Source organism: Seriola aureovittata, chromosome 19 (genome assembly GCF_021018895.1).
Source record: "Seriola aureovittata isolate HTS-2021-v1 ecotype China chromosome 19, ASM2101889v1, whole genome shotgun sequence".
In the NCBI taxonomy this organism is placed as follows: Eukaryota; Metazoa; Chordata; class Actinopteri; order Carangiformes; family Carangidae; genus Seriola; species Seriola aureovittata.
In genome coordinates, this window is record NC_079382.1 from 22160480 (window position 1) to 22448837 (window position 288358).

Sequence of the window (288358 nt, forward strand, 5' to 3'; positions counted from 1 at the left end):
CCGTCAGGACAATCAATTCAGGTTCAGTTTTCTGGGACAAGAGGAGCCGGGGATCAAACCACAATCCCTGACATGGACATGCATCCATTTTAAATTTTGCAAAAAAAGTTTATAATAATAAATTAACATTTAATCAGCACTGACTTCTCTTTAAATTGAGCATATATTTAAATAACATCACTATTTTTCCTGCAATTAGCACAGGAACTTCCTTGGAAATAATTTGAAAATAACAGATTTACTTGCAAAGACTTGTAAAGAACATAAACACAATAGAATCTCATTATTTTTATCTTCACAGACTCATGTTGGCTGCTGGCGTATGTGACACTGAGCAGTAATACCTTCAGGAAGGTTGAGGATTAACTGGGATAATGTCAAAGACGACAACAATGGTGCTAATCTCTGTCTGCTGCTGCGCTCACTGCCTCTCACCGTACACAAATGTGTCGGACTAATCATTAAAACATTAATGATTTATTAATTATCATGTCAAAGTGGGAAGATGGCATAAGTTAATTAGTCAGTCAGTTAGTTAGTAATTATCCCCCACCACCACCAACATCCCATTGAGGTTTAATGTAAACGAGCTATTTGTAATTACTACACAGCTAACATTAGCATTAGCAGCTGTTTACCCAGCAGTCTTGTCGAGAGCCTCAGTCAATGATGCATTTACAATACAAGCTGTTAGAATACGTCCTCTGAGCAGCGCTGCTTCTTCAGGGCAGCCTGGACGCTGCAGCGACTCGGTATCGGAAAGTGACGACACAGATCGATTGGGCCGGGGCTAGCTGGTTAGCATGCTGACTTCAGTAGCCTAGAAGAAAAGATGTGATGGATATAGAGGCAAAACAAGAGAGAGACAGCGCTTAGTGAGTAACTGAATTAAGTTTGATGTCGAACTCACAACGTTTCTTCAAGACTGGTAAGTAAACAGCTGTAAATGCTAACGTTAGCTATGTAGCAATAGCAAATCTTACAAATAGCTCGTTTATAAATTCCTCCTTTCATTAATAAATGTTTTACTAAAATATGCTTTGTATCATTTTAAAGTGGAAACAGAAAACTTTTCACTTTTAACGCCCCCAATGTTTCCAAGTGGTATTACTGTTGCTAAGACCAAATCGCAACATGGCGACCACTGTCGGCATGGTTACTGTCCAGAGCAGGGAACAACCGTAAAGTTATAAGATAAATTAAAGAAAAAAAAAAGGGTCTATTTCCACTTTAAAAGGTACATTCTCGGCCTTGTTCAAACCTACTGACACATTTTCAGTGGTATCAAAACGTCATCACAAGGTCCATTTAGTGGCTGCTCTTGAGCTTTCAATCATGTGATGCAAGCTTCCTCAAAATATGGGGGTTTGCCCAGTAGACAAAGCATTTCATAATAATCAATGTTCGACTGTTTAATGAGGTTTTTAAAGAGACAAAAAAAAACCTCAGAACTAAAGAAACTCCATCCACTGATGAAGACCATGGAATGTGCATGAAAGCCCTGACAAAAAGCTAGAAAGTTAACCTAAAGTTAATATTATTTATAAGTGAATCACTGTTGTGTGTGTTTGTGTGTGTGTGTCACAGGCAGCGACGGAGAGCAGCAAACGAGGGCATTCACTTCCATATACATCACCATCATTACCTCAGGCAGTTAATTTATATTTCATGCTTTAATATTGTGAGTATTCTCCGTAACGAGCTCGTAAGTGGGAAAACAAAACACATTTCAAGAGTCATGAATGTTTTAGTGTCTAGTAACGTAACACTGGCCGAGTCGTCTCTCGCCGAAAGAATGAGCCACTCGACGCCAGACTGAAAGCCGAGAGCAGCGTTTCATAAGCAAACACCCGAGACCGCAGGAGACACATCTGCATTAAGAACAGCACTCACCTGTCTGCACTCACCTGTCTGCACTCACCTGTCTGCATTCACCTGTCTGCATTCACCTGTCTGCACTCACCTGTCTGCATTAAGAACAGCACTCACCTGTCTGCATTCACCTGTCTGCACTCACCTGTCTGCACTCACCTGTCTGCACTCACCTGTCTGCATTCACCTGTCTGCACTCACCTGTCTGCATTCACCTGTCTGCACTCACCTGTCTGCATTCACCTTCGCCTCCTTCATCACCTTGTCGCTGCCTTATTACAGTCACGCTGAACATCGTCCTGATTCATACATTCAGATTTATGATTAAACTTATCAGAGAGAATCAGTGTGACATTTACTACATTTACAATCTTTAAATTTAGATTTCTTTTTATCCCCTTAACCTCAGTTTAATTCAGACCTGGTTAACCTAGCTTAGCATCAAGACTGTAAACAAGAAATTCACAAATACACTTACAACATCTCTAAATTTAAAAGTTTAAATAAATCTAAACTTGTTGACAACCACGGCTGACATTAGAGGTTAGACCTGACTTATCTAGTTCTTCACATGCAGAGTATCTTCTTATTCTCCTTTTAAAATATTGACACAACTCTTAATCCCTGACGGAGGGGTGGCGCCCTCAGCTGGTTTCACCTTCTGGTGTTGGCTTCACAATAAAGATACAACAGCTGCGTCCTGATTAAAGGGAACACTTTAAATCCACAGTAAAAAACAAACAAGTGCCAACCAGGTAAGTTTTCTGGTTTACTGTCGAGGAAAAATAGTGGTGACTGCCCAAAAATTTTTTTAAATTATATATATATGTATATATATAGTTTTTATATCAGATGTAGCTTTAAATTTACATTCATAATTACAGAAATGTGTTTTTCAACATTTATCCTGCTTCAATTTGTTACATTTTAATTATTTAATTTAACTTTTCGACGTCCCATGTTGAATTGTTGAATTTTCTTTTTTGTGTGAATAATTATACAAGTGTAATAAGTTTATTAGGTTTATAACAGGAGAAAAGTTTAATCAAATCATGTACAGTGTATACAGTAGATGTCATTTTCTTTTAAATGAGCGCTTTCTTTTATGTGAAGCACTTTAATGCTGCATCTTAAGTTATCTGTAATTTAAAAAACAAAAAAAGAAAAAGATTTCTCACGTAGATCTAAGTTTGAATTCCTTCTTGAGTAAAACTGTACGTAAAACACTTTAATGCTCTTTTATCTACGAGTCTCAGGATTTGGAAATAATCACAAATGTATTCAAGACTTTTCCAGACCCCACACACACACACACGCACACACACACACACACGGACACACACACACACACACACACACACACGGACACACACACACACACACACACACACACACACACACGGACACACACACACGGACACACACACACACACACACACGGACACACACACACTCTCAGCTGTATCCATGAGTTTCACAACATGAATAAAAAGCTAAGGCAACAGAAGTGCTCTTGCATCTAAGGTTGTTTTTAATGCTGAAAAATTTCATCCACTCCACATCGAAGAGACACAACAAGCACTGAACTACGTATGTGACTCATGAGCCGCAAATCAACTCTCTGAAAAACGCGTTTTTTCTTTTCCAGACCGTGGATCGTTAACTTAATAACAGCAACTGTCTCTATGTTCGGGGTTATTTCTGTCTTCCTCTACACAGCCTGAAAACATAAAAAATAACGATGCAAGAGCCAAACAGTATCTTCTGCACAGATTCTCCAGGAACGAAGAACATCTATGAAAACATAACTTAACGGGTCACTGTCATGAATGAGTCAGAAAACAGTAAATTACAAAGGCAGCGGAAAAACTCCAGCATATTTACAGATCATGTTTTATTCAATACAAATTTAAAGGTGTGTTTGATGTGTGTGGTTAATGGAGGGAGTTTAGGACCGTTTCAGACATGTCGAAGTGAAACCAGCAGCGTACATCAGGTTCAGCCCCCCCCTCCTTCTACCCGCTTGGGGGCGAGGAGGAGGAGGAGGAGGAGGAGGAGGAGGGGGGTGGGGTCGTTTCAGGGGCTGATGGGTAGGTTTGGCGGCAGGCCCGTCGACCCAGAAGTCTCTTCGATCTCCGGCTCCTCAGGTGAGCCGGGCGGAGCCTCGACCTGGTCGGGCTCCTCCTTGTCCAGTTCTTGTTGAGCCTGAATCTTCAGGATCAGATCCTTGATCTCCTCGCGCTTCGTCTTCATCCGTTGCTGAGGAAACCACTCGGACAGGTTCACCGGCAGATGAAAACTGGGAATCGGATTCTGCACGGAGAGATAAAAGAAAACGGGTCATTTCTTCATGAAACCAGGAAGGTATGGAACTCCAGAAGGGTCAATGTTAAAGGATCAGTCTGGAAATGGTCCAGATTTTTCTTACTGTCAGCGAATCCCATGGAAAGACTCAATGAATTGATCTACAAGCACCTGTTATCACTAGAGCACCAATATGGATTATTCCGCCACTGAAAATAGTCCCCGACGAATGCTCTAGTTCCTCCTGTTTGTCCAAACTACTATTTTAAACATAATTAACCAGATTTCTGTTTCGTCTTTAATGAGAAAAAATACACAAACACCTCGTCCTTAAAATAAGAAAAATAAAAAAATCAAGACATTGTGAATGTTATTTCAAAGGTGACACTGGAATTAAAACTGATTTTTTTTTAATTAAATAAATATTTGTATAATGACATAAAAGGTTGATTTTAGTTATTTATTAAATTATGTCACAATTTATTGGTTAATTTAGACATTTTTTTTTCTTAATTATTTAAGATCATTTTTTCATTACGGCGTGTTTATTTGATATTTAACAGTTTGTCCGTCGTCTTCTGCGTCATGCGTGAAGAGAAGTTTGTCTTTAGTCTTCCCGACAGTTTTAATGGTTCATCAAATTTAAAATGACTTTATGTGGGAGGGAATGATTATTTTAAGTTCCTGAGAAGAACGACAAGACTGAAAAAGTTCTGCACTGAGGGAATAAGTGTAAGAAAAGGAAGAAACCTGTGGTGCTGATAAAATCTCACCTCGAAGAAGCTCTCCACATACTGCAGGATGTAAACTCCACAGTCGCTGAAGTTGTCCTGCTGAGGCACACGTGGGCTGGAGCCCTTCATCACGTCCTTCCCAAAACTCCTCTGAGTCCCTTTACGCACCTCCCACTCCACCTCCAGGTACCTAAAACAAACGCACACCGTTTCAGGCAGAGTTGCTTTTCTCCTGATACTCCAAAAGATAAACTTCACTTCAATGATCTAAAAACCAAACTAACTAAACTATTATTATTATTATTATTATTATTATTATTATTATTATTATTATGAGGACATGAGGGCGCACGAGCCACACAGCTGATCTGAGACCAGCTGTTCTGTTGACAGGATGGATTTACATGATGTGGTTGAGAACAGGAACATGAAGTAACTGCAGGCTGCAGCTGAACTCTCAGGATATTTTTAAACTGTCTTTTCCTCGGTGCTGCACTGACACACCACCTCCCCTCCGCCTGCTGCACCAGCTCTCTCTGCTTGTGTTTACTTTGTGTCTTTGATGCATCTTATTATGTAACTCCATCTCCTATTCAGTCCCAGAGAAGCTCCTTTCATGTCTCCTATTACATCAGTATTATAACTCTTGTGTGCTGCCTCGTCCCGCCTCCAGTTTCACATGCGCTCTCATTGGACGCTGCAAGCCTGTTTTGAAAGTGTCGTAGTGCGCCCTGGCCCTCAGTCTCACACCGTCACACCCTCATGATGTGTCAGCTGGTCTGTGCAGGTGCGGCAGCAGGAACTCACTCTCTCAGGGTCTTCACCACAGTGGACCGGGCCGGGCCGCGCAGGGAGTCCATGATGAGAATACAAGGCCTGAGGAGACACAAGAGTTCACTCTCAGGAAATGTTCCAGTTATTAAAGTGTAAAACCAAAGACTGAGGAAGACTGACACAAGCTTTAAACTTGTCAATATGTTAAATTTGGGAAAAGTTTCTGCATCAACTAAAAAGAAAACTTCCACATTCAACTGCAATATTTCAGGTCAGGAAATATTAATCTGAGCTTCCTGAAAGAGTACAAAAGTAAATACAAACAGCTTTTCCCAGAGTCTGGTAAATCAACCTGCTGAGGTGAGTACACTCATGCTGCTAACTGCAACAACTCTACATAAAGGGAGCAGCAGCGCCTCCTGCAGGTGCAGAGCCAGAGGTGCATCCACTCACTGTCTGCAGAGGCTTGGTTTGGACGCCAGAACAGACGTGTCAGAGGTGAGAGTGTCTTCAGCCAGAGTCCCGTCCTCGCTGCACTCGTCCTGGACACACACACACACACACACACACACACACACACACACACACACACACACACACACACACACCAGTCAAATCGTGTTTAGCTTTTTAATCTTTTCATTTAAAAGCTTCGTGATGAAGGGCAGATAAAAAAAACAAACAGTTGAGGCACCTGACAGGAGCTTTGGTCGTCAGAGAAGGTGAAGGTGTCGTCGTCTCCTTTTCTTGAGCTGTAACAAACACTGATTCTGTGCAACTCGCCTGGAAATACAGAGAAAAAATGATCAGTGTTCTTCTTCTTTGTTATTTAAATTGTGCTGTTTTGCCTGCATCTGTTTATGAATTGTTTTTTATGTACATGCAGGTCCCTCTCGAAAATGAGATTCCTGTCTCAATGGGAATCACCTGAATAAATAAAAGGGTAAATAAATAAATAAATGTCAGTAAGACAATATGACCACTAGATGTCACCAGATCCCACACACTGCTCCTTCAAATTAAAATAGATTTAATTGAAGTCAGGAACCGTCAGACAAAGATCAGATCTGATCAGGCAGATAATATTGATCTGAAATGCTGTGGACACGTCCGTCAGGTGCAGCACTACAACCTGCGGCAGCGTCAGACGGCGACTCACTGGTGTATTGTTGCTCTGTGTCGGCCTGGCCGTTGCGGGACGTGGCGGGAGGACCGGAAGGCTCCTGTCCGCCGTCTGTGAAGGCGGAGTTCTCCTTGGCGAGGTCGCCGTCCGGCTGCCCGTCTCCAGACGCCTCGGGGACGCCGGGGGACGGCTGCTCCGAGGAGCTGTCCAGCCCGTCTTTGTCCGGGGACAGAGGGCGGCAGTGGTCCGGGATGTTCTCCTCCGATGTGGGGTCGGCGGCCGAGGGGGAGGCTGGAAACCGGCCTTGGTAGAGCGGGTTGTGCTCGTACACCGGACCCTCCAGGCCCGGGAAGCAGATGACGGCCAGGTACCAGTGAGCTCTGACAAAACAACAGTTAACGTTTAGTTATGAGCCTTTATTTAAAACTGGAGGACGGCAGTCGCGCTCTGGGGGAACTCACGACTCGTTGATGGGAACAAAGATGAAGTCCTTCTGGAACAGGTCCACATGCCGAGTCCACGTCTTTACCCTGTTGTGCTTCCTCTTCTGGATTCTGGGAAACCAAAAGACATTGAGCAGTGACACATCTGAACGTGACCCGACTGTACAAACATCCTGCGCCGCCGCGGCCGCACTCACGGCAGGTTCGTCGTGTCCGGAACGTTTCTCCGCTCTCGCTGGTTCAGCCTCTTGTAGAAGAAGGAGCTGAACACGTGGATTCTTTGTGCATCTTCTTTTTTCAATTTCTCTAAAACTAAATATCTGAGAAACGACAGAATGAAAACTTGATGTTTCCCCAAAGAATAACACACAGATATTTGTCTTTTACTGTGTGTGTGTGTGAGAGGAAAATACTTACTTTAAATAAAAGTCTATGATAACGTCGTTCAGGAATTCTCCATCATTAAGGCAGTGGAGGTCTTCATTAGTGACTGATATGCCACCTTTGGCTGGAGGAGGAGGATACACCATCAGTCTGGAAGACAAACAACAACAAGAGTTAGAAAGAGTCTCATCAACTAGTTTCTAACGAGTTTCATATTCTCCTTCACCTGTGAAAAATAATCTCCTACTTCCCAGGTTAATAAAAATCCATCAAACGACGACGAGTCACTCACTTGATGATTGGTCCGGAGAAGGTGGGCTGGAGGTCGGTCATGTCCTCGTCTTCTTCTTCAAAGAACGTGCTGGTCTGCTGGCGGGTGGCCATCCGTGTGCGTACGGGCATCGCGACGGGCGTCACCGGGGCGACCTGCGTGACCTGAGTGACCTTGCTGACCGGGGACACCTGGGAGATTTTGGGAGGAGTTTGTATTGGCTTCGTCTGCAAGAGAGCGAGCAGTGACGACGACTTGTGAAGTAAATCAAACAGGATCGATCTGTTTTTATTCTCCCCTCGAAAAATTTCCCACAAATTTGGTCAAAAATTAAAACGATGCAGGAAAAATCTGAACCTTCATTTTCACATGAAAACAATCCAATTCAGAACGACTCCAGCCTCTGTCTCCATAGTAAACCTCCCTGTAACTATGGCGTGTGGGTTCTATTTCCCTGAAGCTCGTCTCCTCAGGCCCCTCCCCTCCCCTCTAACCAAACACCTCCACCTGACACATTTCAAGGTCACAAAAAACAACAATTTCTAAATTAATACCTAAAAATATCACAGTCTGTACTCTGCAGCGCTGCACAGTGCAACAGGAAGCAGTGAGGTTACCTTACAGACTCAACTCAGGGGGAAAAAGTCACAACAGGGCTGGAGGCTGCTGCTGTGACCCAAAGACATTTTTACACCTTGTAGAATTTATATATTTTAAGATTATTAGTCTGAGTTGTGTTAATAGTTGTCTCTGTTTTAAAGCTTAAATATAACTGAAATTAACTGCGGATTCTCTCTTTCTGAGGACGTCACCTGGAGCTCAGACCAGCGTCTCCACCCGGCGCTCACCCACCTTCTCCTGCTTCTGCTTGGTGGCCTTGTTGTAGTTGACCAGGCGGATGTTGGCCTCTTCGAAGGGCAGCTTGGCCGGGAAGTTGCTGAGGTTGTTGGTCCTGCCGATCTCGCCCAGGATGTCCTCCAGGATCATCTGCTCCTTCATCGCCAGCCCGTTCTCGAAGATCAGAACGATGTACTTCTCGTCCGACTCTGACGGCGCAGAGGAAGAGACGCAGAGTTTAACTTAGACTCGTTCCGTTTGATCCGCTAAGGTCCTCGTCTGTGTGACGGCGTGCAGGTGTTGTGTACTCACGGTCCCCGGCGCAGTCGTACCACTGCCCGCCCTTCTCCTCCGTCATGTTGAGCTGCGTGCGCAGGCGGGTGCACTCCTCCGGAGTCGTCTGGAAGAACAACACGGGAAGCTTTCGGACGCTGCACCACTCGCAGCTGATCAGCTCCGACGCCTGCAGACACACCTTCTCTATGGTGTCGCGCTCCGGACCTGACGGCGAACACACAGCAGGTCTGAGTCAGCCATGCTTTTCAAAACACACAGAGGAGGGCGGCGGCTTTTAACGTAGGAAAAATACGAGATAAACTAATCTTTATATGTTTTGTTTTGGGCCATTTTTCAAAATAAATGACAAAAAAGATTTAAAAAAATACAGTATAAAGCAAAATAAAAGTCTAACAGACACTTCTATAACGTGATTCTACCATTTGAAGTGCCAGTATGTTGACATGAGGATGCATCATCACTGCCCAATTATTCTAATTCAACAGATGCCATGCATTTTTGTAAAAGGTTATGACACCAAATACGTGATTTTATTTTGTAGTAATAGTGACAAAAGTCGAAAGATGAATCAGTTTGGTTGAAAATGAGTCACGTGCTGCAGCGTCTCTTATTTTTCTTGCTGGTATTTCAGTGTTTGTGCAGCTTCTCTACACACAGAGTGTGTACACGACTAATCTCTGCTGACCAGCACGAACAGGAAACTGCACAGCTGCATCTTTCTCAAACAGCAGACGGCGGCGGCGGCGGCGGCAGCGACAGCGTTGCCATCACACTCCGCTGATGTCTGATCCAGCAGCTCGGCACACTGAGCTTTATTTACCGAGTTCATTACTGCCGGTTCGTACCTTCAGTTTCCAGCTGGATGTGGTCGATGGAAAACTGAGGAGAGAAAGAACAAAACAAGCATTTATTTTTTATTTATTATTTATTATTTCCTTTATTTTTTTTTCTGCCAAACTCTTGTTTTTTTTCTGGACTTAAATCTGTTTTCAGGATCTAAAGATTTTGGTTGGTCATTTTCTCTAATACCCCACACTCGATGGATGAGGCTTTTATTTGCCCCACGTTAAGATCAATTCAGGGCTTGGATTTCTAATTATTATTAGAAACAAACTTGTTTGTTCAATATATTTGTTTAGAAGTATTAGATTTGTTGATTGTATATTAAACAACGGTCTTGTTTGTCGGGTTAATGCGCTTTCGCTGCTGTTTACAGATGATAAAAACTCAGCACTTCATCAGTTTCACATTAAAAGCCCTCTGGCAGCTCAGATAACGTAATCCCTTCACTTCCCTGCAAGGCTTTAATTGTGAAAGTGTAGAAAAAAAGCAGCAGCTTTGGGTCATGAACTGGCTGTCACTTTGTCTTATTTCTTTTCTGTTGCATATTAGTGGTAAATATAAACAATATGTTGAATTTACCAAATCAACCATTAAGATGCAGGTATTATTTGAGACGTGGTGACAGTTTGCGAAGAGGATTTATGATGCATAAATCATATAAACGATCCAGTTCCAGATCCATAACCTTCAGGTCTTTGTGTTATTGAGTCTGGTGGCCGTATTTTCAAAATAAGAGTAATGAAATACTCACGACGACGGGCTTCGTCACCATCCTGCGTAGAGTTCCTACTCTTACGCTCCGACACTCCAGGATGATGCTGTCACACTTGCTGGACATGAATTTGGGTTTCTTTGTCCTCGGTGAAAACTGCTCGGGGGGCTGATTTCCAAACTACAAAATAAAATTAAAGAAAAAAAGGGAGAATATGTGACTTGAGGGACGGGTACGTGGATCCTTCTCACATCGTTTGTTTCGCTTCGCTCCACAATCAAATCTAGTTTATTCATGAGGAAACACAGAAAGTGGCTCAGTGGTGATGGATGAGTGAGTCAGAGTTTCTGTTCCCGGGGAGCGCATCAACACTGAGGACGCTCTGAATCAAATATATTCAGCTTCACATGATTAAATACGTCTTTGATTAGAGGGAAACGCCTCAGACTGAGTTTTTACTTCTGAAGCGAACTGGACTTTTGAGGTGGAGGAGGGTCAGCTGACTCCCACCTGATCCTTCATCCGAGCTCTCCGCGGTATCGTGATCTTCATGTTGACGTCCTCGAAGAACTCGGTGTTCATCTCCGGATCCTGATCTCCGGCGCTCTTCACCGCCGCCTCCACTCTGCCTCCGGAGGGCGCCGGCGAGGAGTGGGCGGAGTCCGCGGGTCGAGGGGAAACGCTGTCCAGCCTGTTGACGCTTCCTGTGCTGGCGTTGTCGGCCTCGTCCTCGTCGTCGCTGGACAGGACGACTGCGGAGGGAACAGAGGTCAACAGAGGTCAACAGAGGTTTGAACTGAGACGGGTTCTGATGAGGTTCTGCTGGTTCTCTCATGTGTTTACAAATTTCTAAGACATTATTCAACGGATTATTCACAGACTTGTTGTGAACAGAAACGCTGAGCGAAGGTACGGTGGCCCTGAAGCTCAACAGCACTGCAACTTGGAAACAGCTGGAAACACATCTGTTGTTGTCAAACTGAAGAAGATGTTTTTCTGAATGTGTTTAAGTTGCAGTGCGCTGAGCCCTCTGGGCCACCGTACAAAAAGCTTTATTAACCAGCTCAACAAACCAAGTCCCCGTCACCGTTTGTAGTTTGATGCAGATTCAAATTAAAATTTACAATTAATTACCTGAATAAACTAATACACAGCTTTAAGTTCACATATCAAAAAGCCTTTGAGCTTCAGATACAGATGAAAAAAATGTAATTAACAGAGTGGACAAAACGAACCTTCAGACGATTGTGAACAAAGTTGTAAAATCAATGATCAAAATCATATTTATTATTATTTGATAAAATACTTTGATGTTTTTTTAAAAAGGTGTTTACATTAGTTCACCAAAAAAACTAAATCAAAAAATAAAACCATCTAAAATTGATTTTCCCCTCAGTATAACTTCCTTATATCGCACATATTTGTTAGTCTTCTAGTAAATAACTATTGAGTCAATGCATCGAGGTTATAATGCAACTCGTCTTGAATGTTGTACATATTATTTTACTCTTCCTGCAGCAGTGATTCATTTTAAAACGTTTCCATTCATCAGGTTGAGCTGATAAAAGAACCGAGTCCTCGCTCATTATACGAACCTGCGTGTGGAGGATTCAGATTCCTGCCACAAACACAAACCTGACCTGCATGAGGAACGTTAAACAGCAGCTGCAGCTTTACGTTCAGAAATAATCTGATTTTTGTGTCTTTTGTTCTTTCACTTAAATTCAATTTCTTCTGCTTTAGACTGATGAAGCTTCTGGGAAAACAACATCGTATTCATCCACTGGAGGTAATTTACTTGTATTGGTGGAATAATTTCTGCTTCTGCCATTAGTCCTTGAAAACGGACTGAGAGTCGAGACCAAATGAAAAGCCTTGAGACGGGCGGCGGCGTGTCTGATGAGGAACTGACAGGCTGTCACAACATCCTCCCAGCTCAGCCTCTGCTCGCTGTAGCAGCTCACAGACTCTCGGGGTCGACGACACGCCTTCCACAGTGATGACTGTTTTCATTTAGCCGAACACAGGCGCTCAACACCGCGTCACCCTGCGCACTTTAGATACCGAGGAGAAATACGACTCAAATGTCACAGGAAAGAAAAGTGTGTCTTTACTCAAATACTGGATCAGATCTGCGCCGCGTCTTCCTGTCTCCGTTTCAATTTCTTTACTTTTTGAGCCATTAAATGACATTTTTAAATCATGAATAACCCTCATATTCTTCAGTCTGGCTCCTGAAGCCTGGCTGCAGCCCTCAGAGTCGGACGGCTGAAAACAGTCCAGAGCTGAACTGAACTGAACTGAACTGAACTCTGATTCATCTCCACCAGTCGTCAGAACCTGGAGCCAAACACCAGACAGACACCAGAGATCTGTCAGCATCGAGTGTTTTCACTCACTGCCTCATGTCTAATGTGTCATGGCAGGTGGTTGTTGTTGTTGTGATTTTGTAGATACTTAGAGCTTCATACAGATTTATACGCGGCTCTGCCTGACTGTAGATTCACATATTTAAAGACGTGCCCTGTGGAGTTTTCCTGTTGAACTAAATTTATGTTTAAATTCTCACCAAAATCTCAAAAAACATATGAAAATGATTTTCTAAATGTTTTTAAACTTGATGAAATGTTATCCTGCTGGGTTAAAGAACTATTTACTCGTGTTGCTGCAGATCCAGATTTAAAAACTGTATTTTTGGAGCATTAATAGATAGAACAGGTTGTTTATCACTGTATTTGATGCTGATGCAGATTGATGACAGTGTTGTTGTGTCATCGTTTACGGCCAATCAGCATCAATGTTTCAGTGAGGTCGACTTCACTTGTTACCAAGTTTAAGACGTTTTCAAACTTTCCTGAGAACAAGATAAAAAAGTAATAGAGGATTTCCTTCCTCAGTCTTTACTCACTGGGGTCGTTGAGCTCGTGCTGCTGGGCCGCCGCCCTCTTCCCTTTGGGGGGGTTCCTGGCTCCGCAGCAGCTCGACGTCCCGGCTAACAGAGGCGCCCTGCCGTTGTTGAGGGGCAGCAGGGTTCCTCTGCTGGTGGTGATGCGTATGGGCAGAGTCTCCCCGCGGGGCGCCCTCATGGTCGTGGAGAAGCTCCTCTGCAGGCTGTTTGGTCCGGGGGAGGGCTGGGATCTGATGGGGGGTCGGGGGGTCGGGGACGACAGCGTGGCCTGCTGACACGGCAGCAGCGCCGCGCCGTTCCCGCAGCTCTGACACTTGCTGCTGTCCTCGCTCGGCTTGTTGCACTTCACACACACTGACTGATACATGGTCGGCCGGAGGGGCTGCCGGAGAAAAACACTGGTTGTTTTCTTTTGTATTTGTGTCTGTGTCCACGTGATGCGGCCTGATATTCTCTCTTTCAGCTCTGTTTTTGGTCTCCACCACCTCCTGAGAAAAACATCTGGCTACATCTGGCTACATGCTAAGTGTTGCTAACTCTGAAAACACAGGAAGACGCTGGTGTTCGACTGATGAACGAAACAGAAACTGTGGCATAAAAACAACAGGATGAGCTAAAAGAGGTGATCAATCATTTTCTGCTTCTATCCTCATCATTTGTGCCAACACATGGTTATTTTTCATTTCTACTGAATTCTGTTAATAATCAATAACACAGTTTTAAAAAAGGAAGCATTAAATCTGCTGCCGCTTCACTTTCAGAGACAAAGGACGCTCTGTGATTTTCCCGCTCAGGACACACAGGGAGACTGTTTGATTATTTACATTTATTTAACGGCGGTAGAAGGACGATGGAGGACGATGGAGACAGAACGAGTCTGGAGCGATGTTTAGGGATGGAAATGTGGACGGATCATTTGGTCTCTATTCTAATTGTATATCATAATACCTGAGGGTTCCTTCTTTGAGCTGTAATTGTTTAAATACTTCATGTAGATTTATTGCCACCACAATAAGGATTTATGAATGGTTTATAACAAGTTTATTAATTAGCTTGTTAACACTTTATAAATCATTTATAAGCTGTTATAACACAATATGTAAAAATAGTGAGCCCACGTTTCTCTGTTTCCTCCATCATCCAGAGTTTGTAGCTGCTGCTTCATCACGTTTGTTCAGTTACTAACAATGAACCAGCGTCATCATCTTCGTTCAGTTTGTTTCATCATAATTGTCTTAATGTAAAGTGTAAAACGCATCATCAGTTATTAACGAGTTACTATAAAGCTCCTTGTACCAGTTATAAATGGTGGTAAGAGTAGTCAGCATCAACTTGATCTCGCCAAATAGTGAGCCTGGATCAATGTATGAAAAATGTGTTATAAACTTGTTTATTTATGATTTATAAAGTGTTAACACCTGAATGAATAACCTGATCATGAACCATTTATTAATCCTTTGTCACGGTCGACTTATTGTGCAGCGCTAACGATTTATGACTCTTAATTTGCTGCGTTTAAACAGCAGCAGGTTAATTAATTGGCTCGTACTCACTTTATTTGAAGCTGCACTTTTACAGCTTCATACCTCACTGTGTTTATCATGGTGCTGATCAGCTCTGTGTGATTCATCCTTCTCCACTGGAATACATCACATATTATTACTTCATAATCTACTGGATTGTTTGAAACTAACTTTTTTTCCTTCTTTGAAATCATGAATTGTGAATAAATGTCATGAATGTTTTGTTGTTGTTGTTTATTGTTTGTTTTCTGTGCACGCGACCACGCGGCCGGTGAAATGCACCGACTCTCAGCTTTCTTGAAAACGAGATGGTTCGTCCTGTAAAACAATAATATTTGTTCAAATTCGACTGAGTCAGATGTTGTAGATTTGCTTCTGGGAAAACAAAACGTGGCGTTGCCTGGCTGCAGTTACAAACTATCGTCGTGGCAACCAGAACGTGTCAAGTCGGAGCTAGTCAAGACAAAAAGGGAAAGTTTGATTCTCAGACGGAGGAGTCGACAGTCAGGACTAGTGTGAGAGTTCAGCCTGATGACATGGCGGGGTTTCTGGGTAATGAAGTCCTAACCTCTGTGCGGCCGCTGCTGCTGTGTGAGCGGGGATTCTCTCACCTCTGCTGCTTTGACCTGCGAGGGGAAACTACAGCAGCCCTCCAACGGCTTCCTCTTCTGCTGGACGCGGCGCTTGATGTTCAGGGTCCCGTCTTCTGAAAAACAAACAGTCAGGGCCGTGAGTTTAGAGAGACAGATGTGTAACGAACAAACGATCCCTCTGCACAGCTGGACAATCACAGAATGAAGCGGGTGCGAATGTTGGATCCACAGTTTTGGTTTTGGAGGTTTTTCCTGAAGCTATTGAACCGTCTGACGAGAAGCATTAACCTTAATGCACAGCCTCTCCTCAAACTATATGACTGCAGACATTATCTCACTAACAGCTCTTTCTCTCTCTCTCTCTCTCTCTCTCCCTCTCTCTCTCTGGCCTTTTGTTACTCACATGTTTTATCTCTGGAATAAAAACAGAAACACAGAAAGTGAACAGCCTGATTTTTTGCAGCCTGATCCTTCTATTCCTGATCCTGATATTCAGGGAGTTGTTTCAGTTACAGATCCTTTATTAGCCGGGCGAGTGTTTCATAAGCTCTGCTCCCTCAGCCAGGAGCTTTGAGGATTAATGTGGGAGGCCTGAGATCTCCTCCCCTCCTCCCCTCCTCCCCCCTCTGGCAGGAGCAGGGAGGAGGTTCAGCCCAGATCTGCAGCCCTGCAGACACTGCTGGCTGTCACACTCATCATCACATACACAACCTGCTCACACACACACACACACACACACACACACTTTCCACAAATACCGATCAGAGCTCATCACACAGACACACACTTCTCTCACAGATGCTGCACACATACACACACACACACACACACACACACACACACGATCCAGCAGGAGGAACATGGTGTACACACTGAAACACAACACCAGCCATCTTCCTGCGATCACTGCCATCCTCCTCTCTTCAGAACAGTTCAAACTGTTTGATAGGGACTGTGTGTGTGTGTGTGTGTGTGTGTGTGTGTGTGTGTGTGTGTGTGTGTGTGTGTGTGAGAGAGAGAGAGGTGACTGGTGGGCAGTACCTGGGATCTCCGGACAGGTGAGGACGATGCTGTCCACTTCTACAGCCTGCTGTGTGGTGGAGAAGTCGCTTCTGCAGGAGGAGAGACGAGCGGTGGTCAGTGGAGCTGCTGCTCATCCAGGAGGTTTCACAGTTTGTTGCTATAAAACGTTTTTTTCTTGTCAAGATTCAAAGTTACAATCAAGTCAAACTTTCAAAGAGGTTTCAGGACTGTGGGAACCCTGAAGGTCTGAACATGTAGCTGGAAAAATGGATGTTGATAATGTCCGACAGATGCAGCCTCCCCCCCGATCTAAAACACACCGGCTTCTTTCACTCTGCTCAGCTGGCTGCTGTGTGATGTTAACAATTTAATCAATTTATAGATTAGCCAATCAATAGAAAACTAATCTACAATTCTGATTAAAATATCGATTGTTTCCAGCTTCTCTCTCCTGAGCATGTTTGTGATTTTCTGCATTTGTTATGATTATGGTTAGTCGAGTCTCCTTTGCCTCTGGGAAATTACATTTCTTTTTGTCATGTTATGCCTTTATTAAGCAGCTGACAGTCAAGACGCAGCGAAGCTCCCTGCCTGGGCATCTCCTGGGAACGGTGAGTTCATGGTTTGGTGCATTGATCCTGTATTTTTTCACAGTTTTCTGATGTTTTACAGTCAGAACTATTCAACCAATAATCAAGAGATGAATGTGAATGACGTTTCTACGCATGGTGATCAAAGACGACGAGAAACAAGAACATTCTTTGTAAAGAACAACTTGTTCTCCGTCTATCTGACAATAAACCTTTGAAAGAATCTGTAATAATCAAGAGATGAATCAAAAACTGGTGGTTGTGGATCTAAACCTCGAAGGGAGAACAAGATATTCAAGCAATCAAAGTCAAACTGTCGTCATTTTTTGTCATGAGAAGCAGCAAAGTGGGTTTCTGATTTAAACAAACTCGACATGTATCTGAGCCAAAGACCACGAGACGGACACAAGGTGACACTGAGCTCCAGTTCCTGTGTTTCAGCACAGCATGAAAAAAAAGAGCAGAGCATCTGTTCACTTCGGAGCTGAGGCCAGGTGACGACCAGCCAGAGGAGAGCGAGGAGCTGAAGGTCCAAACTGCTGAATGACACACGGCGCCTCGCTGCCGCCTCTTCGTTTCACTCACGGTTAAATGTACATAACTTTGTAAAGAGCAACTTGTTCTTCGTCCATCCGACGATAAACCTTTAAAAAGAATCTTTAATAATCGAGAGTTATAATCATCTGCAGCCCGGCCGAGGCCGGAGCAGACGATGTGGACCTGCAGTCAGTGTGAACACGACCTGAGAGGAAAAGGTTCGAGACGTTCTTCTGGACTGGATCCTGAACTTTTACACAGAGGAGACGTCACACAACCAACCCTGCAGCAGTGTGAGGAGAAAAAACCAAAACCAAAAACACTGCGCTCGTCCATTAATCTTTTATCACTGACTTCAGCAAATAATGTAAATATTTAATTCAGAACAAGCAAACACAACTGGGCTGCAACTTTGAATTAAATAAAATCTATGAAGAAACAGACCTTTATTCACAAAGACTACAACATGAAAAAGTGACTGTGAAATTTTCAATCTTTTATTATCTTGTATTTTTTATAAAGGCCCATTTAATCAAACTGTCAAATTAAAAGCCTCGCCGCTCACACCAGCTGAAAGCTTTTAATGTGAAAGGGTACGGCGGCCCTGAGAGCTCAACACACGGCAACTTCAGAAATCACCTTCATCAATTTGACGACACAAACAAACACAACCCGGTCCGTCACTTTTTAGTATAAATAAAGTTTTAGCAGCTTCAGGTTTGACCTGAGGCGGAAATTTCAGGGACAAATCTGAGGGAGGTGATTCTACATCTACACGTCAGGTCGAGCCACCGCAGACACATTCAGATAAACAAGACGCAGGTTTGTTTCTGCAGTAGAAGAAAGCACCTGGTTCTACGAACACGCTGCTAATATAATGTGGGAGGTTGCTGTTTGTCACAGTCATGCATAAACTGAACCTCACACAACGAAGGAAATGGAAACCAAACTCCAACCACAAAGTATCACAGAGTCCGACAGAGATTTCTGCCGACGCACAAACAGAACCGAGTGAGATGAAAACACAGGAGGTTCTGGAGACACGAGGCGGGAGTGAAATGAGCTCTGGTCTTAACTGGTTCACTGTGAGGGCGGCAGCCGGATCAGAGTCTTACCTTTCCTTCAAGTCGAGGCTGCTTGAAGGTAGAAATCAGAGAGGAAGTGTCTCATTAATCAAATCAACTCGCGCCGTAATTCTTTTTTTTTTTCCCACACAAACCTCAACATCACCAGAATCTCATCTACCAGAGGATGAAAGTGACGAACCGAGGTTTAAATTCTTTCATCTGCATTTAAGAATCATCTGACACCATCTTTGTATCATCTGGTCCAAGTTAATTCACTGTCATGCAGTTTTCTTCTTCTACATGCTGTTAGACTCCATGTTTTACTGATTTCATGCAGTCTGTGTAATCCAATTTAACTTGTTTTAATTATTTATTATTTTAGTATTATTCCATCTTTAATGTTTTTAACAAGTTTTAAGTTTATGTCTCTGTTGCATCTAATTTCTTCATTGTAAAGTGCTGCATTTGCTGCATTTGCTGCATTTGCTGTAAGAAACGTTCTATAGAAATAAAGTTTATTATTATTAATTATTACCACACCTTCCACGGAAAGGCCAACAATACGACTGAAGATATATAAACTCAAAATTACATGAATTAATTTCCTTTTCCAGAGAAACGATTCACTGTGATTTACACAGGAACATTTTCCACAGAAAGATAAAATGATGGAAACCCCTGAACTCGTTTTTTAAGTTCCTTCAGAATAAAAGTAATCCAGTGATAACTGTCTGTACATCAAACTGTTCATTTTAAATTTTATTTCTAATGATTCCTGTTTGACAAAATGCAAATAAGTATCAGCTAAAAACCAACCAGGCTCCAGTCTTGCCTACAGCGAACCAACTGAATCCATGGCAACATTATATTTCCTGTTTACACCCCCTCATTATGTAGTTCCAGAAATTAGAGCATGATAATCCTCTAAATAGAATTAAGAAGCCGAAGAGCCGTGTGAAGTGGGAAAACAGAAAATCAAATCTTTCTTTCCCTCAAGATGAAAAACCAAGAAGCAGCGGGACGGAGCCGAGGCGCTGCGTCGACCCGCCGCGTCTTACCTTTGGACTGGTTTCCTTATTGCAGAGGGCATTTGTGCGTGCTGAAAGTGCCGCCCTTGTAAGACGATTCCCTGTGACGGCGTGGGGCTGATGATGAAATAGTTGGTTCTGTTGGGCATGGGGGAGGACGTTGCTACTGAGAGAGGGACCTCGCTGCAGAAGGAGGAGGAGGAGAGCGACAGTCAAACACACTTCAGCCTGATGGAAAATAAACCTGTCGACTTGAAAATGAGGCTCAACGATCGTTAAAAATTATGATTTGTCCATTTAAGTCTCAAGTTTTGTCTCTCAGGCCACGTAACTCCTGATTGGTGGAGACTAAAAGGAGGGGCGGAGTTACTCTGCACATTTTCAGGTATAAAAACATAATAAATAAACATATGTCTGTTTTTATTTAGATTCTGTGTTCTTTTAAAAAAGAAAGTTAAAGCAATAAATACATTTATCTTTAAACTTAACTTCTACTGTGGTGTTTTTTGTGCATTTATAACATTTCTAATAAAGTTAATGACATACTACCATTAATTTGAAAAGTTTCAGTTGCTTATTATAATTTTGTTATGTGGGAAAAACCCACAGACTTTATTTCCAAACCAGCTGGAAATGTCGGAGCTGTGAAACAACAGCGCAGTGAAAAGCAGCAGCAGCAGCAGAGTTTGTGTAAACAGCACATACTGTACCTGAGCTTTTTGGGTCCCAGCTTGTTCAGAGGCCTCATGTGATTATTTGGCCGGTTTTCATACGTTCTCAAGGGATCAGAGGAAGTGAAGTGCCTAAGGGTGGGAGACTGGAGAGACGACACACACATTAATAACACAAGAGAAGGAAACTAAACCTACACTGATGAGCCCAAACGTTATCACCACCCCTAGAATAATACTCCATCGGTCCTCAGAGTGGCGCCAAAACATCTCCGACCCGCCAAGACAGGGACTCCACAAGACCTCTGAAGGTGTCCAGTGGGATGTGGCAGCAGATGCTTTAAATTCAGTCAGTGTTTGAGGTTTTACTGTCATGAACTGATGTTTTACTTCAATTTTTAAAGCTCCTCCAGTGTAAAGGTCTGTGTCCATGTGTAGTGTGATTATAGATCAGCTCTAGCTTCTATATTAATACTGTGAAAGTATCAAAGCCTCAGTCCACAGAGAAATGCACACAGCCTGTATTCAGAAACTGAGCCTTAAAACCAGCCGTCAGGACTTCTGGAACTTTGTGATGTCACAACAAAGCAGTCACCAAGCCCCGCCCACCTGGACCCACCATCCAAACCTTGCAGGATTTGGTTTCTCTAAGTGTTTTTACCTGAAATCTGCTATATTTTTATTTGATCACTCAGAAAACAGTCAGCCAATCAGAAGAGAGAGGCTCAGGGCCTCCTCTCCTCTGATTGGCTCACACCTGTTGTTACTAGAGCTCCAGAGAGAAGCCTGAGAGAGGAGATGTGAAACTACACTGAGATGGTTTTTTGGTTCTTAAAACCACAAAAATATTTTCTTATGGAAACTAAACTTGAAAAGTGAAACGTGTAAAAAGTGGGACCTTTAAATAAAATGCTAACTGTGAAAAGAAATGTCACCGCAGTCAGGAGGAGTCTTCCTCTGGAGAACATGAATGTCTGTACCAAGTGCCACAGGAAAACTTCTCTCACTTTCACCGACATCGTTTTGTTTTTGTTTTTTTAATCAGAAGTAACAAAACCCTGACGTCCCTGTAGTTTCCTGTTTGGTTCCACAGTGGATCATCTTTACACTCGTTTGGATCTCAGAGGAACAGACCGACACCCTGGACTCACACACATTTACCACGACCACAGCAGCAACCTTTGAAAACGACTCCCATGGCGCGCCCCAGCAGTGTTAGCTCACGGACTGCTGGGGTCCTTTGGGTGCCATCGCTCTGCAGCACCAGGCGCCAGCCAGGCTCCGGCAACGCCGACACCGTCTGCTGGGCTGATCGGAGGGAGCCGCACGGCCCGCTGGGAGTCACCGATACCAGGGGTGAGAGTCGGGTAAATGAGGATGTTTCAGGATGGTGGGTCCAGGTGGGCGGGGCTTGGTGACTGCTTTGTTGTGACATCACAAAGTTCCAGAAGTCCTGACGGCTGGTTTTAAGGCTCAGTTTCTGAATACAGGCTGTGTGCATTTCTCTGTGGACTGAGGCTTTGATACTTTCACAGTATTAATATAGAAGCTAGAGCTGATAGGAGGGGGGGGTGGGGGAGTTCAGGGAGAGCGGTTTACCTTTTTCTCCTCGGGGGAGGAGGGCGGCTGCCTGTCCATGTCCTCCATGCTCACCACACTCGCACTGAGAGGAGACACGAGGAGGAGGATGAGAATCACGTGTGAACTCTGGTCGTACAGTTTAATGTGTGAGTGTTTAAATCAGCGAACACGTCTGCACATGAACCGACACTGAGGATTATCACTGTTGTTTTCTAATGAGTCATTTCAGTCCTGGATACTGATTGGTCAAGTAATCAAATCGATCAATAGAAACTATTTTAATATTTGTTCCATCCGTTACAGTCGTGCTTGTTCACATCAGTGCGAACTGGACATGGTTGGGCTGCGACCTGCTGTGTCACCTGAACTCTGGGAAACTGGAGTGAGCGTTTGTTTTTTACCAATTTCTGACATTTAATTGACAGCAACTAATCCATTAATCAGGAAAATAACCTGGAGACTAATCAATAATGAAAATAACAATTAGTTACAGTATCTACACATTGAAGAATACATTCATATTGGTTAAGTGTTCCTTCTACCTGGATGATCATGATCATTTTATCACCTGTTTCCCTTTTATACGTGTAAGAGGCCTTTGAGCTGCACCCTGTGTATGGAAAGTGCTGTACAAATAAAGTTTATTATTATTATTATTATTATTATTATTATTATTATTATTATTATTATATGTTAAGTTCAGTGTGGGTCAATGTATCACCCAATAAAAACAACACCGTCTTCATGTTTCTACTGTAAAATCTCTCTATGTCTAAACCTGAAACGATTATTCAACAGTATATTTATTTTAAAATGCTTAAAGTTTAAGTTCAGATGAAATCATTAAACTTGATTCCACCCCTAAGCTCTGATTGGTCGGTCGGAGAAACAGACACAAATCAAATAACTTAAATCTGAAATGTGTGTGATGATACAGAGGAACCACGTGTGGAAACTCTCTCAGACCTTTTCCTTCTAAACCGATTAATCAATTAGTCCATCAACAGATCATTAAAAATGATTCTGATGATAGATCAATTATCAAAGTTATTTATTGAACAAAACTGCTTCTCAAATGTGAGGATTTGTTAATTTTATATCCTTGTAAATTGACTGTCTGGGTTTTTTGGACGGTCGGTTGGACGAAACAAGACATTTAAAAGATCAGCTTCAGGGAAATGTTGGACATTTTTACTATTTTCTAACAATTTATAGTCCGATCAGATTGATTGATAAAGGAAATAATTATTAGTTGCAGGCCTGCTGCCTTTGAAAGAAGATTAAACGTACAAAAAAATGAATGAAGCCATATTTCACTGCTGATTTCACTGTTTTATCTGCTCATGTGAGGGAACCTCTTCAGGCCCAAACATCCATTCTCACCATCAGGCGACACGCCGGTCCGACCCAAGCAGATTCCAGTTTGTACAACTGGATGGAGGATTTACATGCAGGCAGTGTTTTATGTGGCTGCACGGATCTGTACTGCTGCACTAAAGGGCCAGTGAGTATATCATCAGAGACAGGAATAGCCTGCTCATCAGCAGAGGTGTCACTGGGGTCTTTTTCCTGTGTGTGGAGGGAGAGCTGTGTGGTGGGAAAGTGATGCAGTGCAGCGCTGCTGGTGCTGGTGCTGAAAACGAGGGCCAGAGAAGTGCTTACTCATGTCTCCTTTCCTCTTCACTGTCATCAGAAAGAGAAAAGCTCCAGTTGTGCTTGTACCCTCCATCTCGCCTGGCCTCTGATCTATCCAGGGCTTGAATTGAATGATAAAAACCAGACTGACATCAGTGACATCAGGGAGACAAGACCAAGACCAAAGACACAGGCATCAGCTGAAATGACCATTTACAGGACGCCACGTTTCAGGGCTGATCATTTCAGCTAGATGATGAAAAAAAAAACTGGTGATAATTAGCAAAGGGCAATCTTAGCTTCTTCACTAACTTTGCAAATATTCAACTGCAAAAGCATCTCTCTATAAATAACACAAATACACTCATGTCACTGCGGTAACGTCACATTTTACATTCAGTTTCTTTCTTTTTTTAGTCAAGGATTATAGTCAGAGCATATACGATGATATCGGTTGGATAATAACAATATCCATCTGTAAATGAAGGTTAAAATTAAAACACTGAATATCAGGATTTGTGACATGAGTGTAAGTAGAAAAGTACTGCACATGTGTAAAAATATTCAGCACTTCAGAACCTGGAACCTGATTTCAAACCAAGCGTCTTTATTCAGGCTTTTACCAAACTTTCCAGATCTGTGTAAAATTCCTGGAATTAAAAAACAGATCAAAAAAGGTGACGTCAGCATTTTTCTTCAAAACACAGGAAACATCATTTCCAATATTCTGAGGTGAAGGCAAAAAACGCAGTGGGAGGTAAACAGGTTTTTAAGTGTTTCTCACATCAGTGTGACTGAGACGTATATTTGCGACACAGAGAAATATCAGAAACAGACAGAAGAACAATCATCCAGTGCAAAACTCACAGACGACGCCTCCACGACGAGCCGAGGGTAACGTCGATAAATCGCTTCGTCGTCGCCATTTTTAAAGCAAAAATACCAAATATTTAGATTTTATTTTTTTATCTTTATATTTTATATCTTTATTGCGTTTTTTATTAAATTACACTTTATGTTGCTTCTCCATTCGACATTGTTTTTACACTCATGGATTATTTACATACAGTACATTTTGTTTCAGAGCTTCCTTGAGAGAGAGCTTGCTCTCACTGGCCTTCTCTTTATAAATAAAGGTTTGAATGAAGATTCAAAGTCTATTTTTGTCATACATGATAGTGAATAAAATATCTTTGGCTTGTGGACTGTTGGTCGGACCAATGAAGAGATGCAGAAACGTCCCTTTGGGTTCTGTGAAGCTGTAATTGGCCGTTTTGTAAATGCAGGACGAACTAGGTTTAAGGTCAATTAGAAACAGTGTCTCCATGACACAGTTTATCCACTAAAGATCACTGACCAGTTGGTTTCTACTCTGTAAAATGTCACTAATCAACCGATATATAATTATTCGATTTTATCACCTTGTCAGGTATCAATAATCAACATCGACTTCAAAACCCCAGCACTGGTCGGACTTCACTGTTGGACTCTACGTTATAAATGATGCGCCGCTCTCAACGATACACCTGTCCACTGCTGCGGTCGCAGTATCAGCAGGTGAAATCTGACCCTGACGTATAAAATCAGTGCCTGTCTCACCTCACCTGTCTATAGCAGGACTCCTGTAAGTCCCGCCTGGTGTCGCCGGGGCTGCTGGGTAACTGAGACAGAGGACTCTGATGCCAGAAAGATTTTTGCATCTTTCCTTTTATTTATTCGTCTCAAGAGTCTGCATGGAGATTTAGCTGAAGGTGTACGTTGATTAAAGCCTGGTGGTGCATTCATGTGCAGCTGTGTCAGAATAATAACTCCCCTTGTGTGTTGTGCAATAAAGAGTCAATTATCTCAAGTCTTCTTTCCTCAATGCTGGAAAGTATTCACCTCAATCGTTCGGCAGTGAAGTATCCAGCAGAAATCCGCTGTTTTCTGTGAGCGACGGCCAAGTGGCGCCTTAACGAGCCAATCAAACGGCACGAACGAAGCTTATCTCCTTCCAGCAGCCGATTGTGGGTCGGCACGGAGAGGAAGTCCAGCCCCTAACGGCGTAAACAAACCTTCACTACAGACCAGAGGAGCGCCGGAGAACTGGGAATCTACAGTGTGAGATGACGGCTGATTCAGATGTCGCTGTCAAACAATCCAATTTTCTTTTCTTCCAGAAACTGAGGACAATAAAGTTCTTTGCTCTGCCACTGAAAAGTGCTGTAATATTAAGGATCCAGTTATTGTTTCCTATTTGAAATAATACAAATAATCCTAAAAAGTCAATTTTATGGCTCACTAACCAGAAAACTCATCAGCTCGTGGGACGTTTACTCCGATAACTTCCACAGAGCAGGTTCCTCTGAAAACTATTTTAATTACCTTCATGTTGCAGTTTACATTATAAAATAGTTTCACAAGACCAAGAATGACTCGCTGCATTTCAATCTTTGTGCCATTTAATTAGTAATAATAAACAATACATATTTAAAAGATACAAAAACAAAATCTAATAGATACAGACATGACGGTGTTCTCCAAACAGAAGCAGCTCAATGTCTGAAAACAACAAATTAATTATAAACCTGGGAGAAATGTTTCTCTTCAGGGTTCACCCCAGGTCAGGGTTGAGTTTCAGAATGATCAATATCTTTTGTTCACAGGGAGGTTTTGTCTATATTTAGGTTAGGTTGTCATAATTTGTCAATTTTAAAGAAGAGATCTTTACGTGTTCGTAGGTGAGGAGCATCATTAGTATGTCCTTTAACGGAAACAACGAGACTAAACATAAAATAATCAGCGTCTATGTTGATAATCAATAAATCGTTTCAGTGATTTTTCCAGGCAAAAATATCTCACTTGCAAAGATTTGTTGCTTTTCTTCATCATATACGACCATAAAATGAAAATATTGGCTGGATAAAACAAGGAATCTGAGGACGCCATCTTGGATTTTGGTAAATTACAGAGTATTTTTGAACTATTTGACAAAATGATTAACAGAGAAAGAAATTAATTAAACCATACTACATAATAAGTGTTGATTATCATCTTTTACTGTTTGATTTCAGTCACTGAACAACAAATGTCTGATTTGTTTTTCTTGCATGTGCAACTACGCAGTCGTCTCACTGAGGAACTGAAGAAAAGTCAACAGAAAAGTCTGCTGGTTCAAGGACACCGAGACCAGCTCACCGACCAAAAAAGCTAAATTTATCCGGCATGTTGTTGCTGCGTACGTCTGTAACGTCTGCTGGATGTCAGAGTTACTGTTTTACCACAACGCCGTGGCTTCCTACTTCCTCCCAAAATCAACTGAGACTTGTGGACGTCAAAACAACAGTCAATAACAAAACACAGGATTCAGATGTGGAAGGATTTCCTTCATTACAGCAGATAGTTAATGCAGTAAATATTATTGTACTTTGGGTTCCACTCCGAAGCTCTGTCTCAACAAAACATCTCTATCACAGTGTTAATGCATGTTATCCATCTGGCTCCAAGCCCGACTGGATCCAGTCCCCGTTCATTAGTACATGAGGCTAAAAGCTGCTGCGTCCTTTTCTTTCCCCTAAAAACCAACTTGTGGCCTTCTGGGCCTGTTTTCTCCTCCAGGCCTTAATGCTGCTGCCTCCCTGTGCAGCTGCAGCTGCTGGATTAACAGACTCTGAGGAGACGGGACCAGGAGCTGAACATTTAGGGGGAAAAAGCTGCAGCCTGTTTTTTCTTTAATGAATTATCCATTCAGGGGCTTTTAAACGACAAGAACAATAATCTTCAAAAGTTTAAAATCATATACGAGATTATGATCTCCGAGCTCTTCTGCCTCAGCTGGTTCAGTCATCTGGTTCAATCCTGCACAAACCTAAATGGGCCTGTTCTTATCTCCTCCTGTTAATAGACCGAGTCAACCCCACACCCTGCTAGGTTCATGTTTTGCTCCATTTTCCAGCCTCATCAAATCACAACAACCCCCCCCCCCCCCCCCCATTAATGTTAGTGAGGCGACATTTAGATTCCTCCTGAGCTTGAGTTCACTCGTTTCTTTTGTCAGCGGAGGGCAGGCTGGAGGATTTCCTGCAGGACAAATCCATGATAGGAGATCTCTGACGACAGCTACAGCGACACAGACTCAGACTGAGGTGAGGCAGCTTTCACGTGATGTTCAGATCCATACGGCCTGTTGTCATCCAGAGCTGCACCCAGCACCTCAGAGGAAACGTTACCCATCTATTTATCAAACATCCAGTTAATCTACCGAAAACCACATGATTCCTAATGAAATCCTGCAACACGCCAGCTGCAACCTTTTCAATTTGGAGGTTTTTCAGGGTGTTGGCTCGTCTTAGACACTAACTACCGACTGACCGAACCGCCGCTGGTTCGAGTCCGGCTGGGAACCTTTTGTTGTATCTCTCCCTCATTTCCTGTCATCTCTCCACTGTTGCTGTCAAATAAAGACATTAAAAACCGTAACCCAAAAAAAAAAAAAACAACAACAATAACTATTAATTCAATATATTTCGCTAATTAAAACACAACAAACTAGCAACAGACGCGTGAACGTGCTAAAGCCCTGAACAACAAGCGTTTGTGAAACGTGATCATTAAGGTTGGTACACGTTAAAAGACTGGATGTTAAACAACAACGAGCTGAAATGTGTGGTAAAGAAAGTTGGCATCGAATGATCAGATTAATAATCTTGTTTAGTCAGTTTCAGACCATAACATTAGGTTACATTCCTGTCGGCTGCTTGTGTTTTGACAACAACTGAGAACATTTTGTTAAAGAACAATCATGGCTTTAGTCTATATTTCCCTTATTGTAAACAAATCCCATGAGAAGACCGAAACCGACAATGTGTTAGCCCTGACACAAAAACACCTCCTGACTTCACTACTCTGTCTGTCGCTCTCAGCAACACCCTCACTGGTTCTTACTAACAAATGTATTGTTTAATTATTAAATACAGCTCTCAACACTGTCGCTTTAGGAGGAAATAGTTTGAGAATCAAAGACGTTTGTTGAGAACATTTTTCAGCGGCAGATTAATCCACATTTGGTCCAATAATGAGTATTTACATTTTAATAAGTCTGTGTGAAGGAATATGTCAACAACATGGCTCAGTGAGGTGTTTTTAATAGTGTTTGGAAACAACGAAGCTCTACGGCTCAGAGGAATCAGATATATCAGACTGACAGTACTCGTTAGAAAGAGACATTCAATGTTGGATTTGGTCTTTTAATGGGATTTGTTGCCAACAAGATGAAATATACATTATCGCCAGACTTATTCTGCAATATTGTCCAGGTTGAAACGTCCATACCAACCTGGTCAGATTAAACAGATAAAAGCAAATTCATGGGATTATCTGACTATTAGCTGATTATTCTCATTGTTGATTAATCTGCCAATTATTAACCTTGATTAATCCCTTAATCTATGAAACATCAATAAAATGTTGCTGATACAATGACAGATGACAAAGAAAAGCAGCAAATCTTCACTTTTGAGAGGCTGAAATCTGCAAATATTTATATATATATATATATATATATATATATACAATATCATTATATTTTATTTTGGTTGAAACGCAACTTAAATGATTAATAGGTTATCAAAATCAATCAATTAATGGACCAGTCTTTTCAGCTCTGAAGTCAGGTATAGACCAAAGTATTGTTTTGATGCTTAAGTAGTTTAAACCAATCCCCAGCCTTGTTTCTACAGACGCATCATGTCTAACACATTATTTAAGTCTGATTTATGAGGAGATGTTAGTTTGGCCTGTTTGGGTTTTTTTTTTTTTTTTTACTTCAAAATTGTACTTTTGTGTGAAGCATATAGTCAGAGCTCTGCCTGACACTGCCATGTTGTTAATGCTGTTTTCATTTCAGTTTATTTTACATTTCCAGGACTATATGCTGGACACTGTGAGTGTGAACATCAGAAGTAATGACAGTGACAGCATGAAACACTGGGAACATTTCTGTTCACTAGTTTTTACTGTTAATATCAGATATTAGCCAGCTAATATTTGAAGCTAGTAAGTTAGCAGGCTAGTTGGAGGACTGTGGAGCAGCCTGGGTTTCGGGGACAAACGCTAGAGGTTTTTATATGTATTTTTAAACAGTTTATGTATTTGTCTGTGTTGTGTAAACGTTATATTGGGGCCAACAGCCTCGCAAGACAGGAAGGCCTGTCACAGCTATCGCTACATCCAGCTCCCACATTGCAGAGCCAGCTAGCCTCGGAGCTAACGGTGCTAGCTCAGGCTTGCAAGCCCAGATTCAGTTTAAAATCCACCGAAACGTTTCGGACAGACCCCCCCCCCCCCTCCCTCCCTCCCTCCACCGCCGCCGCCGCCAACGCTACCTCCGCCGCCGCCACTAGTCCGTCTTCCCCCTCCTGGAACCGAAGATGTGGCACTGTCACCGGCCTGGTGGTTCGTTTTAACCCCGGCTGCCCGAGGATGAAGAGAGAATTAACAGCAAGCGCTGCGAGGCTAACGTTAGCCACCTAGCCGACCGTGCAACCCGCTCCGGATACACACATATTTTGGACCGATTATGTGCAGACATCAGCGGAGCAGCGATCTGCCTCTGCGAGCAGGGATCCCGAGCTGCTGTGTGCGGGTAAAATGGCTGCTGTCCGGCCGGAGTGTCGCTCTTACCTTCAAAGAAAAAGCTTCTGTTGTGGGCCATGTTTATTCCATGATCCTGCTCAGATGACAGTGTCGCTCATCGGAGACCAGAGCAGCGGGTCGGCGGTGTGTAGATGCAGACTGCTGCTCCGACTCCCGGAGGAAAGTTGGCGACAGAAATCCACCTAATTACCGGAAGTCTTAGAAGTGTGGCTTCAAAATAAAAGCACTGTGACATTTTTCTGATTTCCGAAGAGAAACAGTAAATCCAGCCTCTGCAGCAAAAGTAAGATATTGTGTAACTACTGTGGGTTTTATTGAACATTTTAAATCCCAATCAGACTATTTTATTGGCCAACTGTGTTAAGCATACAAAGAATTTGACTAATTTCTCTACAGTATACACAGCCTGCTCAGTTTAAAAGTTGAATATAATTTTTAGGTATGGAGGATGTTTTTAGTGTTACAGGGTTATTGTATAGGGATATAACATGTAATATTTATAGATACTTACTAATCAATAACAATTATGTTTGTCTTTTGAGGTGTTGACTGCAGAGGATTTTACAGTTGTATGCAGAAGTGTGGTTACACAGGCCTGGGCTCATCCTAACCTTACATGCATAAACATGAATATATTCTGGGAATGCAGAAGCAGAGGTGCAAATAAATCTCACATTAAAGACCAAAACAGTGGCAAATGATACGATTAATATTTTTGTCACCATATTGCTGTTGTTATTGATTTTATTTGCAATCTATAACTGTAAGTATGAAAACAACTGGAATTATCTAGGTCATATCAAGAGAAATAAAATTTAAAAAAAAACAACAACTCGGAAAATAAATTAAATGGTGGTTGGATAATTACAGAAAAAAAGTGGCAGACCACACCTAATCTAACCATACTCAGTTTTATTTTGAAGGTTATTTCCGGAAGTGTAGTGTCTTAATTATGGCCAACTTGGTAGCCTACTGATCTACATAGGCACAAGCCTGGAGTTTCAACAATACTGTATATATGTCAACTTTTTATCGTGTCGAAGACCCGCGGAATGAGCAGTTTGAAAGGGATTTTCTCACAGTAATGTTAATCCCTAAAGGAATATTAGAAACAATCAAAATGACACTGTGGGAGATTGAAGAAATAGAGCCACAGAAAATAAAACAAGATGATAATAATGTCACAGTTGAGGAATCATGAGACCCTGACAGGAACAGAAATATTACATGGGATTAAAGAAAACACCACACACTGAAACTAAATCACCTCCTGTTAATATCCATTTTTTCAATCCCAATTGTGATTTTTTTTTTTCATCCATTTGACGTGTATCCGATATCAAGATCATGTGATAATCAGAGATGAATTCACTGAACAATAATTTGTTATAAGAGAGAGATAAATAAATGAATACATGGAAAAGAAAAATGTGCAGGTTATCATCATTACACATCTCAGGTTGCATGAAGAGATGGTGACAGGAGCTAGATGGCGATGTTCCTCACTGAAATCAGATGAATAATTACCTTCAGCACCATGATGTCACTGCACACATCTCAATGGTCCTCTGAGTTTATTCTGGCTATATTAAAAGGGTTGTTCTGGACTCCTCATAAGGCTTTCTCCTTTTCCTTCGACCTCAAATCAATTGGTAAAAAAGATTTTCTTCTTTTATCTCAAAGAAGTTGATAAAATTTATAAAAATTTTAAGTTTTACTCGCCACACTTCATTTCCAAATTTCTTCATGCTTAAATAATTAGGAGTTGGTTTCAGGGTGCATATTAAATTAAGCTGTAATTTTGCGATCAATCGGTTGATCATTTGTCCGACAAAATATTAGAAAATAGGAAAAATGTTCCCAGAGCCCAACACAGCACCTTCGAATGTCTTTAACCCCAACATGTTATTTTTTTATATTATATGATATAAAACAGAGGTACGTTATTTTCTGCATGTAAGACCTCTTATAAATTATATCCGAGTTATTTTGTTATTAATAGTTATAACTGGAGAACTATGGTATATAATATATACTACACTGTTAAAAAAGAATCGTGAAAAAACATTCAAATGACTGGCAGCAGCGGCTGCCAAACAAAAACCGTAAAATTAAAATAAAATATCCTAATTCAAATAAAGTGTAAAAACAATACGTTTACGGAAAGTTTCATAAATATCTCTACAGTGAAAAACTGTTATTTTACAGATTTTTCCTAAATGATTCTGATCAAACACCATCAATAAAGTGACGCCACTAAAGTTTCTGCAGAGAAACTTTTTCCTAATAGTAAAATTAAGTGTCAATCAATTAAATATTAACACATGCTTAATATTGTAAAGTAACCCTTTTGTTTTGGAAGACAAAGTAAAAAATACTGTATAAAAACAGATTAAAATCATCTCAAACTTCAACTTGTAGTATTTGTGTCAACATTAAACCTGTATAAGCTCAACCTAAATACAATATTTAATGATTCAGATTCAGATCAATTTTCTTACATTTCTCATAAAATATAATGAATGAATCTGAAGAAATGCAAATTACCAGTTAAGTCTCTGTATGTAGTCTTTCAACTAAAGTGGGGTTGGAAACTTAATTACAAATAACATACACACCACTATTGACTTTATAACACTTTTATTTAATATATTCAGATGTAAATTTACAATATCAAACAATTATTCACAAATAGTTCTTCAGAGCCCCGGGATGATCTGAAAAACTAAAACTGGCATTTCTCCATTGGTCTATCTGCCTGTTAATGTTCCTATAATGAGGAGGTGATGACGTCACCTCTGAAAGAGGGGGGCTGTGGAGCTGAGGGGGGGGGGGGGGTCTGTTGATTTTTAGCTTGTATCTTCCAATTCAGTTTGATCTTGTTTTCCACAGTATTCTCCTTATAGTTCTGACAACATATGTGGACAAACATTATACTAACTTTTATGTCAGAATCCCAACTATACAGTGTATTAATAAGTCAAATCACAAAGATCAATGAATCTTTACCAGAAGTGACGGAGCAACGGAGCAGATGAAGAAGAATCCACCTTCAAACTGCCAGTAATCAGCTGGATCCTTGGAGCATCTGGGGAGAAAGAAATAACAGGAGACACTAAGATTCACTATAAAGTCCTTAATAAGTATGATTTAATTATCTTTTGTTTACCATTACTTTAATAAAGCTAAAATAAATGTTATTTAAATTATCTGCACTGACAAAGAATGCTCTGACCTTCTGCTGCTGCTTTCTAATGTTCCACCGGACTAAACATCAAACACCTGAAGCTCATCTTCACAACTCTGCTTGTGCTGAACAGACTCGCTGTGCAGCCACCGAAATATTGTGCCATTTACTGAAGACCAGGTTTCAAAGTGTAGTGAGATGCTTTTAGCATCTGTGCACCTGAAACAGTTTACCTGCTGATCTTTGACTCGCCCCATCAATGTGTTCTTTTAAAACCAAACTAAAGACCTTCCATTTCTTAAATGCTGGAGGACGGTGCTTTGAAACCAGAAGCACTTCATTCTGTTCCCCACCACCTGGTGATCTACTGTCACTCCTGCTTCTTCAGCATCATCATGATCTCACAGGTGATGTGCTGCTGTGGGTCCTTGGCCGTCTTAAATACAGTTGGACACACTAAAATATATTCAGTTATATCTCAGAGCTGTTACCTTTGAATATTTGACATGTTTCTTACTAATAACTTCCATGCTGTTGAGATCAGTAACTGCACACCTTACTTCTTGGGGAGGATTCTAGTACAGTGACTGAATCTACCCTACACACATCAATGTTCACATTAACTTCAGATCAAACCAAAGATATTTAACACCAGTGAGGAAATCAGTTTATATCAGGTGTAAATATGTGTGATTGAAAGAGTGCTACCTGCAAGGCTGAAGGAAGGCCTGAAGTTGTTGATACTAAAAGCAAGCGAGTTTCACTGATTCAGCATTTGTTTACATGCTGTTTAGAACTGATTGTTACTTTAGCTTAGCAGTTAGCTCTGGCTTCTCTCTCTCTCTTGCTCAGTGTCTCGGACCAACTAATTAACTTGTACATAAGAGTGTTGTGTTTTTGTATCTTCAGAATATTGTATTGTGATGTTTATTACAGCTTCAGTGATGTCTGCTGTCATGCTGCTAACCGGAGCTACAAACAAAACAGCATGTTAGTTATTCCTCACAGATCCCTGAGTCTCTGGAACATGGGGAACGATGAGGAACTGGCTGATGCCCGGCGATGGGAACCATGAGCGGGAGGCTGGAGACAACAGTCCAGACCAAGCGGCAGCTGCGCGGGAGACTTCTGCTCCTCAGTGTGTTTCCTGGTCCTCTCTGTCTGAGTGAACAAGTGTGTACAAGACAGTTTTCACTTCACTCATTCACTTCACTCATTCACCTCTCATCAACTGGTTTAAGCTTTAAACCAGCTGACAACATTAACACATACTAGCAACACACAGTAAAATTAGCTTCTTCTACATTGAATTAAATGCTATTATGGCTAGCGCGCTAATCGCGGTTAGCTTTTCACTTTAACACGTTAATGACGTTTCCAGTTCATCAAAGTTAGCTCCAACATGTTGTTTGCCTGAAAGTGTCTTGTTCGGTGTTCAGTTGTTCTCAAAGTCACTCAGTGGAGTCGGCGGTTCATTATATTCCGGTAAGTACATTTTGTTTTAAGCCTATTTTTCTGCTAGCCAAAATTAGCATCCCGGTTAATATCACAGTTCAGATGCACCTAGCTAACCAAGCTAACCAAGCTAGTGCTAGCGTTAGCTGATAACCTAGCCATTGCTATGCTAACGGCACCTGGCCCCGCTGGGCTGATAACCTGTGTCAACCTGGGTTAGCCCGTGGAGGTGTTCAGTCAAAGCCCAATAAAAAGGTGAATTTAATCGACGCAACTTTTGGTTTGTGTTTCTCGCACGTGACCCAGTTTAATTGATCTGCGTTAGTGTAATGCGGACATTCACATTGCACCTATCCTGACAGCTGATCGATATTTGTGATTAACTGTGATCCACCGCATCTTAACTAAAGTGTTTGTCTTTTGTTGTCATTTGAAAGGTTGTAGGTGTCCCCAAAGATCCAGACCTTGGCAGGATTGAAAAAAAACATTATAATAGAGAGAAATCATATCAATGTCATATTGTAGAGTATAGAGTTTTACATTAAATAACAATAGAATAGAAACTAATACTCAGTTTGGAGTCATGGTGCAGGTGCACATGTCATGATGTTTCTTTATTCTGACAGAGACAGAATCACTCCAGCAGATGTTTTGACTCCTGTCATCAATAATGAAATGAACTAGAGCTGAAAACTATCCGACTAACATTTTAAAACACGTTATAACATGTTTTCCCTCGGTCTGTGGTTTTAATACAAGCGGTTACACCTCACAGTTATCTTACACACAGGAACTTCAGCTAATGTTACAAGCTTTCTCCTCATATATGTGATATTTACCAAATGTGGACATGTATGCAATTAGCTACTAAGATTATTTTAACAATAAGATATAAAGTTTACCTTGAGTCATGAATGCTAACTGTGTTAGCAGCGACTTCGTACCGTGTCTCCAGGAGCCTGCTGCGGTCAGGTAGCAGGTGTAGGCGGCCATAGCAAAGATCCTCTCTACAGCTGTTCTTGTTATTACAGCCTGTTGCAGCACAATGTTAGCTCTTTGGCTAAAAGTATAATCAGTGCAACGACTGACAAACATTTCAGGTGGTGATACTGACGTTGTGGACAGATGTTTTAGCGGTTAGTAGGATTGTGTCTGTTGCTCTCGGCTGTTGTGCAGCTAGTGACGTCAGTAACTTTAGGCTCATCTTGTACCTGATGACTGTAACTTGAGATTGTATGGAGCCAGTAGACCGAGTGAATACACGTCGATCAGTTCACCATGTTGTAACCACTTTACATTACTGTTAGGAGATCAGCCCTGATTGAAAGTGAACTAGGTCTTTACATTTCTCAGGAGATTTCAGCATCCCTCTGTCTTTATCAGGACCTGAGCCAGTACAGGTGCAATACCGCCTCCACCTGTCTCACCTACGGCAGAGAGTCCAGACAGTGAGGAGGGTCTAGGTGAGTAACATGCTGTCATTCACTTTTAACAGTAAGACTTGTCTTTACCACTGTGATTAAATCAGACCCACAGTGTAAACATGTTCATACTGCTGATTGTTAATAATGAATATACCTCTGCCTATACTGGTTATGTATTTTACAGTATATCCATATTTGTATTACTCAATTTGTTGGTTATATAGTGTGTGTGTGTGTATGTGTGTGTGTGTGTGTGTGTGTGTGTGTGTGTGTATATTGAATTTTTATCATACCTCTCGTTGTTTACCCTTCATTTCCTTGCATTTACATTTCATAATATTCATACTGTGTTTATTTTTACATATTCATATCTATCCTCACATATATATATATATATATATATGAATCTCTTCTAAAATTTCTTTACATGTATCATTTGTCAGATTTATGCATAGTCTTGTTTTTATTACAGTATATGCTAAATGAGGTTGAAATGGATGATTGATACATCTTTTATGTTCTGAAGTCTTAGACTTCCTCAAACATTTCATAGTCAGAAGAGGAGCTGCTTGACATGTCCTTATTTTTCCTTTTGTTTTTATAGGGACGGCAGAATCCACCTCGGATCAGAACTACACCATCCGAAAACCAGCAAGAAACGGTAAGTCATGCACATGACTCCTCCCATTATACGTGTATATAGACTCACATTAGAGGCGCCACCTCAGCTGCATTCAGGACCCTGCAGGTGCAGCTGTACACAGAGACAGGTAGACTGACAGAGGGCGGGGTCAGCCTTCTGGTTTCCACCTGAACCAGTTCATCCCAGGTACATGTGTGTGTCTCATAGCCTGTGATTATATATATATATATATATATATATATATATTCCCTGAAACGTCTAAGCGTCTCTTTAAAGGTCCCATACAGACAATAAGATGTCCATGTGTAGTGTGATTATAGATCAGATCTAGCTTCTATATTAATACTGTGAAAGTATCAAAGCCTCAGTCCACAGAGAAATGCACAGAGCCTGTATTCAGAAACTGAGCCTTAAAACCAGCCGTCAGGACTTCCTGTAACTTTATGATGTCACAACAAAACATTCCCCCACCTTCAGCTACGCCCCCAGCATGTTCTCAGGCTCAGAGCCTCCTCTCTTCTGATTGGCTAACTGACCTGTTGTTACTAGAGCTCCAGAGAGAAGCCTGAGAGAGGAGATACCACTGAGATGGTTTTTGGTTCTTAAAACCACAAATATATCTTCTTACAGGTATCAAAATTTCAGATGAAATGCAGGTAAAATGTGGGACCTTTAACAATAGGGGCTTGTGTCTCCAGCTCTGGCCTCAGATGAGAGCACTGAAGAAATGAGAAGGTTATATCCTCGGTGTAGTCTCTCCCAGGCCTGATATTTCACAGTGAAATGTGCAGAGTTGCAGGAGCAGCTCATTAGAGTGAACTGAGTCATGGCTTTCCCCTGTGTTAATGCGCTAGGATGACTATCACACAGCAGTTCTCTCATTCATCTGCGGCGCCTCCAGAGGTTCAAATTAATGGAACATTACAGATAAACAGGGAAACGGAGGCAGCTGTATGTTAGCTTTGTGACTGCAGGAGGAGGTCCGGGTGTGGTCTCCAAATACGTCATTTATTATTTCAGTGGTGCAATTTTTCCTCACTAGTAAACATTTAAGTTACAATTTAACTCTCACAGACTGTGAGCATGATGAAAGGAGCATGTACGCTCATATCACTAGATTAGACTTTTGTATTTTCACCTCAGATCTGTCCAAAGGTCGAAATGCAACAAACACAAACAGCCTGCGAGATGGATTCAGGAGCTTCATCAGTGTGACTCAGGGTTGTGTTAATAGAAAACATATGGTTGTGTTTTCAGAGTTAAAAAAAAAAAGGATATTAAAACGTACAGATATTATAACTTTCAAAAACGTTCCAAAATTCGTTGTTGGGACCAAACCGCTGTTGGACACTTGAACAAAAACATCTGATTATAACTTTTATTTTAATGGCATTTATCATCATTAAAGAAGAAGTGTCTTCTTTGGTTTCACCACTAGGGGTCACCATGTTGAAACTCTTTATTTCTACACATGGAGACTTTAACGCACAACAACAACAACCATTTTTTTTTACAATGATAACACTCATTGTTTGGTTAGTTTTAGGATAAGATCGTGATTTGGGTTAAAATAACGAACTTTCTCAATATTAGACGATCTTTGTTGTCACAGTTACAATGTGAAATGCTAGTTTCACATGGGAATCGAACACCTCGCTGCCGTGTTGTATTCTTGTGCTTGTTGAACCATCCATCCACCACAACCTCCTCCTGACGTGGACTTTGTCTCTGTTTATATTAAGTCACCGACACTTTTCCCTTTTGCTCCTGTCAAAATTCCTACGACCATTAGACGTCGCCTAGCAACAAAACGTAACTATGGGTCGTAACAACCTGCTGCACAGACGACCTGTGGGCTCGTTTCTTCACAGGAGGACAGTCAGAAGATAAATGAAAGATTGACATGATAAAGTGAATAAAGACAGAAGTGTCGGACGGCGCCTCATGATGCCTGAGACTAATGGATGACTCGAGTCAAGTATATCTTGTGTAACACTGACCTCCCGTCAGTGTGTGGGAGTGTGAACGTGTCGCCGTCCAACAACTGTTTTATTTCTTGGATTGCTGTGTCACACAACAACATCACGTCTGTGTGAATCTGGCACTTTCAGAAGATTGAACATTTCCAGGAAGAGAAGTGAAAACTCTGTGGAACATGATGACTGTGTGTGTATGTGCGTGCATGCTTAAAAATTATATAAGCCATTTTGGCTACACTACTTTGCTTTATGAAATGATGTGATTATTTTTTGAGAGCTGACATGTTTTGAAGTGTTGAAGGACAAAACAAAAATTCTTTTAACTGTTTATTCATAGAAAATATCTTTGTCCAATCTGTGTGCGATGAGTAAAGCGTCACAGGCGTGAGGTTCAGCACCACACAGTCCGTCCTGTGAGGCCGACCAGGCTTTAATGTCAGCTGTGTTGTGTCTGCTGAAGCTGGAAGTCACACTTTGAGCTCAATTTCTCAACGTTCCTCCATTTATAACACTCGGCTCAGACTCGCTTTTATTAGGAACAAATGTTCTCGTATTTACAGCGGTGAATAAATCATTTTGTGTTTTGAAAAGCCTCCTCTGGCCCTCGCTCGCTCCAGCTTCGGAAGAACTGCTGAGACGGTCAGGAGAGCGAGTCCAAGTGGGTTTTTTTTTTTTATTTTTGAACTGAAAACAATGAATAAAGAGGAATTAGAGAGCGCCCACACCCTTTCATTTACATAACGGAGCTGCACTAAAACTCTGCTGAAGAAGTCCATATAATGTGAATAAAATAAACTTGTTAACTGCTGTTAGCTGATTCCTGACATTAATAAAAGTCAAAACGCTCTTTTTCCTGTACATCTTTTTATTCTAATGCTTTATGCTCTAATATTTGCCATGATCAGGTCCTGAAAAAGTTTTAAAGTTCATTAAATTAATTTGAACAAATACCAGACCTGTTGCTATGTCAACATAAACCAAACCTTTGACCCAACCTGTTTCAACCAGACTAAAAGCTATATCTGTTAATCCTGTTTGGCTTCTAAAATTAAAGCACATTTGCATGACGTGAGCAACTTCACAAGTTAATTAGTTAATTGAAAAGTAAAAAAAACCTTGAGTTGCACCTGTGTGACCTTTAATCAGTCATTCTTACAGTCTATTGTTTTAATTCATCTTATTGATCATTCTCCTCTTAATATCTTTATTCTTGACATTGCCTCTGTTGCACGTCTGGTTTTAAACTTCATTGTTTGAACTCTGTTTTTTTATATGTTCTTGTGTTATTTTCATATGGAAAACATATAGTCTATTGTTGTATTTTACCTTGTATGCAGCTGTTGTGCTGTTTCTTATCTTATCTTATGTATTCTGTATCCGCTCGCTCCGGCTCTTATATTAACACAGAGTCAAATATCCAGATCCAGAGCTTGTGTTTCCTTCCTCAGTAAATGTCAGAGCCATGACTGCAGCTCTGTGAGCCTGTGGCACAGCGGTGCTTTGAGCTAAGTGCCGACATGCTCACAATGGCGATGTTAGCATGCTTGTTAATCAGGGATCATGTTCACTATGTTCACCATCTTGGTTTCGTGTGTTAGCATGGTCACACGTGCCAATTAGCAGGAAACGAAGCCCAGCTGAGGCTAACGAGAGTGCCATTACTGTTAGTTATTATAATTCATTCGGAGGACGACATGACGATTCATCCAATAGCTGTTGATACATATCAGTCAGAAAGCAGAACCGTCAACCTCATGGTGGCGCTAGAGGAGAAGACGGGGTCACAGAGATAGACCGGTCAGTCTTCATTGTGCTCATAGTCTAATGCAAGTATTATTCTTTCACTAAAATAAACACTGACTCATTTTAAGCCAGAAACACTCCACACCAAACCCCCAGGCTAACCCAGTCCTAAAACCAGTGTTACCGTGGTAACAATCAATGACCCGATTCTTCTTTTTATTGTTTCACTCTTCAAGTAAAACGTCTTTGTAACCGTTGAATTCTTGCAAAAGACAAACATTTTCTGCTGCGGTGAGCAGAGCTCAGCTGGTTGGATACGATTCCTCTGTCGGCCATTTTCTTTTTGTTTATATTGAAAAAACAGTTCATTGTACCACAGTCCGACCTTAGATGGTCAAGAACTGAACTGCTTTATGCAACAGATGAATGTAGACTATCTGAAGTCTGTTCCATCTAAGACACAGTCACAGTCTGTGTTTGTGAAGCCGGCCATCCTCTGGGGAGCATGAATGTCTGAACTATGTCTGACTGAAGTGACGGACTGACTGAGAAAACAACTGATAAACTGAAAAGACTGATTTCAGATCATGCAGCTCGACATGTTCGGCCACTTTGGGACCTCGACCAGAATTCAAAGCGAAGGTTTTGTGGCTTTGAGAAATAGAAACCAAAACAAGCTGTTCAACCAAACCTGCAGCACAACTAACGCAAACCTCATCAAACCGAGCTGAGCCGAGCCGAGCCAAGCCAAGCCCCTGGCTGTGAGCGGCAGGAGGAGGAGGAGGAGGAGGAGGAGGAGGAGTGGTCAGGCTGCTGGACGGGGATGATAGTTCAGCTGTTGGGGGGGTTTGGAAAAGCCTCAGTCAGTCGTTCAGCTGCTAACACAGACTGAGAGCACAGGTTAAATATAGAGCAGACTCTCACTCCTGACCAGACTCACAGACAGAGGGAGGCTGAACATCTTGTGGCGAAAAGAAGAACTGATTTTATTCAAGGTGGAAGGAAGAGTCTGTCTATTCTCATCTCTCAGCTCTGAAACTACTGCTCTCTCTCTCCTCAGTTTTAACTGTTCCCTCTCTCGCCCCGTGAGTTTGCAGAGCGGACACCGAAGAGGACGAAGCTTCACGCTCCGACTCCAACTTTGGCAGAGAAGAAGAAAAAGTGCAGGTTGGATTTAAGAAGAAAAGGAGACAAAGACATTTCAGACTCATATAAACACAGTAATGTTGTGAGTGCTGACCGGTGAACCGGAGTCACTGTGGGACTGAGCTGATCTGAAACACCTTGGAAGAGAGAGAGCAGGTAAGACAGAGTGAGTTCAGTCATCACACTGCTGTTTGTTAAAGGTTGTTTACGCTTGGAAAAGTTCAGTAGATAAACTTCCACTGTTTGTCTGTTGATGTATCTGTAATAATCAAACATAGATATTAAATATAATAACATATAATATATTAAAAGAACATGCTTGTCACTACTTTTGAATATTAAACAACATAAATGTAATATCCTTTCACCGGGACAATGTTATGATTTGTCAGTTTTGTGGATGAGCTGATTGACAGATGTTTGATAATTGTGAGACTGTTAATTCAATACTGATCAGAAAAATAATGTTTAGACATTGTTTCTGGCTTTGGTGACGTTAATTATTATTGTTATTATCAGCAAAAGTGTCAAAAGTATAAGTTCTGATATGTCCCTGTCAGTGTTATATATTATATATGTTAATATTGACAGTTGACTCGGCTGCAGTTTGGCTGTGGAGTTGATTTTATACATTGTTGAGTATTTATAGGTTTTAAGTGTTTTTAAGTGTCAGGCAACTTTTACTGTAAACACACTGTAGTTTCCATTTAGGGAAATATGGCAAGGTGAAGTAGTCAAGTAAAGTACATGTACCTGAGTACACTGCTTGAGTACTTAGTGACCACCACTGGAAAATAGTGTAAATATATACAGCGGCCAAAACTGTCAACAAATTATTTCTGTTTTGTTGTTATTGTTTTGTTGCTTAGCGATTCACCCTGAGGTATATTTTTATTAACAGTACTTCATGAATAAACTTGGCTCACTGTGAAGCAGCCAAGTGTGCTGGAGCCCCCGACCCTCATGGGGCTGGAAGATTTCAGGCTCAACACGTAGCAATTCATTTGTAGTAATCCCATTACTCACACATTTTGGTTTAGCACCAATAAACCACAATTAATTAAGTAATATTAACTTTTTTTCCCAAATTCTTTTATTGATTTTCAACCATGAAGCATTGTAATGTGGAGACGTTCTCACATGTTCTTCTTCGCATTAATGAACTTATTACAATATCACCTGCACCGTCACATCATCTCCAGATTATTCTGCAATTACATGGCACATATTCCTAAATACACTTGCTTTTTGTCAGATGACAAACTAGTTACTATGTTCTAATCGAGGGGGTCAACAGTTCATTGTTGCCCCGGGGCGCCCCGGAGACTCAGTCCTGCCCTGGCTGTTACTGTGACCCCTGTGATGAATAGGTGTCCTGTTAAAGAATTTAAAAAACATATTTGTTCTTTTTTTATCCCATGTAAAGTTCATTTATATGGTCTGAAATCACAAAAATGTATCTCTGAGGGCTTTACAGTCTGTACAACATTTGACTTGACACAAAAACTCCAACCAGATGCTGCAGATGTTGTAAATGCAGAGTTGACAGAAGCAGCAGCAGCAGCAGCAGAATTACAACATGGAGACACAGAATGACATTAGTAGGTAAATAAACTCCCTAAAACACAATATCAAGTAAATATTTGGTATAAATAAGTTGGAGCGTTTTCAAGTGAAGACTGATATGTGTTACTGGAACTGAAGGTACACCCACTAACCCACGCTGAGTGTCCGAGTGCGTTCATACTGACTCATGAATGGAGTCTCTGTGAGACACTCGCTCAGTGAATCAGTGACTTTTTCTTTCATTTACAGCCCAGTAAAGGCTCGTTTCAGGAAGCGGTGCATTAGAAAGCATTCATTTAATAGATCTTTTACCAGAGTACTTAAGCTCTGCTCTCTGGGGGGGGGGGGGGGGGGGGCTGCTCTTTACTGATACGGAGCTGCGGCAGAAGGAGACTGAGCTGAGATGATGCAGCAGAAAAGCACTGGTGGCGATGGAGACGAGATCACAACGTTGTTAATATGGGGCGCTGACAGACTGCAGTGACAACGATCATATTAAGTCCTTCACGTCGCATCCTGAGAGACGGGTCTCATAGATCTGTGTCGGACTGAACAGCATCGGTTTTGAGGCAGTGAAGTTGTACAGTCTGGTGAATGGTAGTGCCATGATGGACTGTAATCATCATCCATCTGCACCGCTCATGTTTCATCTGTAAAAGCGGCGAGAAGAGCACGAAGCTGAAAACAAAATGAAGTGCTGATTTTTAAAAGACAGTTTGATGAAACTATTTGATTTATTTAAGAAGCAGAAACAACAAGCAGATGATTCAGATATTCTGGGAATCTTTCCAGCAACAGGGCAAATATGGAGCATGTTATGGTAAAGTTTGTCCAGAGGACAGACAGTGGTAGAGCGAAGGTCACGGGGTCACTGAAATCCAAAAGGGTCTTTGCTTTGGTCTCAGGAATCCACTCAACATGATTCATGGCAATTTGTCTTTTTTATAACTAAACATACTGTGTGGAAAGTTGATATTTTGACCTCAGGGAGCCACTGGAGGAAAGGTCATGGTGTCAGAACAAAGCGGCTCATCTATGTGCAGTCCCAGCACCAGATAGAAATAACTGGAATAACTGGGCTGCCACTGGATTTTTCCAGAGGAGGGTTTGGGTGCCAATTAGTGCTAATTAGTCATTTATAAAAAAGTGATATTTTCCACTTTGTTTCAGTGACATTGTTGGATGAAATGAAGCCATAAATTGATGAATTAATTTAAATTTGGGAATTGCTGCTGCGCCCTTTTTGATTAGTATTTGGTTTGAAAGTCGACGTTTTTGCCAGATGGTGGCGCTAGAGGAAAGGTCAGTGGATCCTGAGGGGAACATGAATGTTTGGGCCAAATAATCCAATAGCTGTTGAGACATTTCACTGAAAACCACAGGCTGACTTAATCCTAATGAACATGTCATCAGTTAATACTTCTGTCCTCTTACACCATTTAGTGAAAGCTCGGTGTTTTGCTCAAGGGCACTAAACCTGTTGCATCTGGATGTCAGGGCAGCGTGTCCCTCCAGGCGACGGCCTGTGACGACCCTCCTGGTTAAATTAGGAAAATGTGGCCCAGTTGATCTTTGCAAAAGCCAAACAACAAACAGAGGGACTCGACCTCCTCTGTGTTATCGTACCCAGCATGCTCGGCCCTGCCCACGTCTCCTGGGACCTTTCTCTCCATTATTGGCTTTTCTTTTTTCCCACTGTTTTCATTGCACAAGTTATTTTGAATCCCCTCTCTATGAGCAGCAGAAACCAGGACCTGGGGCATGTGGATTATTTCTACTGAAGACTTTCATTTTGTTTCATTTATTTATTTTCATTTGAATGTTAAACATGCAAATCCCCCTCTGTCAGCCTGTTTGTTTTGTTTATCTGATCCCAAAGCAGCGCTTAATCTGCACATGTGCACAGGCTATGCTTGTTTTACATTACCAACCACCCTCTGGACTGGAATAGAGCTGACCCTGTTTTACACGTTGCTTGTGAAAACCAAGATGGATGCAGTCAGATTTCTGGTTTTATCTGGATATGAGACACAATATTAGACAACAATATTACTTTATGACGCCTGTGTTCAGACCTACACTGGCCCTTTGGGTTGATGCTAAATAATGGGAGTAAAAATGACGGAACCAGAATGAAGAGGAAGGATATTTACAGATGGGTGACACAGTGACCTTTATTGGTGTCTTAGGCGACTACGATCCTCCAGGACGTCTTCAGTGTTTCTTGTCATAGACTTTCCAAGTCTCTGAACTCTTCTTTCATTCTTCCATTTGCCTTCAAACTCAGTCACAGTGTCGCTGTGTTCTCCAGCGGCAGCCCGAGTCCAACTGATAAGACAGGAACCATGAGATCATTCTGCTAATTCAGCTCAGTAATCTGTGTGGGAGGCTAACGGGGGGACGTTCAGCAGCGTCTGCCCTCTTGTTTGGTTTCATAACAGCAACTGCCGTTCCCATGACAGCACAACAGGGACCAGAGAGGAGCATGGCGATTGTTTGCGCACAGTTTTCCTACTGCGAGGAGAACATATATAACAACGGATAACATCATGATAGATTACGCTGAGAAGGACGTGACGTTGGTGTCAGAACTCTGTTGGGTTGTTGCAGGTTGTCTCGGCTCTGGACACGTCAGTGAGATTAAGAGAACTTCGTCTTAAGACATAAACATGATCAATAGATTTTCTTTCAAATTAAAGCCCGAGCATCCTGCTGCACTTTCATCCAAGTTGCCATCAGTGTTGCAGATTTAGTTTGACTGTTTTCTGAGTGATCCAATTAAAAATATATCAGATTTCAGGTAAAAACACTCAGAGAAACCAAATCCTGCAAGGTTTGGATGGTGGGTCCAGGTGGGCGGGGCTTTGTGACTGCTTTGTTGTGACATCACAAAGTCCCAGAAGTCCTGACGGCTGGTTTTAAGGCTCAGTTTCTGAATACAGGCTGTGTGCATTTCTCTGTGGACTGAGGCTTTGATAATTTCACAGTATTAATATAGAAGCTAGAGCTGATCTATAATCACACTACACATGGACACAGACCTTTGATTGGGGACAAAGTCCACAGTCGTCATTTCTGTGCAATCATGAAATTTAAAGGTTTAAGATTAAGTAATAAAAGCATTAAGTTATAAAATTTAAGTGGGTATCTTCCAGTTTTAGAACAAAACTCCCACTGTCGTGCCAAAAAAAGATTTTAATATGTGAGTCATCACACGTCCCAGTGTGAGCCTGACATTATCAGATTCTTGTCAAACTCAAGCTCAGCTTTAATTTGAACTCAGAGCCTCCTCTGTGATACGAGAGATTTCGTGCATCACTTACCAATGTCTCTGTCTTTATTGGTTTCTCAAGGTCTGCAGAAATAATGGGAGCCCTCTCTGAGGCCACTTATGGGATGGTCAGAGCTTATTCCTCTCTCATGACTCATTTCTCAAGCCGGTGACAGGCTAAATTGCTGGTGGGCTGACCACCAAACAGTTGAGATCCATCATTGTTCAGGAGCTAAATGGCTTGTAAAAAAACATATAAAAATGACGTAAAGTGAGAAGTGTCTCATGATAAACTGCTCACCATCTCCCTCCTCACCCCACCCCACCCTCCTCTACTCTCACAGTTTATGAGGGAAGTGACTTCATGCTCATTCCATCTGAAAGGCATGTGAGACTTGGCTGCTGGTCGGCTGCATGTTGGGAGTGATGTCAGCTCTCTGGACTGGTCACCGCTGATTAGAGCTCTTGCACAAACCGCTGGGAGTTTAAAAACCTGCCTCGTCTCAGACCAGGAATTTCCCCCCGGTGACTGACGTGGTCCGGGAATATGTTCTAATTTGGAAGGTTAAAGCCGCCCGGGGCGAGATTTCAATGTCAGGGTGAAAGGAGAAAGAGAGAGGGACGCATCCCATCCTGAAATATATGTTAAGATAAGGTTTCATGATGTCTCTCAGTTAATGAAACAAAACGTCACCATGAAATCACAGTTTCCTAAAGAGAAACAATCTGATTATCTCTGCTTTAACAAAACGATGTACACTTAAAGACATCTTAATCTCCAATACTAGCCTGCAGTGTAAGTGATAAAAGTGCCAGAAACTATCAATGCAGATATTAATGTCATATCCTAAAGTATAGAGGAGCAAAGATTAAAATCCCTGCACTGGCTGAGAGGATCTGAAGATGAACAGTATCATCTCTGTCAGCTGCTGAGATCATAACCTTCCTTTCACACTAACACTCTTGAGGTCCTTTTTTAAAACACTTTCGCCCCATCCTGTCTCTTAAGAATAACAATTACATAATACTATATAGTTTTGAAGGGAGGAGACATAATCGTTACCTGGATTATGTTGATTCTCAGAGTCTTTTGGTTGCTGCAAGCAGATATTGTAGGAAAAGAAATGAGAAACATTTTGCGACTTTGGAGACACGTTCATCAAAACGTTTTCTCCTTTTTTCTTTCAAGGTTCTGTAAACGAGATTAAACGAGATTAAATGTGTGTGTGTGTGTGTGTGTGTGTGTGTGTGTGTGTGTGTGTGTGTAGTAATCTGAGTTTCTTTGTACTCTGTAGTTTTGGCAGCTGGTTTGGAAATGCGGGATGTTCGTTCATTTGAGTCCCTCCTTTTAAACCGTTGGCCTTCCCCTTGTTTAGACACACATGCACCACCACAGGTGAGATGGCACAGTGCCGTGTGCAGCGTTCAGGTGAAAGCGACCTGAAGAAACCCACTTTTTTGTCGACAGTGTTTTTACCGTCGGTTTCATTTGCGCGACCGCGGATGAAGACTGTATGTCTCTCCCAGTCCGACCATGGAGGCGGTACTGGCCCGGTTTACAGACAGGAGGCTCCAGTTGGACTCAGAACTGGTTTTTTCTTCTCCTATATGTGTAAGTAACTTTATGCTACATATTGTTACGTGTCTGTTTTCATTAGTGGCGGCTACAGTAGTTGGATAATGTTAGCTAACTTGTTTTTACCCATGTAATAATGAATGTGTTCTGCAAATGTTGCTATCGCTAGCTGGCTAACTGTTAGCATGCTAGCGCGGGCTAACGGTTGTAGCTGGGTCGTTTTTGTTGGCTCTCGTGTCCACAGAGTAACTTTGTTCAGTTGTGCCTCTTGTGTGTTTAATGGCCGCCTTCACTCGGCTCCGTAACACCTTGCTGACCGAGAACCGGGGGCCGGAGGCCGGAAGTGTGGAGATGCTGGAGGTCTACAGTGACATCTAGTGGCCGTGACGGTCATTTACAGAATCTTTAATAATGTAATCCAGATTACAGGGAGTTTAACAATAGTACCATATAAATGTCAAGTATAGCGCTGACTTTTGAGGTTATGTTGCATCCTCAAGGACAATTAAATAAACCTGCACATATGAAAACAAGTTTCAGCAGGTTAAACCTCCATGTCCTCTGTACTAATATATGGGGTGTTTGTTTTTATTGAGATGCTTCTTGGCTCTGTCTTCAGGTGCATATGAAATAGTGGCTCATCAATCAAATCAGTGTTTTATACATGCAGGACTGTCAGATGACTTAACAACAGCTGTATTGTGACCGGCCATATTAGTAAAGACAAAGGCATGTAGTGTGCAGCTGGCCTTAGAGCTAAGCACTAAGGCCACTCATGTCTGAGTGGTTACTCAGTTACCTACAGCAGATGTAAGTGGCTGTACTGGGCTGCTCCAGCTACCAAACTTATTAAACCTCCCTTTATTTTTCTAAGTGAGGAGCTTTCCTGCAGGGCTTTACACATGTAGACAGTCCTCTGAAATAACCTGTCTGCATCAGGTCCAAACCTCTGACCCAGTTTTCACGCTCGGTTTTGCGTTAAACTGGGCTGCATTTATGATTTCTATTTTTGTAGCGGCCTCTTCAGAGCCCTGCTGCTCACTCATCTGTGGAGCCTTAAGACCTCCATGTAAGGTGGCAGGTAATGATGGCGGGGTTCGCAGAGGTTTACCGAAAACCTGATACTGTGAATAATCCTGTCTCATATAATGTAAACTGTGTAGTCAGTGGAGAAGTCTTTTTCTAAGAAGAAATAGAGTAAAAAAAAAAGAGAGATTGATAAGGTGATAGTGGTTTAGAGACACGATGGGTATAAAAATGTGAAATAATGTAATTTGTTATCATAATTATATCAGATTTCTTAGGGAAAAATTTACATTATTTTGACATTAATGAGTTTGAATGTTTTTCCCACGATGCCTTTTGACTGAATATTGTGAGTGTACTAACTACAACATTGCATTTTACGTTGGTGATTATTCATATTTATTAATATGATCGCTCTGAGACAGAAAAAGACATGTTTGCAAAGGTAGCATTAGCATTTTTTAAGGACTTTGGCAAAATTTCAGGAAATGTGAAATATGGACATGAGGCATAGCAGGAAATTCCACACAATGCAAGAAAAACTGTGGATATAAGTTTTTTTGTTTTATGTGCAACTAAAAATTCAGGTGTGATGAATAAAAAAATGCGATTGTGATTAATGTGATTAAAGTGATTAATGCCTAAATTATAGCACCCCCTTGTGGTGGATGTGGTTATGACAGCACGACAGATTAATTGGCCGTTAATAGCTTAACACCAATTTACTGATTTCAGTACAGCTAGGTGAAAGATAATAAGGTTTTGAGGTAGTAACAAATTTACATAGTCTGTGTCTACCAGAGAATATTTTTTATTTTTCAAATTACATGTCGATCACAATTCTTTAATTACCAAATTATGTTGACTGAATGTATTTAGCTAACATATCATTAATATCTCAGATTTTTTATTTGTATATTGACCTCGAACATAATAGTAAATGTAATAGGTTTTTTTTTAAACATTAAACAATGACATTGTAAATTCACTTTTTAAATGAGGTCTCCTGCAGCACAAGGTGGAAAATTAACATTGAAACAACAAATACATGACAAATATTAACAAACGCAGTGTGGATCCAGCACTTTTGCAGCACGTAGCACGGCCACAGGTTTATACAGCACCTGTGGGTTTTAAGGCATGATCTCAAAGGTGATACTGATTAAACCTGCAGGTTTAAACAAATGAGATGCTTTGAAAAAAATAATGTGATTATGAATATAAGGTCCAGTATAAAATGACTTTAATGTGTCTGTGCAGGACTCCCTTCAAACTGCTTTGCAAGTAATGGCAGCTGTCCAAATTCACCAAGTAAACTTTGTAGTTCTTCAATTTTTCATGTGCAACATGATTTAGGCATGTAGATTCAAATATGACTATATAAGGGAAGGATCAGTGTTGTGAGGAGGTTTGAAGAGGTCTGGCCTGTCGTTGTAACTCACCATAAGGGGGAGAGAAATGCGGTCAGTCATCTGTGCTGCAGGAGGGTTTAAGATACTCAAGAGTCCTGAGAGGCAGCAGAGCCAAACAAATATACTCCTGTCATCCACTGTTTATTTCACTCAAATTTGTGTTTGACTGTATTTGTTAGATCTAGAAACAGATACTGATTCAATCATAGATCTCATTATTCCCTAAATGCCTCTGACGTTACGCCTCACTGCTTTGAAGAGCTTGATACTAATCAAACCAGCCAGACCTCTGCATTTATTTATTTTCAGACACTTCCTCAAGTAAAACCATACCATTGTACGATTGTGATGCATTTATGAAGCAGCATTAACGATCCTTTTATAACCTCACAAAAGCAGATATTTTCAGTAAAACTCTGTGCTAGATTGCCCCATATTGATTTGTCTGATTTTATGCAGTGTGACACAATATTTAAAGTATTTTCAGTGCACTTAAAACGTTTGACACAACTCAAACGCAGTACGAAAAGGTAGTTTTGATGGGGAACCTCCACCAGCCAAAGATTTGTCTGGTGTATGAGCTCAGCTGGCAGGGAGTCACTGACTGTTTGGAGGTTTATTTCTATCCAACTGAGCTTGTTAAACAGAGCGAGTGTTGAGAGAAGTCTTGGAGGTAATAGCTACTGCAGCCTGTGGATGAAAGTCTGACTTGTTCAGCCGTCCTGAGGAAGAGAACCGGTTGACTGACCGAGAAGTAGCAGGCAGTTCAACCTGTGTGTGAACCCCGTCCCAGTTCGAGTGTGTTCACAACAGAGAGATTACATTTAAATGATTTTTCAGGTTTCAGATAGGAGAGGTATTATTGTAGCCCTGAATTCTTCCCCAGTCACTCCGACTGTGGGAAATGAAAACACACAATTCTCCTCTAATATATCTTTTTTTTAAAAATAGATATAGAATATATCACATACATAGGCCTATATCAAAATTAAATGAAATATCTTTAACTACAAAAGCCACAACTCGTTTTTGTTTGTTTTTTTTGTCCTTGTGACAGAAGCTTGACTTTAAATCTGCAATTACTTTTTTTTTTAGCCACTGCCTCTTTGGCAGTAGAAACAACAACAGCATTCATTTGGAGTGGTGTTTGTGTCCGCTTGATGAATGTAAGTCCAGTATTCCCTCTCTTTTAGCTCCATGTTTGGTCTCCACCAGCTCCTGAGAAAAACATCTGGCACTTTAAGCTGCTGAATGCTCCACTACGTTCACCAACAGCTAGTGAGTTTATGGGCATTACTATGTGACTTCCACATTGTCACATTGTTTTAAAATTGTTATAAAATGTAAATTAGAGCCACTTTCAGAAATTTAAAACAAAAAACACGAGCTAACCGCCTCAGATCTCCAGCTGCAGACTCTCCAGCCGGAGTCATATCGATACCAGATAACCTTTCCACCCAGGTCAGGGTGAGATCTCACGGTCACATGCAGCTTAAAGGCCTGGTGAGCTCAGACAACACAAAGAGGTGCCAACTTTACACTTGTCAACGAGAACTTTGATGCCTATGTGAAGGCCTCATGACAGTAAATCCCAGTGAATTATTATAGCAGCATAAATACCCCAAAACATGTTTTGGACTACATGTCAAAGTGTAAATCTGCAGTACAAGAAACCGGTGGAGTTTTGTTGCATCAGCGTGTTGCTGAGCTTTAATAAATCCATGGAAAACCACTCGACATTGCAGGCTGAAATATATTGTTCAGTGCTTGACTAATATCAGGCTCATCAAGCACCCGTGCTTGAAATAGTGACACTTACAGTTCCGGCTTGAATGTCACTACGGGCTCACATTACCATCTTTAGCACGTCATAGCGATATCAGAAATAGAAGGAACATAAGCTGCGCTCATTGGCTGGCACGTGTTTTTAAAAGCACTGTTTCTATATTGAGATTTAAGAGTGAATATCTTGAATGTACCTGCTGAGCAAGTTTAAAATAGTCTATTTGTTCCACCATTACATTCCTCAGCTGAAGTGCGCCATTGAGAGTTGAAGGGGACTTTGTCCTCAGCTGCCCTTAATGTGATTATTTCCTGTTGAAATGCGAAGCTGGGTCGAGTATAATGCCATGAAGGACCATTTTAAGTATAAACCAGTGGAATATTATTGAAAAAAAAACTATTTTAACACAATAATGATATATGATCACCCTATAAAGATGTTGTGAGTTAGCAACAGCTGCTTGATTTACACATCCAGCTGTTACAGAGCAACACTGTCACATCACAATGGTGTTTGTGACCATGTGAGGAATCCAGTATTCCCTCTCTTTCAGCTCTGAGTTAGGTTTCTACCAACTGAGAAAATATCTGTCCCAACCAAAACAATGAGCTGAAAGACACTAAAGTGGTTGCATAACCCAGGTGTTTAATCTCTGTTCATCACTACATTTGATCTATTTAAATGGAAAAATACAGATTGTGCAACTTTAATTGCACCTCATGCTAAATGGTATTTTATCCTTTGGTTCAGCAATTTAATATCAATGAAGGTTAATTTACTGAATTTCATTTAGTTATTTAAGTATTTTCAGTCTCTTGAATTGAGTTGTAAATAATTTTTCATATGAAAAATGAGGGATAGATTAAAATAATTTATGTTTGAATGGACAGGCAATCAATGTAAAGAAACAACCTCACTGTAGCCAGCTAATTGTCAGCGTATTACTGGGGCCACCAATGCTAACATTGCTCTAGTGCTGCCATAAAGGTGAGCTCATTATGATACGAGTGATGAGATAATGAAGAGGGAAAGACATTGTGTTTGTTGTCAGCTTGTGTTGTCATTAGGTAATCAGAGAGAAAACAATTACTGACCACCGAAGCCGGAAATGCTAGCATGATCTATATTTACCCCTGCATGCATCATTACAATATGAGCTGACACTAATACAAAGAAACACGACCTCAGTGGATGTTTAGTTTCGCTGCTCTGACACGGGGGTCAGCCATATGTGACCTCTTTTTAGCAACTGTTGATGGGTTTTAAGCTAACTCGATAAACAGTCAGCGAATGTTTATTTACAACAAGGGTTGTTGTGGAGGAGAGTGTGAGAGCTGCAGCTGTGAAGTAAAATGGAGGTTCAGGCATCCGTGGGATTGCTGATGGCTTATAAAGTGATAGCCCTGGAGTTTCCCCTTGTTGGACCCTGGACACAAGTGGGGAGACCCTAAAAATACCCCCTTTTAAATTTCACCAAACAAACAGCTGCGACTGGTGCACAGGGTCCAGCTCACAAATGGAGGCGAAGGTCTGTAGCGTTTACACTGTAGGAGTCTGTACAGCAGATACGTGAGAGTACCTTTTTCAAACTTTCCTATCAAACTTTCCTACACCTCTTGTCTTCTTGTTGAACTTGTGCCACGAACGTACCACCGCTGGCAGCAAAGTTGAACCCAATATTAACATGAATACAACCAGCAAAGCTAATTTAATAGGAGCTGTTTGGTTTCACTTGGTTATGACACAAAGCTAATTAAGGCAGTTGGTCTGTTGTGACTACAGTGAGAGTGGGCGATCGTCCTGTTCCAATCTGCCAACATTGCATGGATGTAGTATATTATATGATACTGTTAGCATAACGTGTGCTAGTATTAGCATTACTGTACTATAAGCATATTAAGCAGTGTGACCTGTTGACACTTTCCTCTAGAGATATCAGGAGTTTCTAACAGTTATGAAATCTCCCACTTCCACACAACAATGTAACATAATAAAAGTGGCTAATTTTATGCTATATATTTAGGTAGCTAGCGATGGGCTAAACCATAATGGAGTAATGGATTAGTGTTGCATATCAATGAGAATGTTAACATTGTAATATTAGCGTGTTAGCATGTAAAAACAAAGAATGCTAGCACTGTTAAAATGGTAAGTCATCACGGGAATGTTTATAATACTAAGCTAACGTGCTTACAGCTAGCATACTGTTCAAATTAGGTAGGCTAACATGGAAGTGTTTGACCTGAAGAGTTAGACCAGAGTCATTAGGATTCGTCTTCTGGGAACGATGAATGTTTGGACGTATGTCAGTTCATCCATAAAGTGTTGGACTGACAAACTGCTGAACAACAGACTGACTAGCTATCTCTGCTAGCACAGTTAAATTGCCTCAATTAAGCTTTTTTGTTGCTCAAATATATTAGAAAGCACCGTGTCTAAAGAAAAATCCGAATTATGATGCATTTAGCTTCAGTGTGAATTTTTAAGTCACTTTAAGACCACAAAGACATTTAATCAGGACGCATAACTCGCTTTGGAGTCACCTCGATCCCGGGTTCAAACCTGTGACCTTCTCTTTACTGGATGAGCTTTTTAACCACCAGGACACCCTGTTGCCAACATGCCTCCTCCACCACTTAACCGCTGTTGGTCTCGTGTGTCGACCACAGGCCACAGCTGTCTGAGGTTTTATCCAGGCTGAGGCGTAAATCAGGGAGACCGGCTTAGCCTCATCGCGTCTCCATAAATATCTCTTCCCCCAGGGAGGACGAAAGATGCAATCTGCAGTTTACTTGGCAGGTTATATTTTGGGTTTATTTACATTTGTTCCATATGATTTGATGTGTAGCATGAAGAGCTGTCACTGCAGTGGTTACCGACATTACAATGTCAACAAATCAAAACCTCAAAATACATGTAGGGCTTGTAGTTAGTCACTGTGTATTTACTGTTGGTACATCCAGTGGCAGAAGAAATGTTCAATTATTTTACTTAAGAAAATGTATACACACCACAATTTAAAAATATAGTGTACAATTAGATATCCTGCATTTAAAACTTAAGTATTATCAGCAAAATGTACTTAAGTAAGAATGTACTCTCTACATATTCTGTCAGTATAACATTTTTATATGTTATAATCTTTACTATTATTATTGTTATTATTATTATTATTATTATTATTGATGCCTTAACACATAAGCCCCATTTAATACTGTAGATGACTGCTGTAAAGAAAATTTGACTCTTTTTACATACGTACGAGTGGCTTAACAAAGCCTTGTATTATACTTCACTGTAATTAAAGTAGAATAAAATTTAAATACTCAATTGAAGTAAGTTCCCCTGAATTAAACATAAGTACAGAACTGCATTAAATCGACTTAGTTAATTTCCACCAGTGACTGTATCAAAACACACTAAAGACACTAGAACATCTTTGTAGGAAATAAAACATTTATTGAGTTTAAAGGTTCATCGTTGATATTGGACATGGTAGTTTGAATATTTTTTACTACATTAATTATTAACAAAAAGTACTGGTCTGTATTTGAGCAATTAGGTGATTATTGAATTAGTGCATTTGTACATTGATATGTTTTCATTATAACCAGTGTTTTCATAATTCATTGTTTCACTGTAGCGTCAGAAAGCCCTGGACCAAAAGTACAAGATGTCCACATACTTTTGGCCGTAGAGTTCCCAGTAAACCGAAGAAGGAAATAACAAAAAGTTCATATTCATTTTGTGGGTGGTTTTCTCGAATATTTACGTTCCCATGACATCACGTGGTCTTGGTGTTTTAGCGATGGTCAAACCCTCAGAGCAGAATCCTTCGTCAGAGCTTGACTGTTGACCTCATTGAGGTGTCGCACGGATGAGGTCACCGTGTAAAATGACTCTATTAGTCAGAGTTCCTCTCTTGTGAAGGTAAACTGTTTACACAGATCAGTTTGCTTATTTGGGACTGGACAAGACGTCGTGCTGACACGCAGAGACTGAAACACGTAACTCTTTGGCAGCGGGAATGAAAGTTCTTCACAAGCTGTAAACAAACCGTCTCCATTTAACAAACATTGTACTCACTGTTTACTCACTCACTGTTTAGGATCAATTAAATGTTAATGATGTTAATTCAGAAACTTTCAGAAGCTTTGGCTCATTTTAAGCTTGTTGTCAGTGCATTTTTTAAAACCCTGAAATCACTTTATATCGTACTAAACTTTTTTTCCCAATTCCATTGTGGTAACAAGCGTAATCGCTGCCTGGATCTTTCCCTGAACTTAATCAAATACTGTGAGTGCCATAAACATAATCAAAAAAAAGTGTAATAAAGCTGGAGTCACTGCAGGTTCAGATATTCTGCTGGAAAACAAATGAAACGTGTTTGTCAGTGAACATGTTACTGATGTTTTCAGTATCAAGATCTCCTCATTATGTTAATAGAAAACATAATCCTGCCTTCAAAAGCCTTCAAAGCATATTTTCTGTTCCAAATTACTTGTATGTGAACATAATTTCTCGGAAACAAAAAACCGTCGCAGATGTTCAACACATCCCGTCCAATTAAACTGCCTCTCTTAATCAATATCTCAGTGGTCGATATCAATGCCATGCTTTGTCCTTATGTTTCAGCTCAACACCTTGCTTTGACAGGAAATGCTTCAAAATATGACTAATGCCACACATCTAAGAGTCTGAAGTCGGCACCGGCCGCCAGATAGAGCTCGATAAACACATGTCGTAAAGGAAAAGAAAGCATAAGGTCGTGACAAGAGACAGACGTAACAAACTCAACAAAGCTGGGCAACAAAGAGGAGGTTGAAGGAGGCATACGATCCTTCGAGATGTCATGACAGCGTTAATAAAAACTCGTAGCAAACATCAAAGGTCCATCCAGACAGAAAGACCTCAAATTATTAAGAACCCTTCCTTAATTTGTCTTTAAAAAAACCACAAAGTATGTTTGCATGTTTGTGCCATTTTGCGTGATGCATCTGAGCGTATCTACTGTAAATTAGCTCGAGGCGTGGACGGTCTCCAGACTCCTGTCAAAATGTTCTGCCTCTGACGGCCAAACCTCCTGCAGCTGCCTCAGGATTGTCTTGGCTTCGTGTTTTGCCCACCCCGGCTCTACCTTTCCTCTTCAGGTTCACCGAGCTGACTGAAAAAAAGAAAAAGAAAAGGACAGCTCTGTGGTTTTGACGCGTGGGAGATCTTGGCATCTCCCCTGAAACAACTATTAATAACAGGCAGTGGTAATGTGGTTGCTACCACTTCACTGCCAGGATTTTCTCTGGCTGAGTCACGGCCCGCTTTCATCCAGACCTGCAGCCTCGGGGAACTTTGGCCTCGTTCGGATCCAATAGCCCGTAAACCTGTTCTTTCACCAGGACCCCCACCCAGCGTCAGGCCGCACGGCTGTTGGTTTCATCGCTGTTTGTTTGTGATCAGAAGACGTCTGATGAGTGCACTGGTCACTGTATTGATCCCAGTTCTCACGTTTATATCGACTGGCAGTTTATGATCAAACAGTTTGAATTGAAACAGACAGTCTGGACTTTTGACCCGTGTTTTTATCCTCTAGGATTTGGCCTTGGAGTAAATCAATGCATATACAAACATGACATTATAACTATCCTCATTACTTATGACCTGACTCACTGTTTTACTTAAGTATGAGACACAGTTCTCAGAGGGAGGAGGTCGGGATGTGGATGGACGGATCAGCAAACTCAGACTTTCTTTTCCTACCAACCGTCATCGTTATTATTTATTTATACCATGACTATGATCGTTCTCTGACCTTAACCAAGTTGTTTTTGTGGCTAAACCAAACCAAACGTAAACCATGAGATCAGCTCAATACATTACATTGTCTTTTCTTTCTATCGCCCAGGCGGCTAAATTTGTCTTTGAATTATTTTAGTTTCTATGACATTCATTCTTAGAACATTATTATTTTTATTATTATTATTATATTGCTGCTTTTTTGAGCCTGTGAAGTCCTCTACCACACGGCCATCCACTTCTACACCCTTTCTTTTGGCCTTGCTACATGCATTACATATAAAAGGTGTTATATAATTATATAATAATATGATATAAATAATTCCTGCAGATAAAGTTAGAAAACATATTATTTAATAGGAGTTTAACCCCCAGAAATCTTCTTCATCACGATTGTGTGAGCGCGGTTTGATCAGATTAGATGGGCAACATGAGGAAACATCTCATCATTACCTGTTATCGTATGTTTCACGTATTTGACCATAAGTTGCTAAACAAATGGGAACATAACCCCCATTTCAGACGAGTGAAACCAGCACAGACAAACAAATACAGATACTCAATAATACAAATCCAGAACTGTCGTGTGACAAAACCAAAGCTGCTCTAACAAAGTCAGAAGCTGATTGAAATATTCTCTGTATCCACTCGCTGCCACACACTGAGTTGTTTGCCGTTAAATGTTTTAGTGTCTCACAGTTTCCAAAACATACCGCAGGTTTTTCAGTTTGAACTCCCAGGCAGCTCCTTTTAGGTGCCAGTTAATTTCCTTACACGAAGAACATAATGTTGCAGCAGTTGAACTTTTTATGGGTACGATTGGTAATCCATCATAGTGAACATTTCATCGCCTTCATTTTCTTGTCAGAGTCAAGATATCATCACTTGCTAATGTGGTTTTCTGGTGCATTCAGTGGTGGAAATGTAAGACTGTGTTTCCAAAACGCTTTGTATTAACGAGCGAAGCAGGAAAATCAAGCGAAGAAGGGAAATGATAATCCGATATGGATGTGGTGGAAAGGATAATGAAGAATTTGTTTGTTTCCTGCCTTGAAAATGTGGCTCAGAAATCACAAAGCGTCCGTAAACACACCAGCAGTGAAGACTTCTAAAGCGAGACTCGTCTTTAAGCTGTAATACTACAAAACAAAATGTTCGCTGTGATGGATTACCTGTGTCAAGTAAGATTTAAGTTGATTTGAAAAGTATACTGAGACCAAACTAAAACTAATGGCTGCCTGGAACAGAAGAAAAATCCTTTTTCACAGTTTGGATAACAAACATCTGCTTTTCTTGGATCTTTGTTTCATCTGTTTTGTTCCTTCTCACAGGTTAAAAAAAAATAAAAAATGCGATCCAGGACCTGCACCATGGAGGGTCCAGACGAAGGACACATCCAGCCCACTAAAGGTTTCATCAAGCAGGAGGAAAACACACCAGAGCTGACGAAGAGGAAGATGAAAGTCCAGCGAGAGGAGAATGACGGCAGGACGGGGGGGACAACGAGAAAACCTCAGAAACCCGCAGAGAGCAGGAAGTCGGCGACGGCGGATCTGACAAAGGAGGACCTCCTTCGCCTGCTGGGAATCATGGAGGGAGAAGTTCAGGTGTGAATTAGAACCACATCCAATGTGTCACCAGCTGCTGCAGTGATGTGGAGATCCTAAAAGCCTTTGCACAGATACAATCAGGAGACTTAGAGCTTTCACACAACACAGAATCTGTCAGGTTTGTGTGAAGACTGAGCCCGGACCATACAGACCATAACAGACGTAAAGTTCCTCTGCGCTATCAAAGAGCAGAGTGATGGTTCAGGACTGATGCTGTTATTAACCACATCAACCCTGTGACTAAGACTTAGTAAGAAAGAAGGAGCAGCACGATAATCCTAAAGTTTTAAATCATAAACAAACGCACTATTGTTCAAAACCCTTCACATCCTACTACAGCTTAAAGGTCTAGTATGGCCACTGGAAGCTAATGTAAGCTAATGTTAGCAAACTTCAGATAGGTATCGCTGTGTGTACTAAATCACTATATTGTTCTATACCCTTCACCATCGTCCTGTGATGCCACTTGTTTTTAAAAAACGTTAAACAAGGTCACTTTAAAGCTGCAATAATTAAATTTTTAGACACTTAAGTTGAGCTGAGGAACTCCACAACGAGCTTGTTAGCAAACAGCTGCTATTTACACATCCATCAGACAGACAGCAACATGATCACTGATCGATCAACAGTGCTCTTAGGTCTGTGTTTGGTCTCCATCAGCTCCTGAGGGAAATATCTGTCTCTTTAGCTGCTAAATGCTGCACTGTGTTCATCAGCTGTGGAGGTTCTAACAGAGAGAGTCTGATGAAAACATCTGCTGCCGCTGGAGACGAGAGTCCTGAGACTGAACCGTAAAGTTAATGTGCCAAAAACCAAAACTACCAGCTAAGAGAGGCTGAAAACCTGTGAGAAAGGAAGCGTTTAATTTACAGCAGTGAACACGTTGAGACTAATCTTTGAAAAGCCAGAAATTTCAGAAGCTGGTGAAGTAATTGTTGAGTCACTGGGCTTGATCAATAACCCTTCTGCTTTTTAATGACCAGCATGTTCAGTTACAGGTTTATTGCTGGGAGAGCTGGGGAGCCGACTGAGAGGTATTCACTCATTCAACAGCTTGGTGTTTCAGAGCAGCTAAAGATGATGGACGACTGAAAATTGCAGATTTTTCAGAAACATCCAGTTAATCATATGATTCTTTTCCCCCACAGTAGCATGGCGGGCGTGTTATAAACTCATAAAAACAGCAGCGTTTGTGATCAGCGCTGAGACATATTGACATTTCACAGCGTGTGATGGGTTAGATTTTGAAAATAACCTTTGCTGCCTCGGCTGCTGCTGCTGGGTTCCAGTCTGATAATGATTTTCTAATGGAGGCACATTTATAAACTCCTCTCCGGAGAGGCAGGATGCTGCTGCCTCACCCCTCTGTTTCCATCCTGCTCATCTGTTTGGGCGTGTTGAATGTTTTCCATTAGCGGTGGGACAGAGAAATACCCAACACGGAGCGACGTTTCACACAGGAAGAGCTGTTTTTGTTCTGCTTTGTTTCACACAAGGGCTTTCAAATGCACTGAAATGTAAAAAGACACAGACTCTGTGGTCGTGGAATATCATAAAAAGATAATTATAACTGTCATCCCCATGATATTAAAATAGTAAAAAGGGTGTTTGAAGGAAAATACATGAACACGGCAGTGAAATTTAATAAGAAAGAAAGATCTGCTGCAGCATGACGCACCCGTGAGGCGTTCATTTAAAGGATAACTCTGTTGATATTCAATATTTTATTGCCAACTAATCCCATGAAAATATGAAAACCAGCTCCATTATTTACAGAAACTATTGCTGTTGCACTGGGCAGAGGTGCACCGTCAGGAGAGGCAAACCAGGCAGATGCTCTGGGGCCCCCAAGCTTACATATGAGGCATTCAGGGGACATCTGTAAATTGTAGCATCTGCTAATAGTCTGCATGTGTGGGGTTCTTCAATGGGCTTCTTTGCCTGCCCCCCCCCGAGCGTAGGATCGCCAGTGGCACTGGGAGACGTGTTCCTTCATCACCATGAACACACACACACACACACACACACACACACACACACACACACACACTGAAGTTTATTTTGCCTCGGTACCACACACACCGTCCTGCTGCCCCAAATACTCACTAGAGCATAAAATGTGGATTAATCCGCCGCTGAAAATAGTCCCAAACAAATGCATCATTTCCTCCTTTGATAAAAAACAGTGAGTAGCTGTGTTGGGAAATTAATAGAATTAGAAATAAACATCACACAATATTTAAAATATGGATCATATAAATAAAGTATCTATCGATCGATCTAAAAGATCACCCATTAAAAATATCAGAAGATTAATTGATAAGGGAATCACATCCTGGTTTGTCTCCTCAGCCTAAATGGTTAAAGCAGATAATCGCACCTCCACCTGTGTCAAACAAATCCAGGTGTCATCATGTCCGCCGCGTCCTGTGCAGGAATGTGAGTGACGGCCTGGAGTGACATGAGATTAGAGCGAAGGGAACAGCTCCCTCTGCTGGTGCGAGGCTGGAGGAGCAGGAGACATGTTTCACTGGTGATATCTGTGGATGTGATGTCAGCCTGAAGGGAGTCGGTGAGGTAATACTTGGATCCACGTCAGGGCGGTTTGCAGTTTCACATTCAGGCGACGTTATAAGCTGAAGTCACATCACTGTCACTAAACCTGTAGCTGATGTTTTCATGCGTTTTGTCGGTTTATGAGAATTAAACTAAAGTATGTTAGACATAGATTTGATTATTATTTTCATTTTTATTAGTATTATAATCATTTGGTATGTTGGCATAGTTACACAGCCTCATTACCAGTTATCAAGTGGTCAACTATGACCTCTAGTAACCCCATCAACAGGCAAACAAAATAAAGATGAAGGAAATTACAGTTTCCAGTGCATCAATAATAATGATAATGATAAATAATTATAAATGTATAAAGCAACAACCACATGCAAACAAATTAAAAACGGACACACAAATAAACAATTAAAAAAAAAAGTGAAATATTTAAAGAAGATTATTCTAAAGCTTTGTGTGTTTTTAGAAGTGATCAACATCCCCAATCAACCAACACTGATCACAGGAAATAGATTCCTACAAAATAAAACCATAGACAAAAACAACACACAACTACACCCCACTGTAAGCTGTTAAAACGTCCCGTTAAAGAAGCAGTTAGTGTGTATACAGCACGTTAAAGAGTCTGCTGTGTCTCCCCAGGCCAGAGAGGACGTCATCGGCCTGCTAAAGACGGAGAAGACCAGACCGGAGACTCTGGAGGCCCACTACGGTTCAGCTGTCCCCGCCAAACCCCTGCAGGCCCTGCAGAGAGACGGACTCCTCGTCCACAGCAACAAGAGCGCAGACGACGTGTACGAGAAACCCATGGCCGAGGTGAGGAAGAGAATAAACTGAGAAATGTCAGTCAGGCTTAGACCGACTTAAAGACTCAGAGGGGAGTCGTGAGACAAAAGTTTGGCAGAAAATCCCAAATTACACAAAAAAATCTTTTGTTTTTATGCTTCAAAATGGAGGAGTTTGAGCAAAAAAGCTTTTTGTTTGTTTCCTAGCGAGAGCAGCTGGTCATACACACTACATTCTCTATTATTTAACTGTATTTTCTTACATTTATGCAACTGAAATGAAGTGGTTCTTTCAAAGAAAATCAATAACCGACTCAGAAATTTGTCTCTGTTCTTTCTATAACTAATACCAGATTACAGAATTCTTTCCAGTAAACTTTCAAGGAAATTACAAGAACTTTATGGACCGATTAAAAAATAAATAAATAAATAAAAAAAGCAATACCATTTTATTCCTCAACATGAAAGTGAAAATTCTGTTTTAAATCTTTCTCCAGGCTGCCAGGAATAAATTTCAGGTGGAAAATTACTGAATCTTGGTGGAAAAACACTGAAATCTGTCGGTTAAATTCCCAGAAAAAAAACATACTGAAGACATGACTGCAGCGTCCTCCATTATAAACATTCACTAACATGAGTACAGTCACATTTCAGTGGCTGAATATGAAGCACAAACTGTTTTTAGAGAGGATATATGGAGTCCCAATGTTGTCTAAACTTTTATTTTGGTGGGCGCACCAGAGCCTAAAATCTTTTACGTGTTGAATGGCAGTTGAAAATATAATTAGCCATGCTCAGTGAAGTCTGCAGGGTGTGATACAGTAAAAAAGGCCGAACAAATGTGCAGAGAGCGTGAAAATATGTGAATAAAGCTCTTAATTGTGCGGAGCGAGTCTCTCCGCTCTTTGTCAGCGTGCACCGTGGCCAATGGTTCGGGATCCTGTGTCGGCAGATGCGGCGCCAGGAGCGCTGAGAGTTGTTGGTCATAATGAGTGTTGACGTGTCTCCCCCCCGTCAGTTGGACCGTCTGGAGGACAAACAGAAGGAGACGTACAGACGGATGTTGGAGCAGCTGCTGCTGGCCGAGAAATGTCACCGCCGCACCGTCGTGGAGCTGGACAACGAGAAACGCAAACACGCCGACTTCATGAACAAGAGCGACGACTTCACCAACCTGCTGGAGCAGGAGAGGGAGAGGTGAGGACCTGTGTGTGTGTGTGTGTGTGTGTGTGTGTGTGTTGGTGAAGTTTATATGATCCGAGTCTTATCTTAGTTTTCATCATTTACATTTTTTTTGATTCCCGCCTCTGAGGTTTGGTTCTGATATCAAAAAGAAACGTAGATACTTTTTACTTTTCAAAGTAAGAAATTAATTGAATTATTTTCTGAACTTCTCTAATGTTAAAGAATAAGGCTGGTGTTATTCTATACTTTCCTTTACCCAGCGATACAATGAAAACCCACAGTGTGTCAGTCTCTCAGCACTTTCTGACCTCCGTACTCTGTCTGTGCCGCCAGCTACTGAACATTTCAGTTGATTTTAACCTAGAAAAATCTCCTTGACAACAGTGACCTGGTCAAAAAGACGATAAAAAAGTACAATACAATCAATGAGGAGATCTGAGGCCTAACCCTGTACATCCCAGCCTTTATTTTGATCAGGAAACAGAGGGACAACTTGGGAAACGGGTTAAAAATCTTTTTTTTATTGTGCAGCAGGTGGAATATTTTTAGTGTTTGAGGAACTACTGTCAGTATTTTTAAATGGCCGACGATGATGCTGTGGCTTCCAAAAAACAATCACACTCTTCATAAAAGTTGATAAAGAATATTTATGCACATACGTGAATTTGAATTCGCAAACACTCTTCCGTTATGGGCTGAGCAGGTTTCATAACCTCTGGATTCTTGGTATCCGTCAATAAACGCACACGTTTTGATACGAACGTGCCTGCACACGATCGAATTCATCATTTCTGAAAAACACGAATGTTTATTTGCATGGCAGACGGCATCAGATAAGACCCGGAGCAGGGTTCTGGATGATGGATCTGATAGGAAGGGTGATGAATCGCGTCTTATCGAGCCATCGCAAACACACAGCATAGTCACGGCTACAACTGAAAGCCTTTAGGTTCTGAGCTGCAGGAGACTTTCAGACTCTCCCCTCCATGTTTTCATTTGATTACTCTGTGTATTGAATTATTAAATGAATGCGTTGGGTTTTCTCAGAGAACCGACCGAAGCCCGTTCGATCCAGATGTGATTCTGTGTCACTTGGTTATGCAGCAATACATTTTATACTTAACAGTGGGAGTGTGTTCAGAGTGACATGTGCCAATCTCACAGTAAGTAATGATGACATCACCTTGACAATGAGTTGTCACGGATACAATACAGTGTGTGTTCAACAGACCAGTCACATACTGTCTTGTTGAATACCTGTAGCTTTATTTTGCTAGCTTTACTTTGACGTTGGAGAGATGGACGTAGCTTCTGTGGCGTCACCCACAGGTTTCTGAAGAGCGGTTTTGAAGCTCAGAGTGAGCTGTTCCTCCGTCGCCATCTTGGCAGTGGCTGACTCCGCCCCCTAACTCCCAGCTAATCCAAAAATGGAGAAAGAGAAGGGGCAAGTGTGGAGCTGAGATTTACATACGCTCACCCACCTGTCACTCAAAGAGGCCACGCCCTCAATGCTCCATAACTGTAGTCCTTAATAAAATGTAAACAGGTGAGTTATATAAACAGGTGTCATGAAGGAGGAAATTAGTTCTAGAGACCAAAACAGTTTTTGTACCAGGCTGTGAACATGTTGATGATTTCTGCTGTAAAGTTGGACATTTTAACATGGGAGTCTATGGGGACTGACTCACTGTTGAAGCCAGACTCTAGTGGTCGTTAGAGGAACTGCAAGTTTCGGTTCTTCAGTGTTGGCGTCATGTTTCAGCCTCGGAGGTCGCTGCTCGCTTAAAACCAATAAAATACCAACGTTAGCTGTTGTCATTATTCTACATCAAGTAAACGTCGTCATTCGACGTCGTCCTGTCACTGAATTTTGGTCACCTGACGTTACAACCTACATTCAACCGAATATTAACACCTAACGATGTTGGTGTTTTCAGGGATTAAGGTTTTATTACGTTATGTAAAACTTATTGGCTTTTCTTTTCTTTTCATCATGGCTGACATCGTTTCCGTCCTTTGACCGTCTGTAAAATTTAAATGTGGACCTTTAAAGAAACAAGAGTGCCTTTCGTTTAGAGTGTTGTGAAGAGCCACACCATGCTATGAAAATGTTCAGGAAATCAGGGACTAAGAAAAGAAAATCGACCCAAGTGTTTTCTTGTATTGTTAGACATGCTCTCAGATGTCTCTGGTCATCTAGCGAGGCACCCTGCTGCACTGTGGGTCACTTAAACATCCAGAGAATCTGCCTTCGGTTTTTATGCTCCTGGTTGCAGGACTGTTCTCCTTGTAGATTTTAGACGTGTTCAGAGTTTCCCTTCTTACAAAAGCAGCATTCAAACTTTTCTACTTTCTGTTTCTTCAATAACAGGTATTGCATCCGTTGCTCTCGTGTGCCTTCGAGCTCGTTGTGAACGGTTGTCATTCCATCTTTTGTCATTCTTCTCTCTTTCCCTATTTCCGTGTAAACATCCTGCCGATATCTCGTCTGCAGACCCCGCTCATACTGTGATCTGAGGTTAACACAAACCAGCCCGATGAGGGACATGACCAGAGAGAAAATCTGCACAATAAAACATCACGTCATAGGAAGAGTCACTCACATCTGCTCACCACGCTCCATAAAACTTCAAATACTGGAGCAATGCTTCAGTGCACCTCATTCACCTCCACTCGATGTCGTATCTCTGTTCACGGCTCATAACAACATCCTTCAAACATCTCTGATTACCTTTATTTACTCAGTGAAGGTTTGATGAGCGTGAGCGCGGCGTTTGTCTGCCGTCTACCCGCTCGCTGCGCAGGCCCGTCTCTGCTCCCAGTGAGCACTGGGTTGGTGATTTTCACAGGTCAGAGTTAAAACACATCTGCAAGTCAGATTCTCTCTGATGAGATGAGCTCCGGCTCTCAGCTCCGGCTGATAACACATTCCTGTCGGCTGCCGTCGGCGTGCAGATTCACTGCAGGTGATATCATGACTGTGTCGACCCTGAGCACAGAGAGGGTGATGTCATTCCCCGCAGAGATCCTGCTGGACGATTACCGCCTCTGTTTGCATAACAACTGTCATGGCCTCGTCCAGCGACACAAGAAAGGCTTTCTTTTTTTTTTTATTTGTCAGAAACCTGCTGTGAAAAATACCATCAGCATTTTAGTGTAATAATACTGAGTTTTACTGTAATCATGTGTGTGAAAGTCTTTACTCTTTTAAAATCTACCCAGCAAAGACTTTATTAGTGATACAATACATATGGCCGACAGAAGAGCCAGTTGTTTCAGCTTTAACAACACAAACTAAAATGATGATGGCCCAAAGAAATGTATTCAAATCATGCAATACATCATACTTGAGTCAAAACATGCCTCAAACAGCAGTAAAGCCATTCCAGACTTCCATTGGTTTCCATTCATTTTTACAACATGAAAATCTTAATTTCTCGTTATTTTTTCTCGTAACTCATCTGTCAACTCATCAACGTCTGTTTGGTTTTCATATAGAAATGAGTGGAAGTCGATATCAGTGTGGAAAGGTCAGGAAATACATGAATAGATCAGATGTGACGCTACTCAAAACATACCTGTATAAAGCAGCTTTTAATTCTTGACTTAAACGCTTTTATCGTTTCTACTTTTGGTTTTTACTTTTGGTTTTATTTTCTTTTGTCTGCTTTGTTGATCTCCTTGTTTTAACAAACGGATTTGTGAATCTCCTTGTGATACTTGCCTTGCTAATTTTCACGTTTCTAAGTGCTGAAAGTTATTATTATTATTATTATTATTAGTGTTGTTTTTATCATAAAATGAATCAGAAACTATAGAATTCATTCAAGAATGGTCAGTAAATATATAAAGTATACGTGATTTGTAGTTAAATCTGCAGCAGCTGATGTTTCGACCACTTGTAGGCAGCGGAAACAAGAGCAGGACATTAACATATTTAACAGATTAACACAACTTTATTATTCTGGTTATTTTCAGAGGAAAAGTTTTTTTAAAAAAGGGCTGGAGGAGACCAAACACAGAGGTAAAAGAGCGGGAACACTGGACTGACATTCATCAGGTCGACACAAACACAGCTCCACGTGAATGATCATGTTTCTGCAGGATGTGGAAATGAGCAACTGTTTGTTAACAAGTTCATCACAGCAACTCAAAAGGTGATGAAGTTTCAATGTTGATCACAACTTGTTTCCAAAAGAAAAGAAAATCGTTGCAGGTTTAAACTCAGGCTTGTGGTGTCATGAGATACGATGGCAACGATGATGACGTAAACTTTTTGCTGTTTTTGATAAATTCATAATTATCATTGTTGTTGCTAAACGTAATCTAAGAGGCATTAATGTAAGACAGGGTTACAGCAGGACAAAAAAACTGAGCTGTATCATATGGAACAATGATTTCTAACTGCTAGGTCGCCCTGAGGCCCTGATCCCAGTCTGGTCGGGGTTTCTGCGGGCGGAGAGGTTAGGATTTAAACCAGTAAACCATGTCTGCCTTCAGAAAAATGTAGGTTTGATTCTCTGTAATTTCACAGCGGCGAATGATTCTGCTTCATGTTAAAACGCAGCCTAAAAAAAAAAAATCCTGTCTTTACCCCCTAAATAGTCGACAACAACTGCTGAGCCTCCTCGGTGTCAAAGCGTCCTCGTTGCCTCGTCTCTTCTGAATGTTAATAAGGACGGTAATTATTCTGACTATAATTAGCTGCAGATCAGCATATTCCGGTCTGAAGTGTTTGCTGCGGGCTCAGCGCGGCTCGGTTTTATGAGAGTTTGGGGCTTTCTTCACTCCCTCTGACGGGCTTCTGTCAGCGCTCAGGCTATGAATAGATCCGAACAGGGAGAGCCATTCTGCAGAATCCCTGCTCTGCCAACGAGGTTATAACGACAGATACTCTCAGTCCTGGGAGCCGGGAGGAGAAATCTGAGCTACACGTCAGAGGAATTATTAGACTTTTACAATTTTTAAAGCTGCAATTGGCAAGAGATTTGTATCAGAATCCACTCGTTCATGTTAATCTGTTAATGGACTCTGAATCACAGAGGATTGCAAAACTCCTTCTAACTGAGACATTAGTGTGATTCACTTTGAGTATATCAAATTCTGCTGTGAGGTAGCAAGACTTCATCCTCGGGGTGTGGTTTCAAGTGTTTTTAAAGTCGACAGTCTGGATTCCCAAAAGGTCTTTCTGACCTGATAAATGAGATTCTCTCAGGTGAAACAGCCCCGACAACTATTAGAGAGATTCCAAGGCAGCGAGGAAAAGGTCCCAGATACAGTCGGACAGGAACAGTTCGGTGCGTCGACAGATTAATAGGAACGGGGCAGGTGCAGGTTCTGGTGCAGGAAGAACTGGCTGGACCGCGAATGTCCTCCTGTAAAAATAACAAGCCCTCAGGTCGTCTGTGCAGCAGGTTGCTATGACATCGTAGTCAGGTTTTGTTGCTAGGCGACATCTAGTGGTCGTAGTAATGATGATAAAGAGAGACAAAGGTTTGTGGTGGATGGATGAATGTGACACAGGAGAGCGGTGTTCGATTCCCACGTGGAACCAGCTGTTTATATTGTAACCATGGCAACAGAGATCGTCTAACATTGAGGGGTTCGTATCAGAGGGTTGGAAAAAACAACCTGTGGTTGTTCATGTGGGAGGAGTGGTTGGTCTGACAGCTGAATAATGGGAAGGGACCAGTATGATACTGGTGTGATGACTGAGTGTGGTGGCAGAGTGAAGATCAGGTGACAGAGAGAGGCGGGAAAGGCTTCGGGGCCACGCGGTGGACAGGTTGTGAATGTCAGATCTGAGACTGAGAGTCACTTCAGTTCATTTAATAGTTGTTGAGAAGAAGAAGAAGAAGAAGTTGTGGATAAGGAGATGTTGTTGATGATGCTGTTGTTTCTTTCGCTCTGCGTTTACTATTGAATTTCTGTGGGAAAGAAAATTCATAGTAAAATTCTCCTTCGGATTCATGCTCTTGCACTTCCACAACAAATGGCATCATCATGTTTTGCTTCAGTCACTGGGAATGACTAGAAGATATCTCTTGTCATGTGTGCAACAGAAGATGCGGTACACAGGCACAAAGTGCTCTCCTGTCCCGGTGATTGTTATGTACGACTTTGTATTTGGAATAATGAAGAGCAGTGATGGAGAGCCTCTGCATCTGTAAGCTCTTTGCACTGCTCATATTTGGCTCATTTAGGAGCCTCTGCGATGCAAACCACAGGCCTCCTCTGCCGTCTGAAGCTATGATCTCACACACATACAATCCAGCCACTATGGGGAATTTATATCCATGTCCGCTGCCTTTGCACGATACAGGGGGATTATAATGAGAGAGGCTGTGCGAAAGTCTGGCATTGTCCTCCTCGCCTTGCATTGTTGCCCTGTTTCTATGGAAACGCCGCTGGGCTGCAAGACAGACAGGAGACAATTATTTAAACATTTTAGGAAAAGGAGAAAAAAATGTTTGAACTTCAAAGTTGTTTCATGAGTTATGTCATACCTGCTGTGCCGTGCCCCCCCCCCCCCCAGGGAAAACAAAGCAGTTGGAAAGTGCTCCCTGAAAGCTGCCCCCCCCTCACCTCCCCAAAGGGCTTGAAACCCCCCCAGTGTCCACATTAGGGCAGCGGCTCTGTGCACCATATATGGAGGGGTGGGTGACATCAGCAGCCAGCAGAGCGGTGCTGTTTAGCACAACATCCACCTTTCTCATTGTCCACTCATGACATGTTAGGAATGTGATGGCTAATTCCCCGCGGAGCCCGGGGCCCCTCCCTCCCTCCCTCCCTCCCTCGCTCCCTCCCTCGCTCCCTCCCTCACTCCCTCCCTCGCTCCCTCCCTCGCTCCCTGACCCTGTGAGACTCCCAGCAGCAGCAGCAGCAGCAGCAGTCTGCCTCCTGCTCAGCTTTAAAAACACCCTCAGATATGGATCAACCTGTCCTGCATCCCAACTGGTTGGTAAGTTGAGCAGAGTTTCTGGAGAGACGTTAGTGACACAGGAGGAGCTCTTTGTGTAGAATCGGTGTTTGATACGGACTTTTTGAAGAGCTCCTGTCGTGCAGCGCTGAGACCTGTTTGTGCTCAGGAGTCTGATGTGACGGTGCGTGTCCCATGGGAGAGACTTTCTCTCAGGCACTCACAGACTCCTGCAGAGATTAGTTAAACATCCACAGACATTAACTCAGGCAGGTTGAAGTCTCAGAACTTTGTTGGCAGCTCTGCAGAGCCTCGTATTATCACTTCATCCTGCCGGTTTCATGCGCTGAGGCAAGTTTAAATCTGTCAGAGTGTAAGAATCAAAACATCCACAAAGACTCTCAGTGACTCAGGAAGTAAGATATCTACAAGTGCCAAGTGGAGTTGCATTATTCATTCTTGTCTGTCTTTTAAAGGTGCGTTGGTTTGTTTGTTTGTTTGTTTGTTTGTTTGTTTGTTTGTTTCTTGCATTCAGAAGAAGAAGAAGTTAAAACACAAGGTAAAACTCATACTAGAGATGTGCAGACTCGACTTTGTGAACCAGATACTACAGTGTTGTTGAACTGAGATGCAGTAAAGGTGAACGATGATGAATTTCTTCATGTTTTTTAAAAAAACATCTGGAGATGAGAACACGAAACGACTGTCAGACAGAACGCAGGTGAGAGGCGAGAGGATGCAGCTGGATGCATGTCATGAATCTACTTTATAAACTGACAGAGACAAGAGGAAAGAGGCTGGAGGTAGATCAGTTATAGGCTGAGCTGCCACACACACACACACACACACACACACACACACACACACACACACACACACACACACACACACACACACACACTCTCTCTCTCTCTCTCTCTCTCTCTCTCTCTCAGTATCGGTTCAGTCTACAGAAACAATCCAGCGGTCGTGTTTTCACAAATAACTTCAAACGTTTGATTGCACCTTAAAGAGACTTTAACATTAACTGGAAATCGCTGACCTCCGGTGGTTTAATGTTTCACCTGGCTGCAGTGATGTTCAGGTGTACTCCACGACCCTGTGACATCACCGCTGGGCGTTCAACCAGAGAGGGCAGCAAAACGCCGCTGGTGCAGTCTGCTGTGAAGTTACTCTTTCAGAATAAAATATCAAATCCAGTTACTGAAGGTGTCAGTGTGAAACTAATGTTGTGCAGGACAGAGAAACAAGCTGTAAAAACCTCAGAATTATCATTTTGACAATCATGGAGTTAAAATAAAACAAATTATTATCAGCCTGTCGACCGGCTGTGATCAACTCGTGATCAACCCCACACTGACCTGCAGCTGTGATTCCTCCCTGTGGTGAAGTCTGGACAGGACGGGCTGATCTCTGTCAGAGAGAATCACCAGAGTTCACAATCTAATGTGCTTCTTTTTTTTTATTTCCTTTGTTCCCTCCGTTTTCCTGCTGCTGCCATTTGTTCTGCTTTCCTGCTTCATGCCTGCTTTGGTTTTTTTTTTTTTTTTTAGTAATGCATCAAATCTTTCTGCCTCTGATACAGGAATAAAGGCAATTATAGTTAATGGTTTTAATTTGGTGAGCAGATGTCCTGGGAGGAGTTGTCGAACATGAGGATAAAGGAGTGCTTGATAATAACTGTTATTTTTCTGCAGCCAATGATTGTAAACATGTTTGTCAACATTTTGATGTGAAATTGTTTCAGGATTCTTCTGTTAAAATATGTTCAGTCACATCCTGTGTTTTACTCTGTCTGTGTCTCAGACTCAAGCGGCTGCTGGAGCAGGAGAAGGCCTACCAGGCTCGTAAGGACAAGGACCACAACAGGAGGCTGGAGAAGGTCAGAGCGGAGCTGGTGAAGCTCAAGTCCTTTGCCCTGATGTTGGTAGACGAGCGGCAGCTGCACATCGAGCAGATCGACCAGCAGAGCCAGAAGATCCAGGACCTCACTCAGAAGCTGCAGGAGAAAGAGCAGCGATTGGCGGCGGCCACCGACACCGCCAAGGAGGACGGCCAGAAGGTCCTGAAGCTGGAGGCCGAGCTGGAGCACAGAGCGGCCAAGTTCACGCAGGAGCACGAGGAGATGAACTCAAAGCTGGCCAACCACGACACACAAAGCCGACAGCTGAGGCTGAAGCTGGCGGGACTCGCGCACAAGATCGAGGAGCTGGAGGAGAGCAAAAAGGCGCTGCAGAAATCAGAGGAGGACCTGCAGGAGCTGAGGGAGAAGATCAGCAAAGGGGAGTGCGGCAATTCGTCCGTCATGGCCGAGCTGGAGAATCTGCGGAAGAGAGTGCTGGAGATGGAGGGCAAGGACGAGGAGATCACCAAGACAGAGACTCAGTGCAGGGAGCTGAGGAAGAGGCTGCAGGAGGAGGAGAACCACAGCAAGGAGCTGAGGCTGGAGGTGGATAAACTGCAGAAGAGGATGGTTGAACTGGAGAAACTGGAGGGAGCTTTCAACAGGAGCAAAACAGAGTGTTCTCAGCTTCACGCAAACCTGGAAAAAGAGAAACGTGTTGTGAAGGATCTGGCCGGTGACCTGGACACGGTGAAAAACCGGCTGAAAGAACTGGAGTCGTCGGAGTCGAAGTTTGAAAAGGCAGAAATGGTCTTCAAAGACGACCTCATGAAGCTGAAGTCCTTCACCGTCATACTGGTGGACGAAAGGAAAAACATGGCGGAGAGACTCAAACAGGAAGAACAGAAAAGTGATGATTTAAGTAAGATGTTCAAGGCGGAGCAAGGCAAGGTGACAGAGGTCACGGAGAAGCTGATTGAGGAGAGCAAGAAGCTTCTCAAATTCAAATCAGAGATGGAGGTTAAAGTGACGATGCTCGCTAGAGAGAAAGACGAGCTAAAAACAAGACTAGCAAGTGAAGAGGAAAAGTGTCGGGAGCTTAATAAGAAGATAAGTGGTATGAAAATAAGAGTGGACGGACTGGAGGAGACGGAGAGGGAAATGCAGAGGAAGTGGGCCAACAGGGACAGTAACAAGAATCCAGATGAAGACAACAAAGTGAAAGAGCTCACGCTAGAAATAGAAAGACTAAAGAGCAGGCTCAAACAACTGGAGGTGGTGGAGGGAGATTTAATGAAAACAGAGGACGAGTACGATCTGCTGGAGAAGAAATTCAGAACAGAGCAGGACAAAGCAAACGCCCTCTCTAAGCTGCTGGAAGAAATGAAAAGTCAGATCGCCAGAAACAAAGCGATAGAGAAAGGCGAGGTCATGAGTCCCGAGGCCGAGCTGAGGATTCGCTGCAAGATGGAGGAGGCTAAAACCAGAGAGCTGCAGGCGGACGTCCAGGCCCTGAAGGAGAAAATCCACGAGCTGATGAACAAGGAGGACCAGCTCTCCCAGCTGCAGGTGGATTACTCCGTCCTGCAGCAGAGGTTCATGGAGGAGGAGCAGAAGAGGAAGAGCATGAGTCAGGAAGTGTACGGCCTCATCAAGGAGCTGGAGGCCACCAAGCGCTACAGTCGCGCCTTGAGGCCGAGTATGAACGGCAGGAGGATGGTCGACGTCCCGGTGACCTCCACAGCGGTGCAGACGGATGTGATCGGCGGTGAGCCGGCTGAGGATGAGACGACGGCGGGCTTTATCCGAAAATCAGTCCTCGAGGAAAACCACTTAATGAGCAACCTCAGACAGCGGGGTCTTAAGAAGCCCACAGTCCTTGAACGTTACCCTCCGGCGTCTGCAGAACTCGGGGCAAGAAAGTCCTGGGTCCCCTGGATGAAAAAGAGAGAGGCCATCACTCTCACCTCGTCTGAGAAGACCAACAGGACGTCCTTGCTCCCGCCGGAAATGACCATGTCCCAAAAGCCGGGTCAGCCGCTGCACATCCGAGTGACTCCGGATCACGAGAACAGCACGGCCACGCTGGAGATCACCAGCCCTCGAGCTGAGGATTTCTTCTCCAGCACCACCATCATCCCGACGCTCGGCCTTCAGAAACCGCGCATCACGATCGTCCCCAAGCCCACGACCGTGAGCTCCAAGAGCAAAGCCTGCGACGCGGCGGGAGGTCTCGATCGAGCCAAGTCTCCGGTCACGATAACCACCATCTCCAGGGCCAAGAGTCCGGAGAAGACCAGCGGCAGCAGCTCCAGGGGCCTTCAGTCTCCGGTGTCCATCATCACTGTCAGCACTACACCTGTGGCTGAAGCATGTGCCTCACCTGAGCCTCACGAAATCACCGCGACCCGCACGGTGATCAAGATGACCCCGGAGAAGCAACCGGGGCTTCCACCTGTCAGGAAATACAGCGCCAACAGCAACATCATCACCACAGAGGACAATAAGATCCACATCCACCTGGGCCCACAGTTCAAAAGGCCGTCTGAGGGATGTGGTGGTCCCATGCTGAAGCTCAAAACTCTCGCTATGAGCTCAGAGAGCAAAGAAGCGTCGACAGGAACGGTGCTCCGGTCCCCACGGCAACCCGCAACGGGGAAGACGACCCCGAGCAAGATGACGAGCAGCATAACGATCACACCCGTCACCTCGGCGGCCTCCAGGCCCACACAGTCAGTGGTGAGAGCGTCCTCCATCTTCTCCCTTTCTGAATGTTTTGACTCCAGTCACAAACAAACATGTCTGAGTGATGTCTCATATTTTTACGTTTCAGTTGCTTCTGAAATGTTTCAAAATGAAATCAGGTGGTGTGTGCTGCATAGATAGCGCTCTCTCCAGGTATAAAACAGCACCTTTATGATATGTGACCTCACTGGTATGAACTAACACCGGAGTGATCTGACATGCATCGAATGCAGCTCTGCAGAGGCACAAAACTCCCAACTGACAGATTTCCTCCTTTTAACCAAACACAGGCACAAAGTGAGCAGTTTGACCTCCGCACTTAAACCTTACACGTAAGATTACAGATGTTCAAACCTCCAGTATGTGACCGAACCCGACGTACATTAATATCCCAGAGAGAGCCGGGCCTGGTTAACACTCACAGGGGTGTGAATGGAGCCAGTAAGCTGTGATTTTGAGTCTCTGTAGAACGTTAAATGTATTGTACAGTATGTAAAACACGCAGACCATGAACCACAACAGACCACGGGCCAGATGTATAAAAAAAGAAACCGAGAGATCCAAGTTACAGTGAAGTGAAAGTACAAAAGAAGACGAGACGTGTCATTTAACATCAAATAAAACCAACTTCACGGAGCTTCACTTGTCATCATTATAAGTTTTACCGTTTACAACTTTTTTACAATTCATGAACAGAGATAATTCTGCTCCGTGTTTCCTTCAGCATCATTTAATACCCTGATTATTTACTGTGAATCATCCTGTAACTGTTTGAAACTATTTTAATATTAATAATGAGAGTCTTAATAAATGAAGCTCAGAGTGAAACATTAGAGTGATTGTACTAAAGTAAACTGATGCAGTGTCTGATCACTGGAGACAAACTGATTGATTAAGGGAGAGTCTTCATCCACTTATGGCTAATTGAAGTGGGAGTGGAAATGAGGCCGGTGCACATGCGCCTAATTTCTCAACGAGAGAGATTCATAAAGTAGAACAGCACAGCTTTATAACTCTGATGAAGAGAATGCGTACGAATCTTTCTGGTTTAATCTACAGAGTTTTATGCCTCTGGCCCCTGGAGTGAACCTGGACTTGTAACCTTGGCAACTCTTTGACTTCCGAATCTCAGAAATCACGCTTACTGTGGCGTCCACCTTCTACCTACAGCACAGTTATATAAAACTCTCTTCCTGTGTTTCAACTCCTCGCCTCTGTGTCTTCATGTTGTTTCCTTGTTTACCCTCCAGCCCGGTTCGGATGTGCAGTCAGCTCGGAGCGCCGCCACACGGATCCCTGTGTCAAAAGGTATGAAACCCAGCAGCAAGGCGGTTCTGGGGGTGTCGGCGGTGGCGAGGTTAGAGTCGCGGGCCGAGAGCCAGTCGATGAAAATCGAGCTGAGGAAGTCGATGGTGTGCGGCTCGGCCTCTGCAGCAGCAGCAGGCAAGAGCTGAGGGCTAAACACGCTGCCATGGCAACGCCTCAATGTGATCATCTCATGATTGAGTTTGTTGCTGAATCTGCTGCCAAATGTGAGACACAGGCCACATCAGCACACACACACACACACACACACACACACACACACACACACACACACACACACTGTGACGCTGCAGCTTCCAAACACGAGTTTCTATCTTCACACCTTCAGTTTGAACTTTACATGTTGTCAGATATTTCATGTAATTAAAAGAGCAGGTTTTTAAGGGTTAATGTTTATGCACCTGTCTTTGCATGTGACAGCTCCATCTTGATTAACGTCATGTCGGCCATCCTCGGCAGTAGGGTCTAGACTTTTAATCTCATCAGTCATATTCTTCATAGCATGTGTTTATTTCACCACAGCTTATGGAGGTTTCCAGTGGCCGGAGCACTGTGAACTGTTTGTGGAGAATGATTTACTCATCAACTGTGACAGGCACCAAAATAAAAACTATTTATCTCTGAACCAAGGACCACCATGGCTTTGTAGCTTTCATTTTATGTGTGTGTGTGTGTGTGTGTGAGCTTACAAAGGGGTGAGTATCAACCAGGAAACCTCCATAACATTAACCCATGCAGCTGAACAGCCATGAAAACTAATTTTCAGAGCTTACACGTTCCCGTACGCTTCATGTGACGGTTCCATGTGTGAAAACAACACGTCGTGGAAAAAGGAAAATGTACCATATGAAAACCATCACAACTAAGTGTTTAGCGTTGAATTCACACAAACTATAAATGTTGTCGATTGAAATACTTTGGATAACGACAGAAAATGACAGGAAAAGAACAAAAGATGATATTTCTGATTAGGTGTCGGTGGGTTTCTGTGGATTCTCCAGAGCAGACTGACATTCAGATTTGGAGTCACACACATTCTTATCTCTCATCCACCACGAACACACGTCCACAGATCTGTGTAGAAATCATCGAAAAAAGACGCTGTTTGTTGCTTCAGAAGTTTAAGGTTTTCTTCAGTATCAGTGATCCAGTGACGGCTCTCTGCAAACAGGAAGTGCTAATGGCTAATTCACACTGTCAATGATGACGATTTGTCAAAATACGAGAGAAGTTATATTTAAAACCTTTTAAAAAAACAAATTCAAATGTTAAAGGTTATTATGTATGTTTGTATTTAGGGTGAACTGACCCTTTATGTTTTGAAAAACACGGATTGAATGAGTCGGTTCCACATTTGTACCTGAAATAAGTTAATAAATGATTTAACTTGACTTCGTAGGTACAGTTCAGGTTGACCACAAACATTTTCCATGAGTGACATCACTGTTTTAAAGTGAGAGGAGTTGGTCTTGTTCCAGTTTTACATAAAGATCTGTGAGTTCTGTGAAACTGAGCAGAGACAGTGATGCATCAGGGAGATGTCTGTTTTCACAGCTGCATCATAATATTACTGTAGATCATATTTAATGTTTTCAGCATCACTTCGGAGACAGTGAGCGTCTGGCTCCCTCTCGTGGACAAGTACAAACACAGCACGGCCGGTTCAAGAGGAAACTGACGCCATTTATAAATGTGATGTTTCTAAACTTATAAATGATGAGACTGTAGCAGCCTCACACTTCGTCTGAATGGCTGCCTCGCTGCAATATCTCATTAAACACAAATCAATAAACTACATTATCTGCAGGCTGTGATGTTTTCTAATAGGAGAACAGAGACCGGAATAAATGATTAGCTGTCAACAAACTCTGCTGCCTTAATTAGCCACTAATAAGCAAAGAGCCAAGAGGGAGGGACAGAGAGAGAGAGAGAGAGAGAAGGAGAGAGAGAGAGACAGATAGAGAGAGAGACAGATAGAGAGAGAGACAGATAGTGGGAGATGCTGCTGATGGATCGGGGGGGTGTAGCATATTAAACAAAGCAGAGGACAGACTGAGAGATGGTTGGTAATAAGAGTCTGGAGGAAGCATCTGGAAAACAGGAGGGTAAACACGAGGACAGTGTCAAACGCTGATTCATAACAAGCTGAGTGTTTTTGTTTCTGCTGCAGCGTGTTGGCCGTGACTCCCTCGAGGCCGCCGCTGCCGCTGCCGCCGCCGCACGGAGACTTTGGTGGATCAAATGTTTCTTCCTGGGAACAACATCAGAGGCAGGATTGTTAAAATCACATCAGAGCCTGGTCATGCCATGTCCCTCTTCCTCTGGGAAAACTGTAGAGGAACCTGGACAAGGACTTTCCTGCTGCAGTGAAGCTGCGTCTCAAATTCTTCTTGTTTCCTGAATAAAAATGTAGAGATCAATATCAATATCATATCAATATTGTGATAACAATTAATGGCCAACGGACTCCAGCTACAACTACAGGCTTTTACCTGTCTGGGCCCATTAGTGTCACACTCTTTGTTAACTGCTTCAAATATGTAACACAATAAAATACAGATCATTTACCTTCAATTTCCATTTAAGTGGTGTGACTACATGGATTACTTCAAATATATTAAATTACATGTTTTATCAAATAATTAAATTCATTCTTCAGAGAATCGTCATAAATAAATTTGATCGTTGAGCCAAAATGAGGAAACCAGATCTGTTGTGATTCTCTACCACAGGTTCAGTGATGGATTCAGCCACCAGCCGGCGCTGAGCTGAGATCTGAGGGTGTCCGATGGGAGATAATGTTCTTTTATCTGAAGAACCTCATCAAGACACTGAGACAGAAACGTCTCTTACATTATACAAGACATGATACAAACAAGGCTGCAGTTTGAAATGAATAAAGAGCAGAAAGGATGTCATCGGCAGGTTATATACTGTATGTGCGATATGCAGTTTGGAATATGAAATTATGATACGTGAAAGATATCAGATCTATTTTCACGTGAATTTGGCACAAAACTGATCAATTTCCATGAGAATTTTTAGTTAATACATATAATCAATAGATGCCACATGACAGAAAAAGAATCAGAATAGGTTCCTTTTACCTGTTGGCTTTCATTTTCTTTTTTTGTTTGAAAATTGAGGATTATGAAATTGTTCAATATATATATTTTTGGCATGAAGTATTCCTGAGCTCCTGTTATGTGTGATATGGTTCTGGACAACTGAATGTGGTTTAAAGTTGGATTTTGAAAGTTGTTGAATTACATAGGTTGTACTGAAAGTAGGAATGATAATGACAGCAATGACGTGAGATTTAAGTGTATTTGATGGTATAGTAAATACAGTATAAAGAATGAACCATTTGCATATTATCTCTGTTTATCAAAGCTGTTACACACACAAGTACAAATTCAGAATTTGAAGTTCTTCCGTGTTTGTTTTCTTCCCAAAAAGCCACTTATAACAAAGAACATGTGTTTTTCTGTTTAAATTCAATTTTAAACACACGTCATACATTTTCCTTTTAAGTCCATGTGATTATTTTCTGATTGTTGTGATAAATCACACAGAAATAATGATGCATAATGACTGACCACTTCTTCACGATGGAAGCAGGTACTGAATAAATACTGAACGTATACACTCTGAACTGTTTGATCGACTGTTTGTCTGTCAGTCTATAATAAATAAACTTCCATCAGCGCTGAAATTAAAGATTATTTTATTAGTATTAGTCATTCATTGTTTCTGCCTGTTCAGCTCATTCTTTAAATTGGTGTAGGTGTCCTTAAAATATCCCATTGTTTGATAATTGACTGTAACAATAATTTCCGATATTCACGACGGCACCTGAAGGCAGCAACCGAAGCGGTGAGGTCACCGCGCGCTGCGTACACTTGTTTGTAAACTTCCCGGAGGACCAGCAGTGGTTAGCGTTTTAGCTAGCCGTTTGGTGATTGACGCAATGGACTAAATCTATCGAATATTGAACAAACACAAATGACATTACGTTAGCAACGTAATTTGTAACTTACGTCGCTAGTCGTCATATGTCAGAGCGTCAGTGGGACGTTAAATCTGGTGTGTTTACAAATTAGTGACGGTGAGAAGCTAACGGTGTTAGCTGGCTAACGTTAGCAACAACTTCGTAACAACGACCAGCAGTCATGATGGCGTCTAGCTATAACGCCAAAGACGAGGATGGACACATCACCGTGTCCGGGCCCGGTGGCGGCAATCTGCGGAGCAAGAAGCCAGAAAACACTGCGTTTAAACAGCAGAGACTTCCGGCATGGCAGCCCATCCTCACTGCGGGCACCGTCCTACCTGCTTTCTTCATCATCGGACTCATCTTCATCCCCATCGGCATCGGCCTGTATGTAACGTCCAATAACATCAAGGAGTTCGAGGTAACGTTACATGACATGTCAGGAGTAAACAGTGTCAACCATGGAATAAATATGTAGTTATAAATATGTAGTTATTATTTCTACCCAATACCGCAACATGATGCACGACTCACGCCAAACTCCATTTAAAAAATTGTGCGTTTTACTCTGGCCGCATATATTGGCAGTTCTCCGGGTTTTGTTTTATGTGACAAGACATTTTCTGAAAAGCCATGTTCATCTAGAAACGTGAATAACTGTCTCCAGTATCTCTTTTACAGAAGAGAACATTTCATGAAGACTGAAGAATGTATAGAGCTGCAACAAATAGTCGATTAATCAATTAGTCGACAGAAATACAATTATCAACTATTTTTAATAATAGTATAATGATGCACAGTTTAATATTTTTTTTAAAAGCAAAAACACCAGCAAAGATTTGCGTCCTTCTGGTGTAACTACTACTTTGAAAAGTGTTAGATAAAATTTTCTTTACATGTATATGCTGTGTATTTATAGAGAGAGAGTTCATGAGTTTCCTTGCTGCTCACAGATCGATTACACAGGAGTCGACATGTCCAGTCCCTGCTTCAACTGCTCCCAGAACTTCAGCTGGAACAGCACGAGGCCGTGTACCTGCACAATACCTTTCTACCTGGACCAGCCATATGAAGTGAGAAATATAGTTTTGAGATACGCAGATCTCCAGAACTGTCACGCAGCAAGTCTGATTGATTACACCCTTTATACTCTTTCTCTTAATCAACAGAATAACGTCTTCATGTATTACGGTCTCTCCAACTTTTACCAAAACCACCGTCGCTACGTCAAGTCGAGAGATGACAGCCAGCTGAATGGAGACACTGAATCCCTCAAGGTATGAGTCACTTAAATAAAATGTCTCTGTAACACATGACTGAGAGTGACAGAGCTGCACCAGGAAACTCACACCAGATATCAACTTCAGAAGCCATGAAACTGCACAAACTCCCGCCCAATGTGTCCGTCTGATACTGTTCATTCAGAGGACATTAAAGGGACAAATTTCCAAAAGATCTGCTCTTATGGCACAGTTACAGTTTGATGCATCATATTAAATTAACACGTGCATCCATTACTTTCACTTGTGCTGCACTGACAGCCTTTAGTAGAAACCTCCTGTTATAATAACAAACATAAAGAATCAAGCCGACATGACAGTGTCATTGTGGGGTAAGTTGAGTGTGTGTTTGTACATCTTTGTACAGCAACTGGCCTGTTGCAGCTTTAAATGTGTCCAGCATGTGGTGCCATTTATCTTCAGTCTCCTCCTCCTTCACAGAAACCCAGCAAGGAGTGTGAGCCATATGCTGTTCACGAAAACAAGCCAATCGCACCATGTGGGGCCATCGCTAACAGCATGTTCAATGGTGAGTTTCCTCTTCTGTTGACTGAACAAACGTGCTTTTATTTGGCTGAAGAATTATTTCTGATCACCGTCTTCACGTCTCTCTCAGACACGTTGGAGCTGTTTTACAACGACCCCAACGGCACAAAGGTTCCCATTCCTCTGACAGCCACAGGAATCGCCTGGTGGACCGACAAACACGTGAAGTTCAGGAACCCGGGGGAAAACACAAACCTCACAGCAGTTTTCCAAGGTTTCATCAGCAGCTTTTTCTTTACCTCTCCTTGGGTTTAGGACCTTTCCAAATAGGTTGAATATTAGTCGATCAAGAAGTCTGGTGATATTGTTTCTTATTGTCAACAAATCATATGAAAATCTAGAAATACATCCTACTAACTAGTATTGTGTGATTATTAAAGCCTGATGCATTTTATTCCTCTGTGCCTCAGAGCACACACACTCCTTCCTGCTGCCCCAAATACTTATTAAATAGTTCCCAACAAATGTTTTATTTCCTCCTGTTTGTTTGATTAAAACTGCAGCAGATGTTGCCGGAAATTACTGAAAAAGGAAACTATATGTTTGTGAGGGGTTTTTAAAGATTTCCATCTTCAGTAGGAATCAATAGACTGAGAGCCACAGACAGTGAAGGGAAGTATCAAGACACAAACAAACACCTTGGTTTTGGTCTTTTTGTGGGATTTGTTGACAATAACAAAAGCAGAGGAACCGGCAGGCTTATCCTGTTAGAGCCACGAACGCCCCCACAAAAATGTAATTTGTCTGGATTTAATGTAAAGTCTTTGGCCATGTCATCACACCAGGAAGAAAGTCTGTAAACAATGACAACCATATGTCAGTTTGCATGGAGACCAAAACTGAGAAAATATGTTGTTTCTGCAGAATCTGTTGGAGCGTTTACACCCAGGCAGAAAGAAAACAAGCATGAAAACCTGAAACACATTGAACGTTTAGTTAAAGCTATTGGTTTTCAAAATGGGAGGTATTCCAGCATACAATCAGAAATAACTGATCAATAATCATTCATTTGTTTCCTTCGAACTCAGGCACAACGAAACCGGTGAACTGGCGCAGGCCCGTCTACGAGCTGGACTCGGACCAACAGAACAACGGCTTCATCAACGAGGACTTCATCGTTTGGATGAGGACCGCCGCTCTGCCGACCTTCCGCAAACTGTACCGCATCATCCACAAGAAGAACAACATGGTCCCAACTCTGGTCCGAGGAAACTACACTCTGGAGGTCGTCTACAGTATCCTTCACGAGAAACGAAGCGTGCCGCTGCACACGCACGCCATCAGGTCGTTAACACATCACGCTAGAGGACAATAAAAAGCTGGTCGGGTAAACCTTGAACTCCTGGATTCATGTTAGGCTCAAACATCTGGAACAAAACTGTTGCTGATCAGTTCCAAAACAACAGATAAACAAACACGTTCTGTGCTAAAACACAGAAATTTATTTGCATTAAACACATTCTTCGCCCTTTTTTATAAAAATATTAAATTCACAGTCAGACTCGTTCCTGAGTTAAGTTTGGGAATAAGAAAAAAGACAGATAAATAGAAAGCTGATGTAGAAGTCTGACAGTTGACAAAGTGAAGTGTTGACAAACGGTTTCCAGCTCAGACGTGTGAGTTTCCCTGAGGTCAGTTTGTTCTGTAAACACCGTCAGCTGTTTTCTTTCTTGAACTCGTTGAACTCAGATTATCCCGTTCGCAGCTTCGAGGGCCGGAAGCGAATGATCCTGAGCACCATCTCCTGGATGGGAGGCAAGAACCCGTTCCTGGGTATCGCCTACATCACCGTGGGCTCCGTCTGCTTCTTCCTGGGCGTCGTGCTGCTGATCATCCACCACAAATACGGCAACCGCAACAACAGCGCTGACATCTCCAACTGAGACGGCAGCTGCTCTCCAGCTCGCCTCTGCTGCTGGTGAACCTTCATGTAGTGACCAGAGGGGTGGTTCAATTTAAAAATGTGTTATCTACAGTAACTTCTCCAGCTGTCGGCCGAGCGTTTAAAGGTTTAAAATCCCTTGACGGTGGCTGATGAGTGAGAAGTAGCCAAATATTAGACGCCACAGTCAACGTCTAAAAACATTGTTTTTCTTTCGGGTAATCATTCCTCCATGAAGTGACGCCTTCATAGCACAACTACACCTACAGAGGAGTTCAGCTGAAGCTCATGTGAACATGAACACATGAGCATCTGAATACTGCATTAATATTAGGGCTGAACAATAAGCAAAAACATCACATTGCATTTACTTTGTTTGTGAGTCACAATTTGAATAGGAATGGCAGTTTTTTTTCATTTCATTTTCTCTGGAAGAAAATATAAAAATGATTTTTGTTGAGACTTGTATTAAACAAACAAACAATTGGATATTGCACTTGGCCGTTTTGTGATTTCGCTTATATTTCAATTAATTGTTCAGCCCTAATTAATGTAGAAAAAAAATCCAAACTAATTTTGATTGTTATTAAGAGTTCCTCTCAAATTTGTCCGCTTCTTGGCCACAAGAAAAACTAAATAAATAAATTTATTTCATATTTTTCCACTAGACTCATGTCCTAGCATCACAGTGGGAGGTCACATTACCCGGTTGCTGTCAGCTAAATCTGATTAAAGCCCAAAAAGAATTCTCAAATCTTAGTAAAAAGCCCAGGAAATAAAAGTTTGTGAAACTTTCCAGGCCCCTATAAGATCCTTGAGGTGCTGTCGGTGCGGTCCAGGTGAGCTGGAGAGTTGTTCCTGTAAGTCCTGAGTTGCATGCTTGATAACGGAGATGTAGATGTGATCACCGAGCTGCTCGAGCGGCTCGTCTCTGTGCCTCGTTTCGTCTGTGACGTCGTCCTGCTTTTAAACTCAAATCAAGCTTTCACTGAGTCGTAGCACTTTAAAAACGTGCTGAGCAGCTTCCACGTCAGAGGGAGCACAAAACGTTTGGAAAATGTACAAATAACATGTTTGTTTTTTTTGTATTTAGTTTAGAGTTTTGAGAAATGTTTGCATCGCAAAGCCAGTATTTGCACGCCAGACCTCAGGGGTTTTGAGCCTAAAGTGGGTTTTAAGTTTGCTGCATTGATTGGAGGAGCTTTAAGGTGCAGGTGTGTAAATCTACTGCAGAAAAATGTACATTAACACAGTGTCTTGGCTTCATTCATCGTCGTTTACATGCAATAATAAAAGATAATCAATGCAGCATGATAGAACAGTAACTCAGTATAATGTGATTAAATGTTTGTCCGTTTGCATTTGCACTACAGAGTCGATCTAACGCGCACAAGTAGGTCCACACCCACATTCTGCCATTTTGAGCTGATAATGAACTGAGATTCTACATTAATACACGTGTACAACAGATGCTGCATGTTAAACTGTGCTGAGTGAAAATGTGTTGTTTATCTTCTTTTAATATGTTTTGTCAAGATAAACTGTCACCTGCAATTATTTGAAGCACTTAATATTTGATATTTTCTTTTGATACTCCATCCGTGTTGTATTGTTGCTTTTAAATTAATAAATTTGTCATTTAAATGAAAATACACTTTGTTGCTCACTCTGCTTTATCAGCCTGGTTTCTATATTCCTTTTCTTAATTGGTAAATATTTGAATAGTTTAGATTTATGTGTTAACTATGCATAAACAATATATACATAAATATATGAACATATTTTATTAGATGATAAAAACTGAAGATACGAGGTAAAAATATTGAAATGCATAGATCTTTGAATTACATGTTAAATATTAACAGTCGTCGATAAAACTTAATGGTTTTTGCGATTTGTTTGTTTTTTGGGTTTTTTTTAAGATTGTAAATGATTTGTAAGAATTTGTCTTTATTTTTCTAACCATTTAGAGAAATGAACAAAATATTTTCCACTGAAAAACGTATGTGGCATTAATACAAAATAAATGAATGGCTGTATTATTAGAGCCTTGACAATAAAACAATTCATTCAACAATTCAAATTTAATTTGTTGGGGAAGTGAAGAGTTGCCCTATTAAATTAACACCAGAACTGAGCTTTAAAAGAAACCCTGAGTCAGAGATGTGTTCGTGTTTAACACCGCAGGGGGCAGCAGAGCGCAGTCTGCCGTTAATACCCGCGACGAAGAAGAAGAAACTGAAACGGAAGTTGAGCTTTCCGGTGTCCTTGTGTGACAGAATTGTGGAGATGTACAGACACGTATTTGTAAGTTCTTTCAACTTTTAACTTCCATCCTGCCTTGTAGCTTTGTCACTTAACTCAAGAGTTGGCTGTGTGTTTTCTGAACTATTGGCGGGTGCCAAAAGCGCGGTAACATTTAGCCTGAAAGTGTTTTGTAGAGGTCAAAGTCATACTGTCAGGACGTCAGAGGAGCTAGCATTAGCTTAGCCTCCATGCCAGTGTCACTCGTGTTTTGTCGGTTTCAGTCGGTTATTTCTTATATTTTAAAAGCGGTGTACATGTAAATTTACTCAAACTGGGTTCAGTGTGTTTTCTATGTCCTCCTGTGTGTGGTAACTGTGCTGCTTATCGGCTGTTTCCAGGGTTTGCAGCAGGTTGCCCGGCGGAGTATCTCCAGCTCTGCCCGCCGGGGGTGGAGAACAGAGTCCCAGAGAAACAGAAGCTGTTTCAGGTAAAACCTCAATAAACTGATAAAATACAGTAAGAACTCATTTCTACTATGACCTGAGAGTTGAGGCGCATATGTGTTCTTTAAAAACTGTCTGACGACTCTTCTTGCTGAGCTACTACATTAGTCCTCAGAGAGCTTAAAACCAGTGCTAAGCCCCATTTGTTCCCTCAGCACGTAGCACACTTCTCTGTGACTGTGCAGTAAACCAGTGCTATCATTTATACAGCTGCAAAATTAGTCATTTAGTGGGCAGCTGTTTGAAAAGTAGTTGTTTCGACCATTTTTCAAGAAATACTAAAGGTGGTTGCAGTAGCTCCTGTTACGTTGTTGTAACATTGTTTTCCTGGTGATTTTTTATTTTTATATACATGCTTTTTACCGGGCCACCATATCAAAGGGAGGTCCCTATGTTGCTCAAATAAGCCAGTGATCAGCTGATCTTTTGCTCCAAACCCAATTTGCTTAGAGCAAAAACCATATTCTCCTCAGTTGAGGAGGAGACGTGGGGTGCAGGGTCAGAGCCAGAGGAGAAAGTGTAAACCCTTATCTCTATAGCCTGAATGTTGAACTGTTGGCCGTGAGTCTGTGTCCTTATTATTTGCTGAGGGAGTTCAGATGTCTCATTGACTTTGCTGTTCACATCCCACCGTCAGCTGTTGAATTACAAACCTTACCTTACACTAATTCACCCACCAGAGAGAGTTGGATTTACTCTATGCTAACATAAAACATGCATCGCACCTCCTCACATCGTCCAGCAGGAGTCTGTGAACACTAGAACTGAGGAGGTGGTCACAGGCAGCTAATGAGGCTCTGCAGGGATATTTTGAGGTCTCAGACTGAAATGTACTCTGTGAGCGCCATGGAGACGACATCAGCTGACATCAACTGCATAACAGAGTACATAAACTTCTGTGTGGACAGCACTGTCCACCACCAGGACGGCGCCATGTTTCCCCAACAACAAGCCCTGGTTCACTGAACAGGAAGAAGATTCTCCTTCTCCAGCCCCACAGACCCCACAGCTACTGACCTTTCACCTCTTCCAGTGATTACCACTCTGCTTTATTTAGATGTAGTTAGTAATTATTCGGTTAAATTGCATTGTTTCAGTGGCCCTTTACGACTGATACAGAACTCTGTTTATCTGTCAGATATTTGCAAGGAACATCTGATGCAGGACTAAACTTGTCCACATGTTTGTGATACAGTCTGTGGTTTGGCTTTTTAAGGTCGCGTACCAAATGGGGAATGATGAGCGTCAAAACACAGACTGTTGTTTTTCTGTTTCTCGATTTGGGTTGATTCTCCAGAAAAGCAGCTGTGGATGATTTGAGCCACGTTATCCAGATCTACGTCACTGATTCAGTCGCATGTTGTTCCCCACACAGACCATAAGTCATTATTATTGTGTCCCGGCCTCTGCTGGTGTTTTCTTGGTTTCAGTGATGTCTCTCTCTGCTCACTGATCAAATCTTACTTCTGGGTCGAAATCATTTCCAAACTACATTTTTCCAACAGTTACTGACTAGTGCAACAGACTTAATGTATGTCCATTAAGAAAAAAAGAGTTCAATGGTACAGTTGAATGTAAATGTTGGTTTCAGTCACATTAGATCTGTGAGATCATAAAACGGTTTTACAGATGTGACCTGCTGCTGGATAACATGTAAAGTTAATGTGTTTGTATGGAACGCTTTGTCATGGAGCCGTACACAAGTGCTGAGGTCAGAAATGAAGCTTTGAAGCAGCATTTATTTCCTGTCCGTTAAAAGTACACCTCCCACTATGATCAAAATAAGATCCACAGATAAATCAGTTTGCTTTATGTGTATGAAAGTGCACTGTAACATTCCCTCTGCCTCTCCGCACTGTGTGGGATTGACCAAATCAATTACATCCCACATTTTTGAGGCTCAAACTTGTGAAACCGAACAATGCAGCCGCTGCTTGACCTTGGCAAGACTCGTGAGAAACGTTGCTGCTTATAACCCCCTAAAAATCAGAGTTTTCTTGAACAATCCTCAAAAAAATAATGAATAATAACAACACAAACCGAGAATCTCGAACGGCCAGAAGCCGACGCGCTTCATGACTTTTTCCCTCGGACGAGGCCAAGTAAAAGATTGAGAAAGAGAATCTGGTCAAAGTGAAAACATTTTTTAAATGAGAGATTGGAGTCGATCACCAACAGTTTTTCCAGTTGCATCAAAGTGACTGACTGTGCCAAGCTGCCGTCTGCTGCTGTTCTCAGTTTCCTCATGTTTGTCTCTGCAGGAGGACAACGGGCTGCCGGTTCATTTAAAAGGAGGCCCAGCAGACGCTCTGCTCTACAGAGCAACGATGGCGCTGACTGTCTTCGGTGAGAGAGTCTTTCTTCTTTCTATCCGATTTAAACTTCTCATCTCTTCTTTCAGGATTGTTAATTAAAATTTTTTTTAAGATTTTAAAACAAAAGTAAAAAAACGTAGGTGAGCTCTTCATCTGAAAACTGGACTCAGGTCAGAACGAGTATTTGTATTGAAACAGGAACAGTTTTCATGCTGTTTACTCTCCTGATAAAAACACTGAATGCCATTTTATTTTCACTGGATCACTGCTGTGAGCTGTCGGAGGACGCAGAAAAAGTCTAGCTTCTATCTGCTCTTTAACTGACACCAGGATCAACATCATCTCTTGACAAAGATGACAGGCAAGCACCTGATGTGTCTAATGCAGAACTAATGTGCTAAGTGCCAGCACTGACTTTAATCAGCTAATCAGGTATTGGCTATAATGCGATAGATGCCACGTTAGATACAGCTTCTGTGTACAGCAGCGTTTCTGTGACCGGTCACGGTCGCCCACTGAAGTAGTTTGTAGTGCCGCAGCGTCGCCGGCCCACGGAGACGGGAGGTGTCATGGAGACAGAAAATAACAACTCTGTGCATGTGATTTATTGATTCATGAGCTGGACTTTGCAAAACTAATCACCTTCATGCCGACAGTTTGTCTTGTGTGTCCCTTCACGCTCTCTCCGTGCATTGCTTTGGTTTAGTAGAGTTTTATTTAGATCTTGGACTTTGACACTTCAGGTTTCTGCTGTTTAAACACAACGTTTGGCCTGAAATGTCATGAAATGTCATCTACAGGATCACTGACGCTGTAAAACTTCAGTGATACTGTGGATGTCGTCCACTTCATCAAAACTTCATAAATATCTTCTTCAAACTCCTGGCAGACTGATGGCACCGCGCTGAATGCTGAGGCAGTTTACTATAACGTACTACAATTCAAGAGCACAAATTATAAAGTTCTTGACGCCATTATCTTACATTAAAATGATCTGTACAAGTTCTGCAGTGTAGCGTGAAGATTTTAGATTTGGACTTCTAATCAATTCGTTATTTAATTCCTTTTTTCCGAGCAGAACTTGCAAAGGTTTTCACTCGCTGCTTTTCTGTTATTGTAAAGTAAATATCTTTTTGTTGTTGTTGTGCAGTAGTTTGAAGACACGACCTCGGGCTCCGGATAGTTGTGATGGGTCCAAATCATTTTCTCAAATTGGCAAATTAATTGATATTAAAAAATGAAAATGATGGAATAGAAAAATGGGAAAACTGATAATTATAATTGAGTTAGTGTTTGTCATTTGCTGTAAAACAGAAGCTGTAAATGTGACTGTGTGCCATCATGTGTCAGTGACCAGCCTGCTGTTCTTTCAGGAACCGGATACGTCCTGTACGAGCTGTGGAACGCAGCGTACCCTAAGAAGAATTAACTCCACTGCTTCAGCTGTTTACCTGCGTTTTAAAAACCGGCCAGCTGTCCATCTGTGTCGGGCCGTGTGTGTTTCCGTCGAGGTGGGATTTTGTTTCATGTTCATGGGATCAATATTTATTTCTTGTACTCTCCCTGATGACTTGAGGATCAAATAAAAAATCTCATGACTCAAACCTGCGTGTGTCTGTCTGAGCCGTTAATACGTTTAATAATTGTCTCAAATGCTGATGAAATCTGGTCAAATACAACGTTCAGTGTCTCTGTGGTCTGAGAACGAGGGAAGTTTTTAAAACAAGCCTCAAATCCTGCAGGACACAAACCGACTGTGCTGGAATGTTTTAGAAACGAGTCCTGCTTCTGCTCAATAACCCAAACTCCACTTTTCAATGGGACCGTTTCTTCAGCAGAAGCTGGTGCCACTGAAAAGTTGACTGCAAATAGAAATAATAGAAAAACCTCAATATTAACAAACGCTGAACAGCAACATCAACTAAACTCCCTTAAATTTCTTTATCATACAAGAAACTTAATAAAAACAACTGCACTAAACAGATTTTGAATCAACAACCTGAAAGTGACTGATAATAATAATAAACTTTATATTGCACCTGTCAAACAAGAAATGCACCAAAGTGCTTCACAACAAAGAAATCACAAGCATCACATGAGAAGACTTAAAATAACATTAAAACTTGAATGAATGTTGGACATAAATCTCCATACAGCGTCAGCAGGTCTGAAAGTTTTGATCTCAGATCCTTCAAAAGAAAAAAACAATCTGGTACTTTTCTTTATTCCTGAGTTTGTTGATCCATCCATTGCTGCTGCTCATTATGATCTATATTGTGTACAGTGATTCATTTATAATATTGTAAATAATTATAGTTACACGGTTGGGACACAGTGACAAAATGTGGTTATAGATGCGCACGTGGTGACTGACGGCAGGTCATACCATCTCTTGCTTGTCGTCCATGAAACGGGTTTTAAATTACATTTAATCGTTTTAGGAAGTTGAACTTGGTGAAACTGCAGAAAGCCCGTTGACAGAGTTTTTCACTGTTTAACATTAACAAACATTTCATGTAGAAAAGTATAAAACTGCTGGTTAATTATTAAAACTGAACGTTTCCCTGTGTGAGTGTTCAGGTGTCACTAGAGGGCGACATTTACAAAGAAATCACTGAGACTTGAACCGTCTCAGTGATTTCAACAAAATCAGTGTTGGAGCATTAATCCTTTAAAACAACACAGTGTGTCTGAAACTAAATAATTACATCCTGTCGTTAACTCTGCTGCTGCTGCTGCTGCAGAGACTCAGAAATCACAACAAAAAAACCTTAAAGAATCTGAATTTATCATTTGGCAGATTCCTCATGTTCATCTCCGCTGTGAGTGTTGGGTGGGTTCTTCTCTGCTGTCTGTTTTAATTTAAGCAGAGAGCAAGAGGAGACGGCCTCGGGCCTGCTCTGCTATCAGCCCCCACCCACCACACATCATTTAACACTTAAAGTCACCAGCTGAGCTGCAGCTTCTCCCTCACTGATCTACTCTGAGGAATCTGCTGTGTAAGATAACACACTGCTGCTGCTGCTGCTGCTGCTGCTGCTGCTGATGATGATGATGATGATGATGATGATGGTGTGAGGATCTGAAACACTGTGTGTTGGTTCATTTGACAAATTTGGAGACACTAACTCACAAACTGTGATTCTAGTAAATATTGGAGGCAACACACAAACTCTGACAGAGCCAGTGCAAATTAGTGATGATGATTTATTTTGAGGGCGTTTTTAATGAGCTTTGACAAACTTTAGCTCATGACATCACCATAAAGACAACTAAACAATTTTGGGGGTTGCTTTGACACAGCTGAGGGCGTTGACACAAATTGTGGGTTTGTGAAATGATGGTGTAACCTCACAGTGTACCAACTCTGGGGTTATGAGATTTTAGGGGCATCACACTGAACTCTGAGATTTGCTGTTGTAATACTTGGCAGATTGAAGACTGAAAAAGACTTTTAGAATATGGGAAATAAATGCTCTTTGAGTTCGGAGACACGGTGACCAAATACACTTGTAGGATTTATGAATGTTTGATAAAATGTAATGTCATGTGTCCTTACTATAGTCATGTTCAGTTTCTGTAGTAATGAACTCTATAACCAACAGTTCAGTTACTTTGATGAAATCCTGCTGAGGACCCTGGGCTCCGTCCCTGACACTGGAGCGATGCGTTAAAAAGGAAAAGACTGAGTTGGGGTTTACTTTACAGGACTGCGTAATATTTTCCCATTGATTCACGAAATGAAAAAGGGGGTAAAAACCTCTGACAGTTTCCCTCCTCTGATCCCCCTCTTCCCGAAAAAGCAGATCTGCACAGCTCTCTCTCTCTTTGCGGCCGAGACGCACAGAAGCCCTCCATCACCGGAAAGGAATGCAGAAAACTATGTAAAAGTTTCCGAGTGTGTGTGTTCGTGCGTGTGTGTGTGTCTTCTCTCTCTCTCTCTCTCTCTCTCCTCTCTCTCTCTCTCTCTCTCTCAGTGTGTGTGTGTGTGTGTCCCAGCACTTTCAGAGAGGTTACACATCATTTTTTGGCCCGACTGGATGTCGTAAGAGCTCGCGGCGGGGCAGGCAGAGCTGGGAGCAGCCCCCCTGTTAAGTAGCAGATTGTGTGGAGAGTCTTCCCACTTGGAAAGAGGCTCGCGACGCGTCTGGGAACCAAAAACCCGCTGAGCGCTCTGACTTCAACACCGGACCACCTCACTCTCCCGCTCCTCAGGCTGGGGTCTACAACAGAGATTTAACCTTTTTTATTTTATTTTTTTTTAAAAACCAAAGCAAAAAATTCCTACAGTCTCCTCTCTAGGTCAGTGATGCATGGTTTTTGAGTTTTGCAGTTTCAGGTGAATTATTTGATCTCCAGGCGATATCATGATAGCTGATTTAATTCATTAGAAGACTAGGTTTTCTAGACTTAAGTATCTCTAATATCAAGCACATTACAAGCACATTTTATTCGGAATATTTCCAGAACCGCGTGGACTATTTCTACTATTTCTTGCTTTGCGGTGCGTAATTACGCGCGGCGCCAGGAGTCGATGCTCGGTTATTCTGATCTGTGGAAAGACGTTGTCTCTGCTAGTCTGGGTGACTCTCATCAGCCGAAGCAGTAGTTAGTGGATTGGACCCTTTGCAGAGTAAATGCACTTGATAAGCTCTCATTAGAGTTCTGAAGTTTACTCTGGTTTATTGGTTGTTAAAAGCTGTTCAGTTTTTGAGCTTTGGACTTTATCCATTCATACATAAAGAGCTTTTCATGTATTATTTTTCCCGGCTGCCTTCACAAAAGTTTACATGTGGCCTTTAAGCAGATAATTGACAATAGATTTGCATGTAGCGGGTGAAGGAGCCGTGAGTTTCACAGTCTCTGGCTTGTGGCGGGCTGATGGTGAAGGTCTAACCGCCTCCTTCGTTCCTGTCGCAGCTTCATTCATGTGCTGCTGAGCTGAGGAGCTGAAGATGAAGTGCAGGCTGTCTCTGGCGGCGGCTGCCCTCCTGGCACTGCTGCTGTCCTCCTCTCAGGCCCAGAAACCAGGTAAAGCCTCCTCCTCCTCCTCTCACTATGATCCAACTCATCTCACTTCAACTCCTCTCACCTCTGCCTTTTCTCTGCCTGCAATGTGTAGCTGCATATTTAGTCTGAATAAAAAAAAATCACATAGTGAAAGAAAATGTGTGTGTTGGTGAATTGATTTGTTTGACCTGATTTGTCTTTTTCAGCCTCGGTTTAATCTTTGATTGATTAACTGTGTTTTCACTCCAATAATTCCAGTTTCCATCAGGAATTCGCCAGATTTCCTCTTGAGGAGAAAAACTGTCTCGGCTGCAGATATCTGGTTTGAATTTATGAATAGGAGCTTTTTGTCCAGACCAGTAGCATTCTTTTAAGTGGTTTAAGACATGAATGCAACTTGCTCACAGCAGTGATGTAGCTGAGACATAAAAGTACAATGAAACATGGCGTCCAGTTAGCGAGGAAGTCGCCTGTATGAAGCAAAACCAGCAATATTGGTAGAAAAGGTGAATTTTTTCCATCTTTTTTCCGACTTCAGGCCGCCTGGATTTACTCCATTAGAATTTACAGACAGTGAATGTTCTTAAAAATGATCATTTACAGTAAAAATGTAATAAAAGCATGTGTTTTAGCCCCCGTGTCATCCCACGTCAGCCTGTAGAAGTAGTAATAAATGTTCCTCTGTAGGTCAAGTAGGGCATCTTTTCATCCCAGACATGTAGTTTGATCTCTTTTACACCAGGAGGGGCCCTTGCTCAAATTCTCCTATCTGTTACTGTAGCATACATTTCTCCAGTTTCAAAAAAAAAGAAGAAAAAAAACCCAGACGGCACGTGGCCAAGTTTCCTCCCTACGTCTTTTCTCCTGATGGAACGGAAAGACAAAATATGAGTTTCACATTATTTTCCAGAGGTTTGAGAGGTTAGGGCAGGAGAGAGTCTGCGCCTCTGGATTTTCTCTCAGCTTAAAGTAAAAGAAAAAAAAAAGAAAAGTGCAGTAAAAACTCATTGGATCACAGGAGGAGAAGCCTCCTCTCCTCTACTTCCAGGAGAGTTTCTGACCTCCTGTGACCCCCCCCCATTTAATGTCCCGCCAGGGGCCCCCGCTGCCTTTCCAGGGGTCACAGCATCGTAACGGCGTCGTATATATTCTACCGTGTGGAATGGTTTGACGTGTTGGGGCCCGAGTTAAAGGCTGAAGCACGCTGAAGATAAAAACGCTGGGATGAGGAAGCCCTCTGCTCTAAACTGTCACATCTCAGCTGAAAAATTACAAATTAAAATCGCTTTAGAGGAGAGAGGAAAACCTCAACGAAAAGCTCCAAAGCCTGGATGTGAGTGAGTGTGAATGAGTGAGTGTGAGTGAGTGTGTGTGTGTGTGTGTGTGTGTGTGTGTGTGTGTGTTCCTCTGGATGAGAGTTTCTGGGTAGTTTTGGTTATAATAGACCCGTTTGGAAACAGAAGCAGGAGCCCGCGGCCCTTGAATTGATTCACCAGGTTGGTGGTTCCTCAGTTTTTGACGTCCTGTCACACCTCCCAGTCAAGCCTTGACCCCGAGTCTTGGCTTCACGACAATATTTTACTGTGATATTCTTCACTGGCTCACTAACAGATGAACTGGTTGGTGGTCTAGAAAAAAAAAAAAGTCATCTTTAAACTCTAGCTAGATTATCTGAGGTATGATGTGTTTGTTTTTTTGTTTCTCTTAGTAATTTGACCCTAATTTGTGTGTTTCTGTAGAACTTCACGAGAATCTGTGCAGCTGCAAAATTTAATAAAATGAGCTCAAACTCCGGAGCTCAGATTACCCGCTGCAGACGTGATGATAACGCTCCTCCAGCATGAAAAGATTAAGAATTAGACGCACAGTTTCCACCTGTTTGTGACAGGAAGAGCTTAGATTTCAGTTTAGGAAACAAGCAGTATTTGGTTTAAGATCTGCCATTATAAACCTGTAAAGGAGTCTATTAATGAAGCCCATTCACCCCATAAATCAATCATCATAATGTGCGGGTGACAGGTTAATAATACACTAACGTCTTTTAATAGAAAGTGTCAGAATCAATGATTCAGCCCGTGTTATTGCTTGGTATTACTCACCCCTACTCTCGAGTAAAAACATTGTCATCATGAGTTGTGAACTGAACCTGCATTAGTTGTTTTAACTTGTTTAATTACAGGACTTTGACTTATTATTATTATTATATCATATTTAAAGCTCTTAACAAGATTAGCATGTCTAATTTTAGTGAGTCTAGCCAGTAAAGCAGATTTAAATAATGGTGCATCATAGCAAGCTAGATTTTCAGGTAGGCTGCGTTATATTTGGAGTTTTCCACCCCAACCTGAAGAATATCATTTTAAAATATTTTTTTTAGGAACAATCTCTGGTCCCTTGTGTACATGGAAACTTTTTGTCCGTTGCTCCAAGTTGTTAAAAACAACTTTTCATGTACACGTGCATGATCCTCCATGTCAGTGATGAAGATTCGACACTTAAATCTGTGCGCACTTTTACCCTGTTTGTTGGTTAACCAGCACCAGAGCCAGCGGTTCTTAAATTATAGTCCTGAAAGGATTCCCAGAGTTTTCACTGGATGTTGGACAAAAGTAAAGGAAGATTTAAGTGATTAAATCTAAAAGTCCTATCAGGAGCTGAGATAATTTAAAAACCCCTGGTGCAAATGTTTGGGTAGTGTAAGCAGGAAAAAGACGTACACATGTCTTAACCGACATCGTGTATTCTTTTATGAGGTTTGCAATGGAGACGATGACAGCGATCAATCAGCTCTTTATCCATTGTATAATCAATACCGGAGAGTTTTATCACATCTGTGTGTTTTTTTTTGTTGTTTGTCAATTCAACATCATGAGTTGGATTGAGGTCATGGACAGTCTACTGGATGTCAGCCGGTCCATGTTGTAGTTTGTTGACAGGTTGGGAAACTTCTTTTTTTTTTTTTTAAGTGGCTGGTGATTTTCCAAAATTTCATTCTCCCCCGATTGTCCAGATGTTCAATTTTGAAATTTCCATGTTGAAATTCGGTCTTAAATTCACTTATCCAATTTCAGCAATTTGATTTTTTGACTTGACTTGAAAAAATGAATTTCATTTTTATAAAATACTTTTTTTTATAAAAGACACCTGAGCTCCCTGTCTGACTTGGAGTGTAGACAGAAGGTATTCACTAGTGATTACAACTAAATACCAATTACAATTAGGTATTAGGTGCTCATTGATTTCAAATCGGCCTGTTTTAACCTTCCACAGACCTGGTCACAGCCAAAATTAATTTTTGATCTTCCCGCCTTGTTTGTTTTATTTCTTAAATGTTCTAAACTTAGGGAGTGTGTTGTTGTTTTGTTGTTTTGTTGTGTTTGTTGTCTCACTGTGTTGTTGCTTGAGTTGTTGACTGTGGCCACTGGCCAAACAAGCTCAAACAAAAGTCATTTTTCCAAAATGGCTTCCCTCACATCTGTAGTTTGGGATTGTCTCGTGTTGTTTGCTCCAACAGTGAACTTGTCTTACTTCACCCTGGAAGTGTTGACTGTTGGGAAAATCCTGTCATATTCAACATTACAATACATTCACGTGCTAAAGCTGCGGGATTAACTGTGTTGATGCTTTCTCTTCACAGTCAACCCTCCATCAGATTTGAGGTTTAAGATTTTAAATGAGAACACAGTGCAAATGATCTGGAGCAGACCACAGTCAAGGATACAGGGCTACAGAATACAAGTGACCTCAGACACAGGTGGGTGCTCATTAAACCTGCGAGTTCTGTCCTGCAGAGCCCATAACATTACAGGTGTTGTAAACTCTCTAACACATCGCTGTGCCTGGCAAGACAAGACACTCCCCGCAATTATCTGAAGATTTGTGCAGACACACGTTTGGCCCTGGCAGCTCTAATGATAAAAACTGACGGGGGAGAAAGAAAAAAACATTATGTTTGGATAACAGTAATTGTCAGCTGGGTGTGCTGCCAGTCAACAGCCAATGGAACATTAATTTAACAGCTGAGATGGTTTTTGAAAAAGATGTCACATCAGCTGCCTCCACATTTCACTCAAAATAACTTTAACATCCAGGGTTTGCACTTAATTCCACTGAAGAGAAATCTAAATGCTACAGCATAATATTTTAGACAATAGTGTGCTGCCAACTTAACCAAGTCTTCATCTATGTAACTGCTTTATGTAACTGCTACATAACGGAACTAATTACTAACTAGCTACCTGACGGAACTAATATTAGCTTACAGTTACATTTAATAATATAAATAATAATGACGGGTAAGCACTCTTAACAAAATGAACTGGCTCATTGACAGAATTTAAGTTAGCTTTCAGAACTAACGTTAGCTTGCATAGTTGCATTCATTAACTGCCAGGTGTAACGGTTGTGTACAGTTAGTTATCTGAACTAGTTAAGTGGCAGAACTTACGTTAGATTGCATAATAATGATAATTCATATTAGCTTCTATACGTTCAGTAACTGTGAGGTGTAACTGTTACGTACAGGTAATTCACCAAACTAGCTAACTTGCTGAACTAACGTTAGCTTGCATGTTCACATTCAGTAACTGTGAGGTGTAACTGTTACGTACAGTTAGTTGACCGAACTGGCTAACTAAATTAACTAACAGTAGTTTGCACTCATTAACTGCCCGATGTAACGCCCCGTACAGTTAGTTATCCGAGCTAGTTAAGCGACAGAACTAACGTTTACTTGTATACTTTCAGTCAGTAACCACTAGGTGTAACTATTACGTAGCTGTGCTAATTGCTAGCTAGCTCACCGACAGAACTTAAGTTAGCTTGCATGTTTATGTTCATTAACTACCAGGTGTAACGGTTGCGTACAGTTAGTTATCTGAACTAGTTAAGCAACAAAACAAACGTTTGCTTGTATATTGTCAGTCAGTAACTGCTAGGTAAAGTTAGCATGCATATTTACATTCATTAACTGTGAGGTGTAACTGTTCAGTATAGTTAGCTCACGGTACTAGCTAGCTAAAAGAACTAACATTAGCATGCATATTTTCATTCATTAACTGCCAGGTGTAACAGGTGCGTACTAAACTAGTTAAGTGACAGAACTAACGTTTGCTTGCATATTTTCATTCAGTAACTGCTAGGTGTAACTGTTATGTATTATTAGTTAACTGAATTTACATTGATTAATATTAGCTTACAAATGTAAATGTAGTAGCTGCTAGTTGTCACAGTGAAGTACCGTTAGCTAAACAAACTAGCTAACTGAGATAACTAATGTGCCTTGCATATTTACATTTAGTAACTGCTACTTACAGTGAGTCAACTGGACTAGCCAAACAACAGAATTAACATTAGCTTACACATTTTAATTCAACAACTGCAATCAGTTGTTACATACTGTTAGATAACAACTAGTTAATTGACCTAACTAACATTAGCTTGCATATTTACATTCATTAATGGCAAAGTGTAACAGTTAGGTACTCTTAGCTAAACCAACTAACTAACTGACAGAAAAAATTTGATATCCAAATTTAAATTTTTAAACTGCCAGGTGTAATCTCTATGCAGTTTAGGCTAACTGAACTAGCCAGCTGACAAAACTAACATTAGCTTGCTAGTAATTGACCTTTTTAGACTGAAGAGTAAAATAAGTCATATGGAACAACAACAAATCTGACCTGACACTTAATTAAAATGCTTTTTAATAATGTCATAAAATGGGTGGACTTTAAATTTACATTTCACAAAAACCACAATATACCTCAAATTACAAAATGTATTGTCAATAACATTCCACTAAATGACCAAATAACATTGGTTAGATGTTAGATGTAAGATTAACTGGGTATTTCCCTGGCACTCTTGACCACATGAATATCACTAACTGAAACATACAAATTTCTCTATGTGGGGATATATACATGTCAAGAAATAGATCCAACATGTAACGCTCCCTACAACCACAAATCGTTGCTTTGATATTTTTGTTTGTTTGCTAATTAAACAAACATGGAACAGTGTGTTAGTAAGTGTATTTTTGAACTTTGGACTTTAGCTGCTTCCCTCTACTTCCAGCCTTTATGCTAAGCTAACCACCTCCTGATTCCATCTTAATACTTAAAGCACAAACAGATTTATATTGATTTTCCCGTCTAATTCCTGAAAAGAAAAGTATTCCTTTAACGTTTAAGCAATTATTTAAAACCACAATGAAAACTTTTGGTAGACAAGAACCTGCCAACAAAACTACCTCAATCCCTTTATTTAACCGTTTATTTGTCACTTTAGGGTTTTTTTTAAAAGACAAGTCTTTGCCTATAAACCACAACGTAATTCCCTGTCTGTCAATTAAATTAATTAAAGTTACTTTAAAACGAGAAAGAAAGTATTTTTAACTGTCACATTGAGTACAAGTGAAGGCACAAGGTGTTATTTAATGGGCTTTGTAAACATTAAATGGGTCTTTTCACATAAATAATCCTGTAAACTCACACAACAGGCATCGGAAATCTAATAAAGATTTCATGACTATTTGAAGCTGAAGCATTTTAATTATAGTCTTAATGGAAGATTTAAGAGTATTTAAGAGTTGGAATAATGTGTTTTGATTCATACTAATGCGGAAAGTTTTCATTAAATTGAATCACATTGTTGTGTGTTTACACGGCTCTTCCAGTCCTCAGGTCAATAGTAAGAATCAGGTTCGTTTTGAAGCCCTGTTTTGACTCTTGGAGAAATGAAGTAATGTAATAGTTTCCTAATGGCTTCCCTCTGACTTTGTGCATTCTTGTAGATGAACCAACAAAAGAATTTACTCTTCCTGCATCTGCAACTAAGACCTCCATCTCAGACCTGACTCCGAATGTGGATTATTCCGTAACGATATCTGCATACGCCGGATCAGAGGAGAGTCTACCCATCACCGGCCAGATCACACGTGAGTCACTATCTCTCTGTGTGTGTGTGTGTGTGTGTGTGTGTGTGTGTGTGTAGATTAGCACCAGACGTCTAACCAAATCTGGTAAAGTTTGTCTGCAGCTGGTGCGTTTTGGCAGGAAGTCACCATGATGATGATCTACTTTAATCTAAAAACCAAACTCATTGCTAAGGGCCCTTTGCACTGAGTGGACAAAATAAGAGAAACATCTGTCAACATAGTATAGTCTAAATAAAACAACATCTCCAAGAACAGTCTTAACGAAGAAATCTGTTTTCTGTATTTTGCTCACCCTCTGCACTTTTTCATTTTTATGATTTTGTTTTTACAAGTTCAGCTCAGGATGAGAATCTTTCAAATAAATGTAGTTTATTGAGAAAGCGATCACCGCAGAGTTCATAGTTAATATTCACCAGGAGATAAAAATTATGTGACATTTTGTGAGACTAAAGATTATGATCTAAAATTTGGGATTTTGTCATTTCTTTGGAGACAACAGTCAACAAAACAGTTTTACCACAAACTCCACTGAAAATCGGTGAAGCCAGTTTTTTAGCAGTGCAAAAATTTGAAAGCTGTAGACTGAAGAGGACAGTAACTCTGCATCAGGGAACCTACTAATTCCTGCTGTGAAGTGTTTCCTGCAGTCTGAAACTGTGTGGGGAAAAACCCCCATTGTTTTAGATTTGACCGGTAAAATTAAATCAAATTTTAAGAAAATAATAATCAGACTTCTTTTATATTTACCAAAAGGGACTATTGGGATTTTAAGACAACATGGATGAGAAGTCTTTAAAATGCTGGGAAAAAAAATTGAATCCATGGTAACTGGGTAAAGTCCATCTGCTGATGAAGATTATGTAAAAGCTCCAGAGAAATTTCTAAATGGTCCTAGTGGTGAGACTGTTTTCTCAGCTGCTGTTTCCAAGGTGTACCTCAGTATCTGAAGCAGCTGTGGACTTTTTGAATGACTTTTTTTTATCGAGACAAAATGAGATAGACACTTAGACAGTAAGTTGGGAAATTTATATTCCACGATGCGGAAAATAACTCTTTGGCTTCATCACTGACGGCATAAATCAAAAGCAAAAATGAGACAAATGAAAACACATGAGCAACAAGACATCAACAATAGAATTTTAAAAGGCGTTTTTTTTCAAAATATAAATCTTTTATAAAACATAGAAGTGGTTGGGATCTCTGCTCCCAAACCAGCAGGTCAGGACCTGCCGGGAGGTTTCAAGATAAAAAATGATGAGTCACAAGATAATTAAAGGTATGAGACGGTAAAACTGTTGCACACAGTTATGTTTACTTTTCTTGCTTTTTTTTTTAAATTTTGATCTTTTTTTCTGAGAAATATTGGATGTAGAAGCAATGCATACAGTCCTCCAACTGCAGATACAATAAGGGAAGATAAGACAAGTGCAGTTTTAGCAGCTTAAAAGACACACAAGTTCTGTAAAAAGTTAAATTCTCATTTGACATTACATATGCATCACTGGATGAGTAGTGACCCAGATTTCCAGCAGCGGCTGAGGTCTTCACTAATGTCATGGCGGTAGTGACGGGGACGCCTTCTTGGCACCGCCACATACTCTGATGACACTCTGATGACACTGTTTCTGACAGATTCCCTGGAAATCTGTCAGAAACAATGACATCAACCTGTTAGTTTCGCCATTTGGGTTTTGTGTTGTTGGTTGTATCTATGAAGAGGAAATGCTGCTCAAGGAACATTCAGATGATGCATGGAAACAGAAAGAGTTTTATTCCAATCTGAAAAGTCTGAATAATTACGTTAAATGAGTCTTTAGGGTTTTTAGGGTTAGGACACTTTCAAACAGAACACATTATCTGAATTGTCTCTAACTTTTTTAATTATATGATTGTTTTCTTGTTTTTCAGTTGAGTCAGGTGGCAGACCATCCAAGAAGCCAGACCCTACAGATTCAGTCAGTAAGTCCTTTTGTTTGTTTATTTTAAATCTTAATTTGACGGGGTGTCTTACTTCCTTCCCGTTTAAATCGCTGCTGTACCTCCTCGACTTTCCCACTTTTTGTTCTCGAGTTTTCTCCTTGGCTGCTGGGCGGCGTCCATCGGCCTGAGCTCAGCAGCGAAGGGAGGCTCCAACCACACAACACCCCATTGTATAGGAATAATCAAAATTAGGCCCCCATAAATCTCAGAAGTATTTGGTCATCGGTTTGGTCCCCTGCCGGCCAATTATGCCAATGTGAAGGAAGCTGCACATGCTCGGTGGGAGGGGGGTCGTGGGCGTGGCAGGAGGCTGCTGTTGTAGCTCGGGGGGGAGCGAGCTGCGAGGAGCCCAGCCCTGAAGTGCTGAGAGAAGTGGAAACCATTACAGATGCTGATTTACAAGAGCGCTGCTGCTGCCGCCCTGGCCCCGTTCTGCAGATGATGACGAGCTTGTGCTGATTTTTCCTTCTTTTCATGAGAGGAAAAGTCACGAGGAAACTCCCAGAAAGCAGAGCAGAGATTCTTCTGCTTCTACCTATAACTGAACAGTTTCAATCAATATCCAGTGCGACCGAACAGTTGTCTCAGGCTTCTTAAACAACCAAACAGGATAATGATCTTTAAACACACTGAGTTGATTTGAGTGATACCGAGGTTTGATCAAATAAAACATAAACACTGAGCATGTGCAGTACATTTCTAAGAATGTTGTAGCCTCGATTCTGCAAACCCATGACTAAATATATATATATATATATTTTTTTTTTCATTGTTAATTTCCTGCAATATCTGTTTTGTTTCTTCTTCTGTCTCTCCTTATTGTCTTCTCCATCACTTGCTTTCCCTCCTAAACTTTTTCCCAGAATGCTCTGTGAGCGCTGTCGCCGATGTGGTGTTTTTGGTGGATGGCTCCTGGAGCGTGGGCAGGCCGAACTTCAAATATATCCGCAACTTCATCTCGGCGGTGGCCGGAGCCTTCCAGATCGGAGCGGACAAAACCCGCGTGGGGGTGTTTCAGTACAGCGACACCCCCAGACAAGAGTTTAACCTGAAGGAACACATGACACGACCGGCGCTGCTGCGGGCCATCAGCACACTGCCGTACAAAGGAGGAAACACCATGACAGGTACGCTGTTTTTGTTTTTTTCTCATTATTCTGTATCTAAGATCTAAGAATACTTCCTTTACTCTCCCTTTTCCTTCACATTTTCATATTCACATTACACTGATACATTTCACAAACCTCTTTAGAAGTGAAGAAACCATCAACAGCTCGGTCAGGTCGTGTTACTGCGTAGTGAATGTAATTAAGAGGTGATAAACCTACTCTGTGTGTGCAGACACCTTCTGGCTGTGCATTGTTAGAAACTTAATCCCAGTTGAGTAAAATCTGTCTGTCTCGTCGCTACAGGCGATGCCCTGAACTACATCCTGAAAAACGCTTTCACCGAGGCGGCCGGCGCCAGGATGGGTTTTCCCAAAGTGCTGGTGATCGTCACAGATGGCACATCTGAGGATCCAGTGGAGAGTTACGCCAAGCAGCTCAGGAGCACAGGGGTGGAGATCTTTGTCCTCGGTATGCAGCCAGAACAAGTTTATTACATTCCACATCTTACATTTTCCATCCGTATTTAATGCTTTTAACTGTTGTTCACAACCAAAGCAACCTGTGATGACATAATAATGGAACAAGGTTAAATTCCTACATCATTAACATTACAAGCGAGTGATAGCAAGTTTTATGTATGTTTATGCTCTGGCTTCACTGTCAGACTTTCCACGGACTGAGGATGGAGAAAGTGGGCTGTTGCTATGGTGTTAAAGTGGGCTGGTGGTTAAAGAATAATAACAGCTCATCTTTTACAGTCAGTGAAAACGGGTCGCTGATAGAAAAGTACTTTGCTAGACATAAAATATCCCCCCAGGTTCTGCAGGAGGAGCTGGTATCATGCACGAGTAGCACTGTAAATGTCTACTGCTCCTCAAAAAATAAACATAGCTTTGATCATTTTTCTGGAGCTTATCCAGGCTTTAAGAGGATTTTAATAGGATGAGGGTGGAAGGGTTTTCTCAAACCACACAACAGCTTGACTTCCTCTCAGCTAAAATTAATTTTTACACAAGTTGTGAAAAGTATCAACGTTCAGTGGAAGAAGTTTTCAGATCCTTTGTTTAAGAAAAAGTAGCAATATCACAAAGCAAATACACTTAATTATATCCAAACTATTACTTAGGTACAAGAGTATCATCTGACAAAACTTACTTTAAATGTAACGAACTATAACAAATGCAGAAGAACTCATTATGGTTATATGATATATAAAAAAAGTTTTAGCACTAAATCCGAAGAAATAAAGCTGAAGGAAGGAAACAAGGAAAGAAGGAAGTAAAGAGGGTAAGAAAAAAGAGAAAGAGAGCAATATAAGCAATACTTTTTTGATCTTATGTCATCCACAAATCTCATGGAAAAATTTGAATATGCAAAATGACCAGTGTCTCTATCTGTCAGATAAATGTAGTCGTGTAAAAAGTGCAATATTTCCATCTGAAATGTTGTAGCAGAAAATTAAAAAAGTCTCAAAAAATGAGTAAAGTACCAACTGAGCGACCACCTCTGTGGATCAGGGAGTTCAGAGTAATACTTGCTTTGAAAAAAAAGGGGTTACAGTCTTTTTCTGTCAAGATGTTACAGAAGGAATACAGGATCGTAAAACCCGCCAGTCTGGAAATGGAACCCAGCCAGTTTCATATTTACTGCCCGTGTTGTCGCACTTTCCAGCCAGAGTAGAATAAAGAAAGTGTTTGTTTTTTTGTTTTTGTTTTTACTCGTTGATTGATGATGAATCCAGTTGGAGAACTTTTAATGCGCTAATGTGGAAAACCAATGTTTCACTTTGCGTCTTTATTGACCTGGAGCAGCTACACCTGTTACCTCTGAAACGGTAATCCTCACAGGTGTCGCCTCCGAGCTCACGATGAGAAAACATCCACACATTTGGCAGGCACTGACAGCGTTTTCCACCTTTTCAAAAAGTGTAATTTCCTCTGAATTTACCACAACTTTGATGTTTTTTATTTTTCTTGGTCCGTTTTTTTAAGGTGTCAAAGAGGCCGACGAACCTGAGATGAAGCTGATGGCCACCGCTCCTTACAGAAATCACATCTTTAATGTCGCCAACTTCGACTTGATCAAGAATGTGCAGAAAGAGTTCATTACTCAGGTGTGTGCTGGTGTTGACGATCAACTCAGCTCACTCGTCAGCGGAGAGGAAGGTGAGACGTTCCTGCCATCCTCCTGTCACTTTGCACATGATGTTAAAGCAAAGTATATATAATAAGACTTAGATGAGAATATCGATGACAACAGGGGGAAACAGTTAGCCTGACTCTGTCCAGAGATAACAGGCCTCCTCCTACCAACGCCCCCAAAGCTCACTAACCAAAGCTCACTGATTCACAAGTTATACCTCGTTTGTTTAATCTGTAAACATTTGGTCAGAGCCCGGCGCCGCTTCCCCCCCGAGTCTCATTGTTAGGCTAAGCTAACAGTCTTCTGCTTCCAGTTTCATATTGTGTGGTGTCAATCTTCACATCTTAAACTGATGTTTGTGTCCTCATGCACCCAAATGTTGTTTGTTTGTGCTGTTGCAAGATGACGCCGCTCACCTTAATTACAATACAGTACAGCTCAGAAAATCTTGTACAGTATGTTATATTGCAAAAAGTAAGTTCTCAGAAATGTTTTTTCTTTTCATTTATGTCTGATTCTGAATCTGATTTTTTGCAGTCATTGAGCCAGCCTCTAACCTCCAAGTCCTGGAGGTGTCCTCAAAGTCCTTACGGGTCGTGTGGGACCCCTCCATCGGGGACATCTCCGGGTATAAGGTGCAGATGAATCCCATGATGGCTGGCAGCAAGCGGCAGGAGCTGTACGTGGGCCCGTCTCAGACCTCTGTGGTGGTCAGAGACCTTTCTCCGGACACCCAGTACCAGATCAGTCTGTTCGCTCTGAAGGGCCTGGCACCCAGCGAGCCCGTCATGGTCATGGAGAAGACGCAGCCGGTTAAAGTGTCACTGGGTGAGTATAAAGTAGCAGGTCAAGTCTCGACATAGAGAGTGTGAAATTCATAGAGCTCACTTCAAAAATCTCAAAGAACCACAGGGAAACACACAGTTTCTACACAGAGACAAGAATGACCACATAGAGATGGAAAAGGAACACAAGGAGAGACTAAAAATTAACATAAAGAGACACAAACTTGAAGTCTGAGGGTGCTGTATAGAAGAGGTTGGGCGACCTTAACCTGTTACCTTCTCATAATCCATCCATGAGATCATGCGCAGGATATTATAACCCTTACAGGACAAACTCTGTAATCATACATAACATCAACGCTTGTAAGATGTAAACATGGGAATCTTTCCCAGTCTTTATTTTGTCAGTAAACAAGTCTGAGAAGATACATGATCAGAGTTTGAGATATTTAATGTGCTTTCTTTGAAGCGTAAAGAACTTGACAGTCAATCATAACTTTTCCTTTCTTCATCTAGAATGTTCTCTTGGCGTGGATGTTCAAGCCGACGTCGTCCTCCTGGTTGACGGCTCCTACAGCATCGGTCTGGCCAACTTTGCTAAAGTGAGAGCTTTCCTGGAGGTGCTGGTGAACACCTTCGACATCGGGCGAGATAAGGTTCAGATCAGCTTGGTCCAGTACAGCAGGGACCCCCACACCGAGTTCTACCTGAACTCTCACCATGACCTGGCCGCTGTGGTCAAGGCTGTGAGGACTTTCCCCTACAGAGGTGGCTCCACCAACACCGGCAGGGCCATGACCTACGTGAGGGAGAAGATCTTCCAGGGCAGCAGGGGAGCACGAGCCAACGTTCCTCGCGTTACCATCCTCATCACTGACGGGAAGTCGTCCGACGCCTTCCAGGATCCGGCCACCAAGCTGAGGAACGCTGATGTGGAGATCTTCGCGGTGGGTGTTAAGGATGCCGTACGATCTGAGCTGGAGGCCATTGCCAATACGCCTGCAGAGACCCACGTGTACACTGTGGAGGACTTCGACGCTTTCCAGAGAATTTCCAAAGAACTCACTCAGTCTATCTGCCTGAGAATCGAGCAAGAACTGCGCAACATCTTACAGAGACGTAAGTAAGACTGTTTTAATCCTCTATGCTGATGACACTGTGCTTTGTTTTGTGATTTAGGGTGGTGTGTTGTTTACATTTGATCCATTCTGATATTAATTCACATTCCTGCTGTTTGATTCTGGTTCTTATCAAACACTTGCTCTGGTTTATTTTCACCAGATTCAATTAACTTTGTCATAAATGAGAAGGTACTCTCTGGTTCTTTTTGGTGAAAATATAAGTGGATTATTTCCTGCTTTTTCATAATTCTTTCGTAAATTGGAAATCATGCAACACATTGTTCAGTTTAAAGATTTATACTCACCGTGGAGTTTGTTAATATTTTAAAATGGCCTAAAGGTTAAAGAGATGGGTTTGTGAAAATGAGCTTGCTGATTCAAACCTTTGATAGATCTGGGTTATGGTGTTGCTTCTGACTTTCATCAATTGGATTTTTAAGAAAGTTCATACTTTGGCCCATATCAGCACCGTTTGTTTGGTTTACACCACAGTAACCACCTGCCTGCAATTGATTTAAAACATCACGATTGTTTTTGTGGATTTTGGTCAACTTTATGTCAAGAAGTAGAATCCTGAGTATCGTGGCTGAGCCGACAGTGAGCTCAGCTCCAGTGGAAAGCGGTGCTTTCGGTGACTCCCATGATTCAGTACACTTTGTTCAGTTTGAGGATTTGGTGTTAAACATTTCCCGATGTACCTCTACTTATCTGAATCTGGGGCATTATGACAGCTGGAGGCATCAAAAATGCTGCTTTTGTATACCATGCAGCTGGAAATACTTGTTTCATTGCATGGAAGTGATCACATTTGACTGTTTTCTCTAATGCCATACTAATTAAATGAGGCAGTTATGAGCTAGCAGTCATCCATATATTGGTAATTGTTTGTAAAAAAGATTTGGAGCCGTTTCACTGTTGTTTTGTTCTGGGGTTGGATTTTCTTGCTAAAACTAGCTTTGGTTAATCTGTGGCACATGCTATCTTAGTATGATTACAGATGTACCAACATTCAGTCAGCATTTTCCTTTTAAGGATGTTGCTAGTTTTATAACATTTTGCTAAAGGATTTAAAAGGCTACAAAAACTTTCTTAAATAAGTAAAATTCTTAATCTCAAACTAACAAATGTTTCCCCAGAAGGATGAAAGTTGAGAATATGTTGATAGTTTTAAAGTTGCCACCGGTCTAAATGACAGTTTCCTCAGCATAATGTCATCAAACATGGAGGACTGAAACATATTTATTTGTGCTATGATGACTGTTTTTAATCACTCAGTGGACTCAGCAAACCAATTTGAAAAAGTCTAGAATTTTGATTTAATCACATGTTGTAACAATACCTGTCAACTATTGTGATTTGCGGTGATCAAAACAACATTTTAACAATTAATTACTGCAGCACTCAGATGTAACTCTACCGCCCTTCACTGTGGAGGAGAATGCAGAATAATACAGACAGTCATCCATACGCACACAATTACTTTAATGTCCCTGTGCCAAGCTCGTCTTTCTCTGCCAAACCCTCCTCTTTTACCTCAATGTGTTAAACACATGTCCAGCTTTTGATCATTCAAGGGCAGGGAGAGTTCCTGCATGTGGAAATATTAGAACTGGGTCAAATAGTGGTTTGCAGAGATTTCTTTGCGTTTGCTAAAACGTGGTTGGAGCACCAGATGACTTAGTTATTACCACACCAGGACGGTCCAGACTGACTGGAGTGTTGTCCGTCACGTATCCATAAACAAATCCTGACTGTGAGATGCTTTCTTTGTGCTGAAATCATTAGCCACCCCCGAACATCTGGTAGTCAAGTTTAAACAAGTGAAAAAGAGTCACTCGCAAAAAAGCTGCTTCACCCACTTAAAGCCAGAAATGAATGACTCTGAATTACTTTGCCAAAAGGAGCTTCCAGGTCTGCCAGCGTAGAAATGTGACTCATACCAGCTTTGATTGCTGATTATATAATTCTTATATAATAATGACTTTATGTCAACAAAGAGAAGTGTGCAGGAGCCTGAATGAGACGCTGAGTCGCAGCTTCCATCCAGCGTAATGGCTCAAAGAGCTGCCACAGCGGGGAGTTTCACAGCGGCCGCCTTCCTGATGTTGTTTAAATGATGGTGTCAGACGGGGATGTAGATTGTACGTCTTTATTAAATGGTGCGTAGGTCAGCCCCTGCAACCCCTGGATTCCTTCATCCTCTGTTGTTTTCTTTTGATCTTTTTTTTATATGAAAGTCTTGTCAAAACCACATTTAAACATGATAAAGGCTCAGCACAGATCATCCTTGGTGATCTGTGTTTTTCTGCCATCTATCTTGTGTTTTATGGATAACAGCCTGCGAGCACAGAGAGACCGAGCTGATTGATCACGCAAGTCTCAGAGTGTTAGCCAGCTTTTTAAAGCAGTTTGTTCATTGTATGACTGTATGAAATAAAAAACAACAAAATCAAACAGAAAGATAAGCTGCAGACTGCAATGAGTAAATGAATCAGGCTAGTGCCGGACCTAATGTCAAATGGCCGTGTGGGAAAATAACATCTTTAGCAGCTCGCTGTGCGTGGGCCATAACATCTGGAACAGTATTACCAGAGTTTAAATGAGCACGGCAAATAAGAAATTACTAGGTTTGAGTTAGAGGTGTGAATTTACTTTTGCTTTTTTTCGACAATTGAGGAAGAGACCGTTGTGTTAAACTTTGGTCTCATGTCGTCGACGTGGTACTTAGATGCTGATTGTTAAATATTTGTCCTTAACTAATGTTGGTTTCATCCCGTCGATTCCGACTCAACCATATGTAAAATCACTGGTGCTAGAAATCAAACAGGGATCTTTGATGTTTCCACATCAAGGGAAAAGAAAGAAGTTCCAGATTTTACTGTAGTATCTTCATAAATTAAGCTTCAGAGGTTCATCAGAGTTTTCTTGCCAAATAAACTCTAAATAAAAAGTAAAAACATGGTGCTTTATATACAAAAGCCAGTGGTAGTCTACAACTTCCATCTGTTTTCAGTGTATCTGCTCGTGTTTGATTAAAATTGCATTTTAATCTTGTTACTTTCCCCTTTCTGCAGAACTGGTGCAACCGAAGGGCCTGTCCTTCTCAGACGTCGGCGCCAAGAGCTTCAGGGCCTCGTGGGAGATCGACGCCAACAACGTCGAGTCCTATTTGGTCAAGTTCAAGCCGGAGGATGATGCCGACAGCCATTATGTTTCCATATCTGTGCCCGGGGACACACTCACCACCCTAATCCCCTACCTCAACCCGCTCACCCGCTATGAAGTCAACATTTTCGCTCATTATGAGAAAGGGCAGAGCTTGCCTGTGCAAGGCTTTGAGACCACTTCAGAAGGTATACATGTCGACTCAAGACCTTAATCCATGTCTTTCTAAGTTGGTAAATGGGAGCAGTGAAACTCATTACTCATTCACATGTTGCAGAACAAGGCCCGGTGCGTAACCTGAGAGTATCTGAAGAGACAACAGACAGCTTCAGAGTAACGTGGCAGCCAGCTCCAGGAAGCGTCATTCGTTACCGCCTGACCTATGAGCCCGTTGGGGACGAGAGCTCGAGGCTGGAGACGACCACCGATGGCCCGGAGACAACGATTGTGCTCCGGCAGCTTCGGCCCCAAACCACCTACCGCGTCACCGTCACTCCTGAGTACCAGTCCGGCCCCGGAGCGCCACAGCAGACCGACGGCACCACCAAAGAAGGTGATTCTAGCTTTTAGGCAAACATTTTATACACTGCAAACAGGAAGAGAGCTCTGCACACACACACACACACACACACACACACACACACACACACACACACAGATCTCACTCAGATCTCCTTCCTGATCTCATATCCTGACACTGCAATAAATGGTATGACTAAGACATGCGGTGACATAAGGCTTATGTAGTGCTGTAAGCCTGTAAATAAAGGGTGTGAAAACCAAACCAAGATGAAACAGACAAGAGTTCAAAAGGGTTAACAGATAATGATCAACAGATGCTCTAATAAATACGATCTACGTGAGTGTTTGATAGGTGGCAGATTTTTGTTCCACATCAGAGTTTAGGTCAGAAGCTGAACTCTGAAGTCCCAGAAAACTGAGCAGCCGGTTAAGTAATTGTTGAGTCACTGGTTCTGATCCACAACAGGTGCCTGCAGATGTCTTCTGATCATTTTGTTTGTGCTATGGGATTATAAAAGCTATAAAAATCTAATTACACATTTAATCACGAAGACGCGAGATGACTAAAACATTCTGGGGTCCAAGCTCTCTTTCCGTCGTTTTGCGTCATTGAAACACCACAGTGGAAATAAGTTCAGGCTTTATTTTGACATCCTCAGTGACTCTATTTGTCCATTTTTTTTTTTTTTTTTTTTAAAGTTCTTCATCTGCCGTTTGGCGTTTGCTTGTATTCCAAAAGTGCTTGGGAGTGCCAGGAGTCCACACATTTTTGACCCCAGTGGAAAGTGAACTCCTAACCCTGCAGTGTTAGTACAACCTGCCACCCATCGCGCTCCTCGTCAGATCTGTCCTGCCTTACAGGGAGAGGAATGAAAAACAGACGGAAGCGCAGAACGCAGGGAAGTAGAAGTGGGTCAAGATGTACTCGTAGGTGATAAACAATGAAGAAGGAAAGTGGGGGAGATGTTTTTTTAACAACCCTCTCGACTTTGGACGGTGACGTTATGAAAAACTTCGGTTGATCTTTCATAGATTCTTGAAGGAGGATTATCTCATGGAGAAACTTCCAGCTAAGGGCAGTTAGCTTTAGCACTTTAAGGGAGTGATTACGTATATCTTCTGAAGACACTTATTATTTTTCCACCTTGAGCCAAAACGCTGAGGATGCAGCTGGAAATAAACAAATTATATTCCTCTGTACCATGGCAACAGCGTTTCTCACCATGCTGGAGTGTGTGTGCAGCTCCTTCAGATGGTGCAGCTGCTCGTCATCTGAGGTGATTTCACTCGACGGTTTATGAAAAGAGGCAGGATTAATCCCAGCTTGCACCTCTCTGACATGAAACACCCCCACCCCCCTTGTATGGCTTACAATATTGTTCCCATTACAATGTTTACTGTGCCATGACTTTACCTCTAAACTATGAATTGATGCAATGCCTTGAGGTTTTGCATGAATTGCCCTTTTTGCTCGCTGTCTTTTCCACAAAGTCCAGTTGTCGGGATGGAAGCTCATAATACACGGTTACACGAGAACCACTTTACTCTTTATTCTATTTTTCCTGACGAGTATTAGGAAAAAAAAAAGAAAAGAAAAGAAAAGAAAAGCATTTAAATCCTTGACATTTTCATCGCTCGGTGCAGGATCCAGGCAGCTGTCGCCGGAGCATACCTACTGTAGGAAAAACACACATGCAGGCAGATGTAACAATATAATATTTCTCAGTAATAATCAGCTGTAGGCGTCAACACCAGGGAGTTAAAGCAGGGCACATGAGTCACTGCTTTGGTTTAACAATTATTTTTCAAAAGGGGAATTGTGTGAACATGCCCTACTTCACTTTCATAATCTCTTTTCGCCATTATTCACATCCTGGTAGCTGCCCAGCACAAACACACTTTTCTACTGTGTAGCTCTCTGGGAGCAAACCGGGAGTTTACTGTCTCTGTAAGGACGTCTCAGAAAGAGTTTCTCATCCAGATTGTATCCGGCCGAGGACGTAATGGCTGATGATGAGGAACCACAGGGCCTTTTGTCTGGAATACTTTGTTATGTAACACACACTCATGGAAGACCATTACATTCAAGTCACAGAGCTGAAAAAAACAGATGCTTTTTATGAATAAAAAATGAATAAACACTGTACCTGGTCTACGCTGAACAGTGAAGAATATTTTTAGTACATTTTCCAAGCTGGGACTCTGTTTTCTATCCAGGTAGCCAGAGATGTTGACATCACTTAAAACACAGAAGAAAGAGATGATTAAACCTTTACATGTTGGTCAATGTTGTACAGACTGGAGATATGTTGTTTTTGGCGACCAGTTTAGTTTGGATCAGGAAGTAATTATGAAAAATACAACAAAAAGCAGCGATGTGATCAATTTTTCAAAATCTTTTCAAAATCGTAGCTTCCCAGAACGTGTCCTCCCGTGTCTCCTCGAATAGGAGCAGAAAGGGGTTTTTATTTACCTCAACTGAAGCAGATAACCGGCTTATAAATAAGGTTGTTACTTTGAGATCATAAACACGAGAAAAACCAACATTTAAAAATATCTTTTTATTCCGTGGCTTTGTCTTCTGACCTCAGTTCCCTCCTGCTCAGCAGATCCAGCAGACACAGAGCGGCATGACCACTCATGGGGATTGTCTAGTTCCTATTTAGCTCCTTGTAAAACATTTCTTCAGCTGCTAAATGTCCCACTTTGTCCTCAGCAGCCAGTTGTGTGTGTGTGCTGTTTGTCGTTGAGTAGGTGGTTTAACAGACGGCGCTGAGGCCGCACCGTAAAACCAAGACAGTTAACTAAGAAAAGGCTCGAAAGCTTCTCACATGTGCCACTATTATTAAACATGTTGCTTCATGAAATTCCTTTAGATTTCATCAAAATGTTCCTTTGACGGAGGCTGAGGATCGCGGATAAATAAACACACATCAGGGAAGGCGGACATCCGTCCTCACAGCTAATGCAGAGGTGTAAAATAAACAGCAATTTTAAAGCTAGAACGTCATTTCTGTGTCAGTCCTGGTGCACGGCCACGAGCGGCTGATCCTCCCAGATTAAGTGATTATGCTTTTTTTCATTATGACTTTATGGCTGAAAAACCACAGCTAATGTTTGAGGTTTTCCTTTAATTGCTGTGACTAAATCCTGGAAGACGACCAGATCATCAGAAGGGCTCTCAAAAACAAACTCTGCAAAACACTTCATACGAGTCTGTGTTTGAACTTGACAAAATGTTAGAAGTGATCCTGCTTTCGGGCCCCAGGGAGGCTCCCAGGGGCCAGGCTTATTGTTACAGGGGAGTGATAATAAACAGTCAGAACGGGAGTGGAGAGAGAAGGGAAGAGGAGAAGGAGGGAGAGGCCGCCCCAGTTTTTTCGTATATAGATTTACTCTTGGTGTTGTAGTGATTTGTTGTTTTGTCCGTCATCTTTTATCAGCTGTGATCACAGTTTACTCACCAATCAGTTACGTTACGGCACATTCACACAGGACGCAGGTTTACCTTTAAAGATATAGTCACACAGTGCAGCTGGTTTTTCCACTGAGCTGGACCTGAACTTGTTTAGCGGTGTTGGCTCAGCGCTGCGTCTTGGACTGTGGATGGACTTGTTGCTCTTTGAGCCGCGTGCTGCAACGGTAACGGTGGACAGAGCAGCGAAGCCACACACACACACACACACACACACACACACACACACACACACACACACAGGCTGAGAGGTAAAGATGAGAAACAGCAAGACCGGACAGGAATGTAACCCAGCTGAGAGCGATGGGCTGGAAGGTTAGGAGGAGCAGGGAGGACTGACTCATTCCCGTCTTTGTGTCTGTCTCTGTCTTCCTCTCTGTTTGTGTCTCTGTCTCCATGTGTCTTTGTTTCATCCTGCCTCTCCTTCTCACCTTCTGTCTTTGTGCCCCCCCCCTTCCCGTTTCACCTCCCATTTCTCCTCCGCTCTGTTTTTCTTTTGTCTTTTCACATTAGCGTCTGTCTTTCTCCATCTGTTTCTCGCTGCGTCTCTCTTTCCATCCTCCCTTTACGTCGCTCTTGTTCTGTCTCTCTTTGTTACTTCATGTTATTTTCTTTCCTTTTTCTTTCCACCTTGTGAGGGCTTGCCTGGAATTTCATCGCGTTGTCCACAGTCTCTGTGTATCGGCCTGCACAAGTCGTCGTGTCCGCACTGGCACAGCGCGGCGTATTTGTTTCGCCGTGTTGCATTCACGGTCTGGTTCAGCGTGAGGACGCTTGAAGTGCATGTGCAAGGCCTCCGGATATCCCTGGTGTTGGCTCGCATCAGAGGCAGCTGGCAAGAGGTTCCTCATTACCTTTGTTTCCCTCGCATGCAGGGCTAAACCTGCTGCGATCTGCAGCGGAAAACTCAGCTGCACTGATACTGTACCCACATTAAAACCACTGAGCTCACTCTTTCTTGTTGTAAAAACTCTTATTGTACAGTAAGAGCTCACATTAAGCTTCATTGGGGTCTCATTTGTGCGCAATACATTTCCGTTTTACGACCAAATGGGAGCTAAAATGGAAAACTTTGCTCGGTGCCAAAACCAGCAGGTTGCAGTTGTTTTCTGTGATATATCAAATCTAATTCAGGTCATTTCCCAAACTACTGTATAAATGCTACAGAGAAACTTTGTTTTCATTCTGTCTTAATTTGTTCAAACAAAGTCACAGTAGATCCCTGGGTAGAGTCCGATGACATTTGTATAGATTTGGTCCATTTCATTCGTTTGTTTGGGTGTAAACGTGTCTACAGCTGATTTATAAAGGGGCTGCAGCTGCTTTTGGCTTTCTTCGTTTAGTCCTTCATTTTTCACACTCGTTTGGAAGAACCCCAACAAATTGACATGAACCAGGTCTTCCTAATTGTGAGTCCAGTATAGCGTGACGCTGCTGTGGGATGGAAAACCTTACAGGACGGTAGAGGGAAAGGAACATTTCAAGAATCACAAAGAGCCAAACTGATTGTCAGACAGATTACACTGCGACTGTGAAGTTATATAATTCATTCTGAACATTTCCATGGAGCGCTGAAACCAGAAAACTGTCCTAACCAGTCAGACAAATGTGAATTAAACCAAATTAAAATTAAAGGTGCATTTGAGGAGTTTTTCCAGACAATTGTGGTTTCCTGTTTTGAGCGTTGAACTTTCATGAATCAATTGTCCATTAAAGCCAAATTTCAAACCTCATGACGATCTAAAGATACTGTACATGGTGGTCAGTCTTTAAACCACCAGGAGCGTTCTTCTAGATTCTTTAAAAGTTGACTTTTTGGACATCCAAAGCTTCTTTCCCCTCGATTAAAGTTGTGATGATGTTGTGATACAAATTTTATAAACCGGTGCAGATTCTGAACGCAGGACAGAAAACTAACCGTCGTAGAACCATCGATCTCTCTCCGAGAACTCGTTCACGACGCAAAGTTCAGCCGCACTGTGGCTTTCGCCCTCCCTCCTTGCTCGTCGGGCTGGACAGCGTTTCTCTTCTGATGTGGAGTAACACCAGTAACACTGCCAAAGTGATTTTACTTTCCTCCCATCTGGGCCACCCGTAAGAAAACTAGACTCCCTCTCTGAAATTCAAGGTGCTTTAAATGTCTTGACGGTAGATGGAATATGTCGAGGAGCCAAGTTTAGACAAGAGAGCCAAGAGACTTTCCACTGCGACTGTAAGGTTTCAGCAGCGGGGAGTCCCAGACTGAGGCTCCTCCTCCAGTAAATCCTCCCGTGGCGAGAGAGACTCGGCCTTCTTACAGACAGATTATACAGACTGTTATATACAGTGTCGTTAAAGACTTCTACTGCGCTTATGTGGTTCTTTAGATCCACTGAGGTTCAACTGAACTAATCAGATCATTTCTGTTTGTGTAACTACAACTAACCTGTTGGGTTTAGCACTAACTTGGTTTTAAACCAGGTAATTTATCAAAAACTCAACCCAAAACTATCAGAAATTTCTTCTCAGCACAAGGTCCATTGAGTAGCTGTCCTGGAGCTTTCAATTGTATCACACAATCTTCATCAGTAGATGAAATTTTTTGCCCAGTTATTGAACTGTAGATGAGTTCATGTTCATTTCTCTGAGTACTGCAAGAAATCTTCTGAAAATAGGTCAGACAGCAAGTAAACAAAAAAAAGTAAAATAAAAATCTGAAATAATAATAATTGATCAAATTTTCCAGATTGGATAATAAGGTTCTTTGTCTTTGCTTCACTTGTTCCCCAAGAATTTACCTGTTACAAACATTTGTAGCCAAATTGTGATGCCAGCAAAGATTTCCAGCAAGAAAAAGTGAAAAGTAAAGTTTAATTAATAGACGAATAATAAAAAGACGTGAAAAAAGATTATGCTTTCAAACTAAAGCTAATGTTCTTCCCCAGAATACATAGATAGATAGATAGATAGATAGATAGATAGATAGCAGTGGAAACTTCTTCTTCAGTGCATTAAATTCCCTGCGGTTATGTTCGGATTAGCTTCATGATGGACTGTGGAAAAACAGGCCTGTGTGCGTTTCAGGCGGCGTCCGCAGAGTGCCAGATATTCCATACTCCGTCTGATGGCTGTCTGTGGCTGTTATTTATTCGAAAAGCCTCCAGACTCGGCCTCCAGCTTTGAGAGACAGCGCTCCTTGAAGCAGATAAAAAATGGCAGCAGCTGCAGAGAGCTCCCAGCCTCCTGCTAATAGTGGTTGCCGCAGTGGCGTCTGTGCGGTGAAGACTGGCGTGACGGCGAATGAACAGCACATGTGAAATAACCAACAAAAATAAACCAACAGTTATATATCAATGAAGCAAAGTTTAATATATCCTGGGTTTTAATTTTAGACGCATTGATGTTCTTTCTGTCATAAAAACTTCAAACCAGATGCAGTTTTTCAAATTAAAAGCCTTATTAGAGTCATCTGCAACTTTATTTATTTATTTTTTGTATTTTTTCACATATTACTACTGAAAGCTTTGCACTGTATATTTTCAAAGTCAGAATCTTTGTAGTGATTCTGAACCTTTAATAATTCATTAATAGAGTTTTCCGTAGCTCATCCTTCGTTCTGACCCACGTGTTTTACACATTTAAAGAGATGATCAGACGGACATTTCCGGTATCAGCTGGCAGGATGAAAAATGGCCGACTCGCAACGACAGCCAGGCTTATTTCATTTGAGTTATTTTTTCACTGTGCACACACATTTTTTTTTTTAAATGAAGTATTCTGATTTTCGTTGTTTTGAATCCGGACCAGAAACAATTTTTCCGACTATAAATATTTAGTGAGCTCGGTGTTTTCCTTTTCATCTCCTTTTCTCCAAAGATCTGTATCAACTGGCAAAAGCCAGAATGTGATTTATTTCATGCGCCCTCTCTTGATTATATAGTTGGATCTGATATTTAGTGATAATTATCACGTTGTGGAAACTTGGCTCCCTCAGTCTTTCCAGCACCCCCTCTGTACAGGCTGTCACCCTCTCTAAACTGAAGGATTATAATTTGATATGGACCCTGCCTTCTCCTCCTCCTCCTCCTCCTCTTCCATCAGTCTCAGATATTTCCAGCGGTCTGATGCGTCTGTGTAGGAAAGTGACCATATGTCTGCTTGCAGCAACATGAGCCACTGTGGTGGTGGGAGCTAGATTTTGTCTCGGTGGGTTAAACAAACCTATCAGGGTTTTGGCTCCTGTGTGCTTCAGCCTGCAGAAAGTAGAAATCACTTTGTGCTGTTGTGTTTGCATGTGTGTTCTTCATTTACCGTTTCTATTGAGAACTAGTTTCAGAATAAGCTTATTTTTTAAAGTGAAGTGGCATCATTTGGTCCCTTCATGGTTTCTGTTCATGTGTTAGAATAAGACTTTTGGTTCAGGCTACAGTTTGAGTTTGAGTAAGGGTTAACTCTCAAACTGTGAAACACCATAAAAGCTCTTACTGCATGCTCAGAACTCCTCCTGTTTTTTTGGCAGTAACAGCAGCTGCTCAGTGCAAAATAAATGATCTCTATGAGAAATACACAAAGAAAAGCAATAGACCGGTGTCTTATAACAGGATGTCGTAGTGGAACTGTCATTTCATTTGTTTTACCTGCTTTTTTACCATTGCACACAGAGGCGGTGTTTTCTTTTAAAAAGTGGTTAGCATGTCTGCAGGCGGCCAAAACAAGGGTGTGAACCCTGCTAGCAGCTTCTGCAGTGTTCAATGCAAATACAGAAATGTTGGACTGAAGAAGAAGTGTACTGAGGAGTTCTGTTTGAGATTTGGATCTAATAATGCAGCGTTCCTCCAGAGCTGAGAATAAAAAGGTCCTATAATCAAAAGGGTTCATCCTCTGGAGAGCATGCAGTTGATTTCACTGACCTGTCTTATTAAATTCAGGTATTTTCAGTACAAACAGAAAGTTTGGTGGTAGAGGAAATGTCAGAAGGTGACCAGAAATCTCTTGGAAAAAAACCATCCTCTGGAGACCATGATTACATTTACCCAACTTTATTCATTTATTATGTTCGTTTTAATTTGACAGGGACATTGCTCACTGATCGAATCACAAAGGAACCGTAAATGAGCCGAACTGCCAAAAAAAGGCAGATTTTATCTGATGTCCTGGACGGAGAAAAAAATAGAAAGAAATGACACATCTTATAAAATTTGTAAAATCAGCATAAGAGAAATGTTAATAGCTGAGATCTTGGAACACAAAGATATTGCAGATAGTGAAGAAATAGGGCAACTTAAGTCATCTGGAAGAGACAACGTGAGATCATTCATCACAAACCGACTCCTGCTTCATTCTTTCTGAAACACAGCTACAGAAATAAGACCCAGGATTTAAAACACAGATTCACCTTTAATATTCAGGCGTCGTAAAACCTGCAAAAATGCAAAATGCTGAATATCAAAGGCTGCAGCTTACAATCCACCTTAAGGGGGAAGGTCTGCAGTAATGATATGATGAAGTAAAGATGTTCAATAGACTTCAATAACGAGGTTTCCTCTCCATGTTATCCTGTTGGCTCCGTAGACACTTTGAATTCATCCCCCTTCCTGGCATGTTTTATGTCTTCTGTCTCCCGACGCTCTGTACTCAGTCATGAAGCAGAAATGCCTTAAAATATCCTCAGAAATGTTAATATATATATATATATATATATATATATATATATATATATGTGTGTTCAGCCTGGACATCTCCTCACATGTGTTCCTCCTGTCTCCTCTGCCGTCCACTCCATGGCCTTTTAATAGTTTCCATTTTAAAAAATAATCTGATCTGCCAGCACGTCCAAATGGCTCCTTTTGTTTTAAAGGGAAGATGATTAAAAGGAAAACTGACAAATACTGGAAGGAACATAGGAGCGCCCCAGCCAGGATGACTTTATACAATATAAAAATTACTCAAAGTCCAGTTTCAAAACATCTGTTGTGATCTGGAAATCTGGGGATTTGGAAGGGGGGGGGGAATCAGCCCCAATATTTAATCTGTATTTAAAGAGAAATGCTTCACTCATTAATAAATGACCACTTTTTTAATCTTGGTGTAAATGTTTACCTATTGTGCTCAATCAAAAATACAAGTCCTTACCTGTGCTCCTTGTTTTCAGACGTGGGCCCTCCTAAAAACCTGGTCACCAGCGACGTGACTGACACCAGCTTTAGCGCATCGTGGACGGCGGCGCCCGGAAACCCAAGGACGTACCTCGTTCGGTGGAAGTCGTTGTTTTCTGAGGAAGCGGGACAGAAAAGCGTACCAGGAGACACCACCAGCACCGTGTTGGATGGCCTGACTCCGGAGACGCTCTACCAGGTGTCTGTGGTCGCCGACTACGGTTACAAAGCCAGCGAGCCGCTCACTGGACAGGAAACCACCGATGGTAAGAGCACCTCTGTCGGCGTCGTCGTCTCTATTTACCCAATACTCTGTCTGTTCTGTGTGTAGGAAGGATCGGCTCTACTGAACCACGAGTGTGCAGCCGTGACTTTTACTATTTTTTACTTTGAGACCAGCTCTGCGGTCGGGCGAGGGTCAGTCCGAGTGTTTTAAAAGTCAGTGGTCAGGCCGTGAGCCCCTCTCTCTCTTTACCACCAGAGGAAGTTATTGGAAGCTGTTACTGTGTGTTCTGACCGTTAGACATTTGGCAGACAATACTCTTGTTTTGATTACGAGGCGAGGTGCCACATGAACACGAGCCAAAGTAGATTCAATACTTCCTTTTGTCAGGAAAAGCGCAGCATATTTCAGAGTTGGCATCTTCCAAGTTTTCTGCTTTCTAGTTTATGGAAACAGCCCAAATTTAAATGATGATTTTCATTTTAGATTATTTTCAAACTGATTGGAGCTGCGGTCGTCGGGTGAAGCACCAACACGTGCGCACAGAAGTAACACAACTCCTGGTTTAGGGGAATATTGGTAGCGTCCTGTGAATGATGCAATGCATACTCACATGCTCTGTTCATGTACACACAGGAAATCACATGATCCTAATCCACACCAACAGGCCACACAGAGCAAAGCAACACGTAGATAAACCAACACACATCAGTACGTATTGTTCCTCGATTCGTCCTTCCAGCAGAAACTTTCATCTGCTGCTTCGCGGGTTTGTTCGAACCTATCAACACGTGGAAAAGTTGGACGCCATGTTTCTTTTCCGCCAATAAAAGTCCTCGAGAGTGAAATCAAGTAGTTTAAAAAACTTTCCTTGGGATCATTAAATGTACATATTATTCCCTTGCAAAGTTCTTTTTAATCACTTGCAGAAATCATCGGAATAAGCTAATTTCATTTTATAGGCTTTGGTTGTTTTGGGGGGGGTGGGGGGTGGTTAGCATTTCCCCCCAAATTGATCACTTCTGGATAAAAGCCTAATTCAGAACCAGTTGGTTCTGGCACAGAACCGATGGTGTTACTCACCATTTATGCCTGCAGTTATAAATACATAACGGTTACTGAAGGAATATAAAGGGAAACCACAGTTGGCCTGAAACAAGAGAGGGATGGATGATTGTTTTCAGGGGTTTAAATGAAAAATAACTAAGTGATTCTGGTTTAAGCGGCAGGAGAAGAAGACTGGCGAGTGTGTACAGCACAGTACCGTACGTACAGAACACAGAACCAGACAGAACATCTTCTACATGATCAAAACAAACAAAACCAAAAAGAAACAAGCGACGGGTAGTTAATGTCACGACTCTACATCTGTCGGCTCGATTATCTTTAATACCAGAAGCAACTGTGCATCTCAACAGCTGTTTGTTTCAGACATTTGTTTCCCAACTAAATAAATAATTCTTAACAATGTTGAAATGCTCTTTTTGGCTTTGGCCAGTGTTTAGTCTTTCCAGTGCACCGTGTGTTACAAACTAATATTTAGCTGCAATCATCCAGGCGTTGTCATCCAGCTCTAATATAATGGATGATAATGGATTTTTTTCCTGATTACTGGAGCTGATGAATATTGATGATAAACACTACATGGAATCCGCTTAACTTCAACTGAGACGTTTTGATTGTGTTGCACTTAGGTCTGAATATGTTCTTAAAAGCACCAAAATGTTTTCCACTAACTTTCTGCCAGTTTATCTGTGGTTCAGTCCTTATTTCTGAAAGTCAATCCATCTGTTTGTTATGATCGTACGAAGGAGAAAATTAATCATCAACTCTTTGATAATCCATTGATTTTTTTTAAGCAAACAATGACATTTAATGGAGTTTAGATTCTTAAATATGAGAATTTGCTGATTTTTTTTTTTTCCTTACGTTTTAATAAACAGAAGATCTTTTTGTTTTGGACTGAGAAAAAAAACAAACAAACATCCAAATGTAATGTAATGTTGATGTTTGGACGCTAAATGATCTGCATCCTCGTATTCTTTGTTTTCAGCCTCTGCCGCCGGTAAAAGACTAACCGTGTCAGACGAGACAGAGCGAACCATGAAGGTCGCATGGATGCCGGCGCCGGGCAAGGTGCTCAACTACAGGCTGAAGTATGTCCCAAGTAATGGCGAAGGCAAGGAAGTGGCCCTGAAAATCCCCGGGACGGCCACTTCCACCGTCATGAAGCGCCTGCAGCCCATGACCACTTACGACATCGCCGTTCACCCCATCTACAAGCGCGGGGAAGGAAAAGCAAGGCAAGGAGTAGGAACGACACGTACGTTGGTCCATAATTCAACCCTCTGAGAGACAGTACACCGCAGAAACATGTCCATCTTAACCAAGAGATTTAAACCTGAGCTCAGTCTTCAAATCGTTATCATTGGTGGAATGAAATGAAAAGTCTGCAGCTGAGGTGATTTCGCAGGGTGTCCTGCGAACAGTCTGCAAAACTGCTTTAAGAGATTTAGGTATAAAGTTATAAATTAGCTTTTGGGCAATTCAACTACAGGTCCTACTTACTCTACTTTAAGAGGCCAAGGCAGAAATGCAGCATTGGAAGTGTATTTGTCTTCTTTCACTTCCAGGACATCTGTGTCTTGATGTGATTCTGGTTTGAGGAGGAAGAATTGTTAAACTAAACTTTCCCAGGATAAGGAAGTGTTGATTTCTGTCCCCCTTATGTTTTATTAAATGTAAGTATTGCGAAACAAAGGGAGAAAAGTTGCTTATTTGACATTTGATCACTTCTTTTTCATGAGTCTTGCTGCATTGGAAACAAATGGGACTCTGTCATCCAAGTTTTTTTTTTCTTTTTTTCATTCTTCCACCAAAAATAAGATTTTGAGAAGTGACTTTGACTTTAAACGACTTGTTAAGATGAATATTTCTCACAGCACAGGTGCTGCTGCGCTGCAGAGAAGCAGTGTCTTTTCACCAGAACACTAAAATCACAGTTAAACACACGCTCAGTCACACGCTAAGCATTACTAACACACGGCATGACACTGGGCTTTTTAACAAATGACACCGGGATCAAGGAATTGTATTATGGACTAATGAAACTGGCTTTGAGTGTGGTGTGGCTGATCTTTAAAAAGAAAAAAACCTTTTGCCAAGAGTTTGAATCGCGTTGAATTTTCTCACGCGCAAGTTTGTCCTGAAGTTCTGGCCGGGTTCTTCTATTTCAGTGTCGCCCTACAAGCCTCCCAGGAACCTCCAGACCTCAGAGGCCACCAAGAACAGTTTCAGAGTCACTTGGAAAGCAGCGCCCGGACCGGTTAAAGCCTACAAAGTGACCTTTCACCCCACCGGGAATGATATCGAACTCGGGGAGCTGCTTGTGGGTCCCTATGATAACACAGTGGTTCTAGAGGAACTCAAGTAAGCTTTTCCTCATGTGTAGATATTTAACGATACTGCAGTAATTAACTTCGATTAATTTTCAATTTGTTGATTGAAGATTCGACTATTCGTTGGAGCTCGTCTTTAATTAACTGTGAACCTTTTTGTGAGAACGTTTTCTGCTTATTTCAAGTTTGAAAGTTAAAAAAAACTTCACCACCTGTTGATCCAGTAAAAGTTCTTTTTGGCTTTTGTACTTTAAGGTATTTGAAAGACCAGGACATACTTTTCTTTTAAACTGTCCACATCTCATTTTGGCTTGAAAGTTTTCTAATGGAGATTGTGAAAGACTGAAATCAGGTTTATGTAATTTCCTCTTTTCCCCCTCAGGGCAGGAACAAAGTACTCGGTGGCCGTGTTTGGGATGTTTGATGGAGGGGAGAGTTTGCCCCTGGCAGGAGAGGAGAAGACGACCCTCTCCGACGCTCCTGAGCCTCCTACTGTCACCCCCCCTGGTAAAAAAAAAAAAACCCGCCGATAACTCGACCGCACTGCACCTCACACTGCACCGGCAGCCCTGAAGAGCAGGCCTGCAGACCAGATGCTCTCTGATCCAAGTCCCTCTCAGAACAGGAGTGATCCGCCTTCGAAGCTCTGCCCAGATTAGCGCCAGAATGTTGAATTATTCTTTGTCGGAGGGAATTAATATCACTGTCGCTTTGGAAATCGCTGACCAAAAAATTTGACGCAGATGATCGTGATTAGTACAAATTATTCTGAGCTGCTTGGCTCGCATTCCCTCCTCTCCTCTCCCCCCGTATCTCATTTGGAGTGTGATGTGGAGCGAAATGACACGCTATTTAACAAGGCGTTCGCTGGAGTGTTGACACTAATGTTTATGAATTGCCCAATTGGACGTCTTTCCCTGGCCAACCTCACACGTTCCATATTTGCCAGCGTGTGAGCGGCCACCGCAAGATGTGCCGGTCTTTGACGGTGTCGCCGCAAACGCAGATGGTCATTATCTCCGAGACGAGCTACTGCCGAGCTCAGAATCTATTGCTTAAAACTTTATTTATCACGCGAAGGTGGACGCTTCCCATTTTTACATTATCTGATGAGTGAAAAATGGCTCTGCTTTCAATTAAGAGTTGCTTTTTTTAATGATCTAGAACGTTACCGGCCGCCGCCGGGATGTATGCAGCTAGGAAAAATGTTATGCTTCTCCAAAGACCGGAGGAGGCGCTGACCATGGGCACAAATTCCTGCTGTAATGGGGAGCAGATACGGTGACCGACTGCCCCACAGAGCAGGGAACAGGTTCCACTCAGAGATCCTCCTATATTAAAGTGCAGGCTGCTCAGAGGAGGCTTTAATCGACCTCCCTGTTCGTACAGAGGTTCCAGTAAAAATGACATAGATCTTGGCTGACACGTTACTCCAAAATAAAACAATGATTGATTGACAAACATGACTGTAAACCCCAAAATTTGGATTATTTTCTCTACATATTCTCAGTCTTCCAGGTCATGTTTATCCACGAAGAGTTGATTCAACTCTTCTTTGGTTTATCTCTAGATTCTTATTATGATTACAGACGACTTTTATGATCTGAGCTTTCCAGCGTTTAACAAACCACCTGCTGCTTTTTCCTAGAGCTTTCGACTGGATGAAACAGTCCAGATAGAGTTTGACGCGTGAGCTCAGTAGCTGTGATGATTTCATCCGCAGCACTCTGACGACATCTTGTCCAAGGTGGCGGAAACAGAGGAACAGATGAAACACCTGGAGAAACATATTAATTGATCCAAACTGCAATTTCCACTGTCAAGGAAAAAAGAAAAACTTAGTTAAACTTAACTTTCCAAGGTTTTTTAAGGTCTCTAAAGTCGACTTGGTGATATACATCTACAGCCACGAAAGATCCACAGATATAAACCCAATTTCACAACACAAAAGCTTCATTCCGACACAGTTTTTGCTTCACTCTTTGTCAGTAAACACACTATTTTCTCATATAATGCCGTTTTGATTTTAGAGAAAATGCCAATAAGAGTTTGGGGGCATCGTTAGCCTCTGGCCTGAAAGCGAAAACAACAACAATTCACAATTGTTGCTGGCATTTCTTATCCCACAGTGAGACTGAGCTGGATATTTATTTGCTCAGACTCTCACTCGGAGACACCAGCTCCAGCGGTCCGTCTGCAGAGTATTAGATGCCTCTTAAAGTTGCCTCTGTTTATGACATCTGTTTTTATTAATGAATGTCGGAGGGACACATGAGCATGTTGTTTACCGGCGGTGGTATAACTCAAACAGACTGCGGCCAAGCATCTGACTCAGTTCCTCTTCGCATCAAGCATCTGTTTCTGCGGCCTGCTGAAAAAGAACTGAATAATTAAATCGATTGTCTCCTAACCTGTTTTCAATTGCACTCACAGGGGCCCCCGGTCTTTAATCGCTCAGCGTCCGTGGAGCGTGTCGTCCTAGAAAAGTGGACGTTTTTCCCTCCCGCAGGTGCCTGCAGCAGGAATGTGCAGTAACTGTGGGGAGCGGGAGGCCTCGTATATCACGGTGTCAGTGAGGCTGACTCCTGCTGTTTGGAGGGGACAGCCTCAATGTCAGCCAGAAAAGACCACAGGGCTGATTCGCCGCTGGATATTAAAACCCAAAAACGACTCGCTCTGCTGGAAGAGAGAGAGAGAGAGAGAGAGAGAGAAAAGGCCGTGAAGAGAGAGCAGTTAATCCAGAAGTGACAGCTGTTGCACAATGTGTTACCAGTGTGAATTATTTGTGTTGCATAATGCTGTGTAAAATATTCTGCTGTATAAACGTCTCTGTCTTGGTTGACTGTGAGAGCGTTGTTATGTTCTCCTGCTCCTCACTTTCCCTCTCACCGCTTCACACTTTCCCCACACACACAGTCGCACAGTGACACGGTTCATATATAAGACTGAGCAGACACTCGCTGTGGGTGTCTGTGCTGTACGAGGTGTCTCTCTCTCACTGCCTCCCCCCTTCGCTCCCCGCTGTCTCTCTGCAGACACTCAGTGTAAGACCACAGCAAGGGCCGACATGGTGCTGCTGGTCGACGGCTCCTGGAGCATCGGCCGCATCAACTTCAAAACCATTCGCAACTTCATCGCCCGAATGGTCAGCGTCTTCGACATCAGCCCTGACAGGGTCCAGATCGGTAAGACTTCTGCAACTACTGTTACTACACCTGCTCTGACACGCCCCGCAGCACTGCTGTGATTTACTGGATAAGTGAAGGTCATTGAAAGGTTTTAACGCCACTTGTTTGCACGTTTTCTGTTAGCCACTGCTATAGGTTGTTAGCAAACCTATTCAGTTTGCATGGCCATGTGTTTCCTGCAGGTCTGGCTCAGTACAGCGGAGACCCAAAGACCGAGTGGCATCTGAACGCCCACCCCACCAGGGCGTCCCTGCTGGACGCCGTCAACAACCTCCCGTACAAAGGAGGAAACACCATGACAGGTGATTTAACGTTTCTGTGTCCAGTGCACGCTGGGTTTCAGATGATCTGGGCCTCATTAGGAGTTTGGGACCATTAGCCAAAGAAGACTGAAGCTAGTAGAATTTACACTTTTACAGGAGCCCCAGAAAAGTTAGACAACAGAAAATACGAGTTCCCAGAGTTGTTTGTAAAACCTCTTGGTTCCTGTCGTACAGGAATGGCTCTGAACTACATCCTGCAGAACAACTTCAAACCCAATGTTGGTCTGCGAGATGACGCCCGCAAAATTGGCGTCCTGATCACTGACGGAAAGTCCCAGGACGAAATCATCATCAACTCCCAGAACCTGAAGGACAGCGGCATCGAGCTCTACGCTATCGGTGAGTGCGGCGTCTGGCAGAGATGTAACTTCATCATCTCATCAACCAGATAAAAACAAATGAGTGTTGCTTTGGGTCTCATTGTGGAGGTGTTGTTCTGAAGATATGTTTTCCTCCCAGGTGTGAAGAATGCCGATGAGAACGAGCTGAGGACCATCGCCTCCGAGCCGGACGAGATTCACATGTACAACGTCAACGACTTCCAGTTCCTGCTGGACATCGTCGACGACCTCACCATCAACCTGTGTAACAGCGTCAAGGGTCCAGGTAGGAAAAACGGTTTCAAAGAATCAGCTTCAAGGAGCACGGCGCCACGTTTTTTAAATTTGTCTCGTGAAACTAAGATGACCTGAGGGAAACTTCAACCACTGAGCTCGAAGAGTTTTATTTTATAATAGAATTTTATAGGCAAATAGTTTTCTTTACCTCCAGATTAATACATTTTAAAACAAATTGAATAAATAAACAAATTAAATCTACAGTCTGAAATATATGAGGGAAAAACAATCCCTCTTCTTTCCATGGAGAAAACTCAACAGAGTGGTCCATCTTCATTTAAAGGGATGGCAGGCTAATTTTCCTAATGCTGGTGCTATTAATAACACGAGAACTCCTTAATGTGAGGATGAATTGTTTCAGATTTTTCCCTCTTAAAAATGAACTTTGAAGAGACTTTTTATGGTTAAAACGGTCGACTGGAGTTTGGCCGCTGCTGCTCGCAGCTTATTCTTTAAATACCGCTGAGTCAGATTTACACCTTTTAGTAATTACTGGTGTTTGAGGTCAGATGGAAACTTTGTAGCTTCAGAAAGTTCTACTTTTCCGGAATTTACAAAACCACAGTTTTTAAGACTGACAACCATAAATTTTAAAAACTTTTACAACGGGCTTTCAGGCAGTTTTACAGATGCTCGAGGGCGTGAAAGGTTTCTCCTCTTATGAAGGGTGACATAAAACTTTAGTCCAACTAAAGACACACCAGCAAAATGACACTTCCTTGGTGCAGCTGCTTTTAACCTGTTTGAACTGCTGACAAGAAGAGAGTAGAAATGCTGCGGCCATTGTGATCCCCAGATGAGAATAAAGGCCTCTTTTATTCCCAAATCAAGTCTTTCTCTGAGAAGTTGCAAAAGGAAAGATCAGCGTGACGTGGCTGTCGCTGAGAAGCAAAAAATTAAGGGATAAATTTGTAGATAAATTTGACAAACTCGATTATTTCTGACCACCAAAGGATGTTGGAACAGAGATCCAAGCATCTGATGGAAACTTTTTTTGGAAGTACTTTTTTTTTAATCTGTAAATCAATTTTAAGAGGAAATACAAAAAAGATTTACGGCGCAGGCGGAGCTGAAATATACAGTCGGCCAGCAGCTTCTCTGTCAGAGGAGCGAACACGACGAGGGCAGATTTGTGGCGGCAGGGTTCACAGTGTGAAATACTTGACGTGTCGAATCACATCTCAGCTCATGTTTTTGTTCCCTCTCAGCAGTTGAAATGAGTCCGCCCAACAACCTGGTGACCTCGGAGGTGACCCACCGCTCCTTCCGTGCCACCTGGACGGCGCCCGGCAGCCCCGTGGACAAGTATCGCGTCACTTACGTGCCGGTGGCCGGAGGAACCACCGAGGAGGTGAGATGAACCTCCGTCATTCTGTCATCAAAACACAAGCTTTTAACTCCTGTTCCCTTCACGTCACCAACCGATGGTGTTTGTTCACATGGTAACGCACTCATTAGGCAAAAACTAAAAAGATGCTTTTTATCCAGAGAAACACAAATATGTGCAACATCAGATTTGGTTGTTTGAAAACCCAAATTAAAAATAAGAGTGAGAACATTAAAAGTAAAAAGCAGAACACAAACCAAAGCTGCAGCTTCTCCAACATTTAGAGAAAACACCAGTCGACATCAATGAATGAACTTTTCCTGATGCTCGTGAAGGCAGCGTAGTAGCTGTTGTTAAAGGATGAAGCTGGAAATCATCTATACTTTTTTCTTATTGTCAACAAATCCCAAAACTAACAATCAGTGTTTTCTTACTGATTAGGACAGAGTGTGTGTCAGAGCCTGATGTGTCTGATCCCTCTGAGCCGTACAGATCCACTGTCTCCAGAAACTATTAAAAACACATCAGTGAGTCTCCCTGCTGCACTGAGTGACATGCTCCTTCATCACCATCTTTATTCTGACTCAGTCCCACACACCATACTCACTACAGCCCCAAATGTGGATTAATCCGCCGCTGAAAATAGTCCCCAATGAATGCACCTTCAGCAGGAACCAGTGGACTTGGAGCTGAGAGCCACAGACTGAGCAGAGAGTTGAGACACAAGATTTACATACGGAAAAACACCAGACTTATCCTTTAAAACACTTTGACTACTACTACTAATAATAATAACCATAATCATTCTATTTATGATAACAGCTACCTAACTGCTCATGTTAAACACGTTCACAAGGACAGACAAGTAGATTCATGAAGGTTTAGAATACAATGAAAAGGAATTAAAAACTGAAGAACTAAAGACACATTAATTAGACAAATTCCATAATAACTATTGTAAAGACGCTCAAGTTTTGCCTGATTTGAACTCATTGTTCAGCTTTTTTCCCCCTTCAACATCTTCAACCTGGTTTAGATATAAAGAGCCGGTTCTGTTGTGGTTGTTTGGGATCAATTTTACTCTGTTGTTCCAGGTATAAATGGTCAAAAGTCTCTCAGATAATTGGTTCATTAGAAAAATCTGCTCAGTTTGATTCCTGGTTCAGAAAACTTCCTGTCCGCCATGTGTTGGTGCTGGAGCAGATCCTGAATATCAAATAGCATCTTGTTTGTTTATTTATCTCCTTTGTCTCTCATTAGACTCGGCTTAAAGTGTAGCAGATAACTCCTTTGTTTGTTCATAACCAATCAGGGGAGCTTTACTACTTCCTGTGAATTTAGATAACGGCAGCTTGTCACTCACACCAAAACAGACTAATAGACACTTAAACACCCCCCCCCCCCCTGCTGTTTAATATTCTGCTGTTTGTCGTCCCATTTGGCGAAGCTCACAAGGGCAGGTTAGAAACCGACTGTTGAAAGTGTTTCCACATACCCAGGTCTGGCTTCTATTCAAAGCCGTGTTTACTTGGCCCTCAGGAACTGAAATCTGGATCCCAGTTGCTTTGGTGAACCTGCATTTAGTTTACACTTAACCTCCTGTCAGTTCGGTCTTTCAAAACAGAGCACTGGGCCTTTTCCATCCTTTGTGCTTTTATTGGCCCTCGTCAGACGGAGCCTGTGTGATTAGAATCGGGCTCGTCTGAAATCAAACAGAGTTTCCACTGGATCCACTTAGTTTAACGTTATAGACCTCACACCGGGCCGAGACGCCTCACCGTGCAGCCCCTCTCTCTCCTTCTCATCTGTTTATGTGAGACTGCGGAGCCGGTATGAACAAAAGCATGTGTAATATATGATATTTACATGCTGGGTGTTTAGAGCAGATCTTATCTCCAGTGATTTACATCCAGAGCGTGAATCCTCTACAAAGCCGGTAAGAAGAAGGGGTCAGGCCGAGGCACGCTGCCAAGAGATGAAACAAATACTCCTGTGTACCTGGAAACTTCATGTGTAAGGGAGAGATAGAAAGGCAGGAAATAGACCCAAAAAAGGTTTGTGGCAATGAGTTTTTGTGTCATTGTGGAGCTGTCTGGTTAACTTTGAGTAAAAGCTAGAACCCGCTGAAAGGATAACGTGCACGTGTCAACGCAGTCCAAGTGGTGTGCACAAAAATGACGTGGCAGGTCTAAAGTCTTAGCTCTAAAATTTGCATTCATCATTTTCAGACACACGTCAAGATCCAAAGGCAAAAAGTTCAGGATGTGATAATCTGAGGTTATCTGAGGTCAGGCTGCTGCTGGGATATCGAGTCTCTCCAAGTCAAAAGACTGAAGTCCAAGTGAAGTCAGGAGGCACCGGTTTTTAAAGTCACAGTCAGATTCATGACTCAAAGAGAAAGTCATGTGACCCGAGTCCAAACCTCTGCCCTACTTTATTGACAACCGTTTCTCAGACGTCGTTTATACTTCATTTCAGTGCGGGATGAAAATCAGAGACTTGAATGCACCGCAGTGAAACCGTGCGCTCTGTCGTGTCGGTGCGGTTTAAAGCGCAGAGTGATCTGGGATCTGGGAGTCAAGCGCTGAGGTGCACAGCTGACAACATTTACGCATGGACATCTGCCTCGCTAACCAATCTAACACGAGACTGCTCCGAAGGAATGTATGTCTCTTCCTCAAGAGCCCCACAACACAACATTGTTTTATGAGAGAAATGACAACCACTGTGACCAATAAATCCAATTTAGACATCATGAGGGTCTTTATTGAATATCGTGCTCCTCTCGCTCGCCATGCCTTTCCTGTTTGTCCTCGTGCTGTCGGTCAAGTAAATCCCTCAAAAGTCTAAAAGACTAAAGAAGCTGAAGCACAGGGAAGATTAGGTGATTAGTTTTGCTGTAAATACATTGAGCTGAAACATGCATCAACATACGTATCCAGATAACTGTGTTCAAAAAACACACAAAGTTAAAATTCTTTTTGAAAGCAAGTGAAAAATGAGATTATTTCAACTTGTTTCCAACAGAAACCAGTTTGTTGTAACAGAGTAACTCCAAGTAAGTGTATAAGTTTATTGCAGATCCCTTTAAAAGAAACAACAAAAACTCAACTGGATTTTTGGAAAGTATTAAAACTACTTGATTTGCATTTGAAAGTTGAAGTGGAGCTAAATGAAGGGCAGATACAGATAGCTTGATAAGAGGGAGAGAGATGTATCTGCAGGTTTCACCGGCTCGTGAAGCTGCTGCTTCTCTCTGTTTGTTTGTTGTTTCTCCTCTGGGTCTGATTTTCCAGCAGGATAGTGCAGGAATGTGACACCGTGTAGCAGCCAAGATGAACGTCCCACATCAGGATTTTCCCACCAGCACACAAATGCAGCACGATAGCTTCGGTTTAACAGACTATAATCATCTAATAGTGAAAAATAGGAGACCTGGACCTCCACCAACCGCTGCCTGACAGCCCCCGACGATCCGATCGCCAACAGAGATCAGTCCATCGACTCTCAGCCAAATCTTTTTCTGATATCAGATTATATTATATATAATCATTATCTGACAAACTGTCTCTTCCTGTGTGTTCATCTTCTGATGTGACCTTAATGATCTATTGGAGAGTCTGGATTACTGGTCCGGCTCTCCGCTTCAGCAGCTTCACATTCAGAAACATCCGTTTGAATCAGAAGGTTTTGGTGATTTTTATTTCACGCGTGGAAAAAAAAAATCCATCATTTTTACTTTGTCAAGTCATGTCAATCTTTATTTGTACAGCACCGATGCACAACATCAGTTTTCTCAAGGCACTTTCCAAATAGAGCAGGTCTAGACCTTCTCTTTATAATAACATAACTTGGTTATGTGTGATGTGTCTGTTCAGATGGACGCAGCTTAGCTTGAAAAGTCTGACAGCTCAGTGCGAGTCACATTTCATTATCAGTTTTCCAAATCAAAGATCCTCTACGGCTCAGTTCAGTATGTGTTTGGACTTGCCTGATTAGTTATTGGAACATTTTATTCTCAACCTGCTGCACCTTGATCCTCGTTCCTTCTCCTTCTTTGATGTTGGGAGCGTTTGGTGACATAATCAGCACAGAAATCTGACCAGACTACAGATTTTCTGCTTTTGGAAAAGAACAAAAACTTGGCACCTTTTTGCTTCTTCAGTTGCTAAACTCCAGCGAGAGCGAGAGTGGCTTCCTGCTTGACTGAGCTTCACAATAAGCGGAGTGTGTACAGTAGATTATATTGTAGGGTTTGTATATTGTGAACTTTCTGAACTCTTTTTTAAAATATTGAATGTAAAGAAGCTTAAAAGTTCCTAAAGTTCTCAAATGTCCAAACACAAGCAGCTGAACAACGTTTTCCTTCATAAAATGCAGTTTTAAATCAAGAGCTCTCCGATCAAAGGAATAAACAAGATGTTCAGTGCGTGTCACATGTGCAATACTAAAGTCTCTTATCGTTCCAGCTGCTGGTCGACGGGACGGTGACCACTGTGGTGCTGGAGAACCTGAACCCTCTGACCGAGTACCTGGTCAACGTTTACTCCTTGGTCGGCGAGGCGAGCAGCGAGCCTCTGAAGGGCACCGAGACCACCTGTAAGTGTGTTTCCTCTCCCCCTCTGTTTCCCATCGCCACTAAACCTTTTTAAGGGCCACTTCCTGTTTGCCTGATGGGAGACGCTCTCAGCCTCCATGCTCAGCGGCTTTTTCACAAGACACTGTTTGCCCTTTGGGTGGACAGACGTGATTGAAGAGGCAGATAGCATCATCGCTCTGCAGCAGTTTTACTGTTGTGGGAAAGCGTTTTTTTTTGTTTCCTCTATATTGTTCGTGAGATAAACAACTTGATTTCTCTGCTCATCATCCTGTTTCAAACACATCGATGGAAGTTGTTTACTCGCCCCTCCACCCAACGCTCTGCTCCAGCGTCTGTTTATACTACATATATTTAGCATCTGATCTGAGGCGGAAAACTGTTTAACACAGACATTATCCAGTGATGCAATGCTGTGAGCTGATGTTAGTCTGTGGCGGGTGAAGTGGGAATCACATTGAGCCGTAAAGACAACAGTTAAAAAGTTATTTATCTGGCCTGTGGTCTTTGCGTCTATCTTAAATAAACTGATAAAGTTTAACGACGTGTTAAGTGCGCGGCTCTAAGCGCTTTTTATTTGCACATTTGTCCTTTAATGTTCGCTTTATTTGTTCTTAAATGTGCGACTGATTTTTACAACGCGCCGTTTTCCACTGTCATAAAGCAATAAATTATTGCTCTGTTGTCATTCACTTGGATGGCACCAGCGGCTGTCACATCACTGTGGTTTACTTTACAGTCATTTCTTAAACTAACACTCAGTTAGGTCATAATGTCTCTGAGAACACAGGCTGCGTGGCTCCATCTTAAAGCCTGGTGTCCTCGACTGATCCGGCGTGGTGCTGAAACAATCAGGAGGAAGCTGAGCACAGCTTCGCTTTTATAAAACCCGAGAGGAAGCGTTTTCTGTGATTAAACAAATCTTTATAGTTTGAAGACTTGAATCGAGTCTGGAAGTTTGGATGTTAAAAATAACCAGTTCATCAGTGGAAACCAGTTAATTTAGGCTCATTTATTTTAGTTTCAGTCAGACTTTTAGATTGAACTATTTTGGTTACAGGCACCTGAAACTACAGCTACTACAGTTTCCTCTCAGCAATAACTTCCCCGTCTGTTTTTGTCATACACCTTCTCAAATGTAAACTTTATTTTTTGGCTTCTACTTGTCCTAGAAATCAGATTTCTTCAGCGGCGATCTCACTGCGTTAACTTGGTTTGCATTAAACCCCGAAGGAATAAAAGACGTCAAATAAGTCAAAACAAACAAACAAACGAAAAAAAGCCCAGAGAAAATATCCTTTAAAAGACAAAAGTCCTGACATCTGATACCAAATATTCTGCACATCAGAAGCACTGAAGTTTATGATCTCTCTGGGACGGCCGGGGATTTTCTAAAGTATGACCTTGATGTCGCCTGCCTGTTTGTATCATTATCCTTTTATGGAGCCAAAACCTCCCTCCAAATACGAGATATCAAAAAAGATCATGTCAGTCCCACTCAGTCGGTCATTTGTTGCTCTTAGTCTGATACTTCAAATTACATCAAAGCATTACATTTCTGTTTTTAAAGCAGGAAATCTAGAGGAGTGTCCAGCCTCGGCGCTCTCTGAGGACTCGGCATCGCGCTAATCCACTGAGAGATATCGAAGCGATTCCCTGCTCTGACCGTGTGTGTTTGTGTCCTCGCAGTGCCGCTGTCTGCCGTGAGGAACATGAACGTTTATGACGAGACCTTAAGCACCATGAGGGTGAGATGGGAGGAGGCGGACGGCGCCACGGGTTACATGCTGCTGTACAAAGCCATCAACGCCACCGAGCCCCAGCTGGAGAAAGAGGTGAAGCGGCGCTACCTTCAGATGCAGCATGAGAAGTAGTTTTGATGTTTATTCATTCAGAGATGAACAGACACGAAATGCAATGTTTCCTGATGAGGAGGTGGAAGCTCTGTGAACTGTGGCCTTTTAAAAAGATTCGTAGCCTTCTTTGTAGATTAGCTCAGCTACGGTTGAGTTTCCTTGGTACGTAGTTATCTGGGGCAGCCAACGATTTAACGAATGAAGTAAAGTGTTAAAATGAAAATGTGATAGAATAAATTTCCCCCGTGAGCAGCAGCTGTCGGGATCAAGTGTATCACAAACTGTCTCAAACAGAAGAAGCACACACTTGGTCTCACAGACTCACACATCTTAATTTGTGTGCTCAGCATTTCCACATCGACTTTAGACGAGCGAGCTTCTGCTCACGCCGCTTTACTGTTTCCAGATGGCGATATGATGAGCGCTTCGCAGAGCAGGAAGTGCACTTTAGCGGCGCGGCTCGGGCCGGGCCGGGCCGGGCCTACAAAAAAGCAGAGCCCTCATAGACGCGCTGGGTAATGGGAAGGATTAGCTCATGGCCTGAAGTCATGGGGATGATATAAGCAGAACAGATGCTATACGGATGGAACTGAACGCCTCTGTGGTGTTAACCTACATGTGCAATTATACAGCAGAGGAAAATTGAAGGGATGATTTAATGCACGGCGCGGTGGTCTGTGCTGGAAAATATGCACAGCCAAGTGTGAATGGGGATCTGGAGATGAAGCTGAGCATCAGCATTAATCAATTGACATGAAATCGTTTTATTAAAGGGATTTTATTGTGTATTTCTGACACATGGCAAGATTTAAAGGACCATACTGGTGTTTTTCTTTCTTTTTTTAATGTGTTTCCATTTTCTCCCGTTCACAAGAGCATTAGTGAAGTCCAGCATTAGTGTTGGATGATGAGGCCGACACCTACAGGTGATGCACCCGGTTCGAGGTCAGGGCTCTCTGCCGGCCAGACTCGTTCCTCCACGCCAACCCTGAGAAAACCATTTCTGTCGTGTTGAAACAAAAGCTGTTGACATGAAGTTGGAAGATCACTGCATGAAAAGCTCAAACCAGGAAGAACATTTTTCAAACAAGTTACATAAACGCACGTGTCCCAGTACTTTTGGCCATGTACTGTAAAACATGCAGAAACGCTGGTGTGCAGCTGGAAATGTCACTGTATTTTCACCATGATCAGTTTATCACGTCAGCAGTTTTCATGCCTCAGGTGTGCAGGGAGGAGAGTCAGGCCTGTTCTCCAGGTGTTGAGTCTCTTCTGCTGTCTGACCTCCATCTGCATTCCTCTTTCCTCTCTCCACCCCCCCACCCTCTCTCTCTCTTCTCGTTTTTCCCCCCTCTCTCCTCCTGTAGATGCGAGTTGGCGGAGACGTAACGAGCGTCCAGCTGGTGCAGCTGATACCCAACACGGCGTACTCCATCACACTGTACGCCCTGCACGGAGAAGCGGCCAGCGACCCCCTGGAGGGGACGGGAGTCACCTGTACGTATTCGCAGTTTTTAGCTCCACACACACGTTTCCTTGGAGGCAGAGATCCTCTGAGGACAGAGATAATCTGGTGTTGAATGAGCGACAAAATTAAAGCACCGATGAAAACTGCTCTGCCAACGTCAAAATAAAATCTGTCGGTCAGACGAAACAAGACACTTACAAAAGTCTCCTTTTATAAAAATAAACATGTAACCGTCACATACTGAGATGTTCCACCCTGAGACTCGAGAGCAGCTAAATGACCATTCAGTCTCATGATCAGGCTAACACAAGTCAAGATTTAAAAAGCTCAAATCTAAGATTCAGATAAGCTTTTTCTAAACCAGTTTTAAAAATGTCTTGTTGCTGTAAGGTCTGTGTTTTCTTAAGCACAGCCTCGGCTCTCTTAGATATCAAGATTAACCTCCACTCGAAGAAGGTTTCCAAGTACTTAAACTCGTCATCTATGTCTCATATAATGATGACATTCGTGTTTATCTCAGTGGGATTAATTCTGTCTTCAGAACAGCTCTTCCTCAGGGAGATGTTTGTCCAGATACAACACAACTGGTGTGAACACTCTGCCATAAGAGTAATCATCAAGAAATATTAGAAAGTATTTGGAAATATTTCTTTTTTCCTAAATGTATTTTTGGAAAAAATGATTGTCATGTTATGATCACTGCATAAAAGTTACAAGCCACAGGATCTTACATCCTTTAAAATGTCACTTTTTCTCAGCCTTTTGGAAAGGTGAAACTGTGTTTTATTTTCATGTCAACAGTTATTTTATAAGAGCTGCATAGAGATAGATCGAAAACAGATGCAGTGAAAAACAGTATCGCTGTAAGTGCTGCTGTCTGGTTTCAGCTCTTGCGTAAGTTTCGGCTGCAGCGCGTCAGTCAGCGTCTTTCAAAGTCTTCGTAGGAGCAGTGACGCCGGCGCCAGAGATGTTTTTGTACTTGAGTCTGGATGTTTGGGTTTTAACGGATGTCCTGACCCTGTCCTCCCTCAGTGCCCATGCCTCCTTCTGGAGCCCTGAGAATCACCGACGTCACTCACAGCACCATGAAGCTCAACTGGGACGCATCTCCCGGACCCGTCCGCAAGTACATGATCACCTACAAACCGGAGGGCGGAGACTTCAAAGATGTAAGACTGAGGTTTTTACGTTTCCGTTTCACCTCTAAATATTCTCTGGCTCCCAACTTTTGTTGTGAGGTTTTGCTGCTTTTTCTCTGTTTTGTTGTGTGATTGTAAACTGAATATCTGCTGGTTGGACAAAGTGAGTCGTTTGAAACGTTACATGACGATGTGACTTGATCACACAAGCTTTCGCTGAAGAGAGGAAAACATGGAAGCCGTGTGGAGCGATGAGGAGACGGGAACCTTCCTCACATTAAGACAAACAGAAATCTCATCTTGTTGTGTTCTCCTCTTCATCTTCTCCGTGGACCGACTCCTAATGTTCACATCACCGTAGTGAAGGGAAACGTCACTAACATCAGTTTGCATTTTCTTTTGCCGATTGTCCCGAGACTTTTGGAACGAATCCATTTTTTTCACTAAAACATTATCGGCTTATTGATTGATCGATGATGGAATCATAAACTTGTTTCCTGACTTATAACCATTAAGAATGAACGTGGGGGGGGGGGGGCTCCTCCTGTGTCCATGTTGTGCAGTTCGGACAATCTCCAAACTTATAAACTACTGTCTAAATCGTGCAGCTGTGACCTTTTCCACTGGCAGCGATCTGTTCTTGTTTGTAAGGTCAGTCAGAGGTGGCCTTCCAACAATAAAACCTCACATAGAGCTCCATGAGGGTAAAGCTTTAGTCAGCAGTGATATCTTCGTTCTGGGAAAGCGACCAAGTCGGGACCAAGTCAAGAGTTGCAGCCGGCCTCTCGGCAGAGCAGCAGCTCCACATTGTTGGCTGATCTTTATGAGAAAAGCAGTCTGCTGGCAGAGGAGCGCTGGCTCAGGCCGTCGGCCCAGCCTGACTGGATCATCCCAGCACCGCTCCGTCCTCATAATTTCTCACTTGGATGTCAGCAGAGGACAAACAGCCCGGGGATGAATCAGCAACCGAAGGTGCCGTCGGTGGACACCTGCGAGACGTTTCCAGGACGCTGTGATGAATGACGAGCACCAGCTCAACTCCTCTTAAGGATTACCGCTGAAGGCTTCTTGTCTCCGCAGAAGAGTCCCACACACACTGGATTTATGCCTTCTGAGTGTGAAGGCTTTTCTCCCCCTCTGCTGCTGACTTTCCTCAGCTCGCCCCTGAAATGGAAAAATCAACTTCAGCCTTTTATGGGTTCAAATTTCCATTTTTTTGTGAGCACTTTAAAGACTCAGCGAGGAGTAGTACACTGCTGAGAAAAATTGAAATCAGTATATGTGTGTGTATGTATGTATATATATATATATATATATATATATATACAGTTTTATTGGTTACTTAAATAACCCTAGTTCCAAGCTTTTCTGTCCAGTTATACTGCGCTGTTACTAGAACTTAACACCCGCCATCCAATCAGAGCTGAGAATCTTCTCTGGCCACGTTTTACAACATGATAGTAGAAATACGTTTTCCTCTAAGTATTTGCCAAAGTCTTGTTAGTATGACCATGTCAGAGGAAGCGCCACACATTCGTGCCCTGGCAACACAAACACATTTTAACTCCTGTGAAATCTGATGTTTAGTTGCTCTGGAACATGGGTGTATGTCTGTGGGTGATTTTGCAGTTATTGATAATTATGTTTTCCACTGGCAGGTTGAAGTGAGCGGTGACATCACCACCCTGGACCTGACCAACCTCATCTCCCAGACCGAGTACGATGTGGCCGTCACCCCGATCTATGACGAGGGACCTGGAACCCCGATGCTGGGAACCGCTATCACAGGTCTGAAGCTGCTCTTCCTGTTCGTCCCTTTGTGCTCGTGTTTTAGAGACGAGCACGATGTCTGTGATCGTGACGAGGTCGGTATTAACTTCGACATCACGTTCCTCTTTACTTTCCCTCCTCGACTGGAAACAGTTTAGAGAAGGGCGGGTCTCTCTCTGTGCACCAATAAATCTGTGAGTGTGTGATCATTTACTGCATTGGCCCTGATTATCATTAATCCCAGGTGAACTGAGGAGCAACTTGTTTTCAGCATTTACACACACACACACACACACACACACACACACATTTGTAGTTCTGTACTTTTGAAGGCTCTCAGTGATACACACTTCCTAGCCGCTAACCCAGAGCTAGCTTGGTTGCAAAGCTCTGAGTCACCGTCCACGTCTCTGATTTGTTCTGCAACTCAAACAGGTCTGGCGTTGTCTAAACTGCGGTCCTCACAAAGATGGAGTACACCAGCACTCTCATATACAGAGACACATGCACACACGCACTCATTAACACATGCAAACAAACTTTCACATAAGCACACACACACACACACACACACACACACACACACACACACACACAGCTACAGTAAATAGGCTTCACATGATGTTGCCTCATCCCTCAGACCTCCTCGTAAACACATCCGCACTCTTTCTTGTTCCCTGACTGTGTGAACAGATGTTGTTCCGGCCCCCAAGAACCTGCGGTTCTCCGAGGTCACCCAGACCTCGTTCAGGGCCACCTGGGATCACGGGGCCCCGGACGTGGCCCTCTACCGCATCGGCTGGACCAAGAAGGGGGAGACCAACTTCCAGTTTGTAAGTTCGGCACTTTAGAACCAGACAGTTTCCAAACCAGATAATAAACAATATTAATGTTTCATTTTTATCATTAGCTTTAGTCCATTTACTGAAAGTCATAAACGGTTCACATTTAACAAGCATTAACATGTCAACTAATCAGCAGATGGAAGTTTAATGAACGAATTTCTTCAAATATAGTAAAACGATCCTCTAAGGTGGATGGTGACACAAGTTTCAGAGTTTCAGAGATGCTTCTTTGGCCGCTGGATAAATAATTTGGTGAAGTACTTTCTCTTCAAATATGCAAATGAGCTTTGTTTGGACAGCGCCGTCTGTCTGCAGTGACAGTAAACATCTGCTTTCGGTTACCTCACCGTTACAGTATCCAACCAGCAGTGGAGGTTTTGCCTGTATAGCCTGCTGGTGTTTCCTTCCTGTGATTAAAACTGGAGGCTGAACTGGAATACAGCGAGTAGAGCTGTGAGTCCAGGGTCAGAGCGTCCGAGCACACCTGCAGACACTGATCAAACAGCCCAGATTTAAAGCATCAACCTTCCAGTAAAAGTCTCTGCCTTTTTTAAAACGTGGACTGTTTCCCGAGGAGGGTCGGCTGAGTTACAGCCATGAAACTGAAGGCAGCTTTGTTTAAAAGCAAACTGAAACAGTTTTACTGCAGGTTTGTCATTTAAGATATTTCTTATTACTGAAGTAAAAAAACAAAAAAGAAGATTTCAGTAATGATCCATTGTGGTTTCACAGATCCTTTCAAACTGCCATGCCTCACAAAACGCAGTGATTGTGTATGCCAAGACTTAAGTAAAAACATCCATCGTAGCTGAAGCAACAATAATGCTCTCTTTGTTTCCTTCTCACAAAGCTTTGGCCCTCCACGCTTGTTTTTCGGGCCCACTTCTGTCTCCCCACCCAACACACCAGCTCGAAACTCTGAATGAAATGAAATCCATACCAGGTTGTTCATTACAGTCTCAAGCTTATCTCAGGATTCCACTTTTATAGACTTTCTTTATTGACTAATTAAAACAGAAAGCTGCGAAAACGCCTCCCTCTGTAAAGCTGTCGTCAAACATTCGTCGGTGCACGTCACTTTTTAAAGAACAAATATTTCTTTTCTTTTTTCTTTTTTGTCGTTTCTTGAAAGGAAACATTTTGCTCGTGTGTCGCCTTTTCCAGAAAGACAACATGGCCGAACAAACCAACACAACAGACCCAACCAAAAACTTACTATGAAGAAGAAATCTCCAAATTGAAAATCAATCTTTTTTTTTTTCTTAAATGAATTTCTTATCAAACCGAAGTTAATGGCAGCGTCCCAGTGCCAGATGTGAATATCAACATCTGCATCCAGCACACAGAGGGTCAGGGTGTGTTTAGCTTCGCTTTGTGCAGAGACCTGCAGCAGAGGGGAAACAGCTAGCTAGCTAGCTTAGCTACATCAGAAATATCAAGAGTATGAAAATATATTTCTCATCTTCAGAGTTGTCTGTGTCCAACATGTCCACGAGTCCAGGTGAGGAAATAATGGACTTTGATGAAAGACTAATTCATCGCTGAGTGTTTGTCGTCTGTTGTTAAAACATGTAATGGCGGATTATAGTCACAGACTGTTCAACATGTTACTTCCTGTCTCTCCCTCTGTCTCCAGGCCATCCTGAATAGCGACGAGACCTCGCACGTTCTGGAGAACTTGGACCCTGACACCGAGTACGCTGTCACCGTCACGGCCATCTACCCGGACGAGTCGGAGAGCGAGGACCTGATGGGAAGCGAGCGCACATGTAAGCCGGCCGCTGCGCCCCCCACCCCCACCCCCACCCCCCACCCCCCCACCCGTCGCCTTCTCGGCTCCCAAGAAAAGCAAACCAGCATATTTTACACTCACTGATGTACCTGGGCATTGAAATAACATTGTTGTTTTCTCAACGTCTCTTTTCTAGTGTTAAAGGCTCCGGATGGTATGTCATGTGAGAAGGACAGGTTCCTTTTCACTGTAATGTTCATGAGTTTGTGTGGAATGGTAATGTGGACGGTACGGGACAGTGTTGATGGGGAGCACACTTTTTCCTTTCTTAACTGCATGTACGTGCATTGTAGTGCCTCACTGTGCGTTCCCACCACAAGCAACTGGAAGAGCCGCCGACGATCGCTGATTTTCAGCGACTGCGATTTTTCCAGTCACAGTCCAACATCAACATTGGTGCTACAGCCGCCAATCAGCTTCCTGATATTGGCAAATTCACTGTCGGCTTGGCGATAATTCACCAATAGACAGTGACAATTATGAATTTCTGGTCCTTGTTTTGTTTTCTTTGGGACACACTATAAAGATAATGTACTGTGAAGGATCCTGATACAGCAAATAAAGGAGCATGTGGAGGACTGGACTTGTCTTCCACCTGGTCCATTATGTTTGTGTATCAAGACACCTTGTTGTGCATTAACTGAAAACGTAATAAATTCCCACAGTCTGTCGAAGAGAATGATATAAGCAGCTGCTGCAGCCGGATAATTGCTGCAATTTATTTCTCTTGATTTAACGCCGTGGAAGCGTCGTCCGCTCCAAAATCTAACCATGACTCATAATGGACGTTTAAAAACCACAGCAGTCATCAGGACCGCTAAATATAATAGTATATAGTTCTGTCTCATCTCAACACTGGACGTCAGGAGTCTGTGTTTCCAGCCTGTGGCGTAAATAAGATTTTAAAACTAATGTTTGTAGACGTGCAGCAGATTGTGGTGTGAACGTAGATCCAGAGCTTCAAATGCAGAAAGTGTGAAAAATAGACCGATAACATGTCATCCTCCACAGACCTCCGTGACTGTGATTGATTGTTTTAATGCCTCCGTGAATCATTTTGTTTTTTTTGTTTTTGTTTTGTTTTGTTTTCCCTCATCTTCCACCATGTTGTCATTATAACATTCCTGTTGCCGCAGCGCAATTCATCTCCCATTTTGTAACGTCATGTTACCATGTCACCGTGTCGTCGTGTCATCATGTCATCATGTCATCATGTCATCCTTCATCAGTGTCCACCTCTTCATCAAATGAATGTTGTTGCATGTTTGAACAGTGGTTCTGCTGCAGGGCTGCAGGTCAGTGGACTTCTACTTCAGAAGTATCCAGTGTTCAGTAACAGAAGAAAACTTTTCAAACCCCCGATTTATCTTTTAGACTTTGTTGCCTCCAATAATAATCTTAATCTGAAACTTTTGTTATAGTGTCCCTTCCAAATTTAGTTGTTTTAATCTCAAAATTTGTTTCCCTAATATTCATTTTTATAATCTTAAAATGTCAGTTAATTCAGTTGCTATGGTTATTATCATTTTTTATAGTGACACCCCCCAAACGTATTTGTTACGATCCCCCAATTTGTAATAATGGTCCCTAATTTTATTTCTTATAATCTCAAAATATATTATAATTTTCCAAAAATGTATCAACCATAAAAATCTGTCATAGAGCCCCCCCCTAATTTTATTACAAAATATTATTTTATTCTCTTAATTTGTAATGATTCCATGAAAATGTTTGTTATAAACCATAAAAATTAGTTGCCCACCCTAATTTTATTTCTACTCCCTGGTGTAAAAGAGTCCAGCACTGTCTGATGTTAACTGACTGAAGGAGCGGTCACTGACCTCCAGCCCTGCTCTGAACAGCTTCACTGACCGTAACCTCATCACCAGCTCCATGACCCGTGAGATCGTGGGAGCATCACCATCACTGCCATCATCATCCTCATCCTCACATCATCAGCGCTCATCAACCCCAGGATGCCACTGCTTTTACTGTGTAATCTCACTCAATGTGTCTGTGTGCTGCCAGTGCCTCCGCCACCTCCAAAAAACCTGAGGGTTTTCAACGCCACCATCTACACGCTGACGGCGAAGTGGGACGCCGCCCCCGGCCCCGTGCAGAACTACAAGATCACCTACAGTCCCACAGCTGGAGGCGAGCCCATCTCGGTGAGTTCTGCAGATGTTTAGACACCAACACTCGGGTGTCATCAGCATACGTGCATCAAGAAATTAGTCTTCAGTTCTTCCTCAGTGAAGCGGAAAATATGAAGTAAATATTTAACTCTAATACTACAACTGTATATAATACTACTATAGTGCTACATCCTAATACTGCAGGGCTGGCAGTATCAATGTATGTGGTGTTAAATCACAGTGTGTCTACATCACAACGAATGGTAAATCTGTTTCTGCAGCAACTTGAAGCATGAACGAACCTCAACATTCTCCGCAGGAGGCAGAAAAATACATTTAAAAAGAATATTTAAAAGAATAAGGGAGTAATAATAATCACAGCTGGATTTATTTAATCATTCGAGTCTCCTTGAAAATAAAACTGCAGGATATTTATTCGACCTTAAAGTGACATTTTACATTATAAAGTATTTTCCTGCTGTTAGAATAAATACAGTAAATGTGCACCAAGTGGCAGAATCAACATTAAAAAAACTTCTTCTAAAAACACACACAGATAATCACTTGGCTTCTCTTTGTGTCAAGAGACCGAAGCTGGAGCGGCTCCACTGACACTGAACAATGGACTGACCTCGGAGATCTCTAAAATGTTTGTTTTAAGCTTTTACACCCAAATTGGCTTCGATTCCTGGATTGTTTTGTAAATTTGAAGTTTACCAGAAAACGAATCCCTCTCTGGCCGTGAAGCCACTCCGGGTATCATCTGTTTGTCCGGGATGAGAGGAACAATAATGACTGAATTCCTCTTCAGGGTGTTTTTCTCTTATACGTTCTTCGTAACTGCTGTTGTTGGGGTGCGGCGTTTCCCAGCTGAGCTGCTTCTCGACCACCGGGAACATTTCCAGTCTGCCTGACGACAACTCGTTGAATATCTCAATATGATGGAGAGTTTTAAATGTTGTCAGCTGAGTTTTCTGTACGACTCCCAGAGCATCAGCTGACGGGAAGCTTTCTGTCCCTCTTGAGAAGAACTGTCAGGAAGTCCAGAGCGAAAAAAGAAATGAATCAGGACCTGACACCGTTTGTTGTGCGTGTTCATCACACCAGAGTTCCTCTGGTAGAAGAAGAAGAAGAACTAGACAAAATCCATTATACTTCAGAAACAAATTGATCGTCTGCATTTAAAGCCATCATCATCATCATCATCGTCGTCGTCGTCATGAGTCACAGAAGATGTTTTACAACAAAAGATTCAGTAAACCAGGGACTAAAAACTGCCAGACACCTGCTGCGTTTACAGTAAGAGTTGGATCTGGTTTCAAACACTCGCCTCCCTGTTGAGACGCACAGAGAGCGTCCTGCAGGAGCGCGGGAAGATGCCGCTGGAGCTCTTCCATCATATTTTGGCGTTTGGTTTATGGCGGTGTCCCGCGTCGCGATGGTGCAGTTAGAAGAGTCCGAGCTCGCATTCCTGCGCCATGACTGAAGACGTGATTAGAGCTGGAAATAAGTTGAAAGGGAAACTGCGGGAGTTAGCAGTTTTATTGTGTCTCTGACATGTTATGACAGTGTTCCCCCAAACAACATGTCAAGGTCGAGTCATGATGTCACTTCAGATCCGTCTAATGGAGCTCGGATCCCCTTCGCTACGTCACATGTGTATCCTACAAGGCCGAGAGCATCTGGTGACACCATGTCATCTGCAAGGATTGTTGTTTCTAACGTCAGTCATGTGATTGCACACGGGTTCTTGAGCTCGGTGTTTCCTCACCGCTCTCAAAAATATAGAAAAGTAGAGTCATGTCCAGCTGATGCTTAATGATATGTAAGTAAATATAGTGAGATATTATGGTCAGGTAGACGGAGGTGGTCTGACTGTGACTCACAGCAGAATAAATGAAACCGATCACCCACGGAGAGAAAAACCCTGAAGGATTCCTTCTGAGAGTCTGCAGCTGAACTCCAGGGTCAGTTCTGGAGATATTCTGCATTTTTTCAAATCCCACGAAACAGACTCAAACTCAAACAATGAGCTGATCGACAAGCAGGTTTCGTCTGTGTATCCAGAGTCTAATAATATCTGAGTCCTCTGAGCCATGGAGCTGTTAAAAACACATCAGTGAGACGCACCGCTGCTGTGGGCGACGAGCTCCTTCATCACCGTGAACTCACACCGACGTTTATCTTGACTCAGGCCCCGTCCACTCCTGTTATTAACATGCGTCTCAGGTGATCCCATCCCAGGAGGACAACGACCACCTGTGATTGGATCTCTGTGTGCAGATACGCACCAATGTTATTTCCCTTTGCAAAGACCGAAGAGCGCCGCTGGAAACTGGAAGTTGTCTGAGGCGCCTGTAAACTTGTGCGACATGGATAAAGCCAGTTTACATGATAAAGAAACTATATATTTATGAGGTGTTTTTTAAAAGATTTACAACCTCAGCAGGAAGCGATGGGGTCGGAGCTGAGAGACACACACAGAGTGGGGAGGTCAGAAAGTGCCGAGAGGCCGTTGTTGGTTTTGTTGACGGTGAAAAGCTCAGTTACCTCATGATTAAAACGTCATCTCATAAACAAAAGTTTGCAAGTTCAATCCCCAGAGAAGCCACTGATTGTCCATTAGGAAACTAAACAGCTGCTTATTGAAAAAAAGAAAAACTCATCCACATTCCTAAAATACTGATGTAAATGTGATGCGATACCCTCTGTCCTGTATCTCTTAGCTACCAGTCAAAACTGTTTACGCCCTCTGCGATTGTGTTTACAGTGTCGTCTTCGCTTCATGATATACTGCAGAGTTGTTTGCTCGGGATTTCCCCACGGGCCACTCGGATTCCCTTGCAGAGAAACACTTTACTTAGTGGTGTCTAAATATTGTAAATAGTTTGCTGACATTGTCCTCAGAAACGGCGAATCTGTCTCCAAAATATGTGAGTTATTACGCATTTTGGAATTTGAGTTTGTTTTTTTGTTTTTTTAAGGAGATGGGGAGATGAGAGCAGGGATAAGTGATGACCATTAAAATCCCTTTGGATGCAGTTTATTAGCACAGCCGACACGTCCGGAGCAGCTCCTTTGTCCGGTGTTGTGTGTGTTTACAGTGGAAGCCAAACAAACCTATGTTGTTTTAATAAAGACGTCAGTTATTAATCCGCCATCAGCTGGAAAAATAAAAAAATAAAAAAGGTTGGTTATCCTGCGGAGGAACTTGAGGTGTGCAGCCTGCAGCCTCCCCATGGCTGCTCCTTCTTCCATTACTCCCTCACATGTTCTGTTTTGTAAATGGATCTTTTAGAGGTGTTATGTTTTCAGGTTCTCGTGAACGTGACATCTCGACGCCTGACGCCTCGAGGGACTGAATTTAAATTTGGCGCAAACAAACTGATTAGATTTTAACCGCTGACATGTTTCCTGTGAACAGATGCAGGTTGGCGGGAAGAAGACCAGCCTCATCCTGCAGAAGCTCCAGCCCGACACGCCGTACACCGTCTCCGTGGCGGCCGTGTATCCCACCGGCATCAGCTCAGACATCTCCGCAGATGGACGAACCAGTAAGAGCCTGATGTGACGAGGACTTCCAAACTGTTTTACTTCATGCTCTCACTGTTTCTCCGCTGATGGCTGTGAAATCCTTTCTCTTGTGTTTTCCCTAGAACCTCTGGGTGGAGTGAGGAATCTGCAGGTGCTGAACCCGACCATGACCACCCTGAACGTGCGCTGGGAGCCCGCCGAGGGCAGAGTGAAGGAATACAAGATCACTTACGTCCCTGCCGCCGGAGGAGCCGAGAGCATGGTAGGACTGGTAGGGCAACCACTTGTGTCAGCTGGCACTGTGCAGAGCTACACCTGCAGCCAAATGACTCACCTGTGTGTTAGTGAACCGTGATTAAACAGACGATGAGCTTTGCTGAGGCAACGTCCATCTTTTGTGGAGCAATAAACGCTGAGATGCAGATTACATAGTGTTTTTTTCAGACTGCCATAAGCACAAACTGGACTCCCTGCATCTCTGCGCTTCCTACTGTCTTCTAAGAAAACTTTACAACATTTTTTATTTGACTAAAGTGCCGATCCTGCTTTGTTAAATAACGTGCATGCTATCCCGCTACATCCAGCCTGTTACTGTCGAGGCAGGACTGGACTGCACGCCCGTGTCTCTGTCTCTGCTCATGGGGTTTGGAAGCAGCTGATTTGTGCTGATTTGTTGTTGAACTCAGGAAACAGTGACACCAGGTACCACCACCACCATCCTGCGGGGCCTGCAGCCCGACACCCTCTACACCGTCTCCCTGGTCCCGGTCTACGCTGAGGGAGAGGGAAAGACGATGTCTGAAAATGGAAAGACAAGTAAGGCCGTTACCTTCGCCCTGTTCACGCCAGAAATCTGCCTTTATCATCCAGTCAGATGTAGGACAGAAACAAACTGAGTGTCTATCCAACCTCTCGTTCAGGGCCACTGGGAGGCGTGAAGAACCTGAGGGTGACCAACCCCACCATGACCTCTCTGACTGTGGACTGGGACCCGGCCGATGGCGCCGTTCGCCTCTACAAGGTCTTCTTTGTGCCTGTCGCCGGGGGCCGAGAGGAGATGGTGAGACTCTCTTACACCTGTCTCACCTTTCGAGGGGCAAATACAGACACACTGCAGTTTAGGAAGTTGTGTAGTTATGAGAAATAACCATTTAAATTTCCTTTTTTCTTGTTAAACAGGAGCAAGTTCCCGCAGGCACCACCAACACCATCCTCAGGAACCTGATGCCCGACACGCTGTACACGGTGTCGGTGTTACCGGTTTACCCGGCCAGGGAGGGAAAACGCCAGTCTGAGAACGGAAAGACATGTACGTTTTTCTCGCCGCTTCGACTGAACGCCAGCGTCATGTCAAAATGTCTGTTTGCATTTTAACCAGTTTGTAACGACAATCATTTCCACGCTCGCAGTGCCTTTGGGCGGAGTGGGCAACATGAAGGTGACCAACCCGACCATCACCACTCTCACGGTCACCTGGAATCCCGCCGATGGAAACGTTCAGGGCTACAAAGTGATCTACACCCCTGCCGACGGAGGAATGGAGATTGTGGTAAGATCCTGTCACTGTGTCTGAAAGGACAGAAACAGGACGTACAGTGGAACAAGTGAGAGTAAATAGAGTGAATAATTAAGTTGTCAAATTAGCTTGAGCTGCTAACGTTAATTTGAGTTGCGTTCACTTGAATCAAGTTAGTTGATACAGTAGTTAAGATAACCTGAGTGAAGTAAAGTTTAGTAAATTGGGTTTAGTTTAGTTAAACTGATAACAGCCAGGAAACGAAGTCAACACACACACAACACAAAACGTGGCATCGTGTGAGAAACGCCTCCCCCCCCTCTGTGACATGATGATTGTTTGCACACTGAAGACCTTTAAGCTCTTTCAGTTCAAACAAAAGAAAATCTGTCAGATTCCAACCAGGCAGCACTAAGACAAAAAACAATTTAAAAAACGATCCTCGTCTGACAAATCCCCAGCAGTGAAATGTGACGTTTTTTTTTGCAGCAGAAGTTCATAAAAACACCGTCAGGTCAGAAGAAACAGAACGATCAAAACCCTTCAACAGGGATTTGGTGATGTCATTTCTTTTTGTCAGGATAATCCCGTCGAGCAGTCGCCCCACAATAGCATCTAAATCCTTTCTGGCTGAGGTGATCCCTCACTGTTGCATGGCGTGTTTACAGTGTTTATATTTCTGGAGCTCAGAGTAAGTGAGTGTAAATCCTGCTCATCGGACGCCGGACGCCAGAACGAAGAAGAGCCGTGCAACAACACATCTGAATGCGCCTGAATGACGATTTGGCTCCAATTAGTTTGTCAAAGTAAATTTCACAGATTTTTCACAGGATTTTTTTTTTTTAAACTCCAGCGCCAGAGGAATTTAAAAAGCTTCAAACAGCAAACAATACTCAACCTGCAATAACTGGAAAAATGCCAGTCCGTCTGACTCTTTAACTACTTTTGTTGTTTTTATAGAGAAATGGTGAAAATGAACTGATGGAGAACAAGTAAAATAAACCATGAAAACCATAAAAAAACACCTTTTAATGACAGAAACATCTCAGCCACATCCATATTAAAACACTTGAATATAAATGTCATTAATCAGTTTTGTTTTCCGTGTTCAGTTAAATATATTGTTATGTATATTATATTATGATGTTATAACTGTTGGTTTAACTTAATTTAACTTAATTTTAGAGCATAGAAATAGTCAAAGTTTGAATGTTATATATCTTCAGGACATTATAGTTTCATAATAGTTGACCAGTGGTTTCGGGATACAGCAGCTCCAGTAAAACTGATAGGACGTTTTTGTGAAACCCAGCTGTTCCCTTAAGGGGAAAGTTTGAGCTTTCACCTGCTGGAGGTCAAAGGTCGGGGCTCTTTGGGCTGGTAGGAATGTAGCCTCTTGGCGAAGGGCAGCTCCTCATCAACTCCACCGCGTGTGTCTTTGCAGGAGCAAGTGTCGGAGAGCACCACCACCACCGTCCTGGACAAGCTTCTGCCGGACACCCGCTACAGCGTCACCGTGGTGCCCGTCTATGCAGAGGGAGACGGACCCAGCCTGTCCGACAGCGGCAAGACGAGTGAGTGACTGTGGCCTCAAAGAGGCGGAGGTAGAAAAAGTAGTTAGCCCTGAAGGCAGCCATCCTCAGACCTCACATACAGTCGTAAAAGTTTTGTTTCCTTCAGCATCTTCCCTGAATGAGTTATTTGTCTGTTTTGTATTTGTTTTTGTCTTTGAGTAGCTACTGCTCCTCTGTGTGTTTCTGACGTTTCCAGTTGCATTGATAGTTTTATTTTTACTCTCCGAATAAAGAACAAGTCAAAGGATTGAAGTGTGAAAATATGTTGCACTGATGAAGTTGTGAGGGTGTGTAGTTTTAATCTCCACTGCTCCAGCACGGAGCAATTTAAGTGACAGACCAGAAAATAGCTTTCCAATTGTAACACAAATATACAAAAGCATCAGTGTCAGTGTGCGTCAATAGACTGGGAGTAAAGCTTGCCAGAAAAACCACCATTTCCTCGGGATCCAGCATCTGAACAAATGGCCCCCTGGACACCGGTAACCTCTGACCAGACAGCAGCTGTGCATCGCTCTGATCCAAGCGCTGAATTTGTCTTCCTGTTTCGTGTCTCTGCTCAGAGCCGCTGGGTTTTGTGAGAAACCTGCAGGTTACCGATCCCACCACCAGCACCCTGAACGTCCGCTGGGAGCCCGCCGAGGGGAACGTACGCGAATACATCGTGATCTGGGTGCCAGCGGCCGGAGGAGACCAGGATGTGGTAAGAACTCGTTCACGCACCGCTGATATGATGTCACCTCGTTAAACACTTTTCTTAAGACAAGCTGAGCTTCACTGAGACGAGATGGCAGAGTAGGAGCGAGAAATCTGCCAGATGTTGGACTTTCACCAGAAGTTTCATCCGTCTGTAAAGTATGAAAATCAATACACAGACTCCTCAAGCTTTGTTGAATGTTCAATCCACCACCGTGTCCCACCGCTTCCAACCTGAAATCATTTACTGTTACAGTGTCATTGCAGGGCAAGTTGATTTAAAGATCCTTCCCTGCATCACTTCAAATATCCAAACTATGACCAAGTTATTCCAGACTTGATGTTGACTGTGGAAATGAATGGAAACCAATAGATGATTCACAGTAGAAACAATATTTTAAAGGTCCCATATTTTACACTTTCCTGTGTTTTATTTGAAGTGTTGATACATCAGAAGATATATTTGTGGTTTTAAGAACCAAAAACCATCTCAGTGTAGTTTTACATCTCCTCTCTCAGGCTTCTCTCTGCAGCTCTAGTAACAACAGGTCTGACTGTTTTCTGAGTGATCCAATAAAAATATAGCAGATTTCAGGTAAAACACTCAGAGAAACCAAATCCTGCAAGGTTTGGATGGTGGGTCCAGGTGGGCGGGGCTTGGTGACTGCTTTGTTGTGACATCACAAAGTTCCAGAAGTCCTGACGGCTGGTTTTAAGGCTCAGTTTCTGAATACAGGCTGTGTGCATTTCTCTGTGGACTGAGGCTTTGATACTTTCACAGTATTAATATAGAAGCTAGAGCTGATCTATAATCACACTACACATGGACACAGACCTTTACACTGGAGGAGCTTTAAAGTTTCCGAAATACAACAGCATTGTATGAACAGTAGTTAGCTGTGATGTGAAGTTTACATAATTTGTAGTAACAAGGCAAAACTACTGTAGTAGTCCTTTAAGTAGTTCTTGATAATGCTGTATGTTGTGTCACATGTTGTTTATTATATTTACTATAAAAACAAGAGGCAGCGACTGTGGTGTTGCTAATGTGAATATGTGAATATGAGGTGAAACTCCTCTTTGTGCTGACTACATCACAAAGAACGTACTAACATTACTTTTTAAGTAATAGCAGGTTCTGTGCTGTGAGAGCAAATAGCTCAATTTTAGTTTTGGCCTGAAATTCAAGTTTTCCCAACACTTGTGGGGAGCTGGCAGTGGCGTGAGATGATTCCACTCGTTTCCAAGGCAGTTTCACGCAAGAAAGTTCTTTTCTCGTCCTGGAAAAAGTGCAACATCGAGTTATCAAAAGATGAAAACCATCGGATAATGTTGTTGCCTTTAAAATCTACATTTTTCTTACAGCTAATGGAAAACACTTGACAGTGTTGTGGGATAGTTTAACTCATTTCCAAGGCAGTTTGAGCTGTTTTCTATAAAGCAATGACAATATCTCGAGGGGTTCCATATTGTGTCACTTGGTTGAAGACATGTCGTGAAATGAGATGATTTGATTTGGAAACAACTGAAATCATCCTCAGCTTACTGGCAGGTTTTGGAGCTTAATATTAGATTAAATGGACAAAGAAGAAATTTATATTTGTAGCTGAGGAAGGCGCACGCTGCTCCCTGCCAGCTCAGTACTTTACATGATCTGTCTCTCTCTATCTCAGGTTTTGAAGCGCGAGCTTTCTGCTTAAATCCATCTTTATCTCAGAGCCTCTTCTGTTTCTGTTACTGAGCTACTCAGACATTTACTGAGTGAAGCCGCATCCAAGAAGATTGGGCTCACAGCGCATTGAACTGTGACTTCGTTCAATCTGCATCTGCCAAACCCCACACGTCTCCCCAAATCCTACAGTTCACCAGGTTCAGTAGTGGTTTTCTCTTCTCTTCCTCCTCCTCCTCCACCAGGATCAGGTGTCAGGAACCACCACCACCACCGTCCTGAAGAACCTGGATCCGGACACCGAGTACACCGTCACAGTGGTGCCCGTCTACCACGAGATGGAGGGCAAATCGCAGTCTGAAAACGGGAAAACGAGTGAGTTCTGACGAGTCTGTTGACTGATGTGTAGCTGGATGATGTGGCCTGGAAAACGATGCTGAGCCAGGAGTCATTTCACTGAATGTGTCCAGAAGTTAAAGAGGCAAAAGACGATAGATTAACATGGCAGCCATCACCATTTAAAAAGGAGGGAAGGAAAAAATACTTTAGTAGCTGCACGTCTGTGTTTAGAATATCTAATATTTCACAAATGTTATGGCAGCTCAAGCAGATATAAAACAAATAAATGTTGTTTATTGAGCTGAAAGGTTTGCTGTCGGACAGAGAGAGAAGACTTTTCTTTACTCGGTGAATCATCAGCACTAACTGAGACCTGCTCCTCCTCCTCAGATCCTTTGGGTGGAGTGAAGAACCTGAGGGTGACCGACCCGACCATCAACACCCTGACGGTGCGCTGGGATCCCGCGGTCGGCAACGTGCGCAGCTACAAAGTCTCCTACACCGCCGAGCCGGGAGGAGAGGAACGAACGGTAGAAAAACCTCGCCGTGACGCACCCAGACCGCTCTGCCTCTAAAACGTTTCTCTGCTCACTTTAATTGGCAGAGTCGACTCACTCATTCTCACCATAATCACATTAAGTCGTTATCTCGCTGACGGATGTTTGAACGTTTTGTCGAACAGGAGGAGGTGTCGGGCGGCACCACCAACACCGTCCTCAGGAACCTGGACCCCGACACCGTCTACAACGTGGCTGTTGTTCCCGTCTACCCGGACGTGGAGGGCATACGACAGGCTGAGAAGGGAAAGACAAGTGAGTGAATCACCAGACATTCCTGAGAGCTTGTGTGTATTGTTGTAGAGAGAGTCAAATAATCGAATCTGAAAATTCCCCCTGATGCTTAGTGTAGGATTGTTTGGATGTTTATCAGATAGAAGCGAGACGAGGAACGTAACTGGTAGCATAGTTTATAGTTTTATAACAGTTTTCTCCACTTCCTCTCGTCTGAAACGTCCGAGCTTTCCTAATGAACAAACACTGAACATTATTTTTGACTCGACACAGGCTTCAACTTTAAAAGGATTGTAAAGGTTTTGCCAGTTCTGGGTCATTGAAGACGCCATGAAATGTTGATGAAATGTAAACAACGAATGAACGTAAACCAATGGGCCGTCAGTCTGTCAGAGAAAGGGCGGAGGCCAGGACTTTTCCAGGACTTGCGGCAGCAGCTAGTTGTAAATCCGTCACTTTGTTTGTCAGTAAAGTTCTTTATAACTACTGGTTAGTTTAGTCGTGATTTACTGAATTTGGCTGCACCATGCAAAGGAATGTCCTAGCTGGTAAAGACTCTATGAATGTGTAAATCACTTCCTAGGAAACATCTGTATGGCCATTAATCAATTATCTAAACAGGAAGTCTTGGCTGTGTCACAAGATATTAGATATTTTCCAAATCTTTGCAGTGTATTAAACCCACCTAACAAGGCTTTATAATGTAGTTATAGCTAGGATTTAGACGTGTTCGTGAAAACTTAATAAGTAGTTTAGGTTTGAATGTGTGACCAGCTGGTGCTGTAGGAAGATTACTGTCAAACGTTTCCTGAAGAATACTGTACGTATTCAGATTTACTGACTGTTTACTGACTGACTGGTTTGGACTGGTCCAGTCGTCTCTCTCTGTTGGTCTGCTGCTGAACTCTCTGACATGCAAACAACAAATGTTTGAGTGCGAGACAATGCAACTATAAAACTCCAATTATTCTTTTCATGCCATTGATGTTTGCATAATTTATTTTTTTTGTTGGATCTTTGTTTTTATTTGAAGTTTGTTTCTTATTACAACTGGATATACGACAGGACAACTCGCAGGCACAGAGGAGACTGTTTTTACAGAGCGCATGGAAGCAGCAGAAATTGTATTAACAGAGGTGCTGTTAAACTGAGGTACATAGTCCTGGCAGAGCCACATCTCTCCATTCATGTAACTGCTCTCCATCACAGCTTTTAAGTGTTTTAGGCAAATGTTTTAGCGTTAAAAGAGACTTCAGGAGAAAACTGACAGGAGAGAGATGGAGACAGACGAGGATCCTGGTCAGATCCGGAGCAGAGAACAATGTGATTGCAGCTTTATCTGAGGCGGTAAGATGGTTGACATGGTCCTAAACCATCTGAGCTCTTTTGCTCAGTCTCTTGATATTGAACCAGGAGATCATGTCAGATCATTTTCTTACTTTTAGAAACAAAATCCTGACTCTTGAGGGCAGTTTTGAAAATGCTCTGTGTGTATTACCACATTATGATAACATTCCTTACCTTTGGCAATAAGGAGATTTTCACAGAGCGCTGACATGAACTGGAACCACTGGTCGCCCGGAGGCCACGAAGTCTCCATGTGAAAATCTGCCAGTAATGTAAAAGTAAATGCAGTTTATAGTTAATGGGCTAAAACATGCCCAAAAAAAAAAAAAACGACCGGTATGGTCCTTTAAGATTGAGAACGAGAATACAGACCTTGTTTATACGAACTTTTGTGGCTCACAAAAGAACATAATGAATGCCAGAAAGTTTAGGCAACTTCCTTGATACATCTGGACACTCCTGATGTGGTAAACCCACCCATCTGGTGCACCCTGCAGGAGAAAACAAATGCTAAAGATTATTTGCAGCAGTTATTCAGACCTTTCTCTCTTTTTTTTTCTTGGAGGAATTCTTTTAAGTCTAAAAACACTTCTTAATAAGGATGTTTTTGGCTCATAGAGCACCGGAGAGTTTAGTCGCAGGAAAGGAAAAAAGAGACGCTGATTGACAACCCCCTCGACTGTGAGACATCTGGACTGTCCTGATGAGGGTGCACTCCACCCATCCGGTGCACCCCTGCTGGAGAAAGTAAACAGCGAGTTGTTCCAGACTGTGATGTGTCCCGTCTCTTTTCAGAGCCTCTGGGCGGAGTGAAGAATCTTCAGGTGACCGACCCCACCACCAACTCCCTGAGGGTCCGCTGGGAGCCGGCCGACGGCGACGTCCGGCAGTACCACATCGTCTACGTCCCCGCCACCGGAGGAACCGAGAGCATGGTGACTGTTATATTAATGGAACTTCTTCTTCTATCGAACAAGAAACGTATGAGTTTCCATTCCCGTTAAGAGCTACTAGCTGGATCACTGGTGTGTTGTAATAGTTGTTGGAAACGGTGGAGCTCTACGTCTCAGAGGAATCAGCCGTATCAGGCTGTAGAGACACAGTTCATGAGTTGTTGGTTTTAGTGTTTTATATGTTGTTCTACATTAAATGCAACAATATGAAGGTGCAGACTTTTTGTTTGTTGAGATTTACAAATGCTCGTCTTCGTCCGTCACAGACTCAGGTGTCCGGGATGTCGACGAACACGGTTCTGAGAGACCTGCAGCCGGACACAGAGTACAAAGTGACGCTGGTGCCTATCTACTCCGACGTGGAGGGGAAGCGCGTGTCGGAGAACGGAAAGACGAGTGAGTTGGAGCAGCAGCTGTGACCACCTGGCTATGTCACATTTGTACTTGTTTTTTTAGGAGAATGAATATATATATATATATATATATATATTGTGAATGTTGGTATTTTATACATCGTCTTTGCCGTGAGGAATCCAGAAGCACCGACTGGATGACATGGCGTCCTGGCATCAGCTACATGTTTAGATGAACTAAGAAAAGTCAGCAGATGTAATTCTCCTGTGATTGACACCTGACTGACTCGCTGAACCTCCCTGAAGCGGGAACCCTCACCTGCTCACCTGCTGCTCTGACAAGGTCAAAACAAAGCGTTCAGGAGCTGCTGGTCTGACCCGACTCCGGCTGTAACTCAAACAGGGAAGCTGACAGTCATGTGACGGGCGCTGTGTTGTGTTCACAGAGGCTCTAGGCGGAGTGAAGAATCTGCAGGTCACCGATCCCACCACCAGCTCCCTCAAGGTGCGCTGGGACCCGGCCGAGGGCAACGTCCGTCAGTACCGCATCTTCTACACCCCCGCTTCCGGCGGCGCTGAGGACATGGTGAGGTTTCTCTCGCCTCGCCATCACTCCGTTTAGGTGTGTGTGTGTGTGTGTGTGTGTGTGTGTGTGTGTGTAATGAACAGCTGTGTTTCTGTGTGTGAGCAGGAGCAGGTGTCAGGCGGCACCACCAACACCGTACTGAGGAACCTGCTGTCGGACACTCCCTACACCGTGACCGTGGTTCCGGTTTACCCGGAGGGAGAAGGTCTGCGCCAGTCCGACGACGGAAAGACACGTGAGTTCTCGACTCTCTTCAAACTGTCTGATCAGACGTCGGTGACACGTCACGCCGCTTTATGAAACCTGTGTTCGTGCAGCTTGGACAGAAGCTTTGTGCTCTGTGGCCCCCTCTTTTTTTTTTGAATTAAACAGCGTCAGATGTAAAGACGTCAGGAGAGGCTTTCACTCATTAAGAATTTATTTCCTTTGCGTCTGCAGAACATGTTGCACAAGCAGACGGAGAACTCGTGTGGGTAAAAGTCTGGGCACATTTAAGGCTGACTCACTCGAGCAGACTGACTTTAGGCACACTTCAGAAGTGGAGAGAAGAGAAACAGACTTCTCGCTGATCATTAGTCCAAGGAGAAGATGTTCCTCATCCTGGCAGCCTTCTCTCTTGTCTAGCTTATACATAAAAATAGAATCTAAAACCGTTAAACGTTAAAACCGAAACTCCTGAAGGTTTAATAGAAACTTCTTAAACGCTTTTAATTTACTCCACAAGACGCCGTATAAACAGACTTAAAGAAAATTACAATAAGGCAGGAGACAATCCGGAGTAAAAAACATGTGACATAAAGTTCACGACACATGAGCTCTGTTGAGCCTCTAACCGTCTCCTACAGCAGTGAGCGAAGGTCAAAGGTCACGGTTTTACTGAGCAACTGCCTGAGGAGAAACAGAGCAGTCAGGCCTTCGCTGAGATAAACAAAGGTTAATACCAACGTGTTTGTGCGTTTCTGCGCTGATGCAACCAAGACAAATGTTCAGAGCGTGCACTGTCCTGAAGTGAACCTGGTTCCCCCCGGCCTGAAGTCACTCATCATTTGCAGCCTGTTTTCGGGCTCTTTGCAGACTTCGACATCAGAAAACGTCTTTTATAGACGTTGTGTCTCTCAGGTGAAGCCTCAGACATCAGTGGAAACACTATAATCTGCAGGTTTAGCCAAAAGCCTTAAATCACAAAAAGCTTTTTAAACCCTCCTCAGGAAAGAGTTGATGGAACCAAAGTGAAGCTGCAGAGCTCTTTGGAAAGTTGATTGATAGCATAAAATCAAAGACAGATACTGTGCAACTTTAAAACTACCGTTGGTAACTGAAGGGTTCGGATGAAGAGGCATTCTCAGAAACTGGATCCCGCGCCTGTTGCTCTGCTTCTGTGTGGTTTGACATCCCGTTGTGTGTGTTGGTTTTGTTTCTGCCCAGACTGCATGCCACGCTCCGTCAGCAGAAATGCATCCTGGTGTTTTTTAATTGGAAAGCTGTGAGTCAGGCACAAAAAAAAAAAAACCCAAAACCATTCCATAGACATCCCCAGTGGGCGAACTGAGACTGAACGTTTTATTTCTTCTCAGGATAGTTTCATGTGTTGTCATCCAGATGTGATATTCAGTCATCATTCCTGAGTGTGTGCTGGGGTGATGAAATTATCAGCATAGTTTTTTTGTTTGTTTTTTTACAGCTGTGTAATTGATGCATTGTGTTACCAACACGAAGTCACGAACTCCAGCCAATACCATCAACGTCTTCAAGACCCACCTGAACTGACCTGGCACTTCCATTTTTAAGACCCAAACCCAAAGCTTTATTTTCGCTTTATTACATCCATTAGCAACCTTTAGCTTGCCAGGCTAGTGCAACACATTCGCCTCCCTCTCTCTCTCTCTCTCTCCCTCTCCCTCTCGCCACTTGGCATCGTGCGTTTACTCAAAACACATGACACACGTGGACGTAGATGACTGGCTGGAGTCAAAGAGAGAGAAAATTCTCAGATAAACTCCATTTGAAAAAGCAACCAAACATGAACCGAGCTGGAAGCTTCAACAGAACGGCTCATGTCGGGCGGCGCATGTTTAGGCTGACATTAGTTCTAATTCATTTAAACGAGACCACTACGTTGGCACAACGGGACTGCAAAAAAAAAACAATGTGACCTCATCCTGCAGTTCTACCAGCCAATCAGATAACAGCATCAACCTGCTGTTGTGTAATTCTTCCTCATGGTTTTACATATTTCTGTGCAGCGATGTTAGTGTCTGATAAAGCTCCAAACCCATGAATTTATTACTTTAAACGGTCTCTTGTTTCCAGTGCGGTCGTCCCCTGCGGTCAGGGGTCACAGCTGTGGAGATACTGGTTGGGAGTTAAGGGGACAAGTGGGGATAAGTTTTGTTTCCTGAGACATCATCACCGACCTATTAACGTAGCCCCTTGTCTGCATGAACCGAAGAGCAGATCAGACATCAGATTGTAAAGGTGCTAATGCTTTAATTATTTACATTTTTACGCAGACGGACAGTGAGGACGCTGGGTGGGTGGGTGCGTGGGTGGGTGGGTGGGTGGGGGGGCTGCTAAGTGTCACATGCACTGGCTTTGCCGTGAGAAAGCGAACCAGGAAGTGTGTGTTGGCAGGTGCAGGTGCAGCCGCCTCTCCATCGCAGCAGACACATGCCGGTCCTCCGCGTGTGTCTCAGTCCATCAATGAATATGAGACCGTGTATGACGTTGATGCTCTTTTATTACCAGCAACTCGGTCCAGTTTTTCACTGTTTTCATCCCAGGAGGAATTTGTCACATTTTGTCTGGACAAAAACAGTGTGTCAGTCCAACATGAGGAATAATTGCGTCTGCTGCTATAAAACGATTAATAACACAAAATTAGAGCAGGATTACATAATCCCTCTGAAGGATAGGAGGTCATTCTGTTCCTGGATGACAAAAGTAAAACATCCTGACAGACTGTGTCCTCCTTATTTTAAAGGTAATGAATGATGATTTTTTTTGTAAAGTGGTTATACAACATGAGGGATAAGGCTCTGCTCACTGTGGATGGGGTCGCATTCATATCTACCTACTGCATCTCGTGTTTTTTTTTTTTATTAGGTAAAGCTCCAAATACCAGGGGGACATGCACATCTGGTTTGGTTTAGAAGGGAAGTTAAGGGCTTTTGCATTAACCCAAAACTGTGCTACTTCTCTCTACACGTTCTCCACATAGACGCTATAAAAACGACTTCCCCGCAGGAGTCTTCTGCTGCACTCAGCGTTTGAGTTCAACCTTGACTTTGATGCATTTTGTCCCATTGAAAAGACAATTTAGTCGTTTATTAAAAGTTTTTTTTTTCTCCTATTGATCAAAACCAGAGATTTTGTCGTATTGAAACAGTTATTCGCTCATAAATCAGCTTGTTTTAATTTTAGACTTAAACTAAATCAGAACAAAACAGATCGTTTAGAAGTTCTCTGGGTTTCTCAACGATGTGAAGAATTTGGTTTTAAAAATCGTTTCTTTTTAAAAATGCAAAACCTAAAGCGTCAGTCTGACCCTAAAGCTTGACATTTGCTCCCGTTCTACTCGGCGCTTCACTTCCTGACGTTGACATTTTAAGGAGCATTCATTCAGGTGCTGAAGTGGGACATACTCGGACGAGCTCTTCGTGAAGAAAGTCAGCACTCCCTCTTTTCTTACTTCACTTTCTCTCAACCTCTGTGACCTTTGCAGTCCCACGCACGCCACCGAGGAACATCCAGGTGTACAACCCCACCCCCAACAGTCTGAATGTGCGCTGGGAGCCCGCCACAGGCCAGGTTCAGCAGTACCGGGTGACTTATTCCCCCCTGACCGGAACCAGACCCGCGGAGTCGGTGAGTAACTCTCCCCCAGACTGTTAAAACACCAAACTGTCATTAGCATCAGAATCTGCCTCCAGGCCAAGAGGAGGTGCTTTCCCCTGAGATCACTTTCTGCTCTCAAGGGAAAAGGAATCAGCGCAAAAGGAATTTCAGACAAACAATAACAAACTCTGGCATGTTATTTCACAGATCACATAGTAATTTTTTTCTCATTGTGAATCAACTCGCTGCAAAAGGCTGCACGTCAACTCTTGTCGGATGTTTCCAGAAGATTCTTGAGATAAGTGAAATTACATTGGACAAAGTCGGGATTATCTCATCCCTCCAGCAGTTTTTGTGTTGCTTGTTTTAAGATAAAGGAGATATCGTGACAGATAGCGTTGCAGCTATTGATTATTTTCATTATTGACCGATCTGTCGATTATTTTTACTGTTAATCAACAGTTCATTTTGTCTATAAAATGTCAGAAAATATCATAATTTCCCAGAGCCTCGGATGACATGCTCAGACTCCAACAGATATTCAATTTATAGAGACATAAACTTCAACACCAGTGACTCTTCGCTTGGACCTCGGCCTTTTGACGTGGAATGACTTGATATCTTCCCCACGTAGTAAAAGGGTGCACACCGCAAATTTCCCAGGCAACAACTACTTTGAATCAACGCGACAGCAGCCAATCACGTGGTGTGAGAAGGAGGTAAAGGCGTGTTTGTCTCTGTAGAACAGCAGACAAGGAAACAGGACGTGAGACAGAAAGTTTAGGACTTGGGACTTCACCTGAGACCTGTAGGTACAGCTGTACATTGAATGTGGACTTTACTCTGATAATAAACTACTAGTACCAGTAGCTGTTACTACAGTTTATCCTTTCTTTTATTTGTTTATCCATCTCTTCTCCACATCTGACTGAACTGGTGAAATCATGTCGTGTCATCGCGTTGGCTGGGTCCGTCTATTTCATGGAAACAACAGGTGGTCCCCTTTTCGTTGGCCGCGTTTGTTTCTCTAAGTGTTCATGTTGATGTTGCACAGATGTTCTGTGCAGCAGTAATTAGGGTAATGCTCTTAAATATGGAAATCATGACTTGTCAGCGTTTTGTATCTCTCCATCAGCACTGATTTCATGCCCTGGTGCAAACGTCTGGATGGCGGGGGGGGGGGGGGGGGGGGGGGGGGGGGTTTGTTTCCCCACAAAGAGTTTGAACTCTGTGACGCCGGACACATCTGTGACTGACATCAGTGAAAGCTCCTATGGTCGAGGTTCTTGGGAGCATAAAGCTGTAATCTAATGGAGCTGCTGTGATGATGAGCGTCTGCTTTGATGATGCTATAAAGTTAAAGGTGTTATAGTTTATCATCCCTGTAGTCGTACTTTTATCTATTTATTTTCTGTTTTGCTTTTTAATTTTTTTTTAATTACTTTTGGTTCGGTTTTGGAAGTTGGTTTAGCCGAGACACAGAGAAGATCAGAACTGTTGATGACTAATGCCGTTTAATTAAACTCACACCGGCCACATCTTATATCAAAGATGCATGAATTGAGGCTCTGGAGCATTTTAACCACAGACTTTCTAAGAGGCAGTGGATCCACTGGTTGATGGAGCTGAAAACAGCTGTTTAGATGATCCACTTACTTTTGGCCATAAGTAAAGCTGTAGACATCCAACCTCAGCTGGGTCCAGGTCCAGGTACAAGTACAGGTACAAGTACAGGTACAGTTCCAGGTACAGGTCCAGGTACAGGTCCAGGTCCAGGTAGAGGAGGTCGTCATCAGGCTCTCTCTCTGCTTTGAAACAGCATGTGAACAAGAAGCTTTTAAACTCCTTCAATGTTCTGAATAATAACTGCAGTCGAAAGCTCGTTAATTACCCAGAAGAACTGGGATTATTTGGCTCCGCTCACCGAGATTTAACTCGACCACTGAGTTATAATTCGACCCCTGAGAGCAGCGCTGCCTTCAGGAAATGACTGTATAACTAAACCTCCAGTCAAACGTAATTCATCCTGTTTTCAAAGGACAACGGCCAGTCCTGTGGCCAGACCACAGTTTACTGGAGGGATTTCACCCCGGGCCAGTAAGCGTGTATGTGTGCTTCCAGTTGCAGGATCTCAACCTCTACATCATCACTGAGGAACCTGTTTCATGGTCCGGTGGGCCAGAAGCTCTGGGTCCAGAACTCTTTGATATATTAGCTTTAACCAAAACATGAGCTGTAGATGAGGGTAGGTTCGAGTTCGACCGGCACACATATATTTCCCATGATGTAACGCCGCTCGTTTTCCTGGTGCGCTCACTGAAGAGCAGAGGATAGAGACGGAGGTAATCCCAGTGACAAGAGACGCTCTGCAGTCATGTTGTTAGACAACACCGTCCGAGCCGATGACAGACCCCACACTCACCAGCCGCTTCTTAGCAGAAACTGTTTATCCATCAGTCCACTTACTGGGTGAGTGATTTGTTTGGCATCCTACCTCCCATGCCTTTGTTAGTGTTTGAGGGAAACTTTGGCAGCAGCAGATAACTGGATATGGGATGAGCGGTGAGGTCATTATGTACATTATCGCTGCCAGAGCTTCATGTAATGCAGGAAGAGGCACATTTGAATAGGCAGAGCCTCCACACTGTGGCTGCATGACGACGACGTCTCTGTAGTTTTTGACCCCTGGGGTTTCTTCTTCTCCCAAAAGGTCCTGGTGTCAGGAAACATCAACAACGCCTTCCTGGACAACCTGATCCCGGATACGCCCTACACCATCAGTGTCGCAGCGCTGTACGCCGACGGAGAGGGACGGCCGGTGACCGGCAGCGACAAAACACGTAAGTTCAACAACAATCTCGCCCGCCGACAGCGTACACAGTCCCGAGGCTGACTCAGCCGGACTCCAGTTTACGTTGAGTTATAATCATGGACGTCTGAGAGCTCGCTGTATACAAGAATCAGCTGTTTCAACAAGCGACTTGTTACCGTCTGGTTACAAACACTTTCTCTAAACACACGATGAGCTCTCAGCGCGAGTGGTACGTGATGATTCACGTGTTAATCTGATGGGTTTATTCCCGTCGCAGTGCCCCGTGCCGGTCCCCGGAACATGCGAGTGTTCGATGCCACCACCAGCACCCTCACCATCAACTGGGACCACGCAGAGGGACCTGTGAGGCAGTACAGGATCGGCTACGCCCCCATGACCGGAGACCCCATCACTGAGTTTGTAAGTGTCGTTTGTGTGAGTCGCCCGGTGAGCGAGTTCTAGTTGAAACAAATTCTCCTTTTTGAGGTATTTATCATCGTGTTTGTGCCGTGTGACTCTGGGGGAGAGATTCTCCTTTGTTTTCCTAAAAACCGTCTAGACCAGATGTTAGTCATGTCTCGTCCACTCCTGACTGGACAGAGCATGTGACCTCTTCCCTTTAACACAATCAGAAGTCACACGAAAAGAAATTTTAAAAACTTTAAAAACTGAGGCTCATTTCACACGCCCAACCTTTCACCTTTCAGCAATAATGAGCGGTTGTTTTCAGGTAATAACAGTGTTTAAATGTTTTAGATAAACTCTTGATACACTCTCACCATTATCCCCTCGCCGTGATGTCTCCCTCAAACTATGTGGTGAAGTCACATCTCAGGATTCCCTTGGCGCGTTCCGGTTATAAATCACAGATTAGTGAGACTAATTACAGGGTCAGTTAAACAAACAGTATAATTTGGGCCATAATAACGTAATTAATAGTCCTAAATAATGAGTCGGACCTGCGGTGGAGGGCAGAGGCGGCCCAGCTGCGCTCTCACTTTGCGCTTGTTAGCGAAGCACCTGTTGTGTGTGAGTCAGCTGTCCGCAGCGGAGGGGGCGGCGATGAAAGGATTTCTCCAGACCGGGCCGGCCCGGAGAACCTGTGACCATTCATAAACACACAATTATTATAATTGAGCATCTGCGGCTGATGGAGAAGGTTTTTGTTGGTGCACAGCTCCTATAATCCCCCCCTCCTAGAAACAAGCTCCCTGTTGCTCTGGGTAACCTGTGAATATAAGCAGGTTCATGTTTGTGTGCGGTGTCCCTCTGACTCTGGTGTTGTCTTGCTCAGACCGTGGTTCCTGGAAACAGAAACAACGCCATGCTGCAGAACCTGGTCCCCGACACCCCATACAACATCACAGTGGAGGCCATCTACGCCGAGGGGCCTGGAGGGTTACTCAATGGAAACGGACGCACAGGTGAGGTGGCGCTGGGTTGGCACAGATCAGACTCAGATTTCCAGCTACGACGGATGATGGTCTGTTAATGAGACGTATTCGTTAGCGTGTTCGGAGCGCACCTCACAGGATGATGATGTGTTCGAATCAGAGCCAGATCTCTGGAAGCGTCGGAGCATGTCTCAGCAGTTTTACAGGTCCCGTGTGTTCGGGCAGCAGCAGTAGTGTATCCAGCTCTGAGAAGAAAACAGAAAAAGAAACGTTTCTAAATGTGGGAAGTTCTGGTTGAGTGCGCTCTGGATTCCCAATGTCTTTGAGTTTGAAAGGAGTAAGGAGTGAGACCTCTCAGTGAACCCTCACTCAGCCTGATGCAGCAGTTGAGTCAAACCTGCAGCTCTGCAGGACAGAGAGAGAGAGAGAGAGAGAGAGAGAGAGAGAGAGAGAGAGAGGGAAAATAAATACAGGAGACATACATTAGTCAACAGTGCCAACACGTGTGAGTGAGTGACGAGGTCGGAGCGCCGGGATCTCACAGACTGCACTCGACTGGTGAGCAGCAGCGTTAGTTACACAAACAATACACACTCAGGGAAAGTGTGTGTGTGTGTGTGCGTAACACACACACACACACACACACACACACACACACAGGCTGAGAAAAGACCAGAATCTAAACGTGTGTATTACATGTAATGAATCCAGTGAACAGGTGTGAAGACGAGACTCGTCTTCTTCCTGGAGGTGGTTTGGCTCCGTGTGATGGTCTGACAGATGATTGACCCGTTTTAACAAAGTGATGAGCTTGACAGGTTTTTCTTTTTTTTCTCCTATTTGCTCCGTCAAAAACTTGATCACTTGATTTAAAAAAAAAAAAAAAGATTGATAACACAACTTTAAACTGAAGCTTCTTTTAAAATCAGAACTAAGCTGCCACAGACTGAATCTTTGTTCAGATGAATGTCGTGAGAATCCTTGGAAAACACTTGATGCCTCAACGGGGAACAGACGAACTGTGGAAATGAAAATGCAGCTGTTGTTTGCTGAGACACGTTCGGTCGATGATGTGTCCTCTCTCTCTCTCTGTCTCTTTCTCTCTGTCTGTCTCTCTGTCTCTTTCTCTCTGTCTCTCTCTCTCTCTCTCTCTCTCTCTCTGTCTCTCTCTCTCTCTCTCTCTGTCACAGTCGGCCTGCTGAGTCCCAGAAACCTTCGCGTCTCGGACGAGTGGTACACCCGGTTCAGGGTGGCCTGGGACCCGGTGGGGGCTCCTGTCCAGGGTTACAGACTGATCTACTCTCCTGAAGGTGAGCGGACAGGTTGGTTTGTCAGTTTGTACCTTCTCACACTGTCTCATTTGAATAAGTTTTAGAAACCAGTAAAGGTCAAACTGATTAAAAACAAACTGCAGTTTTCAGGTTAAAGAAAAGAAGGATTAGAGAAAAGGGAGAAAAGGATTTTTTTGTACCAGTAACTTTTCTATTTGTTTCTATCCTGCTAATCAGCTTGTGGCTGCTCAGGTTTTCTTGTGACCCCATTGGGAGGTTAGTTGAACAATTTGATCAATATTTAGTCTGTTAATAGATGAGTATTTTTTTTTAATTATTGGAGTAACATAAAAACATAATTTAAAAGCTGTTGCAGTGTCAGACTTTAAAATATCGCCTTCACTTTGACTGTTTAGTAAAATCAGGAGCTGAAGTCTTTGTGACACCTGGTCAAAGCTGCTTCAGTTTGTCACACGTGTTGAAGGATTTGAGCTCCAGTGAGTCGATGTTGAACTTGGCTTCTGCTGCAAGTCGCCATCTGCAAAATGCTCAGCAGATAGTTGTGATTGCTGTGCAGACGCTCTTTGATGTTTGTCTGCCGCCGGTATGATGTTTTCTTTCTTTGATTACAACAAGGACGAGAGCCGCAGTCAGTTTACGTGATCCGCTCCAGCGCACTGTGTTGTCTGATCTGAGTGCCGTTGTGTTTCGCAGGCACAGACCAGCCCATCGATATCTTCGTGGGCGACGTGACCTCCTACACTCTGCACAACCTGCAGCCTGGAACCACCTACGATGTCAAAGTGATTGCTCAGTACACCGGCGGCATGAGCACGCCGCTCGACGGACAGGGAACAACACGTACGTACGGCGTCCGTTTGAAGAGCCTCGAGCCTCGCAGATACTTTGATTTGATTGGTTTTTGCTCAGATTTTGAGATCTGCATCGCTGATGTGTCTGTTGTTGGTTAAAAGGATTTTGTTTAAGTTGAGACTTGAAAACTGGACTTAAGCCACAATAATGAAAACTTTCACTTGACTTCAGACCTGAAGTCAAATAGATTTGAAAGCAAAAACCTTCAAGTTCCAGTTTCAACTTTGTAAAATGTTTAAAATAATGATAATATAATGTAAATATCATTTAAAGACACTATCAGCAGATGGTCTGTGGTCTGCATTCAGAGATGTAAAAGTTTTGATTTAAACTTATGAAGACGTGCGACTCAGACTTGATTTGATGACATTTTTGGAGCAAATCCAGATCAATTATTCTGGATTAGAATTTTTTCCTCTGAATTCTGGTGCATGTTATTTGACCGTGGCCTCGGTGGAGGTTTACCCAACAGGTTGCATGTGCACTGAAGCTTCTCCTCTTTGATATGTTGGATGTGTTGACACGTGAATTCCTGTCCTCTGCAGTCTACCTGAACGTGACCAACATCGAGACCTACAACGTTGGTCACGACAAGTTCTGCATCAAATGGACTCCTCACAGGGCGGCGACGTCATACCGCATCAAACTCAACCCTCAGGACCGTAAGTCTCACGGCGCCTTCACGCTCACAAGTCTTCATTACTACAACAGTATTTATATTTTACATTACTTTGCTGAACATCTTTGAGTTTTGGAAACCTTTTTTTTTTTTTTACTATTTTCTGTCAGTGAATCTATTTATCCAAATAACCAATCAACAGATGGGTTGTTGATAGTGGCAGATCGACCAAGTGGAAAGAAACGAAGGCCAGTAGATGATGAAACGGCAAAGAAAACACATCTTCAGTTGTAAATCACAACAGCATGGTTTTGCGAGGCGGTCGAACCGTTCAAACGGCCTCTGATGCGTCAGATTGATGAGTGCACCTGAGGACGGCGGTGTGGTCCACTTTCACAGTCAGATCCTGATGGAAGGTGACGGTAACGTGCGACGAGACTCCCGGCAGATGTCTGAAGGCGTACCTCCAGATGAGGTCATTTCTGTGGCCGTGGATGCTACAGATCTTCTGCTTGATTTCAGGCGGACCCTTCACAGCGTTTAGCAGACTATGTCTAGACTTTTTTTTTATTTTATTTTCCTCTCAGAGAGTGTTTATCTCCGAGCCTCCGTCTTGTGATTATTACTCGAAGCAGGATGCAAGTTTTGGCCAGGATTGAAAGCACCCGACCACCGAGTTTTAATTGTGTCTCTGTCTGCAAAGATTACATCCTTTTCAATTACTGCGGGGTCTTTGATTCCCATCTGGTTCGTATTCACACATGGACACGGGGTTCGCAGTTTAAGAGCAGGAAAACCCGGGAAGGGAGCATCAATATTTAAATATCTATATGGTAGTCATTAGCCTTCTCTGGCCGCGCCGACGGGTTGCCAGAACAAATATGGGTCTGCTAGCGTGAGACAGATGGCGGGTTAACCACTAGCAGAGGATCAGAAATCCTCCGCTTGAGAAAACCCGTCCCAGTGAGCGGCAGCAGACGATGCTCTCAAGTCAACAAATCAGTCAACTGTTTGTTCTCAAGTGGAAACGCAAACAGCAGTGGGAGACGGTGGTGAGATGAATGAGTGGAAAAACCGCGAGCTCGGGTCTCCACCGCTGATATTTCCTCCATATTTTTAAAAGCCATGGAAACACTGGTTAGACAAGAACTTGAGCTGCCAGTTTCTTTCTTTTTTTTTAAAGACAGAGTCCTCTCAAATCCAGCTGAGGTATTTCAGGGATTATATTTTGTCAACATCAATCCTGTACAAATCTGTGTGTATCTTCTCTCTTGATAAATGAGGGCCACTGTTCTGGAATAGATCGGACCAGGGGACGTGTATTTTCCCCGAACTATTCATATTAAGTGACTTCAGTCATAATTTGTTGATATTACAGAGCTCGGTCTGAAACTAATGCATCACCGGAGCTGCTGGATTCTGTCATCTGACAGAAGATATGATGGAATCCTTATTTAAAGTCTTTCACACTGAAAAGTAGCATCATCACCATCATCCTCACCCAAGGCAGCTGTCTTTGCAATAAACATGCTTTGTTTGTGCTCTCTAGAGCGCACAGTGTAAATAGGAAATCGTATTATGAATATATCACCGCTCAGCCACGCAGAGATGTAAACATTTCACTGTTGGGTCACTTGTTGGGTTCGCTCATCACGGAGATGTCGAAGTTGTTGGACTTTTAAGTGACGTAACCAAGTGTTTATTTTCCTCCATTAGCAACAAAACAGAAAATCCAGCAGCACGAAGACGATACGAGACGTTCAGTTGTCCCGTCGGGAGTTCTTCTCGGTTTAACTGCTGATTTCAAATAGAAGTTTATTCTGACAGAGGAGTTTTAATTCTGATAAAGATCTATATTTCTGCTCCTGTAGCCTCCAGTAAAGGACAACATGAGATCACCATCCCCGCCGGCCTGCCTCAGTACTGCTTTGACGGACTTTCTCCCGACGCTCTGTACACCGCCACCGTCTTCGTTCAGACCCCCAACCTGGAGGGACCAGGGGTCAGCGCCAAGGAGAGAACATGTGAGTGTCCAGTCTGTAACTTTTCTGACATTAGAGCTTCAGGTAGCGTGCAAACCTGACCGCAACAAAAACAACAATCCCAATCACAACTACAATTAAAACTTAACTAAGCCCACATTCTGTGAGTGATATTGTCTATTGATGTAAGACAAAGCCTCATATGTGCTACTTGAATATAATTGTGAAATAAATGAAAACGAAACCAGAAGAACAAAGAGATAGAACAAAGTCCTGGACTTATTTCAATCCTTGTCCCTTTTTGTTTTCATTTCATTATTACATTACATCACACACTTTTGTTTTGACTAATTGGATCATTAATGCAATCAACAGATCTGACATTCAATAAATGATGTCTTTGTGCAACACTGAAATACACTGCAAGATGTTTTCTTTCTGAAAACTTGTGTTGTTGAACATAAACCAGCAGCGAAGAGAGACGTTCACACTCCTCCACATCCTGTCAGCTCAGATTTACAAAAGAGGACATGACTGCAGTAACAAGCTGCATCTCTCCCAACACACCCAGACAAGATGTGGACCGCGGTGTCTCACATTCACAGCTCGCATCATCTCACAGGACCGGCTCCAAAACAATGACTTCATCCTCCAACATGTTTACTGTCGTTCTGAATTTATTACAAATATGTTAATGACGGTTTGTGTCTGTCTCGTGTTTCTCGCAGTGGTGAAGCCGACTCCGGTTCCAACGCTCCCGCCGACCCCGACACCTCCACCCACCATCCCCCCCGCGTGGGCAGGTAAGCATGTAGCGACACCATCCGTTTACGGTCAAATCAAAGTGCAGGTAGTGGGGTGATAGTGGCCACTCCGGGTACTGCAATCACGTGACCGTTTACCGAACACGTACATACAGACAGCCAATCAAATCATTTAATGTGGTTGTTCTGTCACATGTCAAATGACTTTGAGCGATGACCTGTGTTAACCTTGTGTCTGCCGATGCTTCCAGGTCAAGGTGAAAAACTCACCTGTAAATGTTAGTCAGTCAGTTTAGAGGCAGAAGGTAATGATCCACCCCCCCACCACTTGGAGGTGAAGGGGGTGGGAAGATGTTTTTTTCTTCTTCTCTGTAATCAAAAACATGAACACAAACAGAACAAGGATCTCTGACCTCATAAAGGGAGGAAAGAAATGTGATGAACTTAGATGAATTCTCCCATCTGTCCATATTTCACAGGGGCAATTCAACGCAGATGCAAATTTGCTCGTTTAACTTGAATGGAAGTTAATGAAAGTTAATGGAGGCATGCACGTGAACTTCGCATGTTTAAACTTCATAATGCCGCGCGGGCCAATGTTTGGAAAACACGGATCATCCCAGGACTGGATGGGTCGAGTGTTTTCATTCAAGCCGAGCGCGCGGGGGTTTGGAAGTTCCTCGGTGCGGCACTTTTGGCCCCGGTGACGGTTTGAACGCAGACTCCCTTTCTGGATCCGGCTCGTGCCAGCGATGAATTAATATCCGCCACATGTGCGCGCCGGGGCCCCGTGGGGCGCGTGACAGGGAAACGCGCCCGTTACGAACCGCCAAATTTAGGTGTTGAAAAATGAAGAGAGGCCGGTCCAAAGGGTCTGTTTGTGTTGATGGGCACCGTGTAAAAGTTGTTTATAAAAAAAAAAAGGAAGAAAGGCAGAAGGAAGATTTCAAAGTGTGCCGCGTCACATAAGGCAAAGATTATTTTACCCAGTTCGTCTTCGTCTGAGAGGAACCCATTAACAAGAGCTGACTCGCAACCCTTCTGGTAACCAAATGTTCCTCCTTTTGTTTTGCCAGTTTTCTTTTTTTTATCGGTGAAACCCATAATTACTATACAGTACATGGCCCCATCACGTCATTTTTCTCAATCGTTTTGTTTTGTTTGACTTTCTTTTCTTTTTTTTTTTAATGCGCTGCGCCTCGCAAACAATCATTATCCCGTGTGATGATGCCATTTTCTCTGCTGGTGTTTGCGACGCTCCCCCGAGGTCTGGCCGCTGGACTTTAAAGCTCCTTATTGACTTGTTTTCTTGCCTCAGTTTGCAAAGGTGCCAAAGCAGATGTGGTGTTCCTCATCGACGGCTCCTGGAGTATCGGAGAGGAGAGCTTCAACAAAGTCGTTAACTTCGTCTTCGGCATGATCGGCGCCTTCGATGTCATCGGACCGTCCGGGATGCAGGTTTGGATCAAACATGACACGGAGATACGGATATGTGCAGGGGAGGACGGAAGCTTTGTCCTTCCCAATATATATATATATATAAAAAATACTAAGATTCAGTCAAATGTGATCAATAACATCGGACAAGACAAAACAAGAACAACAACACGTAAAAGAAGGAGAATAATGGAGCTTAGAATAAAAACAGAAGAAAGAAAGAGGAATGTCAGTGAGAAGTTTTTTTCACTTGAAGTCTTAAAGTAGAGGACTTGTAAAGCAGTGGTGCTCAAAGTGGGGTCTGGGGACCCTCAGGAGCCCACGAGGGGAATAAATCCAGTCCATCTGTAAGTAAAACAACCACAGAATGGATGATGGTCATAGGTTTCAAACACTGTATTTAAAGATTTAAAAGCAAAAATCTTATCAGATGGGGTCAATGGTCTAATTTGTGTCAGTTTATGGGTTTGATTATTGATTAAAAAAACAATTACAGTCATCAGGGACCCTCTGAAGCAAGAACCTGAACTTAACATGTATAAAAACGTCTAAAGGAAGTATCATGTGAAGGTTGGATTGATTAGTAGCACCCAAAACGATTTGACAATACTTAATATATGGATCGATTAAACTGTAATATACTGTAATACAAAGTTAAACCACAATCAGTGGATCAGTGGAGAAACTTTCTTCAGTATTCACACACTCCATACACATGCTACATTATATATTCATATATATTAAGTCTTTAGTAGTATATTTTTATATTTTAATCTAGTCTCATGTTGTAATGATATTCAAGTCGCAGAGTTAAGCATCTGTTTTTCTGGAAAGTAAATCCCTGATGATCTTTTAGCCTGAAGGTTTTGTAACATCACTTCCAGAAGTTTTGAGCAGTTTTTCCAGAATCCACAAAGACTCTTCTCTCCATCTGGATAAGAAAATATTCTGTTCTCTGCAGAATAAAAAGGACTTTAAAGCCATTTCCAGAGATTCAAAAACCAAATGTGTGCCGTGAAACTAATTTATTGTCAGGTTTATTTATGTGTATTAATGTCTTTTGTCTTTTCAAATCCAGGATCTTAGAAGTTGTTGTGTTCTGGGGAAAAACTGTGATCTTGTGCTCTAAAACTAAACTCCACTTCTTGCTAACAGGTGTCGTTCGTGCAGTACAGCGATGACGCAAAGACAGAGTTCAGGCTGAACGCGTACCAAGACAAAGGTGTCGCCATGTCTGCACTTCATCACATTCGCTACAGAGGAGGAAACACCAAGACAGGTTCGATCACACGTCACATGATCCCACAAGGACACATCGCCCCGTTGTTCCAGTATCTTGTCAGTTATTTGTGCTCGTGTGTGAAATGTCTGCAACAAAACCAGCTTCTCTTAGGATTGCGAAATGTTCCAAAGTTCCAGGTCCAACAGTTTCCTGTCTCTTCTCTGCTGAGCAGGAGTGGCTCTGAAACACACCTACGACAAGGCCTTCTCAATGGAAAATGGAATGAGAAGAAACGTCCCCAAGGTTGTCGTGGCGATCACAGACGGACGCTCTCAGGACGAGGTGAAGAAGAACGCCGCCAAGCTTCAGCACGCAGGTAACGGGACGATCCGCGTTTCATGGGCGACTCAGTTTCACCAGCTTCTTTAGGACTGGTTGAGCTGCAGCGTGTGTTTTCATCCATGAGTGGTTCCCATGACAACTGACGTTGAATGAACAGTTTAAGAGAAGAGAGCAATGTGAATTTCTTTGCAGATATAGACCAGTTCTGGAAAAGAGACTGAAGAGATATGTTTTTAGCTGATCCTGATCCTGATCCTGATCCTGACTGTATGTGCATGTCCTGTCCTCAGGTTACAGCGTTTTTTCCATCGGTGTTGCCGACGTGGATTTCGTGGAGCTGCAGTCGATCGGCAGCAAACCCAGCGAGAGGCACGTCTTCGTCGTGGACGACTTTGATGCTTTCGACACCATCAAAGAAAACCTGATCACCTTCATCTGTGAAACCGCAACATCATGTGAGTTTGAACAAATTCTGCTGCGACAAAACAGAAACAGTTTCAGCTCTTGTTGATTAGTTTGTTGTGAAACGTCTCTTCTGTGTTGTTCCGCAGCCTGTCCTTTGATTTTCCTGAACGGATTCACTTCACCTGGTAAGAACCCACAAATGACTAATTACTAATCCGACGTGTCATTCCTCCATCTGTGATTGTGCAATAGGAGGTTTGATTGCTTCCATGTGACGAGTGTCTCATTTAAAGACAAAGCTCCTGATGCGCTGTGTTCCAGGCTTCAGGATGCTCGAGGCGTTCAACCTGACAGAGAAGACCTACAGTTACGTCAAAGGCGTCTCCATGGAGCCGGGCTCCTTCAACAGCTACACAGCGTACAGACTCCACAAGAACGCCTTCCTCTCTCAGCCCACAACGTGAGTGTCACGTCAAATAGCTTGGTAGTTTCTGTTCTGGTTCTCACAAGTTTCTTTATTCTCCTTTTGTACAAACTCAAACCTGTTCTGAGATGACTGAGTAAAACAACACATTTTGTTATTATTCAACAACTACAGCTCCCATGATTCTTTGTGAGTAGAGGAGCTGTTGCTAGTTAAATGCTAACAGGAGGAAACAAAATGCTTAGATTTTACTGCGCAGTAGATTAATTACGTTGGTTGTGTCGTACTGGTGGAGAAGTGTCCAGCTTGAAAACAGGGAGGGAATTAAGGTTGTACATAAGCTAATGACTCATCAATGGACATTAAGCTAAGCTAACAGATAAGTTTAAGTAACATAATAAGGGTAGTGTGCATTAGTTAGCTAAATGAAAAGTTAACGTCTAAAGCAGAGAAACTTATTCTAAAGTTTTCTGTCTTTTGTGCAACTTCTTCGCTCATAACAAGAGACCGTTTGAATAATGCAGCTATTGTTGCACTAATTGTTTTTTCTACCATTTTCTTGTCGGTAACAAGAATCATAAATTCTCTCAACTTACACACACACACAGCTGAGCGCAACCGGCTCTTTCTCCTGGAGCCTCCCGGTGACAGTGCAGATTTGTTGTCATTGCTAATGTTTTTAACACTTCCAAGTTTGTCCGTGTCAGTAACGTGAAGCGTCCTGCACAGCTGTGTTCACACTGTCTGAGCTCATTCTCTGCACAAACTGGGTCAGTGGATTTACGACGCTCTGTGAGGTCAGACGGAGCTGCAGGTCACGACAGAACGCAGCCCGCCTCTGAAACAGCTCCTCGGTCCACGCTGAAGCTGTTTCACACAACAAGGCCCCCGTCAGGCCACCGAGTGCAAACCCGACCGCAAACTAGACTGTGAACACTGGCCACCGCCCAACACAGGCGTCCCATATCCAGAATATCACATGCAACACCAAAGTGGCGGAAAACAGCTTGAGTTCTGACTGTTTACCAAGTTTGACTTTCCAAAATGTGTAGTGACATCAGAGGGACAAATGGGAAACATCCTGCTCTAATACAATAACTGAGACGGGGGCGGAACAGGGTTTTCACAAAATCCTTTTTACCAAGTAGAAGTGGCAGAAATACAATGTACAAACACTTGGTCACAAATGAAGATAAAGGAGGTGGTGTACCACAGCTGTGTGTGACGTTCGAATCACACCTCTTCATTTTGTGTTTGATTAAAACTGCTTTCGCTGGTCGTGCAGTTTTTATTGGTTGTCGTCATATATATATAATATATAGGTGGAAATAAGTGATATTATATATATATAAACCCTCTCAATATTTACAGTAAATCCAACATGTCTTCTCTTTCTGTCTCATGAACAGAGAGATCCACCCTGACGGCCTTCCCCACGCCTACACCATCATCCTCATGTTCCGCCTCCTCCCCGACTCGCCCACCGAGGCCTTCGACATCTGGCAGGTGTCGAGCAAGGACCACAAGCCAGAGACCGGACTCACTATCGACCGTAAATATCATCCTCTATTCTCGTCCTCTGATGTGTGCATGGTGAGAAATGTGTGCAGCAGCTGTGCCTCGTTGTGTCGTATCTGATCCTGAAACAAGCTGAGTGGGGTGTAATGAGCCGGCTGTGCCCTCCAGCTGCTTCGGTCTCGGTTGATAACCGAGACGACTCCCCTCCTCCTTGAGAAGCTCGTGTCATCGGCCGAGCTCAGCTGGCTCCACTAAAGCCGCGGTTTCAGTCTGTCAGCGGGCTTCAGCAGGAATCCTCCAGTGACCATCACTTGTTGGATGGCACTGAGGTTCAGATCCTCCACAGAGAGAAACTCTACATTATTAAAGGAATTGTTCAGCCTTCTGGGGAATACGGGAGTTAACTCTTCGTCCTCAAATATCAAACTTTAGCTTTTAAAGCTGAGAACAGGAGCTGGTTTATACAGGGGTATGCAAAAGTTTGTGCGTCCCTCAGCAAATTTATGTTGTTGATTTTAGAAGTGAAAATATGTAAATATAACTCTGAGGCAAACAGACATTACAGATGTTTTATCAGCAGTAACTGTGGCATGCAGAAACATTTTGTCCTTGTAAAACACACAAATTCAGTAACTCGTTAGGACTCGTAAAGCAGGTCAAAAATTGTCGTTAAGAATCGACTGAGGATCTGAAAATGAAGCTGACTGATGCCTGCAGAGCAGGGAAGGCTGCAACTGTCTGAGATGTGGTTAAGAAATGGTAGTTCAGGGGAACCGTGGAAGTCTGGACAAAGATCTGGAAGACAGAGAGAACTTCCAGACGGAGTCGACCCCCAGGTGACTGCTGAGGAGCAACAGGAGAGGTTTTTAGCGGAGGAGTGGTGGGGCAGCATTGATGCACAAACAGAGTCTGTGTGGGAGCGTCACAGATGGAAACCTTACCTGTGACCTCATCACAAAAGCCAAACGTCAAAGCAACATCTGGATCAGCCAGAGTTGTTTTGGAAACAAGCGCTGCGGACAGATGAAGTTACAATTGAGCTCTTTGTTCGCGATCATCAAAGTTTTGTCTGGAGGAAGAAAAAAAAAGCACATGATGAAAATAAAACCGCGCCAAGCGTTCAGCACGGGGGTGGAAATCTTCAGCTTCGGGGTCGTGTGGCAGCCAGTGGCTCCAGAAGCTCCGGGAAGAACGCACTCTCACTAAATATCAGCAGGTTATGGACGACGATCCAGTTCAGATCAATGTCGCCGTAGTAACGGTTTTCCAGATATCCATACATTTTGCATTGTGACAAATGGTCTGCACAGTCACGTTTGAAATCATCATCTGGATGTTTAGTGCATTGAACCGTGTCCCACCGTTATGTAACTCTTCACACATGTAAAACAAAAACACATTTTGTTAGTTTAGGGCAGAAGATCAGTTTACTAATCATACAGTGAGGGGAGCCGTTCAGCCTGTGGAAACAGTTGCGTAACGTCTCTGTTTTCTGTAAGTCCGGTGCTTTGAGAAAACAGCCCAGAGTCTTGGGGTTAGACATATTTGCATTATGGGAATTGTAGGATCCAGAGAGTGTTTGAGGAGCTTGACCCTGAGGGAACAGAGGTCAGGATATATGTTGAGCTCTCCTGCTTCGATTTGGACCTTATCTCTCTGAATCTGTCTCCAACCAGTCTCCGGGTCATCTAATAAGGCCCCTGTCTTTAAACAGGGAGGATCCTGTGTAGACTGGTCCGGTTTGTAAATATGGTTCATTCAAACCGGCCTTCAAGACGGGTTCCTAAAAATGACCAAAAACAGTGTGCTCTGCTGTTCTAACTATAAGTTTTGTTGTATATATATATATATATGTATATAAATCTAAATACCTGCTCACAAAGTTAGAATATATTAATTTGAACTGCTTGACAGGCAGCAGAGAGTCAGTGCGTCTGATTTCATTTCCTCGGTAGAGAAGGTTTGATGTTTTCAATTGGCAAAAAAAAACTGAAATTAACTTTTAAAAAAGGTGTTTAATATGTTCAGCCTTATTTTCAGGAACTGATTATCACCACAGGTTTCTAGTGAAGGAGGCAGAAACATTCACAGCTGAAGGAAATGAGTCACACACAGAAAAAAAATCCAGCTCCAGTTATCTCCTCTCCTGTAAACGTGTTTGTGTTGCCTGATCAGTTCACTCCTACAAATGAACTCACGTAACATATTTCTGTCTCCGCTCAGCCTCCAGCCAGACCGTGTCCTTCTACAACAAAGACGAGCGCGGCGAGATCCAGAGGGTGACGTTCGACAGCGCTCAAGTGAAGAGGATGTTCCACGGGAGCTTCCACAAGGTAAATGCACAAGTCCGTCGGACAGACACCTGTCTCTTCATCGTGGCTGGAGAACATGACGACCCTGCGCCGCCGTCATGTTCTGTGCAGAGACGGCGGTCAGACGAAACACTTCAGGGCTGCGGAAGAGGAGCAGCAGTGTGTAGTCCATATGTGTGTTCTGGGTTTGAAGCATATTTGAATCGAACAGAACTGAAAGTCGAATACGTCTGTGATGGTTGAGTTATAGAACATTTTTTTAGTCGTAGGTGCGACTGAGGCGTGACACACCAATCGACTCGCTCCGCCGGACGACCCCCAGATCACACAGACGCTGTGGATACCTGAGATTCCAAATGTGTTGTGTGTTACAGAGCAAGGCGGCTCACACGCAACTACAGACGTGTTCCTGAAGAGTTATGTCAGCTCAGACGAGCAGATGGTCCTCTGCAAGTTGTAAAACGCAGAGCATGTGATGCTCAAGTGCTGCGAACTGGAGCTGCGTTTTACTCACGAAGCTCTTCAGGTGTGCAGTTGAGTTGAGGGTTCAAACCCTCCTCTGGACTGATGGAGGTGTCCGTCTGTGTCTTCTGGATGTTGTAAAATGCTCAACAGACAGTCTGACTCCAGTGGAGCTGGTTGGGTTTTAGTATCCAGGCAGAGACGGAGCGACGGAAATTAAAGCTGATGATTTTGTGGCTCTGCTTTCGTGCTTTTTTCCTGTTTTTCACTTGGAATTCGAACATTTATGACCTGACATCCGTGTTAAAAGACTCTTCAAACCCCTTTTGAAAGTCAAACACGGTGCTGCATATGTAAGCAACCATTGTTCTTACATTTAAGACTCCAAATTGAACTGAAACAAACCTCTGAAAAAGCCCACAGGGTTGTTTGACGCACTAATCCGGCTCTTGAAGCCATTTCCTCCTCAAAGACCATAAAACGGAGTTTTAGTCCTTTTCAGACACTTCACTTATTTACTTTTTTTTACCACCTCAAAGACAGTGAGCAACAAGAACCGTTTATATCAGCGAGGGAAGGCGAAACGACAGAAGGTCCTAAAGTATTTGAAGAATCTGGAAACTCTTATTTATCTGAAAGTACAACAATGGATCTTAATCTGTGACGTGAATCAATCATCACTGCAACGGTGAAAGCAGCAGATCCATTAGATTTTGACCTTTAATTGAGCAGGATGATCACCTGACACTTAAGTCTCTCTAGAGTTAGGTCATAAAGTTACAACACTGTCCGACAGAACGCCAACGTTAGAGACCGACCAGCGACGGTGATGAGAGACATCCTGCGGGGAAGCTGTGTCTTTATACGGACAGTTTCCAGTCGGAGGAAATGTGTAATAAAGTGCAGGCGGGCTCAGAGCACTGGCGCTGATAGCGACAGTTATGAACAAGACGTACCGCTGAGGGGGAAGCGGCGTGGACGCTCTGCGACGATATCACAAACTTTCACAAGGATCCCTCGGCTCGTCTGAGAGGGGGAGAACGTTAGAAATGCGCTGCAGTCCCTGCTGGGACGCCTGCCTGGAAAATACTGGGTCACTGCTATTGCTATTAAACAATTACATCAGAGCAGCTGAGGAGCGCCAGCAGGGAGGTGGGACCGCACTCCCATCTCTCTCTGCAGCCCCCCCTCCTCTCGGCTCAGGAGCAGACGCTGGTCCTGCCTCCGTTGCCTCTGGTAGCCGACCACAGGGGAATTCTTGTGGTTTTACCTCCCAGCATGCCTCTGTGCGCTGCGTCTGCTGCAGGGTGAGATGTTAGTGTCAGCAGGGACGTCTCACAGAGCAATTTGTAATAATAGTAGAGACTGTCAAAGATTTAGATTTACCTGCTGTACTTCGGTGACAGCTGCCCTCTGATGATGCGGCTCCTCTGGACAGTTTCAGCCATAATTTATTTTTGACGTCTCCCCCCCAAATGTCTTTTTGCTCTGCAATTTCTCTCTCCCCTCCGGCAGAAAAATGGAGACGGTTTAGGAATTTAAACGATGAGTTTTTGAGTAAATCTTGAAGATCGTTTTTAAACAAAAGACACAACAGCGACTCCTTGTAAAACCCCGAACGGGATTAAAAGACTTTTTCAGAAGGAATTTTTGGAAGAAGTCTCGGACATGTTGGTTTCAGATGTGATGAAATTATCAGGAGCGTCAGAGGGAAAGAGAAAGTGATGCAGACTTGTTGCCTGAGAGTGAAATTCTTCCTCCCCCTGCCTCCCTCCACAGAAAGGTCAGAGGTCAGACGTGGCCATAAACCCTGGTAGCTGGATTTCAGTGTCTTGCTCCAGGCTGCTGCTGCACGGTGGACAGACTGTGTGTTTGTCACGGAGGTTAAAACCTTTGAGGCCTTTCACTCTGGTCTTCTGTTTTTCTGTCGTAGGGATAAAGTGAGGGAATAATTTTGTCCACTTTAAAGATTTAAAGGATTTAAAGAGCTGGCGAACCTTCACAGCTCACCGAGACGTTCTGAACTCGCTGTCGCAGCTTTGCAGAAAAAGAAAACAAACCATGATTTAGAAAGTCAGCTCAAACCCGACTGCAGCCTCCCTGTAAATTGATGTTTGGGTCTGTGACTGAGCCAGAGGCACGGAGATGTCAGGGTCCGCCGCCACATCACCACGTCTGACTTCACTAATCCCCTCTCCCCCCTCTCGCAGCACTTTACCAACCAGCTCACTCAGCACTGGCTGCGCCTCTGAACCCCCCCCTGATGTGTTTAACAGCAGAGATCAGTCAAACAGTCAGATCTGTTGTGGATACCTGAAGAGCTTCTGAGCGTCTCTGCGGTCTCGACCGGACTAAACAAGGAGCGGAGATCCTCCCTGTGCAGGATGCGAGCTTTTCCTTAACTATCAACCGTTTGCCAAACGATGTGCGTCAGCCGCAGAGGAATAGATTAACAAGTCTGCCAGTGACTGTAACTTCAGATCAGACTCAGAGCTGAAAAACAAAGACGGAAAGTGAAGATGCTCTGACTAATGGGAACTGTCTGGAGACGTTAGTATCAGAGAGGGAGGAGAGCAGTGTGGAGGTGGAAGGCAGCTCTTTACACTGTGTGAGTGATGACTGACATTTTGCTCGGTTTCAAACTGAGATGTCGACATCAGCCCGGCGTCCTCTTCGCCCGCGGGGTGATAAATGGAAGCTGTCACTGACCGCAGTCACATAAAGCTGTCCATCAGTTATATTCTCCGTCAGATCGGAAACGAACATGAGGCTTTATGCTTTACACTTACTAATCTGCTAAAAAAAACAACTTCATGTTGGTGCTGTGGTGAAGACGCGTGGCAGCAGGACGGCCTGAGTCAAAATAAACTACAGTGTGTGTTGATGGTGATGAAGCAACATGTCGCCCAGTGCAGCTCAAGATGTGTTTTTAACAGTGTCTGGAAACAGAGGAGCTCCACAGCTCAGGCTCTGATTCACTCTGGTTTTGGTCTTTTTATGGGATTTATGAAGGATGTTCAATATTACCAGGCTTCTCCTTTTAAATAATGTGTTGTATTCACCTTCTGTCAAACTGCAAGTTCCTCCCATAAATACTTGATGTGAGATCTCTGACGATCGATCCAGGGTGAAGCTCTAAAGCTTGAGGAATGAATTCAGCCCTGCTTTTATTTTGGTAAATCTGATGGTCAGTAATAGCTTATATTATCCACGAGAGAGAGAGAGAGAGAGAGGGAGAGAGAGAGAGAGAGAGGGAGAGAGAGAGGGAGAGAGAGAGGGACAGAGAGAGACAGAGAGAGGGAGAGACAGAGAGAGACAGAGAGAGGGAGAGAGAGAGGGAGAGAGAGGGAGGGAGAGAGAGAGACAGAGAGAGAGGGAGAGAGAGAGACAGAGAGAGAGGGAGAGAGAGAGAGAGAGGAGAGAGAGAGAGAGACAGAGAGAGAGACAGAGAGAGAGGTAGAGAGAGAGAGAGATCCACATGAGACTAATACATCAGTGTGTGTTTTACAGGAACAGTGTATCAGAGTTTCCTCTCGGTCTCGGAGGATTTTCCAGCCTGAGGTCTGAGTGAAACGCTTTTGGCATGAACCCGATCACATTTAAATATTGGCAGCGTCAGTCCAACCATATCAGTGTTGTTACTGGCTTTTTAAAATCCATATCCTGTGAGCTGCAGCGTCCACAGATCAGCGTGTCCTGCTGAAGTGTGGCGAGCGACACCCTGAAGTTTAGACAGTAACCTGTTGCCTTCACGAGAGCCGCAGAGCATCAGATAAAGTGTAAATGGAAACAGCTTCCCTCCCTGGATGTCTCCGTGTCTCTGCGGTCTGTTAAACATGCCTCTGCGTTTCCGCAGACGCTGACTGACCACGAGCAGCGAGCCGCGGCCGCCGCAGCTGCCAGCGGTTGCTCCGCGGCTTTTTAACAAAGCCGCGTTCTCCCTCCTTACAGTTGGACTCGCTCCGACCGGCCGCCGCCTCAGAGCGGCCGGCTTCGAGGAGAAGTTGTAGTAAAGTCAGCGCTCATGGCTTACCACAAAATGACATCATGAGGAGATGTGGCGAGGGAGATCTGAGCGAGGAGAAATGCATTGTGGTGTTGCAGAGATGATTCCGCTGCTGCCTCGGTTGTTTCACAGTCAAGAGTGGAATCGGTGTCATGCCATCCGCCGAGATGGAGGGAATGAATTTCGGCTTCCAGACTCCTTTTGTTTCCCAGCTGCAGCAGTGATTGTTGGAGGAGAGGGAGAACTCTCTGAGTGGAGGCCGAGCCGTGTAGATACCGATCAGGGTTGTTCAACATCTCCTGACTGGAAGTGTTTACATAAAGCCGCTGATACTGATTCACATTCTTCAGCTCAGGATTTCTGCTGATATCAGGTTCCGATCTGAAACCGGTGCTGTCTTCATCCAGATGTGAGATCAGTGAACCTCATTCTGTGGAACTGGGGGATCTTTTTTAGTAAAGGCAGATCAGGGATCCCAGTGGAACTACAGACAGAGTCAGTGCTTCCCCCCCCCCCCCCCCCCCACACACACTGGATAAATAACATTGATAGATGGAAACACATCACATCATGGCCGACACACGATCTGCTTCATCAGCTCATTATCAACACAGATTGAATTTACTTTCATAAAAAGTAAATTTTTTGCATAATTACATGGACAAAAGTAAAGTTAGATTTTATTACATCATTAAGAAAATAAGAGAAAACAAAGATTTCTTTACATGTTTTCATCACAGATTTCAGCAGCTCTGCAATGTTTGAAAAGGTCAGGATGCAGGAACATGTAATCATGTGACTTAAACCTCCTGCAGTGAGGTCGCATTTTATGTGCCTTACATTTGAGAACAGTGTCTGCAGATGTGCCGTTACTGAGGAGGACAGAAGGAGTCGTATCAGTTCATCCCTGGTGGCGTGTTGTTGTGAAGTAACCTCTTTAAATGAGCCGTTCTGGAGAAGAGAAGCTGCAGCAGTAAGAGCTGAAGCTTTTGGGACCTTCTGCAGTTTTAAATCAGTTCACATAACAACGTGGAACTTTGACCGAACAAGGTGAAGAAGCGATTCTTCTCTCAGATGTGACTTTAAACTCCCTGAAAAACTCATATTTTCAGAGAAACCAGGGGAAGCGGTTCAAAGATCAAAGCACCATATGGATTTCTATACGATCCATCACTCGACCCAAACTTTAATTTCCTACTTTGTGCAGCAGCTTGTTTGCTGCGATGGAGCACTTCTTCTTTTTGAATGAATGGAAAGGAAGCGCTGGTTTTCCTCTGTGTGAGCTCTCTTACATTCCAGCAGCGTTTCAATAAACAGAACTACAGCGGAGACGAGCGAGCACGTCCACCATCGGCTCAGGCTCCGCGGCCAGACTCGCCATAACCTAATAATTTGCAGGCCATCAGGATAAAAACCAGACACAAGACTTGGTCGTAGAACAAAGAATGTGCCAATAAAACCTCTTCTTCTTTTCTTTTTTTTTTTCTTTTCTCCTTTCTCTTCTTCTTTTCTCTTTCTCTCTGAAGCTCCATATCCTGGTCTCATCCACCAGCGTCAAACTCAACATCGACTGCCAAGAAGTGGCTGAGAAGGAGATCAAGGCCGCTGGAAACACGTCCAGCGATGGCTACCAGGTTCTGGGCAAGATGTCCAAGTCCATCGGCTCCAAAGGAGAATCAGCAACTGTAAGTGAGCTCAGATCCTGCAGAGCAAGAAAAGAAAGCTTAAACTACCAATGCACAAAGATTTTAAAAAGTATTTTCCTTTAATTTGGACTTTGTAATTTTAGAGTTTGACTGATATGTTACTGCTGCGAGGAGGATTGTGTTTGGCAGTCTGCAGCTACAACAACAACAATGATAATAAGAAATCAGATTTCAACTGAGCGAAACCACAACAGCTGAACCATTATAGTATATTGTAATTGCATATGGCTGAGTGTCCAGCAGAGGGGAATACCACGTATAAAAAACTGGGTTCACAACCCTTTGAATCCAATTCACCAAATTATCAATTTATCAATTCATCACAGACTTTAGGGACTTTAGGGTTCCTTGTCAAAATGTGTGATTTATTATGTTAATGCGACAGTGACAGCTGTACTGACAGTGGACATGTTCTCATTGATAATTGGTCTTCTGATTATTTTCTTGATTACGTAAGAAAAAGAAGAAAAAACTAAAGAAATTGAACAATTGAGAAACCGGAGAAACTTTTGCTTGAAAAATGATTTTAAAGACGAATCGACGATCGAAGTAGCTGCTGATTCATTTTTCTGTCCATCGATGAATGTTACTCCACATTAACATCACACCAGAGACATCGGTGGGTCGTTAGTGATGATAAAGTGTCAACTTGTTCAGCAGCTTGAGACTTTTGTTTTGGCCATTAACGTCCTGAGAAGCAGCAGCTGCTCGGCTGATTTTTAAACAAACTCCATGACGAGTGTGAAGGAAGAAAATACATAAATACATTCATTCACCAACAGCTGCCTGTTTCCTTTACGTCTTTGTGTTTGCTGCCCAAATTATTACTGTTTTAACTTAATTGTAATAACCTCGTAATAAAATGACAAGGTCCAGTTCAGTAGTAAATAGCTCAGAAACATGAACATGATTAGAGAAAGATTCAGTAACCTGGTGGTGAAAGTAAAGATTTAACTTTTCATTTGTGTGAGCAAAACGTGATGTTTATTCTTTCAAGTAGAAGAAAAGCTGATGTGTTTTGCTGTCGCAGCCTGGGAGGGAGTGATTTTAAAATCCCGAGGCCTAACAGAGTCAGGGAGTGATCAGGACGAGCGGACTGAGGCTGTACGTTAAGCCGTCGACATGGCTGCAGTATAAGACGTTTCCTCTCCTCCCCGGGGCTGATGGGCCTCGGCTGTGCTGCGCTCTCTGCTGTTTTTCTGTTTGTCTTCTGGGAGCTGTGAAGGGCGTATCAGAGACACATGTACCACAACACCATTTCCATGTTTTGTTTTGTTTTTTCTCCTCCACAGTTCCAGCTCCAGATGTTCGATATTGTCTGCAGCTTGGGCTGGACCAGCAGAGACAGATGCTGTGACCTCCCCTCCATGGTAGGAGAACCCCCACCTCCATGAAACATGGACACTGGGCCTTTTCACTTCACTTACCTAATGTGTTCATACACAACATTTGAGTGACGATAATTCTTCAGCTTTAGCGTCGAGCTTTTAAACCGTAGTTGGATTATAAAGTATTGAAATGTCTGATGGAGTTTTTGGCCTGCGGACTAAAGATTTTCTTCCCTGATATCATTTTTTAATTCGGCCTGAAACAGAAAATAAAGCAAAGAGTTTGTGGATTTATATGTAGACATGTGCTTTCAATACACATTTTATTTTTTAAAAGTAAAGAAAATGTTGATGCCATTGTTTGTGGCCATTCGGTTCATCTTGATCTGTGACGCTCGATGGAAAAACAACAGTATTTGACTTCATACACACTGTCCTGAGATTATTTCTGCACCCAGAGCAGCTCGAAAACTCACATCTGCTCGTGTGTCAGTGCCGTTTCCTTTGTGTTTGTTTGTATATTTGTTTTTACATCTGTGGTGCATCTTCAGATGTTCTGACGGATCATCCTCTTATAGAAAACCATCAGACCACCTGGTTTCTCTCAGACATTTCTGGAAAGGAAGCGTCCAGACTCAGGGACAGTGGACTTGTTCTTGGCAACACGTTGAGCTGCAGTTAAAAGCAGAAGTAATTACGGCCTCCTGACAGTAAAAAGCAGATGAGTGTGTTTGTGCTGTAACACTCAGCTGCAGGTCCGAGGGAGTCAGAGTGTGTCCTTCATTTTCTTACAGATCTCAGCAGCAGATCAAAGCTCCGGACCAGAGCCGGATAATCAGAATCAGAACAGGCTCAAAGAGAAAAATAAACAGAGTATATATGATATTCAGAGGCATGAGCCGGCTGATGAGAGGGTCAGCAGGGTGTGAGATATAATACAAAACACAAACTCACTTTCAGAGCACAGACAAACAGCTGAAAGGGAACTTCTGATCTCTCAGCTTTGGTCACTGTTCATTCATTTTACTAACTAGCTTCAACGCTAACATCTGGGAGTGACTCATTTCAGTGATTATAACAGACGTGTCGTTTCTGTTCACTCTCATTAGCACAAAATTACAGTCAGAGCTTTTAAATAATGTCCAGTATCTAACCAGTGCTGCAACTTTCATCACTGATTAACCCGTCACTTATTTTCATGATTATTTTATTCATTGTTTGGTTTGTAAAATGTGAGAAAATCACGTTTTCCTAAAGCCCAAAGAGAAATGAGAAGAGCTGGTAATAATCTGTCGGCAGCAGAGAAGGTAAATACATAATGATCACACATGAGCAGCAGCTTTGCAACAGTCCCTATAGGAGTCGTTTCCTTCCTGTTTATCCTCCGTCCCTCACACATGAACTGCTGCGATCATCTCTGGAGTTTCTCAGCTGCAGGGCTGAACAGAGAGGGGCATTTGTTTTCAAGCTGTCAGCAGCAGCAGCAGCAGCAGCTACAGTATGAGCTTTTAAATGCAGCGCAGCTCGGGCTGTTGTTTAGTGGCTGGACTCTGGCCTTTCTCAACGTGAAGGTTTCTCACTTCAGTCCCAAGCAGAGATCTCCAGAGACACTGTAACAAATACAGCTTTGTCTGAGCACAGCACGTCTGCAAGTTGGACGTCCAAAAGTTTTTTGAAAAGGATTCAACTCTGGTGGATTATTATCTGAATTGCTGCAGAGCAGGGGCAGCTGCTGGATTGGGCTGTTTTCACTGATATTAAATGATCCCAATTGAGGCGATCAGCGTGGACTCAGTGGAAATATCCACCCAGACAGCAGGAGGCTCACATCCCTGTGAAAATAAATGGCCATGCATGAGCTGAAAAGTCTACAACACAAGCCCAGTGTGTTTTTAATTTAAGATGACGTTTCCAATAGTCAGTTGATTGTTTGGCCTCCAGCAACGTATAGTTACAGCTCATATATTTCCCACTTGTAGGAGTAGGAAACAAAGAGAAATGTACATTGTAAAAAGATCCAGGGAGGAAAACAAGATCTTGGTGAGAAGTTTTAGATTCGTTAATGAAGTGAAATAAAAAAGAACTGGTCTTCTCCAAATCTGCAAAACGCCAGAGTTCCCCACAACAGAAAACCGAACCCTCTCCTGGTGCTGGATGTGTTCCGTGTTTTAAACAGAGAACAGTAACGATTCATTAGAACCGAGAGACAGAACAGTAGAACATGAAGAACGTTGAAGCTTCACGTTACAGTTCAGCAGTTTGGGAGATTATCTTCTTCACGTTCTGGAGAGTAAATGAGAAGATCGATACCAACTGTCCAGGCATCAGGAGAGCTTAGCTTAGCTTAGCTTAGCATAAAGACTGTCCTGTTCATAATACACCTACCAACAACTGTAAACGTCCCCTTCCCTCTCAGCCAATGATTTATTGATGTGAAATGAATAATAAAGCAGCAGATGTGAAACATCATGTGGCTGCAACTCACTGTTATTTTTTTAACCCGCTGATATATTATTTTTTCAATTAATTGTTACGTCTATAAAATCTATAAAATAGTTTTTTTGTTCCCAGAAGCCGATAAATTTCAATTTTATCGTCACGTAAAACAAAGAAAAGCATCAGAAACGGCAAATGTTTGTTTCCAATCAATGAATTGACTAATTGTTGCAGCTCCAGAAACGACATAACGTGTCACGTCCCTCCTCTGCCCTTTCCATCCAGGAGGCTTTTTTTTTTTGGATTGCTTAACTGTTTTCTTGAGGTTTTTACTTTCAGAAAAGCTTAATTTTATCATTGTGCTGAAATCTCTGAACCAGAAAATGTGTGTGTGCCCCCCCCCCCCCCCCAACTGGAAAATCACCCAGGGTGCTGTCACGGCGCCCGCAGATTTGTTCTGGTATCCTTTGTTGGCCGATCGGCTCCAGAAAACACCACAGATCAGAACCCTGGCTCTGCTCTTTGTCTTGTGCAAGAGTTAAACGTACAGAAATGCTGTCTAAACTGTTTACCTCAGGAGTGACGTGCGGACACGGAAACATTTTTCGGGGGGCATTCAGGGACACTCTGCACGCTGTGTTGTTTCTAGTTAAAATGTTTTTGGAAGATTCTGGAAGGAAACACTTGAGATGTGCTGAAGTGTTTCTGCTGCGGCTGTAGACACCTTGTTAGGACGCTCACTCACAGTTTACGCGTTAATGTTTTACGCTCTGAGCCGTGAATGTGTGAATCATCTGCTGCTAATGAAGTGACACGGACGCTCTCAGATGTGAACGCCGGTCCGGAGGTGAATCGTTTGAAACTTGGACGTGATTTTTCTTTGGCTGGTGTGATCCTGCTCTTTCAGACGCTCTGTCTGTCTGGAGCTTCTTTCTCTTCTATTTTCTGTTGTTTTTGACGGATGAATTGTCTGTTTCCTTCTCCAACAGAGAGATGAGCTGAAGTGTCCGTCTCTCCCCAACTCCTGTACCTGCACCTCAGAGGCCAACGGGCTCCCAGGGCCTCAGGGTCCAGTGGTAAGAACCTCCTCAGTCTATCTGTCAGCATGTGTCTTTGCAGAGGAGCGGCAGAACTAAGAACATTTACACAGTTTAGACTTTCTGTATTTCCATTTTGGACACTTCGACATTTCGGGGAGAAATCTTTTACTTTTCTACTTTTATCTGACCGCCCGGCCCCGTCTCCCAGAGACCATCATGCCAGACACATTTTGAAGGAAACATGATGGCTGCCTGGACCATGTTCACTGGCATCGTTTTTTCCAGTCCTGGGTCCAGATGTATAAACCAAGCACGGGTCATTTCCCACACATACACTGATGTTTTTACAACGACGTGCCGTGAGAATGTGAACACCCCCAAACAGACTTCAGACCAACACACACAGTGTTTGTGAGCCAGCGGGGAGATGTAACGAGGTGGACATGAAATATAAAGTGAGAGATGTAATCTTATGGTCAAAGATTAAAGAAAGAAAAAGGATGCATGTGATCCTTCCAACAGTCTCTGTGGGGATTTTCCTGCTTCTTCACTCATCTCCAGTTTTAGGGATTGAACTTTCTGACATTTTTCACTGTTACTTTTTCACCTCCAGCACATTTTAAAACCTGTTTTCTTTACTTGCTGTTACCTAAATACAGGGCTTTTATTTCTAAAAGCCCTCTCCTGTCAGGTTATTTATGGTTATTTATATACTGTATGTTGGACAAGGGATAATATGGCGCCCTGAAGCACAATAACCACAGGAAAGCTTCTTTGCAATGGCTCATAAAATCTTTTAAGAGAGGGGAGAAGGTAAACTGTGGCGCAGCATGTTGAGGGTCGACCTGACTGACAGTTGATGGATGAACCTCCAGCCTCCTCTCCTCCCCTCTGACCGCCCCTAACATCCATCTAACCAGCTGCACGCTGTCCTGTAAGGAAGCGGCTAACGCTGGTGTTGGTCCGTGTTTCTCTTGTCGTTCACAAATATCATGAAAAATGTGTCACAGTAACTCAAAGACGTTTAAGTTTTAAAAAGGCTCCGTCATAGTTTTTGTCAAACAAACAGGAGGAAACAGTTCACAGGGGTGTGTGTGTGTGTGTGTGTGTGTGTGTGTGTGTGTGTGTGTGTGTGTGTGTGTGTGTGTGTGTGTGTGTGAGTCAAAACAAACTACAGTTTATTTTCTCATTTTTCCGTCAGCTCTCTGAGTGATGAGCTCGAACATTTCATCCCACACAGTCCTGATGAAGAGGATTATCGGAGCTTTGAGGTGTTAGACTCTCAGGAAATAAAAGCTGAACATGTTGTTGTGACTCGGTCACTCACTCATGAGGAACATTGAAAGTTTCAGTGAAATACTTTAGATTTGGAGCCAGGTCTTCAGGTCTTCAGGGTCTTCGAGGGAGATATTTTCCACAGTTTCCACCTTCGGTCTGTTCTCTCTCGTCTCTGTTGTGTTAACGTGATAAATGTTCCTCCTCCTCCTCAGGGTGCCCCCGGCAGCAAAGGTCCCCGAGGTGAGAGAGGAGAGGCTGGTCCTGTCGTAAGTATCTTTAAGACGACTTCCTCTTTTGTCCGTCTCATCTTTAAAACTTTTAATTAAAGCTGTGGAGAAAAATCAAAAATCAATGAGAGTTTTTTTTCTGAGCTGGATCAGAGTCTGGAGTTATCTGCCCAGGATGAAAACAAAAGATTGTTTAAAGTATGAAAGCTTTGAAGAGAGTAAGCACATCTGATTCCACTTATTAAATGAGTGTTTTTGCTGTTGTCTGTGACATGAAGGGAAGGTTAGTTTTGATCCGCGCAGCAGCGTTCAGCATTTCCTCTTGGTCTTTTTAACAGATTGCCACATTAGTTTTGCTTTGACTGGGATGAGACGCACCAGCAGACATCAACAACAAACTCCTCCTGTGTTTAAATGTTTCTTATCTGACCGTCTCTCTCTCTCTTTCTCTCTCTCTCTCTGTGTTTCAAAAGGGACCGCTCGGCCCGCGGGGAGATCTCGGACCACCTGGGCCCATGGGTCTGCCCGGCCCTCAAGGACCCAGCGGGATGTCGATTCCAGGAGAGGCTGTGAGTCTATAAACACACCTGAGCCACACACACTCCCCGCTCTGAGCCACACACACACACGATTTCAGTGTTGTCAGCAACCAAACATAAATCCCAGGATGCCTCAGCACACTAGAGCGGGGATTATTTGGCGATTTATTTTTGAAGGGAATTTACAAGCTGGGGAGTATCTGTGGCAGAGACTCGCATTCCTCCATGTCTGAGACGGAGAAGTGATACCAAGAAGACCTGAAACCTCAATATCACCGAATGTTAATAAATCAGAGTTTGGATTTCCTTCTCGGAGATGAGACGAACCCAAATTAAACAGAAATGTTCCTTCGTTTTGTCTCGTCAAAGGTCACAGAAGACACAGTGACGTAACTGCGTCCTGTCCCAGAGAATCCGCTTTATTCAGCTATTTTACTAGTTTCTAAATTACTCTGCAGATTGAGATTTAAAATATTAAACATATGAACCGTTGTGCTGCGATTATAAAGCAGCACAGCGTCTTTAGTCTACAGAAACACCGGTGAGATGTCTCTCGAAAGACTGCAGTTTAACCTCCAGCGTCTCCCTGGTTTCCCCGGCAGACTCGTATAGAAACTATAGGTTCATGTTTTGATCATCAACTTGTTTTATGAGAAATCATGTTTTCTGTCTCAGCCACCGTTGCTATGGAGATGAGTCCAGCCCGAGGGGTGACACAACACAGCTCTGTAGCTGCTAAATTAATCTGAAAATGACCAAAGATCTGGAGGTTGAATTAATTTAATCTACAAGTTGTGGTTCTACGAAATGTCAAATTAAGCTTCTGCCATTTTTACAGCGACATGTGATGAAAAATTTGAAAATTTGAATTTGAGGCTTGTACCTTCGACTGTTTGATAAAAGAACCAGATATTTTCTAACTCGTCCTCCAGTGTCTCCTCTGCTTCTAAAATCAGCTGCTTCTCCACCAGCTGCCACTGAGCTTAACTACTTTTGATACTGAAGTACATTTACCTGACACTTGTTTGAATGCAGGTATGAAGGTGTCTGTTCACCTGGGACGCAGCGTCGCCACTGGCAGAACATTGATCCTCTGAATCTCATGTGTTAAAGTCACGCTGCTTCATCCATCTTGTTGGTTTGTCTCCTCAGGGCCGCCCTGGACCAAAGGGAGACCCCGGTGACTCTGGCTTACCTGGACAAAAAGTAAGTGCATCTCTGGCAAAACAAAAAGGTTTTTGGATCTTAAACAGGAAACAAGGATAATTCACCGTTTGACTACTAGTCTGGCGTTGAGCCCTGTGGCTGGATGCAGATACTTTTCCAGCTGGGGAGGATTCATGGAGAAGAAGGGAGTGTGTTTCTCCGCAGCAGGTTTCTGAATATTACTTTTATATTAAATTTGCCAGCGAACGAGCCAAGAACAAGTCGCCTTGATTCACAGCCGTGTTAAAGTGTCGCTCTGCAGGCGGCTGCTACAACTAAGCTCAAAAAGAAACTGTTGGCGTGAACCTAAAGAACGTCTTAGGTCACTGAGGAGTGAGTCATCTTGAAACCTCTCAACGGGATGAAACTGTCTGTTGATAAAATACCGAGCGAAGAATATCAGGTGACATCTTGGTCTCGATGTGTACATTTTATGGAGTGGAAAGAGATGGAGTCTTAAGATTCATCCATTTACTTCAAAGCTTCTTCTTCCAGTGACGTATTCATGAACACGGCAGCGACATTCACAGAAGCTGCTCATCCTTTACTTTTTATTTTTAGACAAAAATACAAAAACATTTAAACAGGACGGTCAGAGAGAAATTCAGACAAGCTGTGAGTGATCTGACTCGTCTCCAGCTGAGGTCAGAGGTCAGAGGTCTGATCCCGTCTAAGATTAGACAGCAGTTGAGCCCATAAGAAGGTAAACGAACTCTTAAGTGCTGGAGGGTCTGAAAAAAACCTCCTGAGTGTTGTCCAGGCCTTCAGCGTTTTCTGTCACTTCAAGTCCGGCGATCCCTCCCAGAAGATCAGTGCAGATAGGCGCCATTAAACCTGTCACAAGTGGCTCCTGTGCCCTCTCTTGACCTGTGGAGTGGTGTGTGTTTACCTCTTCAAGCTTGACCTGAGGATTTCTGCTTCGAAGGATTTTAAAAGAATTCCCCTGCGGAAGCGTTTCACCCTGACATGCACGTAGAGGACATCAGTTTCACATCCAGCAGGTTTCAGGGTTTTATTTTTTGAACCAAGCTGCAGTGGAGGAAGAGGTGAAGTGACGTTGAGTGTAGTTTAGCTAAACAAGCTGTTTCCACAAGTTCTAGAAGAGAGGCCGGTTCTCATTTCACAGTAAGATGAAGCTTCTCTCAATAAGTCTCACACACACAAAGATACATCAAAAACAGTGACGTGAAGCTGTTTTACTGTCCTGCTGTTAGGAGTGAGACACACTTGATGATCTGTAACCATGCTGGCGAAGGCGTTTTGCTGTTACATTAACCACTTTGTGCAGTGTTGTGCAGTAAGAGTACACGCTGCTGCTTCTTCTTCTTGTTTTGTTTGATTGTCGGTTGGCAAACACCCACCAACCGCGCCGGCAGACTGAACGTGACCTGGTACTGAGACTGAAACTAGCGCCACTTAAAGGAACCGACAGAATCAAAATAAAGATGAGGAATCTGAAGTTTGGAGCCGGCTCTCGGTGGCGAACCTCCTGCAGGTTCATGTTTGTCCTGCAGGGGGGATGTTTAGGGACCAAGTGTTTTCGCAGGACATGTGAATAGAAATCCAACCTGTGACACAGCAGCTGTAGCCTTCATCATCATCATCACAGCCTCCGTACACTCATGAGTAACACTGATTAATCAGCTCCATGTTCAAATTAAAGCAGCCCACTGAGCGTCTCTCCCAGTGCTGGTGTTGATGGAGCAGGCAGGCTGCAGGTGACCATGTTGGAGCAGATGCTATAGCAACATGCATTTAATGACTTGCAGACCATGCAGGCCCTGGTTTATAATGGCCAATAAAATGGATCTGGAATATATTATGTTCCCTGTAAATTTTATGCCAAGGCATCAAAGACCAGAGAGGATTGACAATAAAAAGTAGTGAGCAGGGTTTCTGAGCAAATGAGCGCAAAGAAGGAGATTTACTGTTGGACACGCAGAAGTGCAGCTCTGAAACAAACCGGTTTGAGTTGGTGACGGTGACCTTTAAGTTCTGCGTTTAGAGGAAGGAGGAGCGTGGCTTCGATTTGATCCGTGTCTGTGTTTGCAGGGCTCACCTGGTCCTCCCGGTGCCGTCGGCCCGATCGGACCAGCTGGAGTGAGAGTGAGTACAGACTTTAATGGCAACCATGCTCTCTGAATTCTTTAAACATGAACAGGATGAGTTCAGTTTCTTAAGTCACCATCTTTTAATTTCAGGGCCCTCAAGGAAAGGAAGGACCGGCTGGACCCAGAGGCCCCGCAGGGCCCATGGTGAGGCGTTCAATGGTTTAACACCTGAGAGGCAGCAGCTTGTTTCACCAAGCTGAAACAATTAAACCTTTAAGTGCCTTGCTCAAGAACAAGCTGGTGTCTGTTTGTTTAGTTTGACTCCAGCCAGTTTAAACGAGCTGATTGGTGCGGAGGGAACTTCAATTTTCTGATCTCTAAATGTTCATCAGGACAGATGATTGTGATATTTAATCTTCTGTGATTCATGTGGGGAAATATTCCTGTAGAAGAAACTGTTTTATAGGTGAATGTGATGATGTTTAGATCCCAGTCTTCTCATTGGCTCTCTGCGTTCCCTCACAGGGACCTCCAGGATCTCCAGGAATACCAGGTGCTGCAGGAAAACCAGGAAAGCCCGGAGACTCCGGTCCTTCTGTGAGTGACTGTCATGGCGGCTGTGTCCATCCCCAGCATCTCTGAGGGTCACTGGTTTAAACTGTTTTGTGTTTGTGTCTTTAGGGTGCTATCGGCCCCAAGGGAGACAAGGGAGAGAGAGTGAGTAACTCTTATTTTATTTCTTTTCAGCGTCTCAGAAACTTCAAATGACAAGTTTTAATCAAAGTGAGATTCTAAACGTCCTGTGTAACAAGTGTGTCAGGCTTTTATTGATTGTGACTGATTAAAACTACATCAGAGAGAACACACCTGGGATTTTTCATGCAGGTATTCATGGGAAATGCAGTTCATAGCTGTAGTTCCCCAGATCTAAATACACAGAAAGATCCACAAATACAAAGTATTTCAAAACAAAACGAAGAGAGATCAGAAAACAAACAGGGGATTAAAATAATATTAAACAACCATCAGAAAAATCTGGAGCCACAAACTTTCAGAAAAACATTTGAAATGTTAATAAACTTCAGACACATTGAACAGAGGTTTGGTATAAAATCCTGGATGTGTGTTAAATCTTAAATCCTCGGTGTCTGTGCGCAGGGCGACTTCGCTCCTCAGAACATGATGCGGTCCATTGCCAGACAAGTTTGTGAGCAGCTGGTAAACGGTGAGTCGTGGAGGTTCTGGTTAAAACATCCTGACTCCAGAGTCGGACTCTCGCTCTTTGTTTTAATGCTCCTTTCTTCTTCTTCTTCTTCTCCTCGGCCGCTGCAGCACAAATGACTCGAGTCAACACGTTACTGAACCAGATCCCCAACGGCATGCACCGCAACAATCACCCAGGACCTCCGGGGCCTCCCGGACCTACTGGCAGGCAGGGACCCCGCGGAGAGCCAGGCGCCACGGGAAGGAACGGCTTCCCGGGAAGTCCAGGTTTACCTGGGCAGCAGGGAGAGAGAGGTACGACCTCGTCAGTCTAAAAATAAACCAATGATTTCTAAAATTATAGAGCCTGAGAACACACAGTGATTATTTAGAGCGCAAGAGGAAAAGCATCACGAGATGCTAACGAGGCGTGGCTTCATAAGTCACCTCTGATTCTCACTTGAGTGATCTGCTTCCTTCTACTCATGGTGAGAGATCTGACCTGAGGTCTGCAGCTCTCTCTGCTTTTGTTTCACAAAGACACAAAATAAAACTAACAACACTTTTCATACCAGAAAAAGAGGCTTATTCCAAGTAGCTCTCACACAACAGGATGAAGCTCCACGAGAAAACCATCAGCGTGTTTACACAGTAACTGTTAGAAGGTTTAGAATAATGCTCAGTAAACACGCTGAAGTGCACGGCAGAGAATTATCAACATCTCACACTTGCAGATGTTCTCTGGTGTTTTGGCTTCCTGGATCAGAAGTGAAACAAAGACTACTCAGCTTCAAGTGACTTTTATTTCTATTTATTTCAAGGATGTTAAGATCCAAGTGTTCGACTCCTTGAATCCTCCAGTTTAAAACAATTCAGCCACAAACTGATCCTGTTTAAATGTCCTACATACAGACGAGGGACTCAGTGAGTCACGTGACACCAGTAAAGTTGATAATGTGTTTTACCTGCTGAAGAACAGACTTAAGACACAAAACCATCAGCAGGACAGAGGCTCCAACATGTGACCAGGAAACAGTGTGTTAGCTGCTAAAATCCAAGTGTTTTACATCCACATCCTCAGTGTTAACCTGTAAGTACAGGTGTGTGATGACTGTTGACCCTGTTAGACACAGCAGTGACTCAGTGTGTTCCCTTCAGGTCCTGCAGGAGAGAAAGGCGACCGAGGAGTGTCAGGAGTTGGACAGAAGGGACCCAGAGGGCCAGCAGGTACGAATCATCTCATCCACACGCCGTCAACACGATCCTCACAAAACCTCCAGGAAAAGCTGACGCGACGTTCACGTTCACTCAGCTCAAAGAACCGAGACACAGTAACTTACTGCCACACGTAGAATTTCCTCCATCAGTTTCATCTATTCACTGATTGTGAATCTGAACCAGCAGCTTCAGGCTGCAGTCGTATCAAACATCCGTCTCACAATCCACAAACAAAGTGTGTGTTTCCTGTTTTGTAGTTCACCTTCACTCGGCTCTGAGTGGATGAGCTCAGCCAATAGAAACACCCAATGTTCTGCGTTTGGAAACGGAGACGTGATCGCTCTGATCAATATTTATTACCCCACGTCAGATCAATGAGACGACGTGTAACTCCTCAGGACAGAAATGTAATGAGGATGTCACTTCCCTACAAAACTCTGGAGCTATTTCTGCAAAGATCAGCTCAAACAGCGACCGCGGATGATGATGTCACCCCCCCCCCCTGTAATCCAGACTTCAGCCTCACACCGCGGACACCATCCAGCCCGTCAGACAGAAGGAGGGAAAAAATCCCTTCCTGAAGCAAACAGGGTCGAGTTGTGGAAACAGCGGAGGAAGTGGACGGCAGTGAGTCATGGTGGAAGAGGTTCATTCACAACACATGGGAGGACGGCGAGGAGACGAACCGACAGGGAAACTTTCCAAGCCGGCTTTGTCCACGTCTAGACATAACGCAGAGGGGGAGAGGGATCAGTAGACCCCCCCCCCCCCCTCATACTTGAGTTTTTTATGTTCCAAACGTTGTGCCCGAGACTGTCAGCAACAGTTGCAACAGCTTTTCTTTAACATGTTACGTTTCCAGCTGGATGTGGAGCAGAGTGATGACACTGAGCCATAATTATCTGTTTGGTTCAGAGATCATGAAACGCGGCGGGGGGGGGGGGGGGGGGGGGTTACTTGAGGCAGTTTTACAAGACAGTAATAAATCTGATTTCATCTCCAAATGAATCAGAAACAACAAGCAAAGCTGAATTTCCAAGCATGATCGTAAAAGCAGAGCCACATGCAGAACAGTCTCCGTGAGTAAACTCAAACCTTCGCTGAAGCTTCAGGAAACACGACAGACTTTTAGTTTGTCTTCATAAGGATTCAACAGACGTCCTGTTTCCTGACACTCGTTTACTTTGGATCCTGTCACAGATTGGCTCTGTGGAAAACAGGGAAGTCATTTTTATTTTCCTCCTTCTCCTCCGTTATCTCCCTGAACCGACGGCAGGTTGGCAACTTCAAAGTTCACGTCGTCAAATATCTCGTTTTGTTCGACCAACAGTTCAAAGCACAAAGAAACCTGGTCGTTCAATTTTGAGAAGCTCCACCCAGAACAATCAATCAGTTATCAATATAGTGATTAATTTTCTTGATCAAAAGACTGATTCATCAACTGAGTCTTTGTTCACTTTAAATACACGTGATCTATCTACAGTTGGAGTTCTTAAATATGAAGTTATTGATATGTTAGTGCACAGTGTTATGACCTGTAAGATGTGATCGGGGGTTTGACAGGAAGTGACACGTGACTCATCTGTCAACACTTTTCTAACAGGTCCCCAAGGAGAAAGCAGGACAGGACCCCCAGGCCCTTCAGGCTCCGCTGGACCTCGCGGCCCCCCCGGACGTCCAGGATACGCCGGAGTGCGTGGACCTCCCGGACCTCCCGGATACTGCGACTCTTCTCAGTGCGTCGGTATTCCTTACAACGGGCAAGGATACGTAGGTACGTATGAGACCGGCGCCTGGAGGTGATTTAATGACGTCCTGTAGCTTTTAAACGTAGCTCATACACTGTTGATATTTAACAAGTGAAGGAGGTTTAATGCATGTGTGGAAACTACAGTAACTTATAGCCACTAATCATTACAGAGACTTTAAGGTGTTGATTCTCCGTCTCCTGCTTTGACCTGACTGACACCTTCATCCTCTTTGGCCTGTTTCAGGTTCACCATAGTAGACTTTCTGTGCCGCCTGTGCTGCTTTCACTGACTTCCTGAAAAAAAAAAAAACTCAAAGCCCTGTAACTGAAACCCTTGCTCACATGCTCTAGAGCTGTTTAAAGGATAACCGCCAAAGGAAACCATTAACAAACTATGCTGAAAAACAACAACAACAAAGAGGGAACCAGTACTAACAACGACTCACAGCCAGTAGAACAAACCCCACCAGCAGCAGCGGTGACGGTACCGGCCTGTTTAGTGGCCTGTTTGCATCTTGAAGCCAAAGACCAAACAAAGAAAACCTTGTGTTCAGTGGAGGAGCATGCACCAAACAACAACAACAACAAACAACCAGCAAATACTAACAAAGGTGGATTTGTAACAGAGACACAAGTGCACCCACCACAGCATCACCAGCAACAACAGCAGCAACAACTCTGTTAACAGCATTTCTCTCGAGGTGACGTGTAAATAAACTAATTTGTGCCTTGTAAATGATGTTTGAACCAAGTCCACTAAATTTACTTTTTAACATCTGTAGTTTTAAAGCTTGTGCCTTGCAAACAACAACCTGCTGCTTGCTGAATGCCAACAAACGCCTCTTTTTTTATTTTCCTGCCCATGTGTTTGTAGCTGTTTTGAACTGCTCAGGGCCAGACTGAATCACTTCTGCACATGTGACCCTGAAGGTTGAGATTTTACACTTCATGTACAAAAAAAAAAAAAGAATCCAGCTTTTCTCTTTTTTTTTGGTTTTATTTTACTTTTCTCCCCAAAAAACCAGCTCAACTGTATCTGTGTGTTTCTGACAAACTAACAATGCGGCGCCGCAGGAGTTTCTCCGCGCGCTGGTAGAAGAAGTCGTACTTGATTTTAATGTCGAAGTGTTTTGTTGTTTTATTTTGTAAATGAATGAGTTGTGGAGAAATGACTCTGTAACCACACAAACACCTGTAACATCAGCAAGTGAAAAGATACAAGCACTGAGGTGTTCACCAGGGGCGTGTCCAAGGACAGAGGGGGCGGGGTCACAGCGGTGATGTCTCGGCCAATCATAGTCCATCAGGAGGCGTGTTGGAGGGAGATCTCAGGTTAAAGATTATTTATTTTTGGAGAAAACATCACCACACGGTCAGTTAAGTAGTTGTTCTGGAGCTTTTAGTCACATCACATGATCTTCTTTTTGAGCGTGTTGCGCCATAGAAATCAGCAATGACTGTTTCATCGCAGCCGCTCACTACAACAGTGTTCAGTTACAAAGTCAAAGGTCATTTAATGATAAAGCTCTTACTCAGATGAAGCTGCTGCACCGCGACACTTCAGGGTTAGTTTTCACTTCCAACATGTGAAGTAACTAAAGTCGTCAGTAACTAAAGATCAAAGATCTCTGAGCGCCTTTGGTTCAGAGACAGAAACATTTTCACAGTTTGTAGAAACAACCTGACGATGACACAAACTCACCTGTATGAGATATTAAATATTAAGTATTGAACACACCTTGTTTCTTGGTACAGATAATCAAGGTTGTGATTCTTTAGTAATAATAAGTTTAAATTATTGATAGCTTTAGAGATTCATCCTCCCTCTTCATGTACATGAGTCCAAACACCAGATAAACTTTAACTGTAGCTGATGCAAAGTTCAGACGTTGTTTCACTGACACAGATAAAACAAAAAGCTGCGACCTGAATGTTTTCTACATTTCTTATTGATAAGAGACGAGTTCACGATTCAATAGGAACCTTCAGGAATTCGGTGGATTTTACACAGTGACACAAACACATAATTCATCTGTAGTGTGAACGAGCAGCTGGTGCAGCAGCTGCTGATCAAATGAACAAGGGTTTAAAATATTGAAGTTAACAGACCTTCTAGTTCCCGCTCTTTTTAGCTGATTTTGAAACAGGATAACTTCGACCGGCTGATTGTGTGTTAGTTTATCTCCAGACCACTTCCTGATTGACACTTTCACAAACTAGTGCATTATAAAAAATATGAATAAATTTGGCTCTCACACAACCAACTCCCTCAAACACCCCCAGAAACACAGTGGACACGCCCCTGCTGTTGACCAACCAGCTGTATCAGTGCTGCAGCTTTAGTCACATAGAAAAACTACATTTCAACCCGTTCTTTTTGTGCATGCTGAGAAAAACTGAGAGAAAAATTTGCCACTTTGTGCTCAATTGGCCCAAACACTATCTCCGAGCAGGCCAGTACCCTCCTGAACCCGACACCCGAGTAGAGCCAGAGCCCGAGGAGGATGAGGTGTCGCAATACCAGCGTCGAAAGAGATCACTATCAAGAAAGGCGTCCAACAGGCTAACATCATAAGACAAGCCATGTTCTCTTTTCTTCTTTCTTTTCCTTTGTTCAACCTGTGTTTGTTGTTGGAATGATGCACATTACACACAGAAATTAAACAAAAAAAAAAAACGGGGTTTGACACCTCGACTTTATTGGAAAATACCTTTAAATGCCTTAAAACGTATGTGAATATTCATTTTTGTGGCAGGTGAAGGGTTTGGACGGAGGGGGGGAGAGTTTGGGAGCAAAATTTAAAAAAAAAATGGAAGAAAAAAAACGTAAGACTCCATGAAAAAACCTGTGAGCTTTCTTTTTCCACTTGTGTTTTTGCTTGTAACATATTTGCATCGAGTTTGTATGAACTAGCAGTGTTGAACAGTGCACTCATTGTAACAAAGCTAGCATGGTAGAGGAGGAATGAAATGTTTGTTCACAGTGTCGCGACATCAGATAAGATTGTTTTTGTTTAGTTTTTTTTCCTGTCACACTTCATCAGTATGTTCAGTATAATCCTCGTCATCAGTGTCGTCTCGTAAGGAGGTTCAGTTTCATTATGGCAGTTAAACACAGCTTTCATTTTGTATCTCTAGACTTAATATTTATCAGTTTTCCTTTATTCCGTCACAGCTAATTTTACCAAAGGTGGAATTGCATGTCTGTGGTGTATATTTAGTATGTTTTTTTTTTTTTTGTTTTGTTTTTTTTTGTTACCATTCAATTTTGTTTTAACCAGAATATAGTTGTTGTCATTCTTGTCATTTTCTCAGTATCGAATGCAGTCGAAACCTGCGTGCAAGACTATGGAAATGGTGTTGCTGCTTCATGTTTGAACTGCAGATTGTGAATTCCACAGCCTTATTTTCTTATTTATTTCTGAAAACAGAAGAGGCATTTTTCAATAAAACTACTGAAAATTTACATCTGTGTGTTTTTTGTTTTTTTTGAGTCGTTTCACCTCTACTGCAGGTGGAGGGTTAAATTTACTCTGAAGGAAAAGCTGAGTGGACTGACTGGAGGGGCATTGGGCTCGACTATAGGGGCATCTGCACCGACCACAGGGGCACTCCGGCTACCTGAAGGGGCTGTCGAGGTAACTAGATGGGCAATGTGATTAACTGAAGGGGCATTCAGCCTGACCAGGGGGGGCACTTCATCAAACATAGCAGAACCAACCTGGGGAGCACGTGGACGAGCAGCACTTGGGGCACCCAGACTTTAAAAAAAGAGGTTCTTAGGATGACTAGATGGGCACTAAAGGGGCATTAAGACTGACTGGACCAGCACTTGGGATGACTAGGGGGGCAGTAAAGCCTTTTCAGATAGGTCGACTTGGACAGACCAGTGAGGCCGACATGAGGTTCACTCGTAGGGCACATGGGATCATCATAAAAGCACTCTTGATAGCTAGAGGGGGCATTTTCATTAACTAGATGGGCACTTAGACTGACTACAAGGGCACATGTGGGGCACCTGGACTAGACTGACACTTGGCCTGAGAACAGGGGGACTCGCACTTGGCTGGACAGACTACTGGGACACTAGACTTTCCAGGAAGATAGAGGATCATGAGAGGGGCACTTAGGCTGACTAATGGGGCACTCTGCGTGAAGAGAGGCACTTGGATCGACTGGGGGAAACACTGAACAACAGTACAGCACTTTAGTGAAGCACTTGGATCGATCAGATGTTCCATTAAGGGGCACTTGGCCGACAAGAACTTGCACTAACTAGAGGAGCATCTGGGCCAAACACGGGGGCTCATGGGTAAACTACAGGGGAACATGTTCAAATCGATGATCAAACGAAGTGTTAAAGAGCACAGACACATCCAGGTTTTCAGTCAGACCAGGATCTGCTCCCTCCCGGAGCATACCACTGACTCATCTGCACATTTGCACTGTTTTATTTATCTGAGGGAAAGACCTCCATCCTGTAGTGGAAACTTGGACGGGCAGGAATAAATACAGCAGTCAGGAAATTGGGGAAAGTGCCTTAAAGTGTTATTCTCCTCAGCCTCTCTCAGTGCTCACGTTTCTTTAACAGCCTTGAACCAGGAGCTGCTGAGAATGAGCGTCACCACTTTTTTCTCTTCAGATATTTTCCCCCTGATTCACTGCCACAAACATAAAGCCTAATAGCTGAGCACATGAGTGAGACGCACTAATCATCTATAAGCTGTAAACATCAGGTCTCCACCATGGAAACACCTCATCATCTCTACTCAACTGTGACTCATCTGTAGCTGCTACTTACAAGGCAAAGATCCCACAAACCATTTCAGATTATCAGAGAGGAAAGATGAAAAAATACTCTCTGGCCTCAGCTTTACATCTGCATGTCTTAAATACTGCATCTGTAAAGACTGTTGAGTGTTGCTTCAGTGGTTCACCAGGGTAAACCTCAGACATTTAAAAATCTTTTTAATATGACTTTTTGAGAACCACTACTTTATATCACATTTGTGTCAGTACCTCCCAACAACAATACTTCCTAATTATTAGCTTTTCAAAGAACGACGTACCACGCTTTTTGGCTCTACTGTTCTTCACTTTTGGTTTGTATCTGACCCAGTCTTCACAAAACCCTCAAAATTAAACATTGTTTGAAAACTCTTCACATTGTATCTCTGCAAAGTATTTCAGGATCCTCATTCACTGCGGCAGCTGCTGACAGAATAGGTTCAGACTTGTCATCCTATAGTAAGGCATAAAAAAGACAGTATATTAAGTCTAATCTTCAGTATAGGAAGGTATCAAGAAGTCACAAAATGTTATACTATAGAGTAAAGGATACAAATGTCATATAGTACGGCATGAAAATGTCAAAAAAACATAATTGAATAGTAAGGAATAAAAAGTAAAAAAAACATCCTAGTAAAAAAGGCATAAAAAAGTCATAGTATAGTTAAGCATAAAAAAGTCATAGTATTATAGGGCATAAAAAGGTAAAAAACATCATAGTATAGTAAGGAATAAAAAGGTAAAAAACGTCATGGTATAGCAAGTCATAAAAACGTCATAGTATATAGTAAGTTGTCAGTTGTCAAAGTAAGGCGTTGTTTGATGTTTCTCAGTAAGGAGCGAAGGAGAAAACCTTTATCTGAAGTCAACACTGAATCCACATCCTGGACGATGGACATGCACTATTCAACGATTTCCAACAACTCTGGGAACACCTCTACATTCCACTGTTTGTTAATGCACAAATAAAGATATATATTTATTGATGTCACTGCAGTGAATGCTGTCTTTTGTGTTTTCTTTCAGAGCCTATTACAATATTTACACATTACTTAGAAAAACTATCACATAAAACATCATAATATAAGAACATAAAAAAAGTCATAATTTAGTATAGTAAGGCATAAAAAAGTCAAAAAACATCATAGTATAGTAAGGCATAAAAATGTAAAAAAAAAAAAAAGTCATAGTATAGTAAGGCATAAAAAGGTAAAAAAAAACATCATTGTATAGTAAGGCATAAAAATGTTAAAAAAAAAAAAAAAGTCATAGTATAGTAAGGCATAAAAAGTCAAAAAAACATCATAGTATAGTAAGGCATAAAAAAGTCATAGTATAGTAAGGCATAAAAAAAGTCATAGTATAGTAAGGCATAAAAATGTTAAAAAAAAATGCCATAGTATAGTAAGGTATAAAAACTGCAAAATACGTCAAAGGTCAAAAAACATCATTGTATAGTAAGGCATAAAAATTAAAAAAAAAAAAAAAAAAGTCATAGTATAGTAAGGCATAAAAAGTCAAAAAAAAAATCATAGTATAGTAAGGCATAAAAAGTCAAAAAAACATCATAGTATAGTAAGGCATAAAAATGTAAAAAAAAAAAAAAAAAAGTCATAGTATAGTAAGGCATAAAAAGTCAAAAAACCGTCATACTATAGTAAGGCATAAAAATGTAAAAAAAAAAAAAAAAAAAGTCATAGTATAGTAAGGCATAAAAAGTGAAAAAAAAACATAGTATAGTAAGGCATAAAAAGTCAAAAAAAAGAAGTCATAGTATAGTAAGGCATAAAAAGTCAAAAAAAAACATCATAGTATAGTAAGGTATAAAAATGTAAAAAAAAACAAACATCATACTATAGTAAGGCATAAAAAGGTAAAAAAAAAAAAGGTTATAGTATAGTAAGGAATAAAAAGGTAAAAAAAACATCATAGTATAGTAAGGTATTAAAAGCTAAAAAAAAAAAAAGTCATAGTATAATGAGGCATAAAAAGTCAAAAAACATCATAGTATAGTAAGGCATAAAAAGGTTAAAAAAAACATCATAGTATAGTAAGATATAAAAAGTCAAAAAAAAGGTCATAGTTTAGTTAGGCATAAAAACGTAAAAAAAAACGTCATACTATAATAAGGCATAAAAAGTCAAAAAAAAAATAGTATAGTAAGGCATAAAAAGGTAAAAAAAAAAAAGTTATAGTTTAGTAAGGCATAAAAAATAAAAAAACATCATAGTATAGTAAGGAATAAAAAGGTAAAAAACGTCATGGTATAGCAAGTCATAAAAACGTCATAGTATATAGTAAGTTGTCAGTTGTCAAAGTAAGGCGTTGTTTGATGTTTCTCAGTAGGGAGCGAAGGAGAAGACCTTTATCTGATGTCAACACTGAATCCACATCCTGGACGATGGACATGCAGTATTCAACGATTTCCAACAACTCTTGGAACACCTCTACATTCCAATGTTTATTAATGCACAAATAAAGATATATATTTATTGATGTCACTGCAGTGAATGCTGTCTTTTGTGTTTTCTTTCAAAGCCTATTACAATATTTACACATTACTTAGAAAAGCTATCACATAAAACATCATAGTATAAGAACATAAAAAAAGTCATAATATAGTATAGTAAGGCATAAAAAAGTTAAAAAAAAATGCCATAGTATAGTAAGGTATAAAAACTGCAAAATACGTCAAAGGTCAAAAAACATAATTGTATAGTAAGGCATAAAAATGTAAAAAAAAAAAAAAAAAAAGTCATAGTATAGTAAGGCATGAAAAGTCAAAAAACATCATAGTATAGTAAGGCATAAAAATGTAAAAAAAAAAAAGTCATAGTATAGTAAGGCATAAAATGTCATAAAAAGGCGTTGTCAAAGTAAGGCGTTGTTTGATGTTTCTCAGTAAGGAGCGAAGGAGAAGACCTTTATCTGAAGTCAACACTGAATCCACATCCTGGACGATGGACATGCAGTATTCAACGATTTTCAACAACTCTGGGAACACCTCTACATTCCAATGTTTATTAATGCACAAATAAAGATATATATTTATTGATGTCACTGCAGTGAATGCTGTCTTTTGTGTTTTCTTTCAGAGCCTATTACAATATTTACACATTACTTAGAAAAGCTATCTCATAAAACATCATAGTATAAGAACATAAAAAAAGTCATAATATAGTATAGTAAGGCATAAAAAAGTAAAAAAAAATGCCATAGTATAGTAAGGTATAAAAACTGCAAAATACGTCAAAGGTCAAAAAACATCATTGTATAGTAAGGCATAAAAATGTAAAAAAAAGAAAAAAGTCATAGTATAGTAAGGCATGAAAAGTCAAAAAACATCATAGTATAGTAAGGCAAAAAAATGTAAAAAAAAAAAAAAAGTCATAATATAGTAAGGCATAAAAAGTCAAAAAAAAAGAAGTCATAGTATAGTAAGGCATAAAAAGGTAAAAAAAACATAATTGTATAGTAAGGCATAAAAATGTAAAAAAAATGCCATAGTATAGTAAGGTATAAAAACTGCAAAATACGTCAAAGGTCAAAAAACATCATTGTATAGTAAGGCATAAAAATGTAAAAAAAAAAAAAAAAGTCATAGTATAGTAAGGCATGAAAAGTCAAAAAACATCATAGTATAGTAAAGCATAAAAATGTAAAAAAAAAAAAAAGTCATAGTATAGTAAGGCATGAAAAGTCAAAAAACATCATAGTATAGTAAGGCAAAAAAATGTAAAAAAAAAAAAAAAGTCATAATATAGTAAGGCATAAAAAGTCAAAAAAAAAGAAGTCATAGTATAGTAAGGCATAAAAAGGTAAAAAAAACATAATTGTATAGTAAGGCATAAAAATGTAAAAAAAATGCCATAGTATAGTAAGGTATAAAAACTGCAAAATACGTCAAAGGTCAAAAAACATCATTGTATAGTAAGGCATAAAAATGTAAAAAAAAAAAAAAGTCATAGTATAGTAAGGCATGAAAAGTCAAAAAACATCATAGTATAGTAAAGCATAAAAATGTAAAAAAAAAAAAAAAGTCATAGTATAGTAAGGCATGAAAAGTCAAAAAACATCATAGTATAGTAAGGCATAACAATGTAAAAAAAAAAAAAGTCATAGTATAGTAAGGCATGAAAAGTCAAAAAACATCACTGTATAGTAAGGCATAAAAATGTAAAAAAAAAAAAGTCATAGTATAGTAAGGTATAAAAACTGCAAAATACGTCAAAGGTCAAAAAACATCATTGTATAGTAAGGCATAACAATGTAAAAAAAAAAAGTCATAGTATAGTAAGGCATGAAAAGTCAAAAAACATCACTGTATAGTAAGGCATAAAAATGTAAAAAAAAAAAATCATAGTATAGTAAGGCATGAAAAGTCAAAAAACCGTCATACTATAGTAAGGCAAAAAAATGTAAAAAAAAAAAAAAAGTCATAATATAGTAAGGCATAAAAAGTCAAAAAAAAAGAAGTCATAGTATAGTAAGGCATAAAAAGGTAAAAAAAACATAATTGTATAGTAAGGCATAAAAATGTAAAAAAAATGCCATAGTATAGTAAGGTATAAAAACTGCAAAATACGTCAAAGGTCAAAAAACATCATTGTATAGTAAGGCATAAAAATGTAAAAAAAAAAAAAAAAAGTCATAGTATAGTAAGGCATGAAAAGTCAAAAAACATCATAGTATAGTAAAGCATAGAAATGTAAAAAAAAAAAAAAGTCATAGTATAGTAAGGCATGAAAAGTCAAAAAACATCACTGTATAGTAAGGCATAAAAATGTAAAAAAAAAAAAAGTCATAGTATAGTAAGGTATAAAAACTGCAAAATACGTCAAAGGTCAAAAAACATCATTGTATAGTAAGGCATAACAATGTAAAAAAAAAAAAAGTCATAGTATAGTAAGGCATGAAAAGTCAAAAAACATCATTGTATAGTAAGGCATAAAAATTAAAAAAAAAAAATCATAGTATAGTAAGGCATAAAAAGTCAAAAAAACATCATAGTATAGTAAGGTATAAAAAGTCAAAAAACCGTCATACTATAGTAAGGCATAAAAATGTAAAAAAAAAAAAAAAAGTCATAGTATAGTAAGGCATAAAAAGTAAAAAAAAAATCATAGTATAGTAAGGCATAAAAAGTCAAAAAAAAAATCATAGTATAGTAAGGCATAAAAATGTAAAAAAAAAAAAAACATCATAGTATAGTAAGGCATAAAAAAGTTTTAAAAAATGCCATAGTATAGTAAGGCACAAAAAGTAAAAAAATATCATAGTATAGTAAGGCATAAAAAGTCAAAAAAAAATCATAATATAGTAAGGCATAAAAAGTCAAAATAACATCATAGTATAGTAAGGTATAAAAAGTCAAAAAAAAGAAGTCATAGTATAGTAAGGCATAAAAAGGTAAAAAAACCATCATTGTATAGTAAGGCATAAAAATGTAAAAAAAAAAAAAAGTCATAGTATAGTAAGGCATAAAAAGGTAAAAAAAAAAAGGCTATAGTTTAGTAAGGCATAAAAAGTAAAAAAACATCATAGTATAGTAAGGTATAAAAATGTAAAAAAAAAAAAAAATCATAGTATAGTAAGGCATAAAAATGTAAAAAAAAAAAAAAAGTCATAGTATAGTAAGGCATAAAAAGTCAAAAAACCGTCATACTATAGTAAGGCATAAAAAGTCAAAAAAAAAATCATAGTATAGTAAGGCATAAAAAGGTAAAAAAAAAAAAGGTTATAGTATAGTAAGGAATAAAAAGGTAAAAAAAACATCATAGTATAGTAAGGCATAAAAAGTCAAAAAAACATCATAGTATAGTAAGGTATTAAAAGCTAAAAAAAAAAAAGTCATAGTATAATGAGGCATAAAAAGTCTAAAAACATCATAGTATAGTAAGGCATAAAAAGGTTAAAAAAAACATCATAGTATAGTAAGATATAAAAAGTCAAAAAAAAGGTCATAGTTTAGTTAGGCATAAAAACGTAAAAAAAAACGTCATACTATACTAAGGCATAAAAAGTCAAAAAAAAAAAATAGTATAGTAAGGCATAAAAAGGTAAAAAAAAAAAAGGTTATAGTTTAGTAAGGCATAAAAAATAAAAAAACATCATAGTATAGTAAGGAATAAAAAGGTAAAAAACGTCATGGTATAGCAAGTCATAAAAACGTCATAGTATATAGTAAGTTGTCAGTTGTCAAAGTAAGGCGTTGTTTGATGTTTCTGAGTAAGGAGCGAAGGAGAAGACCTTTATCTGATGTCAACACTGAATCCACATCCTGGACGATGGACATGCAGTATTCAACGATTTCCAACAACTCTGGGAACACCTCTACATTCCAATGTTTATTAATGCACAAATAAAGATATATATTTATTGATGTCACTGCAGTGAATGCTGTCTTTTGTGTTTTCTTTCAAAGCCTATTACAATATTTACACATTACTTAGAAAAGCTATCACATAAAACATCATAGTATAAGAACATAAAAAAAGTCATAATATAGTATGGTAAGGCATAAAAAAGTTTAAAAAAATGCCATAGTATAGTAAGGTATAAAAACTGCAAAATACGTCAAAGGTCAAAAAACATCATTGTATAGTAAGGCATAAAAATGTAAAAAAAAAAAAAAAAGTCATAGTATAGTAAGGCATGAAAAGTCAAAAAACATCATAGTATAGTAAGGCATAACAATGAAAAAAAAAAAATCATAGTATAGTAGGGCATAACAATGTAAAAAAAAAAAAATCATAGTACAGTAAGGCATAACAAGTCAAAAAACATCATAGTATAGTAAGGTATAAAAAGTCAAAAAAAAAAAAAGTCATAGTATAGTAAGGCATAAAAAGGTAAAAAAACATCATAGTATAGTAAGGCATAAAAATGTAAAAAAAAAAAAAAACATCATAGTATAGTAAGGCATAAAAAAAGTCATAGTATAGTAAGGCATAAAAAAAGTCATAGTATAGTAAGGCATAAAAAGTAAAAAAAATGTCATAGTATAGTAAGGTATAAAAACTGCAAAATACGTCAAAGGTCAAAAAACATCATTGTATAGTAAGGCATAAAAATGTTTTTAAAAAAAAGTCATAGTATAGTAAGGCATGAGAAGTCAAAAAACCGTCATACTATAGTAAGGCATAAAAATGTAAAAAAAAAAAAAAAAGTCATAGTATTGTAAGGCATAAAAAGTAAAAAAAAAAAATCATAGTAAAGTAAGGCATAAAAAGTAAAAAAAAAAAATCATAGTATAGTAAGGCATAAAAAGTAAAAAAACATCATAGTATAGTAAGGCATAAAAAGTCAAAAAAAAGAAGTCATAGTATAGTAAGGCATAAAAAGGTTAAAAAAAACATCATAGTATAGTAAGATATAAAAAGTCAAAAAAAAGGTCATAGTTTAGTTAGGCATAAAAACGTAAAAAAAAACGTCATACTATACTAAGGCATAAAAATGTAAAAAAAAGAAAAATAGTATAGTAAGGCATAAAAAGGTAAAAAAAAAAAAAGGTTATAGTTTAGTAAGGCATAAAAAATAAAAAAAAGTCATAGTATAGTAAGGAATAAAAAGGTAAAAAACGTCATGGTATAGCAAGTCATAAAAACGTCATAGTATATAGTAAGTTGTCAGTTGTCAAAGTAAGGCGTTGTTTGATGTTTCTCAGTAAGGAGCGAAGGAGAAGACCTTTATCTGAAGTCAACACTGAATCCACATCCTGGACGATGGACATGCAGTATTCAACGATTTCCAACAACTCTGGGAACACCTCTACATTCCAATGTTTATTAATGCACAAATAAAGATATATATTTATTGATGTCACTGCAGTGAATGCTGTCTTTTGTGTTTTCTTTCAAAGCCTATTACAATATTTACACATTACTTAGAAAAGCTATCACATAAAACATCATAGTATAAGAACATAAAAAAAGTCATAATATAGTATAGTAAGGCATAAAAAAGTTAAAAAAAATGCCATAGTATAGTAAGGTATAAAAACTGCAAAATACGTCAAAGGTCAAAAAACATCATTGTATAGTAAGGCATAAAAATGTAAAAAAAAAAAAAAAAAGTCATAGTATAGTAAGGCATGAAAAGTCAAAAAACATCATAGTATAGTAAGGCATAACAATGAAAAAAAAAAAATCATAGTATAGTAGGGCATAACAATGTAAAAAAAAAAAAATCATAGTACAGTAAGGCATAACAAGTCAAAAAAACATCATAGTATAGTAAGGTATAAAAAGTCAAAAAAAAGAAGTCATAGTATAGTAAGGCATAAAAAGGTAAAAAAAACATCATAGTATAGTAAGGCATAAAAATGTAAAAAAAAAAAAAAACATCATAGTATAGTAAGGCATAAAAAAGTCATAGTATAGTAAGGCATAAAAAAGTCATAGTATAGTAAGGCATAAAAAAGTTTAAAAAAATGCCATAGTATAGTAAGGTATAAAAACTGCAAAATACGTCAAAGGTCAAAAAACATCATTGTATAGTAAGGCATAAAAATGTTTTTAAAAAAAAGTCATAGTATAGTAAGGCATGAGAAGTCAAAAAACCGTCATACTATAGTAAGGCATAAAAATGTAAAAAAAAAAAAAAAAGTCATAGTATTGTAAGGCATAAAAAGTAAAAAAAAAAATCATAGTAAAGTAAGGCATAAAAAGTAAAAAAAAAAATCATAGTATAGTAAGGCATAAAAAGTCAAAAAAACATCATAGTATAGTAAGGCATAAAAAGTCAAAAAAAAGAAGTCATAGTATAGTAAGGCATAAAAAGGTTAAAAAAAACATCATTGTATAGTAAGGCATAAAAATGTAAAAAAAAAAAAAGTCATAGTATAGTAAGGCATGAAAAGTCAAAAAACATCATAGTATAGTAAGGCATAACAATGAAAAAAAAAAAATCATAGTATAGTAGGGCATAACAATGTAAAAAAAATAAAATCATAGTATAGTAAGGCATAAAAATGTAAAAAAAAATCATAGTACAGTAAGGCATAACAAGTCAAAAAAACATCATAGTATAGTAAGGTATAAAAAGTAAAAAAAAAGAAGTCATAGTATAGTAAGGCATAAAAAGGTAAAAAAAACATCATAGTATAGTAAGGCATAAAAAAGTTTTAAAAAATGCCATAGTATAGTAAGGTATAAAAACTGCAAAATACGTCAAAGGTCAAAAAACATCATTGTATAGTAAGGCATAAAAAAGTTTTAAAAAATGCCATAGTATAGTAAGGTATAAAAACTGCAAAATACGTCAAAGGTCAAAAAACATCATTGTATAGTAAGGCATAAAAATGTTTAAAAAAAAAAGTCATAGTATAGTAAGGCATGAGAAGTCAAAAAACCGTCATACTATAGTAAGGCATAAAAATGTAAAAAAAAAAAAAAAAAGTCATAGTATTGTAAGGCATAAAAAGTAAAAAAAAATCATAGTATAGTAAGGCATAAAAAGTAAAAAAAAAAATCATAGTATAGTAAGGCATAAAAAGTCAAAAAAACATCATAGTATAGTAAGGCATAAAAAGTAAAAAAACATCATAGTATAGTAAGGCATAAAAAGTCAAAAAAACGTCATGGTATAGCAAGTCATAAAAACGTCATGGTATATAGTAAGGCATAAAATGTCATAAAAAGGCGTTGTCAAAGTAAGGTGTTGTTTGATGTTTCTCAGTAGGGAGCGAAGGAGAAGACCTTTATCTGAAGTCAACACTGAATCCACATCCTGGACGATGGACATGCAGTATTCAACGATTTCCAACAACTCTGGGAACACCTCTACATTCCAATGTTTATTAATGCACAAATAAAGATATATATTTATTGATGTCACTGCAGTGAATGCTGTCTTTTGTGTTTTCTTTCAGAGCCTATTACAATATTTACACATTACTTAGAAAAGCTATCACATAAAACATCATAGTATAAGAACATAAAAAAAGTCATAATATAGTAAGGCATAAAACGTAAAGAAATATCATAGTATAGTAAGGCATAAAAAGGTAAAAAAAAAAGTCATAGTATAATAAGGTATAAAAAAGTAAAAAAAATGTCATAGTATAGTAAGGTATAAAAAGGTATAAAAAGGTATAAAAACATTATAGTACAATAAAGCACTGAAGCTAACTGATGTCCTTCAGTTGTAAGTAATTTTGGATAAAGGTTTCTGTTAAATGAGTTAATGTAAATGTAAATGTGGACCATGAAAGAGTTTTTGTTTTTTCACTGAGCTTTGGGAAATTGTCATTTTCAGCTACTCTCTGACACTTCACAGATTAAATGACAGTAAAAATAATCATTAGCTGCAGTTCTGCTTTAATAGTGTGCAAAGGTTTGTTGATTCGAGACTAAACAAAAGCTTTTACATATTGTCCTCACTTGTCGAGTCGGAGAACACTGAGCAGCGAACGCAGCTCGCCAGTAAACCATCTGAAAAAAGAAAAACAAGAACCGCAGAAAATGTAGTGTGTGGTGTTTTTAATCAGAAACCTCCTGCGGTCTAATTGGAACGGGATGAGGAAGGCGGAACAGCCTCGCTCCCTCCGAGGGTCGAACGTATCAGCAGCTTTGAAGTTCCTCCCTGGACCTTGCAGAGAATACAAAGCGAGATAGGATCTGTGATGGTGGCAAAACTCAAAACATATCTGAGCACGATGAAATGTTTTGGGACTTCTTTTTTTTTTTGTCTAACTGCAGACGACTGATGGTCATTAGGAATAAACTCTGAGCTGCACGCACACTCCCCTCATCCTGCTGAGTGGAAATTTGATTAAAGACACTTCAAGTACCAGGACACTGGAGTTTGGGTTACACACACACACACACACACACACACACACACACACACACACACACACACACACACACACACACACACACACACACACACACACACACACTGAGGATGTTTTCCTCTCCTGCTCGGTCTTGATATATGATCAATTGGAATCAAAGATCACTGGTAGCTTCTGTTTAACACCATTAGTGCTCATGATTCTACAAATTAAAAGCACATTTTCCATAAAACCTGTTATTTCCGGTTACAAACGGAGTCTTTGCTTCTTTGCTTGAAGGATTTCCTTTCACTTTACTAAACAGAATAAACATGTTTTTTTTTTTTTCCCCGTCGGCGTTTCCACCATCTGTAGAAACTCTAAACTCTGATTCTTCTGGAACAACAGAGCCCTCTCCCTAATTATCTTGCAATGTATTTATCAGTGATTGATTGTCTCCAACAGGAGATGTGTTGGACCGGCGTCCACATCGCTCACAGTCAAAGGTTAAAAGTAACTTGGCTCCAAAACAAAATGGCGGTTCAGTCTGGATGAATCAGAGCTGTGTATGAGGGAATAAAAACATCTACGTCATCTTCCTGAAAAATGGCCCCAAGTGTGGATGAGACTGATGCAGCTGTGCAGGCTGCAGCTCACCATCATCTTCATGATGAAATCCTTTAATGAAAAGTCATCACAGGTTCCCACGGCAACGTCTTCAAATTATGTTTTTGTCCAAGCAGGAGCAGGAAGCTTGTGTGCTTCTGCTGATACTTCACATGTGAAGGTGTTCGGCCTTTACTGTGACATCACAAGTGTTGACTATGAGCGACAGTTCGCCAACACTGCCTGAGGATGTTTGGATGTTCTCTGTCTGGGGGATTTTCTGAAACGCTGCGTCGACTGAAGACGTTTTATTACACGTCTAATAAAGTTAAATAAAGTTGACATTACATCTTTTACATTTGTCTGGTTTGGATCAGAAACGGTATCAGGGAGAAGAAAATGTTTGTCTGAAGCATAATGACACAAACAATTACTCCATTATCATTTATCAATTAATCTTCTGTCAATTGACTGAGTAATAAACTTATCATTTCAGCTCTAAAACAAACTTCCAACAATAAAAACTTACACTAACATGTGTCTTTGATCATAGAATAGGACAGAATGCCTTTATTTGTCATTGCACAGCTATGCATCTCCTTGGCTGAACAAACGTAAAACAAATCAACACTTCAGGGAGCAGCGAAGATGCTGCGATCATGCACGCCGCCATCTTGATCATCATGAGGAGCGTGAACTGCTCGCAGCAGCTTCATCCTGCTCACACTGAGCCAATACATATAGACTTCATACAGAACCCGATCTGAGCTCCTAAACATTTATTCATCATCAAGCTCTGTGGAGCGACGCCTCATTTGTCAGACGACTCTGATGTTTGGTTCACGGCTGATTAACAAACACTTTCATTCTGTCCTCAGCTGCACACAAGGAGCCCGAAGTGCCTGAAACTGAAATTTTCATACAACCGGTGTTTATGTGTCGCTGTTCAGTGCAGTAAAACCTCAGAGATGACCTCATGGAGAGTCTGGCAGCAGCAGTTTGCTCAGTTTGAGGCGTCACCAGTGTTCAGACACAAAACCAGTATCACTCCAGTCCAGCAGTATTTATACAAGAGTGTGTCTCAGTGGACAGAGGCTGTCAGAGCTGACAAACATGTAGAGTCAGGACGACACAACAGAGCTGCACAGACTGCAGCTGGAGGGTTTAATGACTGTGGATCTGACGCAGCTCCTCCTTTAAAATGTCTGAATGTCTGAGTAACAGAAATGTTGACAGTGAGCTAAATATTAAAAGTGATTTATCTGTTCATTATAAATCTGCCTCCAAACATTAGAGACGGAGCTTCATTCACACTGAAATACGCATCACTTCAAATGTTCCTCTTGCATTAGATCACAGGTCTGGAGTTTTTCGGGAATATGATTTATAACTCACAGACATCTGGTTATTTATCCGTTCTCAACCGATTCAGAGAATTTTCTATGACACAAAACATACTGATCACCATCACTGTCAGCCCCACTCAATTTAAGTCTTTCTACACGTAATGAAGAGCTGCACTAATCAATATTTATTTTTTATATTCATTCTTATAATATATATAATATATTTACATTTAATTACAATTTAAAGCAGATTAAGGAAATAGAATATTTCATTGGAAAATTTAAGAAAATGTATTTAAGTTTATTAAAGGATCATTTAAATCCAAATCTAATTAATTTATACAGATAGAAAAATCATACTGTGAAACTGTGATTATATTTTTTTAAATTAAAGTATCATCATTTTAATTATTATTATCATATGATTATTTTAATTAATGTATCGATTTATTAATTGTATTATTTGCTTCAAGCTGTATAGTACACACAGCCGAACTTTATTTTAGGTGAATTTCATTGAGCTCCATCACTTTGACTTTGACGTCACCTCGCTTTTTGATGGCTTATTAAGAATCACACACACACACACACACACACTTTACATGGATGAGACACAAACACAACCTCATCGTTTGGCACCACACTCTGCATCTGTAACAAAGTGTGAACAGCATGACGCTGGGAGGAAACAATGCAACAGGCGGAACAGCATCTGATCAGATGGAAAAACCTGATTCGCACTTTAAACTTAATGTCAACGAGTTTTTAAAAATAAGTAATGTGCCAAAAACTGGAAACACGAAACTGAAAAATGGAGGTTTTGGATGAATCTGTAATTTTAAACTGAAGCAGTGACACTGTGTTTTATAAAAGTGTAGAATTACAACAGATAAACGTTGATGTAATGACCAGATTTCAGTGTGTAATTTTCTGATAGATCCACATTATTCTTTCAGCGTTGGCGCCCTCACTGAAGGTTATATAATCCTCAATACATGCATGTATCCTGTGTTATTTATCTGGGAGTCATGTCTGCTCAAAGCTGATTTATCAGTGTAATATAAACTGCCTGAGGCCTGACCCAGAGAAAACGTCTCTGTCTGGCGTTCTGCTCTTTAACGATAATCGTTAATGAACTTTTGCTAAATCAGCCGAATCGGCAGCTGCAGCTCGTCCAAGGAAAAGTCAGATGATCTCCAGAGGAAATTAAAAAAAAAAGTTTGGCTCGATGTTCAGATTTATTTTCAAACGAAACTATGAACTCCTCCATATCTGATACCGAGGCATCGTTCACCATCACAGTCTGCAGACACAGTGTTCTCACTGTTTGTACATGACACAGCAAATGATAACGAAGAAGAATCTGTTTGTTTGACACTGATAATCGTCATAGTGACTCAATCACATGAACATGTTTATGGTATTTTTAAAAATTATTTTAAAACAAATAAAACTGTCTCGTGTTGATGTGTGTATTTTTGTCATAATTTCAGTTTATCATTATTTCTGGTCAGGCAAACATGACACACACCAGGCTGCAAAGTCACATTTGCTCAAATACTGTGAGCAAAATATTTGCTTTTCAGGACGTAAAATATGGGACTTTTCACCAGTTCACTCATTTATCTAAAAAATACAGTTATTTTTTTTGCAGATTTAGATTTTACATTCAAATCATAAGTTCATCTTATAAAATATGATGAATTGAGACGGATGAAATTACCCAAGAGTTTATAAAGTAGTAGGCCAAATAATAAATCAGTCATATAAATCAGGGTCCATTTCCACAAGCTACATCATTCAAATTCTGCCAACAGGGTAAATTATGAGTCACCAAAACCAACATTGAATGTCTCCTAAGTCTGTTTACACCAGCGTTTAAATCTGATTTGTACCCAGAGAAGAAACGTATGGTATTTTTAATGCGTTCTCGTTATCCTCACTGAGACTGGATCTGAATCGAACACAACGTGAGACAAACAACCTCCAGAAGTGGTCGGTCAGATCGGATCACATTCTGATCACGACCACAGACTGTAAATAAAGATGTACTTAGCCTCCCGCAGGTTTCTTAAGAGCAAATTTGAAGCTCAGAGTGAGTCGCTCCACCATCGCCATCTTGGCAGTGTCTGACTCCGCCCCCTAATTCCCAGCTAATCAAAAATGGTCAAAGAGGAGGGGCATGTGTGGAGCTGAGTCTTCGGTGCATGCTGGTTTGTGGCGTGCATACGCTCACCCACCTGTCACTCAAAGAGGCCACGCCCTCAATTCTCATTAACTTTAGTCCTTAATAAAATGTAAACAGGTGAGTTATATAAACAGGTGTCACGAAGGAAGGAATTATCTCTAGAGACCGAAACAGTTTTTGTACCAGGCTGTAAACATGTTTATTTCTGCTGTAAAGTTGGACATTTTAACATGGGAGTCTATGGGGACTGACTCACTGTTGGAGCCAGACTCTAGTGGCCATTAGAGGAACTGCAGTTTTTGGTTCTTGAGTGCTGCTTCATTTTTCAGCCGCTTAAACATTTTTCCAGATACAGATCACATTTTAATACCAGGTGTAAACGGGGTCTTATTAAAAAGCCTGTTGTTGTGAGCCGCACTGATGCACTGGGTGACGTGTTCCTTCATCACCACGAACATGTTGTTTTGGATCACTGACCAAAATACTATCTGCAATACTCAAGCAGCTCTCACAGAGAAGCATGTTGGGAAATGTGGAAAACACCTGTGTGAGTGGTTTTGGTTAAAAAAAAAAAAAGACACAACAAAAATAGGATCTTTGGGAAAAAAACAAAAAAGAAAACATTGACCACAATATAAATAATTCTTGAATTTCTGATCTTTAACAATTCTGTAAACATATTGCAGCGAATCCAAAAACATATTTCTAAATATCACACGAGCCAAACTTAAAACGACGACACAGAAAATCAATAGAGCTATTTAATTAGATGTCCGCCTCCTTATTTTCCCCCAGGATCGACTTTATGAGTCAACATTGCTCAAAGAGACAGACGTAATATATTCAATTATAATTTTAAATTTTCTTTTTGTTGTCGTTGGACCGACTGGAAGCAGAACCAGGTGTGAAGCAGCCCAAACTAATACGTCTCTGACATTGTGCCTGGGGGGATGTGGCATCAGAAAGCACAGCGGGGATCAGTGATGTCTTCAGTCTGAGAGCAGGAAGGTGGACTCCATTAATATCTGGCCTCAACACAGACAGACAGTGTTTCATTCTCAACAGGCAGGACAATCAAACGTTCCTCTATTGAATTAACTGATGGAGACTTTCAATTGACTTTTTATAAAAACGATTCACTGGCCTGACTGTGGAAAAACAACTGAATCAAACACAAAAAGAATCGGGAGATACAAAAATATAAAACTAATCTTCAGCACATTTGACCTCACCAACCTGGAGGCTGTGGGACATCCAGTGTGTGGACAGTTTCTGTTTTTAGAAGGGAACTTGATATGAGACTTGGAACTGGACCAGCTGACTCAGATTTACAGTAGCTTCGCAAAGTTTTTCAGACACACTCACTTTCTCAACACTTTATTGTGTGGTAGATTTAATCTGTTTAATCCCTTTTGGAGGAGGTACAGCTCCATGTCTTCTTGGGTGAGTATCTGCAAACTTTGCACAACTGGATTTCGGCAGTTTGTCCCATTATTTCTGACAGATCGTCTCAAGCTCCGTCAGACAGTATAGGAAATGTCTTTGAACTGATCTTCTGGTCTCTCCACAGGTTTCTTTTGGGTTTGAGTCTGACTTGTCTTAAAGCCTTGAAGTGTTGTCTTTGCTTCAGGTCATTGTGGTGCTGAGCGGTGAACTGTTGGCCCAGTCTCAGGTGGCGTCCACCCTGGAGCAGGTTTGCTTCAACGACCTCTCTGTATTTTTCTGCATTCACGCTTCCCTCAGTTCTGCCCAGTCTCTTTTTCCCTGGTGCTGAGAAGCTCCACCAAACCATGGTCTGTCCAGGTGATCTGCAGTACCTGGTGTTTGCCAGACACAGTGTTTTAAGTTCTACGCAAAGGGTTAAATGATGTTTGGCAAACTCAAAGTGGCCTCTGTCTAGTCTCTCTTCCATAAAGGCCTGATTGGTGAAGAGCTGCTGGGATGGTTGTCCTTCAGCAGTTTCTTCTATTTCTGTAGAGAACTTCTGAAGCTCTGTTTGTGACCATTGGGTTCTTGGTCACCTCCCTGACTGAGGCCCGTCTTGCCCGGTTACTCAGGTTGACTGGACGGCCAATTGTAGGAAGAGTCCTGGTGGCTCCAAACTTCCTATTTACAATATTATTGAGGCCACTGTTCTCCTGGGAACACGTATCATGGAGGTCTACACAGAGTTCCTTGGGCGTCATGACTCACTTCTTGTCCCCACATGCAGTGTGAATTGTGGAACTTCTTATACACAGGTGTGTGTACCTTTCTAAACTGTGTCCATTCAATTCTATTTGTCACAGGTGGACTCCAGACACGATCTAAACACATCTCGGGGACAATTAAAGCAAACAGGAAGTACCTGACAATTACAGTAAACAATGAAAATTAAATCTAAGTGTAAAAAGTGAAGTGGTCTAAATGCTTTCTGAAGCCATTGTAACCTTGAGTTGTAGTTGAGTCACGTCATTACAGCATTTCCTGCATCATTTGGCCTCAGACCTCTGTTCTCTCCACTGACTGAAGAAACGCCAAAGAAAATTCTCCTAATCTTCAACATTGGAAATCTCTAAAGTGTAATAGTTTGAAGCCAGAGTGAGCTTCTGTTGACCAAGAGAACAAAACTGGGACATTAGAAATTCTTGAGTCCAACAATGGTTCCATTCAGACTCCAAAGAAATCACTGAGAAATGCAGGAACGTGCTGATAACATCAGCTATTGAACATCTTATCTGTTATGTGCAAAGTGTCACTCCCCATTCCAGACTTTGACTTTCACTGAACAACAAACAGGATTTTCCATCCCCAGGAGTCGACTGAAACAATCAGAGATCCTCTAATGACTCCCACATGTGACGCTCTTCTCTTCTCTTTTTGAAGAAAACCAATCCAGCCGCCTCAGAGACTCTTTAGGTGCCGCCGCGTTGAGGACGCACGCAGGTACACGACATATACCTACCTCTGGGTAAAGGGATTAACGTTTACCTTCCTGAAACTAGCCAATGATACATATCACTGTGTCTGTAGAAGAGCAGGGCTTCAGCTTGTGTTCATGTTGATGGTCTTTCATGTAATCTGTGGCGTTGGAGACTTTAGCTCCCCGAGTTTTGTCTTCAAGGCCGTGCATGTCAGGGGCCACTTTACTCACTACATTTGTATAATATATATATATAAACAGAACATATACACTGAAACTCTACAACAAAAGATCCTGCAGCACAATCCAGTGTCACAACAGTCCCACTTTAAGTTGAGTGATGTTTAACGTCTCCTGACAGCTACAGCCCACAATCACATAATAACATTTAATAACTAACACTGCTGCCTACAGCAGGGAAGACAAAGCTTTTCTAAATTAAATCTAAGACCTTTATATTAGACATGATGAGCACAGCCATGTTCACCATGTCATTACAGTGGGCCATGTGGCTTTTTAATCATATACTGAAAAGCTGTTTTATAATGAAAGCCATCGCTGCGTGTCCTGCACCTCGGAGCTGAACCCTCCTCCGGGTCTCGGGGTACATCGGGGTAAACAGCTGGTTTCTCTTCCTGCTGTTGTGTTTATGAGTTTTAGTTTACAGCTCATATAGGATTACCGCGGCAGCTCCATAAGTGTCGATATTAAACAAAGACGGAGCATTTAATGGCTGTGCACGCTGTCCAGTATCATTTATAACGGGAGGGAAGGCTGACAGACGCCTCGCTGGTCTGCCCGATCACAACAAACTGCAGGTAAACACTCTGGGTTTTATTCCCTCATAAAATGTGGTTAGAGTGATTACATTAATGTTTTTATTCTAGTCAATAGTTTTACGTCTACTTTCCATAAAGTGCTACTGGCAGATTGACAGACTGCTGTAATGAAGTCACCTCTGGGAATCTGAGTGGATGTGTGGCATCGAGTGAGAGGAAAACACTGAGCTTCTAAAATAACATGACAAGCTGCAACATAAAGGCCAACACAGATATATGTTTACAACCAATCTCATCCCAACAACTACAGGACAGACACACTTTCGTCACTTTCAAGTCACTGCGTTAAAACTAACTTTACAATTCAGTCATGAGAAGAGTCAATTTTCTGTCATTACATCCTATAAATGTTAGTTTCAGATCAAAGCACAGCTGAGTCTAAACACAGTTCAGTGGAGAGCTGAGCCTGACAAGCCAAGTCTGAAATGTCCTAGAATGGCCACCGTACCGTATGGATAGGCAACAATATGATCTTTCCTCTTTGTGCTTAGGACAAACTGGAGCTGAAACAACAAGTGGATCAACATCAGTGTGTGTGTTTGGCACAATAAAACATGATCTAAGAAAAACTACTTTAGTAGTTCTTAAGAAAAGATGCACTCACTCCATAACCTACAATATAATCATGATCTTTAACGTACAGTATAACGTCTACATGAAGGATTTGCAGCTTGATGCTGAGCGTAAAGGACAGAGGTCGTCCTGCTGCTGACTCAGCGAACACAGTGAAAAATGGCCGGGACAGATGTGGACCATGACTAAGAGAGAGAGCCGTCTCCCTCCTGATTAACGCGCAGTGGAAAACACCCTCCTGAGTCCAGAGATCATTAGTGAATCACACTTCCAAAAAAAACACGGCGAGGACGCTCGGTTCATAGCTTCCCCCTCTTTGAATTCACGGCTGCTGGCAGCCGGTTCCTGGAAAACTCGGACATTATAAAGTGTGACCAGCACGAGTCGGATCTGACAGGGATACAATTCTTCAAGCATGAAGCATGTTGGAAACTCTCCTGTCTCTAAAAGAAAAATGTCACTCCCAAAAACATTCATTAAAATCTAAATATCCTACTGTTTTCTGTAAAGATACTGGGACAAACTAAAACAAACTGCTGCTCTTTAGCTGCTAAATGCTCCATTATGTTCACCAGCTGATCTCTGACTGTGTCTGTCTGCTGTTTGCTGCAGAGCAGGTAGAGGACAGAAGGTTTTTCACAACTTATTTAGTGTTGTAAGTGGAGCCTGCTCTTTGTCAGAGGCTGCAGGAAAGATGGTCTCATTCAGACTTTGTTAAAACCTCTGTTCATATTTTTCTGATAAGTGACATATTGAGGTTCTGTTACAAGTAGCACAGAGGGCAACAGATTTTAGACTTTTGGACTTTGATAAATGTCTGAGGAGGAGGAAGAGGAGGAGGAGGAAGAGGAGGAGGAGGGGGAGGAGGAAGAGGAGGAGGAGGGGGAGGAGGAGGTGGAGGTCAATGGTTTGACACCTTCACATTCGTTTCCTACAATTGTACTCAATGTTTGTTTCTTTTAACCAGTCAGGCTGGGTGTTGCCAGTCATTTCCCAAATCAATTAAATTCTGATTCACAGTCCTGATATCAATTCAGTTAGAGATATTTCAGTTATAATACCATTGTTATTTGGATATAAACGAGAGAACTAAAGCTGACCAATTGTTTCTCTAACCTGCTGCATTATTAAATAATGTTTACATTAAGTAACGCTGTTTATTCACCAATTAATTCCAGGTGTTGCACTTGCCCTCTTTTCTCAATCAATGCTCAGTTACTGTGAATGAAACTAGCACTTCCTGCTGTCCAGTTGAACTCTAAAACACCAGGATGCCAGTCATTGTTAGGCTTTTAAGGTAAGCAGGAAGTGTTGAGTTTTAATAAACAGAAGCTGTGGACATTTACATTGTACTGAAATTACCATGTGACCTGTTGTAGTACGCAATTAAGTAACTCCACACCCCAGATTTTTATTGATCATGCTGGCTATTATTTGTTTATGAGAACTGACAGTACATCATCTTTACGTGGAATTTAAAGGACCAACATCCAACAGCTCATTAGTTTTCAGAGCACTTGAAGAAAGCTGATGAATGAGAGGAGCTTTGACTGTGGGAAGGTCGACATGACGGAGAGGCCGGATATTTATGAATCAAGACTGAAAGAGGAAGAGGCTGAAAAACATCCACACGTGGAAGATTAAAGGCAACGAGAAGAAAAAATGGGGCTTTGTAGAAAGTTTGCTTAAGCTGCAGCCAAATGTTTAATGAGTGCAGTATCCCAGCATGAGGTAAATCCTCAAGATTTCTTGTGATTTTAGTGGTTTGGGATCTTAAGTACAAACAGTGGAAAGCAGAATCATGTTAGTCACGCTGTTTCCCAGGGTCACAGACGATAAAACCCTCATGTTGTACAAGTCATGTGTCCGTGCTGGGAGAAGCGGGCCGGCTATGGGAGGCCAGTTTGGGTCAAACTTCCAACACGTCTAACGGATGTGGCGCGGGTCTGACTTGTCACGGTGAGTGTGTGGGTTGTGGTCGGGTGCTATGCGGAGGAGGGGATTGCCCTCAGCAGATGTTTTTGGTTTCAGTCCAACTCAATATCTGACCCCGCGGCCGCAGACGAGCCGGATTCCGTCTCTATCTCTTTCACTCTGTAGATTCTGGTTAAAGAAAAACAGTAATTTGTAACGATACAGATTTTACCTTTGGTAAACAGCTGATATTTTTCTTTAATTTTGTGGATTCTTAAAATTAAAAACATATGGATTTGAAAGACGTCTCTCATTTTGCTCAGATTGTTTTGATTGAATTAGATTTCTGTTTTTCGTCCCATGATCCCCGCGTCTCGTATCTGTTTCCAGTCGTGATTCAAATCAATGTCACGGCGTCTGCACCTCTGTTTTCACTTACATCGCTGCCTGATCACCACCTCTCTCCTTTTGTGTCATTACACCCTTTGAGAGGAGCTATCTAGGTGATTAATGAGCTTATTTCTCAACCATTCGCGGGCTATTAGTGATGACTCACGCTCACTGGTGACAAAGCTACAGCTTAGTCCAGTAAGCTGGTAGGTATTACCTCAAAAGATCAGGATGTGCTGGCTCGTATCAGCTGGGATTTTAAGAGTTATGTTCTGCAGCGGGAAGTCTCCAGCGGCAAACAGAATCTGAGGTTTCAACCTGAGAATACTGAGAGAGTTTTACTGCTTTTTATTCTTAGCTCTAGGGCCCTCTCTCACTGTCTCATGTACGTTTTAGTTGCCATGCATGGTGTGAGAGAAAACAACAACAGTGTGGCTCCCTATCATCCCCATTTCCTCTCCTGAACTCGCTGCCAAAGGCAAACAGCCGACCTCCCAGGAGAAGCCGGCTGCTGAGTCTCTGCAGAGGGAGCTGACGGAGTCCAGAGCTGCAGCCTGACGGGGGTCAACACCTCATAACCTCCCGATACTACAGCTGCATCACGGACCTGCCATGGCCTTTACCTCATTTTAAAAAGACATGTTAATATTCTGCTGGAGTAATGTGAATGATTTTGCCGAAGGGAAAACAGTTGTTATGCACAGATGCACAGATTTTCGGACCTACAGTCTGTGTATTATGGATAATAACTACTGCAGAAACAATTTTAGATAATTAACAGTTCAAAAGGAGCTATTTGTAAATTTTGCTATTGCTACATAGCCAATATTAGCATCAACAGCTGTTTACTTACTAGTCTTGCCAAGAGTTTCAGGCATCACTATCTTTACAATACAAGAGGTTACAGAACATCCTCTGAGCAGCTACTTCTTCAGGGCAGCCTGAATGCTAGAGTGACTCGGTATCGGAAAAAGGACGAGACAGTCTAGCTGGACTGGAGCTAGCTAGTTAGCATGCTAGCAGTGATAATAGTGAAATAGAAGCAAAACACGAGTGTTTCTTTCCACCTCTAGAGACAACTCTTGGTGAGTAAAAGAATAAAGTTTGATGCTGAACTCAGAACGTTTCTTCTAGACTGGTAAGTAAACAGATGTTAATGCTAACGGTGGCTATTTAGCAACAGCAGAACTTACATATAGCTCCTTTAAGTTACTAAGCAAATGATGTTCCCTTATTCCAGCATCTGAAATGTGAGAATTTGCTGCTTTTTCTCTGTTTTATATGGTTGTAAAGTTTTTTCTTTTGGTTTTGGACTATTTGTTGGCAATCTGAAGACATGACCTTGGCCTCTGGGAAACTGAGACTTCTTTCATCATTTCATCATGATTTTCTCACAATCAATCAAACCAGCATTCATTAAGGAAAATTGATAGGAACTTGCATTCCTCAAATTCATGCAGCACAGCACAGCAAAAATCTAATCAGATAATCTACTTCATATGTTTTCTACTATGTACTGTTCTTCAGTTATTGTGTCAGTGGAGAATCTGCACCCTCTGAATTAGGCCAATTAGCTGCTTAATTAGCAAAGATTCAGTTAGATTCAATTAAGCTTCAAGTGCCAAGAAAATCTGTATTCCCTTATTAATATGCAAAATGATGCACACAGGTGTATCTTAATCTAACCACTTCACCTTTTCCATATGCGGTACCTGTAGTTGAAATATAAGTTTCTACTATGCCTTGACAAACCTTAAAGCGAGGTCATACAAATCAGTTTGTATTTCGCTATTAGGAATGAATACAGCACATAAAAGTATGCATACACATGTAAACACCACGTAAAAGGCACGCAAAAACTGGTCATCTTGGGTTCAACACCAGTTATTAGGATTATTATCAGCGTAAAATAATTATAGTAATCAGAACTTAATATGCAAGTCACATGAAGATGATTGGCAGAGGCTCCACAGAGGATAAATCCCTGACAGCACGTCCAGGCTGCAGGTGCATCGGTCGAAACGACGGCAACGCAAATGTCAAGAGACCAGTCTGGAAAATTATTACGACCACTGACGAACCAAATATTTAGCATTTATTTGGCATAAAAATCATCAAACTTAAAAGAAACAAAACGACTGGCAGAACATTTTGCTTTCAATATCAGCTCTGAGAAAACCAGATCGATGAAGCTCTTATTCTTCACTGATTCAACGGGTATTTATGTGTTTATGCTCTTCTTTCTATTTGTTTCTGTTTACCCTGCTCTTGGGAGGACACACCTGGAAATGAGCGTGTGCTCTCTGTGAGTTATAAATAAAGACTGAATCAAAGCATGACTTCCCGCCCACGGTCTGATTAAAGAGTGGTTGCATGCAGATACCAAATCTCCTGGGAATTTTTATTTTTTTTGTGTGTTTCTCCTCTTGTTGCCTTTTGGTCTTACAGCTTTCATTGCTGTACAGTTTTCATAGCAGTGGAAAAAAACACAGCTGTTTAGAGCAGCACGTAGTAATTTAGAGCGATGCAGGAGTCGCAGTAAATGCCAGATGTTGCACCTCGCTACCCCATATAAATTGATTAGTGTCTCTGTGATGATGGGCCACATTCATACGCCTCCTATTGTCTTTTTATTCCACTCAAAAACTAAAGCTGCAGCTGGCACAAAAAATATCTTCTCAGCTTAAATCAGAACAAAGAGGAGCAACATGTAACAGAGAGTTGGTGCACCCACTTGACCCTGATGGAAACCTAGCCTCAGTGATGGGAAATCACATGAAACAAACTAGTTAGTAGGACATGTTGTTCGACCACGTGAGTAAAGATGCTATGAACAATACTGTTTCACCCCACAGCATCAATAAAAAAAAGGACTCAATGGTGTTTATGTTTTGAGCACTAAAAAACTACAACCTCTAAAATCACAAAGATTTCTCTAACACAGTTTCAGTATAAACTGAACATTATAACCTTCATGTAGGGAGGATTTATTGCAAGGCTGGTGAATGAGACTGTATTAGATTCAGAACAAGACTAGGTCAAAACCTGGTATATGGCTGGACTGCTTTATCTGTTCTTTCCTCCTCTCTGTGCTCACTTATACAGTTTTGTAATACAGCTAAATTCACAATAAATCTGTTCTCCTTTGCATGTTTTTCTGTTTCTGTTGTCAGGCATCGGAACAGGTATGAGATATGTGGCCGGTTCAGACTACAGGTTAACTGCCAAGCCATTTCCAAGCTGCTGCTTAAATCCTAATTTTATAACCACAATATCAAATGACAAAATCACCAAACACATCAGTTAGAGACAAAGACTGAGCTGTGATTTCAGCTGACCAATGGTGTAACTTTATCACTCAGTCAGTCAGTCACATTCGCATTAAAAAAATAAAATAATAAACTGACTTTATACTAACATTAGTTACCACCAAAGACACTGGTGTATTTCCTCTCTAGGAAATAAGCTTAAGTAAATATTTTTGCGTTTATTTTTTCACTTTGTATTACTTTTAACTACTTATACTGATAATTACCTGGTCACCTTTATTTTGCATCGTCCCTCATGAATTAAAGCATAATTTTTACACTGTTATGGAGACTCTACATTAGTGCATTATAGTGGAAATGAATAGTTTTATGTTAAGTCTAGTATATTGTAACTTTAGAGGATTAAATTCCCTCCACATCCTGAACAGACCTTCGCTGTTTCTCTACCTGTTGAGACTCTCCGGACACACATGGTCTGACTTATTACTTCAGCATGTTCACACATTGAAATAAATCCTGCTCTGCTGTTATTTACACAGCAGATAAACATGCTCACTCTGCACCATGTGGGAGCGCTGGCTCTGTGCCCACCGCAGAGAGGCAACGTGCTGGCTCACATGACCTGTGCTGATGTGGAGACCATTCAAACACCATGTGCATACCTGTGTGATAGCGAACACACAAACACACACACACTCACGTATACAAAGACGCATAATAACATGTCAGGTTTAGACAAATAGAGACGGATGAACAACTGACACAGACGGTTGTGTTGCAGTGCTTGTAAATATATTCAATCAGCCTGTCACGGCTTCTTATGTTTGGGTTCACAAATTCCTACATTTCCCACAAGGCCCATGGCAACCTACTCAGTCATATGTTGCCTCCAAGTGGCTTAATGAAGAGCCAGTTTCATGACCCACTTCCCATTCAAACTGAAAAGACATTTGATTCACTCAGCCTCACACTGGGTTCATGTTTGGCGAAGGGAAGGTTTTCTTGGTTTTTTTTTTTTTGTCCTCACTAACCAGCAGGGACTGACGTATCCATCCAGACAACAACTTTTTTTAGCCGACGCAAAGGCTGCATCTACCTCATCGGCACTTTTCGCCATTTTTGTGGCTGTTTTCTGTTCCTGGAGACCCTAAACTAACCCTGCTCCTAATAAAACTTAAATCCATTAACCCCAAATGGCCGGTCACACTGGCATTAAAAACAGCTAGCTAGCTTGTTAGCGGTTAGCTCACCAGCCACAGTGGCTTGACAACTGCCCCTGCAGGTACTGACTACGTCACCAAACTTCGAGCTCCATCTATTTCATGAGGACACCAAATGAATTTCACTGTGCCACTTAGTGGTTTTCCTGGTGAACAAGCTCCAAAGACTGACTCTTTTTAGCCAAAAACAAAAGGAGATGCAAACTGACGTCACTTTGCAGAGGAGCTCTGGACCTGAAACTCTTAAACTCCAAAAAATAAATAAAAAAATAAAAACTGTGACCACTGACTTTGTTCACTTGAGTTCATTATGTGATTAACATCCTTGAAAAACGATTACTCTTTAAATAAACGATGTGTGAAAATCCTGTCGGCCTTTGAGTAAAGGGCGGGCTGAAGGGTGACATTAGTGAGGCTTCATGTCGTTTTATTGGGTACACGCTGCATTTGTGACTTTTATTGGCCAAAAAAAAGAGAAAACTTTCACCCTCACAACAAGGACTTCAGCCAAGTGCATGTGCAGGTATGTATGTATGTGGGCCTACAATGTGTGTCCCGCTCTAATTCAAGAAGTCATTTATTTGGTCTAGGCTGCAGGGAGACCCAGTCGGGTGGGGTTTACCACAACAGACAGAGTTAGGTGAAGTGACAAATGCAGAAAAGTGAGTTAAATTGACCTAGAAATGCTTTGATGTGGCTGCTGAAACTTTTTTTTGCTCAAGCTGTAATGTAAACATGAACAGAAATGTGGCTCCACCACAGAAAAACAGCAGCTGAAAATCAGCTGGCAAAGATCTTTGTCAGGATTACAGTACGGCTGATGGGACTTAATGGGATAATAATACATTTAGTGCCAATATTAGCTATGTAAGGGTGTAAGACCAGACTACCAGACTGATTAAATTCAATTAGTTTGTCCACAACAACCTTCAAACAGTAACTTCCTGAAAGCTTTGGTTCACATAGTCACAAGTTCAACAAGTTCCTGGGGGGACACTGGAGGCCAAACAAATGATTCAATTCAATGATTCTTTTGCTTGTTTCTAACTGGGCTTTCTAGGAATAATTCATTTAGGCAGCAGGAAGTTTTAGAACAATAACATAATAAGATTTAAATTTGATAGTAATGACCACATAAAACTTACAGATGCATGTATCAAATACATGGCTTATATGCTATATCCATAAACAAGAAATTGCCACAGTATTGTAGATACTTATTAAAGCTCGTTACTCATTAAGTCCAGTTTAAAACAATTACAAGCAACTGCCAGACCCACAGACCACAAACTACTACAAACAACACAGTCAACAGGCGACTTAACAAAGATGAAACACAAAACAGGGCAAATAAATTGATTCAATGAAGCAATATGTTGCTGTGTAAAAGTGAACAGCAGCAACAGAAAACCAGCTTCAGGAAAACAACATCAAAAGCAGCAGGACCTGCACAACATCAGACACTGAACATTTAATTTAAGCAATTTAAGCTTCTTAACATCAAACCACAGTTCGTTTAGGCAACTAAAACCTCCATAACATGAAGAAACAGAAATGTAAAAACTGAACAGTGAGTGAATACAAACAGTTTCATTGGGCTTTTGAACCATCAAGAGAAACAGATAAACTGGATTTAACTCACGTTATTTGAAGAGTCACATCCCGCTGTACTTGTTGCCATGGTGATAATTCTCTGTCGGGTTTGCTGCTAGCAAAGATAGCTTTCCTCAACTGTCTCTGCTGCTAGTTAAATCACGATAGCGGTTACTTATATGAATATCACTGCTAGCTTGGGGTGTTGTGTTGTTAACGGGCGGCTAACTAACCTTAACGGTTGTTTTTTTGAGCACTGGTGATCACATCCAACTGTTTTATCAAGTGAAATTTGTTTAAACTGGCGTCTCTCTAACAGAGCCGCCATGATGGTCTTCAACTGTAGTTGCAATACCACGTCTCACCACTATAGGCAGTAACGTACAAACCAGAGGGGCGCTGTTTCACCAATTTTAAGAAACTGAAATGACTGACTGCAATTGATCATAGTGCTTTCCCATAAAAGTGGCGGTCTAACAGAAGAATTAGAAATGCTACATAAATGTCTGCATTATTAATTCAGTAACCTGTTTAGGTTCATTGATAGAAACCTGCTGCTAAATGGCAAATAGGCAAATATTTGCATCCATATAAATGGAGCACTGTCCTCATTTCTTTAATAAATTCAATGCTTTTTAGAAGAATATTATAATTACATATAAATCAAAATGTAGATTATTTTACTACAAAAAATAATCTACAAGAATAAATATGAAGAAAATATGAAATATGTATACAAATTAAAGTGATATTTTCCTCAGGCCTAGGTGGAGACCAAAAACAGAGCTAAAGGAAGGTATTGTGAATTAATGACTTACTTACATTCATCAGGTGGACACAAACACAACTCCGGTTTGGTGATAATGTTGCTCTTTATCTGTTGGATGCCGCTTTATAAGGTGATAATGTGTCATTATTTTTTACTGCTGTACCAAAATGGGTCTTTTAGAGTTTCATCAACATGCATACACAGTGAACAAAGTGCGTCCACAAGGACCAGTGGACCTCATCCACTGTGTGTGACTTAAATGTATAAGACAGTAAAAACTCAGCATGTGTATTATCTGTTTATCCAAGTTGTATATCACTGAGTCCAGCTGCAGGCCGTGGATGAGGTGCAGGGATGATTTACGATCTCTCTTCACACAGCAGGCATCACAGCAAGAGTGTGAGCTCATTGTGCTTAACATGGGAGCCTTCTTGGCTCTCGCACAAAGATGTTGTTACACTGAGGACAAGTTAAAGGTGGGAGTATGGCGAAGGTAGCTGGATGCAGCGTGCCAACGAGCACACAGCTGCTTCAAATTGAGCCAATGTGTGATGCTGATCAGTCGGGATGGCCATGCCACGGAGTGGGAACAGATCCTCTAACTTTACACTTTGGGCTTCCAGAGTGGACATGATGTCAGTGGAAACATTTACTTGTTTAATGAATGGGCCTTTCTAAGAGGGGATCCCTCCTCCCTCTCAGCTGAAGGCTGGTGAATTAAAGGCAAAGTATGTCGCTGAGGGATTAATCAGTGTGCAGCCGTGAAGAAAATGTCCCAATGTTATTTGGGAAGAAGAGTTTGTTGCTGTGCACGTCAGACACCAAAACAGTGTACAGTAGTAGGAAAATACTGGAACAAATAAACACTGAAATACTTGAGGAAAACTACAGTGGTGTTGCTGCTTCGGTTTAATTTTTGCAGCCTGAGCCACTGTTTCTATTGGTTATGATTCCACTGTACTCACCAAAGCAGTTGATGAGATCTTGGAACATCGCAACAATGCCAAAAATAAACAGAAAAATATAATTAAAAATATAATAAAATACATATTAATTTTGGATGGAAATGACAAATACATATTATAAAACTTTAACATATATTTCAAAAATTAGTTTAGAAATTAAGTTAAATGAGTAATTGATAATTAATACTTACAACAAGGTCTCATAACTTGAATATTGTCCCTCACTTTGATAAAAGCGTCTTCCAAATGAGTAAATGTAAATTTGAATAGCAGTGTTGCCTCTGTTGTGGTGAAGCATGATTTGGACCAGTAATAGTCTTATTTGTTGTCTTAATTATTGACACAACATTGGAATATTGTTGCCTTACAAAGTTGATAGGATATGTATTAGCAAACAGCTGCATATTTACACATCCAGCAGACACAGGGTACCTTAAGCATAAATAATACCAATATTCACTCTTCTTTTAGCTCTGTTTTTAGCTCTTTCTCCACCTGCTGCTAAATGCTCCAATAAGTTCAGCAGACTGTGTGTGTCTGCTGTTTGCTGCTGAGCGGGTAGTGGACAGTGGCTTTATTAGGACTGTGCTGCTGTAACCAACGTTTACAATAAAGTTTTGGGCCATAAAACTATAAACTATAAAACAATGAGCTGAAAGATACTAAAACACTGTTGGAGTTGAGGGGAACTGTGGAGTCAAGTGATAATTCTGTGTGTGTGTGTCAGTGTGTTTGACGCAGTGATTTGGTCCATTCCTAATATATAAAATGTTGGTTGTTGCTGGTACAAGAAACTTTCAACCACAAAGGTGCATAAAGCTGCAAAGATTCCTCAGGTTTCTTAGAAGTCCGGCTGTGTTGGTGAGTCATTTGTTGTTGCAGAGGAAACATCTGATCCTCATTTATTCTCTAATTTTAAGATTGACAGGTGGGCGGGGCAGAATGGCAGCGGCTCATACTGAAAGCCTCAGGACTGTGTGAAGTAAATCTCTTTGTGTTTTTGTGAGTGACAGTGATCGACAGGCTGGGGTCAGTGCTCCGCTGCCCCCACAGTATCAGTTTTAGCAGCTTTGAGAAGCAGCAGCTCTTTGTTTCCACTGCAAGAGGTCAAAGGTCAGGCATCTGTATTTTTTAACCATTATATTGTGGTCTCTATCAGCACCACCCTGCTTCATACTTGGACAGTCTCGCTGCTCTGCTGTGGATCCCTGGAGCTTCACGTGCTTTGCTGAAGGGCACATCAGCCAAGCTTGTGAACACCTTTACTCCTCGTTTTAAACCAGCGACCGTCCAAACACACGCAGCATTTCTCTGCAGCACCATCACAGGACGGCATTAGTTTTGGTTTGGAATCCATTAAGCTGAAATTTCAGACGAAAACAAAGTTATTATTACATAATTAGACAAACATGGATTTTATTTAATGGATATTATGGACATGTTTTATCCAAATGTGTATTGTTATATGTTACTGTAAACACATGGCTGTGATTATGACTTTTTTTTTTTTTTTTTTTAGCATAATAATTGAAATATTTAAAACACATGAACCAAATGGTTAGTATTGAATCTTATTTATGTTTTATTATACAGTATGATATTAGTTGGCCCAAATATGTGTAAGGTAGCTGAGGAGAAAATGAAATAGAATGAAAAACAAAGATTAGTTTACTTCATATGACAGGGATTTAAAATGCACAAAATAGCAGAATAAGCTGTGGTATCACTCAAAATGTCAACTTCAGAGGAACCAGGAGGAGACGCACATTAACTGAATGAATATGAATTTGGTGATGACTGATCTGACAAGGTTTTATGACTGGAATCAGGACGACTGACATCACATGTGTGAGTAAAAGAATAAAAACAAAACTGGCCAAAAAATGAAAGTCAATGTCAGACTGCAATGCGCCGTAAGTGAGAGTACAGCTCTTATTTTGAAATCTGTGTCCTCAGGTTTTAGTGTTAGCACAGATCCAAAACTCTGATAGTTCTCTGAGTTAATGTTCAACTCTTCATCTAATCCTAGTTTAGTGTTTTTACTCTAATCTTTTCCTTTTCTGTGTCAATCACAGCATACAGTAAATTTATTTTTGATGTCTTTATTCACTCTATTTACTTTGTAGTGCTTTATCTTAACTGTGCACTATTTCATTTGAGTGTCTGAGTGTGTAAATCTATCCACTGTATAAAATCCCTCCCTAAAAAGACAAAGAAAAAAAGAAAGACAAAGTTGCATTCATGAAAAAGTACAATTCCCTCTGTTAACAATCCCACATGCAACACTTCACACTTTATAGATTACCGGATGTTTAGTCAGGAATGACGCAAAAATGACGATGATTGAAACATGTCCAAAATCTGAATTTACTGTTCACTGTAAAGTAAATTATATAAGGGCCAGTGAATGAGGGAACTTGTTTCTTGCTCTGTGTTCTCGCAGGGTTTCAGTGCTTGAGTAATGACGCAGCTGCAATAATAACCTACCAATTGTCCAGTGCGTTGTCTCTGTATTGGCTCAGTTGTTGAGTGTGCTCCTCTTTGTTGCTGCTAACATGAAAGAAAGATATCCATATTTCTGGGAACAGTCAGTGTGAGGCGTCAGTTGTTTTATTTGATGACACTGTATTTTTGGTGTTATTATCCAAAGATTCCAGTGACAATACCTGAAGGCCTGTCTTCATTTTTGGTTTTCAGTGTTATATCTTGGCATTTTTTAAAATTTTTTGGGGCTTTTGTGCCTTTATTGGACAGGATAGTAGAGAGAGACAGGAAATGGGGAGGCAGAGAGGGGGAATGACATGCAGCAAAGGCCGTCCGATGCGGGACTTGAGCCGGGGGCCAACTGCAGCGAGGACTGTAGCCTCTGCACATGGGGCGCCTGCTTAGACCACTACGCCACACGACGCCCCATATCTTGGCGATTTTTGACAACCATGAAACTATGATTTGTTGTTTTCTTGCTTTGGTGGCCCCTAGGGGCCCCTGGCAACAGATTAATTTAGCTATTCCTTGGGTACTGGGCTCTATAAACTGTGTTCTGGACGGCCGGAGCCACATAAACAGCTAAAGTTTGAATATACACGTTATTTTCATATGAGATAATTAAAGTTATATGATTTTAGATGATGAAATTGAATACCACTGATAGTGCTGTGAAATCTGCTTGTGCAGTCCAAACCCCGTTAACTTGATTCTAATTTCCTTTCCATCCTTAATAAAAAACAATATTTAAACTGTGATTTTTGGTTTATATCTGGCAGTGGATTTTATCAGCTATTATTCGGGGCGATGCTTTGACCTACAGTAAATTATTTAATTAAAGCACAGAAGCCAGGACGTCATTAGGTGGAGATGAATCTGGCAGAGAGGCCGAGCAGACCCTCGCAGGGTTTGCTGGTGTTGGTCACACAATGGAAAACACAAACAAGGTTTACAAGCTGTGACATACACTCGAGAGGTAGAGATACGGAAAGTATATGTGTCCTGGTCAGTGTTTTTATCAAAGGTTATAAAACAATAATATAGCAGCATACAGCTATTTTTGATGTAAAGATATATTGGTGTCCTTATCAGATAAAAGAAGTCACTTTCTCTTTGTGTGTTGTAAGCCGAGCAGGGCTCAGATTTTTTTTAAATGACATGTTTCATCTAAAAGGCCTTGGACAAAGAAAGAGATGAAACCAGAGCACAGGTGGACTGGTCATGGGGTTTTTACCTGCTCAATTCCTGGTTGGTTGATTCACTGTCAAAACATCCATAAAGGGTTTTTAAGTTTTTTTTAAGCTCCATCAGTGTCATTTGTGGGGCTGGTCCTAGTGGATAAGTCCAGGGCTGAATTTCTTTCCCAGTCCCACCATAGAACCAGTACTGGTCTGGCTTTACAGAGGTAGAGAGACCTTTACGAGCCGCTAAAGGCTACAGCTTGACTCAGAACTGGTTTTTCTTCTCCTCCATGTGTCAGTACCTTGATGGTTCATATTGTTACATGTCTGCTTTCATGGGTGACAGCTACAGTAGACATGATAACTTGCTGTTACCCTCATTATGAATGTGTTTGGCAAATGTTGTTATTGCTAGTTTGGCTAACTGTCAGCATTGCTGTAGAGCATATCATGGCAATGCTAGCGTGGGCTAACGGTTGTGTCTGGGTTGTTTTTTGTTGGATCTTGTGAACACAGAGTAACTTTATTCAGTTGTGCTTCTCATTGGTCTTAAGTGGCTGATTTCACTGGGCTTCATTAAACATGGCTAAGAACATGCAGAGAGGGGGGAGGTGTGGCCAAAGGGAGGCTGGAGGCGTGGCCAGGGAAGCATTAGTTTTGGTCTGAGGTGCTGGTGGTCTAGTGCGACATCTAGTGGCCGTGAATATTGTGTATACAACCTTTAAAGTCAAAGTTTAAAGTTTTTCTTGTTGTATCACAGTTTAAGGGTTAGTTCCTCTGAAATCTGCCCAAAACAGATCAACAAGACAGGTCCAGTGTGAAAGAGTCCTCCAGAAGAGGCAGAGAATCACAGTCCTAGTTTGTCTCACTCTATAGGACATGAGTGTCTCCTTTGTGGTCCTCAGCGTCCCATAATACATCTGCAAGCTTTTTATGAAGCCTTCAGGCAACTCGTAAAGTCTGGAAATATTATATGACCTCGTATTTGTGTTCATGTTGTCATCAGTTCCTGGTGAGTACATCACTATAACTGGACATTACAGATGAATATAAGCTGGACATTTACTTTTAGTAAACCACTGAGATACTGGTGTTAATGGGCCTCTGTCCTATGTACAGTCCTACGTCCTACAGAGACGTTATAACCACTGTGCATCAACATTTGACCAACGTCTTCTGTTCAAAGTCTGTCTGCAGAGGTCTGGACCAGAAAGCATGAATCATTAGATTGAAGACGGAGGTTTAACAACAACCTTTAAGCGAGGACGCTACCCCCCAGCTCTCCACAGCGTTATTGTACAAAGCACTTTCATGGTGTGAATGTGTCTGGGTGCACAAAAGTGAAGCAGCGTGTTCATGGAAACTTCACGTGAGACTCAGCAGTCAACTTCTGGAAAAAACATAAAACCTCACAACACAGATTAAAGGATATTTTTAACCACTCACTGTTTCAGTGTCATTACTTGGTCTTACACTGCATGGAGACAAACCTCTGCGTGAAGACCGAGTGTCGTTTAAGGGATTGTTTAAGACTGATGTCACCTTTATTGTACTTTATTTTATGAGATCCAGAACCTGGGGAACAATCCATCAGATAAACTGGGCTGCTTCAGGAAATTCCTGAATAAAACCAAAAAAAAAAAAAATTTGGGCAATAGGATGACCTAGATTTAAAAAGAACTTCAACAAATTACTCCTTTTTTACATGTGCAATTATATGTAATCTACTTTTTCTTTTTATTTGTGTTTTAAAAACATCATAAACTGCACCTTTAACTGTTGAATTAATGTCGATTAGTGAAGGTCCAAAACCTTTAAAAGTCTGAATATAACAAAAAGGGAAAATCTGTTAAGTTGTTATTCAGCAGATCTCATTTCAACAAGGTGCTTTCACTTTGCAACTCTGGGATTTTTAAACTTTATCGACTGTGAAAAGGAGCAATTTTGTGCAAATGCAGTGTAAAATATTTAGAATATACCAAAATATTTAACATCTCAGTCCAAATTCGTGGGTATTATATAATAAATAAATGTTTGTATGTTGCTTTATTGAAGTGGCACTTAATAACAACAGTGTGTTTGAGAACAAACTCTTTGTTATAAATGAAGTGTTAAACCACTCCGAATATCAAGAGCTCTGCTCCAATGTGTTTTAAATTTGCTGTGAAAAGAACAAATAAATGGATTTGATATTTCTCTGAAATGAAGAGGATGCAGCTGCTGAAAGAATTTCATCCGTCAAGGACACGCTCGGGTAGCGTCGATATATCATCGTAAAATTACCAAAAACAAAAACAACACATCTTCATTTCTCAACCAGTTTCAGACAACAAAGAACGGCTGCTGGGAGAGAGACGCTGTCCTGGTGGACCAACGTTTTAAAGACATTTTGTATTTTAGTATTTTACTGTGACAGTGTGTGGCTGGTACTGTCTCACCTTGTGTGTGTGTGTGTGTGTGTGTGTGTGTGTCATCCAAACCCAGTCTTATGAAATGTAATCTATTGATATTGGGCACATGGTCATGAATTTCCCTTTTTCTTTTGTGACAGTTGTTCTGGTTTCTATTATTCAGCTTTTTCAAAAATTGAACATTTAAGCATTGTCAGTAAAATATAATTATAGTAGCAAAAGTAAAAGTAGTTCTGCAGTAAAATGTCCTCTGTGATATATTATTATAAGTGATATTATTACACTGACACTGATGCATGCATGCCTCAGCAGATAGTTTAGTCCAGCGGTTTACAACATCGGGTTCCGACCCCTCTGAAGGGTCACATGATAAACATGAGGAGTCGTGAGATGATTAATTGGAGAAGAAGGAAGAAAAAAAACAAAGATCTCACACACAAATCTGTTTTCAGTTTTTGGACTTTCCTGTAAACTTTGTTTTTTGTTGAATATTTGATTGTTTTCCATCATTTTCTGGGGCTCTAACAGTTGTTTAAATAAAGCCATCGAAAAGGTTTGGAGGGGGAAATGTCTCTTTGGTGGAACTGCTAACAACTCAAAGGGACACCTGAAATATGACGAGGGGTTACAAGATGCCTGCTTTTTTGTCAGCACATGATACGTTTATTTTGTTTAAGCTGATCATTTGTTTTTTCAATGTAAAATCTGAAAAGTAAAATGGAAACATAAGTAAAGTATCTCAATATTGTACCTAAGTACCGTACTTTAGTCCATTCATAAGGAATTTATGAATTACAGCATAATAAAGCTTAATTACATGACATGACATTACAAGAATTACAAACATAAGATTACATTTACACAGAGACACAGTCAGTTATTATTACAAGCCAGATTCCAGCTGGTGGTCTCCTGATTCTCCTGGTTTCAGTTCCTCCTACTCTCTGCCTGTTGTAAACCAAACACTGAACTGCTGAGTAAACCTCTCGCAGAGACAGAGTCCGGTCAGGATTTAAACAGCAGGACATACAGTAAACCAGGACTCGCTCTCTCCAGCATCAATAAAAGCAGCTTTCCATGGAAACCAAGACCTCCAAAACAAGCTGGGAAACACACTACCTGTTCAGAAACATGTGGTCTGACTGCTCCCTCAGTGACTCACCGTTTACTTACATTGGAAGATCATTGCGTGTTCAACCACACCGACCACAAATGGCATTATGGGACTGGACTCAGGGGTTTAGGTAATGCTGAAGAATCAGTGTGTGGACAATTTCCAATGAAATGCCAGGAACAGATTCTCAGGAGGATAAAAGATGTCTAAAGCTCTGCACATGACACCGTGGTGTGCGGTGTGAAATACTTACTGTAGTTTAATTTATTATTGTTTTTAAGTGGCAGTAATACGTGTTGAGTTATGGCTAAAAAGTGTATTGTGAAGTCACACTGACCTTGACCTTTGACCTTTGACCTTTGACGACCTGGCTGTGGCTATTGGAGGCATAAAAAAAAGCCTCAATAGTTTTCTTATCAATAACAATAAGAACAATACTGAATCCTGTCAGACTTAAATTCTCAGCAGCAATGCATCTGTAATTATATTATATATAATAGATATATATACTGTATAATTATAAGCAGCTTTTTCAGGCCACATATGGGACATATTTTTAATTGTGACTCATACGTGCTAGAAATAAGAATAACGCCCCGCTGCTGGGAAATCCTGTGTTATGGATGTGTGGGAGGTGTATATGTGATTAGCTTACATCAATGTTTAAAATCTTTCCCATGATGACAGGACGTTACACAACAACACAATAACCGCATTCTCAATGTTTCAGTCCCAAATGTAATCCGCTTCATCCCAGACGATAAAAGACACCTGGTGGGCTCCTGGGAAACATTTCGAGATCTTTACGCGTTGTATTGTTATCCTGTTGATGACAGAAGTAGAAGTTTTTTGGGGAAATTTACATGATGAATTTTTCCAATTTGCACAAACTTTTCATCATAACTTGTCACAAACAAACGAAGCGCTGAAACCTGTCGTCACTGGATGAGTAAACCTCTGTCTGGGATTTCCCGCTCCATAATCTTGTCCACATGTGGCACAGGTGCTGCACACAGACTCCGCAGTAATGGGCCGGATCAGATGATGGAATGAGGCGTGTATCATTAAACTGTGGACAATTTGTATGTATGTGTTTAAAATTAAAGATTAGAGGGTTGTAAAATTTGGTGCAAATGTAAACGAAACGAAGAACATGAGAAAAGGAAATTGCCGCTCTGTGTTTGTTGTTTTTTTCCAGTGACAACATGTGTGTGAAAGATAAAAGGAAGATTAAAAAATGTTTCTCATTAATGTGTCTAACAGCGATTGTACTGTCTGTTCACGTTAAACAACAGTTACCAGATGCAACATAGTGCGATCGACCTTTATCTTTATATATAAACCGCAGATACGTGGTCTGCTATGATTTTATGAACTAAACATGAGTCTCAACTTTTCGTTTTTTCCCCCGTGTTATGACTCAACTGCTATGTGACCTAGTCATCCATTTTCTGCTGCTTATCGGGGTCCAGGTGGTGGTGACGTGATGCTAAGTCAGCCACATCCTCCTGCTCTTCCCTCGGGGATCCTAAAATAGCCAAGCCAGGTGGTTCTGGATCGGCCCTGAGGCGTCCTCCCAGTTGGTTCTGCCCAAAAACCTCCAGGGTTTACCTTTTGGTTGCAGACTAGCTTAATTTGGTATTTGGTGTGAGACTCCCTCCGCCTCTCTGCAGACTGAACTTCTCCAGAGACGACGCAATCTTTGTCTTGGTATTGCTGTATAATTCTTCTGCAGTTGTTCACGTTGTATAATGAAAATGCTAGTTTAGGGCGTATTGCCTAATTTTATTGCCATCGTTGTGCTAAACGAAGTGTATGTTGATGTTTGTGAGCTCGTTCTTTGAAAGCTGTTAACGCTTTGCCTGTTATTGTCGCATTGAATGATGATATGCAATGCAATTCGTTGCATCAAAGCGCTGTTAGTTTGGTCCTTAGCATGGTCATATGACATGCTAACATTAGCATATAAACAAATGTTTGCGTTAATCTTAAAGTACAGCTATGTGGTGACAGGAATTCAAAGCTGAAGTTTCGATCTGATCTGAGAATCCGTCCAATCAGTTGCTGAGACATTTCACTCAAAACCAAAAACGTGAACGTCGTGGTGACGCTAGAGCAAAAGTCAGAGGATCACCCAAGTTACTAGGGACTGCCATTTAGGAACACTGAATATCTGAACCAAAATTTTGAGCCAATAAAATAAATAGATATAGAGATATCTTAAAGAGAAAAGTCACCAAAGTTGCTAGTTAGTGCAACATGCTAACATTTAACATGTGCATGAATGTTAGCATTAATCTTAAAGTACAGTTGTAGGTTGACAGGAAGTGCAGTGGAAATTACAACCTGTTGGTGGCGCTTACTAAAAAGTCAGGGGATCATTAAAGCCAGTAGGATTCGCCCTCTGAAGTCCAGGGATATTTTCATGTCATGCTAGTTCATTCAATAGTTGGACAAAGTGTTGGCTATAGGACCAGCTAAGCAACAATGCTAACTGTAGAGCCGGGCTGTTAGCATGGCTAAAATAAAAATGTATGTTCCTACTACACTTGCTCATTTGAAAAGACAGATCGTAGACCAGAGACTACAATCATGGACATTCCAGTTTGCTGCCTCACCAGCAATAATCATCTCCACATGGAACAATAATTAATGTCTGAGGGGAACATCCTGCCCTGGAGCTGATCGCTCTTTAAAAGGCTTCCTGGCATTGAGGCAGAATTTAGTGTTGACCTTTTGCTTCTGTCAGCAGTAAGACATCACCCCGACTCATATTTAGTTGGAAAGCAGATTGTTTATTTTGTGGCTTCATTTTCCTCCTCCTTCAACAGACTGATGTCACCTGGCTGCTGTCACAAAGCACTTTATACTCGATACTCAATACATCTTTATGTCATAAGATGAAACAAGAAGGAAATGTTTGTGCCAGAGATCAATATAATGCACATATTAAATTAAATATTGCATTTACATAGAATATAAAGTACAAACATATTGTCTGTGCATACATAGGCAAGGCTTGTTTATCTGTTCTTCAAATAAATTACATTAAAAACATTGAAAGGAAATACAGCACAAATTTAAAATGTTAGAATAATAAAGAAACATATATTTACATATTAAAATAAAAATACAAGTACATGCAGGTATGTGCAAACACACGACTGAAAGGTGTTTTAAACTGTAAGCAATGAAAAAACTGGACATAAAGGTGCATCAACAACTTTCTATGTTAAATGGTGGAAAGTAACAAAGCTGTACTTAAGTACAATTTTAAGGTACTTATACTTATATTCTACTATATTTTAGAGGTAAATATTGCACTTAACTACATTCATCTGACAGCTGTATTTCTTACTTTTCAGATTAAAATTTCACATAATGAAAACAAGCTTTAATAAAAAATAAGCTTTTGATATACAACCAGTAATTTCCAGCCCTACTGACTTGTGATCCCTGTGAAGTTATTGCCTCATGCTCATTATCATGTTTCAGATGTTTATCAGTTGTAAACAAAGAGATAATTATCAAATATTTTACAAAAAAAAAAAGCAAACATTAGAGAAAAGTCAAAAAAACAAATACAACATCAATTCTTAGTTTTTCTTTGGAGGGGCCCGACCCCTGGTGTCCTCACCTTTTCTTCTGATATTTTGATATTTTAAATACATGTTATGTTCTTAGGTAGTGTTTTAAATGCAGGGCGTTTACTTGTAATGGAGTATTTGTTAAATCATTGTATTGGTTTCTATCACTAATACAAATTATAGGCATAAATACGGAGTATAAATAAGATTAAAAACCATCTATCTACCCACCTGTGTGTCGTCACTCTTAACTGTTTGAAACTTGTTCCCTATGAGCCGACTCCCCTCTCTTTACGTTGTGTTTCTGTTTCTGTTTTTTTAATGGTGTAATAAAGCTGTATTATGTAATATCCTCAGTGTTACTGACTCAGTGTCTTTACAGCACAACACCTTGTAACTCCGCTCGACATAAATACATAAAAAGGAAGAATGTTTGTTTGTTAATTGATTCATTGAGTGCTTATTTGAGAAGGCTTTTAGGAGCGTGGTAATGAAAACCTGTTTCCACTGAACTGTACACAGTTTATCTTTTCTGTAAAAAAATTGATAGTTAAAGTATCAAGTATAAAGTAAGTTTCGTGTTTTAAAGGTTAAATATAAAAAATATGTCTCCGGGACATTCGAGAGTCTCAGTATTTGTTAAAACTGGTGTTTACATTTTAAAACTGTGCCAGTTAATGATTTCTAAAATAACATTTACCCTGTTCAAAAGGCTGCTTGATCCTTGCATCTGTAAAATTCAGTTGAGTTTCTGAGGACATTGTAGTGCATGCGGTCAAACAAATCACTTTTATTCCAGCGACTCAACACACTTTTCTTTTCAAGAGGTTCATTTAATTATTTGTTTATTTGATATATTTTTTCTCTGTGAGGCTCCAGAAATCTGCAGACAGACCTTATCAGCTGCATTAGCAGAGAAGGGAGATAAGACTTCAGGAAACTGATGCTCTCAGTCACCCTGAGCTTTGGCTCAAAACGCGTGAGTCTAAATCATTCAGTCCGTGAGCCGGGATCAGTGTCTGGACTGTGACGATCAATAAAGTTAAGGTCTGTGAGGTTTCAGCTGAGCAGAGGGTGAAGATCAGATAACCAGCCGGCAACCGGTCTCATGTCAAAGGATCAGTCTAGAGAAAGAACAAATTGCATGACCGAACCAACAAGTACTGAGTGAGTGTGTATCAAAGCCTGACGTATCTGATTCCTCCGCTATGAAAAACACATCAGTGAGTCTCTCTGTTACACTGGGTGACATGTTGCTTCACCACCATGAACACACTCCCTCCTGCTGCCCCAAATACTAAAATGAAACTCCATTGACAGAAAAAGTAATTTTTACTGCTCAGAACATGGGAGTTGCTGCTGCTTCAATCGCTCAGTTCCCAGATAACAAGCTGAAACTTCTGGCCCCAACACATGCCTGAATTGTTGGCCCGTGTCTGGGCCATATACTTCCACATCTGGGCAGATTCCAGCTGTTATCCACCAGTCTGACAGCCGGAAGATGTGTATGTGTCAAAATAAGTTCAGATGCGATCAGAGGAAGCATCTGACAGTCATGCCGCACAAGGGCCAGATTCGGGCCGTAGAACCGGGCCGTATACTCGACCAGAAGAAAACAACGGGCCAGATTTATTTTGCTGTCTGGATTATAGTTTGTGTTATTGTGTAAGTGAAGGATGTGAAAACTTCTTCCACCGCTGACATCAACAATCTGAACCTGTCGGAGGCAAGAACAAGAACTTTAACTGGACGTACTTTAACGCGGATCAAATTCCTCGTTTGATCCCATTTGCAGCAGCAAATATCGCTCTTGCTCAACACTGCAGTGGCTGCAGAGACTTTTGTTCCTGTCGATCATTTACACCCGGAAACATGAGAAACTAAGACCCTGGTTCAAAAATCCCGCAGTCATCCTCTAAGAATTTGACAAAAGATTTGAGTGTTCTGCCTTTCACAGCGTGCGGTGGTTTTACAGTTTAGAGTAGGATCCTTGCAAATTAGACATCAGTTTATGGTTTTTAACTTGAAGCCTGAAAACAAGTTGTAAAAGAAAACACAACGATTTTATAGATTTCCCGTTGCAAAACATCAGAAGACACCGGAATGATTGAGTCCAGTAAAGAGGATTTCTCCATTTTAATTTTTTTTATTTTTTATTACTTACAAACAAAACTTTATCTCACTTTTTCTTTCCAACAAGTTACAACTCACAGGCCGCAGCAGTGAAACAAAGTGGGGAGCAGAGAGGGAAGTAACGGTGTGTGTTTATACAGATGTAATAAAGTCAAACAGATAAAAACCCAACATCAGAAAAGTGCTGTGTGTCCAAGAGCCTCATTTTCATCAAACCATCCACTGAGCCCTCGTCTCCAGTATGAAACCGGAAAATAAACGATACGTTTCCCTCCTAATTTATTCAGGTTTTTCCTTTTATTTCTCACCTGTGTGTTTCTGTCTACACACAAACATCGAGGCCATGTTTAGGTTCAGCCTTTCGCACACGGCTCCATCTTTAGACGTCGAAAGGCCCTCGAGCTTTCGATCATCCTTCTTGACTTTGGAAGCAGAAAAAAAGCCTTTTCATCCTCCCATGAAGATCATGTGTAAAGACTGAAAGCCCCAGAGCAGCTACTAAATGGATCTTTTGGCGACATTAGATTGTGAGCTGCTGTTTTCAAGGTCAAGAGTGAAGTTTGAATGTCAAGTTTTATGCCAACGAGTCCTTAAAGTGCTCAAAAAAAGATCATGTGATATGATCGAAAGCTTGTGATTGTGATGGGACCATTAAACTGTAAAACTTTTTTTTTATTAATAAATGACCTGAACTTTTCATATTAAAATAAAAGTTTAAATCAAGGTGTTTTAATGTGGAGTTTTAATTAGTGCATTTTAAAGAACCTGCTCACACTGCTGTATACTCTGTACATTCAATGACATTATGGCTTCATATGTGAGTTCAACACTGTCTGTGTCTGTGTCTCGGTTTCTGTTAATGAGAATCTATGAACTTTAATGACCTCAGGAGGTCAGACTGGGTCCCTCTGCTGTTTGAAGCGTTCGTCCATGAAGAGCTGTGTCTGCAGATTACACTGTACAGCCAGGATTCCTTCATGCATTGATCACGTAACAGCCAAGCCGTATGCCCCATACTAGTCTGAAGAAATGTGTGGACTCGGTGAGGAACAGCAGTGAGCGGTTTAAGTTTCCACTGAGAAGAGATCTTACGTTCAAAGGAAACTCTAATGAGGTTGTAAATACCAGCGTCTGGTATCAAAACACACGTTCTTTTCAGATTCAGAGAACGTGGTGGAACCGAACCTGCGTCCTACTGAGAGCAAAGCTCAGCGTGAGTGTGTGCAGAGCAGAACAGTAGTTTAACCTCTGACAGCCATGTGCACAATATGACACTCAACACTTCACACTCTGGTTCAGACTCCGTATCTATTTCTGTTTTTTTACATTTGCAACCAATTAACACGAGATTTCCTTCTGTCACAGGAAATCAGAGACTTTATTCCACTAATATTCAGACTGGGACACTTTCATACATGTTCACCTACAAGTGTCCATGCATGTTAGCTGGTGACACTCAGTTGCTAACCTCTGCTGCTTCACAATAAAAGCCTTCCAACAGACTGTTGGAGGGAGGTTTTTACTCTGAAGGAGCAGCAGGAAGTGCTCAGCTTGCTTTAACCGGTGTGGAGGTATTTACACAGAGAAGCTCCAGGGTTCACACTCAGGTGAAACAAGGTGAGTCTTTGACGAACCAGTGTCAGGAGGCCAGATTAAATAAAACAAAAATCATTTTCTCCCGGTTGTGAATTTAACTGAAGCTCCTGACCTGCACCTGCATGAGCTGCCACAGGTACAGGTGTACAGGCGTCCCTAATAAAGTGCTCAGTGATTGTATACATACACTAACGAATCACTTGGAAAGCCTGGGCTGTTCGCAGTAATCAAAATAAAAGATATCAGTGGTGGGGCGGGGTTCAACATGACAAACAATACCCATAATACATCTCAGATCTCAGCCACGTGGAGGCGGGGGCTGCTGCACCCTCGTCTGTGGTCGAGGGCGCGTCTCATTTAATGGCAGAAATTATCAACAGTGGTCAGTGAAAAGTTTCCTCAACAATCGCAATGACTTTTCACACACAGCAGTTGTTAATTGCCCCCCCCCCTCCCCCTCCCTTCTCATGTGGAAGAGAGGAAGATGAAGACCTGCGCTCTCTGACCACAGACCAGCTTTACTTCACTCTGTTTTAACTTCATGCCGAGAGCTGAATAATTTTCTGGTGGTCTGAATTTTATGGAAGATCACAAACTTTCCAGAAACCAAGACTGTGGGTTCTGCCATGGAACGCGGAGGTGGGGGAGCGAGAGCTGAGGAGCCTGGGTAATAACTGAACACATTGTAATATTAATGGTCAAATGGTCAGTTTTACAGCCGAATGAGGAAATACGTGTTCGCTAATTCATGCCTGATTTGATAATGAGCTGAAAGTGGGGCATTAATATTTATGACACAGTACACGTGTTATTTTTAATCAGTGAATCACAGTCATGTGCAAACAATCACTGATTAATTGTTTCTTGAACTCCAAAGACAATATTTGGTTCATTCATGACTCACGATGAAATCAGAAGAGATCAACAGCAGCAGACATGAACACATGGGGAGGAGGCACCGAGGTCTGACAGCTGCACTTACTTATTCATACTTTACTTTTCTGTTGAATAAAGTTATCATTGATTGACTATTGGTTTGAAACCAACAAGAGTGTCTTCCTGTTAGAAAAAGAACAACCCCATAGTTCGTCTGTGCAGCAGCTCGTTACGACCCACAGTTACATCGTCCCGGTGTTATGAAAATAACTGAAAAGTCTTTTATTTTGTCAATTTGACAAATAAATATTCCAATAATCAAGATTATATCTGATTGATCTGACCGTATAAAAACTGGATACATCAGGGAGAGCAGTTACCTTCACTTCATCTCTTCTCTCTGGTCAGCAGCCTCCTGCGCTCACACACTTGATTATCCTGGTTTTAGTTTTAGTTTTATTTAAATCATGCGATTTGATCTCTACATCTGACGGATTAATTCAGCTTCTTGCAAAGTGCAGTTTGGGGGATTATTAATTGTCAATCATTTGCAATCACTGTCTAGACGTAGCGGTTAGCTCGTTAGCTCGTTAGTGTCAGTGTTAGCTAACGTCAGTTTTACACCACATGGTACGGCACATTCCTCTCTTAAAAACAAAGGCAGCGCTCCCCAGTTTTAAAATGAAAAACCGACATTGCCAATTAAATTGTAGCTTCCAGTTCCCAAATAATACATTTGTAAACTAGAAAATGATACTGCATTAAGGCAGATAGCTTATTTTTTATATATCAGACCATATAAGAATAGATAATTAGATATATTATGGCTCATATATGTTATAGATTATGGTCCTAAAGAACACTCATAATACCCCAGTAATGAGTCGTCCCCCCCACCCCCTCAAACAAAGTAGTCTAGATCCAGACCTGGTTACATTTCACACTCAGACGACCTCTAGTGGCCGCAGTAGTTATGACGGGGTCAAAGCAGGAAGTCAGGTGACACAGTACAATTCAAAATCAAGGTCTGGTTTGATGCCTGGCTCCAAAAAGAAAAAAAACCTACATGACTTTAAAACAGGAGCTAAGACTCCATGTTGTTGTTGGTTTATCCGCTCCATAACCACATGTTTATTATTGTAACCATGACGACGAAGGGCCTCTGGTCTTCAAGAAGTACTCATTTTAACCCAAACCACGATTTATTCCTAAACGTTACTAAGTAGTTTTTGTGCCTGAACCTGACCGCGTGTTTGTTATTGTTACCATGACGACGCAGGTCCACCACAAGGGCAATCTTTGGTGAACCTTTTTGCTCCTGTGATGATGTCACTTGATTATAAAAGGTTACTATGGGTCATGCACCTCCTGGCCCAGTGGTAGCTGAGGTTTAAAACCATTTAACGGGACGATAGAATTCAAAGTGGGAGATCAACAACCTGTGTCAGTCTGAAGATGAACACCTGACGTTTCTGTCTCTTAATTAGAGTCTAAATAATCTTTGGAATATTTCAATTAAAAAAAAATCCAAATTTCAATTGAGTTTAATGTTAAAAAAGCACCAGTGTTCACTGTAAGTCCGTCTGAGCTCATCACAAGACATTGTCTATAATTAGTGAGATTTCTATACGAGTGTACACTTGAGTTTTCCACAGCGCTGAAGGAAGGGATACAGAAGAAAATGATTTCAAGGCTGGTCACTGTTTATCTGGAAAACTGGTTATTGAAGCACTGATGAATGTTTTCCTCATGTACAGCCAAGACGTGCCTGAATGTGCCGTGTTATAAAACGGGGCAATTAGCCGAGAACAGCAGCAAACAAACAAACAAACAAACAAACAAACAAACAAACAAACAAACAAACAGACAACCCAGTGTTAACCAGGAATGAGTGAATCGAGAGTTGTTACAAGAACTCTGTCTTTTATTGGACACAAAGAATTGATCCAGTTTGCCAGATGTTTAATCTCCCGAGGAGACGATCCAGACTCAATATGATAATTATTGACAACAGATTGAAACGAACGCACGAAGGCACGGAGCTTTAAAATTGATCCCGCAGCTCTGTGCTCTGTTGACGGGTAAACACTGATGCAGATTATATATCAGTCTCACAGGTCTGGTCGCTGCATCGTTAGAAAAGAAAAAGCTGTTTCATGTTGTGATGTTTGTAGAAGGAGAAGAACAGGAGAAGACGACAGTGACACAGGCGACCATCGTTGATCAGGAGATTAAACTGTCTCATATCAAACATTATACTCTAAATCAGAACTCACAGAGAAAAACATTCTTATTAAGAATCACTGGTCCTTATTGTTTTGAGAATCAGATCCAACAGGCTGCGTGTTGCTGTAACAGACTGTTAAAAATGTTTTGAATTAATGTTTGAAATCAATAAACTCGATAACTGATAATTCATTTCTGCTGTTTAAACGACCTTATCAGTGGGTTTTAGCCTCTTTATCATAAATCACATATAGTTTACATTAAATCTGTTTTCTCATCAGTTGGTATATTAGAAATCCAGCGGTGGAAAGTAAATACATTTACTCATATTTACTCTACATTTAAGTACAGATGGAAAATATTTGTTTGTTCATTTTAAGCTACTTTATATTCACATTTCAGATATAAAATATCAGTTTATAAAATAAGATGCATTGTCATAGATTAAAGCAACTAAATCTATTCAAAACAGGAAAAATCTACTCCACCTCAACCTGCGGCAACTTCTTACAGCTGACATGTTAATGCAGAAATAATCATGATCCAATTAAATAATATAATATTGATAATAATAATGCATAATAAGACTGCTTCTACACGTGATAGTTAAAGTACACAAAACATTTGCTCAAGTAAACATTTAAATGCAGGACTTTTACATGTAATGGGATTATATTTATTATCTGGTATTAAGTGAATTATTAAACTGAATGACCTGCATTTGAAAATGGTCTGTAAATACATCATGTTTTGTTGCTATGGACCTTTAAGAGATGTTAAGATACTGTATAAATAATGAAATGTGTTTTTTTATGACACATAAAGAAACATTTTTAGACATTTGACATGTGATTAACATGATGTGATTTTCAGATATAAGACGTCACACTTGTTGCATGTGAAACAGATACACACGTATGATTTGAACACATCCCACATTTTCACAGGTGATAAATTTACATTTAGTGCATATATGATTTTTTGGAAATTTCTTGTTTCACTTACACTCGAGAAAGAAAAAACTCCACACTTGTGAAACCGGTGAAAATCTGAACCAAATGAATGAATTCGATAACAGAGTGCGTCAGTGTTTGTGCCTGCAGCTGTGAGAGGATGGAAATCCTCTGTTATCGTGACATCATTCTTATAAATGGTAAAAAATGTATGACATTTGAAGTTTCCAGATGTTATTAAAGCATAACTTTCATTCCTCTGTTTGTTCCCTTTTGAAATTATATAAACAAAACACATAAAATTTAATGCCTCCCTCATTCCTTTCTCTTTTTTTTGCTCTTCAGTCACTCGCCTTGTTTCCATTACCCTCCCTCCCCTCAGCCCCACGAAGCAGCACGACAGGCCAGTCATACCAACAGGATCCCACAGGCACGTCTGACCAAAGCCATGTGCACCCTCACAAACCTCAACAAAAGTTTCCTGAGAGCCTTAATCCTGAGTTCAAAGTGTCACTGGAACACAGTGAGGAAGATGTGGTGAATCAAAGAGACAAACAGTAACTGGGACCTCGCATACGAAAAACCCTGATTTTATTCAGCTGCCGTGTTTTCCATCCTCCTCGGTTGCCATAACAACCGTAACAACAAGATGTATTTAAAGCTCCTCCAGTGTAAAGGTCTGTGTCCATGTGTAGTGTGATTATAGATCAGCTCTAGCTTCTATATTAATACTGTGAAAGTATCAAAGCCTCAGTCCACAGAGAAATGCACACAGCCTGTATTCAGAAACTGAGCCTTAAAACCAGCCGTCAGGACTTCTGGAACTTTGTGATGTCACAACAAAGCAGTCACCAAGCCCCGCCCACCTGGATCCACCATCCAAACCTTGCAGGATTTGGTTTCTCTGAGTGATTTTACCTGAAATCTGCTATATTTTTACTGGATCAGTCAGAAAACAGTCAGCCAATCAGAAGAGAGGCTCAGAGCCTCCTCTCTTCTGATTGGCTGTACAGGTACAGTATGCTGCAGGTGTAAGGCACTACAGTGGTGCCTTCCTGTTGGAGTTGCCACTGGAGTCTGGATCCATGACTTGGGGTGGATCAGGTTTGCATCTGTCTTTAGACTCTCTCCCCTCTGGTTTTTCAGTCTGTGACATCTGTATGACACATGAACAGCTGGTTCAGGATCAGCCCGGTAGGACAACTTTGTTTGTCAGAGAGAGCAAGTTTGGTCAAACAAACACAACCTGTGAGTCACTTACAACAGGACAGTTTGTTTAACTGTCATCCAGCAGAGTCCGGCTCTCATCTGAGCCTGAAAGCCCCAGACAGACGTCCACACAGAGACTGAGTTCAGATGCTGATATTCCGCACTGACGTCCTGTACATATAAAATGCACCATTTAAACTTTAAACATTATATTACACATATTCTGTGTTTCTTTTTTTCTTCTTCCCTGCAGACAGTCTGAAGCTCACAACTGACATGTCTTCAAACCAAAACACTCCTCCTGGAGAAGAAGGTTATCAAATGGAAATATCATCATTTATTTAAAAGGTATAGACATAAATGCACTTATTAAAAGTAAAATAAAAAAACATTAGTGACATTTATTTGATACCTTTTTCATTCAAAGTCTGACATTTTTATGGCAGCTTGTAGGGCTCCAGCCCTGGATGTTTTCCCAAAAGCCCCAATTCTTTTATAAAGTTTATAATATAACTTCAACCTGGTGTCATTTCCCCTCAGTCTCTCTGACTGGACTGGCTCTTTTAGCTCCTGGGGAAACATCGCCATCTATAGGTCGCCCGACAGCTAGCGGAGCCTTCGGGCTCATGATGGTTTCATTTTAGGCCCCTTAAGTTTTGGGCTGAGCCCCGAATGTTTACAATGTTTGAAGTGTTGATCCAGAAGAAGATATATTTGTAGTTTTAAAGAATCAAAAACCATCTCAGTGTAGTTTTACATCTCCTCTCTCAGGCTTCTCTCTGCAGCTGTAGTAACAACAGGTCGGTGAGCCAATCAGAAGAGAGGAGGCTCTGAGCCTCTCTTCTGATTGGCTGAGTGATCCAGTAAAAATATAGCAGATTTCAGGTAAAAACACTCAGAGAAACCAAATCCTGCAAGGTTTGGATGGTGGGTCCAGGTGGGCGGGGCTTGGTGACTGCTTTGTTGTGACATCACAAAGTTCCAGAAGTCCTGACGGCTGGTTTTAAGGCTCAGTTTCTGAATACAGGCTGTGTGCATTTCTCTGTGGACTGAGGCTTTGATACTTTCACAGTATTAATATAGAAGCTAGAGCTGATCTATAATCACACTACACATGGACACAGACCTTTACACTGGAGGAGCTTTAAAAGACTGCTGTGTTCTCTGATAAAATTCATTTCTTGAAAGCAAAACAGGCTCGTTAGGGTTAAAGTGATGCAGCATTTTCAGACATCTGCAAAAAAAAAAAAAAGTCACATTTTACAAGTCCTTTGTCTTTTGTTGAGTCATTTTCAAAAATCTAAGTTGATCACTTTAATGGAACAACAATTATATTTCTTTTTCAAACAGATTTATAGTGTTTTGGAATAAAATCGCTCAGTGAACACCTGCCACATTTGTTCCTCTTTATCTGAGTTAACAGACGATCATTAGATGGACGCTTTTATTCTTTTATCTTTTATCTCAACTTATTTGTTATTGACCAGGAACACCTTCGTGTAAACCTGCAGGTGCTCTCTGGAGTAAACATATCTGAGCTGATAAGGAGTCTTCCTGTTTACCCCTGGTGAACCTCTCCTTCACACATCTGTGCAGATAAAAGATGCAGAGTAAGGCAGCACCACCGAGATCATCATTCCTCGCTTTACCCTCATTTAGCCGCTTGTGTGTCTAACAGTTTAAGTGATGACAGCTGACATCCAAACAACTCTTTCATGGCGATGCCCTCTGGGGAGTGGCTGACTGGTGCACAGCTGCAGACGCCCAGAGTGCGAGGACGACACGGAGGAGGGAGGGAGGGAGGGAGGGAGGGAGGGGGCGTCGAGCCTCCATCTTTAAGTAATATTTCACTTTGGATCAACTCAGTCATCTTTGTTAAATGAATACCTTTATTTCTTAAGCAGAGGAGTGACGGCCTCACTGAAGTGACTTTTCACCATCTGTGTTCCTTTTTATTCTGCAGCACAGACGTGTTTACTGCATCTCATATTTATAAAAAGATCAAAAAATAAATGGTCTGTTTTTATAGATTAGGACTATTAATTTGAAGGTTATGTGTTTCCTGACGTCAAATTCTCCCCTCAGGAGACTAATATACTATCAGATATGACTGGCATTTACACACCACATGTAAAAATGATGGTGTTGAGCGATCATTGTGGAGGCTCCAGTTTGTGACAGGTGTTTCTATTATTTTGTTCACTCCCTTTATATCAGCGAGGGTAGGCTAAATAACAGAAACACTCATCTGTATAACACAATTCAACTGCAGCACATCCTCCGAAGTGCAGCTGAATCAACACCTCTGTAAAACGTGTAAATAAAATGTAAAATCTGTATTCTACATGTTCCTGTATTGACGTATAACATGTTGCATCTGTTGTATATTAAGTGGCTGTGGATTTTCCAGAATAAAGTGAAGGTGAATTTTATTTTGAAAATAAATTCCTTTTCTGTGAATTCTCTAAAGATTTTCATTCCCATAAAGGAAATGTATGACAGGAATTTTTCATTTAAAAAAAAAAATGTTTTGGATCAACACACTGACCGTCCACATGGTCAGTGAAAACCCAAAATAATGAGCTGTAAGAGCGATCAATCACCAAAATAAAAGCCTGCATATATCTCTATTATCTCTCTGTTGACATGCAGTGTAATTTCCCACAAAGCACTTTGACATTTTATATAGTGTTTACTCAACCTGCATTACAGTGTAAAATCAGGGGATTTAACTTCAGTTTAAATGTTTCCAAAGATGCATCGTTATTTACTTTTTAACCTTCCCGTAACATTTTAATGTAATTGTGATAATTTTGTGCTTATTTTAGCTGATGTCCAATTTCTCAACCCTCTGCACATCACGATCCATCATCTGCTCGCTGAACTTTACGTCATTACTGCAAACAAAAACACAGATACAACGTCTCTATGCAATTACTGAACAAAGCAACAGAGGTCATTATGACTCAGTCTGTTATTACAAGTTTAAAAAATAATCAGGAAACGTGTAGTTTTGTTGTAAACAGATAAGAGAAGACGAGCGAGCTGCAGTGGAAACCTGACCTGGAGCGTTCCTCTCCGTGTCGGGTCTTAAGTGATCTGTCAATCAAAGAGACAGAGCTTAATAAACACAGATTATAAATTCAAGGTCATAAAACATTTTATCTGATGAATTGTCAGTCACCTGTCCAGGTTGTCACTGGAGGAGATTATCTCATTGAGTGAAAGTCCTGACAGCCGCACGCCGGGCGAGCAGCCATGAAATATTTTCCCTTTTACCCTGGAGGACATGTTGGTTCTTCCTGTCCACACCCTCAGCACTTTACACAAGACATAAGAATACATAATACATACTATTATATGATTGAAATCCCTGTTTTAGCATTAATTAGTGTGTAATCTTTCCCACACAGTGCATTTATATGAAATGAAAAGTGTATTTACAGGGACCTTAAAGGGGTTGTTTGTATGTCTTCGCTGCGGGTGGTGGTGATGGTTGCTTGACAAAAGCTTCAGCCATTACTGCGTTTACAAGACAAGAACGGGAAGACAGCTGCAGTGACTCGGTATCGGAAAGTGAGGAGTCAGGCCGGGCTAGCTAGTTAGCATGCTAGGTTAAGCAGAAGAAAAAAGACGTGTTAGAGTTAACATTGGTGTTTGTTTCCACCTCTGGATACAGCTGTTGGCGAGAAAAGGAATGAAGTTTGATGTTGAACTTCTTCCAGACGGGTAAAATTAGCTATGTAGCAAAACTTAGAAATAGCTACTTTAAATGTTTGATAAGCAAGAATTACAGCATTTGATTAACACATTAAAGATCCCCTCAGTTTTTTTGACATTGTAGTAGAGGACTGTGAGTTGAACCTTTTGGGACACTAAAAATAAAAAAATCCTAATTTTACAGAATATAACTAAGTTTTCCAACAGTTTTTATTTATTTTATTTTTTTATTTAAATTTATTTAAATTGTGTACAAAAGTCTGTAAAATGACAGAAATGATCTGTGAATTAACAGCCAAACTTCTATTTCAAACATTATGCCAACAATAATGAATTACATTTATTTCCTCTTTTTGTAAAGAAAAATTACTGTATTATTTATACAATATTTATTTCTGTTTTCTTAAATTACATACAAATCTATGGAAAATGACAGTAATTATCTGTAATTAAAAATGTAGCTTGTTATTATAAAGGTTAATGTCCATACGAACAATTTAAAGATTTTCTCTGTCATTTCAGGGTAAATCTTATTAGTTTTACATTTATGTGACTTCTACATTTTAAATTTTGTAATTCAGGATGAAATGTAACAAACTTTTTTTCATCACATCAAACATTCAAACAAAAAAGTTTGAAGTACGGGAATGTATCCCAGCATGCACTGGGAGGAAAGCAGGAAAATGGTTTATCACACAATCACTCACACACACACACACACACACACACACACACACACACACACACACACACACACACACACACACACACACACACACACACACACACACACAAACCTATGGACAATGAACCCAGGAGCTTCTTGCTGTTGTCTTCCTGCCTACACTTTACTAGTCTGTGTATTTGTGCCAGAAGAAACCATATTTGGATGAGAGGGTGGAGCTGGGGAGGAGGGAGGGGTGGATCTGACCTGTGTCCTCGAGGACACCAGGTAAACTCACCCGCATCAGCAGCCTGACAGCAACAGGCTCCTGGCTGAGCCGTGCGAAGATGCTGCTAACACGGTTAGCTGTCACATTTGTCAATTTTAATAATGAAAACACTAATTCACCAAAGTGACTGTTAGATTCATCATGAGGCAGATGGTAAATATGAAGAAACACTCAGTACAATTTAATCACAGGTTTATTTATTAAACACCTTTTTAATGACAACAATTAAGTTCTGAATAAAACTAAAGTACATGAGCTGTACTACACTGACAACTGCTGGAAATGTAATTACACAAACTGCTTTTAACAGAAATTAATTATCATTTTAACTAATTTTGTAGTTTAATTCAACCTTTTTAAACCTGTGAAATTAATCTGCATGTGGGGGGAAAGAAAAACTAATAAAATTGTGTTTGACGACAAGATTTATATTTGTTCAAGAAGAATATGAATCTAAACAAATGATCAGTGGTGAGGATAAACAGACTGGGAAAGAAGAAATGCTTTTGTGGATGTCTATGTACAGACACAGCAGAAAACTGTAAAACTCAGTACGCAACACTCCCAGTGTGAGACACCGACAACTGCAAAGTTTTACCCTTGTAACTTCAGTGTGGGAACTTTTGAGCGCAGCGTTTTACAGTTTTCTTCTCTATCAGGACACATGTTGACAAAAACCCTTTCTTCCTTTTACATGTTTTTGTTTAACTTCACCTCTGATCATTTGTTCATAATTCACATTCAGACTTGAACAAATACAAATCTCTTCTTCACATGCAGAAAGTTGAATTTGTCATGGAGATTTATTTTACAGGTTAACAAATGTTGATTTACAACTACAAACATTGGAATTATTTGTTAAGGTCACTTTACAAGCTCAGTCATTTTGACCCTAATGTGAGTCTATATACACGTATAATGGGAGGAGTCATGTGCATGACTTACTGTTTCTTGCTGGTTTTCGGATGGTGTAGTTCTGATCCGAGCTGGATTCTGCCGTCCCACACAGAAGGAAAAATAAGGACATGTCAAGCAGCTCCTCTTCTGACTGAAATGTTTGAGTCAGTCTAAGACTTCAGAACATAAAAGATGCATCAATCATCCACTTAAACCTCATTTAGCATCTACTGTAATAAAAACAAGACTTAATGAATAAATCTGAACAAATGATACATGTGAAGTTGTACAAGACATTCATATATATAAATAAATAAACACATTAGTGGTGAGGCAACACAAAGACACTTTTGTGAACACATACAAAGCACAAAACTTGGTGCTCCAAATTCCTGCAAGCGTGTGACACTGAGGTTACAAGTAGAATTTAAATTCAGGAGTGAAAATAGATCTGAATTCTACTTGTAACCTCGGTGTCATACACTTACAGATTTATGAAGGCAAGAGCACACTGCAGGACACATGGATGGTGCTTGACAGGATATAGCAGCATTAGGTAGGGATGATGACATCATCACAAAGGCAGACTCAGGAAATAAGGTTTATTGCCAGGTAGGTTTTCACTTAATAGATATTTGGCTTGGTGTAGTATCCAATTAAAATATTCATAGGAAATAGTGTAAAATACTGCAACACTCAAACATAAAAATAAATACATAAAACAATGAAAAAGGATACTCCACAACTATGTATAAAAGTGTTTTAGAATGACAAAACTCCAGCTGGGCAAGATGTGCAAAAGGTATTGATTAGGGGATGTGCATGATCACAGTAAAGACAATATCTGTCATGTGCAGGGATCATACCTCAAGGTGTTGATGTCATGTGGTTGATGATTGATGAGGCCAGATGCAGAAGAAAAGGCAGGTGCTGGTCCATCATTGGTGATTAGACTGGACTTCTGGTCCAAGACAAACATGTGACAGGACAATTCCTTTAGATCATACAAGTTCTTTTTATTCAAACATGTTAGGTCTGTTGTGTGTGTATAATAAATCCTGTAGATAGATATGAATATGCTAAAATAAATACAGTGAATACTATGAAACGTAAATGCAATGAAGGGTAAACAGCTAGAGGTGTGATAAGAACTCAATGTACACACACACACACACACACACACACACACACACAATATAGCCGTCAAATATGGATATACTGTAAAATGCATAACCAGTATAGGCAGAGGTATATTCATTATTAACAATCAGCAGCATGTTTACACTGTGGGTCTGATTTAATCACAGTGGTAAAGTCTTACTGTTAAAAGTGAATGACAGCATGTTACTCACCTGGACCCTCCTCACTGTGTCTGGACTCTCTGCCGTAGGTGAGACAGGTGGAGGCGGTATTGCACCTGTACTGGCTCAGGTCCTGATAAAGACAGAGGGATGCTGAAATCTCCTGAGAAATGTAAAGACCTAGTTCACTTTCAATCATGGCTGATCTCCTAACAGTAATGTAAAGTGGCTACAACATGGTGAACCGATCGCCGTGTATTCACTCGGTCTACTGGCTCCATACAATCTCACGTTACAGTCAGTTACAAGATGAGCCTAAAGTTACTGACGTCACTAGCTGTACAACAGCCGAGAGCAACAGACACAATCCTACTAACCGCTAAAACGTCTGTCCACAACGTCAATATCACCACCGGAAATGTTTGTCAGTTGTTACACTGATTATACTTTTAGCTAAAGAGCTAACATCGATGCTACTCACCACGGTGCTTCGGGATGCAGATGAATATCGCCTTTTAGCAGGTTCAGCCATTCCTGTGTTTCTGTGATGCTAAATTCAAGTGTTGCCGGAAGTTGTTCTTCTTCGTGGGACTGAGGGCAGACTTGACGCGCCGCTAACTCACACAGCGTCTAGTGTCACAAAGTGGTATTACAACACAGGACAGGTCGGGGCTCGCTGGTTACCATGCTCATTTCAGTAGAAGACTGAAACACAACAGATGGAGGTCTTAATCATGACATCACTGTGGCTGCTTCACACACTGTTGATAGTGTTAATTCATTATTTGAACATTTTAAACTAAAGTTCTGGCCACATCTTATATTGCACCTTTACAGCACAACCACCAAAGTCACTGTAATGAAGAAAACAACAACATTAACTGTGTTCAGATAGAGCAGCAATAAACTCTACCGGTAACAGAAACTCCAGAGACCGGCGAGGAGACGCTGCAGTGACGTCAGCACGTAAACGGTCCGTCACTGCTGGTGATGAAAGGTGATGTACTCTGAGTAAACGTGTTACTGCGGCACATTTTTAAAAGGGGAAGAGGAGGGTAAAACATCTTATATGGGGATGATAATAATAATATATGATAAAAGTATTAAACAGCTGATTACTGGCAGTTTGAAGGTGGATTTTTCTTCATCCGTCACTTCTGGTAAAGATTCATTGATCTTTGTGGGATGTTGTGATTTGACTTATTAATACACTGTATAGTTGGGATTCTGACATAAAAGTTAGTATAATGTTTGTCCACATATGTTGTCAGAACTATATGGAGAATACTGTGGAAAACAAGATAAAACTGAATTAGAAGATACAAGCTAAAAATCAACAGACCCCCCCCCCCCTCAGCTCCACAGCCCCCCTCTTTCAGAGGTGACATCATCACCTCCTCATTATAGGAACCTTAACAGGCAGATAGACCAATGGAGAAATGCCAGTTTTAGTTCTTCAGATCATCCCGGGGCTCTGAAGAACTATTTGTGAATAATTGGTTGATATTGTAAATTTACATCTGAATATATTAAATAAAAGTGTTATAAAGTCAATAGTGGTGTGTATGTTATTTGTAATTAAGTTTCCAACCCCACTTTAGTTGAAAGACTACATACAGAGACTTAACTGTTTAATTTGCATTTCTTCAGTTTATTATATTTTATGAGAAATGTAAGAAAATTGATCTGAATCATTAAATATTGTATTTAGATTGTGCTTATACAGGTTTTTAACATTACTTTACAAACTTAAAGATTCAATGTTGACACAAATACTGCAAGTTGAAGTTTGAGATGATTTTAATCTGTTTTACACAGTATTTTTTACTTTGTCTTCCAAAACAAAAGGTTTGCTTTACAATATTAAGCATGTGTTAATATTTAATTGATTGACACTTAATTTTATTATTAGGAAAAAGTTTCTCTGCAGAAACTTTAGTGGCGTCACTGTATTAATGGTGTTTGATCATAGTAATTTAGGAAAAATCTGAAACTTGTGTGGATTCACTTTATTAAAGGAGTTTGATCCAGACCATTTACATAAATATGATTTTTTTCATGGAGTCTGGTGTGTGTTGTTTGACTGTCTAGTTGTCGACTCATAATGAACCTGCAAAAGCCATTTTCTGCCTAAAGGACTCCCACATTGACTTTGTGGCCCTAAAAGTCCAGCTGCAGAATTCTTCAAAACAGAGTTGTTTTGCAGTAAAATAGATTTTCTAACATTTTTTCATACAGCCAGAGCGAGTTTGTTTATGTAGATTTGTGCTGTGTTGTTGTTGGTAGATACTCGGTAAAACCAGAAAGTGTCATAGAGGGATTTGTCCACTTGACCTTATGAAACAGATGGTTGTGGCAGCTTTGGTGATGTAGTAAATAGTTGAGGGCTGGTTGTGGTTGGTGATCTAACCAGTGAGGTGCTGTGAGCTGGCTTGCTACCAGTTAGCGAGGTTGCTAAGCAGGCAGTAAGTCCAAGTCTCCCTCCACAGAATGATGCATGTGCAGAGTTTGTTTTCACATTTATCTACTGATAAAAGGAAAAAGTTCCTGTTCATCTCAGTCTAACAGCAGGATTTTGTATGATCGCAGGTTGTATGGAGCCAAACATGGTCCAGAATGCACCTTACACAAGAGTGAAGTGGAAGCCTGAAACCTCCAGTCACTAACACTGAGAATGGACTAGTAAAGGAGTCACCTGGTGTCCAGCTGTTTTTAATGGACTATAGATTCTGGATTTTTCAATGAGGAAGAAATTTAAGTAACTGAACTCATCAGACACAAATTAATATTCAAAGCAGAGTCTTGTTATAGGTGTTAATACATGTTTGGATGAGATCTAAAACTGTTTATTCAGAAGATGTAGGTTTATACTCTTAATTTATTATCTAAAATTTAATGGTGTTAATATTTGTAATATTTATTTATTTTGGCCTGTGTGGCTTTACGATTCCCTCATGAGTCATCACATCACATTCAAACCGCCTTACGACAGGGCAGTGATACAGATCTGTGTGTCACCCACTGAATGCAGCCTCACCTCCATGAGCAAATCTCATTATTTAAATGGTGCTTCCACTGAAATGAATTGATTTTGAGCTTCACACTGACGAACTATGGAAGATAAAAGAGGACATGTAAACTGGTTGTTTGTCAGTTTAATCAGGAAAAGATTTGAGTGAGAAAAGTAAAAGAGCAGCACCTCTCCCTCCGTCATTACCACCTTCCACTGCTGAGGTGCCCTCCAGCACTTGGTGAAGGGGTTAAGGGTTGAAAAACAGCTAAGGGATGATGCCAGTGAACGTTTTGCAGAAACACCGCACCACAGCCATAAATCGGCAAACAAAAAGCGCTGCCAGTGATTCATGAGATCTGGAAAAGAGGCTCGTTAGAAACAATTACACACGCCTGCGTTGTCCCAGAAAAGACACACAGATGTGATAAAAACAAACACACCCCTTCTCTTCAGCGTCCATGTGTCACTCTCCCGCCTTTGATGTCGCTCCTTACCACTCCTCAGTTACAAGCGTACCTTTACTAACCCGGGACGTCCCGCCAAGAGCGAAGAGCGAGCGTCGCACATGTTCCGAAATATGTAAATTTGATAATTGGTTTGACATTGACATGAGAACAACCGAGAACATGTGGTTGCCTGGTTTTCTTTGAGGAGGGAGAAAAAAAATCAGTTTCTGCTTCAAGATGGTAACAATTCCCACTATCTTCAAAAAAGTCTGCCCCCCCCCCCCCCGACTTGGAAAAGAGTTGTGTGGATTATTGAGCAATCAGCGTGCAGGGAGAGAATGATCAATCTGAGGCTTTAATGCAGGATAATACAGTTTGTGCAGGTCGAGGAGAGATCACTGGAGGACGTTAATGGACGTGTGTGTGTCTTCGGCCTTCTTCTTATTGCTTCAGGTGTAATCGTTTCCACATCATGTCGAGGTAAATGAGGCATGTCTCATCACCGTCTGTCACACTGAAAAGGTTAATTGGTTTAATAGTTACATCATGGCTCAGGAAATCTCCGTTTACAGTAACTTCCTGCGCTGAAGTTACCGATCATTTATCCGTGAGAGGCTGTTGGATCCCGCAGCCACTGTCCCTCCTACTGAGGATACACACTGATTAAACATCAGCCAGTTTATGGGTTTGCTCCATTTCTCTTACCATCCTTCCTTCTTTCCTTCCCTGCTTTCTTGTTTCCTTGGATTTTGCCAAAGATACAACATTTACATTTTCTTTTTCAAAAGCCAATCAATAAAAGTTAAAAACCCCTTAATATTTAATCATTTCAACATGTTATAATTTGTTTTTGTAGCTTATCTGCTGTATATCAATAAAGATTTTGAAAAACTGACCCCAGTCACACCTCGCCACTCATAACCTCTTATAACCTCCACGACAGTTTGTCAAACTTTAATTGGGTTTGACCTGACCTTATTTAGTTTTGTCCTTCGAGGGATCCGAGCCTTAAAACGACCTCTCTCTGGCGTCCGTGAAGCTCCTTACATCTTGTGTTTTACATGTAAAATTAAAAAAATAACTTGAATCCATTAATTCTTTTTCTGTAAATCCACATTTGACATCATTATTGTTAATAATGTCAAGCTAACCACAACATCTGCTCAGCTAGCTTTAACTGTCATGTGGATACATGTGAATTTGTCCATTAGCAACCGTTAGCAGTCTGAAGTAGCATCAGCGTCTTTGCTAAAGGAAGCTGTCAGTGTGTGAAGCTAGCTAGGTTAGGTAGCTTGTGATCAATTGAGGTAGCATCATAACCAAAGAAAATGTTTGTTTAGTTGGCAGGGGTTCGTTAAATGAAACAACTCAAACATGATTGTGGTCGACTGGTTAGCAGAGAGCGTAGCGGTGCAAAGGACCGTCGGTTTCCATTATTTCAGTCATGTTTTGTCCATCATTTTGGCAGAAATCCTACAGTACCCATGAGCCTCCATCACTGTTGCCATGGAGAAAGAATGGCGCCATAGCTGCTGAATTCAACCAAAATTGACCTCAAATTAAAAGTGAATTGATTTAAATTGCAGATTTCTAAAATCAGTTTTCTCAAACGTGCAATCTTCAGCTTTTCAGATGCAACAGCAACAGGAAGATGATGAACGTATGACCTGTCATACTGATGATGACCGCAAACCTCAGACCAAGGGTTTTTCATAGTTTCCTTGCAGCCTGAAAGCAAATGTTGCGAGGCCTAGTGCATGTCTTTGTCTGCTGGAGAAGACACCAGTGATAACCACACCACAGCGGGAAGTCTCAAGTGTCCCTCCCTTTTCTTGCCTGGTTGTTATCCACCATGTTTTACCTCCATGACGTTGCCAGCTGTGACCCTCCAGGGTGTCAGTTTACTGTCTGTCATCACGCGCTGTGTCCGAAATCCTGTTTGTATCACATCTCGGTAAATAAATTGTCCCCATCGCAGCTGTGCAAATGCAACCATGACAAATTCTGGGAAATGTAGTGCTCTTTAAAAACCATTCAGCTCTGGAGTTGTGTGCCACATTACATTTGCAGCCACAGTAGACTCTGTTTAATTCACTTCTGTCATCCTCAACATCTTTTTCCAATTAGAGATATCAGATCAAAGGTCTGTGCACATTAGAGTGGAAACAGCTGGAAGTAAAGGTGGTGGATAAGAAATCACAGTGAGGTAAACACTGAAAAAGACCCTAGCGTGTCTTTAGCCAGACCAGAGGCCTCGTGAAGATGTAATGATCTTAAGCCTGCAGTTGAAAAAACAAAAGTGTTGTCTGGATGAAAAATGGAGAGACGACTCTGTGATTCTTTGATCCTTGAGGGGCGAATAAAAGCTTGTCCGGAGGGTGGCACCAGTGTTAAAACGACATAAATCCAACGTCAAATCATATTGGAGTCAGTGTAATTACCTGTTTTTGACTTGTATATGTCAACATCCAAGTCATGCTATGTTTGGGAAGCTCAGCTCTTTCTGAGAGATGTCATAAATCTGGTTTGGTGCCTCAAAACCAAACAAATATGTGTCCTCACCTCAGCCAAAATCTGGAAGTAATTTAATAAACTTTATTCATATAGTGTTATAATGTCAGTGCTAAGTATTTTCACCATCACATGACCATCTCTCTTGAGTTGTCCAGCGATTCATAAGCTGTAAACATGGGCATCTCTTTCTTCTTCATCGTCCATGAGATGAATGCAGCAAAAACATCTCAGACTCAGCTTGTTGTTGTCAGACTTCTTTATAAGCTGTACAATGACTCAGGTAAACTGTGAGCTCAAGTAAAATGATATGTTAATATTTAGCTTGCAAATTGAACTAATATAACGGCAACATTAATAAACCCATCAAACAGTAAATACATTAAATAAATTGCTGCTCTGCAATTGACTGATACTGATCAAGCAGGAAATTTTCCAGATTGACAAAGAGGCGAGAAGCGAGACGAGGGCTGCATGTTGATGCTAGTTAAGGAAGCGAGACGTTTTTCTGAATGAAACATACCTTTAATATTTGCACTCACCTGCTGAACTGAATGGTTTAAGTTTATATTTAAATGAACACTTGAAAAGAAGAAATATAAATCTCAAAACCAGTAATGAGTTTTAGAAAATATGAGCAACAAGTATGAACAATATCTGGCTGAGGGACGAGTTATGATTAAATCGGGATTTCATTTTCTAGTTGTTGGCGAAGACACTAAGTTTCCAAAATCTTCCTGGATACATGAAGAAATTAGATTTGATCCAGAGTCTGAACCTTTAGGCTGCTGCTGCTGCCTCTATATTGTCCAGGTGTGAAACATGTGTTTTATAGGAAAACCTGAGCACAGACACTTTCTTCGCCTTCGTTCTTCACCGCCGCACTTCAAATGTTACGTAACACTGAATCTGATCCCGGACCGCTGCCATCAGCCTACAGTTTGCTGAATGTGTCTGTGTGTGCTTGTTCTGTACGTGTACATGTGTTTGGAGGGTTTGAATAAACACCTGCCAACCGAACCAATCAAATGTGGGCAGACATTAACCACGACAGGTAACGCTGTCAGGTTCCCGGCCAACTTGGCAGGAGATGAGTCATGCTCTTTAATCCGATGTGTCTGTCTCAGGAGCTGCATCCGTCTGCTCCTTAACACTCTGCACCTTTGCATCCTGGTACTTGTTGCATCTGCAGCACAAAGTGTTTAAGGAGCGACCCAACGGGTCCAGAGGGCGAATACATGTAGAAACCAACGCCGGGACTGGTCTCAGTCCAGCTGAGTGATGTCATGGGAAAGCCAAGATGTTCGGAGTGTTTTGTGTCTGCACAAAAACCACAATGAACATATATTAGCAAACATACAGTATAATAAAGAATGGGCTCTATATGTTAACAGTTAACACATATGTTCGTATATGTTGATCCAATGTCTGTTTTAAGCAGCAGATACATGTTATTGTATTTGCTTTACGAATGTAATCATAACACCCATGTATTTCTAATGTTCATAGGTGTAACGCTGCCAGAGTGTGCTGGATGCATTGAGTAACACGCAAGAAAACACTCCATCTTAAAAATGTCTGGTAGCTGCCGGTAGCCTCTGAGCTGCTCAGTGAATTAAATGGTTAATTAGTGAAGATGAAAACATCCTTTCATTCATCATTCACTCTTCTGACTTTCTTTATCTGTGATGTATTTACACAGAAGCATCACAAAGTCTGTTACACTTGGACAGCTTGTGCTGTTTCCACTGAAAGCTAGCTTATCTATGTTTTCATAGCGTAGCCTGTTAGCTTAGCTAGACCTCTGCTTGCTCTGCAGCTTCTCGTCTGAATGGATGTTTCCAATGTAGCTTCATTTGCTCAACACAGAAATCATTCAAAACACAGTCTACTACTACTTCCTCATTATTATTATTATGAATTATGTAATTAGTGTAGCATACTATTATGCTAATTACAACCTGCTACATCCATGGTATAGCTAACACTACTTAGCTGGATGTTTGGCTGATGCTGTGTCATATTCTCAACATAATGAAACTGTTCATAAAGTCAGTCTAATATTTCATCATTTGATCATAGCTGACCGATCTATGTTAACTTGTTGCCATAGGAACAGTTGTTACATAACCTTCGAAATGAGCCACAACTTAACTGAGCGTGTGCGCGATCAATTGTTCGGAATACACCCACATATTCAGCACAAAAAATGCAATTTTATCCATTGAAAATTAAATCTACATCATAATTAAGCGTGCAACAAGTGAAGGGGTCTGAATACTTTCTGAAGCCACTGTAAACAGCTGCTTTATTAACACAAACAAATCAAACTCGATGCTGACATCTTCCAGGATGGATCCCATCTGCACCTTTTTATTCAAACTAATTTTATGAATCAACAGTTTTTTAGTAAACCCAGCCATCTGCTTTTTTAATGGTGTAACTGTTACACAGATGAATTGCAATGCCATGGATTCGAAGAAATGCAAAATCATTGACATGAGAAAAAGGAAAACAGTGTGATTGATGAGGAATGTTAAATCCAGGGAGGAGAACTAATGTCCTCATTTATCCTCTGCCTCGTGTCAGAAAGGAGAGATAACTTCACAAAGTATGTGTGGAACTCAACTGCCAATCATTAACATTTAAGACAACTTCACCAAATAACACAGGAAACAAAACTAATGTGTCTCTTTAAGAGAGAAACGATCAAGGCAGTTAAATAACATTTAATCTGGGCAAAGATCCATGAATATGGAAAGTAAACTGGAGCGAAATGAGGGGAGTCATCAGGATAATTACCTCCATTAAGTTTAGATTTTGACTTTATCTCGCTCCCTCTGGGGCCAAAGTAAAGGCCTCCATTAATCTCATTTGTTTTTTTCCTGCCATAGTAATATACGGTGACATTAAACTCACTTTTCCGTGCTTCTGTCTGAAGGGAGAAACCCGAATTGGAAATTTATTATCTGAATGAACCCCCCCCCCCCCCCCCGTCAGCCATCAGGTGTTCATTTGCCAAAGCAGAGAAATTAGCTTCAGAGGAGTCTGACATTTTGGCTCTGCCGGGTAGAACAAACTTCTGTCAGTGAATATTTCTGGAGACAACACGAGTGGATTCTGTACATTTCAAGGCAAAAAAATCATACTATACACAAACAGTGGTGCCAGAGGGAAAGTGTCCTCAGGATCCATCCTGTGGGGACCATGAATGTCTGATCAGAATTCTAAGACAATCATTCAGGTAGATTTTGAGATATTTTGCCAGATGTGAAAACTTTAAGCTGCACCATGGATGCACAAACTGTATTACCAATCGCTCTGATATTTGTAGAGATATTTCAGTCTGAACCAAAGTGGTGGACTGACCGTCCAGCTGCAAACAACATGATCAAAGCTGTCAGCATGAATAGGGACTGGACTCGACTTGAGATATTCCAGCAGGGTTGTAAAGCATAAACTCATCATTACAAACACTAACACATTCAGTGAGTTCAGTGCTGTGAAAACCACTGGCAGTTCTCTACAGAGGCGTTACATGAGTCAGATTCCACCATGTTCTTGGCAGGTGAAGGGTCACTGCAAACAGAACATTTCTCTCCTGACAGGAGTGATGGTTTTGACAAGTGTGAAAATAATGTGAATCATGTGAATCATGTGTTATCACTTTCACAGTCACCAGATCTCAACCCAGCTGAACACCTATGGGAAGGGTTTGGAGCGACAGCACTCTCTGCCGCCGCCATCGCCAAAACACCACATGAGGGAATATCTTTTGGTTTTTCCTCATGGTGGAGCAACAACTTGGTAAACGCACTTTAGCTGTGTCTCCTTTTGAAGGATGTATTTGAAGACCGTGTCACAGCAGCACGCCGCCGCCGTCACCTTTCGAAAGCTTCTTCGAATATGTAAATGTAATGTATAATATAAAGAAAATCCTTCGGTCATTATTTGATCAATATGGAATCACTTTGCAGAAAGAGAATATGGCAGACTCTGGAAATAAAAGAGCAGCTGAGGACAAATATGAAATCCTCGGCAGAGACCCGTTTCTTTTTGGTTTAGCCTTTCGCGGTCGACGACGGCTACAAACGCCAACACCTTCCGCCGGGCCCCTGAGTTGAGACACAGCTTTTCCTTTCACCCATCTGGATGTTTGAATTACACTGGTAGACTTGAGGAGTTTTGCGTCCATCGTGTGTTTTATTAATCTTTAATACAAATTGCTTTGCTTTTAAGCAAAACGACTTCTGTTCACTACAGTTTTTATTATATGATAAATAAGTGAGATCATGTAGATTCTGGAAACACTTCTATGAACCACCATGGTCGACGCATTAACCACAACATTGTATAATCAACACAACTACAAATAACTATGTTCCAAACATAATATTTTAGAGGTTTGTCTCACCCAAAATTGAGATGCAATTATCTCTGGTTTCGGAAGAAATGATATCATCTGCAATTTTGTTTATTTCAGACTGGAATGGCTCTTGTGAAAGTTTATTACTGCATTATTTTATTTTGAAAAATAAAACATGTTCATAGGCAGTAATAAAAGTATTATCAAGTCACAATGAGTCTCTTCAACAGGAAAGATATTTAAAACGTTATATTTAGATTCGTCCATGGTGTCATTTATTTGTGCATTTGTGTTTCTGTGTTTCATTTGGTGCTTTTTTCTGAGGCGCGTTGGGACAAACCAGCTGTATCAATTGTGCCGTATGAATAATGCTTTATCTGTCAGGTCTCATAACAGATCATTCTTAGTTTGGGGGGAAAAAATAACTTAAGAACTGAAAACACAATTATGTAATTCAAATTTTTTTTGACAAAAGTCTGAAACCAAAGACATCAGGGAATCAGCTGGATAAATGGAAGGAAATCAAATGCATTCAATGGCAGATTAAAGTGTATTTTCATGGTCCAGTGATAATTAACTGTGAAATTTTGTGGCATTATGTTCTGATGCTGCTCTGGAGGAGGCGAATCGCTGCCCAGATGTTTACATATCGCTCTGTAACAGCGTCACCTGACTTCCTGCTTTGCTGCCGTCATAATAACTACGGCCACTAGGGGGCGCTACAATCACTACATGTGGCTTAACTATAAAACATAACCAGCTGTAATTAGCTGCTTGTACAAATCACTTATGGGGGCTCAAATATTTGCATAAGAATCTCAGATGGAAATGAGCGTTAATTCATATTTTATTTTGCAGATTTTATGGGAATTGGCTTTTAAAATTTGCATTACATTTGTATAGAAACCTGGCTAATGTGCTACAGCTGCTGCTGTTCTGGGGAGTTGAACACAAGGTCATGACAATACAGAGACCTGAGAATGTACTATATATTATTATTACTTCCCAACTTGCAGATCCTATCTCAACTGTTTGGCAACCATGGAAATGAAGCTTAAGTAGGTTTCACACAAGCCTCCTAACTTCCCCAAAATCTTAAATAAACGTATCCACCACTTAGCTAACTTGTTTAATCCATGTAGCCTCTCTTTCATTGCTTTTAACCAACAGGTGGAAGTTGTTCTTCGAGAAGCTCATGTCAGATCCTAACGATGTGTTGTGGTTAGATGACAAACCCCTCGTTAGTAGATACAGACCACCCCCACGATCCTGCAGTTAGCCGAGCTGTGGACCAGCTGTGGAGAGGCCGACCCGGCGGCATGAACCTCCACAGCTTTTGGTGAAACTGACAAATGTGCTTTTTGCTAAAAGAGATTTTCAGAGTGAAGTGAGAGCGAGATGAGAAAAGTGTCAGTTTCTAGGTAACCGATGTTGGATTGAGTATTTAGGATTTCATAACCTGCGATAAGATAGTCAGGATTTCACTTCTGTTTTACCAAATAGGGAAAAATCCTGCCTTACACTCTTCTTACCTTTAAACCTGAGACAGGAAGTGTCTGTAATACGGCTCCTGGAGAGTCTGTGTTGGTTGGTATTTATTCCATTGAACCTCGTCAGCCAGTTCTCACCCAAACTAATTCCTCTGGCATATAAAGCAGTGAAGGCTGAGACACAGGAAGAGATAATAAGAAGTTGTTGAGAGGTTTGGAACGGAGTCAGGCTGGGTGAGGAGGAAAAACAGCCTGCAGGAACACTCTGCTAACAAAAAGGTGGAAGACATAAAGCCTCAGCTGTTCCAGAGAACTCAGCCCTGCTGGTGAATTCACAGCGGAGGTCTCTGTGTGTGTGTGTGTGTGTGTGCACCCGACACGCAGACTGCAAACCTTTGGTAACGTGGCCGACGCCACATGGTAGATTTGAAGATGATTACAATTCTTTTTTGTGAGTTGGGTTTTATTCTGAAAGGAAATAAGAGGTGGTTAGGGGTTTTTGTTTTTTTTTTACCGCTGAAATTGTTTTTTATTTAAACCAACGCTGCTGTCTGTGTCGGCCCATCACACACCTCACTGCAGCCGGAAGTGTCTTTTTGTGTGTTCAGTTTTCTGAATTCACTGACAAACAGATGAAGTTTGTGCATTTTAAAGGACGAGAGGTTTCAGTCGTGCTAGCAGCATGGATCTGTGGCTGGGGGTGTGAACTGTTGGAGGGAAAAATAAATAAATATATCAGCGGTGCTTTATCGTAATTATGAGATCAGAATCTACTCTGCCCTCTAGTGGCCAGAAACAGAGGTGCACAGTTAGGAGAGGCAAACCAGGCAACTGCTTGAGGCCTCCAACAGGACAAGGGGCCCCCGATGGCCCCTCATATCGGCACATTTTGCAATTACAACTATAAATCCCCTTAAACCTCCCATAAAGACACTATACTGTGAACTTCTAGTGTCTCCCCAGTGAAAACCCCTGGTGGGCTGTGAGGGTATTGCAAGTGGACCTAAAAATAATCGGGAAAACTGTAAATTTTTGGTGAAAACCATTGAATTATAAAAATATTTTTAAATGTTTTAAAATGAAATGATAACCCTCTATGATTGGAGAACAGGTTGTATGGATTATGAACATTAAATGATTAAATGTGTAAATAATCTGCTTCAGTCTTAATTAAAAACTACATCTGTGCAACGTGTCTGTCTTCTCTGGTACAACATGAATTTGTCTTGTATTACAACATATTACAAGTCAATAATAAATCACATGACAGCATGAAAATATAAATTATACAATTTATGGCTGGTGCTTGTAATTAACTGTTAATAAAGTTAATTCCCACAGTTGAGCAGTGTAACCAGACCTCAGAGAGACGCGTAATGTTAAAGTGTCTCATCTACATATGTGTTGGATCATTTTTCAGGTCATTTAAGCCTGAAATTATTACCACTAATATTTCTAACTGTCCATGTGTCCCTTCTGGTGCAGACACAAATCATTTTCATGTGTGTCGTAACTTGAAGCTCCGCAACTCCCTCCATTCACCTCCCAGGCCTTTTCTAGCTGATACTTTCATCGCTCGTTTGTTATGAATTAATAGAACAAAGGCAGATTAATGTCAAGATGGGAATCTAAACCACAGAGAGGAGAGTTTGGCAGATGTAGATTCTTGAGTGATATTCATCTGCAGCTTTAATGTTTGCCATCGATTCCACAAAGTATTTGAACATCTTAAATTCTGTAGAACCCAGTGGTTTTACAAGTTACGAGGCGCCTTTACTCGCCCTCTGTGGGTATGAAACATTGCCCTGAAAGGTTTGTATCTTTCTCCAACAACGCCAATGGAGACCACGGGTGTCCTCCTCACCCAGAGCAGGCCCACTTCCTGTTGGCGCCCCACACGCTCATGAATGGGATCAAATACTTTAATCTTTCCAAATATCACTGGACCGAATCGATCAAGTTCTGATAATAAAAACACAGTCATTTCAGGGCATTTGTGAAATATTTATTCACCGTTTTATAGCTGCTTGTTTTCCAATAGTATGCGTGGGGGATTTGATGAAAGTCAGGGTTGTAATACCCCATGTGGCCACTACGCCAACATCACTTAACAAGCCAGCTGTGTTCCTGGGAGCTTGTTTCAGGTGCATGAAACCTTTATTTTCTACTACAGGTCACTTTCAGATTCTGTCACAGCTGTTATTTCATTGGCTGCACAATGGACCTGATCCCCTTTAATAAACAGATACATGAACATTAAAGCTCCTCCAGTGTAAAGGTCTGTGTCCATGTGTAGTGTGATTATAGATCAGCTCTAGCTTCTATATTAATACTGTGAAAGTATCAAAGCCTCAGTCCACAGAGAAATGCACACAGCCTGTATTCAGAAACTGAGCCTTAAAACCAGCCGTCAGGACTTCTGGAACTTTGTGATGTCACAACAAAGCAGTCACCAAGCCCCGCCCACCTGGACCCACCATCCAAACCTTGCAGGATTTGGTTTCTCTGAGTGTTTTACCTGAAATCTGCTGTATTTTTATTGGATAACTCAGAAAACAGTCAGCCAATCAGAAGAGAGGCTCAGAGCCTCCTCTCTTCTGATTGGCTCACAGACCTGTTGTTACTAGAGCTCATGAGAGAAGCCTGAGAGAGGAGATGTAGAACTATACTGAGATGGTTTTGGTTCTTAAAACCACAAATATATCTTCTTATGGATCAACACTTCAAAATAAAATACAGGAAATGTGTTAAATATGGACTTTTTACTTTAACACAATTTACCATATAAGGAGTTTGGCTGTGGGAGCGGCGTTGGCATGAACGTAATCAGCAGAGAAACGGTGATAAGTGTCGGGTTATAATGTCCACGCTGTGAACCCGAGTGAATATGATTGGATGTTATTAGCTGCACAGCTGTGAGTGGGCCAACCATTGTAAAGCAGACTGCAAACGGATGCCAGTCGGCCAATACAAGCATGATTTTAGGGCTGTGCCTGAACTAATGTTATGCTTCACTGATTAGGCATAAAATCAGGGCAACAGGCGTCGGTGAGAGTGGCCTGCTGCGAGTTACTGTGAATTTGTTCTCTGCATGGGAAATGTCCCGCGCCAGGGCAAAGAAACTGCTGCGGATCATGTGTGGAAAGCCCAGAGCTCACAGGTGGTGATTATTGGATAATCATACAAAGGTTTAAAGAAAATCAAGTGTTTAAATGTTCAAATCGGTGTCAGCTACTGCTGTTTAAACCTAAAGTCAGACGTTCAACCCTCCTCTGTCTGACCTGATAATTAGCTCTCATTTCTCATATTATCTCTCTGCCCGGGGTCACGCTCGGTTCATTATGTGAGTCCGGCTCGCTGCTCCGTGCCCCACAGCTGTGAAAATGAAGATAACGAGTTTCATTTGTCAGCGCAGGTTTGAGCAGCGGCAGCCGACACTGATGGAGCAGCGAGGACCCACTGAGTCGCTCTGAGGTCGGAGCAGATGGTAAAAGGTTTAAAAAGAAAACCTGTGACACGCTTCAGGGGTCAAGTGTCACGAAAAAAACAACACTTGGGATCTGTTCTGATGAAAATGCTTTTCCTAGGTGATTGTTGTTGTTTTTGTAAATAAAGATTTTATTTTTTTAAGACATTTTTAAATAATGTAATTAAAAATTGCTAATTTAAATGTAAATCTACTCCTACTAAGTAAAGTAGAAACCTGCCAGCAGGGAATCTTTTACTCCACTACACTTTAAAGAACAAATATTGAACTTTTGACTCACAAAATTTCTGTAACAGCTGAACTCAGAGATGAGACTCAAATGCAGGACTCCGTCTTTATGTAGAAAACAGATTAGACCTTAGACGTAGAGAAAAACGGCTCGAATGTCGACAGAGAACAAGAACAACTGGTACAGAGTGAAGGGGACGCTGAGACTAAATACACTGGGGCAGGTGAGACACAGGTGCAACACGTTAGGGCGGGGTCAGGTCATCACACAGGAAGGCAGGAAGTGCAGGGACCTGGAAGGAGACAAAAGGCGAGTATCAAAATAAAACAGGACTTTGAAGCAGAGCAGAATTAATAGTTTTTTATTTTGAAAATGTGATAGACACTGTGTTTATCACAGGAGAAAAACCAATCACAGCCGACTCCTCAGTCAGTCAGTCAGTCAGTCAGTCAGCCAGTCAGTCAGTCAATCAGTCAGTCAGTCAGTCAGTCAATCAGTCAGTCAGTCAGTCAGTCAGTCAGTCAGTCAGTCAGTCAGTCAGTCAGGATGTTCTGTAAATGTGGAACAATACAACAATGTGTTGACATAAAATAATGTACTTTTAAATACTGAAGTATATTTTAAAGGAGGGATATTTGACCTGGAGGATCTGCTCTGTGATTTAAGTGTCTGCTCACCAAACACTTTGTGTGTGAGCTGGAACTAATTCCAGGTTTTTAGTTTTTTAGTTTTAGTTTATTTATTTATGAAATAGGGACGATGCAGTTTAACATAGTTCCAACACAAAGCGTGAAGCTGATGAGTTGCACAGGGAGTTTAGCTGTTGCTAATCCTCAGCTCTTGTCCCTAGTTGGGCTTTTACATCTACAGTGTAATTTAAACAATCAGATTTTAAAGAGGCATGGGAATACATTACAAATAAATAAATTAAGATGCATTTAAAAACAATAAAAACACATTTGAATAAGTAAAAATATTTAAATAAGTCGTATCAATATTGTATAAAAATCAGTTAAGAAACTCAGGACGCTTTTTTCAAAGTGCTGAAGTGATAAAAGACATTGAAATCAAGCAAATGCACGAGATTCAAAAGATGTTCTGTATGTGAGCTGCAGTAAACTGATGTTTTTAAGCCCTGATTTAAACCAGCTGACAGTTTCAGCAGAGCTCAGGTGAAGCTGGTTCCACAGGTGAGGAGCAGAGGAACTGAACGCTGAGTCAGTAAACGCTGACCCAGATGAACCTGGAGGTCTGGATGCTTCATTTACTACAAGTAGATCAGAGATGTGTTGGACACCAGTTACTGCTTTAAAGAATATCAGTCCTCTGACACACAGGAAGCCGGAGCAGGGATTTAACAAGCTGAGTATTTATATGAGTGACTGGTGTTTATTTATGGGTCATTATAGAATTTGATATAATTTATAGATATTTCTAAATTTCTCTATCTGTGCGTCCATGTTCAGTTTCACGGCTTTTATGAACATCAAGCACTAACCTGAGGGAGTGAAGTGAAAACTGTCACTGGAGGATCACAGCTCCCCGTCGAGCTCTGATCTCAACGTGAACGCTCCCGGCTCCCGTCAGTTACGTAACATCTGTCAAACTGTCACGTTCTGTGTGACGGAAAGCGCCTGAGCCCGAACCCGTGGGTTGAAGGCGCGTAGTCACCCTCCTCTGCGAGGCTGTGTCAGAGCAGACGCTGGGAATGCTGGGACGTCTGTCTGGCAGCTTCGCTCTCCGAGCCTCAGACCAGTGACGCATTTGAAAATTTCTATCCTGACAACTGGGAGAAACATTTATCCATTAAGGGAAATGGAGAGAAAGGGTTCTTGTTGGTTCTTTTTTGTTTTGTTTTTTTCTTTTTGACATTTGGACAATTTCGTCACTGATCAACAATTTGTTCTTACGTAATGACCTGCTGATCCAAGACCCAGAGGGGTGAGGGTGGTTCATGTGTAGATGGGGGAGATTCGTGGGGCTTGTTTGACTGTAATGGAGCATTAGATAAAGATCCCCCCCACCACACACACACACACACACACACACACACACACACACACACACACACACACACACACACACACACACACACACTCTGCTGCCTGCCGGCTGAAACGTGCATGTTTTAAAGCCTCCTCCTCCAGATTGGAATCACTGGCACTCTGTCGTTGGGCTGAATTCTGTTCGCGCTGACTGATGACCTCTTTTTTTTGAGATATTGTCTTTCCAGACGCGGTCGCCCGGAGGTGAAATGTGGTAGTGGAAAAATCTCCTCCTCCTCCTCCTCCTCCTCCTCCAGCTCACCTCATCTGTTCTGCTGCTGCTGCTGCCTGTTGGAGCAGCGAGGAGGTAGAGGAACTGATGGAAAATGATATCACCGTGGACCACTACCCATCAGCCCCCTCCACCACTCACACACCAACAGCCCCTCCCCTCCTCCTCCCACTCCCGCTGCCTGCACACGGCGAAGCCCTGTGGAGAGCTCTGCTGACCCCTAACGGCAGCTGGAGGTTGAAAGCTGCGTCTCAAATCCACAACCACATGATAAATTTAAGCTTATTGTGAGTGTGTGGTGTTTTTATCATCACACTGACCGTTCCAGGAACGTCTCAGAAAATAAAAATAATATCAATTAAATCCTAGAAAAAGTTTGATATAGTTGATTAACTTCTAACAGCGCACATATTCTGTCATTTCCTGTTAATTTTCAATGCAAATCTATTATGTATGTCGTGTTTTTTTTTAGAAACAAACAGCAAAAACATTATAGTTTGATAATTAGTTTAAGGTCCAAAGGGTCTAGAATTTGTATTTTCCCTCTAAACAACATGATTTAAAACAAAAATGGAACAAAACATTTTTTATTTGAATTTAAAACTTAAACTGAAAGGACGGATGATTTAACTTTGGAGGGACAGAACAGAAAGTTTCCCCACTCTGGATTAAAGCCTCAGTTTTGTGACGGCGTGTATATAAGCTTATATAAGATTACATCCTGCAGACGTCACGGCCAATGTTCAAATAAAATATATGCAAACACATGTGTAACATGAACCTCCTGATTCATCATCACAAATGGAATTCAGGAAGGTTCAGGATTCACAAATAATTTACTTTTTTTAGCATAAATAGAAATACTACTAAACAAAGAGGAAGTACTTTAAAAAATCACTTAAGTACATGAGTAAATATATTTCAGGTGTGACGACTGTCTCCGCCCTCTGTACCTGTGTGGCCAAAGGGTTGTCAGCACCTGACCTCATCAGCACACCTGGCTCACCTGTGTGTCCGTGTGCCAAAATAATCAGCTTTAATTAACATTAATATGATATAAATGCACCAGATTGATTCCAACAATCACCTGCGGTCTGCAACAGGCTGATGTTCGACATTAAAGAGACAAAAGGACGAAAGGGAAAGAACAAAGAGGAAAATAGAGCTACAAACTAAAACGTAAGCAGCTCCTGTGAGTGATGGTTTGATTCGTTTTGGCGTTCACTTCGCCGTGATGATGAAAGCGGAGTCTGATAATAACGGGGCACTAATCCTTCCAAACCAGTAGCAGAGTCATTTATTTTGGAAGACTGGACCTCATGATCCTCGGAGTCCTGTAACAGGATCCTCAGCCAGCCGTAACTCATTAACTCCCGCTTGATTTGCCACGTTACTGCTCAGACAAAAAAAAAAAAAAGCGTTAACATCATCAATTAAAGAATAACGTCGGGCTGTTCAGTGACCGGAGGAGATGAGCTGCTTCCTCTCTGTATTGGTCAGGTGGCAACGAGGCCCAAACCTGAGCAACACATTGAACCCCAGGTTTCTCCCGATGGGCAGCACTGGTGTGACACACTTTGTCTGTAAAGGTAGAAGCAGATAGACTGTAATTAAAGATGGCCGTAGCCTCTGTGACGTCACCCACAGGTTTCTGAAGAGCGGTTTTGAAGCTCGGAGTGAGCTGCTCCGCCGTCGCTGTCTTGGCCGACTCCGCCCCCTAACTCCCAGCTAATCCAACAATGGGCAAAAAGGTGGAGTCTGTGTGGAGCCGAGACTTTGGTGAATGCTGGTTTGTGTCGGATACGCTCACCCACCTGTCACTCAAAGAGGCCGCGCCCTCAATTCTCCATAACTGTAGTCCTTAATAAAATGTAAACAGGTGAGTTATATAAACAATTAGCTCTAGAGACCAAAACAGTTTTTGTACCAGGCTGTAAACATGTTTATTTCTGCTGTAAAGTTGGACATTTTAACATGGGAGTCTATGGGGACTGACTCACTGTTGGAGCCAGACTCTAGTGGCCGTTAGAGGAACTGCAAAGCTGCAGCTGAAAATAACAGTTAGCAAAAGTTCAGACCAAGAAGACACAAACTAAAGAGCAACACCATCTACAAAGTGACACAGGGAAATAACTTTGCATGTTCTGAAGAAAGAGCTGGAGCTGGAAGCTTGTTAACGTAACTGCCTGCAGGGATAGCTAGTTAGTTAGTTAGTTATTTTGTAAAGCAGTTCATTGTGACAGGTCATATACACCTGGATGGTGTGACACAGCAGATACAGAGGCTTCCTCCAGTTTGGATCATCTGGCAAACTGTCAACCGCTTCATCAAGGCACTGGTTGTGATCACATCATCACATCATCACATCACATCATCACATCACATCATCACATCACATCACATCACATCATCACATCACATCACATCATCACATCACATCACATCACATCACATCACATCACATCACATCATCACATCATCACATCACATCACATCACATCACATCATCACATCACATCACATCATCACATCACATCACATCATCACATCACATCACATTACGAAGGTTTATATCATTTAACCTGGTTTTTAAAATGTGTTTTTTTCTGCAAACTGTAAAATCCATCTTTGCTGATGCAGATTTGGCCGCTGCAGATGCTTAAACGCACCGAGAGGGAGAGATTCTTCTAAATGATCCACACTTCCATTTGCCAGGTCGCCCCAGGATAAAGTAACGCTGATTAAACAAAAGATAAAGTCCATTAAATGCTGACTGTGATGGAGCACTTCTCTGCCTGGAGGGAAGGACATTGATCAAAATCCAAACTGGCTGAGACGTCAGAATGGAGACTCGTCCCTCAATCTGAGACGAAATTACAGAGACTGGAATCCAAACTGGTTCGACGTCACCACACCAGTGAAGTCTCTGGACCACAGGCTACTAATTAAACCAAACGGACCGATCCACGCAGTGTTTCCACTGGTTCAGAGGAGAATAAATAAAGTGTGTGTTGGCCGGGGGCTGCTCAGCTGGATGTACGGGTGTTACGGGGATCGGGGACCTTTCACCTTCAGAGTTCACGTTTCCTCCTACAGACAGGTTTTCTGTGCGACCTGCAGCGCTTCAGGATCATCTATTAAACCTCTGACCCTGCAGACGAGCTGAGGCGTCAGGGACAGATGAGAAGCATCGATCCAAAGGTGGTACAGCATCTGACAAACATACAACCGCTCCTGTGTTGGTTTCACTGTTAAATTACATTTTGTTTTTGTTTTTTTTTTACATATAAAATAAAGTTTTTAAAAAGTCACTTGTCTTTTTCACTTTTTCATCTTCATTTGGACTTTCACGAATTATTAAGAAACAGAATCAGATTTCTCTAAAAACACGTCGAAGACAGAAAGTTTCACAGCATTTGATTTGTTTGGTTTCACTTGTTTTAATATAAATGAGAGATTCAGTCCCAAATATAAACAACAGGGTAACAGAATAAATTACATGCGAAGGGAATAAAGGTGATTTTATCATATTTTGAAGTAAAGATTTAAGTCACATTAAAGACAGAAGTTCTTCTCAAAATGAAAACATTAATATGAATTATGATGACGATCATATTTCTTTTATTTTGTCCATTACATTCACGCATTTGTAAATTTGTAATTTTCCTGTAAAGCATTTTTGTATGATTCTTGTTTTTAAAGGTGCTGCATAAATAAATAGTCTTAATTTGAAAAGGGCACAGAGAACAATCTAAACCATTTAAAAATTACATTAATGTTCAATGTTTTCTGTATTGTGTTTGGATTTTTCACTGCAGCAAAAAAGTATCATTCAAATAATTTCAGGGATAAAATCAAATCAACCAAAAAAACAACAACATTAAATTTGAAAAAAAAAATCAAATACGATACGAGTCAAACTAAAGAGTCCACAGAGTCAAATTGTCCTTTGACTGATTTTGGCAATAAAACAGGGAATAAAAATAACACAAGTCTGGAAAACTAAAATACAGTCATGGGAAAATGTACACAGGAGGAAAGAACACACGAGGGAAAAATGTGGACGCTGCACCAAACAAAGCCCAAAAAGGCAGCGGAGCAGAAACTGATAAACTGTGACGGTGACGTGTGATCTCACCTTCAGGTTTCCCTCCACCCGCTGCTGCCTGCGGTGACGCCACAGGTTCACTTCAAGGTTTTGTTTCCCAGCATTCCCCACATTCCTCACAGTGTGTGTGTGTGTGTGTGTGTGTGTGTGTGTGTGTGTGTGTGTGGGTGGGGGTGTGGTGAGGGACCTCTCCTCCTTCGCCACGTTGCTGAATCAGACTCAGCTGAGTTGATCACAAAACCACAAACCAAACGGTTCCCATCAGCCTCAAGTGAAAACACTGACAATCCTTTCTCCTTCTTCTTCTTCTCTTGTTTTATTCTCACATCAACATCATCTGTGTAGGCGGTGTGGCCATGACCTTTGACCTCTGCACTGCAGTAATGTGAGGTTGGTGATTTGGGAGTTCCCCTCCGAGATTCACCGCTTCGTCACGATGGAAAAGTTTGAACGACCCTGAGATCCTTGGAGTTACGTCGTCAGGGGCAACAGCTGTTCCCGGAGCAAACTAGTCCCAGGTAAAGCACCAGCATCACCTGGACCACCTGTGGGTGTAGAGGTCTGATGTGTTGCTAACAGAGACTCAGCTGAGACTCAAACAAATCTGCTGGATAGTGTCAGTCCATCAGGCCTGGGAACACCTCGGGGTCGTTGCTGGAGAGACGGATACCTGGAACCTGGATGATGACATCACCTTTTCACCTGCAGCAGCTTCTTCCAGTTACTTTTCATGATAAAATGACAGAGTCAGAGTCACATTAAGAGTTTCTGAATTTAAGTAAGAAAATGGTTGATGGATGATGTGATGACCTGACACTCACCTGATCATGTGACGTGTTCTCTCTACGTTTTAAAACACATCTCTTTTGCTACGTTTCCTCCTTCCAGCACCAAAGAATCGTCTTTCATCAGCCTCGACTTCCAGCAACAAATAACAAGTGCAACCTTGTTGTTCAGTTAAATTCTGTATTTTGATGCCACACTTTTCTTTACTCTTCCTCATTTGTAGTATTTTTTGCAACTAATCAACTGCAGAGTAGACAATCTGCTTCCTGTTTGCGCCAGCTCGCACATGCCCAGTGTTCGTGATTGCTCAGGTATGTGTGTGTCAGTCTGGACGGAGATTGTAGTCGTGTCAAAATCCTGAGTTGGATCTTATTGTTTCACTTACGTAACATTATCTAATGAAGATAGTTTCAGTTATTGTGAATATTATATCTCCTGTGGTTAAAATAATGTTGACTGATGATGCAGCTTCTACAGTTCAGCTGTGTGTTTTTCAGATTAGTTGACTGGAGCTGAGAACTAAATCTGTAACCTCTTCAACAGCTCGGCGCTGAGGGGCCGACAGAGCTGGTGGGCTCCATGATTTAAACAGTGATCCAGTTAATCTACAATATGACACTTCAGATGATTAATGTCCTGTCCACAGCCGCAGAATTAACAGAAATGTTACGTAAAGTTCTTGGTTCCTGGTGAAGATGAGAAGCGTCTTTGTTTGAATACAGAGGAATAAAACTGTTTCCAGGAAGAGAAACTCTCGTGTACTGCCCAAAGGATTTATGGGAAATGTTCATGTGGTTCATATTTCTACTGAACATATTTGCTGTGCATCGCCGGACCCTGGTTTGTCCCGTCACCTGCAGGGAGGTGACGGGACAATATGGACGTCCAGTTTTCTATTGATGACGTCACATTCCTGCAGTTTGCATTCTGTCAAACACAAACCACTTTCTTCAGTGTGTGTGTTGTTTAGATCTTCATCTACCGACCACGATGCATCGGGGTCTCTGCGTCTCACCTCCTCAGACTTCCTGACAACTGAAGTTAATTCATGTTTTTTGTGCCTTTTGGAAATAAATAATAGAAACTGATTAAATAGACAAGCTTTACACTCACACTGTGATTTACAGTAATTTCTGTGCAACATGTTTTGAGCTGAACACCACAACACTGCTGTGGTTTCCTCAGCGAAAAACAAAGTTGGGATTGTGTTAATTAAGATTTAATTCCCCACAGAATCATCTGAGAGGATTCAGTGGTTTAAATGTGATGGCTCACAGACCACACACACAACACACACCATGAAGTATTGCAGCTTAAAAATGATAAAATGTTCCTGCGGGTTGTTATTTCTCCTCCTCTCAACCTCTAGTTTATATAATGTGACGACTTGATTCTTCCTTTTCTCTGAGTGTCTGCAAATATATAATATATGCAAATATAATGTAATCATCCATCTGCTGAACTTGTATACCGTAAATAAACATGGATGTAGCCTCTTTTTAGGTTTCTGAAGAGCGGTTTTGAAGCTCAGAGTGAGCTGATCCGCCGTCGCCATCTTGGCAGTGTCTGACTCCGCCCCCTAACTCCAAGCTAATCCAACAATGGGCAAAAAGGTGGAGTCTGTGTGGAGCTGAGACTTTGGTGAATTCTGGTTTGTGTCAGATACGCTCACCCATGTGTCACTCAAAGAGGCCACGCCCTCAATCCTCCATAACTTTAGTCCTTAATAAAATGTAAACAGGTGAGTTATATAAACAGGTGTCATGAAGGAGGAAATTAGCTCTAGAGACCAAAACAGTTTTTGTACCAGGCTGTAAACATGTTTATTTCTGCTGTAAAGTTGGACATTTTAACATGGGAGTCTGTGGAGACTGACTCACTGTTGGAGCCAGACTCTAGTGGCCGTTAGAGGAACTGCAGCTTCAGTGTTGGCTTCATTTTTCAGCCCCAGAGGTTGATGCTTGGGTGAACTGTTGAGTGAATGGCTGAGTTAAATGTACTGGGGGAGGGGTCTTTGTTCAGGTGGATGTGCTTTAATGAAACATTTCATGACTTTGTCTTTACATATATAGAGAAAAATAAGTTTCTGCCTTTGTTTCCCTTCTTCTTTGACGTCTGTGAAGTCAGTTTTCTTTCTGCTAATATTCAGAGAACACAAAATGAGACAACATGCTGCACACAGGAATCAAGTCTTACCTCACTGTTCACACAGTAAATGAGCTTTTAATGTCTTTTCAATCTGCTCTAAGTCAGAAACATGCTGACAAAACAACTGAGACAACATTCAGACTGTATCTGCTCGAAGAGCAGACAGCAGACAAACCGCAATCCAGCTGGAACATGATGCATCCAGAGAGATCCAGACGAAACGAGGGGCTCTACAACTAAAACATATGATTTGAACATTTGAACAGACAATATAGAAGAACACTCACGTTTGTTGAAAAGTCAAGATTCTGACAAACACCAAGCAATAAACCATCCATGAATAACAACCACACCTGGGAAGGGACAGAGCCCATTCAGGTGAAATACCAATGATGTCCCCAATAAACTTTTTAGAAACATGTGAGTGATGTTGACAATCCCCAAACAAGATCCAATCATGAGTCCACAACATGTCTTTTATCCGAGTTGGCTCTAAATCTTTGT

At 41.6% G+C, this 288358-nt stretch overlaps 5 protein-coding genes and 1 long non-coding RNA gene across 25 annotated transcripts; 4 read left to right on the forward strand and 2 right to left on the reverse strand.

Moving 5' to 3' along the window:
* Window positions 1–3747: 3747 nt before the first annotated feature.
* Window positions 3748–31679, reverse strand: senp6a (SUMO specific peptidase 6a). Of its 9 annotated transcripts, none has more exons than XM_056405536.1 (24): window positions 30411–31679; window positions 23778–23871; window positions 22134–22197; window positions 20574–20680; window positions 19894–20046; window positions 18884–18901; window positions 16660–16730; window positions 15637–15728; window positions 13503–13884; window positions 11105–11346; window positions 10634–10774; window positions 9885–9918; window positions 9055–9243; window positions 8758–8951; window positions 7927–8132; window positions 7668–7784; window positions 7448–7570; window positions 7269–7361; window positions 6844–7187; window positions 6379–6467; window positions 6138–6226; window positions 5718–5786; window positions 4950–5100; window positions 3748–4185 (listed from the first exon to the last, which is right to left on the reverse strand). In XM_056405536.1, exons 1-24 carry the CDS (start codon window positions 30439–30441, stop codon window positions 3949–3951), a joined length of 3330 nt encoding a protein of 1109 aa, XP_056261511.1. In that variant the 5' UTR covers window positions 30442–31679; the 3' UTR covers window positions 3748–3948. The 9 variants fall into 9 exon arrangements, with proteins under 9 accessions (XP_056261511.1, XP_056261509.1, XP_056261510.1 ...); XM_056405534.1 differs by having other exon boundaries at window positions 15637–15731; XM_056405535.1 differs by having other exon boundaries at window positions 18884–18904.
* A 9996-nt stretch (window positions 31680–41675) lies between these two features.
* Window positions 41676–81023, forward strand: LOC130187290 (filamin-A-interacting protein 1). 4 transcript variants are annotated; one of them, XR_008830438.1, is made up of 7 exons: window positions 41676–42116; window positions 59716–59991; window positions 63208–63381; window positions 64369–64547; window positions 73261–76036; window positions 77293–77574; window positions 79539–81023. XR_008830438.1 is itself a non-coding variant. In XM_056404744.1 (7 exons), exons 2-7 carry the CDS (start codon window positions 59734–59736, stop codon window positions 79550–79552), a joined length of 3459 nt encoding a protein of 1152 aa, XP_056260719.1. In that variant the 5' UTR covers window positions 41676–42116; window positions 59716–59733; the 3' UTR covers window positions 79553–81023. The 4 variants fall into 4 exon arrangements, 3 of the variants coding, with proteins under 3 accessions (XP_056260719.1, XP_056260717.1, XP_056260718.1); XM_056404744.1 differs by having other exon boundaries at window positions 77293–77350; XM_056404743.1 differs by lacking the exon at window positions 79539–81023 and having other exon boundaries at window positions 41683–41809; window positions 41912–42116; window positions 77293–78000.
* Window positions 81024–81271: 248 nt separating this feature from the next.
* LOC130187292 (cell cycle control protein 50A-like) lies at window positions 81272–86724 on the forward strand. Its single transcript, XM_056404745.1, has 7 exons — window positions 81272–81783; window positions 82316–82435; window positions 82532–82639; window positions 83084–83171; window positions 83259–83402; window positions 84217–84423; window positions 84878–86724. Exons 1-7 carry the CDS (start codon window positions 81541–81543, stop codon window positions 85069–85071), a joined length of 1104 nt encoding a protein of 367 aa, XP_056260720.1. The 5' UTR covers window positions 81272–81540; the 3' UTR covers window positions 85072–86724.
* A 635-nt stretch (window positions 86725–87359) lies between these two features.
* LOC130187293 (cytochrome c oxidase subunit 7A2, mitochondrial) lies at window positions 87360–91743 on the forward strand. The gene is given in 5 exon segments (XM_056404747.1): window positions 87360–87377; window positions 87716–87761; window positions 87764–87804; window positions 90082–90166; window positions 91509–91743. Coding segments are annotated over 5 exon segments (246 nt in total). The 3' UTR covers window positions 91565–91743.
* A 2463-nt stretch (window positions 91744–94206) lies between these two features.
* col12a1b (collagen, type XII, alpha 1b) lies at window positions 94207–205679 on the forward strand. Of its 9 annotated transcripts, none has more exons than XM_056404542.1 (77): window positions 94207–94437; window positions 95056–95166; window positions 98783–98899; window positions 101942–102085; window positions 103994–104044; window positions 104929–105192; window positions 105478–105642; window positions 107166–107339; window positions 107854–108144; window positions 108618–109220; window positions 112297–112575; window positions 112665–112940; window positions 122515–122784; window positions 124795–125064; window positions 125978–126170; window positions 126522–126646; window positions 129175–129324; window positions 129510–129629; window positions 129825–129989; window positions 130110–130256; window positions 131476–131618; window positions 136064–136193; window positions 137881–138026; window positions 139415–139544; window positions 140548–140684; window positions 142313–142442; window positions 143118–143257; window positions 144906–145038; window positions 145198–145215; window positions 147090–147229; window positions 150621–150750; window positions 150853–150992; window positions 151417–151546; window positions 151651–151790; window positions 151910–152039; window positions 152140–152279; window positions 153691–153820; window positions 154384–154523; window positions 156431–156560; window positions 156915–157054; window positions 157207–157336; window positions 159458–159597; window positions 159882–160011; window positions 160415–160554; window positions 160660–160789; window positions 164276–164418; window positions 167099–167228; window positions 167478–167620; window positions 168495–168624; window positions 169785–169916; window positions 170580–170726; window positions 171284–171400; window positions 173229–173381; window positions 174068–174142; window positions 175422–175561; window positions 176696–176819; window positions 176995–177138; window positions 177395–177559; window positions 177656–177694; window positions 177831–177969; window positions 179343–179485; window positions 181675–181784; window positions 187758–187916; window positions 189230–189307; window positions 192691–192777; window positions 194232–194285; window positions 194720–194815; window positions 195938–195991; window positions 198044–198097; window positions 198193–198246; window positions 198568–198639; window positions 198724–198759; window positions 199201–199267; window positions 199375–199560; window positions 200404–200472; window positions 202067–202237; window positions 202458–205679. In XM_056404542.1, the coding sequence occupies exons 2-77, from the start codon at window positions 95091–95093 to the stop codon at window positions 202466–202468; spliced, it is 10569 nt and encodes a 3522-aa protein (XP_056260517.1). In that variant the 5' UTR covers window positions 94207–94437; window positions 95056–95090; the 3' UTR covers window positions 202469–205679. The 9 variants fall into 9 exon arrangements, with proteins under 9 accessions (XP_056260517.1, XP_056260512.1, XP_056260511.1 ...); XM_056404537.1 differs by having other exon boundaries at window positions 94208–94437; window positions 131479–131618; window positions 204667–205679; XM_056404536.1 differs by having other exon boundaries at window positions 94209–94437; window positions 204667–205679.
* Window positions 205680–258534: 52855 nt separating this feature from the next.
* LOC130160561 (uncharacterized) lies at window positions 258535–259892 on the reverse strand. Its single transcript, XR_008826023.1, has 4 exons — window positions 259567–259892; window positions 259307–259442; window positions 259186–259221; window positions 258535–259019 (listed from the first exon to the last, which is right to left on the reverse strand). It is a non-coding gene; the product is annotated as an uncharacterized LOC130160561 (long non-coding RNA).
* Window positions 259893–288358: the final 28466 nt, after the last annotated feature.

Coding starts and splice junctions, on each gene's coding strand:
- LOC130187290 (XM_056404742.1), top strand. CDS start 59,734: ATGCGATCCAGGACCTGCACCATGGAGGGTCCAGACGAAGGACACATC. Junction 64,548..73,260: donor CTGGAGCAGGAGAGGGAGAG/GTGAGGACCTGT, acceptor TCTGTGTCTCAG/ACTCAAGCGGCTGCTGGAGC. Junction 76,037..77,292: donor CCAGGCCCACACAGTCAGTG/GTGAGAGCGTCC, acceptor TTTACCCTCCAG/CCCGGTTCGGATGTGCAGTC.
- col12a1b (XM_056404536.1), top strand. CDS start 95,091: ATGAAGTGCAGGCTGTCTCTGGCGGCGGCTGCCCTCCTGGCACTGCTG. Junction 105,193..105,477: donor AGGAGGAAACACCATGACAG/GTACGCTGTTTT, acceptor TCGTCGCTACAG/GCGATGCCCTGAACTACATC. Junction 194,816..195,937: donor TGTCGATTCCAGGAGAGGCT/GTGAGTCTATAA, acceptor TTGTCTCCTCAG/GGCCGCCCTGGACCAAAGGG.
- LOC130187292 (XM_056404745.1), top strand. CDS start 81,541: ATGATGGCGTCTAGCTATAACGCCAAAGACGAGGATGGACACATCACC. Junction 83,403..84,216: donor CCTCACAGCAGTTTTCCAAG/GTTTCATCAGCA, acceptor CTTCGAACTCAG/GCACAACGAAACCGGTGAAC. Junction 84,424..84,877: donor CACTCTGGAGGTCGTCTACA/GTATCCTTCACG, acceptor CGTTGAACTCAG/ATTATCCCGTTCGCAGCTTC.
- senp6a (XM_056405533.1), bottom strand. CDS start 30,441: ATGGCCCACAACAGAAGCTTTTTCTTTGAAG. Junction 16,731..18,883: donor AGCCTCGACTTGAAGGAAAG/GTAAGACTCTGA, acceptor CTCCTCCTGCAG/AAGCGACTTCTCCACCACAC. Junction 10,775..11,104: donor GAGCTCGGATGAAGGATCAG/GTGGGAGTCAGC, acceptor TTTATTTTGTAG/TTTGGAAATCAGCCCCCCGA.